The 288,358-nt window shown below is 43.2% G+C and overlaps 3 protein-coding genes across 7 annotated transcripts; 1 reads left to right on the top strand and 2 right to left on the bottom strand.

The window, feature by feature from the left end:
• The first annotated feature begins 100,910 nt into the window (after window positions 1-100,910).
• Window positions 100,911-133,556, top strand: CHORDC1 (cysteine and histidine rich domain containing 1). The gene is made up of 11 exons (XM_030559179.1): window positions 100,911-101,172; window positions 107,218-107,267; window positions 110,189-110,245; window positions 111,490-111,650; window positions 120,861-120,964; window positions 122,327-122,385; window positions 123,918-123,988; window positions 124,461-124,566; window positions 127,639-127,758; window positions 128,442-128,504; window positions 129,337-133,556. Exons 1-11 carry the CDS (start codon window positions 101,109-101,111, stop codon window positions 129,487-129,489), a joined length of 1,008 nt encoding a protein of 335 aa, XP_030415039.1. The 5' UTR covers window positions 100,911-101,108; the 3' UTR covers window positions 129,490-133,556.
• Window positions 133,557-157,622: 24,066 nt separating this feature from the next.
• Window positions 157,623-210,758, bottom strand: LOC115649938 (N-acetylated-alpha-linked acidic dipeptidase 2-like). 4 transcript variants are annotated; one of them, XM_030559135.1, is made up of 19 exons: window positions 210,647-210,758; window positions 208,965-209,076; window positions 205,333-205,519; window positions 202,415-202,516; window positions 201,404-201,529; window positions 200,439-200,625; window positions 199,678-199,771; window positions 198,989-199,087; window positions 194,916-195,001; window positions 192,974-193,093; window positions 192,397-192,479; window positions 189,435-189,498; window positions 184,154-184,221; window positions 178,303-178,394; window positions 176,626-176,716; window positions 174,575-174,839; window positions 168,755-168,836; window positions 163,555-163,647; window positions 157,623-158,268 (listed from the first exon to the last, which is right to left on the bottom strand). In XM_030559135.1, exons 1-19 carry the CDS (start codon window positions 210,726-210,728, stop codon window positions 157,992-157,994), a joined length of 2,310 nt encoding a protein of 769 aa, XP_030414995.1. In that variant the 5' UTR covers window positions 210,729-210,758; the 3' UTR covers window positions 157,623-157,991. The 4 variants fall into 4 exon arrangements, with proteins under 4 accessions (XP_030414995.1, XP_030415014.1, XP_030415025.1 ...); XM_030559154.1 differs by lacking the exon at window positions 210,647-210,758 and adding an exon at window positions 210,419-210,497; XM_030559144.1 differs by lacking the exon at window positions 157,623-158,268 and adding an exon at window positions 160,990-162,168.
• Window positions 210,759-217,164: 6,406 nt separating this feature from the next.
• On the bottom strand, window positions 217,165-273,248 carry FOLH1B (folate hydrolase 1B). Of its 2 annotated transcripts, XM_030559113.1 has the most exons (19): window positions 273,131-273,248; window positions 270,654-270,762; window positions 265,091-265,277; window positions 263,667-263,768; window positions 246,663-246,788; window positions 244,455-244,641; window positions 243,233-243,326; window positions 238,306-238,404; window positions 236,928-237,013; window positions 235,451-235,570; window positions 234,052-234,134; window positions 231,689-231,752; window positions 231,037-231,104; window positions 224,730-224,821; window positions 223,190-223,280; window positions 222,357-222,621; window positions 220,691-220,772; window positions 218,793-218,885; window positions 217,165-217,714 (listed from the first exon to the last, which is right to left on the bottom strand). In XM_030559113.1, the coding sequence occupies exons 1-19, from the start codon at window positions 273,246-273,248 to the stop codon at window positions 217,525-217,527; spliced, it is 2,256 nt and encodes a 751-aa protein (XP_030414973.1). In that variant the 3' UTR covers window positions 217,165-217,524. The 2 variants fall into 2 exon arrangements, with proteins under 2 accessions (XP_030414973.1, XP_030414981.1); XM_030559121.1 differs by lacking the exons at window positions 265,091-265,277; window positions 270,654-270,762; window positions 273,131-273,248 and having other exon boundaries at window positions 263,659-263,720.
• Between the last annotated feature and the right edge of the window lie 15,110 nt (window positions 273,249-288,358).

The following is a 288,358-nucleotide window of genomic DNA, read 5'->3' as shown; positions in this document are numbered from 1 at the left end:
CCCACCAGATCGGCAGGCAGCGATTGATCCACCGGGTAGTATAGATTGATCTAGTCTAGACGCTATAAATTGATGCCCAAGTGCTCTCCCGTCAACTCCTGTACTCCACCAGGCCGAGAGGCACAGGCGGAATAGACGAGGGAGCGTCAGCTGTCGACTCACCACAGCGAAGACACCGCGGTGAGTAGATCTAAGTACATCGACTTCAGCTATGTTATTCACGTAGCTGAAGTTGCGTAACTTAGATCAATCCCTCCCCCACACAGTGTAGACCAGGCTTAGTTTGTGTTTTGTTTATTTACTAGGTAATCTGCTTTGATCCGTTTGTTATCACTTAAAAGCTATATTTTGTAGTTAATAAACTTGTTTTTGCTTTATCAAACCACTGAGTTGGAGTGAATCACTTGGGAATCTTAGGTCAGAGAGGCTGTTGCATATTCCTCTCCACATTGAGCGGGAGGTAAACTGGATAATTAATTCATACTGGTTGAGGTTTGGACCAACGCAGGCCAGTACTGCTCTGGGGTCCTAGGCTGGGAAGCTATTTTGGCTGTAGTCTCTCTATTGTTGGTTCACATGCAGTAGCTGGTCAGAGAGCCTGCATGTAACTGCAGCTGGGTGTGTCCCTATCTATCTCATAGAGCTGGAAGGGACCCCAAAAGATCATCAAGTCCAGCCCCCTACCTTCACTACCAGGACCAAATACTGATTTTGCCCCAGATCCCTAAGTGGCTTATGTTATAACCTTAGTCCCAGATCTGGACCTTAGCGTCCAAAATATGGGGGATAGCATGAAAACCTCCAAGCTTAGCTACCAGCTTGGACCTGGTACTTGCTGCCACCACCCAAAAAATTAGAGTGTTTTGGGGCACTCTGGTCCCACTGAAAAACCTTCCCTGGGGACCCCAAGACCCAAATCCCTTGAGTCTCACAACAAAGGGAAATAATCCTTTTTCCCTCCCCCCCTCCAGGTGCTCCTGGAGAGATACACAGACAAGCTCTGTGAATTCAAACAGAGTGACTCCCCCTCTCCTTTCCTGGTCCTGGACACAAAAGCACTTTCCTCTTCACCCAGAGGAAATGCAAAATCAGGCTAGCAAATCCAACCCACACACAGATCTCCCCTGATTTCTTCCTCCCACCAATTCCCTGGTGAATACAGATTCAATTTCCCTGAAGTAAAGAAAAACTCCAACAGGTCTTAAAAGAAAGCTTTATATAAAAAAGAAAGAAAAAATACAAATGATCTCTCTGTATTAAGGTGATACAATACAGGGCAATTTCTTAAAAGAATATTGAATAAACAGCCTTATTCAAAAAGAATACAAATCAAAGCACTCCAGCACTTATATTCATGCAAATACCAAAGAAAAGAAACCATATAACTTACTATCTGATCTCTTGGTCCTTACACTTAGAAACAAAAGATTAGAAAACAGAACTACTTCTCCAAAGCTCAGAGAAAGCAGGCAGACAGAAAACAAAGACCCCAGACACACAATTCCCTCCACCCAAAGTTGAAAACATCCGGTTTCCTGATTGGTTCTCTGGTCAGGTGTTTCAGGTGAAAGAGACATTAACCCTTAGCTATCTGTTTATGACAGCTTATCTCAAAGATTGAGCTCACAACCCTGGGTTTAGAAGGCCAATGCTCAAACCACAGAGTTATCCTTCCTGTATGTATGCTGATAGAAGTGTAAGACCAGGAGCAGGTCTGACACTTGTCACAGCAGTGCTGTGTGAGAGGGAGCCCAGGCTTGTGGGTCAGAGGGCTCAATGGAACCCCTGTTCCAGGTGGCACCCCTGGGGGAACCCATCACATCTGCACTCCCAGCCAGCGCCCTCACCCTGTCCCATATTACAACCCCCTGCCCCAGCCCTGTGAAAATGAGCAAGTGAGCGAGGGTGAGAGAGAGCAAGTGATGGAGGAAGGGGAGATGGAGTGAGCAGGGAAGGTGCTTTGGTGAAGTGGCAGGGCGGGGGCAGGGATGGGGCAGGGTGTTTGGTTTTCTGAAAATAGAAAGTTGGCAACCCTAACAAAGGTATGTAGAAAAAGTAGATTGCAGAATCAAGGCTGAAGTGTAAATGTGTGGTGCTATAAATTATTGTCTTATTAATAATAATTAATGCTGACTAATGATAATTGATTATTATAGTCATTCCTGTGGGAGCTCTGCTAAGGCTGGAAGTCACTCTTACATAATTTACCATCCTGTTTTCCTTTCCTTTGCAGAGGGATACTTGCTCTTGTCAGTAATTTTTTCGCCTGCCAAGTAGTGGCCAAACAGCCAAAGCTGAAATAACTAACAATGGTGCCATGACTGGATTCACAGCATATGCGTGATACATAGAGCCAGTATAATAACGGATAAACAAAATAAAATTCTATAGCAGGTGGTATCCAGTTTTTTTAATGTGAACTGTATCTGCTGCAAAAATATACATGATTTTAATAATTGGTGGTCTGGATTTAAAATGTCTTTTAATACCATGCCCTCTCTGAACTGAAAAGGGACTTGGTGTGAATTCATAATTATTATGGTAACGAGACTAGGCTTATCCAAGGTGTCAAAGGTAATCGTTGGGCTAATGAGATTTTATATGAGACATTTTTACTGGTAGAAAAACAAACTGGTCTCAGCTCTTGGAGGTGACCAAGGGACACATTTGAAATGTGCATATCACAATGTGACCTGATGACAGGGAATGTGAGAAAATTGGGCTTTTTGTGTAATGGAGACACCAACAGCTTAATCTATCTCTTAATTGTGGGAAGAAGTGATTGCATTTTTCTGGGGTGATTTAATACATTTTGTAACCTGTTGTAGGAGGGTTATTTGAAGAAACCAAAAATATGTATGTATATAAATTATAAAACTATAAATAAGGGGCTCTTCTGGCACAAATAAATGTCTCTCACAGATAATGGCAGGCCAGTCACATTCTTATAATAGTATAGAGACACAATCATCTTTCATTACTCTGCACCTGCTGGCTTAGAGGCAGCCCAAACATAGCTTTTGTAATATTTGTTAAGGCATATATGAATTGATAGTCCCATCAATTTGTATGCTTGCTTTTTACCTATAATGAGCAACCTGTGCTGAACAAATAGGGAGAAAACAAGATGTGCATGCTTTTTTCTAATTTGCGAATTCTGAAGTGTCGTTTTGTTCAGCCATGTTTTTTCACTTTTTTGTTTACTAGTATTTATGGTCAGGAATTTTCTATCAAAATGATTTTTCAGTTGAAAATACAGTTTCCACAGGAAAATTTCCATTTTGCTGATTTTTTTTTTACAGGAAGATTGAAACAACATATTTTGTATCAAGTCAGTTAGACCCAAATTGAAACATTTTGGTTTGCCTAAACTGAACAAAAATATTTTGTTTTGAGTCAATCTGATATTAAACTATATTTGCCTAAAGTGCTGTGGATGGAGCCTTATGGGAGTTGTAGTTTGGGTACATCTCTCCCTTATGCTCTCTTACAGTCTTGCCAAGGAGCTCAGATTGTGTCTCCCATCATGCACTTTAGTCTCTCCTCTGATTGAGTCATGTGATGCATCATAGGAGATGTACTTTAGCTAGAGAGCCTAGTCCGTGGGAAAGAATGGGGACAAGAGGCACCCAAATTACAACTCCCATGAGGCACTATGGGGCAGATGCAATTTATTGTCAAATTGACCAAAAAAAAATCCGATTCAGTTCAACACACTGAAATGAAATGTTTTGATTTGGGAATATTGAGATATTTCATTTTGATCAAAAAAGTGTCAGACTGAAATGTTTTGACATTTCTAAATCAAAATTTTTCTGAACTCTTCCTTCTGTGAAAAATTTTGATATTTTGACATTTTGTGTGATTTGGTATGAAAAAAAAGTTGAAATACTGGAATTTCCTGTGAGATGGAAACTATGATTTTCCACTCAACTCTAATGGGGACATTTCGTTTGTTATTCTCAAACGTATCTTCAAAATGTTTGTGAATTCCAAATGTTTCACAAATCATAGCACAAATAATTGTAGATCTGAACATTCAAACCATAGGTTTGTTCTTCCTTATTCTTTCCTTTTTAAAAAAATGTCACCCAATCATAGAGCGGAAATGATACAACGTGACCAATCACATAATATGGATAATAACAAAAATGCTAAATAGTCAAAGTGAACTATTTGCAAACAACATATAATCTGAACATTATTCATCATAACTATTTGGCCAATACTTATATCAAATGAGTGCATTAGAAGAATTCAGCATTAATTCACAAATGATTTGCTAGCTAGAATATTTGCTTGCTAGCAGTTTGACAATCTTTCCTCATCAATGTTCTTTTACATCCAATTCATACCTGACTTATTTTATTTTTGATCATATATTGTTTTTTTCACTCACATTAAACCCTAAATTACTGCTATGCAATCTCATGAGATTTTTAAAACCAATTATTTTAAACCAAAATAAAATCCAGTCATAGAAAACTTAGGGAGACTAATTAGTTTCACTTTCAGACTTTTTCATTTCCATGCATTCTCATTATTGTTTATTATTGTTATTAATATTAATATTGCTTATAGGGCCCCAATTGCGATTGGGGGAGTTATTGTATAAGGTGCTGTACAAATACTTGAAATACAGCCCTTTGCCTGAACAGTTTATAATCAAACAAACATGACAGACCAAGTGTCAATCAAGGTGTGATGGAATGTGAATATTCTGTAATATTTATATGAATATTGTGTGCACCTCAGTTTCTCCTATATGTTGCATTGTTAACTAGGTGGCAGTCATTTACTCTCTGCAGAGACCCAGAGACCCAGGTGTGACTGATGCCTATCTGTCTGGGGTCTGGGCCCCATGTCTATGGAAAGTCGAAGAAGACAGTGGTCACTCCAGTTGCCCAGACATTTGATATCACAGAACTAACAGCCATGAATGGCCACCTCTCTGTAGGAAACCAGCTGTGTTTGCCCAGGAACAAGAAGAAAGGACTGACGAGGGACCAGGAGGGGGGAAAGTTGTTAAGCGTTGGCTGTGGAAAGCTCAAACTCTCCTGAACTGGAACAAAAGAGGGGGCAGAGGGCTCTGGGCTGACCAAGAGGTACCATACTGTAACTGTCTGTTCTCTATTGTAATCTGTCATGGGATAAGAAGGAAGGTGCTCTCATGGATTGATAAGTGGTTAAAAGATAGGAAACAAAGGGTAGGAATAAATGGTCAGTGTTCAGAATGGAGAGAGGTAAATAGTGTTGTCCCGTAGGGGTCTGTACTGGGCCCAGTTCTATCAACATATTCATTAATGATCTGGAAAAAGGGGTAAACAGTGAAGAGGCAACATTTGCATATGATACAAAACTACTCAAGATGTTTAAGGCCCAGGCAGATGGTGAAGAGGTAAAATAGGATCTCTCAAAACTGGGTGACTGGGCAACAAAATGGTGGATGAAATTCAATGTTCATAAATACAAAGTAATGCACATTAGAAAACATAATCCCAACTATAGATATAAAATGTTGGGATCTAAATTAGCTGTTACCACTCAAGAAAGCGATCTTGGAGTCATTGTGGATAATTCTCTGAAAGGGATAGATAATAAAATAGAAAATATCATATTGCCTCTGTATAAATCCATGATATGCCCACATCTTGAATATTGGGTGCAGATGTGGTTGCCCCATCTCAAAAAATATATATTGGAATCAGAAAAGTTTCAGAAAAGAGCAACAAAAATGATTACAGGTATGGAATGGCTTCTGTATGAGGAGAGATTAATAAAACTGGGACTTTTCAGCTTGGAAAAGAGATGACTAATGGGGGGGATATGATAGAGGTCTATAAGGAGGGAGCAGGGGGACTCAGACCGGGCCTGTGTGGTATCCTGTTTTCCCTTTCAGAAAATATGGTCACCCTATGAAGGTGGAGTGCATTGCTCCCTTTGGGGATACAAGTCTCTCTCAGGTGTCCAACTCAGGTGGACTCACTGACGGGATCTCACAGTATAAACCAGAGGTGCCACAGGCTCCAAAATTTGGTCCAAGGAGGTGATGAAGCCAAGTGGCTTACCTTTACAGTGTGACCCTAAGGGGGCTGGCACACTGAAGGGGTCCTCTTAGGAATTGTTCAAGAGCACCAGACCTGTGGATCTGTGACACAAGGTCACAGAGAAGATCAGTGGCAAAACAAGCAACACAACTCAGGCTTCCTGGGTCCCTATCCAGCACGCTCTTCATTGGACCATGCTTATGCTCTCATACACAACTTTTTCATGATAACTTAAATAACTGCTCCTCAAATGCCAGCCTTCCACATCCCCTCCCCAAACCCCCTGACCCCAAGCATAAATTACAGCAAAATAGCATAGCCTCTAATGCCTATAGTCAACTGCAAACTCTGTCCAGGCTTGTAGGATATGGTTTACCCAGCCACTTATTAAGGGATTCACATTCCCACATGCAGCTGTTGACTTCTATGCAGTAAGAGAACTCTCCAAAGCAGAATGGCTGATTACTTATGGCAGCTAGATTGTAGGACTACCATATTTGTGGGAATCTCAAGGTCTCAAAAAATTCTGGCAGGAAAATTCAGGATGGGTTGAGACCTCTATGAAGTCCAAAGGGGATCTCGCTATTGTGACCTAATTAACCAAGGTAGTGCTTACGTGCTCAAATCAAAGGCATAGAGAAGATCCATAGATTGTATACCAACCAGATTTGCAATCAGCAATTTTTCTGCATAAAGTGAAAAACAAGTCTCCCATTGGATGAGCCAGCAGTGCCCTGGTAAATTCTTTTCATCACCCCAATAAATGTCACAAGTCATACATCTGAATGTTTTCAGACAGTAACTTCAACCTGGGCCCAGTGAGATTATTACTCATAGCAGGAGTGGGTTGGTCCAGGCATCCCAGAATGCTGTGAACATCTTGCCTGGCCTGTACGTTTGTCTTTATGGCCAACAATAGTATCGACCACTTATCAGCTAGGCCTTGTCTCTGCCCGCCACTTGCTCCACTACTTTGTCCCTCCCTTGGTGACAGCTGTTCTGGTGCCATGAAAGGAAGAAGGAAGGAAACTATACCACAGAGAATCTAGGATGGACTTAGAAAGGAAGCTGTGGCAGAAAATGATAGCTCTATTGAGTAGGGGGAAGGATGATCCAGTGATTAGAATATTAACCTGGCATTTAAGAATCCTGGCTTCAGCCCCCTGTCCAGCCACAGACTTCCTGGCCAAATCACTTCTGCCAGGCTTCTCAATGGATATTGTTAGGCATCTAAATACTTTCGAAGCTCTGTACCTCATTTCCCCACTTGTTAAGCAGGGATAATAGCATTTCCCTACATCACAGGGGTGTTGTGGGGATAAATATATTTAAGATTGTGAGATGCTCAGAAGTGGGTACCATATAAATACCCAAGATAAATGGGAGGGAGAGTTTTTTTCTAAGGTGGGAGATACAGTAGCATGCTTGAAGGCAGAAGGAACAGAGCTCTGACAGAGGTGTTCATGAGGAGCTGATGCACTGCTGAGTCCAATTCATCCCTTGATGCACATCTGTCTTTCACTATAACTGGGGGAGGGGACGGAAGAAACCAGAGGAGGGAATGAATAGACAAATTTTCTTTTTTGCCTGGGTGCCAAGAAAGTAAAGTGAAAGGACATCAAAGAAACAAGTAAGAAGCTTGTCTGAGGGGAGAGAGTTTCAAGTGGTGAAAGCAATTTAGTTTGACATCTGCATTCTGCATTTTATGGGGCCTTACTGGAGAGAAATGCACAGAGATTTTACTGGGTTTCATTAAGTATGTACTGTGTAGGCAGTTTAGAATACATAGGCCAATTATGGGAGAACACCTGGTGTATACATGAAGAACAATTTAGATTGCGACTAGCTGAGTATCAAGTTAGGAAATTGGATAAGGTGGATACACTGTGTTAATCTATTATTAGAAATGATGACTTCATACAGTTTGTTGCCATTTCAGCATATAGCTGGGAGGGAGACTTTTCCAATCCTTTCCAATGAAGCTGGAGTAAGGATGTTTGGACCGTCAATTTACCAAATGCCACTGTGGATGACATACAGACTCAGATGTGGCCATTCCTATGCTGCAGCAGTAAACACATACCATTGGTTGATGTGACAGGGCCGGCTCCTCTCCCACCCCAGGGTCCTTCACAAACAGGTTTTGACACCTCTTGCTTATCAGTATCTCTGAGTCTTATTAATGTCACAATCCCCATGCAGCACTTTTAACTACACTGTCCTTCAACCCTCAGTCTTTTCTCCAAAAAAGGAGGGAGAAATCTCACCAGTCAGAAACCTCCCTTCCTATGGACACTACCAACTCCTCCTCTTTCCTTTGCACTTCCTTCTTGTGCTTTTAACTAGCCTCCCCAGCTGGTGGGATAATTAGCTCCTTAGCTCATCACTGCCTCCCCTATCTGCTTAGGCAATTAAGTACTGTCCTCCTCCATCAGGCCTTTCCTGGTGGAGCTAATTAATGTTTAAGTGATGAGCATGCTGGGTCAGCTACTGGCTCTCAGCATTTCTCTCACACTTGGTTCTTCAGACGGGTGGCAAATTTGAGAAAAGCTTGGCTATTGACTTGCAGCATGCACTCAACTGAAACAGTTCCTGAGGTTCCTCCTCCCTTCCAGTATGCTCTGCGATCTCTCCAGCGGCAGCCGTCAGCTCCGTATCAAGGTCTGCTCCAGGCACTTTGGGACTTCTGCTGTATCCAGGCCAACACTACCAGTGCAGGTCTGGTCCCTTGCACTAGCCTCCCCAGAGCAAGCTGTGCTGCACCCTTTTAAGCTTCACCTCCATTGCTAGTATGCTCAGCAGATGTGACTACACAGAGCCTCTTGGGCTCAGAGCTGCTCCTTAACTCTCTGTTCTCTAGTGTGGGGTTTGTATACCCCATCACAGGGGGTTACATCTGAGTCTAAAAACTTACACCTCTATTTGCTTGAAATAAAGGACCAGGTCTATTAGCTTGGAGGCACTAGCAGACTTATAAACCTCTATGGTTCAGCCAGCTGTGTGGGTTACACACATTATGAGCTAGCTAAGAATGCCGAATTCTCAGTGGCCAAAAACAACAGAAAATTCCTCCCTTTTAAGTGCACATATGCCGGCCATCATGGAGACAGTGGAGCCCGCTCCTGCCACTGGAAGGGCAGGTGGAGGGAGGTTCAAAGCTGTGATAGGGTGGTGATTCCCCTGGGAACCAGATGGGGAAGGTATGGAGCCTATTGTAAATCATGAGAGGTGATTATCCAGATCAACTCACACTTGCCATCCCCCTGGCTTGGTATAGGAACCCTGGTGCTGCTGAGGTGGGAAGATCTGATAAGGGCTGCTTAATCTGACAGCTATCCCTGGGGTCAGCAGCAGGGACTGGGTGTAATGGGATCCCTGGAATGCAACCTGAACTATGACTATGAGACTGCTAAGCCCTCTGTCTCACCAGCCTGGGCTCCCTGTTATGCTGTGACAAGCTGCAAACCTCTGGGAGGTACTGCACTTACACAAACATCCCCTGGCAGGGACACACTCAACTGATCTCCCAGCCACTCAAGAACTAACAGAGATGCTCCAGCCAATTCCCCCCACCTCCTCAGCCTTGCATCTTGCCCTGGTCAGAAGCCTGACCAGTATACGTTTATTACCCAAGCTGTCCCTCCCTCAATGTGGAGAGTCACGCACCAGCCTTGTCAACTGAGCTGAGGTTTCCCAAGCACTTCAAGCTAAATACACTATTTTAAGTAAAGTATAAAACAGATTTATTAACTACAGAAAGAGAGATTTTAAGTGATGACAAGTGGTAGGCATAAAAGGTCAAAGATAGTTACCAAAGAAAATAAAAGATAAATGCACGATCTAAATCTTAAACCTTATTACACTAAGCAGTATTTAGAACAGCAATTTTATCACTCCACTGGATGATACAGTTCATAATACTCAGGTTTCTATCTTAAACCTGGAACAGTCTTCTTAGATGAAGTTTTCATCTCCTCAGCGTTCTTGTCACTTCCAGCATAGGTGGAGGAGGAGAAAGGCAAAAACATGATACCACAATCTCTGTGGATATTTTGTATCCTCAGCCCATGTGCCTAGAAGACACTTTCCCAGATACATCCTGGTGCACTTTGCTGAGTCACTGAGCTGGGCAATCCCCCTCGTGTGGTCTTGTGCAACTGAGTCATGGAGTTGAGCAGTCCCCATTGTGGGGTGCTTGGGCACGGTCTTTGAATTATAAATCCCTAGATTACAACTCCCCTGCTGATTAAGGGTCATTGAACACCCTCCTGGGCGGGGATCCTTTGTGTGGTCACTCGCAAATTTACAGCATATTTCAGTAACAACTATACAGCAAAATCTCATCACTTCATACACACTGATGAGACACATATTTGGACAGAACGAGTTTCATCAGATCATGGCCTTTCATATGATATAGTACATGGCATGCTTTGTGTGAAATATCACAACCATATATAAATGATGAATATGGGGAATCCAGAGTGCTGCTTTAAGGCATAGAGTGTCACACTGGGGTTTCTTTAGGATAAACTGAGAGTTCTGGCTGAGCCCTTCATTTTCTCCAGAGCTTCTGTCTCACTAAAATGCTGTCTCTCCCCAGCCTTTAACTCCACTCCTTCTCACTTTAGGAAAATGTCCCTGGCTTCTGATACATTCAGAAGTTCTCTGGGGACCTTTTCCAGTCTCCACTGGATACTTTCCTGGAATAGGGTGGCTTTTGTTGCTATGGCAATTGAAGCTAATTTCCAGAAAATTTAAGGTGCATGTTTGTGGCCTTGAATCACTATCACACATAGGACTGTATGCAGAGGAGCCTCCCCTGGCTTAGCAGGGAGGTATCAGCACAGTTTATAATCAAACCCGAGCAGTAAGTTACATCTGTGTGTTTCAAAAGGTTAAGGTTGCTTGACATTTCCCATTATAAGATCTTCCTTTCAGTTGTTTATAACTTTGCCCAAATTTAACACTTTGAAATGAAATTTCCCATGCTGTGTGTCTGCCTCAGGCTAAATTATTTTTGGAAAATTTCAGCCAAAATAGTTTAGTCATCTCCAAGAATGAGGCTAAGGAAAAATACATTATTTTGCCCATGTTAAAAAATTCTGATAACCTTTTCTCTGAAATTTTTTAACACTCCACATCCCCTGGAGCAGAGACTAGAAATTTGGCAGGGTAGTGGCTCTTGTGTCAGGGATCTGACTTTTGCCATTCCAACACAAATCTAATCAAATTTGTTCAAGCGTTTGAAAAAGTGGTGTCTGTATATGTGTACAGACTTGCTAAAGCTCCACAAATATATTCCCCAAAGATTTCATCTGCACTGGGCATCCTCCAGCCTGGGGCTGAGCAGGACTTTCCCTGAAATTGCGTCTTTGGGCTGCTGTGGGCCAGGCACTGGAATTGAGAACAGGGAAGCTGTTGCTCTTGTTCTCACAACGACCCTCCTGCTGGGCACAGACAGGCTGGAAGAAGAATCTGCCTGATTTAACTGCTGAGGGGACAAGAATTGGACTGGGAAGGGAAGGAGAATGGGATGCGGGCGGGGGGAAATAGTTTGGGACAAGCAGCCCGAGTGGAGGAGGGGAGGCTGGTGGGGAAGGACAGTGAGAGGGAAAATGGGACTTGGAGATGGGATAGTGGGGAGATGGGGAGCCAAGGAGCAGAGACTGGAACTGGGAGCCAGGGAGAGACTGTGACTTGCTGGACAAGGAGGCTGGATCTGAGAACGAGGGGGAAACTGGGTTCGGCTGGGCAAGCAGACTAGAACTGGGAGCCAAGGGACAGAAACTGGCAATAGGAACCAGGGAGAAAAATGGGAGAGGGACTGGAAGCTAGTGAGGGGGGGAGATTGAAATAAGCTGAGGAGCCAGGGAAACTGGTACTAGCTGTGCAAAGAGACTGGGTCTAGGGGGAAAAGAGATGGGGGGAGAACAAGACAGATTTGATGAGGAACTGGGTTGTGTAGGGAGGAGAACAGGGACTAGCAGGGACAAAAGATCAGGGACAAGGGAGCTGGCAGGAGGAGAAGAGACACTGAGATTGGACAAGGAGCCCAGGGAGAAAAACTGGGACTGGCAGCAAGTGTGGATGGACAATGTGAGTGGGAGGGCGTCACTGGAGGTCGGGGGAGGAAAGAGATCCGACAAGGAGGGGAAAACAGAGATTGGCTGGGCAAAGAGTCTGGGGACAAGGAGCAAGAGGAGGGAGGGGAACTGGAAATGACTAGGCAAGTGACGGGGACTGGCAGGGCCATCCCTAGGGGGGTATGGGGACAACCCCATCCCCCACTCTGGCCCAGGCCCCATCCCCACTCCACTCCTTCCCCCAAACCCCAGCCTCGCCTCTTCCCACCCCACTCCACCCCCCTCCTTGCCCCCATTCTACCCCTTCCCTCAAGCCCCCGCCCCACCTCTTTCCGGCTTCTGCCTCCTCCCCTAAGTGATCCCAGGAGCTAGCGAAGTGGGGTGGGCTGGGGCCGGGTCATTCATTGCTGCTGATGCCAGGCCCCCCGCTAACCTCCCAGGCTGCCCTGGACCCCACTTTCCAAAGCGCTGGGCCCCCCAAAGTGCAGGGCCTGTGGCAGTTGCACTGGTCTGTCCTGTGACCGGGACGGCTCTGGTGACTGGGATGAGATGCCTCGGGGTGAACACTGGGACTGGCTACATGAGGAGAATTATACTGGGACAAGGAGCTGGGCTGGGGAACACACAGGGACAAGTTGAAGTGGTTGGGGCACAAGGGGTCCAAGCTGGGGGGGAATGGGCAGAACAAAAAAAAAATAGTATGTGATTATGTAAGGACTGTATCATAATGATATACAAAAAGGGGACAAATAAAGGCTGCCCAGGCAATCTTAACATGTGTATGTGCCTTACAGTATAATGGATGGTCTTGTAGTTAAGACATGGGTCACAAGAGACCTATGTTCTGCTCCCAGCTCTGCCATAGCCTTCCTGCATGACCCTGCAGAAGTCTTTTAGGACCTGGTTTTCAGAGATGCTCTTCACCTCATAGCTCCCACAGACTTGAGCTGGAAGTGCTCAGCATTTTTGAAAAATCAGACCCAAGATCTTTTTGTGTCTCAGCTCCCCATTTATAAAGTAGAGATACTACTACTTCTCTCCCTCCCAGGCGTTTTGTGGATATACCCTTTAATGTGGGAAGACTATGGCCATGTGCATCCCAGAACAGCCTAAATATAGACAGAATAAAAAGTAACTTAAAACTTGGCAAAAAAACATTTTTATGGGCACTGGCAACAATAAAAAAGAATCATGCCGGCATCCTCCATTAGAATACGCACCTGTGACCTAGCAGCCTCGATTGCTTGGCCCACAGAACCATAAGGCTCTGGGTGGAACTGCAGATCAATGAAATCATTCACTGACTTGTCTCTGGGTATGACAACTGACAAATCAGCTTAAACTCATAAGTGCTTATTTTGGAACAACACTCAGCGGAGAAACCCTAATGCATTTGTGCAATGCCCAATCACGTAGAGTGGCCATTCTGCTCACCTGTATCTCCCTTTTTAGATTCTTGTTGACCACTTAATGGCTCAACTCATGGTTTGAGTAGCTGTTTGTATCCAAAAATCTGAAAACGGGATGGAAAATCCTGCAAGTAAAACTTCTGGGATGGGTCAGGCTGGTGGAGTTTGCAGGTTCACAAAACCCTTGAGCTATTTTTTAGGCTTGAAGAGTTTGCAAAAACTAGATTTCATTTGTGAACCACTCTCAAATTTTTCAAAGGTGATTCCTTAAAAAAGTGTATTTTTCTAGCTGAAAGGAAGTCTCCGATAAATGTGTTGCATTAGGGGTGGAACTCCTTCACCTCTTGTCCTCCACCAGCAAGATTAGATCCACAAATGGATACCTTATATTTGGTGTCACTCATTAAAACTGTTCTCTTCTCCCACTCTGTTCCTTTATTCACTGTCTCACTAAGAGCAAGAACTCCACAACTTTTAACCTGAGCTTTCAGATTTATAATCTGAGTAAGTTTGATATTGATCCAAATGAGTATTACTGATCCATAATAATAGAGATTTCTCAAGTCAATAATACCTGTAACAATGGTTCACTGATATAAAACTCTTTTATAGCACTGGACTTCTGGAGAGGCAGGAGGTGCAGTAGGAGGTAACCCAGGCAGCAGGATTGGTGATACCCATGCCTATGCTGAACCTAATGGAGTGGGAGGGCCTGGGTTCCCTTACCACGGAGTTGAGTTACTAAGTGCTTCTGCCAGTAGTGGACTTGCACCACTAGGGGCCATTTCCTACCCATAGACTCTGAGCCACTAGGCACTACTGCCAAACCATGGACATGAGCCACAAGGGGATATAGGGAGCAAGTGCTCTAGGGACTTGCATCACATCCCCACAGAAAACCCTGCCAAACGCATCCACTGCATATGTGTGTGCATGGTCTCACACACACACACACACAAATACATTAGATAGATAGATAGATAGATAGATAGATAGATGTAATATAATCACCAAGACAAAAAGCTTACACTAAAAGGGAGTTAAAATTGAGAGTACACATCAGTAGTTTATGAGTAAAAGATTTTAAGAGGATGTTGTAATTATCCCAAAACTGAGTACTATTATAAACCCAGGAAACTCATAGTTAAAATGACAAATAAAAGAAATCAGAAGGGTCTGTTAAGCTATGAAAACAGCAAAAGAATCCTGAATGCCCTATGGTAATGTCACAGAATAGCTATTGAGGAATTAAGTCTGTGGTCCCAGATTCAGTTAAGCAGGAAAACAATATGAGCATGCTCCATTCCTGCCCTATTCCCATGCTGTTCACAGGCACCAAAACCCAGTCCCCATTGGGGATTTGTAGATTCTAAGCCCAGAAGGGATCACTGTGGTCATCTTGTCTGATCTCCTGTATAGCACAGGCTGTAGAACTTCCCCAAATAATTCCTAGAGCATGTCTTTTAGAAAAACATCTAACCTTGATTTGAAAATGGTCAGTGATGGAGAATCCACTATGTCCTGGGTAAATTGTTCCAATGGTTAATTATCCTCACCTAAAAATGTGTGCCTTATTTCCAGTCTGAATTTGTCTAACTTCTTTCTCTTCTAGAGAGAAGAATTCATTAGGATGCTTGCAGACCAGGTGCCAACTCATGCCAAGGCCCTTAGGCCTCACTGAATGCTGCTGAATGCATAGCTGGAAACCAGTCTGGCTCACCTCTGTTCGTACTGGTAAAACAGCTGTTAAGTTTATAAGAAGGTGTTTAGTGTTTGGACTTTATGAAGTGCTTGAGAGTTGCTGCATGCATTAATCTCACTTACAATATCTGTATCCCACGTTAAGTGTTTGCTTTGCAACTATAAAAGTGTTTGCTATGCAAATGGAAACCCACCACCACCAATCAGGAGAGAAGCATTACCAAGTATGAAATACTACTTTACTACAAGAGACGTCATCTCCTGCCCAACAAAAGAAAGCCTATAGACACTAGATGAAATATTGTGGAATGTCAGTGGACAAAAAACTTTGTTGATTGCTCCCCCCACCTCCAAAAAGAGGGGATGTGCACAGACCCTCATCCCATCACAGTTCGAACTCTGGGTGAAGGGAATAAAAATCCCTGACCAGAAGGCACTGTAGCACTGTGCTGCTTTGAATTTGGAGAAGGCAATATTTCTAATCTTAAGCAAGGGATCCTCAAGCTGCTTAACCTGGGTTAGCCATAAAAGGACAGATAGAGCTTGCACATTACAGCCGTTCCTAGTACCCTTTGAAACCTAAGACTGTAACTCATTTGTGAGAGTATATTTACCAGCTTTAACTTTGTAAATAACTCTCTAATTTATTTTTCCTAGTTAATAAATCTTTAGTTGTTTATTACAGAATGGGCTACAAGTGTTGTCTTTGGTGAGAGCTCTAAAGTACAATTGACCTGGGAAAAGTGAGTGGTTTTTTAGGACTGGAAGTAACCTGACTATGATTGTGATTTGGGGCGTAAGGGATCATCTATCACAAAGGCAGGCTTGGCTGGATGGCCAGATAGGCCGGAGCGCCTAAGAGGACTGTCGGTGACTCCATGGCAAGGTCACTGCAGTGCTTGAGGAGTTCACTCTAGATAGTTGGTTGGTGGAATCTAATTATAGAACACACAACCAGTCTGGGGTTTGTACCAGTATGCCCTGAGGCTGGCACCCACATTCATGAGCCACTCCAGACAGCTTGACACTCATCACCAAATATTTGTTCCTCATGCAAGTACTTACAGATTGTAATCAAGTTACCACTTAATCTGAATATAGGTGCTCAATCCCCTAGTGGGACCTATCATGTTGTTGTCACCTGTTGGTGGCAGGTGTAGTGTGCATTGGATAGTAGCTTTCTCAAAGGCAATACCGGGGCAGTTCCATTCCTCTGTTATTAAAATGTTGGGGGAGGCAGGCCTCTCTTTTTGGAATATATAAGTGTAACTCTTGTGGGTTTCCATGTGAGCCCTGCTGGGTTTTCCCTGCAAAGCTAGAGGAGGAGCATGCAAATGGCTCCTACCTATGCAATAGTGATTCCATGACATCTTAAGCTTTTTATCTGGCACTCGGGGCTGTAGTGCAATTGCCAGACCCTTGATATGGGCCAAGAAGATGATGCTGTCTATCAAACTCTCACAATGTGGGCAGTAAAAAAGTAACAGTGGAGTAACATTACCTGGACTGCATGTCCTGTGTGCTGCATCTTCCACTCCAGCTTTTCTTTGTGAAAAGATAGGTTATACTGGAATGTTTGTGTTGTTAAATGTACCCGGGCATCCATAAAGAAACAGGACAGGCATTGCACCGAGAACTTTAAGCCTTTCATACTGTAAACATAAAACATTAAATGAAATTACGTGAAAGGGCCTTTTTGTATGGTTTTTAAAACTCTTTGTGTGCGGTGCAAGTAATAGGTAGTCATTTGCCCCAGTTTGACAGTCCTGCTCAGAAAGGGCCTAGGATTGAAAAAGTCGGGATGTCAAAGGTCCATAGTAGGTCAGGGCAAAAGGAGGGATAGGAAGGGAAAGCTTGCATAGTGCTTTGCCTTACCATAGCTAGCTCACCTTCTTTGCATTACACTGTTGCATCTAGAGGCTCCAGGCAAGGTCAGGGCTCCATTATGCTGGGCACCATACAAACATATAGTGAGAAATGGTCCCTGCCTTGAACATTTTACAATCGAACTACAGAAGACAGAGATTGGGAAGGGAAACTAAGGCCAAGGCCACACAGCAGTTCAATAATAGAACCAGGTCTCCGAACTCCCAGTCCAGTGTCCTATCCACTAGACCACCACAGTGCTGCTCTCTTTCACGCACTATGTACATTAGGGCTAGATCAAAAGCTCACTGAAGCTAATGAAAAGACTCCCACTGGCTTCAGTGGTATTTAGATCAGGCCCGTTGTCCCTCTCATCCCTAGTCTGAGCACTGAATTCCTGCACTAATATTTATCAAAGAGAATGCAAAACACCTTATTAATTTTATGCCCATTAGTCTGATGCAAGATGCCTGATTAATTCTGGCATATCTGGATAATTGTATGCCATTAATAAAGCTGTAGCCTTTCCATTCTGAGCACAGTGCTATGAGATTACTGGGGAACTGACTTGGGAAGGCACGGATGCAGTGTCAGTTTTAATATGTACATCATTAACTGCATTGTGAACTACATCTTTAAAAGCAGGAACATATTTTCAGTCTGGTTTTTCATTTTCCACCAGTTTATTTCAAGAATAAATATATAAAAATGCAATGTTCATAGGCTGTGGTGCCATTAATTTCAGAGATGGCCTAAATCCTCTGGGATCAGCAACTAAGGTGAAGCGATGAAAACAAGCTCAATGATTTCTTCTCAGTTCTTCTAGGCAAGGAACAGTTCATGGCCACAGTTTAGCAGCAAAGAAGCTCAGCAAATTTATTAATGCTCCAGAAACTGGCAATGAATCCCTTCAGGTCAAAGATGAGAGGTACTGGCAGGCATCAGGGCTTAAACAGAAACCCTTCAGTAGGTCACTTGGTATTGGCTTTAGATTATAGGGATTCAACTCCTAAAGCTAAAGGTTCTAGTTTCTCTCTCCTGCTCTTTCCAAGACCCAAACTGCCACTTCTTTTTAAAGGGAAAGACTTGACAAAATGAAAAGTGGACTCTCTCCCATCCCTGCCACCCTTGGATATAACTGACCTGTCTCATTGCAAAAGGAACAGTGAATCGATGACACAAAAGAACCTATAAAAGTATCTGTATTGAAATAAAGTACCCTTAAAAGCTCACATCATGGGAAGGTAAAGAACGCAAAACACTTGACACTATATTCTGTACCTGGTAGCTGCCATTCATTTGATTCCCAGGCAGTCTAACGTGTTCACATTCAGAAGCTTGTAGAACAGGGAATTGCAGAAGAAACATCTCTTGCTTTGTGCTTTCTGTTCTTTCAGAGTTATTTCCATTGCATTCCTTGTCAGTATCAGCTCTGTCATTTCCAGACTCTGTTTTATTCATCAGACAGCTAAGAGCAGCCCAAAGAAAAAAATAAAGCTGATTGCAACTTAAAACAGATAAATGTTTATTATATTTTATGTGCTATTTTAGAGGGGGGTGGATGATCACATAAGAAATTTTTGCTTTCATGCTGGGACCTTCTAGCAGATGCAATTTATTTTCTACACTACCTGCATTCTCTAGTTAACAATTGCTGTAGATTAAAGCCTATTTACAGGCTTGGTCTATTTCAGTTGCTAGTGAAGGACAGAATAAATTACAGGATGCTAAGAATTCAGTGGAAATCAGTGTATTGTATTTAAGATCATGATTTCTTTCTGAACAGCCTGGGCAAGTTGGATGGCACAGGACTAACAATAGACACCTCCTTAATAGGCCTGGAAACATAAGGAAACATGGCACAAGGGAGTCAGGCTATACAGGGGATTGCTGCAGACCATTCTGTGTTGTGCAGTGGAGCTCTGTGCTCCGAAGGTGCATTGAAGGGAAGGGGATTGTTGGCGAACCAGGGCGTGACGGGTGTGTAGCCAGTGGGTCTACTAATAGCAAGGATCCACTGAATGATAGCCTTTTATATGGCAGTGTGTGGCAGGCCTTGACACTCCTATAGCCCAAGGCTGATACTAAGAGCTGAGGACAGCATGAATAGGTTCTCTGTGCCTTCTGATTGGCGGGGGGGATTCTACCCCTGTACCCAAACAGATCCCTCCACACAAAGTGCTTTTACTCAAGCTTTGGGATCCATTATGCAACTCTTACTCACATGGGTCGTCCTACTGCTATCTTAGATAGGTAGGGTCACCAGACAGCAAGTGTGAAAAATCGGGGGGGGGGGGGGGTAATAGGAGCCTATATAAGAAAAAGACCCAAAAATCGGGACTGTCTCTATAAAATCAGGACATCTGGTCACCCTACACATAGGTGCTCCCCCGCTTGAGTAAAGGTTGCACAGCAATTTTTGTTTGGGACCAATATTTGCCCAATGTGAATTACACTGGGACCTGAGGGTTTGGGGTTCAAATAAATATGCCTTTCCAACTGAAATGTATTTGATGGTTTTGTTTCACTCCCCCCTGGGCAGAACAGCAGCTTCAATTTGAGTGTGTCATTTTGTTTTGTAATTTAGGAAATGCAGTGGAAATGTATGAAGCTCCTTTTGGGAACAGAGGAATGGACATACTGGGTCAGACCAATGGTCCATCTAGCCCAGTGTCCTGTCTTCTGACAGTGGCCAGAGCCAGCTGCTTCAGGGGGAATGAACAGAGCAGGGAGATTTATTGAGTGATCCATCCTGTTGTTCAGTCTCAGCTTCTGGCAACTGGAGGATTATGGTCACAGTTTTGCATGGGGTTGCATTCCTGACCATCTTGCCTAATAGCCATTGATGGACTTATCCTCTATGAATTTATCTAATTCTTTTTTTATCCCAGTTATACTTTTGGCCTTCACAACATCCCCTGGCAACAAATTCTGCAGGTTGACTCTGCACTGAGTGAAGAAGTACTTTCTTTTGTTTGTTTATTATATTCACTGGGTGACCCCTTAGTTCTTTTGTTATGTGAAGGGGTAAATAACACTTCCTTATTCCATTTCTCCACAACATTCATGATTCCATAGTCCTTTATCATATCCCCCTTTAGTGGTCTCTTTTCTAAGCTGAATAATCCCAGTTTTTAAAATTTGTCCTCATATAGAAGCTGTTCCTTATCCCTAATCATTTTCATTACTCTTCTCTGTATCTTTTACAATTCTAATACATGTTTTTAGCGCTGGGGCAACCAGAACTGCACGCAGTATTCAAGTTACGGGTGTACCATGGATTTATATAGTGGCATTCGATATTTTCTGTTTTATTATTTTTCCCTTTCCTAATGGTTCCTAACATTCTGTTAGCATTTTTGACCCCTGCTGCACATTGAACAGATGTTTTCAGAGAACTATCAATGATGACATCAATATCTCTTTCTGGAGTGGTAACAGCTAATTTACACCCCATCATTTTGTATATACGTGGGCTTATGATCTGTAATGTGCATTACTTTGCATTTATCAACATTGAATTTCATCTGCCATTTTCTTGCCCAGTAACAGTCTTCTGAGATTCCTTTGTAACTCTTCTCAGTCTGCTTTGGATTCAGCTATTTTGAGTAATTTAGTATCATCTGGAAACTTGGCCACCTCACTGTTTATCACCTTTTCCAGATTATTAATGAGTATATTGAACAAAACAGGTCCCAGTACAGATCTTTGAGGGACCCATCTATATTTCACTTTTCATTTATTCCTACCCTTTGTTTCCTGTCTTTTAACCAGTTCCTGACCCATGAGAGGACCTTCCCTCTTATCCCATGACTACTTGATTTGCTTAAGAGTCTTTGGTGTGAGAGCAGCAAAGAATCCTGGGGCACCTTATAGACTAACAGACGTTTTGGAGCACGAGCTTTCGTGGGTGAATACCCACTTCGTCAGTTGCATGTAGTGGAAATTTCCCTGGAAATTTCCCTGGAAATTTCCACTACATGCAACTGACGAAGTGGGTATTCACCCACGAAAGCTCGTGCTCCAAAACGTCTGTTAGTCTATAAGGTGCCCCAGGATTCTTTGCTGCTTTTACAGATCCAGACTAACACGGCTACCCCTCTGATATTTGGTGTGAGAGCCTCTTCATAGGCTTTCTGAAACTCCAAGTATACTATATCAGCTGGAACATCCTTGTCCATGTGCTTGTTGACACCCTCAAAGAATTCTAATAGATTGGTGAGCTATGATTACCCTTTACAAAAGCTGTGTTGACTCTTCCCTAACAAATTATGTTCATCTTTATGCCTGATAATTCTGTTCTTTATACCATAGTTTCAACCAGTTTGCCTGGTACTGAAGTTAGGCTTACCAGCCTGTAATTGCCAGGATTGACTCTGGAGCCTTTTTAAAAAATTGATGTTACATTTACTATCCTCCAGTCATGTGATACAGAGGCTGATTTAAGTGATGGGTTACATATCACAGTTAGTAGTTCTGCAATTTCATATTTAAGTTCCTTCAGAACTCTTGGGTGAATACCATCTGGTCCTGGGCACTTATTACTACTATTTAATTAATCAATTTGTTCCAAAAACCCCTCTATTGTCCCCCCTCAGTCTGGGATGGTTCCTTAGATTTGTTACCTAAAAAGAATGTCTCAGTGTGGGAATCTCCCTCACATCCTCTGCAGTGAAGACCAATGAAAAGAATTCACTTAGTTTCTCTGCCGGGGCCTTGTCTTTCTTGAGAGCAGCTTTAGCACTCAATCGTCCAGTGGCCCCACTGATTTTTTTGGCAGAATTCCTGCTTCTGATGTACTTATAAAAATTGCTGTTCGTTTTTGTGTCTTCTGCTAGTTGCTCTTCAAAGTCTCTTTTGGCCTTCCTGATTCTGCTTTATACTTCACTTGCCAGAGATAACGTTCCTTTCCACTAGGATTTTACTTCCAATTTTTAAAGGATGCCTCTTTGCTTCTAACCACCTTTTTTGCTTTGCCATTTAGCCCTGGTGGACTTTTACGGGTTCTTTTACTGTACAGTTTTTATGTCGTGTGTGTGTGTGTGTGCGCGCGTGCATAACATCCTGGTGTGATAAAGAAAGTAAAACAATTTCAGCAACTTGAGATGCTGAGCAAAGCTTAAGCCATTCAATGAAAAAAATACTTTTAGCTCCCTAAGCTATCTTGCAGGCCCTGAACTGTAATTAAGCAGGACTCAAAGGATCTGATTCTGCTGTCTCTTGTACTCGTATTATACTGGTGAGATTTCACTGGAGTTACTCCTGATTTACACTGATGCACACTATAGCAGAAACAGATCCCAAACCTTGCAAATCAGGACTATTTTACATGAATCAAATAATTTGTTAATCTGATGATGTTTTATTTATTTATTTTTTTACCCTTCTGATATCTGCTCAGGATTCAGAATGCACCAGTCAGTCAAGAAACTAATTCACAGATTAGACAAACAGTATCACTGAGCATATTGCTAATCTCATTTTACTAGCTAGCATGGTAACCAAATCCCCTATCATCCCTTTCAAAAATGATTCAGGCAGATTAAATCTGACAGGACAGCATGGGGTAATTTGTGCTGTGGTTGCATGCAGCAGACTAGTTTTTAGATAAATTCTCATTTCCAGGGCTTTTGAACACTTAGCTTTCAAACTCTGACATATAAAAGGAAAAAAATCATTTGAGAAAAAATGCTTTCTGCCTTTCTTCATCTTTTTTTTTCTTTTTCTTTTTTTATTTTTTTTTGTTGATTCCCATCTGAAGCAGGAAAAGGAAATGTAGATGGACTGCCATCTATTGGCATGTACATTAAATTTTCCCTTATAAAAACACTGGGATTTTTTAGTCAGCAGCTTATGGCTAAACATTATTTATACAGATTCAAATGCAGTTAACCCAACATCTGGATTTGTCCATATGCGGTATTAGTATTTATATAACCCTGCCAATTTATGTAAATATAAAAAGGAATTCAGTGGCTGAGGACAGTGATAGCTTTGGAATCTAAGGGCCAGGGATTCCACTGGTTTAAATTGTCATAGCTCCATTGAAGTCAATGGCCTTATGTAGTCTTATACGAGCTGAGGATCTGGCCTTTCCACAGAACAGATCTATCACAGGCAGCAAACAATGCAATCTTCCCTAAAAACCTACTTCTTTCTCCAAACTTTCCTCTATTGAACACCTAACCGACTATGTCTCCAAGCCTTTGTGTAATGAACTGTTGTCCTGCATCATCCCAAAGTATCCAAGTTGCCCGAGTTAGACTGTAAACTGTTTAGGGCATGGACTTCCAAAAAATAATTTTAAAAGCTGAATAGATGGCCCTCAGATTCCAGAGCTCTCATTGTGCCCAGCCGCTGGATTCCTTTTCATAACAAACCCAGAAGAAAATACAACGTACCTGCTTTCAGGAGAGAAACCTTCCATGACTTACTTCTTCTGGCACTAAAATTGGCTGGTGTTACTACATAAGTAAAACAGAATACCAGTGAGCAGCAATAAAGCACCTCAAAGCTATCTACCAAGTTGATAGCTTGATGTTAATATCTGTTAGATCAGCATGGTAACAACTTCTAGAGAATGTGTAATAAACAATATTATCAGAGTTTGAATGCAGGGAGTATCAGATTCCACTGTTGACTGACAAAGGAAGAGAATGGTTTATTTACTATTAGGAAACCAATCTGTAATGTTGTGGAGTTGCTATGTCTGTGTTTACTTGGAAATAATATATAGCTTTCATACTCATGTGCTGTGTTATGCTTCTTTCTTTGTCAATGCCAAACAGACAGGCAGCAAAGCAAATTATTGCATAGCATGGATTATTTTCAAATAGTTTTTAACGTCTTCATTACTGTGGAATAGAAACCTGACCCAATCCACATCACAGCTAATAACAATAATAATTACTAATAATACACTTAAAGTCAGATTTGAAAAGTAACAATTCAACCATAGAAAGATATGCCTATTTTGTTCATCAGATTCCCCCTGTCCAAAGACAAGACTTACTAAAAGCAGAATTGTCTGTGCATCCATCTTCTGGGTGGCTATGGTTCCATGCATGCTGCTTTGTGCATCGATTATTCCTGCACAAAGTAATTTAGGAATTACCATCTGGGGATCAGACATGTGGACCATCTAATCCAGTTTCCTGTCTCTGACAGTGGCTTCAAATGTACCAGGTTGCTTCAAATGAAAATGCAAAAACCAGGCAGCAGGAAGTTATGGAATAATCTGCCCAGAGGGGAAGTGTTTTCCTAAATGCATCAGTCAGAGGCTTTTGTATGGTGTGAGGCTTGATATCCCTTCCTTAACTTATTTTATCCTTCCATATGTAATTCTAGATGCTCTTTTCATCCATATAAATGCCCAGTCCTTTCTTGGAATCCTGCTAAGCCCTTAGCTTCAGTGCTATCTTGTGACAATGAGTTCCATAGGCTTCACATTGTGGGGGAAAAATTCCCTTTTATTACTTTTGAATTTGCCACCGTCAGTTTCATTGAATGTCCTGATGTGCTTGTGTAATGAGAGAGGGTATAATAAAGGAACACAAAATAATGAATGGTCTAGGGAATCGATCAGACTATTCTTTTCACTTTATCTTATTCACTCTAAGGAGAACAGTCCTCATCTGTTCAGATGGATGTTTGCAATCATTCTTGTCACCTGTCTTTCTATCTCCACCCCTGCTATATCTGTTTACAGCTGGGGTGACCTATAGTTATATATTAGTGCCCTGAAGCTGCATTGAACCCACAGGCCCATGCAGACACCCAATGGATTCAGTGCAAGGGCCTGCCCTCATCAAGCTCATTACAGGGTTGGGACCTAGTTTTTAAGCTCTTTTTAAGCTCTTCGGTGTAAGGACTGCATTTTTGTTATGTGTTTGTACAGTTTACCTCTTTCAACTTGCCCCCCCACCTCTAAAAAATAAAATAATAATCTAAGCAAACAACAATGACAAAAACCCTAGTAAACAAATCAAACATACAAAAACTTAACCATACCCCAAGTGAGTTTTAATACCCCTAAATACCCAGAGATTCCATGAAGTCCACTAAGGACTTTGATATTGTTAATTGATTTTTACATGAAATGGACTCTGATACTAGGGTGGTGGGTGACAGTATGGTAAAAATACACATGATCATCACTTTTGAAAATCAGGCCTTTAAAGTGTGAGGGGTCTGGCAAACACTCCGGGCCTTAATCTCATCTCACTGACCACAGGATATATCAAGAATAACTTCATTAACTTCAGTGGGTACATGAGAGCAGAATCAGGCATTGTGACATTGTCTTGGGAGAGTTGTGGGATGAACAGGTTGGCCAACCGTTCGAACATCTGTTTTCTGGAATCTTGTGGAAGTCATGCACTGACCACATCTATAAGAACACTAGACTTAAACTGACTTCCGTTGTTGTTGTCATAAACAGATAAGAAAAGTTAATAGCACAGAAATACTTTATATCTCTTTGACTGTAAAGGGTTAACAATTTCAGTAAGCCTGGCTGTCACCTGACTAGAGGACCAATCAGAGAACAGGATACTTTCAAAGCTTGAGGGAGGGAAGTTTTTGTGCTGTGCTGTTAGTTTTGGTTGTTGTTCACTCTGAGGGCTCAGAGGGACCAGATGTGCAACCAGGTTTCTCTCCAATCTCCTTGATACAGGTTCTTATAGATTCCAAATAGTGAGTACTAGATAGATAAAGCGAGTTAGGCTTATGTTTGTTTTCTTTATTTGCAAATGTGCATTTGGCTGGAAGGAGTTAATTGTGTATTTGGCTGGAAGGAGTTCAAATTTGTATTTTTGCTGAAAGGATTTTAATTTGTACTTGTATACTTAGGCTGGGAGAGTATTCCCAGTGTCTATAGCTGAAAGACCCTGTACCTATTACATTTTAAATTTACAAAGATAATTTTACTGTTTTTTTCTTTCTTTAATTAAAAGCTTTATTTGTTTAAGAAGCTAATTGTTTTTTTATTCTGGTGAGACCCCAGGGGACTGGGTCTGGATTCACCAGGGAATTGGTGGGGAGAAAGGAGGGAAGAGGGAGAGAGAGGCTGATTTATCTCTGTGCCAGGATTACTTTCTCTCAGGAAGAGTCTGGGAGGGGGAAAGAGAAGGAGGGAGGAAGGTGAATTGTCCTCTCTGTTTTGTAATTCAAGGAGTTTGAATCACACAGTGATCTTCCAGGGTAACCCAGGGAGGGGAAACCTGGGAGAGGCAACGGTGAGGGAAAGGGTTTACTTTCCTCGTGTTAAGATCCAGAGGGACTGGGTTTTGGGGTTCCCCAGGCAAGGTTTTGGGAGTATCAGAGTGTACCAGGCACTGGAATTCCTGGTTGGTGGCAGCACTACAGGTTCTAAGCTGGTAATTGAGCTTAGAGGAATTCATGCTGGTACCCCATCTTTTGGACGCTAAGGTTCAGAGTGGGGATTGTACCATGACAGTTGTATAATAATTATGTTTAAAATTACCCTATGTTGATGTCAAATAATTTCTCTCCCTTCAGAAAATAACTTAGCATTGGAATCCTGCAACATAGATTCCAAGGCCAGAAGGGATCGTTTTGATTATCGTGTCTGATCTCCTGTGTAACACAGGCCATAGAACTTCCCCAAAATAATTTTGAGAGCAGATCTCTGTCCAGAAGCTTTAGTAATAGCTTTGAATCACTGTCATATCTGTCAGTGATTAAAAAAAAATATTCTCAAGAATCTTACAGAATGACTGATCATGTTCAAGCATTTCGAGAAAATCATTTGAAGACACTTAAAGTTGTAGTCTCGAGGTTCTTGGAAATATGCAGTAGGTGTGAATAAGAGGTGGAAGAGCAAAGAGGCTGCTAACACTAAATTATAATCAAAAGAATGAAGATAACATTTTCAAGTGACTTAGGAGCCTAAGTCTTGTTTTCAAAAGGTATGTAGGGCATAATTTACAGAGATATTTTGATGCCTCAAGATGCAGTAGGCACCTAGGAGAATTTACAAAACCACCTAAGATGAAAGTCAATGGGAGTTAGGAACATAACTCACTTAGGTGCTCTTGTAACATCCAATAAGCACCAATCTACATCTTTAGGCACCTAAATACCTTTGTAAATTTGGCCATTAGGAGCCTAAGTCTCATTGAAAGTCAGTGGGATTTAGTCTTCTAAACAGCTTAGAGACTGGAAAATGAGATCTATGTTACTTAAGTATCAGAGGGTAGCCGTGTTAGTCTGGATCTGTAAAAGCAGCAAAGAATCCTGTGGCACCTTATAGACTAACAGACGTTTTGGAGCATGAGCTTTCGTGGGTGAATACATGCATCTGAGGAAGTGGGTATTCACCCACGAAAGCTCATGCTCCAAAATGTCTGTTAGTCTATAAGGTGCCACAGGATTCTTTGCTGCTATGTTACTTAGGCACTTTTGAAAGTTTTATTCTGTATCTGTTAAGCACCCCAATTTCAGAGTTATATGAAACATTTCTGAGTAAGCACTCCACTTCAGTCTTTTTGGGTTCCTGTCCCTAGTTTTCAATTGTCATCCAGAGGAACACTGTGCATGAAGTGCCCCTTTGTCAAATCTGCCTGTCCCTTACAAGAACTGAGATCAATCTTGACCACTCTGTGCAGCTGGCATTGACAGCATCCTTCTGGACTTCCTTAAATATCTCAGGCCAAGAGGGCATGACTGGATGGCAGCACTATTCACGGGAAGTCATTACCACTAGCAAAATCCCAGCAGCTTGGAGGTGATCAAAGGTCATCACCATTTTAAAACCTGGAAAGCCTCTCGAGGACCCTCAAAACTACTATGCTATCTCTTTCCTCTGAACAACATACAAATTACTGGATTGGGTGATCCTAGCTTATCCCCCAACTTCCACCCTGGAGACCACAATCCCCTAGGACAGGCAGGTTTCAGGATAGAACAAAGCTGCTGTGACCAACTGCTTGCACTAACTACACACATTGAGGCTGACTTCCAGCAGACACTTAAAACAGTCACAGCTTTTATTCACTTGTCATCAGCCTAAAACGTCATCTGATGCAAGGGCCACTGCTGAAGCTAAGCAACCTCCTTCAACATGACCAGACATTTTGACTCATTACATCAGTGCGTTCAGACGGAACGTTCTGTGTCCATCTCAGAAGCCAGGTTAGCAAAAAGTGGAGTCTGCACAATAGCCTCCCACACCGATCTTGCTAGCACCATCCCTTTTTAGCATATCTAGAAGTGTTTGCCCAAAATGACATGCCTCAAGTTCCTCTCTGCTGATGACCTAGCACTAATATCTTTACTGCTGATCTGAAGATGATGAAAAACCACTTTCGGTACTGGCAGCTCACAGCCCATTCATCAAAAATGGTGTTGTCAGCTTTCCGTCTCAGCAATTCTGAAGTAAAGATGCTGAACATAAAGTTCTGTGCTGAAGCAATTGCCCAGAATCCTGATCCCAACTACCTAGGAGTCACTCTTAATTGCAGCCTTGCCAAATCAACAACATCCAGGGGTGACGGGTATAATAGGCCAGGGGACACTAAATGCAGCTATGAGATTTGTAACTGGCACCCTGAGGTCCACTGCCTTCACCTCCAGTCCTTGCAAACCCTCTTCCTCCAGGTGTGACATTAAGAACAGCCTAAGGGCAGAGAGCAAGGGGCACCCTGATATATAGCAGTGAGTTTCAGCTGGTCTGACCAGTCCAGTGTGCCCCCAACTCATTCTATAATTTGTATCTAAAAGGTGTCACCTCTCTGCAGAGAGTCAGTAGACGGTTTATGAGCACTTAGGTTCCACTGAAGGCCTAGTTTGAGCTCTTAAATGGGACTTAAGTGATGCATAGGACTTATGCATAGGACCCTGCACAAGGCTGAATGTCACCCCCTGTGCATATTTCCTGCACAACTCACATGGAATATGCATCGCAACAGCATCTAGATGAGGATTTTCTTTACACACTTTTCACTAGGACCATGTAAAAATGCCCTCAAGACACAGATGCGAAGGCTCATTTTTGATTGCACAGAATCTTATTATATGCTGTTCAGAGGCAGTTAATTAAAGGAGTGGGGTGAAGCATAGCCCCTTTGGAAGCTGTCTCTAAAAGAAATACCCCTGCCCTTAGAAACAGTTATACGATGCTGCTGAGAGTACTGAAATAAATGAGAGCTCCCATTGCACTAATCCATGCTGGAGTAGTATTTCAATACATGTAAAATATGCATTTATTTAAACATTATGCTATTCAAAATGTACATCACTTTCCTTTAATGCCACAAGGTGTTCTTCAGAGAGGTTATCATTTTGGATAGAATTAATAACACTGGTTTCATTGTCTATACATTTTTCAAAAGTTGTTTCATCCTTAAGGGCCTGATCTTGCAACTGGTATTTCAATGAGCAATACTATTGGTTCCACTGGGACTACTTTGTGAATAAGGAAGACAGGAACTGGCCCTAAATCTTCATTGTCATTGCCTGCATTGAGTGCAATGAGAGGGAACTGCTGCACACCCGTGACTGGTCCAGCGAGCGTAGGAGAAGAGAAGATGTACCATCAGTGAAGAAAAGATTATAAACAGTAGCATTCTCCCAATATGATGCAAACACTTTTTGTTTTAATTGAAACCGCGGTATAAGACGTTGTCTATTAGTGACTGCAGACTGATTTGTCTTGACAAAGGTGTTGAGTAAAGGCTCAGGTTAGCACATAAGTAGGATATGCTCAGGGTCAACGTTAACTGTGACCCATTACAGGATAGCCTACATGATGGGAGACAAAAATCATCATTTTGGTTCAAAACCAGCCCTCCTGCCCAAATCCTCAGTAGTATTTAGGCACCTAACTCCCATTGATTTCAATTAGAATTAAGAAACTAAATATCTTTGGGGGTTTGGGTCCAAGTTCCTGTGGCCAGGGGAGAAAGAATCCAGGAGGGCAGCTCTGAGCGGGTACATTCAGGGTCTGATGTGGACATCATGTGCACAGGCACTCCCTGCATCGCAGCATACTGTGAACATGTGGGATGGGACATGAGAGGGGTGGGGCCAGCAAGTTATATGCTGCCATGCTGATCTTCATCCTCTGCAGGAAGAGCCACATCAACGCCTTTGGAAGCTACTTCAGCCTTGAGGTTTCAGCAGCTTCTGCCAAATGGCTTCACAGTTCGGTGGCATACACATCTGCCTGGCAGCCAGCTTGGGGACCCAAACTTTGCCATGAAGTGCCTGCAGTTCATTCACAGACAAAGCTCCTGCTTACTTCACTGCAAACTTTGTCTATCTAGGGACTGCAGGACTGAGCCCTAATTCAGTGGGTTTACCCTACCAGGGGTTTTAACTCTTCTTATGTATTTCTTTCCATTTTTAAATTACCTCAATACACCTACTTCTTACCTTGTCTGCTTCCAGATCTCACATCTGCTCCATGAGCTATGGCACGAAAGGAGTGGGTGGGCTGACGGGGAGATGCAGAGAACAGAATAAAGTCTCAAGAACTAACTGTAAATTTGTGAAGCTCTCTGACTTCCACATTGCTGTACGGCTGATTATTATTTTGCATCTGCTGTTGTAAGCCAGTAAATATTAACCAGCCTTACTGATCATCTGTGTTTTTCAAAAGAACGCTGACTTTCCTGTAGGCAAGTTCTTTGAACATCACAAATGAATGACTTTCTATGGTCTTCTGTAGCAGGCAATTAACTTTTTTTTTTAAAAGAAAGAAAGAATTAGGCTTGCTTTGTAATTCATGCACTATGTTTTTTTTAAAAGAATTGCATAGACCTCTAGTTCATGTAGTGCAGAACTGAAGAAAACAGAAGTGTGAAAATGTTCATTTAGTATTGTGATTTTATTTGTGCCAGTTTGTTATTTTTAGATAGCCTGCTCAAGTGTAATAAAGCTGAATGAGAAACAACTAAAATTATTTTTCAGACAATGGAAAAGGTTTGTGTTTTTCAAGATGAAAACTCATATACTCATAAATGACTAGTAAATTTCTCATTTATTTTACTGCAGTATTTGAGTGTTCAATCTGAGATGCCTGTGCTACTGACTTCCTTTGTAAAGAACTTTGAGATCTGCCGCTGCAAAGCAGTACATAATAGCTAGGTTTTCTATTAAATAGACTTGATTTTCAGAAAGTGCTGAGCATCCAGATTCTGAAAATCAAGCCCCTTTAAGGCAACTCAGCTTGAGCATCCAAAATCACTAGTTGTTTTTGCAGTTCTTGATACTAATGCATAGTTGCATGGTTCTTGCAACTTATCACATATGATGCATCAGAATGACAGGCACAAGTAGACTGGGAGATACAAGGCAAAAGCCAACTTTTTAAACCAGTGCCAGAAATATTAGTTCATAATTACAGTGGACATCACTGAAAAGTGAAACTTTGCCAACAAATACTACATAGTTATCACATTCTAAATATAACTGTGGCATCTCAGATCATGAGTAATTTCTGGTGAATGCTGATTATCACATGCTCCAGGAGCTTGAAAGATTATTAATGCAGTCATTCTCAATAAGAGGTAGGACCAGTACTGAAAATGTTCTCACATGGTGGAGACATCTGATCAGCTTTTAGCAGGAGCTCCAGAACGTCATTGCCCAAATCAATTGAAAGTTTGAGCTTCAGATTTAAATTATCTGCTGGTCTAAGTGGGTGCAGCTCCATTGAAGTCATGGAGATACACCAGATTACCCCAAAATGGAATTTGGCTCTTGGTTCCTACACCTGTGGATGAGACACCTCAGTTAAAAATTGCTTACATTCCAGACACATCTCTGGCGCTGATGTCAGTAGATGACCCTGCTATAATGTATGTTTTGCATACACCAGGTCATGATGAAATTTCCGGTAATAACACCCCACAAACTGGACATCATTCTACAAAAATCAGAAGACCCACCAGTTCCTTTAATTTATGGTTATTAGTGACAATGTGTCAGAATAATATCTGGGCTCAGTCAGAACATCTGATCTCTGGAGCTGAATGATTCGCTGATCAGCAGCATGATCCCCGGAAGCTCCATCAGTGTGTGGAAGAGGCTGTCTTGTTTCAGAAACCATGGAAACACTGAGAGGAAATGACCTCCAAAGAAAGCACTAAATCAGCAAAAGTGAGGAGGAGGAGGGAGTTACCCAGGGAAACCCTTTGGCCCAGCTGTTGATGGACACACTGGAACCTGATCCCAAGACTGAAGCATGATGGCAACTCATCATCCTCCCCTATGAGGAAAAGCGACCTCAGCTCATTGGAGTCACCATCAGAAAAAGTGAAAGGAGAAGACGTTACTCAGATAAATAGACTATAGAAAATAGCAGTCAAGGATGGGGCGTAATGAGGTCGGAACTTCCCTGGAGTTACGTAAATCTAAAAACAGGAGACTTATAGCTCATTTCTTTTCTGAAAATTTCTCAACAGCTTGACAAAGCCTTTCTAGAGGCCTTTGAGAACCTAAACATTGGTAGCTCTGTGGCACAGAACTAACTGAGCCAGTGTCACATAGTGAGTATTAAAAAGTCGTGTTTCTGTTTATGTTGTCCTTAATTACTCTTAGGGAGAAGTTTTTTGCAGATCTGTGATGGCTGTGTTATAGATACACCAGGCCAGTGACATCTTGACTATGTGAAATGGACTTCAGAGGGCAGAAATTTCAAACCCTGTTTGATGACCCATGTTTGGAAAGCTTTTTAAACACGGCTATTTCCATAGATTATGCAATGCAATGTCTGTGCTTAACCCATGAAAATTTAGCAATAGGGGTGACCGTGGTAATGCTGTGTAAAGCACTCGAGACCCCAACAGTGTTTTAAACAAAATTACTAAACTGCAAGATACCTACTTAGTGCATTATATTGACTGACTGATCCACACAAAAAGTTACAGAACTCTTAAGGGAAAATCTAAAGGGATTAAGTGAATGGTGAAGGAACAAATGTGACAAAATATAATAAAACTTGGTACCTTTCAATGAAAATATCTATTTAAAAGGTCTTTGTGACTATCTGTGTTTCTGGGTCTGTGTGGTCCTTAAATAAGATGAAAGATTTGATGGGCATTTTGCTTTGTTTACAAGGGCTATAGGTCTTCTAAATAAAAATAATTTGTGAGATCTCAGCTATTGTGTATTTAAGAAAAGAGACCCGTTTACAGCAAAAAGCTGAAATGCATATAATAGAATCCAGGGAAAAATAAAATCCCCATGTGATAAAAATAAAGCAAAAAGCTCCTATAGCTTGTATAAAACATGAATGTGTGAGATGTGCTTGAGAACAATAGTGCTAACTCAACCCCTTTGAATTATATTGGTTTTAGGGTAACCAGACAGCAAGTGTGAAAAATCAGGACAGGGGGTGGGGACCCTATATAAGAAAGACCCAAAAATCAGGACTGTGTCTATAAAATCAGGACATCTGGTCACCCTAATTGGTTTAACCACAACCTACTGAAAAAATGGGGTTGTGTGGCACTGTTGCCTTCAGAAGTAACCAAACACCCATGTTTCCTTAATAGGGTTAAAGATATTATGCCCTGTTGGAAGCTGGAAAAATTATCAATAATTAGGTTTGATGGGCATTCACCCACAGAAAGAGGGGAGGCAAGCTCTGATTAATATTAATTAAATCAAACTTTAGGAGTTTGTAGAATGCTGTTGATCAGTTATAGTAAAATATCAGGAGTCTGTAGACATTATAGGTTAGTCTTTATAGCAACTCAGAGTCATTACAAGTTTTAAAATAACATATTTTCAAAAATAAACACCGGTCTAACCTGAAACTGAAATGTTGCAAGGATTCCCAAACTTCCCCCATACAATATAAGCACAAGCAAATATTTAAAAGCTGGTGATATTTGTGGGGTGTTTATTACAGTTGTGCTACATCCATTTTTATTTAAAAACAAACTATAACTTTAACCACAAAAGAAACATTTTTAAAATGAAAAAATTAAGACGTACATTTACGCCTGCAAGGTCCTCAGTCAGGAGAGGGTACAGTAACATTAAGGATTCTTGCTTATGGTGATTTACTGTTTAGTATTGTAAGAAGGCTCTGTGGTGCTCAATTTTTAAATGAAGCAGAAAAAATACATTTTAACTAAAAATTAGTCCAAAGTAGCCCTGTCGTATAGACAATTTAATTTGCACCCACAGATCACAAAAGAGAATGTTTGGGGAGGGGTGCATATTTCCATACATTTCTTTAAGAGTTGTCCTGGGCAAATCAGTCTGCTAACTACAGAAACTGACGTTTGTTTTGTTTTTGAAAAAAGAGGTAGTTTGGTCTCAAAACATGAGCATTTTTGGAGACTGTCTTTTTAGAACCGAAACCATCTTGAGCAGAATGGCTGCTACTGGACTGCAAGCCAAGGCATCTTGCTTGTTTTATAACTCTAAAATATATATATTATATATTCTTACTCTTTGTACCATTGTTCTTACTAATAATTATATATATGTTTATTGCAATGTGATCTATTTAGTAAGAAAAGAGCAACTTCAAGCTGTATTTCAGCAGGGCAGGCAAAACCCTATTTTAACTATTGTTGTGTTTAATACTGGGTTGGATTTTTTCAAAATCCCCTATTAAACAGGTTGTATAGGGGTTTTGTGCATTTATGGAATAATACTAACTAAAATTTTGCTTGTTCTTTAGGCAAAAGGCCCAAATACATGTGAGGGGAAACAGAATAACCATGTGCCTTCCTGTTACGGAAGGAAAATTTCGGAAACTTACTTTTACATGTGTTTTTAAAATGGAGTGGGTTTTTTTAAAGTTAGTTTTGTTACTTAAATTGTTGTTTGTGAGTTAGGAGCATGTGCCATGTGTCTTTTTTTTCTATGGGAAAATGCACATGTCCTCAGGAAAGGAGGGTGCATAAGTGTGAGGCTTTTAAAAGTATTTTGTTACAAACTGGTTTTGGTGCTTAAAATACTGGGTTTTTTACTCTGTGCAGAATGTGGTCTGTGTGTGTATGTTTAAATTTTTAAAAAATTGGTTTTAATGTTTAAATTGGTAGCTAGGTGTGTGGGCAGGTTAAAGTATTTTGTTGCAAACTTTGTTTTGGAGTGCATGGGGGAGATGAGGTTGTATTAAAAACATGTGTCTATGTTTTGGAGAAACACTAATGGTAGGAAAAAAAACAAAACCTATTGGGGTAGTGTTGTGTGAGGGTGTTTGTTTTATAACCTGAAATGGCTTTTGTAAAGCAGTGACTTATAAATAGAAGAAAAACACCCTAATTAGTATTTTATTTTTAAATTTTACAAGACTGCTTCATGTGTGTTGTAACAAGTCCTCATCTCCCCTCTGCCACCCCGCAAACAGTCAGAACAAGAGAGACCTTTCAACTGTGGTGTAAACAAGCTCAAAAGAAAAAAGAAAGACAGCTGAAAAGGAAAATTCTCGAGTGTCAACAGATGACAGACGGTTAAACCATAGTAAATATATTTTGCCTATTTGGTTGTTTAAACAGTTTTGTTTTTAAGCAAGTACATACATGTGAACGGGTTTTGGTGAGAAAAAGAGATCATAGAGTTAAGGTTTAGTGTGAGGGGGCGGAATTTGGTAAAATGTTTATTTGATGCTAAATTGGAACATCTCTGTTTTCCTAACCAGGCCTGTGCAACTCTCCTGATGATGCCAGAGTCAGAGCTACAGAGACGCTGCCAACAGAACCAACAAAGAATCTGCTCTGAAACCTTTGACAACAACCCTAACATGAAACAGCAGAAGAGCACAGACAAAGCATCAGGACAGTCCAAAGCTCAGATACGTCAAGGCAAAAGACAAAAGAAAAGACTCTGGTGAAAAGCAACAATGTAAATGCACCTCCAGTTCCTCATAAGTCAACATCACACCAAGCCCTGAGAAATCTGCAAGAGAAAACACAAAGGGCTTGGCTACACTAGAGAGTTGCAGTGCTGGTGGTGAGTTCACAGCGCTGCAACTTAGTAACTATCCACACCTGCAAGGCACTTCCAGCACTGCAACTCCCTGGCTGCAGCGCTGGCTGTACACCTGGTCTGCTTGGGGTGTAACGATTGCAGCGCTGGTGATGCAGTGCTGCTCATCAAGTGTGGCCACCAAAAGCGCTGTTATTGGCCTCCAGGGTATAAGGAGGTATCCCAGAATGCCTGCTCACAACAAACCGGAAGAACGGCTGAACTCCGAGCTCCCCCAAGCTGCTTATCTAAAAAACAAACACAGCTCCTGTTTGCTCGATCGAGCGGACACAGGCAGGGGAATTGCTTTGGAAGGTTCACAGCTGTTTGCTTGAAGAGAGAAGTCACACGGCGGGGGGGGGGGGAGTCCATGTTGAGCAGCTGCTTATGTGGTGTGAAGGCTATTTAGGAGTGCATAATTTGCATTTAGTGAATAAGAGAGGGGTGAGGGAAGGGCTCGAAACTTTTAAATTGATTGCAGGTTGGTGATGTGTATGTTCCAGTTCTTAGAACTTGCAAGGCAGGGAGCTGACAGATCCAAAAATCCACTCTCTCTCTCTCCCCCATGTTCCCCCTCACTCCCCTCTTTTGAAGAGCACGTTGCAGCCACTTGAACGCTGGGATAGCTGCCCACAATGCACCACTCCTAACAGCGCTGCAGATGCTGCAAATGTGGCCACACTGCAGCGCTGGTAGCTGTCGATGTGGCCATGCTGCCAGGGCCGGTGCAAGGAAGTTTTGCGCCCTAGGAGAAACTTCCACCTTGCGCCCCCCCAGCCTTGCAGCAGCTCCCTGCCCCCCCCCGGCCCTGAAGTGTGCCGCCCGCCCCCGTGGCAGCTCCCTACCCCCTAGCCTGAGGAGCCCTGTGGTACCTCCCCACCCCAGCTCACCTCTGCTCCGCATCCTCTCCAAGCAGGACTGCGCAGTGGAACCCCTGAGCTGGCGGCTGCCAGCAGCGGCGTGCTGACCCAGGGGACCTCCCTGGGTTGTCAGCGGCACGTCAGGGCAGCCCAGAGGATTCCGGAGGCCTGGGGTCTTCGGCGGTGGGGGGCCCCTGCTTTGGTGGTAATTCGGCGGCGGGGGGCCCTTCCGCTCCGGGACCTGCCACCGAAGTGCCCTGGAGACCCGCCGCGGGGCCCCCCACCACCGAATTGCCGCCGAAGCGGGATCAGCTGCGGAAGTGCAGCCGGGTCTTCAGCGGTAATTCTGTGGCGGAGGGCACCCGCCGCGGGTCTCCGGAGCACTTTGGCAACTGGTCCCAGAGTGGAAGGGCCCCCCGCCACCAAATTACCGTCGAAGACCGGGCTGCATGTCAGCAGCGGGTCCCGCTTTGGTGGTAATTCACCAGTGGGGGGTCCTTCCGCCCCAGAGCGGAAGGAGCCCCCGCCAGCGAGGACCGGGAGCAGAAGAAGCTCCAGGGGCCTGGGCCCCATGAGATTTTTCCGGGGATCCTGGAGCGAGTGAAGGACCCCACTCCAGGGGCCTCGAAAAACTCTCATGGGGGCCCCTGCGGGGCCTGGGGCAAATTGCCCCTCTTGCTCCCCTCTCTGGGTGGCCCTGCTGGCACGCTGACCCAGAGGAAGCCCTGGGCTGCTGGCTGCCACAACGGCGCACTGACCCAGAGGAAGCCCTGGGCTGCTGGCTGCAGCGCCGGTGCCCTGACCCGGGGGACCCCGACCCGGGGGACCCCCTGGGCTGCCGGCTGCCGCGGCAGCGCCCTGACCCGGGGAACCCCCTGGGCTGCTGGCTGCCGCAGCGGCGCCCTCTCACCCAGGGGACCCCCTGGGCTGCCGGCTGCTGCGGCGGTGCCCTGACCCGGGGAAGCCCCAGGGCTGCTGGCTGCCGCGGCGGTGCCCTGACTCGGGGGACCCCCGGGTTGCCGGCTGCCACCGGCCGCTCAGACTCCCTCTCTGTCCCAGCAGCAGCAGCTGCTCAACCATTTAAAAAAAAATGGGGAGGCGCTTTTTGGCACCCCCAAATCTTGGTGCCTTAGGCAACCGCCTAGTCCGCCTAAATGGTTGCACCGGCCCTGCACACTGCAGTGCTTTCCCTACACAGCTGTACGAAGACAGCTGTAACTCCCAGTGCTGTACAAGTGTAAGTGTAGCCATACCCAAAGATTCACAAACCTGAAACATGTGCTTTAGAGGTTGTGAATAAAAAAACAAGGACTGAAAGCTCATGTGATGCAGGGGTATCTCTTGTAAAGTATCTGAAAATTGTTATGAACTATTCTCTTACCTCAGGTAACTAAGCACAGCGCATCAGCATTCTAAAAGGAATTGGGAAACACATGACACTTTGTTCAGAAAACTAATGGCCAGTGTATCCTCAGGGGTTCTAAAAGAAAGGATGACTGCAAACTACATCAAAAATGCAAAAGCTCTTGTGGATGACTTTGAAAGATACTTCAGTTTTCTACAGTGTGGTTCTTTTTTTTCAACCAGTGTGACTAGAAGTAGAAAGGGGCCTGGGTAAAAGAAGCATTCTCAAAGGTACACATCAGCCAAAAAGTTACGGGTCAGGGTCATTGTAAAACATTTTTAAAAATCTAAAGAGGTGATAAAGAGAAAAACAAAACAAAGAGCTGCCCCTTAGTGGAAGGTCTCAAACTGTCATGTCTGAGAATGAGGGGGCTGCATCTGGCCCTAGGCTGCATGGGGGCAGTGGTAACTCTCACCGAGTCTGAGTTAGAAGATTCCTCAGAAGGCTCTGTGTAGAGGTTTCCATCTACTCCTGACGATCCTTAAAGTGGCCCCTTGGAAGCTGACTCTCAGATAGTTTCTGATATAGGGCTGTGCAGTGATTAAAAAATTAATTGCGATTAATGGCACTGTTAAACAGTAATAGAATACCATTTATTTAAATATTTTGAATGTTTTCTATATTTTGAAATATATTAATTTCAATTACAAGACACAATACAAAGTGTACAGTGCTCACTTTATATTTATTTTAAATTACCAATGTTTGCACTGTAAAAAACAAAAGAAATAGTATTTTTCAATTCACCTAATACAAGTACTGTAGTGCAATTTCTTTATCATGAAAGTTGAACTACAAATGTACAATTATATAAAAAAATTGCATTCAAGAATAAAACAATGTAAAACTTTAGCGCTTTCAAGTCCACTCAGTCCTACTTCTTGTTCAGCCAATCGCTCAAACAAGTTTGTTTACATTTGCAGGAGATAATGCTACCTGCTTCTTGTTCACAACATCACCTAAAAGTGAGAACAGCATTTACATGGCACCGTTGAGCCATCGTTGCAAGATATTTACACGCCAGATGCACTAAAGATTCATATGTCCCTTCATGTTTCATCCATCATTCCAGAGGACAGGCATCCATGCTGATGACTGGTTCTGCTCAATAACAATCCAAAGCAGTGCAGACTGATGCATGTTCATTTCCATAATCTGAGTCAGATGCCAGCAGCAGCAGGTTGATTTTCTTTTTTGGTGGCTCAGCTTCTGCAGTTTCCGCATCAGAGTGTTGCTTTTTTAAGACTTCTTAAAGCATGCTCCTCACCTTGTCCCTCTCAGTTTTTGGAAAGCACTTCAGATTCTTAAACCTTGGGTTGAGTGCTATAGCTATCTTTAGAAATCTCACATTGGTGCCTTCTTTACGTTTTGTCAAATCTGCAGCAAAAGTGTTCTTAAAATGAACGTGTGCTGAGTCACTATCCAAGATTGCTATAACATGAAATATATGTAGAATGTGGGTAAAACAGAGCCAGAGACATACAGTTCTCCTCCAAGGAGTTCAATCACAAATTTAATTATTAGTGTCACAAATTTTTTAGGAGTGTCATCAGCATGGAAGCATTTCCTCTGGAATGGTGGCCAAAGCATGAAGGGACATGCAAATGTTTAGCTATCTGGCACGTAAATACCTTGCAATGCCAGCTACAAAAAAATCCCATGCAAACGCGTGTTCTCACTTTCTGGTGACATTGTAAATAAGTTGGCAGCATTATCTCCCATAAATGTAAACAAACTTGTTTGTCTGAGCGATTGGCTGAACAAGAAGTAGGACTGAGCGGACTTGTAGGCTCTAAAGTTTTACTTTTTCTTTTTGATTGCAGTTATGTAACAAAAATCTATATTTGTAAGTTGCACTGTCATGATAAAGAGATTGCACTACAGAACTTGTATGAGGTGAATTGAAAAATGCTATTTCTTTTGTTTATCTTTTTTACAGTGCAAATATTTGAAATAAAAATAATAATATAAAGGGAGCAGTGTACACTTTGTATTTGATGTTGTATTTGAAATCAATATATTTGAAAATGTAGAAAAACATCCAAAAATATCTAATAAATATCAATTAGTATTTTATTGTTTAACAGTGCAACTAAAACTCCAATTAATCATGATTAATTTTTTTTAATTGTGATAAAAAAAATTAATCGCGTGAGTTAACTGCGATTAATTGACAGCCCTAGTCTGATGTAGAAGACACACCTGAAAGTTCTGACAGATGTGTATATGGAGCAAGTGAGAAGCTAGCAATGGGAATTACCCTGGATTTAGGGCTATGGTATATTATGCGGAATTTTGTTTTCTCAATCTTGAGTGAATCCATTCAAACCGGCAGGTTGTGGAAGTCACACACACGGGAATACAGCTAGTTCTTGATGATGTTAATGGTAGACTAGCCTTAGATAATTTTGTTCAGTTTCCATTAGAGAGCCGTAATTTAAACAATCCTTTGTTTTCAGTAAGTAGAACTAGGGATGACCTGTTTGCTGAAGATTTCTTAAATCAGGCTGCTAAACGGCTACAGAATAACAGAGAATATAGAGTAATGTTGATGTGACATTAGGCCTTGTTTTGACAACTGTAAAAAACACGGGTGGGAGTGGCTGTACAGTTTTAAATCCTATCCTCAATTGTCTAATCATTCATAAATAGAGACAGTATTTAGTAGATCTGACCTACTAAACTGGTACCAATCTGTGTTTTGCCTGAGGCCTCTTGGCCATCAAGTCCAACAGCAAACCTACAGCTGCAGAACGGTTAGTTGGGGTGAGATAGCTGCTTGAGAAATTGGGGTGGTCAGATTAAATAAAGATTATGCTCAATGAAATAGCAGTGTTTGAACAGCATTTACAAGTCAACATACCGGTGGTGCTTTATGCAGAGAAAGGTGTTTTTTTTTAAAACAAAACAAAACAAAACAGGGAATCCTTTGTATTGTATGACTTTTTTCAGCCTGCCTCAAAATGAGCATTAATATGCAATTCTAGAGATGAAAAGGTTATTTGGGCCACGTCCAGACTAGGTATTAAAATCGATTTTAGATACGCAACTTCAGCTACGGGAATAACGTAGCTGAAGTCGAATTTCTAAAATCGAGGTACTCACCAGTCTGGACGGCGCGGCATCGATGTCTGCGGCTCTCCGTGTCGATTCCGGAACTCCATTCGGATTGATGGAGTTCCGGAATCGATGTAAGCGCGCTCGGGGATCGATACATCGCGTCCAGACTAGACGCGATATATCGATCCCCGAGCTATCGATTTTAACCCGCCGATGCCGCGGGTTAGTCTGGACGAGGGCTTGGTGTGAGCAATTATTGTGAGGTTTGCCACACACTGCACAGTCCGGCCACGTCTACACTACAGCATAAAATCGAAATTATCAAAACCGGTTTTATAAAACTGGTTTTATAAAATCGATTTTATGCGTCCACACTAGGGCACATTAATTCGGTGGTGTGCGTCCATGGTCCTAGGCTACCATCGATTTCCGGAGCGGTGCACTCTGGGTAGCTCAGTAAAAGAATGAGACCAATAACTTCAATTTCCGTCCACGCTGACCCTAAATCGATATAGTAATATCGATTTCAGGGTTACTCCTCTCGTTGGGGAGGAGTACAGAAATCGATTTTAAGAGCCCTTAAAATCGATTTAAAGTGCCTTGTAGTGTGGACGGGTACAGCGTTAAATCAATTTAACGCTGTTTAAATCGATTTAACGCTGTAGTGTGGACCAGGCCTCTCAAGCACTCTTGCAGATATCGGTTCTGCCTCTGCTTGAGTGTGCAGACAGTATGGGCATTCAGCTGAGATACCCTAGCAGTAGACTGTATTGCAGGTCCAAAGAGTAGTTAGACACACACACAGACTTGGCATTGAAAAACCAAGTCAAATGTCTGCGTAAAACCTAATGTACAAGTGTCAGTCTTGTGTGAATAAGGGGCACAAATGCAAAGGCAGGTGCTGTAAGCAATGACAGGGTTTGATCTCTGGTGATGTAGACAGTCACCTGTGTTTTATGCACAATATTATAAAGACTGAATCATCAGAAAAATATACTTTTTAATGATTTTGAATGGATGCAGAAACAGGATTGCATGTGCCTAATTAGATTTTTGCTATGACCTTGTAGCCAGAAAAATCCTGGGAATTTAAGAGTGACGAGTGTCTTTTTACCTTCGTTAAGATCTTTATTGGCAAAAAGTTCCAGGACTGCACATTCAGAATGCATAATTCCAAAGGTTATGAGGTATACTTCATTGTTAGACAGTTAGTGAAGGAAAAGACATGGATAAAACTGATAATTCAGGGTAGTAAACTAATGTATGCGAAAGTTAAGGCCTTGGGCATTCGTTCTGCAGAGTCTTTAAACTTCTTGCTTATGAAGCTTAGCAAGCTCCCACAGGCAATAGGGTTTGAAGGTTGTAAAGGGTGTTTCCAACTTTTTTTAACACTTCAAAAAGCCAAATTATGCATGGCCTATGCGGGGGTAGAGCATTATGGCATTGACAGCCTGATGATTGGGAAGAAAGCAGAATTTTGAGACTGATATTGAGGCAACCAGTATAAGCCATTTGAACTGCAGAAAAAGCTTGCCTACTGTTGTCAGCAGGATGTCAAAATTTGAACTGGCCTGTATTCTGTAAAGAGAAAAGATCTTAGAATAATAGAATATTAGGGTTGGAAGAGACCTCAGGAGGTCATCTAGTCCAATCCCCTGCTCAAAGCCGGACCAACACCAACTAAATCATCCCAGCCAGGGCTTTGTCAGTGGGGCCTTAAAAACCTCTAAGGATGGAGATTCCATCGTGTTTAAAAGCCCCCAGAATAAATTACAAATGACTACACTTGCTTGGCAAATTTACCCCAGAAAGGCACAGTTCTTTCCAGAGGCTTTTGAGGATGTTACCAAAAGAACTTATGGGTACCTGGTGGTGGGTTTAAATGCTTCCACACCAGAGGTATATAGAATAAGAACCAGGCCTTCCTTCCAACTGGCCAGTGGTTTATACTTTGAAAAGAACAACTGGGTAAAAAAAGAGATGAATTATCGGCAGACCCTTTTTTAAAGTGGAGGCTACTGAATGAAACAATCTCCAGCTGTGTGAAAAGAAACTTGGCCCTTTTAGAATTACAGAGCAAATTACTCCAGCAGCAAAGGAAAACTATACTGTGTTCGGCGTCTGATGATTTAGTAGCGTCCATCTCAGAAATAGCACTCGGTACCTTAAAATGAAATGTACCTTTGATACAGAATCAAGTGCATATGCTGAAAAAGAGATGCAAATTTATTAAAATTCTGTATAACGAAAGGGTCTCAGTTAAAAGAAAGAAGCAGCTGGTGAAGCAGTCGAGTGGGTTTATCAGATTGTTGTTAAGTTTTGCTATCCCTCTGATAAAGGGGCTTTTGACTAATCAATAATAGAGTATGCAGAAGAAATGTGCCAGATGTTTAGCCATCAGTGGGGCAATTAAGGGTTCCCCATCCAGTGAAGGAAAATATCAGAACCACAGCCACTTGCTTACTGAACATTGAAATTAAGACTGTTCTTAGCTGGATATGAAAAAAGCTAAACTTTACACCACTGTGCTTCAAAGATACCTGAGGTACATGAGGCACAGCAATGCAGGTAAAGGGAAAATAGGTCTGTTTCTACCAGAACAGGAACAAAGTGTGACTGCCAAACTCCCAGAAACACCAAGTAATTCTGATTCTGTTGCTCAGGAGGTTTTGGATAACGTGAATAGCCTTTATAAGAAAAATGCAGTAATATTGCTAAATAAGTTGGTCCAGGATAAAAACTTTTCTTCATGGAAGAACAAAGGGGCTTTGTGTACAAAGGCTCAGTTGTCAATGATTCTAGGGCTGTTACCCACACACATTCCATTCCTAACAGATGCACACCTAAAGGTTGGGATGTGTTAATGAATGCCATGGGAGAGCTGAATGTACCATCTTCTGTCATGGGCAACACGGCCAACAGAGATCTTTTGGGACACCTGAAGGCCTCAACCACAGACACCAGGGTTGATCAAGGCCTAGTCTACACTATGCGTTTAAACCAATTTTAGCAGTGTTAAACCGATTTAACGCCGCACCCGTCCACACTACGAGGCCCTTTATATCGATATAAAGGGCTCTTTAAATCGATTTCTGTATTCCTCCCCAATGAGAGGAGTAGCGCTAAAATCGGTATTACCATATCAGATTAGGGTTAGTGTGGCCGCAAATCGATGGTATTGGCCTCCGGGCGGTATCCCACAGTGCACCACTGTGACCGCTCTGGACAGCAATCTGAACTTGGATGCATTGGCCAGGTAGACAGGAAAAGCCCCGCGAACTTTTGAATTTCATTTCCTGTTTGCCCAGCGTGGAGCTCTGATCAGCACAGGTGACCACGCAGAGCTCATCAGCACAGGTAGCAATGCAGTCTCCTGAGAACAGAAAAAGAGCTCCAGCATGGACCGCACAGGAGGTACTGGATCTGATCACTATATGGGGAGAGGATTCAGTGCTAACAGAACTCCATTCCAAAAGATGAAATGAAAAAATATTTGAAAAATTTTCCAAGGCTATGAGGGAAAAAGGCCACACCAGGGACTCAGTGCAGTGCAGAGTGAAAGTTAAGGAGCTCAGACAAGCCTACCAGAAAACCAAAGAAGCAAACAGAAGGTCCGGGTCAGGGCCGAAAACATGCCGCTTCTACGCTGAACTGCATGCAATTTTAGGGGGCTGCGCCACCACTATGCCACCCCTGTCCGTGGACTCCGAGGTGGGGGTTGTAATCTCAACCATGGCTGAGGATTCTGCGGAGGGGGAAGATGAAAAGGAGGAGGAGGAAGAGGAGGACAACCTTGCAGAGCGCACATAGCACTCCGTTAGCCCCAACAGCCAGGAGATTTTTGTGACCCAGACGGAATTACCCTTCCAGCCCTCCCAAGCCACTAGCCCAGACAGTGAAGCCATGGAAGCCACCTCTGGTGAGTGTACCTTTGTAAATATAAAACATGGATTAAAAGCAAGCATTTTTTAATGATTGATTTGCCATGAGGGCTTGGGATGCATTCGCGGCCAGTAAAGGTACTGGAAAAGTTTGTTAACATGTCTGGGTATGGAGCAGAAATCCTCCAGGGACATCTCCATGAAGCGCTCCTGGAGGTACTCCAAAAGCCTTTGCAGAAAGTTTCTGGGCAAGGCAGCCTTGTTCCCTCCACCATGGTAGGACACTTTACCACGCCATGCATGTAGCAAGTAATCGGATATCATTGCATGACAAAGCATAACTGCGTATGGTCCCAGTGATTGCTGGCATTCAAGAAACATCCGTTCTTTATCTCGCTGTGTTATCCTCAGGAGAGTGATATCTTTCATGGTAACCTGGTTGAAATTCAGGAATTTAAGTAAGGGGACAGAGATGGCCATTCCTACTGGGCTGTTTGCCTGTTGCTTAAAAGAAATCCTTCCTTGCACGTAGCCAAGCAGGGGGAGAGAAATAGCACTGAGCTTTTTCACGTTTGGCTATCAGGGATCTTCCCTGATACCAGCCACGCGGTGGGCGGGGGGGGGGGAGGGGAAGGGGGGTGATTAGCAGTGATCTTCCATGATACCAGCCATGTGTTGGGGGGAGGGGTAAAGTGATCATCCCACAGAATTGGATGGGGGGTGGCTTCTGCGGCTGCATGTTAACAGGAAAGAAGCATCACTGAAAGGGATTTGCTTGGTTTTTGGGAAAGGAGGGCACTGTGTATATGAAGGCTGCAGAAGCCGAAAGACAATGGTTACCATGGCCGCATGCAAGCTGAATTCTGATGCCTGGGCCTGCGTCTGTGAGATCTGTAACACCAGAGCCACAGGCACTCAATATTAAGATGCAAAATGCAACCTGTAGTGAAATCACATGTGCTGTGTAAGGTGAATAGTGTTGTTCACTGTGAAAGAGTATAACCATTGTTCTATAAAATGTATCTTTTTAAATACTTCTCTCCCTTTTTTCCCTCCCTCATGCAGCTGCACATTTTTCAAGTCTCCCTACTCCATCTCGAAGGCTATCTCAGATAAGGCGGAGGAAAAAGAAGACGTGAGATGAAATGTTCTCAGAAATAATGGAAGTGACCTGCAATGAAAGAGCTCATCTGAATGAGTGGAAGGACGTGGTATCAAGTTACAGGAAAGATGCCAATGAATGTGAGGACAGCAGGGACACTCGAGATGAGAGGTGGCACCAGGAAGATCAGAGCTATAGGCAGGACGATATGCGGTGGTGGGATGCAACACTGGGGCTCCTGCATGATCAAACTGATATCCTCCGACGTCTGGTGGAGCTTCAGGAAGAGCAGCGGGGTCACAGAGTGCCGCTGCAGCCCCTGTGTAACCACTCTAATCACTCACCATGTTTCATATCTTCCTCACCCAGACATGTAAGAACGCGTGGTGGAAGGCTTCGTGCACCCACCCACTCCACCCCGTGGATAGCCCAACCAAAAGGCTGTCATTACATTGAAATGTTTTTAGTAGCCTTTTCCTTCCTTCCTATCCTCCTCCCAAACCACACCCGGGATACCTTGTCATTTCTCTCCCTCTTTTCATAATGACCTTTTAATAAAGAATACATGATTTTTAAACAATAGTGACTTTATTTCCTTAAGCAAGCTGTAATCGAAGGGGGAGGGTGGGTTGCTTACAGGGAATGAGTCAATCAAGGGGGGAGTTCATCAAGGGGAAACAAACACAGCAGTTACACCGTACCCTGGCCCGTGATGAAACTCGTTTTCAAAGCTTCTCTGATGCAGACCACTTCCTGGTGTGCTCTTTTAATCACGCTGGTGTCTGGCTGCACGTAATCAGCGGCCAGGTGATTTGCATCAGCCTCTCACCCCGCCATAAAGGTCTCCCCCTTACTCTCACACAGATTGTGGAGCACACAGCAAGCAGCAATAACAAAGGGGACATTGGTTTGGCTGAGGTCTGAGAGAGTCAGTAATGTGCACCAGCGTGCCTTTAAATGGCCAAATGCACATTCTAGCACCATTCTGCACTTGCTCAGCCTGTAGTTGAACAACTCCTGACAACTGTCCAGGCTGCCTGTGTATGGCTTCATGAGCCATGGCATCAAGGGGTAGGCTGGGTAACTACAGGCATTTCAACATCCCCAACTGTTATTTTCTGGTATGGGAAGTAGTTCCCTTGCTGCAGCCATTTAAACAGAGTAGTGTTCCTGAAGATGCGAGCGTCATGAACCCTTCCTGGCCATCCCACGTGGATGTTGGTGAAACGTCCCTTGTGATCCACCCGTGCTTACAGCACCATTGAAAAGTACCCCTTGCGGTTTATGTAGTGGGTGCCCTGGTGCTCCGGTGCCAAGATAGGGATATGGGTTCCATCTATAGCCCCCCACACACACACAGTTAGGGAATCCCATTGCTGCAAAGCCATTCACTATGACCTGCACGTTTCCCAGAATCACAACCTTTCGTAGCAGCAGCTTAATGATTGCTTTGGCTACTTGCATCACAGCAGCCCCCACAGAAGATTTTCCGATTCCAAATTGATTTCCGACTGACCGGTAGCTGTCTGGCATTGCAAGCTTCCAGAGGGCTATTGCCACTCGCTTCTCAACTGTGAGGGCTGCTCTCATCTTGGTATAATGGCGTTTTAGGGCAGGGGAAAGCAAGTCACAAAGTTCCATGAAAGTGCCCTTATGCATGCAAAAGTTTCGCAGCTACTCCAAATCATCCCACACCTGCAAAACTATGCGGTCCCACCAGTCTGTGCTTGTTTCCCGGGCCCAAAATCGGTGTTCAATAGCTAGAACCTGCCCCATTACCAGCAGGATCTCCAAAGCGCAGGGGCCCGTGGTTTGAGAGAATTCTGTGTCCATGTCTTCATCATTCTCATCGCCGCGCTGCCGTAGCCTCCTCCTCCTCCTCGCCTGGCTTTGCAGATCCTGGTTCAGCATAGACTGCACGAGAATGCGTGAGGTGTTTACAACGTCCACGATTGCGGTATTGATCTGAGCAGGGTCCATGCTTGCCATGGTATGACGTCTGCACAGTTCACCCAGGAAAAAAGGCGCAAAATGGTTGTCTGCTGCTTTCACAGAGGGAGGGGTGAGGCTGTACCCAGAACCACCCGCAACAATGATTTTTGCCCCCATCAGGCACTGGGATCTCAACCCACAATTCCAAGGGGTGGGGGAGACTGCCGGAACTATGGGATAGCTACGGGATAGCTACCCATAGTACAACGCTCCAGAAATCGATGCTAGCTTCGGACCATGGAAGCACACCACCGAATTAATGTGGCTAGTGTGGCCTCGTGCACTCGACTTTATACAATGTTTTACAAAATTGGTTTATGTAAAATCGGAATAATCCCGTAGTGTAGACGTACCCCAAGAAACATCACTACTACCCCACACACACACACACTTTTTTTTTTGCCTTCTGAAAAGCAAGTTGTCCAGTGTGTCTTTGTAAAACAGGTGGATGGAAAACTGTGGCAAGAGTTTGTCACTGTAATTGAGCACCACCTCTATAAAGGCCCTGTAAGGATAACAGTTGTTGCTTTGGCTTATGAGGCGATCTCCCAATGTGACATCCAGCTGACTGAAAATAGAGGCCATGGGGTAATTCATCAGGTCCACTTGGACCCACCTTGAGTGCGCGTCAGTCTTCTTTTACAATTTTGCAACATAGGTAAAGTAGCATAAAGTTTAAATCCATATAATCTATGCTAGTGGTGGTAACCTGCAGGCCGCATGCGGCCCATCAGGGTAATCTGATTGCAGGCCACGAGACAATTTGCTGACATTGACCGTCCACAATCAAGGCCCCCCGCAGCTCTGAGTGGCCATGATTCGCCATTCCTGGCCAATGGGAGTTGTGGGAAGCATCAGGGGCCGTGCCTGCGGATGGCCAATGTTAGCAAAATGTCTTGCAGCCCACAATCGGATTACCCTGATGGGCCACATGTGGCCCACAGGCCCACCACTGACTTATGCCATTTCCTGCAGTATAAAAATCAAGAGAGGCAGCCTCCATAATGGCTGATAGAGGCAATGCATCAATGTAGAAGCTTTCATAAAATCATAGAATATCAGGGTTGGAAGGGACCTCAGGAGGTCATCTAGTCCAATCCCCTCCTCAAAGCAGGACCAATCCCCAACTAAATCATCCCAGCCAGGGCTTTGTCAAGCCTGACCTTAAAAACCTCTAAGGAAGGAGATTCCATCATTGGAACCCCCTTTTAGGTAGTTGAAAGCAGCTCTCAAATCCCCCCTCATTCTTCTATTCTGCAGACTAAACAATCCCAGTTCCCTCAGCTTCTCCTCATACGTCAGGTGCTCCAGCCCCCTAATCATTTCTGTTGCCCCCCCCACTGGACTCTTTCCAATTTTTCCACATCCTTCTTGTAGTGTGGGGCCCAAAACTGGACACAGTACTCCAGATGAGGCCTCACCAATGTCGAATAGAGGGGAATGATTACATCCCACAATCTGCTCGCAATGCCCCTACTTATACAGCCCAAAATGCCATTAGCCTACTTGGCACAAGGGCACACTGTTGACTCATATCCAGCTTCTCATCCACTGTAACCCCGAGGTTCTTTTCTACAGAACTGCTGCCTACCCACTTGGTTCCTAGTCTGTAGCAGTGCATGGGATTCTTCCATCTTAAGTGCAGGACTCTGTACTTTCCTTGTTGAACATCATCAGATTTCTTTTGGCCCAATCCTCTAATTTGTCTAGGTCCATCTGTATGTTATCCCTACCCTCCAGCGTATCTATCACTTCTCCCAGTTTAGTGTCAATTGAAAACTTGCTGAGGGTGCAGTCCATGCCATCCTCGAGGTCCTTAATGAAGATATTGAACACAACCGGCCCCAGAACTGACCCTTGGGGCACTCTGCTTGATACTGGCTGCCAACTAGACATAGAGCCATTGATCACTACCCATTAGGCCTGACGATCTAGCCAGCTTTCTATCCACCTATAGTCATTCATCCAGCCCATACTTCTTTAACTTGCTGGCAAGAATACTGTGGGAAACCATATCAAATGCTTTGCTAAAGTCAAGGAATAACACTTCCTCTGCTTTCCGCTCATCCACAGAGCCAGTTATCTCATCATAGAAGGCAATTAGATTAGTCAGGCATGACTTGCCCTTGGTGAATCCATGTTGACTGTTCCTGATCACTTTCCTCTCCTCAAAGTGCTTCAGAATTGATTCCTTGAGGAGCTGCTCCATGATTTTTTCAGGGACTGAGGCGAGGCTGACTGGCCCGTAGTTCCCCGGATCCTTCTTCTTCCCTTTTTTAAAGATGGGCACTACATTAGCCTTTTTCCAGTCATCCGGGACCTCCCCAGATCACCATGAGTTTTCAAAGATAATGGCCAATGGGTCTGCAATGACATCTGCCAATTTGTTTAGCACCCGCTGAGGCAGCGCATCTGGCCCCATGGACTTGTGCTTGTCCAGCTTTTCTAAATAGTCCTGAACCACTTCTTTCTCCACAGAGGGCTGGTCACCTCCTCCCCATACTGTGCTGCCCAGTGCAGCAATCTGGGAGCTGACCTTGTTCATGAAAGACAGAGGCAAAAAAGTGCATGGAGTACATTAGCTTTTTCCACATCTTCTGGCACTAGGTTGCCTCTCTCATTCAGTAAGGGGCCCACACTTTCCTTGACTTTCTTCTTGTTGCAAACATACCTGAAGAAACCCTTCTTGTTACTCTTAACCTCCCTTGCTAGCTGCAACTCCAAGTATGATTTGGCCTTCCTGATTTCACTCCTGCATGCCTGAGCAATATTTTTATACTCCTCCCTGTTCATTTGTCCAATCTTCCACTTCTTGTAACCTTCTTTTTTGTGTTTAAGATCAGCAAGGATTTCACTGTTAAGTCAAGCTGGTCGCCTGCCATATTTACTATTCTTTCTACACATAGGGATGGTTTGTTCCTGCAGCCTCAATAAAGATTATTTAAAATACAGCCAGCTCTCCTGGACTCTTTTCTCCCTCATGTTATTCTCCTAGGGGATCCTACCCATCAGTTCCCTGAGGGAGTCAAAGTCTGCTTTTCTGAAATCCAGGGCTGATATTCTGCTGCTCTCCTTTCTTTCTTGTGTCAGGATCCTAAACTTGACAATCTCATGGTCACTGCCTCCAAGGTTCCCATCAACTTTTGCTTCCCCTACTAATTCTTCCTGATTTGTAAGCAGCAGGTCAAGAAGAGCTCTGCCCCTAATTGGTTTCTCCAGCACTTGCACCAGGAAATTGTCGCCAACACTTTCCAAAAACTTCCTGTATTGTCTGTGCATCACTGTATTGCTCTCCCAGCAGATATCGGAGTGACTGAAGTCCCCCATGAGAACAAGGGCCGGTGATTTAGTAACTTCTGTTAGTTGCCGGAAGAAAGCCTCATCCACCTCATCCACCTGGTCTGGTGGTCTATAGCAGACTCCCACCACGACATCACCCATGTTGCTCACACTTCTAAACTTAATCCAGAGACTCTCATGTTTTTTCTGCAGTTTCATACTGGAGCTCTGAGCAGTCATACTGCTGTCTTACATACAATGCAACTCACCCACCTTTTCTGCCCTGCCTGTCCTTCCTGAACAGTTTATATTCATCCATGACCGTACTCCAGTCATATGAGTTATCCACCAAGTCTCTGTGATTCCAGTCACATCATAGTTCCTTGACTGTGCCAGGACTCCTACTCCTCCCTGCTTCTTGCATTTGTGTATAGGAATTTAAGATAACTCGTTGATTGTCCCGCTTTCTCAGAATGAGACAGGAGTCCTCCCCTCTTGCGCTCTCCTGGTCGAGCTTTCTCCTGGTATCCCATTTCCCCACTTATCTCAGAGCTTTGGTCTCCTTCCCCCGGTGAACCTAGTTTTTCTCAGTGCTGAACTGCATAGGGGTTCTTTGGAACAAGTCTACTTTGGATTTGGTGCACTCTTCAGACCTGCAGTGAACAAAAGCCATGTTGATTAAAATCTCTTTTAACAGGTGGAGAGTTCCTCCTCTTTTTCCCAGACCTCCTTTTAGTCTTTTGCTTATGGCTGTTCCTGCGTGTCAAAACCCTTCTTTTAAAGGGTTTTGAGGGATCCATGTATTGAAGGTAAGATGCATTTCTCTTTCTCTTAAGTCTGCTTCTTTTCATATACATCAGTTCTGACCCATCCTGCATAGCCGTATTACCCACCTTCTCCAGAACAGCTTGGGAGATGTGGCATACCATGTCTCTTGCTATGTTTTGAGTGGCTGTTTTTATGTGCAGTTTAATAATCTCTAGCTCTCTCTTCAAAGTGGCACAACTTTTCTAAAGAGACTATGGAATATTCCACCCATGCCACTCGGTACACGGGGGTGGAGGGAGGGGTGTCATGATATCCAGGAAAGGCATAGGAATAGTTTCTATAGACAAAGGTCCCTGTAATTTTTTAGAGTCACCATAGTGTTTTGCATTTTTCTAAAATGGCTGTCTCCAGGGGCCTAGGTACAGCTTGTTGATCACTTTCCTGAAATTAAATGAGATGTGTCTGTTCTGGTCTATCTTTATTTCAGTGGTGATGGTGACAAACTTGTTGCTCCTTCCTGGGGTGGTGTGATGGGGTGTGCTTCCACACTGGCCCTGCAAGAGCTGAATTGGGCCAGTTGGGCCCAATCAGCTAATTAGGCTACAAACAGGGAAGCTTTAGGCTGGAGGCAGCAAACTAGAGAGAGGCCCACCTGTGCGGAAACAGGCATGGGCTGTATAAGCCAGGAGGCTGACAATAGAAGGGCCTGCTGGAAAAGGCTGGGAAGAGGAAGAAGTGTTTGGAGGTTGTAGACAAGTTGCCTCAAGTTATGCCCTGGAAGGAGGGAAGGAAGAGACTGGCAAACTCAGTGAGGGGCTGTATATTTTGTCTAAGGAATCCGCGATAGGTTGTTGTTACCATATGTCATAAACAGATAGTTAAGGATTAATAGAACAGGAGTACTTCATGTCTCTTTTGACTGTAAAGGGTTAACAAGTTCAGTGAGTCTGGCTGTCACCTGACCAGAGGACCAATCAGGGGACAGGATACTTTCAAATCTTGAGGGAGGGAAGTTTTCGTGTGTGCTGTTAGTGTGTGGTTGTTGTTCTCTCTGGGTTCTGAGAGTGACCAGATGTGCAATCAGGTTTCTCTCCAATCTCTCTGATACAGGCTCTTATGTACTCAAAATAGTAAGTAATAGGTAGATAAGGAGAGTTAGGCTTATGTTTGTTTTCTTTATTTGCAAATGTGTATTTGGCTGGAAGGAGTTCAAATTTGTATTTTGCTGAAAGGATTTTAATTTGTACTTGTATACTTAGGCTGGGAGGGTATTCCCAGTGTCTATAGCTGAAAGACCCTGTAACATATTCCATCTTAAATTTACAAAGATAATTTTTACTGTTTTTTCTTTCTTTAATTCAAAGCTTTTCTTGTTTAAGAACCTGATTGTTTTTTTTTTTATTCTGGTGTGAGATCCCAGGGGACGGGGTCTGGATTCACCATGGAATTGATGGGGAGAAAGGAGGGAAGGGGGAGAGAAAGGTTATTTTCTCTCTGTGTTAGGATTACTTTCTCTCTCAGGGAGAGTCTGGGAGGGGGAGAGAGAAGGAGGGGGGAAGGTGAATTTCCTCTCTGTTCTAAGATTCAAGGAGTTTGAATCACAGTGATTTTCCAGGTTAACCCAGGGAGGGGAAGCCTGGGAGAGGCAACAGTGAGGGAAAGGGTTTACTTTCCTTGTGTTAAGATCCAGAGGGTCTGGGTCTTGGGGGTCCCCGGGCAAGGTTTTGGGGGGATCAGAGTGTACCAGGCACTGGAATTCCTGGTTGGTGGCAGCGCTACAAGTACTAAGCTGGTAATTGAGCTTAGAGGAATTCATGCTCATACCCCGTCTTTTGGACACTAAGGTTCAGAGTGGAGAATTATACCATGACACCATAGAACAGCGATTTTCACCCTGTTGTTACCATAGAACAGCGATTTTCATCCATAGTGTGGACAACTTTGTAAAATTCAAGCTAGTGTTTTTGGGGAAAACCCCAGAGCTGGCATTGCTGGGCTAAGTGATGTAAAAGCCACTGTCACTCATTTGTTCTCTCTTTGCAGGAGTAATTGTTTTCTTTCATGTCCTAAGTGGAGTACTTTGCATTTGTCCTTACTGAATTTCATCCTATTTACTTCATACCATTTCTCCAGTTTGTCCAGATCATTTTGAATTTTAATCCTATTCTCCAAAGCACGTGCAATCCCTTCCATCTTGGTATCATCCACAAATGTAAACAATGTACTCTCTATGCCAATTGTTTTAAGTCTATTAATTTCAATCAAGAACTGTTTTTTCATCAGCTAAGGATCTAGCCCTTCCTTTACAACATATCTGATTTTGATTATTATGATAGTTCCAATTACTTTTGACCCATTGACCCAATTACCCATGACTGCCCAATTACTTTTATTAATGCCCATGGAAAAAAACTTGCTAACTATATCAAATTAATTATCCAGAGGACAAATAATAAGTCTGTTGAAACCCTGAACAATATTAGATTTGAGAGATACTCTTCGTCTTCAGCTATGAAAGATGAGCAACTGCATGTCTCAGGCTATCTAACAACTCTGTCCATCTTTGATTTTTCTAAGGTCTTATCACCAACATATTTAATTGCCAAACTCACTGCCTGAACAGAGGAACTCAGATGGATGCTTTAGAAAGAGTTGGAGATAACTGGGTGGGACTTCCCATGTTAAAGTTAAATAGAACTAAAGAGACAGCCATACAGACCATTTAAAAATTCTTTAGAGCTCTTGGCAAGTTAAAAAAAAATCTCTTTCATCTACATTAAAATACCCTGTGAAAAGAGAATGACAGTAGGTTATGCTTGTAACATAACCTACAGTCTGTCTAATGCTCTCTGGAAAAAAATATTTTAAAGATAGTTTGATTGGATATTTCAAGAAATGTCAGCAAGTTAATCTTAGCAAATGGTCTTGTATTCTCTGTTCAGAATTATGGAATGGTTATTCATGCAACATTCTATGATTCCAGTCTTCTTTTGCTCTTGCTTTTGTTTACATATCATTATAATTCCTCCTTAGAAACTGAAAAAACTTATTCCAACTCTGAGGGCAGTGCTCCAATGGGATACATGTTAATTTTTCTTGATCTGTCAGTGAGTTTATGGTTCAGTCCCTCTTCTTATGCATTCGCCTCACTTCAACATATTAATGTTTGTGAAAACACATTGTACATATTTTTACATGTATGGGAAGCCTTCGACTCCCCATTCTTTGTGGTTGTTAGAAATTCTGCAAACTGTCTCTGCCACATAAAAATAAATAAATAAAGAGATCAACAGCTACCCTGTGGCTCTCTGTGTACTTAAGTAGCCGGATTGAAATTTAAGCACAACCTGATGGACTGAGAAATGAACCAGAGTGCATTGTTGATGGAAGTGCAAGTCAAAATATAGCCCCTACACTCAGCTTCCTACTGAGAACGGAAAAATACTGTGTGGACACCCTTGCCCTGTGAAGATAACATGCTGCACAGTATGCAGCATGCTCTTTCAGATCAGGAAGTACTCTAGTCTGTCTTCTAACTGAACAGAACATTGTTTACTTGAAATTATATTAAGTTAATCCTGAATATACCAACATTGGTTTTTGTTTCACCTCATCATGGACTAAAGTAACATTAAACTTCCCTAGTAAAGCAACATTTTGAATTAGTTCACATGGGTCTGTTCCTACAATATACAGTGCTATGATGGTCTCAGATTTCACATGCCAGATTTCACGTGCTGAAGAGTATCTGCATCAGTAAGTGCCTTGTGACACGAGTAACTCCCAAATTCAGGCCCTATAGATATTAAGATTGCTATACAACCCCATAAATTCTAAGTTTAAATGTTGCAGAACCCTATCTGTGTCGTCCGTACTAAGTTCTAAAGGACTTTTCCATAAGGGACACATTACTGCTATCCTTCAGATGAGCCAAAACACTGACTCCAATTGACTTTCAATGGGAGTTAGGCACCTAATCTGCTTAAGTAAATATGTAAATCCCACAAGATGCCTATATGCATCTTTAGGCACCTAAATCCCTTTGTAAATCTGGCACTTAGGCCCTGAACTTCTGATCAATAAGATATCCCATAATACTTCTCATAACAGTGATGTTATTGCATTGCATTTCTGTAGGAAAAAAAGTCACCTATTATTGCTTTTTGTTCTAAAAGGGTCTACACATTTAAGAATGTGTTAGAAGCTATGGAGAAGATCCTCAGCTGGTGCAAAGGGGCAAAACTCTATTGACATTAGTGGAGCTATGCCAATTTACACAAGCTAAGGATTTCCCTCCCACACATGATCATGGCTCCATAGTTAAAGCTGTGACAGGCAGGGGCAGATTAGGGCTTTGTGGGGCCCTGGGCCAGAGCAAGTGGGGGGCCCCTCCCCAACCCCTTCTGCCTGCAGTCTCCCACTTCCCCTGTGCTCCAGCCAGGAAGTGGAGTCGTGGTGCAAGGGCTTGTCCCGTTCCGCCTGCCCGGTGCTCCTACTGAGCAGGCGGGTGGAGCAAGCACCCCGGCCCCAACCCTGCTCCCTGGCAGGAGCACCGGCAAGAGGCAGAGCGGGGCATGGGAGCACCCATCTTTTCAGTGTCCCCAATTAGCCAGGGCTACCAGGCTTTGGCCCCATTGGCCTACTGGGCTAATCTGCCATTGGCAATAGGAGTATTTTATAAGGCCTCCCTTTGGCCTTATGGCCAATGGCCCTATGCCATTGGCCTGGGTCTGTGAATTGCCAGACTGACTTATTTGATTTATGCCTCTTTATTCCATGCAGAACATAGAGTCTTCACTACTGCCTCTATCTGTGCTGTAAAGAATCATAAACATGGTTCTGGATTTGTTATAAGTAATAACAATTCAATCTAAGAAGTAATAACAATTCGATCTAATAGTTTTCATGGTTAGCCATTTCCCCCCGATAGTCAACCTTGATTAAGTCTGTACATCTCATTATTCTGTTTTACCAGATAAAACAATCCCTCTTCCTTTTTTGGAGTTTACACCTTTCAAATACTGCTAGACAGCACATAAGTACTATAGAAATAATTGCAAAAATATAACCTAAGATAGAAATTTATTATTATTTTACTGTATACATTTATTTCATTAGTATCCAATTGAGTTTGGAATCTCAGTGTGCTGGGTGCTCTACAAACACAGAATGAGACAGTCCAGAGAGATATAGAGAGATAGATTCTACCTTTTGTTGTCTTTTAATCAACCTGTAGGTATTTAATTCTTTACTCTAACTGAATCACTTATTGGGCTTTAAATCAACCACTCCAATCCCTTCATTATTTTTTCCTGCTTCTCTCCATACTGTCACAAATCATGTTATATTTGTTCTGTGGAGAAGGGGGAGAAAAACCTACAACAAAATAATACTCTGTTGCTGTAATCTTGGGTGAATATCAGAACATCAGCAGGAGGAAAATATGAAAGCAGCAGACACTGAACTGTCAATTTCAAAACTATAACACTGGCAGGCCTTTCTCTTAAGCTGTTCCCTTTCTGTTTTGCCTCCCTCTGCAGCTCTGGCAGCCTTGGTCTGCTTGCCTTATGAGTTGGATAGAGAGACTGACCCGCTTGTCCTGCCATTTCAATTTAGGGAGAAATAGACAACATGGAATAGGTTTTTTTCCCCTTTCTCTGCTCATTTTATCATTTTGCTCCTTCTTCATGACACATTAAAACTTTCCCCATCCCCAAACTGTCCACTAAGTAAAGAAACATTGCATAGTTACCATAGAAACGACCATCACTGAGGCCTGGTTTACACTACGCGTTTAAACAGATTTTAGCAGCGTTAAACCGATTTAACAGCACACCCGTCCACACTATGAGGCCCTTTATATCGATATAAAGGGCTCTTTAAATCAGTTTCTGTACTCCTCCCCGACGAGAGGAGTAGCGCTAAAATCGGCATTACCATATTGGATTAGGGTTAGTGTGGCTGCAAATCGACGGTATTGGCCTCCGGGCAGTATCCCATAGTGCACCACTGTGACTGCTCTGGACAGCAATCTGAACTCAGATGCAGTGGCCAGGTAAACAGGAGAAGCCCCGTGAACTTTTGAATTACATTTCCTCTTTGCCCAGGGTGGAGCTCTGATCAGCACGGGTGGCAATGCAGTCCCAAATCCAAAAAGAGCTCCAGCATGGGAGATACTGGATCTGTTCGCTGTATGGGGAGACAAATCTGTTCTATCAGAGCTCCATTACAGAAGATGAAATGCCAAAGTGTTTGAAAAAATCTCCAGGCTACACAGTGCTGCGTGACAAGCGTAATGGAAAGCCAAAGAATCAAACGGACGCTCATGGAGGGAGGGAGCGGGTACTGAGGACTCCAGCTATCCCACAGTCCACAGCAGTCTCCGAAAACTATTTGCATTCTTGGCTGAGCTCCCAGTGCCTGTAGGTTCAAACACATTGTCCGGCATGGTTCAAGGTATAGCTCGTCAATTTACTCCCTTCCCCCACCACGTGAAAGAAAAGGGAAAGAAATCATTTCTTGACTTTTTTCAATGTCACCCTATGTCTACTGAATGCTGGTGGTAGACGTGATGCTGCAGCAGTGAAGAGCAGTATCCGCTCTTCTCCCCTCCCCAGTGGCAGACAGTACAATATGACTGCTATCCGTCGTCACCATCAGCCCGTGAGTGCTCCTGGCTGGCCTCAGGTGAGGCTGGCTGGGGGTGCCTGGGTAAAAATAGGAATGATTCCTGGTCGTTCCCAGTAGATGGTACAGAACAGTTGGTAACCATCCTCGTCAGAGCAACTGGGGTCTGAGCTCCATCAGCCCCCTCCCTTTCATGTGTAAAGAAAAGATTCTGTACTGCCTGGACTATCATAGCAAGGGGATGCTGGGCTCCTCTCCCCCGCACCGCTTAATGTTCTGCCTGTACTGTCATAGCAGCGGGAGGCTGCCTCCCCCTCATTTTATGTCACTAACAAGTCACTGTTTCTTATTCCTGCATTCTTTATAACTTCATGACACAAATGATGGGGACACTGCCACGGTAGCCCAGGAAGGTTGGGGAGGAGGGAAGCAATGGGTGGGGTTGTTGCAGGGGCAACCCCCGTGAATGGCATGCAGCTCGTAATTTCTGCGGGATCTGACATGAAGCAGCTGTGCTCTCTGATAGACTGGTTCTCTAGTACACTTGCCCCATAGTCTAGGCAGGACTGACTCTATTTTTAGACACCACAAAGGAAGGATTGATTCGGGGAGTCATTTCCATTTTTGCCTTTGCGCCCCCGGCCGACCTCAGCCAGGGGCACCCATGATAGCAGCAGACAGTACAGAACGACAGATAATCATCATCTTATTGCCAATTTACAATGGCAGCAGACGGTACAGAATGACTGATAACCATCTCTCCTATCATGCAAAAGCAAACAAATGCTGCTGTGTAGCACTGCAGTAACGCCTCTGTCAGCAGCATCCAGTACACATACAGTGACAATAAAAAAAAAAAGCTGAACGGGCTCCATGGTTGCCATGCTATGGCGTCTGCCAGGGCAATCCAGGGGAAAAGGGCGCGAAATGATTGTCTGCTGTTGTTTTCCCAGAGGAAGGAATGAGTGATGACATTTACCCAGAACCATCCGCAACAATGATTTTTGCCCCGTCAGGCACTGGGATCTCAACCCACAATTCCAAGGGGCAGGGAAGACTGCGGGAACTATGGGATAGCTATGGAATAGCTACCCACAGTGCAACGCTCCGGAAATCGACGCTAGCCTCGGACCATGGATGCACACCACCGAATTAATGTGCTTAGTGTGGCCGCGTGCACTCAACTTTATACAATCTGTTTTACAAAACCAGTTTATGTAAAATCGGACTAATCCCGTAATGTAGACGTACTCTGAGAGACAGCACAATTTCTTAAAGAAGATACAGCAAGACAGTGCACCATCAGAAGTTTGATGCAATGCTTTCAGGAGGAAATGAAAGCCAGCTGTGCTCAAGAGTCTGAATCTCCCACAATTTTCACTCTGCACGGTGGTATTTTACTGCTAACAGAAGAAGAGATCTTTGCAGTGACTTATTGTGTCTCTAACCATTATCAGGAGGGGCAATAAATTAGAATTAATACTTAGCCCTTGACATCTTCAGAGTATTTGTTAATCATGATAGGCTTGTGCAGTTGGGCCCTGCAACAGCCCAAATCCACACATGTTTCTGGCTATCTGTGTTTATTGTGTGCACACATACGGATGCACATGTAAGAGAGCCACAGAAGATGAAATAATGCAATATCTGATCTACTGGCATCTCCATTCTCCAAAGCCTGATATGCCAGGAGCAAAACAAATCTTTCATTACTTCAGTCTCATCAATGACTCCCCTTTGGCATAAAAAAAATAATCGGTGAGAAAAATAATCACAACCACAAGCAAATAACAGAACCACCACACATTCCCAGTACACATCTCAGGGGCAACTGCAGGCACTTTGCTATTCAATAAGGCTTCCAAAGGGGGGAGAAAAAAATCAATGGTCTTTGTCCGGGCTACTATGAAGCACTGTTCTCTACAGAAGTCATTCCACCACTCTGAATACGTCTGCTACAACTGCTGTTTAACGAGAACTCTGCTGCCACCTTCTGGTTGACAGAGGCATTTATAATTTATTTCAGTGGTTCTCAACCTTTCCAGACTACCATATCCCTTTCCGGAGTCTGATTTGCCTTGTGTACCCCAAGTTTCACCTCACTATAACTACTTGCTTGCAAAATTAGACATACAAATACAAAAGTGTCACAGCACACTGTTAATGGAAAATTGCTTACTTTCTCATTTTGTCTGTATGAAATTTTAGTTTGTACTGACTTTGCTACTGCTTTTTATATTACCTGTTGTAAAACTATTGTTAGTCATGAGAATAGTCCCACTGAAGGAAATTACCCACTTAAGCTCCAATTCTATAAAGACTATACATGTTTAAATTTGCATTGTGTGGGTTATTCCCACTGACTTCATGGTAGCAAGAACACCACAGTTGTTGGGGGGAGGGTTGAGGAGGGGGTGTAATTCAATGGGACTGCTCACAGTGCATAAAGTTAAACAAGTCCACTGCTGGCTCAGGGACTAAGAGTTGCCCGCTCTCTTTTTTTTATATGGAATATTTTGGGGGATTCTTAAAGCCCCAGTTCCTGGAGTCATGTGATTACATGAAAGTTTCAGATTTGTGAGGGGGAGGGTTAAAATAATTTTCTAGCCTTAATGGTTGATGAGAAAAGCCTGAAGATCTGAGCTTTCCTAAAAGGTTCAGAAATCAGAAAGTAAAACAGAAGTAACCCCATATTTATTATTTTTAAACATATGATTTGTAAGTCATTCTTATGATTTTGGGGGGCCTGACCCATGATTTTTTAACACTTGGTGTTGAGGAATATTCACGTGAGTGAAGGGTTGCAGAATCAGGCCGCAGAGAGCTATTTTCCATTTCTAATGTCTATGAGCTGATCCTGATTCCTATTATCACATATATGCATACCACTCAGTGGCTTCATTTGAAAATAGCTTTGGGTCACCATGCAGATATTTTGGGTCTGTTTAAATATTTTTTAGTCGTGTGTTATTTTCTCTTGTGTAGGGAGAGTTATACTTCTTTAAATTCTATCCTGGCATATGTGTCTGTATTTATTCCCAGATACCATTACACTTCATCACTGTTTTGGCTGGGGAACAGAAAGAAGAGACTGTTATAGCTTATGCATGTCTGCAAGCATATTATAAGGTATTTATTTGCATAATTTTTTTAAAATTACAGTTACAGCTTTGAAGCTAAAGGTTTCTAGTCTTTCTTGTTCTGTTTCTGTCCAGTTCTGTGAAAGCAAGAGAGACTTATAAAGGGTTTGCAGGGCAGCCACCTTCTGAACTTCCCCCTTACTAAACGAGGAGTAAGTTCAACTATTTGTACTTCTTAATGAAAAGTGTCAGATCCTATGGTCAAAAACTATAGTCATTTGACCTTAGGGGGCAGATTGCCGGCCAGTGTAAAGTGTCACTGGAGATATGATGATTTACATCAAATGGGGATCTGCCCATAGGCAACTAATCTGGTCATCTAGCCCTGCCCATCCTTGTAGTATTTTGTGTGCCTATCACAGAGTCTGTCTATACTGTTATCATGGGATGAGAGTTCAGCTCCTGTTAGCTATAATCTAGTACAAACAGGTACTGGTAGCAGCCTGCACTTCAGCACAGGTTTTACAAGCCTGCCTGGAACCCTGGATAATATTTGCGTGACTAGCTGACAGCATGGTCCATGACTGCAGTGTAGACATAACCACACTAAAGGTTTTATCCTCAAAATACCCCTAAGAAGTTAGGAATTATTATTACCGTTCACGGTGGTGCTCAGAGGCATGGCAGATTAGTCACAGGCCAATGGGGCCCATGCCCGGGGGGCGGGGCCAGAAAAATGGGCACCCATGTGCCTCAGCCTGCTCCACCTGCCTGGTGCTCTTGCCAGGAAGTGGGGTTGGGGGCATGGTGGCTTGCTCCCCTCCCCAGCAGCAGCACCGGGTGGTCGGAGTGGGACAAGCCCCCATGCCCCGACCCTGCTTCACAGCAGGAGCATGGGAGGGTTTGGGGGACTACAGGCAGAAGGAGTGGGAAGGGGCCCCCCATTTGCTCTGGCCCAGGGCTCTACAAACTCCTAATCTGCCTTTGCACAGATGCACAAAGGGATTAGAGGTGACATTTTCAAAAGTACCCAAGTGACCAAGGAGGTTAAATCCCATTTTCAAAAGTGATTTAGGGACACAGATCTTGATTTTTAAAGGTATTGAGGCGATTAACTCTCACTGATATGCCTAAGCCACTTTTGAAAATAGGACCTAAGCTCCTGCGCTGTTTTGAAAGTTTTACCCTAAGGACTTGTCTACACTGGCACTATACAGCACTGCAACTTTCTTGCTCAGGGGTGTGAAAAAAAACACAAACCCCCGAGCGCAGCAATTTTCAGCGCTGTAATGTGCCAGTATAGACAGTGCAGTAACGCTGGGAGCTGCACTTCCAGCGCTGGTAGCTATGCCCCTTGTGGATATTGGTTTTTAGAGCGCTGAGAGAGACAGTGCTGGTGCCACAACTACACAAGCCACGCTGCTGATGTAGACAAGTCCAAAGTTACTTTCTGAAGATCACACCAGACGTGTGGAGCAACACCAAAAACTGAACCACTGCTTTTCCTGAGTCACAGAGCAGTTCCTTAACCCCAACCCCAACCATTCTGCCCAACGCCAACATGTGTTTTAGCATCAGGTATTCAGATGGGTCATTTGAAGCAAGGCCTCTTTACCCTTCTCCTCAGAAAAGCTGGCATTTTAGAAAACGGCAACAAAAAATGCCAGCTGTTCGGCAAAAATCTGCTTCTCCCTGAGCTGTGACAGCTTCAAACGTTCTGCCTATCAATTCTCAGCACATCATTTGAGCTGGACAGTTTCTCACAAGCTCTACAGCCTTTAGACTCTCTTACCTTTTCAAGAATTTGTATTTATATTTAAAACCTCTGGTAAATATAAGCTGACACAGATGCTGTCATAAACAGATAGCTAAGGGTTAATGTCTCTTTCACCTATAAAAGGGTTAACAAACAGTAACCTGAAACACCTGACCAGAGGACCAATCAGGAAACAAGACTTTTTCAAATCTGGGTGGAGGGAAGTTTTGGGTGTGAGTCCTTTGTTCTTGGTCTGTTCTTTTCTCGGCTCTGAGAGTGACCACATGAATCTCCAGGCTTTCTAATCTTCTGTTTCCAAGTTGTAAGTACAAGGATAGTAAGACAATAGGTTTATATTGTTTTTTTGTATTTACATGTGTGTAGTTGCTGGAGTGTATTCCTTTTGGATAAGGCTGTTTATTTATTTTTCTTTTAAGCAATTGACCCTGTATATTGTCACCTTAATACAGAGACCATTTTATGTCCTTTTTCTTTCTTTTTATATAAAGCTTTCTTTTTAAGACCTGTTGGAGTTTTTTCTTTAGTGGGGACTCCGGGGAATTGAGTCTGCAGCTCACCAGGGAATTGGTGGGAGGAAGAAGTCAGGGGGAAACTCTCTTTGTGTTAGATTTACTAAGCCTGACTTTGCATACCCTGTGGGTGAGGGGAGAGGGAGATTTGATCTCTCAGTATTTGTGTTTCAAGGACTTGAAGCAGGGAGTATCCTAGGGTCCCCAGGGCGGGGAAATCTGAGAGGAGGTAAAGAGGGTGGAATCGCTTTGTTTAGATTCACGGAGCTTGAATCTGTATATCTCTCCAGGAACCCAGGGAGGGAACACCTGGAGGGGAGGAAGGGGAAGGGAAATGGTTTATTCCCCTTTGTTGTGAGACTCAAGGAATCTGAGTCTGGGGGTTCCCCAGGGAAGTTTTTGGGGAGACCACAGTGAGCTGGGCACTGTATAATTCCTGGCTGGTGGCAGCGATATCAGATCTAAGCGGGTAATTAAGCTTGGAGGTTTTCATGCTAACAGCCATATTTTGGACGCTAAGGTCCAGATCTGGGAAGAAATGTTATGACAGATGCAGAAGGAGAAATTGTTTTCTTAACACTATAGAAAAACGCTAAATAAAATATTTATTGAGCTTAGGTACTTATATTACCATACTATCTGAGCAGCTCCCCAATTACCATACTATCTGAGCAGCTCCTCATAATCTTTAGTGCGTTTATCCTCACAACATGACAGTGATGAAGAAAACACTCTTATCCCCAGAGTGGGAACTGAAGCACAGAGAGACAATGGCTCAGATCCATAAAGGGAGTTAGGCACCCAAGTTAACCAATTAGGTGCCACTGAGATCCTCAAAAGCCCTGCTAAGTTGTCAGTGCTGCCAATTCCTAGGTGTCTACATTTACACCGTTAAAGTCCCTTGGGCATCTATGTTTTCTGTCTGTGACATGTGCATGGCCAGCCAAAGTGTGAGCTTGCTTAGCAGCTCTGCATCTATCTCGTGCACAAGGCAGAAACCACAAGGCCTAGGACTGGGAGCAGAAGCCCATGCGCCAGGTCGAATGCACTCAGATTTGCTCTGGCCATCCCTTCATCATGCCAGCAGGGAGAGTTTCTACCTTTACACCATCCAGTTCTAGTGACTGCCTCTCCACTGGTGGAGGTGTACCCTGCCCTTGCCCAGTACTGGGTGGGGGACCTGGCCAGAGCCTGACAGAACTTCAGCTCCCAAACCATCAGTGGGGAGGCAGTAACTGGAGCTGGGTGGCGTGGGGCAGAGTTGGAGCCTGCGCTGCAGGGACAGTGGAGCCAGGCAGAGCAGTATGAGACAGCAGCAGCTTTACTAAAACACTGCCCCTTAGTGACCCAGCTCGGTTACCCGCATTTCAGTGACATCGTATTAGTATTGAGAAAAACTCACACATTACATTTGCCAAGTTGAGATCTCTGGCCTTGGTGTGACCCTCAAACTAGACATTCCCCAGTCTATCTTGCACAAGGGGCTCGATACAGTAGATATTCTCAGACCACACTGAACACCTGCTACCTGCCAGCCCTCACAGCAGCGGGGCCAGATGCTAGACACAGATAGGTGTCCCATGCATAAAAGAAACATGGGGCCACAGGCACAGTACAAGCATGAGAGAGGTAGTGAGAGTGAGCAAGAGACAGAGAGAGCAGGTAGATCTAGACACAGGTCAGGAATGGAGAACTAATTAGAGTTAATTAGTGTGGCACTTAGAGGGGCACAGAGTGGAGGTCAGGGACATCTGGTGTAGCCAGATAGGGTGGGGAAGGGGAACCACAGGAGGGTCTGGAGAGGTCTAAGGAGCAAAGATGGATACTTGGGGGGGAAAGAGGAGCTTCCCCCCTGCACTTCCTTTCTGTCCTTTAACTGTTCCCAGCTGATTGGTTGTTGGCTTTCATTAGCTCATCAGCCTCCTACCTCATTAAGCCATTATCATCCACCATCACACACACAATCTGGGGGGATAATAGCTAGTACCCTAGTGGCCAGAGTACTGGGTCAGCTCTAGCCTCCTAGCACTCTGTCACAAGAAGACATAGGCAAATTTACCCCCTCTCAATAATCTTACTTTTTTTTTCTTACGGCCAAATAACAGCACCACATGTGCAGCTCTACAGGTGAGCAAGGGGACATAAGGGCTAGCAGTGTGGCGGGAAATGTAGTCTCTGCAGAACCAATTTACCCAGTCTCACCCCTCCACATATGTGGCAAGAAGTGGTGGGGATTGGCAATGTGCTGAGCAGACCTTTGTGGGATGCAATGTGCCAGCACCTACCGCTCCAGTGCCAAGGTTAATGGCTCTAAGTTGCCTGCTTCCATTGGTACATCCGAAGGAGACAGCACCAGAAATTGCTCCTATTTCAATGCCTCAGACCAATGCCTCTAGCACCACAGCACTGACACAAGTGACCTGAGCACCAACTCAGCATACCGCGCTGCCAGTGCAATCTTTCGGCACCACACCGTTTTCTGAACAAAGATTTGTTGGTCTCCTCGACTCTGGAGTCACCTCTCTTAGGCACCAATGTCTCATTGAGGCCAAAAAGAACAGGAGTTCTTGTGGCACCTTAGAGACTAACAAATTTACTTCAGCATAAGCTTTCGTGGGCCACAGCTCACTTCTTCAGATGCATAGAATGGAACACACAGACAGGAGATACTTATACGTACAGAGAACATGAAAAGGTGAAAGTATGCATACCAACTGGAAGAGTGATACCACACCCGACAGCTGTCTCCCATAGCATCACTGTTCTCCTATGATGAAGATGAGGCAGTTGAAGGGGTATTCTCCCCTCACCATTGTTCCCTGATCAGAACACCTATTGCTGCTGGACCATTATGATCATGGTTCACATATGCTCACGACATGCCACCTTGGTATGGCCACCCATGGATGGGATGACCCATGCCCTTCCCTGGTCACTGGCCCTATGGGAATCCCTGGAGGGTCTTACAGAAAACACCATAATAGGCGCCCCAACCCACGAAGGGAAGACACCAGATCCCTGCCTCCACCTTTGGAGACTGTAGTGGTGAACACACGGGAGGAATCCATGGCAGAGCAGGAAGAGTACACCGCTCCCAACACCTTGCCACCCAACAATAATTCTTCCTCCTCACCGGACGAGGCTGTTATGCCTCCACCACCGACCACAGCATATGACTTTACCCACTTTTGAGACTTGTTCAAAACAGTGGCTAATGAGCTTAAAATTCCTCTAGAGGAAGTACTAGAAACTCAACACGAGTTAACTGATTTCCGACAGACATCTTCCTCCTCCAAGAAAGCATTGCCAGTCAGTGGAGCAATCATGGAAACTGCCAAGACAGTGTGGTAAACTCCAGCCACAATTCCACCAACTTGCAAAAGGGCGGACAGAAAATATTACGTTCCCTTGTAAGGATCAAAATTTCTCTTCACACATCCAGCACTCAAGAAGAGATTTACAGCAGGAAACAAACTAATGCAACATCTGCACCTCTCCCATTGATATTAGACTACCTCCTAGAACTAAAACAATCTGGCCTCTTCATTAGCTCAATGGAGATACACTTGGTGACTATCACTGCCCTTCACCAAAAGATCAACGACACTACAGTCTTTGCTCACTCAATCACCAAACAATTCCCTGGGGGTATTCAAACTCTCTATCTGGACGTTAGACTACCCACACTACCGTGGGATTTAAACTTAGTCTTAACAGCCCTGACTCGGAAACCATTTGAACCTTTAGCAACCAGCTCTTTCTTACACCTGTCCATTAAAGTGTCATCCCTCATAGCGATCACATCAACGAGACGTGGAAGAAATCGGGGCGCTCATGGCAGATGCACCATATTCGATCTTTTTTAAGGATAAAGTCACGTTACATACGCATCCTAAATTCCTACCCAAAGTACACTCATCTTTCCATGTTAACCAACTTAAACAGCTTCCAACTTTCTTTCCTAAACCACATGAGAACTTGTCTGAAGCTACGATGAACATCTGGGACATTAAAAGAGCACTGGCTTTCTACTTGGACAGAACCAAGCCATTTAGAGTTTCACCAAAACTCTTTGCATCTATCACTGAACACTCCAAGGTTCCTCCATATCCACACAGAGGCTCTCTAAATGGATATCTAGATGCATTCACCTATGCCATCAATTAAAAAGCACACAACCACCATCAACTATCAGGACGCATGCTACTAGATTTATATCAGCGTCCACAGCATTCCTAAACAACGTTCCTGTTATAGACATATGCAAGGCCGCCACCAGGGCCTCCAAACTAAAGATTACGCAATCATGCAAGGCCCTAAAGCAGATACCCAGCTTGGCCAAGTGGTACTAGCCACAGTTATCTTACCAATTCTGAAGCCTCTACCATCCTAAGAGGGCACTGCTCTTCAGTCACCTGGAGTGAAGCATTCACAGAGACATCTCTCTCTCAAAGAGAAAGTTACTCACTTTGTGCAGTAACTGAGGGTCTTCAAGATATGTGTCCCCATGGGTGCTCTACTACTCACCCTCCTCCCCTCTACTTCTGAGTTTGAAGCAAGCTTTGCGGTAGAGAAGGAACTGAGGAGTCTGGGTACCGTGCGTGAGGCAGGCACTGCGTATGCACATACCATATGGGCATTGCTGCAAAACTCTCTGAGTGAAGGCACAGGAACATACCATCACTTGGAGTGGAGCACTCACAGGGGAACACATCTCAAAGAACCTCAGTTACTGCATAAGGCGAATAACTTTCTTTAGTAGTTCCTCTCCTGAATGTATCATGTGTTTTAAGTCTCTATGAATAATGTATCATAAAGTTTAATGCTTGATGAATTCTCAGCATACCATATATAATTACATTTAAAAAACATGTTCAAAGAATTTTAAGTTTCCAAAGTCTAGCACTCAAAAGTTAGGAAATGCCAAAATTAACTCTGTCTGTGCAACCTTAATTTGGCCCCATTGTGTATCGCATTGAGCTGTAATCTTTAGTTCATTAATCACCTCCTACTTTATCCACATGACCTCTGCCTCTTTCAGTGCAGAAGCTGGACCTGCATCTGGGAATTAATCCTGTGATTCTCACACTCTTAGACTAGGTCCTAGGCTACAGCATCCTGTGGATCAACCAATCCTGCTTACCACAGCTCAAAGTGCGTTTGCATACTTGTGGTTCTTTCCTTTGAGACGTGTGATATACAGTGGTATATACAGTGACTCAAGACTGCACTTAGATACAAAGTATTGTTTTGTCTGAACAGTAGGAACAAAGCATAATATAAGAGAAATGGTATTTAAAACAACAAAAAGTCTGTTTCCATGTCTGTCTAACTTAGGGTTTCCCATCCGCCTGAGCTAGAAATCTAAGAAGGCTGAACTGTTTCAGAGCCTATGGGGTGTGTGTGTGACCCTGAATGGCTCCCAAACAACCACCTTATAACCTTTTATTGTCTTTTAGATATTTTGACTCCCAGCACTGTCAAAATAAGTCTTGTTTTGGAGACTTTGGTGGAGACTGGCATTAGGAATCAGGGCCTGCAGCACATCCAGTCTGGAAGCATGGCGTGCAGCGGAGCTAATCTCTAGGCCACCTAACGAGCACCTGAAAGGCTATGCTGCCTGATTGGTTGAAAGAGTCAGCAGACTGGCTCTTAAACCTAGGAGCAGCAGCAGTAGTTCAGTGGCTGTTCAAAGTATTTGCTGTGACAGTGATGGGTCCTGTGCCTGCTTGTTCCTAGCCCTACCTCCCTCCGTATAACCCACCTCTGACCCTCAACATCAATTCTTGACTTCAGCTCTGACCCTTGGTTCTGGAATCTGGCCCTGGTTCTGACCGGTGTTGCCAACTTAGAGATTTTGTCACTAGATTTATTAACTATTTGATTTCCCTGGTGAGGAAATAAGTGTCAAAGAGTCCAGCGACAAAGCTAGTGACTTTCGCAGCTGATTACAGTAATAATCAAAGAAGTTGCTGGTTTGTATGGTCTCAAAATCATTCACAAGCAGCTCTATAATGTTAAAAAAATCCATTCTACATTCTTCTTACTACACCAAGTCAATATCATTATATCTATGCAGCCTTAACCAGATGCAACATGAGTGGTGCCCACCTGATGATGATGATGGTGTCCTGTTGTAGTTGCTTGTAGCCAGCAGTGGCAGAAAGTAATGTGCAAAAAGCGGTAGTATTTAAGCAATACTAATTTTTGCAGTCTATCCGAAACAGAGGGGTCAAAAGACAAAGCAGCGTACACTCAGCAATTCTGAGAGGAGTGGCAGTCTCAGGAGTAATTTAGGGGCTGGCTAAAACCCATGCAAGGAAACTTGAGCAAGGCCTACTGTAGTTATTGTAAACCGGAACTGTTTGCAAAGGATAGTGACATTAAAAAGCACAGCCTTATCTCAAAGCATGTGCAGAAGGCTCAGCTCTCTACCAGTCCAAAGCAAAAGTACATTGACTTCAAGCCTAACAACAAACAAAAGGTAAAATCAGCATGTAAAGCGTAAGACAAACTTTCAATATTGTGGAACATTGCTCTGTTTTGACGTGATCATTTCAGCAATGTCTGCAAAAAGCATTTGGTGACCAAAATGCAGCCTCTGAGTTGACACTGCACAAAATGTATAGAAATTATAGAGGAAGTACTGGCACCACACTTCAAACATGCTGTGTTAAGTGACTTAGGCAACCAAAAATACAGCCTTATCCTGGACGAATCTACAGATGCATGGACGCAATTAGGAGTAATTATATGATATTTCAGAGAGAAGCAGGGCAGAATAGTGCCTACATTTCTGGAGCTTGTCTCACTAAATCTGGCAATGAAAGGGGCTTAGCAATGGCTCTCGTCAATGTAATTGAAAAATCAGGACTGATACTGCAAAACCTTGCAGGAATCGGAACTGATAAGGTATCAGTGATGACAGGAGTAAACAATGCGCTTTATAAAATACTGAAAGAGGAATACAGATTACCTCATCTAGTTCTCATTCACTGCATATGTCATTCTTTACAGCTTGTGGCATCCCATGCACCTGAAGAAACTCTTCCAAGAAATACAGTGATGAACAGAACCACATATATTTAATTTGCCTGAAGTCTCTTATAGTGGAGGTGCAGCCTGCAGTCAAGACATTTGAGGGTGAGAATATGGACCCTGCTAAACTTCTTGACATATTGATTAATCTCCTAAAGTCTGTTTGCGGAAGGGTTCTGACCCTTACTGCACAAACTGACCTTCTAACTACCCTCACTGAAGATCACTTAGCTCTGTCACCTTATTTGGGCTTCAGTTTTGAAAACTCAGTCAGCGAGTCCAGGCTGTCACTAGAGGACACAGATGTGCTCAGGAAAAGATGCATTGCCTTTACTTTGCAGCTCAGCAAAGAACTTCAGCACCGGCTTCCACTGAACATGAAAACACTGCAAATGATGTCAATGCTGAGCTCTGAAGAAGCGCTTTAGACAAATAAAGGCTTACGGGAAATGAGCTAGCCCAGCTCTTTGGATTAAATTTCGAGGCCATTGACAGAATTGTGACCCAGTGGAGAAATATACACTTTACCAGGTGGGAAAACACATCTCAAACCATCGCTTTCTGGGCCAAAGTCAATAAATTTTGTGGCACAGGAAACAAAAATCCCTTTGCAGACCTTACTCACTAGCAATAGCAGTACTTTCACTGCCTCATTCTATCGCTGAAGCTGAATGTCTGTTTAGTCTCATGAATGTTGCCATGTGAAAACTGCATAACCATCTGGGCATAAACACAGTGAACACTATGCTGACCATAAGAACTGGACTGAAATTGTTCGGAGAATCATGTTGCACTTACAGCCTTCTTGACTCAGACTAATAGGAACAACTGCAGCCTACTCTTTTAAAGCAAAGCAGTCAACTAGCAGCAGTCAGGAACCTGAGCCACGTACCAGTAATCAAGAGCCATCTATATCCAAAGAAGGGGAATGGGACTGGGACGAGGAAACTTTGGAGATTTAGTTATGCCCATTGTTTAATTTGTAATGAAAGAGGTTCCGGGGTGCTCAGCCTGGCAAGCCCCCACACAAATTAAGCACTACCCGGAGGTGCCAGGGCTATGATCTGTCATATGTTTCTGATTGGTATGAAGGACCTTCTGCTTTGAGACTAGTGAATATTCCCCCTTTAATTTGAGTTTCGTTCATAAGCAATGCCACGTTATTGCAACAGTGGGTTTTATTTTGCTTTTAATTACAATTATTTGATCCAGAGGGGAGGTGGAGGAGGATTTACAAACCTCAGCTGTGAGGACTTTGCTGTTTGCCTAATTGAGATTCCAATTTCCACCTGTTTAAGGGGGCCTAGCTGTGATGGCCGAACCTCCCCTGGCCCTGATTAAATGCTCTTGCCCGCTCCGAGGCTGTTCAGCTGAGCCAGTTTTCCTCCAATGAGTCAGAAAGTTGTTCTCTTTCACTTGAACTCACACTCTAGAATGGTGTGGAACCTGGTTTTGTATGTTTCTAAACTAAAGAGAAGGATTATTGAAAGGAGTTTGGAAAGAGGGGAGAGAGACTTAGGCCTTATCTACACTACAGTTTTGTCAATAAAACAGTGGAGGTGTATGTTCAGCTATGCTCCTCCCGCTGATTTAATTCTCCTGATAGGCCAACACAGTAAAACCACCTCGACAAGCGGCATAGAGCTTTTTGCAATGAATTTAGAGTGAAGCATTGTCAGTGTAGATAGTGCGCTTGCTTATGTCACCCTAAGTGGCCTCTACGATGTGTCCCACAATGCCCATCATGACCGCTCTGGAAAGCAGTTTCTACCCCACAGCCCTGCAGCCAGGTACACAGGCACATCTCCCTTTAAAGCCCCAGGAATTTTTGAAATTCCATTTCCTGTTTGCTTGGCATGGACAGCTAACATTGCATCTTCCCAGCTGACCATGCTGGCTTTCTGCAGCAAACATTGTCCTGCTTGGAGTACACCAGAGTTGCTTGATCTGTTGGGTCTGTGAGGAGAGGCAGCTGTGTGGGGAGAGATTGCTTGTAGCATGAATGTGAAGGGGAATGAAAGGGACATGCAGCAGTGCCATGCTAAGATCAAGGAGCTGAGGCAGGAATACCACAAGGCAAAGGAGGCCAACCATCATTCTGGTGCGGCGCCGAAAATACGCCACTTCTACAAGGAGCTGCATGTCATTATCAGTGGCGACCCCATCTCCACCACGAAGAGCCCCATGGATACTTTAGGGGGACTGGAGGCAGCAGCCAGTGGATCCCGAAGATGAAGTGGTGGATAAGGAGGTCGAGTTGGAGGAGTATGTTGGACAGGCTACAGTGTCATCAGGTGGCGTGGCAAGCCAGGATCTCTTTTTTTACTTGGGGGGGGGGCAGTTTGAGCCAGTCCCAGGAGTCAGGCTTTGGTACTCCTGAAGCAGGAGAGGGGAGCTCCAGTAAGTACTTATTTTGCTTTGATGTTGTATGGTGACATGAGGTAGCAGTTTCCTTTATTTTGTTACATGGTGCACATGGGAAAAGGGATAGAAATAACAAGACTAGGTATGTTTGCATCTGCTTCTTATTCCCCTATGCTACTACACAGGGGGGTCCTGAAGAAAAATTTGTAAATTCACACCGAGATCTCCTGGGAATCCTCCATAGTGGTCTCTAGGCAACTTTCCTGCAGACACTCTACAATTGTCTGCCAAAGATTCTTGGCAGAACTGCTTGGCTCTTCCCCCGTTGTAAGAAAATTTGCTGTGCTAATCAGCAATTACTTCTGGAGGAACTAAAGCAGCACATGAACCTGGTCTGATACCGTACGCATTCAGAAGATACACCCTTGCCTCTTTGGTTTCCTTGGTAGTGTGATTTCAGTTTCAGTCACACCCGCCTGTGGACAAGGTGCCAGTATTCATCAAAGTGTCCCTAAGTGCTTGTAGTCAGGGCCGGCTTTAGGCCGATTCACCTGATTCCTGGGAATCAGGCTCCGCGCCTAAGAGGGCCCAGTGCTTTAGGCGCCTTTTAAATTTTTTTACTTACCCTGGCTGTGGTCTGCTTCGGGTTCTTCCATGGCCCCACTCCCCTGACCAAAGAGCAGGCGGGAGCGCGGCTGCCCCACAGCCCCGCTTTCCTGGCTGGAGCTCTGGCCGGAGCGCCACAAGCCCTGCGGCCCCGCTCTCCTGGCTGGAGCTCCGGCTGGAGCACGGCAAGCCCCGTGCCCCCGGCTGGAGCTCCGGGCCCTTTAAATAGCAGGGGGCTCTGGGGGCTATTTAAAGGGCGAGGGCTCCAGCTGCCTCTGCCACCCCAGTCCTTTAAATAGCTGCTGGAGCCCCGCCACCCCCATGCACTCCCCAGGGCTTCCATGGCTATTTAAAAGGTCTGGGGCGGGGTAGAAGCAGGGGAATCCCGGGCCCTTTAAATAGCCCCCCGAGCCCTGGGATAGCGGGGGGCTTGGGGGCTTTTTAAAGGGCCGGGGCTCCAGCTGCCTCTGCTGCACCCCCTGCCCTGCCCGCACCAGCCCCACCCCCCACTGCCTGCAGCCAGCTCTGCACCCCCTGCCCACAGCTAGCTCCTACCAAACCCCCTGCCCTGTCTCCAGCCAACCCTGCCACATACCCCTGCCCGCACCAGCCCTGCACTGCCTGCCCTGCCCTGTCTCCAGCCAACCCCTGCTGCACCCCCCTGTGTGAAGCCAGCCAGTCCCATACTCCTGTCTCCAGCCCTGCCAACACCTGCTGCACCCCCCTGTGGCCCTGCCTGAAGCCAGCCCGGCCCACACTCCCCTGTCTCCAGCCAGCCCTGCACCTCTTGCCCTGCCTGCAGCCAGACCCTACCTCCAGTCAGCCCCTGCCCTGCCTCGAACCAGCCCTATGTCCACTGCTGCCCTGCAGTTCCCAGGCCAGTAACCTGCACACCTGCAGGAGTGGCGGGAACCCACACATGTGCACACCCCCAGGGAGTGGCGGGGACCTACACACATGAAATGGCAGTCATTAATAACCAATCAACAGCATATATGATGCAATGTACATAATATACAATTTTATTATTTATATAGTTATGGAAAGTAAATAATACATGGAAGAAATGGAAGGCTTTTTTTTTTACACTTTTTTCTTTTTAAGTCATCCCTGCCAGGGCCCCGCCGAAAGTGTTCAAATTGGGCCCCGCACTTCCTAAAGCCTGCCCTGCTTGTAGTGATCCCCTTCTGAAACCACACAAACCCTTTGTCCCATCTTGCACCTTTCCACCCAGGGCCAACCTCACCATATTTACTGCTCTCGCCATGATGCGAACAAGAGGAAACAAGGAGCATGGATTGGTAATGTGTCCATGGTAAAAATTTTGAGGTCGATGATAATTTTTAAAGAAATGTTCATATTACAAGCTCTGTTGAAAAAAAAGTAGATGATTTATCTATTTACATCTTACAATTATGATGCAAATGGGCCAGATCTGGCATCTACTGCTCTCCGTAAAGTGACAGTGAAGCCAAGATTCTACAGTCACTATGGTTACTGTAGCATCTTGATGACACTTAACAAAAGAGGCTTTGTTATCCAGTCAGAAAAAGCGTTAGTTACATTCAATGTTGTGTGCATTTTCCCCCTCATTCTAGTGGGGGAAAAAATGTGCACAACATGGCTCTGAATTTAAAAAAAAAGATCATTCAAACCAGCTTGGCAAAGAGAATATTTTATGTTCAAAAGACCCACCGATGTTTTATGGAGTACACAAGATGTGGTCAACTGGAGCTTGCAACCATTCTGAGAAATGGTGCAAAAAATGTCCAAGATTCACACATGTTGAGTGTAGAAAAGGACAAATTCATCAAGGAGGCCAAAGCAAAAAGGGGAAGCCAGATAAAGTTAATGACCAACTTTCTTAACTGGGATGTCAAAGATGCACAGAATGATCTTTGTCTTGCCCACAGTTTAGCAAAAGCCAAATTGCCATTTACAGCAGGCATCATCTTCAAAGAAATCACCAAAAAAATTGACCCAAAATCTGCTCCTTTTCAAAGACCGCCCTGCAGTGCCTGAACTGTGGCAAGAAACACCAAGGATTTAGGTGGTTACCTTTACAGTGAAACTGTTAAAGCAACAGTAAATGCTCCGTTTGTTAACTTAATGTGTAACAAGTGAAATTCGCTCTGAGTTTTTGACCTTAATTGAAATAGCTGAATGCCGTAGTGCTGAAAATCTGAATGCAGCCATCGCTAGTTGTTTGGAAAATGACCAGAACAAATACCCTGTGGAGAAAATTGTGGGATTTATAAAAGATATTTTGTTTTGAAAAGATTACTTAGCCTGTGTCATTTACTTTATCGGAAGGTTATATCTGTGTCCTTTGAGTGTTTCTTTAACAACCCCAGGAACTTTTACCTCAAAAAGAACAGATTAAGGGGGCAATAGGCAAACTAGTGTAGCAGTGCCTAAAACTCATTTTTCAAGATAACATAGCAACCCTCACTCCACCCCAAAAAGGGACAAGGCGTGCTTGCCCCGTGACTGTGACCTACATGAGGTGGTTGCAGTAGAAATTCATACCCAGTGGCAATCAGCACAATTGCAGACTACAATTAATGCTCAGGTAGGAATCATTACAAGGGTCATTCAAGATGGCAAGTAAACAATGCCTGGCTGAATGCATTACAGAAAGACACATTACTGGGGCTCATTGTCAAAATGCTGCTTCAAAGACTCCCTAATTTGAATAGCCACTTGTTGAGCCACTTCAATAGCCCTGGTGTCTGTCTGTTCAAAATCAGCTGCCAGGTGATCCACCTCAGTGCTCCACCTCTGGGGAAACTTTACCCTTGGCTTCACAAATGTTATGCATAGCACAGAAGACCATGGGAATATTTTCCTCACTGAGATCTAATCTACCAAAAAGGCAGTACCAGTGCCCCTTTAATCTGCCAAACAAACATTCTACTATCATTTGGCACCTGCTGAGCCTGTTGTTGAAACATTCCTTGCTCCTGGCAAGGTTTCCAGTGTAAGGCTTCATGAGTCATGGGAATAAGAAGTAGGCTGAGTCTCCCAGGATCACTATGGGCTTTTCCACATCCCCTACTGGAATCTTCTGGTCTGGAAAGAAAGTCCCTGCATTAAGCTTTCTAGACAGGCCAGTGTTCCAAAAGATGTGTGTGGTTATGCACCATCCCTGACCACCCCACTTTTATGTTAGTAAAATGATGGTGGTGATTCACCAGCACCTACAATATCACAGAGAGGGAGCCCTTTCTGTTGATGTACTTCAACGCAAGATGGTCTGGGCCAAAATTGGAGTATACAGGCCATCTATCATCCCGCTGCAGTTAGGGAGTCCCATTGCCGCAAAGCCATACACTATTTCCCACACATTGCCCAGAGTCACAGTCCTTGGTAGGAGTCAATTAATGGCACTGCACATTTGCATCATCGCAACCCCATAGTGGACTTCCCAACTCCAAACTGTTTCACAACTGACCAGTAGCAGTCCAGAGTTGCCAGCCTGCACATAGTGATCTCCACACTCCATCATTATGGCAGCTCTCATTTTGGTGTCCTTGCACTGCAAGGTGGGGGCAAGCACTGCACAGAGTTCAAGGAAGGTGGCTTTGCACATAAAAAGTTCTGCAGCCACTGCTCATCATCCCATACCTGCATCACAATCCAATCTCCCAACTCAGTGTTTGTTTCCCAAGGCCAATAGTGACAGTTCACCATGTGCAGCTGCTCCATGAATGACAACACCAGTCTTGAACTGTTTCTTTCCATGGCACACAGCAGGGCAGGCACCATGGATTCCTGTTCAGATTTGAAGCTCATGAAATACTGCAGGATCAGCTGTGTTGTGTTCATAATGCTTATCGCAAGACTGGTGAATAGTGCAGGATCCATGCTTTCAGGCAGAGATGGTGAACACAAAGTTTACAGGGGAAGTTGAAAAATGGCATGAAACACTGTCAGAAGCCCTTGCAATTATGAGATGGAGAAAACTGCATCATGCAGCTGTGATCCCATCCCCATGATACAGTGTGATCCATAACAATTTTTATAGTGGGGGTGCTGAGAGCAATTGAACCAAATTGCAAACCCTGAATATAATGGGGGTGCAGCAGCACACCTATTTCCAGCACCTATGTCCCACCTATATAACAAGAATTATAACCACAAAGGTTGTAAAATACAGACAACTTGATGCCAGAAAGTTTTAGGGAGGGTATAGAGACTCAACAAAAGATATAAGTTCTGACCAGCAAATTTATGCTGGCCATCTGCACAAACAGGAAAGGTAATAAACAAGCTACAATTTGGGCATGAAGGATAGAATGGAAAAGACTTGGGCAGGGAGAAGGAAATGTAGGTGCCAATGCATGAATGCTTAAATTTTGTTACCTGTGAGGTTGTTTTAGCCCACAAAAGCTTATGCCCAACTAAATTTGTTATTCTCTAAGGTGCCACAAGTACTCCTGTTCTAACTAACTAACTAACTAACATGGCTACCTCTCTGAAATCTGTCACCATGCAAGGCACTAGAGTTAAAGAAGGCAGCTAGTTTTACCTATATAATATAAATGAGAAACAGTGCTCTTTGGGAATCAACTTTGGACTGTAGAACAACAAGAAGCTGCGAAAATCATACCCCACTCCATCACTATGGTGTGTAAGAGTGCTGGAACCCCCAGACAAGTGGATCCTGACTGGCCATCGGGTGCAATTTGTCTGTATATTGGGAGTGGTAAGCATAATAGATTTGCTTGGCATATGTATTCTCTGTGTGTTGCTAATAAATAGATGTTCAGAGCACAGCTGTGTAAGACTCTTTCACTGGGAAAAGGACCCACAGATCCGTAGAGCTCTGAGCCCTGTGGGTAAGGATGGGTACTTAAATTTACCAGACTTCTCCCTGAGCCCCATGGGTAAGGGTAGATACCTTACACTCTGAGCCCTCAGAAGAGAAAGGATGGGGGTTCCTAAATTAACCAGGTCATGCCTTGAGCCTTTGGTAGGGTACAGGCAGGGTGCCCCATATTGTGCAGGTAACAAACCCAGCAACAAACGGTTGAACCATTAGGACACATACATAGCTTCAGATAAATCAAAAACAAAAGATTCATAGATTCATAGACTCTAGGACCAGAAGGGACCTCAAGAGGTCATCGAGTCCAGTCCCCTGCCCTCATGGCAGGACCAAATACTGTCTATACCATCCCTGATAGACATTTATCTAACCTACTCTTAAATATCTCCAGAGATGGAGATTCTACAACCTCCCTAGGCAATTTATTCCTGTGTTTAACTACCCGGACAGTCAGGAACTTTTTCCTAATGTCCAACATAAATCTCCCTTGCTGCAGTTTAAGCCCATTGCTTCTTGTTCTATTATTAGAGGCTAAGGTGAGCAAGTTTTCTCCCTCCTCCTGATGACACCCTTTTAGATACCTGAAAACTGCTATCATGTCCCCTCTCAGTCTTCTCTTTTCCAAACTAAATTAACCCAATTCTTTCAGCCTTCCTTCATAGGTCATGTTCTCAAGACCTTTAATCATTCTTGCTGCTCTTCTCTGGACCCTCTCCAATTTCTCCACATCTTTCTTGAAATGCGGTGCCCAGAACTGGACACAATACTCCAGTTGAGGCCTAACCAGCGCGGAGTAAAGCGGAAGAATGACTTCTCGTGTCTTGTTTACAACACACCTGTTAATGCATCCCAGAATCACGTTTGCTTTTTTTGCAACAGTATCACACTGTTGACTCATATTTAGCTTGTGGTCCACTATGACCCCTATATCTCTTTCTGCCATACTCCTTCCTAGACAATCTCTTCCCATTCTGTATGTGTGAAGATCTTGCCCAAAAAAATGTTGCTAGTGATGAGACAACCTCAAAAGCATTGGTTTGTTTAAGCAGTCAAACAGATGATTATCTAAACCGTATCTGAATTATCCATATTTCTTAACTTTTCAAAACCAGGGTGAAAATCTCATAATAGGCTTTTGGCTTCCTATCAGGCTTGGAAATGGCATATTTGATTCTATGAAGTTTTAAATTAGAGAATTATTGGTTACCTACTGGTTTCCAGCGTCTCTTATTAGTATTTTATGTGTATAGAATATATGTAGTTTCAAAAAGCCATAAATCATAACTTATTTTTTGGTTTGTTTGTAATGTATTCCAAACAAACAAAAAACTCCACTCCACAGGAAGAAAGGCATAGCTCTGAAAAGTAAACTTCAGAGAAGGGATTAACTGTGGGATAAGATTCATGACTAACTGAGCTTTTAAATTGCTTTTTCATTTACTTTAATGTGATACACTATAGCAGGTTCAGCTACAAAACAAAGGCATATTTACAGATCTGTATCTGGGGGATCTAAGGGCACATTAGCACATCAGGCATTGAAAAATAAGGTGTGGAATGACACATGATGCATTTATAAAATTCCAAGGGTTCTGAGGATTCGTCCTCACCTGCAAGCTCTGTTTGCAACTGGTTAAGTCAAATATAGTCACTATGGTTAGAGACATGCTATTAAATCTCTATCAAATAAATATCATGCTGGCAAAATAAAGCAAAGCATTTTCAATGGGGTTGTCGATTAATTGCAGTTAACTCACATGATTAACTCAAAAAAATTTAGTTGTGATTAAAAAAAGTAATCGCAATTAAGCACAGTTTTAATTGCAGTTAAACAATAATAGAATACCAATTGAAATTTATGAAATATGTTTAGATATTTTTCTACATTTTAAAATATATTTATTTCAATTACAACACAGAATGCAAAGTGTAGAGTGCTCACTTTATATTTTTATTACAAATATTTGCACTGTAAAAATGATAAACAAAATAAATAGTATTTTTCAATTCATCTCATACAAGTACTGTAGTGCAATCTCTTTATCGTGAAAGTGCAATTTATAAATGTAGAATTTTTTTTTGTTACATAACTTCACTCAAAGACAAAACACTGTAAAACTTTAGAGCAAGGTGGGCAAACTATGGCCCGTGGTCCAAATCTGGCCCACCAGCCATTTTAATCCAGCCCTCGAGCTCCCACTAAGGAGAGGGGTCAGGAGCTTTCCCCACTCTAGTGCTCCAGCAGGGAGAAGGGCCAGGGGTCGCTCCATAAGGCTCCCAGAAGTAGCGGCATGGCCTCCCTCCGGCTCCTACACATAGAGGCAGGCAGGGGGGCTCCACTCTGCACACTGCCCCCACCCCAAGCGCCGCCCCTGGAGCTCCCATTATTCAGGAACCGCTGTCAATGGGAGCTGCAGGGGCGGGGCCTACGGATGGGGCAGCGCACAGAGCTGCCTGGCCGCACCTCTGCGTAGGAGCCGGAGAAGGGACCTGCCACTGCTTCTGGGAGCCTCTTGAGGTAAGCACCACCCATAGCCTGCACCCCTGAGACTTCTCCTGTGCCCCAACACCCTACCACCAGCCCTGATCCCCCTGCCACCCTCCAAACCCCTCGATCCCAGTCTGGAGCACTCTCCTGCACTCCAAACCACTCATTCCTAGCCCACTCCAACAGCCAGAGCCTGCACCCCTTCCCATACTCCAACTCCCTGCCCCAGCCCTGATCCCCCTCCTGCCCTCTGAACCCCTCGTTCCAATCCTGGAACACCTCCTCATCCCCAGCCCCACCCCAGAGCCCGCACCCCCAGCTGGATAAATAACTGCCCCTTGAACCCACAAGGGGAGAGGCAATTCTTGATTTAGTCCTAAGAAAAGAGGAAAAGAAACAAGTTGCCTTGCAAGGACTCTTGCTTACAGCTACAACTTTAGATATAGAAATGAATAAAGCATTGAAGGAACTAAGAGAACTAAGAAAAGAAAAAGCTAGTCTAACAGCAGAAGCTGACACTTTGAGAGCCACTATTCTGACTCAATCACTTCAGATGGTTGTCACAAAAGGAATTAAGTAAAATAAGAGGAGTGGGAGAAGCTAACAGTAGAATTTGAAGAACTGAAATAGAAGGCAATCAACAGACAAGCTGCAATGAAATTGGTTGTCTCAGATGTGAAAAGGGAGAGAAAATTAAATCATGAAGCAGGTAGAAGGAAAATTCACACATTAGAGGAAGACTTGAAAACCAACAAGGGAGCCATAGCAACAATAAGATCCCTACATGATGAAGAGGAGGAATCAGATGCAGAAGACATGGGTCCTGCTTGTTATAATGAGTATCCCAAAGAACCTATGCCAGAATTTTACAGCTCATCAAGAGAACAGCCAGAAGAATATCAAAGGCCACTTCTATAGCTCCAATTATTATCTACACAGTAATCAAAACTGCCACACAAGGAAACAGAGGAGGCATAGAAGAGAGGGTAAAAGAAAGACCCTGTACCCCTGAGAAAATTAGAGCTCTAGGAAAGTCCATGGGTCCTCTGAACAGAAACAGAGTGATTGGATGGTTAGCTAAGACAACAGCGATACCTGGATTAACAGGAAGTGATCTCTCTGCATTAATAAAAGAATGCATGAATTCAGATGAATTTGCTGGACTTCCTTATGACATCCAAGGAGGAGAAGGTGATGCTGATTTAGTAGGAAGAGACATTTTGAAGTTTTTCTCTCCTGGAGAAAATGCAGTGCTTTGTTTTCATCAATAGAAGCAAAAACCAAAAGAAAGACTTGATAATCTAGCCAGAAAGAAATTGTTGTATAAACATGCGGGAATCATTCCATTGGGATATCAATTAATATATAATTCCCCATAGTTTAAAAGAGCATTAATGCTAGGCTTTGATCCAACCATCAGAATGGCAATGATCCTTGATGATCCTGCACAACCCCCTCTGCATATTATAGAAGATAAACTAAGAAGACTGTATGAAACACAGAGGGAGACCATGCCACCTTCAAAACCACCTCAGAAAGGAAAACTTGAAAAAGTATCAGTAATAACTTTCTCTAATAATGGTCCCAAAGGACAAGGAAATCAGCAGAATCAACGAAACAAAGAAGAAAGGGTTAAAGCCAGAAGAAGATAGGAACATATGAAAGGAAAGGGGATTCAGAAAGAAATTGGCTATGGAGAAAACTGCTACAGTATGAACCCTACAAACAAACTGATGGGTTACCTAAAGAAGAACTACTTCGAAGACTAGTGGACCATGAGAATAGTGAGTCAATGGCTCCATCACACCCTAGGAATCAGGTACAGGGAGGTCAAGCACCTCCTATTGCCCCAATATTGGTAAAACAAAATCAAGTTAATTTAGTGGCACATTTACAAACAGATGACTGGAGGAGATCCACTGTATATGCGGAATTTAATAGGGGAGTGTTTGGACAAATTATATTGATAGACACAGGTGCAACATTTTCTTTAGTTATTACAAAGAATAGGGATTTATTTGGATCTTCTGTAATAGTCAGAAAGTTGCAGGGATTTAATAAAGGAAGGAGGACCATTTAGTGCTCCAATTCATTTTCAATTAGGGAAAAAAACAAAATAAAGAATAGTTTGGTTTGATGAATTTAGATGGTTATGAAATAATTGGTACTGCTGTATTAGGTAAACTTGAGGAGACTGGATTCGGTAAATAAGGTATTATAGGAAATACCTTCTAATAAGATCAGAACAGATGATCAACCAATTGTTATTGAGGAAGGATATAGGTTAGCTGCTATCAAGGCTGCTGAAGAAATAAAATGGCCTGATTGGTTAACAGAGGTTCTTAAATAGCACAAAAGTATGAAGAAATCTGGACAATCAATAAGGCTAAATGTGGAAAAATAGAAGGTGAAGTCTTGATCACTGAACCTGATCCCCCACCTCAAGGACAGTACAAGTACTCCAAGGAAGCAGAATCTAGTTTAATGAAAACTACCCAAGGACTTTTGGATCAAGGAGTAATTGTAGAGCAACAAAGCACAAACAATGCTGCTATTTGGCCAGTTTTAAAAGCAGATGGTAAAACTTAGAGATTAACTATTGACCTTAGGCCATTGAATAAGGTAACTCCAATGACTGCTCCTATGGTAACAAAGTATCCTGAAGTAATTGCTCCGACCTTGGGAGGAGCACGATGGCTCACTGTCCTGGATTTAGTGAACCCATTCTTTGCAATCCTTTTGCACCCAGACTCTTGGTACAAATTTGCCTTTACTTTCCAGGGAGAGAGCTTTGTTTCACTAGAACCCCAGAGGATTTCCATAACAGTCCTGCTATCTGTTACATGCACGTGAACAAAATGTGGGATAACATGCCTAATAAGGAGAGCATCATGTTATATGTAGATGTCATCCTTATAAGCACAAAAATTAAGAAAGAAAATTTAGAAATATTTTATCAGGTGTTACAGAAAATAAAAGAAATCGGGTTTGAGGTAAGCCCAGAAAAGGCTCAAATATGCCAACAGCAAGTAAACTACCAAGAAGTAATGTTGGGACAAGAAGGACTATTACCAGATAAACAACAGATAGAATTGTTGCAAAAATTACCAGCCCACACAGATGTATCTACTTTAAAGTCATTTTTGGGTATGACTAATTTTTCCAGAGAATTTATAGAGAATTATGTAGAGAAAGCTAGTTCCCTGTATAAGTTATTTTAAGAGCATAATAACTAGGAATGGGGAATAGAACAGAAAGAAGCTTTTAGGCAGCTCAAGAAAGCATTAGCACAAGCCACACCTTTAGCATTTCCAAAAGCAAGATGATCTTTTGTGCTTCAGTTGACTACTACTAGTACTAGAATGATTGCTGTATTGAGTCAAGACCATGGTACAGGTCTTCGACCAGTAGCATATGCCTTCAAGGTTCTGAATGAAGTAGAACAAGGATGCACTCCTTCTGAAAAAGAGGTATTAGCCTTGTTTTGGACTCTGCAACATTGGGAATATTTAATAGGACTATCCCCAGTGCTTCTTAAAACATCTCATTCTCCCATGTCTGTGTATGTATGTCTTAGCAGGAAAAAATAATGATGGACATATATCTAGTCCTAGATTAGCAAAATGGACATTAGCTTTGGTGAATAAAAATGTAACAATGGAAGAAGTTCCAAGTCTATCACCAGTTCCTTATGGCCTCATAATTGAAGGAGAAAACCATGAATGTCCCTTACCAAAGATTCCTCCTGAAGGACCTATATTATTCCAGTTTGGAGCAATTCTAAGTGAGATCATGGATAGAGTAGATGTAATTTGGTTTGTGGATGGGTTGAGCTTTTACGAGGAAGGCGAGGTATACACGGGGTATGCAGAGATGAAAAGATCTTCAAGGGACAGTGTTTACCTCATTCAGCACAGGCTGCTGAAATTGTAGTTCTAACAGTAGCATTGGAAAACATGCCAACAGATGAAACTGTAGCTATTTTCACAGATTCTGAATGGGTCTTAATGACTATTGTAGATTGGAATCCTCAGTGGCAAAAGAGGAGCATGAAATCAGCAGATGGTAAATACATTGTTCATGCTGAAAAGTTGATCAGGGGCCTCACTTCACAGGAGAAATTACAAAAGGATGGTGTAAGGCTTTTGGCTTTAAACAAAGGTTGCATATAGCTGCACATCCTCAGAGTTCAGGACAGATAAAAATGACCAACTGAAGAATCAAAACCGCCCTAAGGAAAGTGATAAATCAACAGGGTAAAGACTGGGATCGGAAACTACCGCTAATATCAATGGCCATTAGGGGAATCATAGTGTTACATGGCATAACTCCATTTAAAGCTATGACAGGAAGAGATATGAGGTTGCCTGAACAAGGGTGGGTAATGGGTACACCCCCAGATGGATTACAGCCTAGGGTGTTAGCAGACCAATGGATGCAAAAATTACTAGACTCTATTGCTGAAATACATAAACAACTAGCAATAGCACTTAAAGCAACAGTTTAGCAAATGGATAGGAAAATGGGACCAATCCTGCAACCTCAGGAATGGCAGATTGGTGATAAGGTCATGTATAAACACATAAAAGAAAAAGGCCATGTCCTAAGCTATGTTTAGGAAGGACCAGTTAGAATAGTCAATAAAGCAAGACCTACAGTATATCAATTGGATATTCGACCAGGAAAAAGAAAAAGTGTCAAAATGGTTTCACTCATCACAATTGAAAAAGTGGAAGGGAGAACAAAATTAGATATAATATCTTTCATTATAGGATTAGAAAAAAGATAAGATAAGAAAAATGCAGAAATAAGGAGTATTGAATGAGATGTGGGATGAGGAAGATTGGTACCCATCTGCAGCTTCCTCTATCTGAACTGAGCAAGAGTTAGATGAGGATAACCCTTGAAAGAAAAAGTGTCAAAATGGTTTCACTCATCACAATTGAAAAAGTGGAAGGGAGAACAAAATTAGATATAATATCTTTCATTATAGGATTAGAAAAAAGATAAGATAAGAAAAATGCAGAAATAAGGAGTATTGAACGAGATGTGGGATGAGGAAGATTGGTACCCATCTGCAGCTTCCTCTATCTGAACTGAGCAAGAGTTAGATGAGGATAACCCTTGAAAGTTGTAACTTCATTAGGAAAGGATCAATGTAGGAGACCAATTGCCCTGATGAAGTTAGAGGGAGGAAAAATATGGCAGATAGGCTATCTAGACATGGGATCTTCATATTCTGTGTTGAACAACACAATAACGCCTCAGATTTCTTACCCTGTATTTCCTCGGATGTAGCTGAAGTACGAGGAATATCGGGAATAAAAAATGAAATTCCTGTAACTATCCCATTGAAAGTGAATATAGGGAATAAGGAAATATAGAATATACATTTTGGAGTTATGGAGTTGGGACAGAATGGGACTTGGAATAATAGGCATGGACATCCTCAATGCATTACGATGTACAATAGATTTATGTAAGAATATTCTGTGGGCTAAGTGAAAAGAATATTGTCAAGAAAATATACGTAAATACAAATAAAGTAGAGATTTGTTTTTTTAATTATTTTTATTTGATAGAGAAAGAAAAAGGGAAGAATATAACAGATAATTAAAATGGCAGCTTGGTTTGAGGAAATCCCGAATATAGAGAAAGATGAAATGAGAGATTTAATGGATGATGAAGAAATAAGAGATTTATTGAATGTAGCTTTGCCAATAGATGAATGTATAAGACTAGATGCAGCAGTGGATGAAAGAGATACAGATGAAGAAAGTGGGATTAAGGAAGAAGAAGAAAGAGCTCCCCCTCTAATTGTGTCCCAGATATATTTAGATCAGTACCTGAGACTGATGACTTCAATCCAAATTACTGAAGTAGAAACTGAAATGCTCTGCTATATGGATACTGGGTCATTGGTTTCGATAATAAATACAGCAGTAGATGTGGATATTATACGATATACGTCAGGGGATATGTACACACTTACATGACTATTGGAAAAACAAATATTTATTCTCTTAAGCATTCCTCTATCTATTGACATAGATATTCAGCAAAAGAATTCTGAAAGAACTCAAATGTGAAATTGCAGAACTATTAACTATGATTTGTAACCTATCCTTTAAATCAGCTTCTGTACCCAATGAATGAAAGATAGCTAATGTAACGCCAATATTTAAAAAGAGCTCTAGAGGTGATCCCGGCAATTACAGACCAGTAAGTCTAACATCAGTATTGGGCAAATTAATTGAAACAATAGTAAAGAATAAAATTGTCAAACAAATAGAAGAACATAAATTGTTGGGCAAAAGTCAACATGGTTTCTGTAAAGGGAAATCATGTCTTACTAATCTATTAGAGTTCTTTGAAGTGGTCAACAAACATGTGGACAAGGGGGATCTAGTGGACATAGTGTACTTAGATTTCCAGAAAGACTGTGACAAGGTCCCTCACCAAAGGCTCTTATGTAAATTAAGTTGTCATGGGATAAGAGGGAAGATCCTTTCATGGATTGACAACTGGTTAAAAGATAGGGAACAAAGAGTGGGAACAAAGGGTAGGAATAAAAGTAAATTTTCAGAAGGGAGATGGGTAACTGGTGGTTTTCCCCAAGAGTCAGTCCTAGGACCAATCCTATTCAATTTATTCATAAATGATCTGGAGAAAGGGGTAAACAGTGAGGTGGCAAAGTTTGCAGATGATACTAAACTGCTCAAGATAGTTAAAGCCTACACAGACTGTGAAGAACTTCAAAAAGATCTCACAAAACTAAGTGATTTGGCAACAAAATGGCAAATGAAATTTAATGTGGATAATGTAAAGTAAAGTAATGCACAATGGAAAAAATAACCCCAACTATACATACAACATGATGGGGGCTAATTTAGCTGCAACTAATCAGGAAAGAGATCTTGGAGTCATTGTGGATAGTTCTCTGAAGACGTCCATGCAGTGTGCAGTGACAGTCAAAAGAAGCACACAGAATGTTAGGAATCATTAAAAAAGGGATAGAGAATAAGACGGAGAATATCTTATTGCCCTTATATGAATCCATGGTACGCCCACATCTTGAATACGGCGTACAGATGTGGTCTCCTCACCTCAAAAAAGATATACTGGCATTAGAAAAAGTTCAGAGAAGGGCAACTAAAATTATTAGGGGTTTGGAACGGGTCCCATATGAGGACAGATTAAAGAGGCTAGGACTCTTCAGCTTGGAAAAGAGGAGACTAAAGGGGATATGATAGAGGTATATAGAATCATGAGTGATGTGGAGAAAATGAATAAGGAACAGTTATTTACTTGTTCCCATAATACAAGAATTAGGGGCCACCAAATGAAATTAATGGGCAGCAGGTTTAAAACAAATAAAAGGAAGTTCTTCTTCATACAATCCACAGTCAACCTGTGGAACTCCTTGCCTGAGGTGGTTGTGAAGGCTAGGACTATAACAGGGTTTAAAAGAGAACTAGACAAATTCATGGAGGTTAAGTCCATTAATGACTATTAGCCAGGATGGGTAAGGAATGGTGTCCCTAGCCTCTGTTTGTCAGAGGGTAGAGATAAATGGCAGGGGAGAGATTACTTGATCATTACCTGTTAGGTTCCCTCCCTCTGGGGCATCTGGCATTGGCCACTGTTGGCAGACAGTATACTGGGCTGGATGGACCTTTGGTCTGACCCAATATGGCCATTCTTGTTATTATGAATAGATAAGGTACGATTTGGTTTAACAAATATGGTAATCGGTAATAGAGGACTCATTGGGATAGATATTATAAAAGGGTTAAATTTTATGATAGATATAAAAGCAAAAATACTATGGAATGTTGAATAGGACAATAAGAAGCAAGAATTAAACAGTATGCTATAGAGCAGTGGTTCTTCGCTCCAGGCCAATGGAGGCTGCGGGAAGCGGTCAGGCTGAGGGATGTGCTGGCCGCCCTTTCCGCAGCCCCCATTGGCCTGGAGCAGCGAACCGCAGCCAGTGGGAGCCACAATCAGCCGAATCTGCGGACGTGGCAGGTAAACAAGCCGGCCCGGCTCGCCAGGGGCTTTCCCTGAACAAGTGGCGGAACGACTTTGAGAACCACTGATATAGAAGGTACAAATATTAATAGATATTAGGTATAGTAATAAGAATAGTTATATGTATAGAGTATAGGATAGAAAATAAGTGTAATAATAACATTAATAATACTAACAAGTATAGAAATAAGTCATACTAATAGTAAATAAGAATATTTTGAACTAACAGTAAGATAATCAATTAGTGATAGTAAAGTGATAATATTTTCATTTTAAAATAAATAGGGAAATAAAAGAAAGATAGTCAAATAGAAAGGAGAACATCAAGTCAAGAACAGAAAGAGATAAGAAATGGCAGGAGAATGGTTTCATGAGTTACCAGATTTAAATGAAAATGAAATGATGGACTTAGTAAACATGCCTTGTTGGGCTTGGACTGTTGTATTGTTCTCTGGTTCATTACACACGGTTTATTAAATTATGAGTATCAGACCCAATTATTAGTGATTTTAAGGACACTGTGACAATCCAAAATGGAGTCTGAAAACTGTCATCTTGTGACTCCATCTTGTGACCTTCTGTACACTGTCAGCCTGGTCTGGATAAAACTGGACTGAACAGGTTTTTCCCGCCACTCGGTGATCCCCAAGGTTCCATCACCTCAGACTGTTTCCTGCCTTTCTATGAATCGTACCATGTTTTCCCATCATAGATTCTATAAAAGAACTAGCCACTAGCCATCACCTTCAGCCCCCAACTAAATCCTCTCCAGTGCATCATCAAAGATCTACAACCTATCCTGAAAGATGATCCTTCACTCTCAGAGATCTTGGGAGACAGGCCAGTCCTTGCTTACAGACAGCCTCCCAATCTGAAGCAAATACTCACCAGCAACCGCACACCATACAACATAAACACTAACCCAGGAACCTATCCTTGCAACAAAGCCCGATGCCAGCTCTGTCCACATATCTATTCAAGTGACATCATCATATGACCTAATCACATCAGCCACGCCATCAGGGGCTCGTTTACCTGCACATCTACCAATGTGATATATGCCATCATGTGCCAGCAACGCCCCTCTGCCATGTACATTGGCCAAACCGGACAGTCTCTATGCAAAAGAATAAATGGACACAAATCTGACATCAGGAATCTTAACTTTCAAAAACCAGTGGGAGAACACTTCAGCCTCTGTAACCACTCAGTGACAGACTTGAAGGTGACAATTTTGCAGCCAAAAAACTTCAAAAACAGACTCCAAAAAGAGACTGCTGAACTCGAATTAATATGCAAATTAGATATAATTAACTTAGGTTTAAACAGAGACAGGGAATGGTTGGGTCATTACACTAATTGAATCTATTTCCCCATGTTAATTTCTCCTCACACCTTCTATGGGTCATCTCGATTATCACTTCAAAGGTTTTTTTTCTCCTGCTGATGATAGCTCATCTCAATTGATTGGACTCTTACAGTTGGTATGGCTACTTCCACCTTTTCATGTTCTCTGTATGTATAAATATCTCCTGTCTGTGTGTTCCATTCTATGCATCCGATGAAGTGGGCTGTAGCCCACAAAAGCTTATGCTGAAATAAATTTGTTAGTCTTTAAGGTGCCACAAGTACTCCTGTTCTTTTTGAGGATACAGACTAAAACGGCTGCTACTTTGAAACCTATAAAAGAACTGTGATCACAGACTGATGTGGCAGTCCATCATAGCGACTGTGTGTGTGGTTCAGGTCTTTGTGGCACTCGTGCATCAGCGAAGAACATCATTTCTCTCTGGAGTGAAAAGAAAAGAAGAAGACACATTATCATCTTGCTTGTCCTGCACCTGGAGAACATCACCATCCAGAGGGTTCCTGGTCCGCTTCATCTGTCCTGACATCCATTGAAGGACTCTCCAGTGTTCCTCCTCCAAGGGTTTCAATTACCTATGGAGTAAAGGTCCTGAACTTCAGCACCGCCATTGAAGTGCTGGGAAATGAGTGAGAAAGCAATTAGGGTTTCCAAATTGGGGGTCATATTTCTTGAATGCCAGGGTGGGTTTAGTTTCATTCTTGGGCCTGAGCTTGAAGGGCATAGCTGCTGTGTCACTGGGTTTGTTTGTTATATAGCTATTAGTCATTTACATTTACTCCTTTCCTATTTGTGTAATTCTACCACCTTATACATTTACCTGTTTGTTTTGAACCTTATCTCTTGTCAGTCTCCCCTTTAACTAGTTCCTTATCCACCTTTCAGTTTTCATATTGATCCCCATCTTTTCCAATTTAACTAATAATTCCCCATGTGGAACCATAATTCTAGGCATGCAAGCACAGTTAGCCAAACTACTCTATCCCAAGAGACTGTCTTGGTTACAACATCGGTGGTCTTGTGAGGTTGCACTTTTTTATGTTACTTTTGCTGGTAATTTAATTTGTCCCTAATTATATAATGGATCACTTTATGTTGAAAAGGCATGATAAAAAAGGAGAATCAAATGCAAAATCAAAAAGTACAGAGGAAGAAGTAGAAGCCAAAAGAGGAAAATCAGTGACGAGGGCAGAATGGTAAAAGAGAGCTGGGGAGATGGATTATTTTGTTATTGAACAGAAAGGGAGGCCATTTTGCTTAATTTGCAACGAGGTGATATCAGTTCTAAAAAAATACTACATTAGGAGACATTATGAAACATGCCATTCCTCTCACATAGCAAAATTTCTGTTAGGTTCTGCCTGACGTGCTCAACAGCTTTCAAATCTGAAGGAAGCCAGGGAAATGCAGAAGCAGGTACTTAGACGAGCATTAAATGAGAGTGATGCAGTGACCTTGACTATCTTTCATATTGCTTGGTTACTTGAAAAAAATGGAAAGCCATTCTCAGATGGCGAATTAGTGAAACAAATGCATCATCAAATCCTCAGATGTTTTATTTCATGGGTTTAAAAACCAAGCAGAAATTATTAAACATGTTAAATGTCTGCAACTCAGCAGGCGTACCACGAGTTGCAAGTGCAAGATATAGCTGCTGATCTGTCAGAGCTGTTTTTCAGAACTGTACATTTAAGTGTAGCTATCAGTGCAGCACTGGATGAATGCAAAGATTTTAACAGCATCGCTCAGCTCTGCATATGGGTTTGTTGTGTTGACAGTGATCTGAACGTGACAGAAAATTTTTTAGATCTCTTGGGAATACACGGCCGAGCACAGGGCTCAGTCTTTTTGAGGCATTTACTGATTTTTTCAAAGAGCACAAGTTATAACAGATGGGTGCCCCTCCACGACAAGAACACACCATGGATTTGTGGCTTTGTTGAAAGCGTGTGTACCTGACATATTTGGTGTGCATTGCATAATACACCAAGAAATACTCGGCGCTAAACTTTACAAGGAAGACAGACTGAAAGCTGTAATGGACAAAGTGGTACAGATTGTTAACTTCATATGCGCTTACCCCCTGCATCACCGTCAGTTTGTGGAACCTGTGGACCAAATTGAAACAGAATACGGAAACCTCATCGTGCACACTGAAGTGTGCTGCTTAAGCCGTGGTGAATTACTGGACCGCTTCTTGGCACTTCTACCAGAAATCAAGCAGTTTCTTACTCAGAAATCTCAAGTGTACCCAGAGTTGGGAGATGAAAACTGGATTTTGGATGTGGCATTTCTCGTTGACATCACTGGTCATCTGAATACATTGAACAAGTCGTCGCAGGGGAAAAATCACCTCTTGCCCACACTAATTGCTAGTGTCAGAAAATTCATGCTACACCTGCCATTAATGTCAACTCAGTTACCTTCACGTGACTACACTCACTTCCCACATTTAAAAAGAATGCTAGACAAACACTCTGATCAAATAAATGAATATGATTCATCAGTTCACATACAAGTGCTGTCTACACTGGCAGAGCATTTTGAGAACCACTTTTCTTCTCTGAGAGATCTGAAGCCCTTCCTCTTGTTGCTCTCAAATCCACTTGAATTTGATCTGAACAAATGTGGAGTAAGGCTTGGGGTTGATAAAAGGAAGTTTGAGGAGGAATTAATCCATGTTCATGCCCTGGATGAAGACGAAATTAACCAGCTAACGAAGAAAAGTATACGAGAACGTTGGTTGAATACCCCTGGTTTAGTTCTCTGGCATTGTATTGCAAAGCTGATATCTTTGATATCTTTGGATCAACATACACATGCAAGCAGACTTTTTCTGCTATAGGACACATCAAATGCAAGAAGTGCAGCAGACTAATGGATGGAAACCTCAGTGCTGAATTGCGAAGCGTCTGCACATCCCTTACTCCTAATCTAAGAAAGCTTGTGGAGGACAGATCCAACCAGAAGTAGCACTGAGTATGATGTAGGTATGCGTAAATATACATATATACATAGATAAATATATATATATTTTTTACTATTTGTAGTTGGTAACAGTTCTATTAATATATGAATGATGGAGCATTGTTATGAAATGTTTGGCATGTATTAAATCTTATTCATGGGGTCATGGTTAGTGCACATGCCCGATTTCAACCCTGTAGCCCACTGAGATGAAGGAGGGCCACTCATGCGGCTCTCTCACTAGCCTAGGTTGTCCATCACTGCCTTAAGACATCTGAAGAACTGGAATGTCCCACTTGGACCCCAGAAGTTTTAGCAATTGCAGAAATACACTGGGAGGTGTGGGCCAACAATTAAATACAATGTCCTAAAATTGATGCAGCAACCTAAGGGCTTGGCTACACTCGAAACTTCAAAGCGCTGCCATGGAGGCGCTGCCGTGGCAGCGCTTTGAAGTGTGAGTGTGGTCGCAGCGCCAGTGCTGGGAGAAAGCTCTCCCAGGGCTGCACGTACTCCAACTCCTCATGGGGATTAGCTTGCAGCGCTGGGAGCCGCGCTCCCAGCGCTGTGGCATTGTTTACACTGGCGCTTTACAGCGCTGTATCTTGCAGCATTCAGGGGGGTGTTTTTTTCACACTCCTGAGCGAGCAAGTTGCAGCACTGTAAAGCGCCAGTGTAACCAAGGCCCTAGTCACAGGCCCTGATCCCCCACATCAGAAACAGTACTGGTATCCCAAGGAAGCAGGAACTAGTCTAAAAGAAACAATTGACAGATTTTTAAGTCAAGGAGTTTTAGTGGCACAGACAAGCCCAATAACACTGCTCCATGGCTGGTCTTAAGCATGAGGGCAAAACCTGGAGACTTGTGGTAGACTTTCATCCCCTTGTCGTGGTATAATTCCATATGCTGAACCTTAGCATTCAAAAGACGGGGTACCAGCATGAATTCCTCTAAGCTCAGTTACCAGCTTAGTACTTGTAGTGCTGCCACCAACCAGGAATTCCAGTGCCTGGTACACTCTGGTCTCCCCAAAACCTTGCCCTGGGACCCCCAAGACCCAGACCCTCTGGATCTTAACACAAGGAAAGTAAACCCGTTCCCTCACGGTTGCCTATCCCAGGCTTTCCCTCCCTGGGTTACCCTGGAAGATCATTGTGATTCAAACTCCTTGAATCTTGAAAGAGAGAGGAAAATCCACCTTCCCCTCTCCTTCTCTCTCCACCTCCCAGACTCACCCTGAGAGAGAAAGTAATCCTAACACAGAGAGAAAATTAACCTTTCTCTCCCCCTTCCCTCCTTTCTCCCCACCAATTCTCTGGTGGATCCAGACCCAGTCCCCTGGGGTCTCACCAGAATAAAAAAACAATCAGGTTCTTAAACAAGAAAAGGTTTTAATTAAAGAGGGAAAAACAGTAAAAATTATCTTTGTAAATTTAAGATGGAATATGTTACAGGGTCTTTCAGCTATAGACGCTGGGAATACCCTCCCACCCTAAGTATACAAGTACAAATTAAAATCCTTTCAGCAAAATACAAATTTGAACTCCTTCCAGCCAAATACACATTTGAACTCCTCCCAGCCAAATACACATTTGCAAATAAAGAAAACAAACATAAGTCTAACTCGCTTTATCTACCTATTACTTATTATTCTGAGTACATAAAAGCCTGTATCAGAGAGATTGGAGAGAAACCTGGTTGCATGTCTGGTCAGTCTCAGAACCCAGAGAGAACAACAACCACACACTAACAGCACACACAAAAACTTCCTTCCCTCAGGATTTGAAAGTATCCTGTCCCCTGATTGGTCCTCTGGTCAGGTGACAGCCAGGCTCACTGAACTTGTTAACCCTTTACAGTCAAAAGAGACATGAAGTACTCCAGTTCTATTAACACTTAACTATCTGTTTATGACACCCCTTAACTTGGTTACCCTGCCAACAGCCCCCCAGTGGTTGAGTGTCAGGTGGTGATGGCTTCCACTGCAGGAATGACCTAGTGGTTTTGGTATTAGAGTTGACCAACACTTTCTTTGCTACCCCTTTACACCAGGACAGCTACTGTAAATTTGCTTTCACCTTTCAGGATAAACAGCTATGTTTTGCCAGGATTCCCATGGCCCATAGTAATGCCCCAATTATTTGCCATGCCCACATAATCAAGATGTGGGAGGGGATGCCTGTGATTTCTTATGTGGATATCCCGGTCTGCACTCAGACCAGAAAAAGAGAATTTGGAAGTACTGGACAAAGTATTGCAAAAGATTTAGGATCTGGGTTTAAGATAAGCCCAAAGAAGGTCCAGTTGTGCCCCCAGCAGGTAAATTTCCTCAGCGTAACCCTAGGACAAGAAGAGCACTCCCCTGACCAACAGAGGGTTGAGCTGATACTTAAACTCCCAGCCCACACAGACGTAACTGCTGTTAGATGCTTGCTTTATAACCCATCTCTCCAGGAGGAAGTGGGGGGAAACAGTTTATATCTGTTTTGTGGCTTGATAACCTTGTTGACAATGTGGTCCTGTGGGTGGTTCTACTCATGTCAGCAGCTGTCTGCAGGCCGGCTCCAGGCAGCAGCTCAGCAAGCAGGTGTTTGGGGCGGCCAAAGGGAAGGGGCGGCACATCGGGCTCTTCAGCGGCAATTCGGCGGCAGGTCCTTCCCTTGGAGAGGGAGTGCAGGACCCGCCGCCAAATTGCCACCGAAGAAGAAAGCGGCATGGTGGAGCTGCTGCTGATCGCAATCTCAGCTTCCCCCCCCCCCCCCACCGCTTGGGGCAGCAAAAACCCTGGAGCTGGCCCTGGCTGTCTGGGGTCTTGCAAGTCTGTTCCTCTGGCATGGGTGTGCCAGATGCTGTCATAATCACTGAGAACTGCATGGAAGAACTGCATGGAAGACTGTATAAAGTGAATGATATCCTCAACATTGCTCCAAATGCTAGCTTTATTTTTGAAGAAAGGCTCACTCTTTTAGGCCCTTTGAATGGATATTACCCCACTTAAGGTTAAAAGGCCTGGAGAGAATAAACATCAGAGTGGGACCTCAAAGTGCATTATAATTTGGACTGTGAATGGTAATGTACTGTGGCGGCTACAGAATCCTAGAATGATGGGCAGAAACATCACCATCTTCATGCATTCATTGATACCCCCTAGATTGGGAGAAGAGATTTGGTGCTGGGGTAATTGGGGTTTATCCATGGAGCCCAAGTAGGAGATTAGGTTGTCGCTGGGTGGGAACAGACTGGCTGTTATATAATTGCAGCCAGACTAAGCCAAAGTGTGCTCCGTTGTGGACTGACCTGCCTAAGAAAACAGCCCCTGGAAACAAAACAGTCCAATTTAAATTAGAAAATCCAGCCACTGTAATTGACAAGCAGACAAATTTGGAAAAGACAGACTTGCAAATAGTCACACCTAGAGGGGAATGGCAGATCCTCTTGCCCTTTTCCACCAAGACCTAGTGGCCTCCTTAGGAGGACCTCCTGTTTCCACAATGTGGTGTGCTTGTAAGGATGTTATTAACATGTGGCCTAACTTGATAGGGAAATGACTTCTACAGTGGCCCCATAGGGTAAAAAGTTTCAACTTTTGGGTCATGGAGTCCCCAGTCACCAACTTAACTGGGACCTATGTTGTCCGAACCAACATCAAAAACAATTGGTAATCAACCCCACCCACTCCATCAAAAAGGTCATTCTAGACCTGAGCTTAACAAATATCTCAGTAATAAAAACGCTGGTTTGAGCAATTTGTCCCATCCTTATTTGAAGATTGGAAAAACGGAGTGGCATTTACATGACATCCCCAAACTGAAAACCTTGAGTGGGGGATGTAGGAGGGTAAAGAGGGACCTACAGGGAGCACTTGGAATGGGAGGAGCAGTACTGATGAGGAAGTGCTGGCAAATAAAATGAATGCAATGGGAGCTAGGGTGACCAGACAGCAAATGTGAAAAATCGGGACAGGGGGTAGGGGGTAATAGGAGCCTATATAAGAAAAAGATCCAAAAATCGGGACTGTCCCTATAAAATCGGGACATCTGGTCACCCTATTGGGAGCTAACAAAAGATTTAGCTACTATACCTACCAAGGTACCATTCGACCAGTTAAGCTCTCTACAATACCAGGTGGCATGTATCCTAGAAGAGTGAGATCAATCCCAAGAAAAAGATCACCATCACCTTTTGCTGGCTGTCGTCACCCTTCAAGCTAATGTTTCTTTGACTATGGTATGTATGCAAACGCAAGTGTAGATAATTGGTGTGGTAAAATGTATGATCCGTGATGGCATGAGTGGGGGCATTCTTAATAGAAACAGAAAAAGGTGATGCATCTGACAAAGTGGGTATTCACCCACGAAAGCTCATGCTCCAAAACGTCTGTTAATCTATAAGGTGCCACAGGATTCTTTGCTGCTTTCACAGATCCAGACTAACACGGCTACCCCTCTGATACTTAATAGAAATAAGTAGCATTATTTGGGAAAATTCTACCAAAACTGAAAGGGAGTTACAGTCCTGGTGGAAAAAGGTAAATTTCACCTCTGGCAAGAAATCAGTCTTTGTTTTGCTCATGTCAGAGGCAGAAATAACATGGGTCTCCCTCATTACAGCGTTAGGCCTCAGTATTAATTAGACTGTGATGAAACCCATAAATCATAGAATGTGGGTAGTAAAAGATATTCAGAAATGGAAAACAGTGGAATTAGAATTGTTTAGAGGAATCTGGAATTGGATATAAATGTAACTGAAATGCCCTCCAGTCATATGATGTGTGTTTGGAAACAACGAAAGGGAAATACCACTATCTATTAACCCATTTGCAAATGATCACTCTATGGGTATGTCTACATCTACAATTTTGCAGCGCTGGTTGTTACAGCTGTATTAGTACAGCTGTATAGGGCCAGCGCTGCAGTGGCCACCCTTACAGCAACCAGCGCTGCAAGTGGTGTTAGATGTGGCCACACTGCAGCGCTGTTGGGCGGCTTCAAGGGGGGTTCGGGGAACGCGAGAGTAAACCGCGGGGAAGCAGGTCTCCTTCCCCGGGTTGCTCCAGTGTTCCCCGAACCCCTGTGCAAGCAGATCTCCTTCCCCGCGGTTTGCTCTCGCGTTCCCCGAACCCCCGTGCAAGCAGGTCTCCTTCCCCGCAGTTTGCTCTCGCGTTCCCTGAACCCCCTCCCCGCAAGCAGGTCTCCTTCCCCGCGGTGTGCTCTCGCGTTCCCCGAACCCCCGTGCAAGCAGGTCTCCTTCCCCGTGGTTTGCAGGGGGGTTCGGGGAACGCGAGAGCAAACCGCGGGGAAGGAGACCTGCTTGCACGGGGGTTCGGGGAACGCGAGAGCACACCGCGGGGAAGGAGACCTGCGTGCACGGGGGTTCGGGGAACGCGAGAGCAAACCGCGGGGAAGTAGATCTGCTTCCCCGCGGTTTGCTCTCGCGTTCCCCGAACCCCCCTGCAAACCGCGGGGAAGGAGACCTGCTTGGGGGGGGATTCGGAGAACACCGGAGCAAACCGTGGGGAAGGAGACCTGCTTGATTACCAGAGAGGTATCCTCAGGTATGCTGGGATATCTGCTTATTCCACGGAGGTCAAGAAAAGCGCTGGTAAGTGTCTACACTTGATTACCAGCGCTGGATCACCAGCGCTGGATCCTCTACACCCGAGACAAAACGGGAGTACGGCCAGCACTGCAAACAGGGAGTTGCAGCGCTGGTGATGCCCTGCAGATGTGTACACCTCCTAAGTTGCAGCGCTGTAACCCCCTCACCAGCGCTGCAACTTTGTGATGTAGACAAGCCCTATGCTTGTGTATATAGGGGATCACTGCATGTGTCTTAAAAGCTGGTGTCCTAAACTTCTTGTGAACTACATGAAAATGTAGCTCATGATCCTCTTGAGAATGTTTTTCTTCTGTTGTAGCAATTCCAGGATGTGACTTTGAATTTAAAGTGCCTGAACTTAAAATATAATCAGTTAAAAGTGACATAGACTTTGTACTCTGCTTTAAAACCGGTACCACTTGGAATGGATTTAAAAGTTTGACAAATCTTGCTTTATACATTTACAGAATTTTTTGAATTTTGGCACTGGTTGCCACAGGGTCACATAATCTTTAAAAGCCTAGAGAAAAAGCTAATAGACGGGGACGTACTTTATTACAGAATTTGGCCCTCTAGGTTCAGCCATCTATGAGTTAGCCTCCAATATGAGCTGTCTCCTCCTACAGTACTTAGATCTTATTTCGAGCTTGTACAACATTCCCCACTCTGCTTTCCTTCTCTCTCTGTTCCTCCCTTTGCTGCTTCCCTTCTCCCCTCTACTTCCTCCACTCCCTGTCCCCTACCAAGGGGAGCCCGCCAAGGGTACTGTCCCCAGCGGGGATGAGGGGCTCCCCAGAGCTGTTAGCAGGATATGGGGCTGCATTCCCTCCCCCCTCGGTGCCTTAATTACCCCCGTGCCCTTCCCTTCCTGCCTGCCCCTGACAAGTTTCCTGCAGCCCGCCTGCCTACCCCCCCCCGTTCCTCACTGCGCACGCGCTCTTAGTCCCGTCTACCGAGTTCTCCGCCTTTCTGCTAGTTCTAGTCCCTCCCTTTAGAATCCCCCCGCGGAGCCTTTAGAAGCTCCGCCTCCTTCCTTCGAAACAGTGCCTGTTCCATTCCCCCTGCTTCTACACATCGCGCCTGCGCACTTGTCCTGGCCGGAAACTCCTCCTTCCCTTCTTCCTAGCCCCTCCCTCTGGCAACTCTGCCCCACCCCTTAGCTTCTATGCCATACGCCTGCTGCGCCTGCGCTCCCCTCCCGGAGCCGGCCCTTCGCCCTGTCTCGGAGCTACTACGCGTGCGCTTAACCCCGCTGCTTCTCGTTTTGCCCCGAAATTTCGCGAAGGTTTCCGAAGGCTCCGCTCGGCTTTTTCCGGAGAGACTCGAGAGCGAAGGGGGGGAGGCCTCTTCGCTTCCTGTCTCCCGGCTCGTTGCTGTTGCCGGCTCCGGTAACCGGCTCTTCAGCTCTGCCCGCCATGTCCCAGCTCTGCTACAACCGGGGCTGCGGCCAGCGCTTCGACCCCAGCGCCAACACGGAGGGTACGAGCCGGGGCCGAGGGGTTTGCGAGGCCCCCCCGCCCCCTGCCGCTGCTTCTCTGCGGGCTCCTGGCTTAAGGGCTGGGGGCGCTGCGGGTGGCCGGGTCCCGTTAGGTTACGCGAGGTGGGCAGTGCTGATGGCGGGGGCTGGCCAGGGGAGCAGGCGCTGTGCTGTTTTGGAGGGGAGCCTGAGGGGCTGTGCCGTTTTTTTGGGGGGGGGGAGCAGGGCTGTGCTGTTTTTGGGGGGGGAGTCTGAGGGGGAGTAGGGCTGTGCTGTTTTTGGGGGGGGAGTCTGAGGGGGAGCAGGGCTGTGCTGTTTTTGGGGGGGGAGTCTGAGGGGGAGCAGGGCTGTGCTGTTTTTTGGGGGGGAGTCTGAGGGGGAGTAGGGCTGTGCTGTTTTTTAGGGGGGGAGTCTGAGGGGAAGTAGGGGCTGTGCTGTTTTTTGGAGGGGAGCCTGAGGGGCTGTGCTGTTTTTTGGGGGGGGAGTCTGAGGAGGAGCAGGGGCTGTGCTGTTTGGAGGGGAGCCTAGAGGGGAGGAGTGGCTCTGCTGTTTTTTGGGGGGGAACCTGAGGGGGAGCAGAGGCTGTGCTGTTTGGGGGGGAGCCTAGAGGGGAGGAGGGGCTCTGCTGTTTTTTGGGGGGGAACCTGAGGGGGAGCAGAGGCTGTGCTGTTTGGGGGGGAGCCTAGAGGGGAGGAGGGGCTCTGCTGTTTTTGGGGGGGAACCTGAGGGGGAGCAGAGGCTGTGCTGTTTGGGGGGGAGCCTAGAGGGGAGGAGGGGTTGTGCTATTTTTGTGGGGGAGAGTCTGGGGGAGCCTGTTAAGTGGCATGCTGTGTTTATTGGGGGAGTAGACAGGGAGGAGGGATGTGCTAGTATTGGGAACCTGGGGGGGATACAGACAAATAGCACAAGTATATAGGGACAAAGTTAGAGAGGCCAAGGCACAAACCAAGATTAAACTAGCTAGTGACATAAAGGGTAACAAGAACACAATCGACAAATACATTAAGAGCAAGAGGAAGACCAAGGACAGGGTAAGTCCTTTACTTAATAACCGAGGGAAAACAATAACAGAAAATGTGGAAATGGCCGAAGTTCTAAAGGACCTTTTTGTTTCAGTGTTCACCAAAAAAGTCTAATAGCAACTGGCTGTCTAAAACAGTGAATTCCAGTGAAAATGAAGTAGAATAGGAGACTAAAATAGGGAAAGAAAAAGTTAAAAATTACTTAAACAAGTTAATATATTCAAGTCACCAGGGCTTGATTAAATGCTTCCTAGAATACTCAAGGAGCTGACTGAGGAGGTATCTGAGCCATTAGCGATTATCTTAAAAAAGTTAGAGACAACAGGACAGATTCCAGAAGACTGGAAAGGGGTAAATATAGTGCCCAGCTATAAAAAGGGAAGTAAAGCCAACCCAGGGAATTACAGGCCAGTCAGCTTAACTTCAGTAACCAGAAAGATACTGTAGCAAATAATTAAGCAATCAAACATCTAGACACGTCGGTGATAAGTAACAGCATGGATTTGTCAAGAATAAATCATGTCAAACCAACCTAATAGCCTTTGACATTGTCACAAGCCTTGGGGGAATGGGTGGGGGGGAAGTATTCGATACTGTCTCTTGTGACCATCTCATAAACAAACTAGGGAAATACAGACTAGTGGTCCCCAATCTTTTTCATCTGGCTGGCGCCAGACGATGAGCCACAGAGGACTGTGGCGGTGGACGAGCATCCACCGAAATGCTGCAGACAAGCGGCAACGTCAATAGGTGTCGCCTCCAAAATGCTGTTGACAAGCAGCATCATCCAGAGGCATCGTCTGAAGTGCTGCTGAAAATTGGCGTTTCGGTGGTATTTCGCCTCTGGATGACGCTGCTTGTCAGTGGATGCTTGTTCACCAGCCAGTATGCGGCACACTTAGACGCCCTGGTGGGCCCCATGGTGTCCGCGGGCACTGCATTGGGGACCCCTGGACTAGATGGTGCTACTATTAGGTGGGTATATAACTGATTGGAAAGTCATTCCCAGAGAGTAATCATCAGTGGTTCACAGTCAGGCTGGAAAGGCATATTAAGTGGGGTACCACAGAGTTCAGTCATGGGTCCAGTTCTGTTCAATATCTTCACCAGTGATTTAGGGCTGGTGTCATTCAGACGTGCGAAAAAGACATCTCTCTGAGTCAGGTAGGTTACACCAATCTAAGCGCTGTCCACACCAATGCTGTGTCGGCATAACACGCTGTCCCACCAACATAGTTTCCGCCTCTCATGGAGACAGAGTAATTATTCCGATTGGAGAGCACTCTCCTGTTTGCATAGCAGGACTTTACCAGATGTGCCACAGCGGCGCAGCTGCATCAGTGCAGCTGTGCTGATATAGCACTGTGATGTAAACTTGCTGTTCGATAATGGCATAGAAAGTACACTTATAAAGTCTGTGGACAATAGCAAGCTGGGAGGGGTGCTTTGGAGGATAGGATTATAATTCAAAATGATGGACAAACTAGGGAAATGGTCTGAAGAAAATAGGATGAAATTCAGTGAGAATTAATGTGAAGTACTCCACTTAGGAAGGAACAATGAGTTGCATACATACAAAATGGGGAATGACTGCATGGGAAGAAGTACTGTAGAAAGGGATCTTGGGGTCACAGTGTATCAGAAGCTAAGTATCAGTGAAGAGTTTAACACGGCTGCAAAAAAAAGCAAACATCATTCTAAAATGTATTAGCAGGAGTGGTGTAAGACAAAAGAAATAATTCTTCCACTCTACTCTGTGCTGATAAGGCCTCAACGGAGTATTGTGTCCAGTTCTGGGCTATGCATTTCAGGAAAGATGTGGACAAATTGAAGAAAGTCCAGAGGAAAGCAACAAAAATGATTAAAGGTCTAGAAAACATGACCTGTGAGGAAAGATTGAAAAAATTGGGTTTGTTTAGTCTGGAGAACAGAAGACTGAGGGAGTGTCATAAACAGATAGCTAAGGGTTAACATCTTTTTTACCTGGAAAGAAGTAATCTGAACCACCTGACCAGAGGTCCAATCAGGAAACAGGATTTTTTCAACTCTGGGTGGAAGGAAGTTTGTGTCTAAATTCTTTGTCTTCTGCCTAAATCTCTCTCAGCTATGAGAAGGATTTTTCTATTTCCTGCTTTCTAATCTTCTGTTTCCAAGTTGTAAGTACAAAAAGGGTTTGTTGTTTTTGTATTTACATGTCTATAGTTGCTGGAGTGCTTTAAATTGCTTAAATTGTATTCTTTTTAAATAAGGCTGTTTATTCAATATTCTTTTAAGCAATTGACCCTGTATTTGTCACCTTAATACAGAGAGACCATTTGTATATATTTTTCTTTCTCTTTATATAAAGCTTTCTTTTAAGACCTGTTAAAGTTTTTCTTTACTGGGGAACTCCAGGGAATTGGGTCTGCAGCTCACCAGGGAATTGGTGGGAGGAAGAAGTCAGGGGAAAACCTGTGTGTGTTAGATGTACTAGCCTGACTTTGCATTCCCTCTGGGTGAGGGGGGAAGAGAGATTGACTCTCGGTAATTCTGTTCTCCAGGCTGGGAACGGGGAGGGTGAACTCCCTCTGCTTAAATTCACGGAGGTTGCTTCTGTGTATCTCTCCAGGAGCACCTGGAGGGGGGGAAGGGAAAAAAATTATTTCCCTTTGTTGTGAGCCTCAAGGGTTTGGGTCTTGGGGTCCCCAGGGAAGGTTTTGGGGGACCAAAGTGCCCCAAAACACTCTAATTTTTTGGGTGGTGGCAGCAGTACCAGGTCCAAGCTGGTAACTAAGCTTGGAGGTTTTCATGCTAACCTCTATATTTTGGACGCTAAGGTCCAAATCTGGGACTAGGTTATGATGGGGGGGACATAACAGTTTTCAAGTACAGTAACTCCTCACTTAACGTTGTAGTTATGTTCCTGAAAAATGCAACTTTAAGTGAAACAATGTTAAACTAATCCAATTTTCCCATAAGATTTAATGTAAATGCAAGGGGTTAGGTTCCAAGGAAATTATTTTTGGGCAGACAAAAGACATTATATACTGTACAGTACTGTACTGTGGTTTGGAAGTGCCTCTGTCTTACCCCACACAGGCACAGCCCGCTGAAGGCAAGGACCCTAGGAAGCACCTTCGCAGCAGCGGCGGTGGCTTCCCCAGAGAACAGGTGCCGACTTTGCTGGGGGATGCTCCAGGCCCTCTTCTTCCTCTTCCCACTCCACTCCAGGCCCACCTCTTCCCACCCCCACTCCACCTCCTCCCTGGAGCAGCCGCATCCTCCCCGCGACGTAAGCTGTTTGGCAGTGGGGGAAGCGCTGAGAGCGAGGGGGAGGAGGTGGAGAAGAGGAACTTGTATAATGCATCCTTGTAAAGTCACTGCTTTTCCACAGAATCTTACAAACAGTGGACAGAGCAGGCAGCCAAACGACATTATGAGGGAGCATGGCACAACTTTAAACGATCATGTTCCCTAATTAAGACATATCTTTGAAATAACATGAAGCCGGAGGACTTTAAGTGAGGAGTTACTGTACATAAAAGGTTGTTACGAGAAGTTGGGAGAGAAATTGTTTTCCTTAACTTCTGGGGATAGGACAAGGAGCAATGGCAGGTTTAGGTTGGACATTAGGAAAAACTTCCTAACTGTCAGAGTGATCAAACACTGGACTATATTGTCCAGAGAGGTTGTGTAATCTCCATCATTGGAGATTTTTAAGAGCAGGTTAGACAAGCACTTGTCAGGAATGGTGTAGATAATACTTAGCCCTGCAGGGGACTGGAGTGGATGACTTCTCAAGGTCCCCTGCAGTCCTATAATTCTAACACAGGGGCTTATCCATCTTGTTTCTCTAGTTTCTCTAATATAACTAGGACCAACTGGGCTATAAAAAACAGTGCATAATTGCAGTGTAGACATACCCATAGGTAACAAGTGGTAAGCCGGTTCTGTACATTGCCCGATCGTATCCTTGTGTCTCTTTTATCAGTGATGTCCCAAGTTAGAACAAAGCAAAGGATACATGCTGGCTGTAGCTAGTTCATCCGATATGGAGCCTTTGGCTTTTAGCACACAGGCTTGGATCTGGTTCTATTTGTCCATTTTAGAGTTTGTGCAGTGAGGGAAACTGATGCTTTATCCTATGATTAAGGTTAAGATTTTATCTGTTACTTTTAGAAAAAGTCATGGACAGTCACAGGCAATAAACAAAAATTCACGGAAGCTCTGACTTTTAGTAAAAATAACAGGAGGGCTGACTGCTGGGCAGGACTGACAGCCTGAACCCTGCCACCAGCGGGGGAAAAGGGGAATCTAGCCCCCCAGCAGTTGACAGCTGTGGGGGCCCTGGCTTATAGATTGTGATCATGCCACCTCTTAACTTTCTCTTTGTTAAGCTAAACAGATGGAGTTCATTGAGCCTTTGGCTATAAGGCATGCTTTGCAATCCTTTAATCAAGTTTATGAACACCAGATAAGGTTCAACACTGCCTTAAATCTTAGCTGCCTTTGGCTTAGGAGGCTTGAATCCATCTCTCAAACAACTGTAAATAGTCGTGTTGGGTGTTGCAAAACTGAGTTGAGAATCAATGCCCTTCAAATGGACTAGGCTAACATTTGTCTCTCTTTCTACTGGGATACCAGCTAAGGTTAGCGCTATATGAGTGCTGATCATGGTCCCCAAAAGATCCCCTGATAAATGTAGTAAAGGTAATTTTATTTATACGTATATTGTGGTGTATATGCCCCCCCCCCCCCAAAAAAAAAAAAAGTTTGTACCTTAAGGAACGTAGTCTAACTAGGCTGTATATGGCTCCATTTATATTCTCTGAATGCTTGTTCTGTCAAGTCTGAATCTGCTCTCCTGGGGATTTTCTTCAGTTTAAAAGAGTAATGGGAAAGAGGTGGAAGGTGGAGCTCATGTGCAATGTGAGATTCAAATGTGTGGAGTTCTGGCTGTAATTGTGTTTAGATTAATAGTTGCAGGGGTTTTTGGTTCATTTAATTTGCATTTTCATTTAGTATAGCATTTTTCTTTTCTTTCAGATTCATGCACTTATCATCCAGGTGTACCAGTCTTTCATGATGCTCTAAAGGTGGGTATGCCAGGATATAGGTAGTGAAAGGTTCTTTAAATCCTTAGATAGTGTATCTTTGTATCTGTAGTGCTGTGCTCCAACTCAGTCAATGATGTAGCAAATGTCCTTTCTCTGGAATTCAACCAAAACCCCCCAGAAATGGCATTTATCTAAAGTTGAAAAAGAAAATGAATAGTGCTAGACTCAAGCAATAAGTAACAGGTAAATTATTTGACCACTCACTGCAGCAGGTGATTATTATTTTTCTATTAATCTCAAACTGAGCATTTTGTTTAATCATTACGTATCCTATATCATTTTGTGACAAATGTATTGCCTTACCACAGCCGCGTAAAAAGCACTGCACGTAGAACTGTTTTCTATTACAGACATTTTAGAATTTCAGTACACACAATTTAAAATTTGTTTTTCTTTGTATTCTTTTTGCATTTTAAAGAAAATTATATCTCTCAAAAACTGACTAATACACTTTGGAAAGGTTAGACCTTTTTCTCAGTAGTCTCTTGTTTATATCAGCAGTTCTTAAACTCTGATCTGTGGATCATTGGTGGTCCAGGAAGCATTTGTTGATGGCCTACAGGGACCAGGCTGGCCATATGTTGTTGATTCTCCTCAGTTTTGGAAGTTAAGTTTAATTAAGACAGCAAAAATATATTAAATACTTTTATTTGTCCAGGTAAGCAATTAGTGTAGTCGCTATGGAGATACTGTATGGAAAAATCTGAATTCTTGGCTTGTATAAAGGACAAAGGCAGAATTCCTTAAAGAAGACCATCTGATTCTAAATGAAGTTAATGTGAAGTTTGGAAGAGGCAAAATAATAGCTTTAAAATATTGATGGCAAGAAATAAGGAATGGAAAAAAAAGCCACAAGAATATCTCAAACCTGTAAGGTTCATGAATTTGTGAATGATTATACAGTGTGGGAGAGGACTTATAATAATAACAACAACTATTGGAGATATACCTATCTCCTAGAACTGGAAGGGACCCTGAAAGGTCATTGAAATCCAGCCCCCTGCCTTCTCTATCAGGACTACTGATTTTTGCCCCAGATTCCTAAGTGACCCCCTCAAAGCTTGAACTCACAACCTTGGGTTTAGCAGGCCAATGCTCAAACCACTGAGCTATCCCTCCCCCAGACTTGGAAAGAGACTGTCTGGCATCAGCTTGCTATAAGGAAGAGGTGTGAAACAGTTGTTAGTCCCATGAGGAGAAGCCAGAAGGTGGAGGAGTGGAATTTCCTCAAAACCTTCCTCTTTTCCAATTTTGTGCTGAGGCATCATCAGAAATGGCCGTGATTGAGAGGAGAGCTATGCCCAAGATAACTATTCCTTGGTAATGATAGGAGTGAGCAGCATGTGCTTACTAGCTGGCTATGAATAGCTATTGAAAAATTGATTGGCTGAAGCTGAATATCAGAATTTTAAGATGGAAATAATATCCAGAGTATTTACTAACAGACAACCTATCCTCAATTCTCAATTAGTAGGGGTCAGTCTACACTCATTGCTATATTTGCTTTCCACAAGCTACTCTCAGTATAACTTTTTACAAGTGATGTACCCAAATATTTGGATCTAATATTTTAACTGTATCGCTAAATGTATTAATCTCTAGTTGGGATATTGCAGCTTATGTATTATATATATTTTATGATTTTTAAACCAAACTTTGTACTTTTGGATAATTTAGGCATTATAGATCTATAGACACTCTTTCTTTAACCTGTGTATTAGATAATTTTAACATTAGCTTTAATAAAAAATTTTAAATCAGCACTTGTTACAAAAAAACTACACATTCTACCTCCCTTTTTTCTCCTCCCCTCATTTCCTGGTCTCACTGAAAATTTATAGTGAGCCCTATTGGGTATAATTTTCCTTCTAATATGTGTCCTAAATAACCTAAACAATAAATGCTGTCTTACTGTTCACAGTATATTGTCTGTTTAAAGGATGAATGTTTAGAGGAAACAGAAGGCATTATTTTGCAGTAGTTCAAAGAAAAAGTGAATCCCATCATCATGTCTCTTAGTCTGCTGCAGAAATACATTGTTAATCAAAGTATCTTTTGTAATACCAAATTAAAGGTTCTTTGAGTTTCCAGATAAGTTGGTTTGTGTGGTGCAGTAAGATATGTTTCTCTAGCATCAGGACTGTCTCGTCTGGTATAATAAATGTTGGTTTTTAGTTGACCTAATATGAGCAGACGACTGTCTAAATCAAAGATTACACTAGAGAAAGGGGTAATGAAGGAGGCTGACATAAAATAGATCTATGACTCTCCAAAGATAAGGAAGACATTTCTGTCCATGCTACATTGCTCTTGAAAATAGGGACTGTGTCCATAGCATTAGCAGGTGAACTCAAACTCAGAGAGATTTATTTTAGTTTACCTATTTTTTCATATTGAATCAGAACCTTGCACAGCATAGGAGTATTGTTTTGATGGTGCTTTATGATGAAGTCACCAAATGTTGACTACTGATAGCTGCTGTAGAAGTCTTTACATTTTCAAAAATACAGAGATGATCAGCAGTGTCCAAGGGAGAAGAGAGTGTTAAGTCACGGGTTCTCAAACGAGGGGTTGGGACCCCTCTGGAAGTCATCAGGTTATTAAATGGGGCGTCGCGAACTATCAGCCTCCACCCCAAAGCCTGCTTCATCTCCAGCTTTATAATTAAAGCTTTATAATTATGTTAAATATATAAAAATGAGTTTTTAATTTATAAGGGGGTAGCACTCAGAGGCTTGCTATATGAAAGGGTCACCAGTACAAAAGTTTGAGAACCACTGTATTAAGACTATAAAGCAACATATGCTGGAAAGAATTATCACTAACCTTTTGCTTCTAATAAACTGTTACTGATAAACTGTGTTTGCATTTCTCTCATTATTTTATTCCAAATTTTATAGGGCTGGTCATGTTGCAAGAGAAGAACAACAGACTTCTCTGACTTCTTAAGCATTGCGGTATGTATTGGTGATTTAAAAAAAAATATTGCAGTTTATCTAGCTTATCTGTTATGCTATCAAAAATGTTTAGTATCAAAGATCATAGAATTAGATGGTACATTAAGCAAGTTTTAAAGGGATACATCTTGTTAAACCAAAATCATTTTGAATCTAACAGAGTGAAGCAAGGCACTCTTTCTGCTTGTGGACTACTTAGATGTTAAATTTCAATTTCTACATTTCAGCAATTTATTAATTGGTTCTGTCAAAATGTGTTTAAAATATTATAAAAATATGAGGCCAGGAGAAGAAATGATAGTGTTTTTGCAATCATTTGTCTAAATCAGAGGTTCTCAAATTGTGGTCCACGAGCTCCATTCAGGTAGTCTATGGATGGTTCCCTCTAAGGTGCGCACCTGGGTGGCCCTGCACAAGAGAATGAAGGGCCACCTACCTAATTAGTGGAGCTGCGGGCTGAGACAGGGTGGGGTGAATTTGGGATGTTCAGGACTGCATCGGCCAGAGAAAGGTGACTTTCCCTAGCTCCAGGGCTGCGGTTTCTGGGAGAGAAGGCCCTCCTTCTCAGCCCTAGCTTGGGGGCTGCAGCGGCGGGGAAGAGAGGGAGAGACCCTTCCCCTTCTTCCTAGCCCCAGCGTGAGGGCTGCCGTGGCGGGAGAGAGAGGGCACATCAGTTGCATTAGAAAGGTAAGACTACAGATACTAAAATATGAGCTGTGTGCTTTTATCTGTAGAACAAAAAAAGTTTTGGGTTTTTTTGTTTTTGTTTTTTGTTTAATATAGCGCTTTTATAAAGCACTTTACAATAGTTAACTAACGGTGCAAACAACATTTGGAAAGATCATTAAGTGGTCTGCCAAGACCTTCAGCAATTTTCAAGTGGTCTGCGGGGAAAAAAAAGTTTGAGGACCACTGATATAAATCATAAACAATTAAAGAGATTTTGCTCAAACTTTAATTTAAAAAAAAAAAGCCTCTTTAATAAGCATAGAACATGTCATATGTGTTCCGCATCTCCTGGTTTTCAGATATATGAACAAACTTTCCGGATGTCAATGAACCCATTTTTCAACTTTAGTTATAGCATTTGTTGCAAAGCAGCCACTAAAACTGAGTGAAGAGTGAAGGATATGAGTGAGAAATCAAATTGCATTAGTTCATTTAAACTTGGAGAATAGTTTGTTTTTTGGACTTTGCACATGAAGTAGTTTTTTTCACACCTGTTTCTATGTCATCTACAACAGGGCTGTACAAAGGGTCTCCATAATAGTGAGAAACCCCCTGAGCCTGTGAAACCTGAAGTCAAAACTACCTCTGAGCGAAAGGAGCTAGCTGAACTGAAACCTAAATTTCAGGAGCATATAATTCGGGCACCAAAGCCAGTGGAAACCATTAATAGGCCAAGGTACGGTATATTGAACTGCCATTTGTGCCAAATTTGTTTCCAGTGGCTAACTTAGAACTTGTTTTGGTTATTGCCATTGATTTTATTTGGAAGGTACTATGGTGACAAGCAGCAGCATTAAATCTTAAAATAGATATCCTAACCCTTCATTATTGTCATGACCAGATCAGGACCTTAGCGTCCAAAATATGGGTGTTAGCATGAATTCCCCTAAACTTAATTACCAGCTTAGATCTGATAGCGCTGCCACCAATCAGGAATTTTTAGGGCCTGATACCCTCTGGTCCCCCCCAAAACCTTCCCTGGGGGACCCCCAGACTCAGATGCCTTGAGTCCTACAACAAAAGGAAATAACCCCCTCCCCTTGTTTCCTGGTTACTTCCTCCCAGGCTCCCCTCCCTGGACGACGTTGGGAGATTCCCTGCTTCCAGTCCTGGAAACACAAGTACCGAGAGAGCTAATCTCTCTTCCCCCTTACCCAAAGGATATGCAAAGCAGGCTTAGTAAATCTAACACAAAGAGATTTTCCCTCTGACTTCTTCCTCCCACCAATTCCCTGGTGAGCTGCAGATTCAATTCCCTGGAATCCCCACTAAAGAAAAACTCCAACAGGTCTTAAAAAGAAAGCTTTATAAAAAGAAAAAAAATACATTAAAAATAGTCTCTGTATAAGGTGAAAATATACAGGGTCAATTGCTTAAGAAAAAAAAGTGAATAAACAGCCTTATCCAAAAAGAATACAATTCAAAACACTCCAGCAACTACACACATGTAAATACAAAAAAAAACAGTATAAACCTATTGTCTTACTATCTTTGTACTTACAACTTGGAAACAGAAGATTAGAAAGCCTGGAGGTAGGAAAATCACTCTCAGAGTCGAGAGGGTCAGACACAAGACAAAGAACAAAGAACTCACACCCAACACTTCCCTCCACCCAGATTTGAAAAAAATCAGATTTGAAAAAAATCTTGTTTTCTGATTGGTCCTCTGGTCAGGTGTTTTAGGTCACTGCTTGTTAACCCTTTTTTAGGTGAAAGAGACATTAACGCTTAGCTATCTGTTTATGACACGCTCCCCAAATTGCAGACAGTGGGGACCTCACTGGCGGCGATTTCCTCCTAGAACTTTAAAATAAACAGATTAATACAACACATGCACCTTTACATATACCACTAAGTATATAATTAACAGACTTTTACATTTTAAGAACACTTTTTAACTACTGGATTCTGGAAAACTCTCACGGGAGAGAGCATCAGCTACTTTGTTAGAAGCTCCTGAAATGTGCTGAATTTCAAAATCAAAATCTTGGAGAGCTAAACTCCATCGAAGAAGTTTCTTGTTGTTCCCCTTGGCAGTATGAAGTCACTTTAGCGCAGCATGGTCAGTTTGTAGCTGGAACTGCCATCCCCAAACATATGGGCGTAGCTTTTCCAGGGCGTACACAATGGCGTAGCATTCCTTTTCACTGACTGACCAGTGACTTTCCCTCTCAGACAGTTTCTGAGAGGGAAAGTTGTGATCCGTTGCTTCCAGCATGAGAACTGCTCCTATACCACGCTCAGATGCATCCGTGGTTACTAGGAATGGCTTGTCAAAATCCGGGGCCCTGAGCACAGGGTCAGACATGAGCGTCGCCTTAAGTTGAGTAAAGGCCTTTTGACACTCATCAGTCCACTTAACTGCATTTGGCTGGGTCTTTTTGGTCAGGTCGGTCAGTGGGGCAGCGATTTGGCTGTAGTGTGGTACAAATCGCCTGTAGTACCCGGCCAAGCTTAAGAAGGATTGGATCTGTTTCTTTGACTTTGGGACAGGCCACTTTTGGATAGCAGCCACCTTGGCCTGTAGGGAGTTTATGGTTCCTCGACCCACGTGGCGTCCCAGGTAAGTCACTCTGTTTTGGCCTATTTGACACTTTTTGGCCTTAACAGTTAGTCCGACCTGCATGATGCGCTCAAAGACCTTTTCCAGGTGTAGTAGGTATTCGGGCCAGGAGTCTGAAAAAATGGCCACATCATCGAGGTAGGCAACTGCATATTCTCCCAGTCCTGCTAGTAGACCATCTACCAGCCTCTGGAAGGTGGCGGGTGCATTTCGAAGCCCAAAAGGAAGGACATTAAATTCATACACCCCCGCATGGGTGACGAATGCTGACCTTTCCTTGGCAGGTTCGACTAGCGGTACTTGCCAGTACCCCTTGATTAAGTCTATTGTAGAGATGAACTGGGCACGTCCCAACTTCTCCAATAGCTCATCGGTGCGTGGCACTGGATAGTTGTCCAGACGAGTTACCGCATTTAACTTATGGTAGTCCACGCAAAAGCGTATTTCCCCATCTGGTTTGGGTACCAGAACCACTGGAGATGCCCATGCACTGGTAGATGAGCAGATTATACTCATCTGTAGCATGTTCTGGATCTTCCGTTCTATAGCAGCTTGGGTAGGAGGAGACACCCGGTAGGGTGGGGTTCTAATGGGGTGAGCATTACCTGTGTCAATGGAGTGGTATGCCCGTTCAGTCCGTCCTGGGGTGGCTGAGAACAATGGGGCGAAGCTAGTGCACAGCTCCTTGATTTGTTGCTGCTGCAGACATTCCAGGGTGGTTGAGAGGTTCACCTCTTCCACGCCACCGTCTTTTTTCCCTTCATAGTAGACATCTTGAGGCCACTCAGCATCATCTCCCTGGACTGTAAACTGACAAACCTGTAAGTCTCTGGAATAGAAAGGCTTGAGAGAATTAACATGGTACACTCTGGGCTTTAGTGAGGAATTGGGAAATGCTATGAGGTAGTTCACAGTTTCCAGGTGCTCTTGGACCGTGAATGGCCCTTCCCATGATGCTTCCATCTTATGGGTGTGTTGCGCCTTCAAGACCATAACCTGGTCTCCTACCTTGAAGGAACGTTCTCTGGTATGTTTGTCATACCAGGCCTTTTGCTCTTCCTGAGCGTCCTTTAGGTTTTCTTTAGCAAGGGCTAAAGAGTGTCGGAGGGTGCTTTGTAGGTTGCTTACAAAGTCCAGAATGTTAGTTCCTGGAGAAGGCGTAAACCCTTCCCATTGCTGCTTCACCAACTGTAATGGCCCCTTAACCTCGTGGCCATACACAAGTTCAAATGGTGAAAACCCTAAACTGGGATGTGGTACAGCCCTGTAGGCAAACAGCAACTGCTGCAGCACTAGATCCCAATTATTGGAGTGTTTGTTGACAAATTTACGTATCATGGCCCCCAAAGTTTCATTAAACCTTTCCACCAGGCCATTGGTTTGATGGTGGTACGGGGTGGCAACCAAGTGGTTCACCCCATGAGTTTCCCACAGTTTTTGCATGGTCTCTGCCAGGAAATTAGATCCTGAATCTGTAAGGATGTCGGAGGGCCAATCTACCCTGGCAAAAATGTCTGTTAGGGCCTGACACACAGCGTTAGCCCTGGTGTTGCCTAGAGCTACTGCTTCCGGCCATCGGGTAGCAAAGTCCACGAAAGTCAGTATGTACTGCTTTCCTCTGGGCGTCTTTTTTGGGAAAGGACCCAGAATATCCACAGCTACTTGCTGAAATGGGACCTCAATTATGGGGAGTGGCTGGAGAGGGGCCTTGACCTGGTCTTGGGGTTTTCCCACTCTTTGGCATACCTCACAAGACCGGACATACTTGGCAACGTCCTTGCCCATCCCCTCCCAGTGGAAGGACTTCCCCAACCAGTCCTTGGTTCTGTTCACCCCAGCATGGCCACTGGGATGATCATGGGCTAAGCTTAAGAGTTTCCCCCGGTACTTAGTTGGAACCACCAACTGTTTTTGCGGCTGCCATTCTTCCCGGTGTCCACCAGAAAGAATCTTCTTGTATAAAAGTCCTTGGTCTGTAACAAACCGGGATGGGTGAGAAGAGCGGAGAGGCGGTGAGGTGCTCCGTGCCGCCGCCCAAGCTTTCTGAAGGCTGTCATCCGCTTCCTGCTCAGTCTGGAACTGTTCCCTTGAAGCTGGGGTCACCAGTTCTTCCTCAGACTGGGGACTTGGGCTTGGTCCCTCTGGAAGCGATGTAGGTGATGGGGTTGTTTCCGTTGCTGGTGAACCACTCTCCGCTGGTGCACTAAGTAGTATTTCAGGCTCTGGCTGAGCCTTTTGGGTATGGCTGTCTGTTGCTTCTGCCAGTTCTGGCTTGCTGGCGCCTTCTAGCGTTGAGTTTGAAGATGTGGTTGCAATTGCTGTTCCAGTTCCGGGCCTGGGACTGGAGGTGCTGTGGCTGTTTCAGTGGTTGGCATGGAATCCGGGTCCACTACCTCTGTCTGGGTCTCAGGTAACACAGATGGGGCGTCTGTGGACGGCTCAGGAACAGGAATGGGTCTGGAAGCTTGCCTGGTTTGGCTACATGTAACCATTCCCACTCTCTTAGCCCGCTTCACCTAGTTGGCCAAGTCTTCCCCCAGTAGCATGGGAATGGAATAATTGTCATAGACTGCAAAAGTCCACATTCCTGACCAGCCTTTGTACTGGACAGGCAGTTCAGCTGTAGGCAAGTCTACAGCTTGTGACATGAAGGGGTAAATTGTCACTTGGGCCTTTGGGTTGATGAATTTGGGGTCTACGAAGGATTGGTGGATAGCTGACACTTGTGCCCCCGTGTCTCTCCACGCGGTAACCTTCTTTCTGCCCACTCTCAAAGTTTCCCTTCGCTCCAAGGGTATTTGAGAGGCATCTGGGCCTGGGGATCTTATGGGTGATGGTGGTGTAATGAACTGCACTCGGTTTGGGTTCTTTGGGCAGTTGGCCTTTATATGTCCCAGTTCATTACACTTAAAGCATCTTCCAGCTGACTGGTCACTGGGTCGAGGTGGGTTACTGGAGACTGGTGAGGTGGAAGAATAGGGTGTCTGTGGCTTTCCTTGGGTTGTAGGTGGGGTCTTTGGTTGTCCTCAGTTGTAGGGTTTATGGTCGGTGTGCCCTCTGGGGTATTCGTTCCCCTTGACAGTAGCTTTCTTGCTTTCTGCCAGTTCCATCCATCTGGCTCCAATCTCCCCCGCCTCAGTGAGATTTTTGGGTTTTCCATCTTGTATGTACCGTGTTATGTCCTCAGGAACACCATCCAAGAACTGCTCCCTTTGTATGAGGAGGTGCAGTTCGTCTATGGATTTAACATTGTTTCCTGATATCCAGGCCTCATAATTTTTCCCAACGTAGTAGGTGTGTTTGGGAAATGACACATCTGGTTTCCACTTTTGGGTTCTGAAATGCCGACGGGCATGATCCGGGGTTATCCCCATTCTTAATCTGGCCTTGTTTTGAAACAGTTTATAATCGTTCATTCTGTCCTTTGGCATTTCAGCCGCCACTTCTGTGAAGGGTCCACTGAGCAGTGGCCTCAATTCTACCATGTACTGGTCTTCAGGGATGCTGTACCCAAGGCATGCCTTTCCAAAATTTTCTAAGAAGGCCTCAGTGTCATCACCTGCCTTGTAAGTGGGAAATTTCTTGGGATGTGGAACCTTAATTGGCGAAGGGTTGTTAGGATTGGCTGGAGCATGTTGCCCAGCCTGCGCTAGCTCCAGTTCATGTTTTCTCTGTTTTTCCCTCTCTTCACTTTCTTTTTGTTGTTTTTCCATTTCTCTGTGGTGGGCTGCATTTTTGGCGTCTTGTTGTTTTTGTAGCCTTTCCATCTCTTGTTTGTGAGTTGCCTCATCTCTGGCCCTTTGTGTTCTTAGTAGTTCTATCTGTTTTTCCATTGCTTCCAGCTGTACTGCTTCTGGTTTTCGTGACATTCTGGTTCCTGTTTTCTTGTGTTGGGGTGCCCTCCGGTGTTTACTGCCTGAACTGCAGGTTCTCTGTTGCCTTCTGGGGTCTGCCTAGCAACAGTGCCTTTTTCCCTTTCTTCCTCTAGCTAATCTTTTTAATGTAAAGTAAACCAGAAAAACCACTTTATTTGTATGTGTATTGTGCTGGGTACTTGACTGTCAGTCGGAGTGCTGTTGTCTCACAAAAGACCCTTAATAGTTCCTTAATGGTTCCTTGCTTAATATGCAAGCCAAAAACTGCAAGAGAGAGCAGAAGAAAAAAATTCTCTCTGGTTCCTTTTAAAACCAAACCCTCTCTGCTTAAAAGCCCCTAGCAGAGAAAAGAAAAATATAATATTCCTACTGGCTTCTGGATTCTATCTCTCCCACCACTGCACACCATGTCATAACATTTCTTCTCAGATCTGGACCTTAGCGTCCAAAATATGGGTGTTAGCATGACTTCCCCTAAACTTAATTACCAGCTTAGATCTGATAGCGCTGCCACCAATCAGGAATTTTTAGGGTCTGATACCGTCTGGTCCCCCCAAAACCTTCCCTGGGGGACCCCCAGACTCAGATGTCTTGAGTCCTACAACAAAGGGAAATAACCCCCTCCCCTTGTTTCCTGGTTACTTCCTCCCAGGCTCCCCTCCCTGGATGACCCTGGGAGATTCCCTGCTTCCAGTCCTGGAAACACAAGTACCGAGAGAGCTAATCTCTCTTCCCCCTTACCCAAAGGATATGCAAAGTCAGTCTTAGTAAATCTAACACAAAGAGATTTTCCCTCTGACTTCTTCCTCCCACCAATTCCCTGGTGAGCTGCAGACTCAATTCCCTGGAGTCCCCACTAAAGAAAAACTCCAACAGGTCTTAAAAAGAAAGCTTTATAAAAAGAAAGAAAAATACATTAAAAATAGTGTCTGTATAAGGTGAAAATATACAAGGTCAATTGCTTAAGAAAAAAAAGTGAATAAACAGCCTTATCCAAAAAGAATACAATTCAAAACATTCCAGCAACTACACACATGTAAATACAAAAAAAAAAACAGTATAAACCTATTGTCTTACTATCTTTGTACTTACAACTTGGAAACAGAAGATTAGAAAGCCTGGAGGTAGGAATATCTCTCTCAGAGCCGAGAGGGTCAGATACAAGACAAAGAACAAAGAACTCACACCCAACACTTCCCTCCACCCAGATTTGAAAAAAAATCAGATTTGAAAAAAATCTTGTTTTCTGATTGGGCCTCTGGTCAGGTGTTTTAGGTCACTGCTTGTTAACCCTTTTTTAGGTGGAAGAGACATTAACCCTTAGCTATCTGTTTATGACAATTATATATTACATAATTTTCAAGTGGACATTAATTTATTAAGTCAGACATTTTCAAACCTAGCAATGACAATATTTAAATTACAGCTTTTGGTTTTATATGGCATCTCTTATATGGATTAATTCAAAATATTTTAGTTACATGCTGTGGAAGCATAGGCAGATGAAATGACCATTGTGTACTTGAGAATAGCTTGTACACTGTCTTTAGATGTCTTGGTAGGATAATTGGCAACGATATTTAAGTTATTTCTAGTTTTGATCTGGACTTGCCTGAATTATGGACATAAAGGTCCCTTGGTTAACATCTCTTCTGAAGCACAGAAACATAGTACAGAACCCCTCGGTGTTGTCATTATATAAGAGCCAAAGTTCTAGTGTGGAACTTTGTGGTGAAGAGTACTGATAACTGAGCTATATCAACATAGTGATATTGTTACTGGAATATACAATTTTTATTGATTTCTTAACTTTGTAATCAGACCTTAAAACACACAATGAGAAATTGAACACATACGTTAGTTATATTTGTCAATTTAGCATTCTGCCACAAGAAGTAAAGCCACTCTACCAAATCAAATAATGTGACTTTTATCTAAATCACTCTTAACTTTCACCTCAGGTTTCTTAATGCCTGTGATTAAAATATGGGCTGTATCTACTCATGGGTTTCAGCTGTTCTGTTCTAACATACTTTCTTGTAGATAAGGTGACAGATAATACAAATAATAAATGTTGTCATAGTGCCTAGGAGCCATAGAGAAGGAACAAAACCCCACTGTGCTAGGTGCTGTACAAACAGAACAAAAAGACAGACCCTGCTCCAAAGATCTTACAATCTAAGTGTAAGACAAGACAATATAGGAATACAGCCAGATAGGGAAGTACAAGGAAATAGTGAGATAATGTGTTAGCATAAGCTATGGTCTCAGCATACTAGTGGCTTAACTGTTGTCAAGTTTTTGTAGGCGTTATGGCAAAGAGGAGTTTTAAGGAGTCTAATGAAGTAGCTCTGCAGATGTTTACAGGGAATTGCTCAAGCATGAGGGACAGCATGGGAGAAAGCATAAAGGTTTTTGTTTGAAAATTTTCAAAGTCTGCTAATGGGGGCTGGCCTCATGCGCCTATTGGAGGCAGGAGTCAGCATCTCATTACTGAATGAGAGAATGGAGAGGTCATGAAGGGCCTTGAAAATGAAGGCCTGCAGCTTTTGTTTGATACAATAAAAAAGGGGGAGCCAGTGGAGAAAGAGCCAGCTCTACTGTTTTCATCGCCCCAAGCAGTGCGCCGAATTGCTGCCACAGATGGCGGGGGCAGTCCGTGTGCCGTTAGGGCGGCACACGCGTTTCCACGGCAGCAGTTCTGCGGCAGCTTCTGTATTCAGCCAGAAGTCAGAAGCTGTGCCGCTGCAGACAGCTGTACATAGAAGCTGCCACCAAATTGCCGCCACCACAGAAACGCACATACCACCATAACGGTACACGGACTGCCCCTGCCGTCCGCGGCGGCAATTCGGTGCGCTGCTTGGGGGCAAAAACACACAGACTGCCGCCCCTTGCAGATTGCCAACCAAAGCACTTGCTTGGAATGCTGGTGCCTGGAGCCAGCCCTGACTGGAGAGATGCAAAGAGGGAGTGTGACATGGCCAAAGCTATGGGCTAGGTAAATGATCTTTGTAGCAGTGTTCTGAAAACATCTTTTAAGGTACAGCTGCTGTGTGATCTTCTGAGTGGATCCCTGGCTCTAATAAAACACCAAAACTGGGAATCTGAGTCACATGTAGCAGCTGAAGTCTCTCAACCTAGAGTAGGGAGATTGCCTTTGACAACTCTTCTAGTTGATTTTCCCAACCCACTAACATCAATTTGAGCTTGACTGAATTAAGACTCAGCCAGCTTGCCATCATCAGTTGTACAATTTCATAACAAGACTTCATTCTCTTGGTATTTTGTAGTGGCTAATTGAGATGGCTTTTCTTTTTCTATGTCATGTCAGAGTGATGGTGAAGAGTATTCTAATCTTGTCACAGCAGAAGTTTGAAAGGTATCCTTTGTCATATTACATAATTTATTTTGACCAAGATAACATGAATACATTTAAATGTTTTAGCCCAGATGAGCCAATGACAAGCTTACAGCTGAAAGTATCAGCTTCCCTGAAACAAGCACTAGATAAACTGAAACTAGCATCAGAGAATGAAGAAGAAAAAAAAGGTAAGAATCTATAACAACAAAATGAGATGCCAAAGACACACTTGTTGCCATATCCAGAGACAAATGGTAGAATGTCTCACGTGCCAGTGTTTCAGAATTAATGACTTTACAAAGGTATTCAAGAGCCACTTATTCCAGCAAATTAGTTCCACAGAAGGCAGCAATTAAATTGAAACTGACACCAGGAGAGAAACATGTTTCCCTAAGCAGTTTATTCAAACCGTCAATGGTGTGTATTGTATACACCTTACTTCTTACTTCCGGAAGTTAGGTATTTGTTATCCCTGGCATATTTTTCCAAACAGTTTCAATGGAAAAACTGTTTTCACTTGGAACAATAGACATTTCAGGTAATTGAAAATAGATAGACCCAGATAATCAAGATTGGATTTCTTTCTAAATGATATTTTCTAGGAGTTGTTTTGGGGGAGTTCTATGGCCTATGGCTCTATGTTATAGAGGAGTTCAGGTTAGCTGGTCACAATGCTCATTTTTGGCCTTGGAATCTAGGAATTACATTTGTATGGTCTCTTTGTAGATGTTCCCATATTGTTTACACCAGAACTAAAGCCCTTTTTCCAAGGGAAATGTCCCTGGCTTTCCAAAAAAAAAAAATATTCATAGAGGTTCTAGTTGTCAAGATAACGTCTCCTAGGACTGCTATCTTGGCTGTTTTAAAAATCTATCACAATTAAATCATTGCATAATAACTCCAAGTGGATGTATGCAATATATAATGTAAAGAAGAAAGTCCTTTAATTTATCAACAAAAACTATTAATTTAAAAACTGGAGAGTTTTAAACTCTGGGATAGCCCTGTATGAAGTAATTGTATTTCTAATATGGTAGCACTCTATACAACACAGTAACGGTTTTCAGAAAGAGGAGTTCATATTAAAGCACCTGCCTGTGGGAGTTTTTTGTTTGTTTGTTTTTTCCTGCACCTAAAGTACTGAGCAGTCATTAGCTCCCAATAATCTCCAGAACTGCTTGTGTAATTTCTCCCTGAACATTCCAGCACGCAAGGCAAGTGCATCCTCCTCTGTGCTCCCTTATGTGGTGCACAATGCTTCCCTCAGCACACCCAGCTCAGTGTGCAGATATAGAAGTGTATTGGGGTCATGGTCCTGTCTGATCTCTGATCGCATTAGGGAACATATAGGAAGTAGTTTCTGTATGTAATTCTGACAGGCCTTTGTGTAGGGTGCAGAAAATGAGGGATGCTATTTGTACTCTTCCACCTACCACCTATGGATGTATGGAAGGGTCTGTCAGAATCTAGACTTGAAGTAAATATTTGATATTTTTAAAATGGCATTTTTATATTTATAGTAAGGATATCTATATACCTTAATTTTACAGAAGAGGACAGTGATGAGATCAAAGTTGGGACGTCTTGTAAAAATGGAGGCTGTTTGAAGGTAAATAACTGTTTTATTCCTTCTGTTTACAGTATACCTATAGAATCCTAAGAACATGAACAAGTCAGTATTTTAAAACGCATTACAAAGTAATTCAGAGTCCAAACAAGGTCCACAAGTCTTAATAAATAGATACACCTTTCAACGTATTCAAAAAGTCAAAATGTAGGTTCTTTTGGATCAATGAGTTAGTAATCTCAAGAGTTGAGGCCCATCACTGAGATTTCTGGGCCCCAAATTAAAAACGTAGGAGTTTGTCAGTCTGAGCGTGTCTGATACCTTAGTCCAGCAGTTTAAAAATTAGGTTGAGTGAGGTGATACCAAACTATGAAAGGCTTTATTGATAAATATTTCGAATTTCTCCTAGCAGCTAGTGAAGTTCTCCTGCAGTCTATGCAGTACCTGCTAATCAAACAGTCTTTGCCACCTACCTCAGAACACTGAGTAAGGAAGCAACCACATTTTACACTTCAACCATAAAACCATTCTTCCAGTACCACCTAAATTGTCTCAGGATGTATCTACACTGCAATAAAAAACCTGTGTCTGGCCTATGCCAACTGACTTGCGCTCAGGTTTAGGGGCAGTTTAACTACAATAAAGACATTTGGGCTTGGTCTGGAACCCAGCCTCTAGGACCCTGTGAGGTCCCAGAGTTCAGAATGCAGTCTGAGAAAGAATGTCTACACTGTAATTAAACAGCCCCTTCGCCTGAATTCCATGAACCCAATTCAGCTGGCATGGGCCAGCTGCAGGTGTCTTTAATTGCAATGTAGACATACCCTCACTTTTTCCCCAGACAACCTTCCATTGAATAGGAGGGATGCAAACTAAAAATCTGTAACAACCACAAGGTCTGAAGGATTCTTTGTTCTTTGTCATTGAGGCTCTCCTGGTGAGGGTGGTGTTTGCACATGAGGTTGTGACCCTCTCCATGGACTGCAGTGGTCCTGTCAATTGGATTATGAGGGACTGATACTATAATTAATAGATCCTTGTGTTGCTAAACACCTAGCAGTACATTGGGCCGCTTCCTTTTATGATACTTCATTTTGGTGACATTTTACTGGGTGAATGATCTCATTTTAAGCTTGCAATTTTTTAATAATACTCCAGATATATTACTACTTTACCTGTGTGTGTGTGTGTGTACATCTGCACACTTGGTTCACTTGTGAAAAATGTGAAAACAGAGTTGAATAGTTCTGGATTCCTCTTTAAGAAGAGGTTAAACTAGCCTTTGAGTACTAATACCGATAGTATCCCGATATCTCACAGAGTCAATGTAAAGGATACTTTTAAAGTGGATGAGGGGAGGCACTTTTTGTGAAGATTGAATGAATGTCTCTATTTGAGTTTATTTTGCAGTATAGAGGAAGAAAGAGCCTTTTTTTGGTTTGTTTCAAATGTATTAGTACATATTGGTCACTGTTTGCAGTCAGTTTTGCTAATTGTTCTGTTCTAATAGTTTTGTTATTTTTGACTTCCTGAAAAGAGAGAAATCATTTTTTTAAAAAACGTTGTTTCACCAGACATTTGAAGGACCACAGAGCACAGAAGAAATATGTATATACCATTCTGGAGTACCTATATTCCACGAAGGGTTAGTATTATGCAATTAATAGAATTTGCTTCCATAAATTCTCATAAGCACTCTTTCTAAATACATATGCAGTTGGTTATTTTTAAAAGGAAAGGTGTTTACACTGTTAAAATTCTTCATAGTGCTCAATGTTTCTAAATATTTGACTTGTGTATTTATTATGGCTAAAGTTAAGATTTTTGTTGTGGTTATTTTAATGAAAGTCAGGGACAGGGCACAGGCAATAAAGAAAAAAAATGGAAGCCTGTGACCTGTCCCTGACTTCTACTAAAAAAAATCCTGACAAAATGGGGATCTCTGGGGTCCACCTGCTGCCCGTGAGCTCCAGGGTTCTTCCGTGATGGCTGGGAGCTGAAGCAGAAAATGTCAGAGGTCTCTGGAAATCATGTATTCTCTGACTTCCATGACCTCTGTGACATAATTTTAGCCTTGATTATGGCTTGTTAAATTGTCTTTTGAAATTCCTGCAAAGGATGAAGTATTGGAGCTGTTGCAAGAGAAAAACTTCTGATTTTAATACATTCTTATCTCAAGAAGGCTGTACAACGGGAACACATGTGTGGACTAAAAAGGATGCTGTAAGTAGTACTAACTTTGCCATTGGCAATTGGTTACTTAACTTCCCAGTAAGTATGGTGCTGGGATGAATTCCAGCTTTAGTTAAACAAAGACTAATAATTCTCCTACCTCCAGAATTATACAATTTTCTATAATATGTGTTGATGAGTGTTGGGAGCATTTAATGAGATTAATAATGGAGGCAAAACTAATCTGAGTAAAATACTATACTTATCTGTATACAACCACACCTTTTATTGAAGAATATATTGTGAAATAACATAAAATAAAATAAACCCACTGTTTGTATGCCTTGTCATATTTCTAAACAATTCTGTAAGGCTTTTTTAGGTGATAGACTTCGCAACCCAGCACTTATAAATGTTATGCATATGCTAACAAAGAGCCCCAAAAATTTTCACAGAAAAACATCTTCCTAAAACTAGGACTAGAATACATTTAAATAGACTAAAATAATCTTGCCTGCCAAAATCTCATTCACACTGGAGAAGACACAGAAATAGTGAGTGTTCTAGGGCTGAGACTGGTGGGAATATTACTTTTCTATCCTCTCCAAACACCATTCTTACACTGGGTTTTTCTTTGTTCTAAAGCATAGTGCATTGCTTGATTTGATTATTTGTATGGTAGGACACAGAATGTTCTTTTTGCTTATAGCTGTTCCATAGCAGAGCTGGGAATAAACCAGACAGGTTAGAATAGACTTGTATTTTCCTTTGTTTTACTTATGGTAATATATGAAGAAGTTGTGTGAGGATGCTACAAGACTAGAGTGGTGTTACACTGAAACAATGTAGCTGAGCACTTTCAAATTTAGAAATACTATCGGGTCATGTTCTGCTCTTAGATGTTTATACCCGACTCTGTTGTCAATATCTTCTCTGCTCCTGACCTTCAAAATAAGATCCATACAGCAAATGTAGCATTGTTAAAAGGAAGAAAAGAGGGGTACCTAGGTGCTATTTCTTCCCTTAGTCACATGTTTCTCCCCATGCCCGCTTAATCTCGTAAAAACACAGAATTTTTGTCCGTTCTCTGTCACTTCCTGATTGTAACTGTATTCCTTAATTTTTCTTGAAGTAGAAAAATAAGGATAAAAGGACTTAAGTGCGTGTGCAAGGAGGGTGGAGAAATCCCTTTAAAAGGAAAAAGTTAAACCTCATTTTTTAGTTGTAGCAACTTCAATAAAATAGCTGGCTCCTAGCCCAGTGGGGCTAGTAGCAAAATCATGTGTTTCATGGTAGTCTGTATTCCCAGCTGGCTGGTCTCTGTTGTGGGAAGGTGGCTGAAATGCTGTCACTAATGCTTTCATACAGCCTAGCAACTGCCTCACTGGGCCAACCACAGTATATTAGCTGTACTAGATGCTCTAGTTTAAGGTAGCTATGTTGCGATCCAATGGTCTGCAGTAATGTGCTCAAATTTCTTTCCTCGTTCTTCCAGCAAAGTGTGAGTACCATTACCTGGGAGTCTAGCATCCTCTTTCTCTTCTTTAACTTCACCCTCCCACAAAACAAGAAAGACGGGCCCCTGGGAAAACCTTGGTTTGTTTCCCACTTGGTACCTCTTTCCACATTCCATCTCTCCCTGGGTAACTCTGTTTTTATTTCTTTAGCAAAGGAATTGGGAGTCTTGTTTCCTTTTGTCTAGAACAGAAAGTACCAAATTCAAGGAGCCCAGAAATTTTTTGTTTTGTTTCTTCTGTCATGCCATTGAATGGATTTAGTCTTTCCTCCTTCCTGGATACTCCTTTTTTTAGTGTGTCGCTTTCCTCCTTCCTTCCCTTGTCCCATTCTCTGTACTCTTCCCACTGGAGGCCACTGTGAAGTGTTCTGTGACGTATTTATTGCGGCAGTAATGTGAAGCCCTCTATCCAGTGCCCTTTTACTGCCCGTTTCAAGTTTAGACAACAGGCTGCCCAGTCAATTACTGAGAGATTTTTCTCATTCCCACTATAACTCCCTTCAAGCATTAGAAAGAGTATGAATCTGAGCGTCTGATCTTGCACAATTGGTACTTCATAGATGGTATGAAAAATTCCCCTTCAGCTCTCTGCAAATTCCCAATCTAGGAGATATGCCAATAGCATAGCTGGAACTGGTGGAGCGTTCTAGTAGTAGTGCCCGTTGGAACGCTCTTGTATCTCTTTGCCCTGACTGTACAGCTCTGACATAGAGGGTGGGGCTATAAAAGGGTTAGAGGTCGTAGTCTATAAGAAAGTTTTAATTCAGGGGTCGGCAATCTTTCAGAAGTGGTGTGCCAAGTCTTCATTTTTTCACTCTAATTTAAGGTTTCACGTGCCAGTAATACAATTTAATGTTTAGAAGGTCTCTTTCTATAAGTCTATAATATATAACTAAACTGTTGTATGTAAAGTAAATAAGGTTTTTAAAATGTTTAAGAAGCTTCATCTAAAATTAAATTAAAATGCAGAGCCACCTGGACGGGTGGCCAGGACCCAGGCACTGTGAGTGCCGCTAAAAATCAGCTCGCGTGCCATCTTTGGCACGCCTGCCACAGGTTGCCTACCCGTTTTAATTCATGTCACTTCTGTTTTGCTGGATGGGATGCCTCCCTAATGTTATAGGATGGAGATTCTTGACAAGGAAAAGCTATATACTAGGATAGTTTTCCTTCACCTGTCATAACTTCCACCTCTATTCTATTATCCTTGCTTTTGTATATATATCTTTATATCTCTAATATTATTACGTTTTGGGTCTGCTTGTCAAGTGATGGAGTTAAGAAGTGACTCCTTGCTAAAGAGAGAGATTTCGGCACTGAGATTTTTTTTACTTTTACCTAGAAGGTAGATCTGTAACCCTTTCTGTATGGAATCTTGATTTGTAGGATGGGAGAGGGCCCTCAAACACTTACCATTATGTAATTTTTCCTTAACATTAGTAGGGTTCCTGCACACACATCTAAATGCAGAATTTAATCCTGTACTAGTTATATTTATTCTCCATTAAAATGTCCTACATGACAATTTTCAGAGCAATTTTTAAAAATGTATCCTGAATGTAGAGTTCCAATACAGTATTTTTCCAAAATACACCTTTGTGTTGTAGGGGAAAAAAGTAGTTCCATGTAGGCATGATTGGCATCAAACTGGAGGTGAAGTGACTATTTCAATATATGCGAAAAATTCACTTCCTGAACTTAGCCGTGTCGAAGCAAATAGCACAATGGTGAGTATGTTTGTTTTATTTTAAATAAATATTCCCTGTTTTTTCTAAACTTGATGTTTAAATATAGCAAAATATAAATCGCTTGGATGTACTCTGTGTTTTAATATTTATGTACAAATCTTTTTGCTCTTTTGAGGAAACACAAGTAAAATGCTGTAACAATTGTCTTCTGTGAGAGAGAATTCTTTTTGACAGTTTCAGTCTTGGTAAACTTGCAGGTTCCTAAGCATTTTGTGCTTTTTTGTTCCTTTAGACAAACTTCTTAAATTTAAATCTTTACAAAACTTTTTAAACAATTTTACATAATTTTATTACCAAATATTTTCTAAATTTTTATTCTAGGTTTTTAAAAGTAAGCAGACTCTCTCTTATGATATGTAGCTTCACAGACACTGCGCTATGGCACAGATTTTTACAATGAAATATTCTAAGTTGTGATTCCATAAATACACATTTTGGAAAACTGTATTGCCTAATACCGGCATCGTCACTGATACCTTCTTCTACAGGTACATATTGCCACACATGGCCCTGATCCTGCATCAGGATCCATTTGCACAGACCTGTTTGTGTGGAGTCCTGGTGACTTCAGTGATGTAGGGTTAGGGTCCTAATCTCATACTTTTATTTTCCATTTAGTCACTTGACATTAATAACTCTCTCCTGTATTTTTTCTCATTTAGCTAAATATCCATATTATTTTTGAAGGAGATAAAGAATTTGATCGCAATGTGAAATTGTGGGGAGTAAGTATAATAACCTTGAATGTTTTATTAAGACTTTTTTATTCAGTTTCACCCTCAGCCAAAGCTTTTTTCAGAATAGAGTAGTTTTATTTTTTCTAAAACTACCACACTTCTACAGGTCTGGATTAACAAAAGAAGTTCATTTGTGCAGGATTTACCAGTCTAAGCATAATTGCAATATGAGTATTGCAGAAAATGTCTAGGGCCAGACCTTTCCAAGTATAGTTGCATATAATTGCATATGCCAAACTTGTGCATGCATACAGTAGCATGCATATTCTACATTCATATGCATGCCAGTTTCTCTCTTCACAGCTAAGAGGAGGGGTACTTAATAGATGGACGATGGGTCAAATCTGGACTTCCAGATCCTTTTGAATGGTTTGCTTTTAAAAAAAAAGAGAGAGAGAGAGAGAGAGAGAATATTATAATTATTGGAGTTTGAACTTTGGCTATACCTTGACCAAGAAATTTGGACCTTGAGAAAAAATAATTGATTGTCCTGGCTTAGTGTAGGAAAGGGCTGAGGCTGTGCAACTTTCCCCGGAACCCAGAGGCAACTGCACTTTAAAAGCTGATCTCTCCCTCCAGTGGACCACTTCCTGGGGGCCTCGGGGGCAACTGTGTTTTATAGATTTACTCCATTTTTTTAATTTTGCAAATATTTGGGGGTGGAACAGTCCTATGTAAATTCCATCCTATACTGTTGCCAGAGCCAAACATTTGGAGACTACAAAACTCCCATAATGCGTGCTGAACATGTAGTAATTGTTTACATATTTCCAACAGTCTTATTCCTAAATTTAAGTGAAACATACTTGTTCTGTTCCAGGTAATTGATGTGAAGAGGAGTTATGTAAACATGACAGCTACGAAGATTGAGCTCACTATGAGGAAAGCAGAGCCCATGTTATGGGCAAGCCTTGAACTACCAATACCTGAAACACAGCAAAAACAAAATGAAGATATTACAGATCAAGAATGAATCCTAAAGATATACAGACTGTTTCCTGATTGTGAAAGTGGTGACTTGCTACTGTAATGAATTTCCTTTTAAGACTATTTTATATAAGATCACTTTTTACAATACATCTTGCATTCCAGATCAGGGAAAGCACTCTATTATGTAAAAACCTAGTGCTTTCCCTGACCTAGAATGCAAGATGTATTGTACATTTTTTGGAGCTTAGTCCACACTGTGCATTAACATTTCAAGCACCGTATTTGGACTGGAGCTACCGGAGTAATCAATGTGAGACTACATACGGTTTGCTATATATCTTTCTGTAATAAGGATACAAGATATGAGTCTGTGGAATGATTAGCATGATTCCCGTGGTCTAAAATAAACAAATTTGATATTCAAATAGCAGTAATAAATCCAGAAAGAAAGCAGATGCTACTCAGATTTTTTCCTTTTGTCTTGTGAAAGTAACAATAATGGCTGCACATTCCACTTCTGCAGGGGTGAGGTCACTAGTTTTTGAAGGGCTCAGGTAGTTACTAGCTTTTTCACCATCTTGTTGTCTGGACCTGCTCTGAGCAGTTTTAGCTTACACTTGGTAAAAGCACTGGTGCACTATCAACACTAGTACTGTTACCAGTAAAAGTGCAACCTTAGAAGGCTTGCTCACAAATTCTGTTATAACTGGAGCCAAGGAGGAGGGGAGTTCATGAAAATTTTCCCCCGCTACCACCCCCATTTTGATTCCTAAATTTTAAATAATCCTAAAATGAAAGGAAATGGAGCAAGGTAGTGGGTTTGATAGCTTAGCCTCCCAGCTCTGGAAACCTGCACACTAGAGACCATCTCAAAACCACTAAGCCAATTAATGTAAGGGATTTTGCATGGTCTCTAACATTTGTTAGCTACCACCTAAAAATGCTCACAGTTGTTCATCTGTCTCAAAGAGGGTAAATATTGACGCAGGAGAGGATAGTGTGGACAGTATTTGATATGTTGACTGATCTGTGTAAGGAAGATTAATGTTTCCATGCAGTATGCCTAAATCTAGCTATTGAGGGTTATTATCTTTCTCTGAGTATTAAATTCACTAAAGGAAAAGTTTTAAAAGAAAAACTAAAAAGTAACAAGCCTCATAATGATATACCAGTTTCATGTAAACACAACTGGATTATCCGTATTTAAAAAAAAAAATGGTTATTTAAATGTTTTTATTTTAAATTCTTTTGGTTAGTACTTCCAGAAGAAAACTACCCTTGAACTGAAAACAAAAATATACTGTTAGAGACGTTGCTGCCAAAATCCTGGGATATTGTGAAAATATGTGACTGAGCTCTAGGCCATAGCTGATGCTGAAATTGCATCTATAAAAGTAAGTTTGGGGCTGTAATTAAAAAAAACAAAAAAAACCTCCTCTATAGCTATGTAGATCATTATTCATATCAGTGTGTTTATAGGTCAATTTCTATCTAACTAAAACTTACCATAGAAAACTTTAAAGCCCCAATCCACTTTATAGACTTAGTCTATACACTGGAGTTGGAAGGTAATGTACCAAGGGTCTTAGACAGGATTGTACTTGGTGTGGCTAGTCTCTCCTGATCCCACAGCTACACTTCATGTGGGTGTGTCAACTCAAGCTAAAAACTAGACCTTCCAGCTCCAGGATAGACATACCCTCTCTTATGCAGGGACATAAGCAATTCACAATGCTTGTGATACCTTGATGCATAGTCATTTTTCCATCCTGAAAGACCTGGAATGGGAAGCCAAAAGAATTTTTATAGTTGGCAAGATGGAAGTGTGTAGTGGGTATATGTATATAACAGGAATATGAGAAACATCTTCGAAAGCTTAAGAAGAAAGGTAGTTTAACTAATCTTTAGGGTCTTTTACCTGTGTAGACTTGAGTTCAGGGTTCTGTCTACAGCAATACTTAGACTAATGCTGAAAAATGGGTAGGAAATATAGAATAATGCATATATATTTACAGAGAAACTGATATAGTGTTTGAGGTTGGGACTTTCAAAGGGGCTGATGAAGTTAGTTGCTCAACTTTGAAAACCCCAGCTCTAGGTGCTACACAAAACTATACAATTAAAACAAGGCATAGATAAAAAGTTAATGTAATACCATGTAAAATGCCTTAAAGTAGTAGGGTCCAGGCTTTTAAAAGTATATACATGAAAATACATCTGTATTCTTTGCATGTGGAAACTTGTAAGAGCTCATCAGGGATTGTGTGTACACACAAGTGCATGCTTTTCTAAGTCTAATATTGTGGCATTACTTACTTCATTGGAGGGAGTATTCCAGAGACCCAAACAATAGAGGCAAGTATACAAACTATGCTAGCCATTCCTCTACAACTCTACCATCTTCATTGCTTTACGTGTTGTTAGGAATAGCAGTTGCTTCAAGACACAAGCAGAACTCTGAACTTGGATACAACAGGGACGAGCACTGTGTAACTACCAAAATAAAATTCTGGTTTTGGTGGCGAGTCAATGTGTGTATATCTGTAATATAGTCTTACACACACTGTTAATGTTCTAAATCTTGAACTGAATACCTGGGATTCTTTTTTTTAAAATTTTTGTAGCTCACTGCAGTATTGTTAGTTGATGCATCATGTAAAATCCATTTTAGGGAGTTTGTGTCGGCTAATAAAAGACAGAATTGAGCCAAACTTCCACTGATTGGAGTTCAGAATTTGGGTCTAAGCAATTATCCTCTTCACCCCAACCATGTTTATACTATATTCTGGTAATACGCAGAATAAGTTGGTGATAGCTAATGGCTTGAGGGAAATGCTAGTAAATATTCCACCTCTGCTCCCCTTTTGCACTCAGCCTGATAATTAGATGCTGAAACACAACTAAGAGGAAAGTCAGGCATTACTTCTTGTGTTCCATGTCTTTAATAGAAAATTATAGATACTTCAGAGCTTGATAATGACAAAATCAAAACTTTCCCATCAGTGTAATAGGAATAAATTAGTTTTTTAAATATTTCTGTTTAAGAAAGTTCAAACAGTTTCTTCTCTTAAAATTAAGACTTTTATATATAATCATAGCTTTGCACTGGCCATAATATGGTTTTAAGAATAAATGGGTCAAATTCTCAGATGGCATAAATTGGCATAAATCCATTGACTTCCATGGAATTACACCAGTTTACATCATCTGAAAATATAGGGTTTTTTTTCTATTCCTCTGCATGTTCACCTAGCAGCGTACTATTGAGCTATATCATCTTTGATTGAGAATTAGAAAATTTTGAACAAACCTTGCCAGTGTCCAGAAACTATCTTTACAATACTGCAGATAGGTTGTGTCTTCGAGAAATAAAAAGATTTTGATCTGATGGTTACCATTTTTAGTGGGACTCTATTAGTATGACACTGAACTCTGTCAGCAAATAGGAAGGGAAGGTGAATCGAGGTTATAATTACTACTCAACTGTTAGATACTTCAGAAATCTGTATTTAGAAGGCGCAGAAAAAGGCTTTTAAAAGAGGTTGAAGAGGAATTTTCTAACATTTTTATCATTAAATTATAATGAAATTGTAAATATCTGCATAAAGTAAACCATAATCAGCTTGGTCTGAATTATTCCTGGCAGTCAAGATTGCCATGTCTCATAACTTCATTATGTTACCTTTTAACATGTTGGTTTGCCTGCTGCAATCTGTGGAAATTTAGTTTTTTATATTTTTATATTACACAAACTCTTACAAAACTATACCGTATTTATTGTATAGTCTTAAACATGGCATGAGAATTGATAAATACTGTAGCTGTTAAAATCATTGTTTATTTTCCATATTACTACCACAAATTGCACTTATCCACATTCAGAAAAAATATTTTACCTTAATGAAGTACTCTAGGTGTCTGGAACACTGTTTTAGGGTGGTAAATATTTTGCCATTACAAAAAACATGTGCATTACTATTTTGTCCATGTTTTCTTCTGCATGGGTGTCTGATTTGTCCTATTCATGTAACTTGGTTATGTGAACCTTTTCTTGGCATGCTCATGTCGTCATGCTCTAGTTTTGAATAAATTCTTACTATTGGCTGGTTATATTTTTCTGTTTCAGAGCTGGCATCATAGCAAGGGTACTTCCAGTCTGCTTGGAAAGAGCCCATATATTGATTCCTCATTGTCTGCAACTCCAAAAAATTGGTGCTGGGCTGAGAGACCACTTGTCTCAAGTTCCATCTAAACTCCCCATTCTGAAAAGCTGGTAGCAGCAGTCTTAATTTGAAAAATACTGCTTACTTTGGTGGTTTAAAAAAAAAAAATTCAGGTAGAAAAACACTCCAACACAGGAGTTAGTCTTCATACTGAAACACACTGTAGAAACAGAACTGAGTACTTAAGAAATGCTGTATTGTGACACTGACTGGAACGCTATCAATACAAGGTTCTGCCATTTGGCCTTTTGACAGCACCTCAGATGTTTTTTTTCAAAATGCTCACAGTAGTAGTGAGACACCTCCACAAACAGGGAATGACAGTGTTTCCCTGTGTGGATGATTGCCTGTTATAAAACACCCACCCAGGCAGATGTCATGGACACTACACACACAATCACCCTCTTCTCATGGTTGCAACTACAACTCAAAAAGTGCAAAAATCAACAGTGACATTGCAGAAACTGGACTTCATCAGAGTGCATCTCACTGCCACCAACCAGATTCCTCACCCTAGTCAATCTGACCTCCACCATACTGAACAGACCACATAGCAGCATGGGTCTGCCTCCAACTATTAGGCCACTAGGCGGCAACCACATTTGTGGTGCGACATGCATTTTCACATGTGTAGCCTTCAGGGCTGGTTAAGAATTGTCTACATACCACGCAAACTCAGCCTAAACCAACCTTTGCACACAGATGGCCAGGGTAAGCACCCTGATGGGCTGGGTCGGTTTGTTTACCTGCTGCATCCGTAGGCTTGGCCGATCGCAGCTCCCACAGGCCGTGGTTCACTGCTCCAGGCCAATGGAGGTGGTGGGAAGCGGCATCCAGCACATCCCTTGGCCCACGCTGCTTCCCACAGTCCCCGTTGGCCTGTAGCAGCGAGCCATGGCCAATGGGACCCGCGATCGATCAAACCTATAGATGCAGGCTGATACCCTGGTGAGCCGTGTGCATAAACAAATGCCTTGTAATGCTGCTAAAGTCAAAGACTCACTGTCATAAACAGCTAGCTAAGGGTTAATGTCTCTTTCACCTGTAAAAGATTAACAAACAGTGACCTGCAACACCTGACCAGAGGACCAATCAGGAGAAAAGATACTTTCATATCTCGGTGGAGGGAAGCCTTTGTGTGTGTTTTTGGGTTTTGCTTTGTTCTCTCTGGACTCAGAGTGACCACACGTACCTACAGCTCTCTAATCTTCTATTCCCATTTTGTGAGTAAAAAGGTAGAAAGGCAGTATAGTCTTTTTATTTCTTTTCCTTTATTTGCAATTGTGTAGTTTGCTGGAAGTATTTTAAATTGTATTTGCTGGGGGGAGGCTTCTTTTTAGTTTCTATAAGCTGACAGACCCTGTAACTTTTTACCATCTAAATTGCAGAGATAGACCTTTTACTTTTTCTTTCTTTTTATTAAAAGTTTTGCTTTTAAGACCTGATTTTTTCTCCTTGTTGAGGCTCAAGGGATTTGAGTCTGTACTTAACAGGGAGGGAGGGGAGAAGGGGGAATGCCTTTGTTTTAGATTCACGGAACTTGAATCTGGATTGCCTCTGGGGCAAGGTATCATTCCTCTCTGTGTGGTGATTCAAGGAGTTGAATCATGGTGATCTCCTAGTGTACCCAGGGTGGGAAAGAGCTGGGAGGAAGAAAGAAGGGGGAAGGGAAATGGTTTATTCCCCTTTGTTGTGAGACTCAAGGAATCTGGGTCTTGGGGTCCCCAGGGAAGGTTTTGGGGGAGACCAGAGTCTATCAGGCGCTCTACTTAAGTCCTGATTGGTGGCAGCATATCAAGATCTAAGCTGGTACTTAAGCTTAGGGAAATTCATGCTAGTACCCATATTTTGGACACTAAGGTTCAGATCTGGGAATTATACTATGACACTCGCAATGCTGCCTGAAGTAACCGAACAATGTGTGCGTGGGCAAGCAGTCTCCCGCCAAGAACTGTTACACACAAATCTCCTTGAACTGCATACAGTTAGCAACGGATGCTTGCACTTTCTTGCATTGAACAAAAACAGCACTGTATAAGTAATGACAGACAACATTGCCTGCATATTTTATATAAACTAACAGAGAGGAACCAGGTTGCACTTCCTATGTGCCGGAATCATTAAACTATGGAACTGGTGTATCTGGCACAATGTCAGCATTTCAGCCTTTTACCTTCCACGATGTCAAAACACCCCAATGGATATGGCACTCCCCTCAACACCAACTGCAGCTGATGAACACATCACATCTGTTTGGGTAGTGCCTTGCTTCGTTCCTCAAAAACTGGGAACAAATCATATCCAACCAATGGGTCCAGGAAATTGTCTGCAATTGATATTCCATCAACTTCACTGCCTTCCTCCTCCTCCTCCTCCCTACCAACACCCTTCCCTGTCCCTTTTCATGAGAGTTTGTTACCACAAGAAATAGCTCTCCTCCATCTAGGAGCCATAGAACTGGTACCTCAGCATTTATGAGGCAAAGGTTTCTACTCTCGTTATTTCTGGTAGACAATAAAAAGGGAGGCTGGAGACCCATACTGGACCTCAGAGCACTGAAGAAATTTGTCAAAGCTCAAAAATTCAGGATGGTCACACTAGCAGTGATCATTCCATCTTTGAAGCCAGGAGATTGGGTTTTGGCCCTTGACCTCCAGGATGCCTATTTCCACATATCAATCAGACCGTCCCACAATTTCTCAGATTTACCCTGGGCCATGACCATTACCAATACAGAATACTCCCCTTTGGCCGCTCAGTGACACAGAGTATCCTCTAAGGTCCTCTCCATAGTGATGGCACATCTGCGTTCCCAGGGGATCATAATCTACCCCATCTGGACGATTGTCTCCTCAGAGCCCGCTCTTTCAGTGAGGCCCACTGGGTTACCCAAACCTCCGTAGACTTGTTCATAGAACTGGGTCTACAGATCAACATTCAAAAATCAATGTTCACCCCATATGGTGCTTAGAGCTCATAGGGGCCAACCTCAATTTGTTACAGGCAAAGGTGCACATTCCACAACACAGATTCCACACCCTGGCAATGCTCATAGAGACAGTACAAATCAGCCCTCAAATATCAGCCAGACACTGCCTTCATCTTCTGAGGCATATGATGGTGGGCACATCCGTGAAACCTTGGATTGGATGAATGGACTATCAGGTGGATGGAAAGCTGGCCAGATTGTTGGGCTCAACGGGTAGAGATCAACGGCTCAATGGCTAGGTGGCAGCCAGTATCAAGCAGAGTGCCCCAGGGGTCAGTCCTGGGGCCGGTTTTGTTCAACATTATTAATGATCTGGATGATGGGATTAATTGCACCCTCAGCAAGTTCACAGATGACACTAAGATGGGGGAGAGGTAGATATGCTGGAGGATAGAGATAGGGTCCAGAGTAACCTAGACAAATTGGAGGATTGGGCCAAAAGAAATCTGATGAGGTTCAACAAGGACAAGTGCAGAGTCCTGCACTTAGGAAGGAAGAATCCCATGCACTGCTACAGGCTGGGGATCGACTAAGCAGCCGTTCTGCAGAAAAGGACCTGGGGATTAGGGATGAGAAGCTGGATATGAGTCAGCAGTGTGCCCTTGTTGCCAAGAAGGCTAATGGCATATTAGGCTGTATTAGTAGGATCATTGCCAGCAGATCGAGGTAAGTGATTATTCCCCTCTATTCAGCACTGGTGAGGCCACACCTGGAGTATTGCATCCAGTTTTGGTCCCCCACTACAGGAGGGATGTGGACAAATTGGACAGAGTCCAGTGGAGGGCAACGACAACAATTAAGGGTCTGGGGCACATGACATACAAAGAAAGGCTGAGGGAACTGGGGTTATTTAGTCTTCAGAAGAGAAGAGTGAGGGGAGATTTGACAGCCGCCTTCAACTACCTGAAGGGGTGTTCCAAAGAGGACGGAGCTTGGCTGTTCTCAGTGGTGCCAGATGACAGAAGAAGAAGCAATGATCTCCAGTTGCAGTGGGGGAGGTCTAGGTTGGATATTAGGAAACACTATTTCACTAGGAGGGTGTTGAAGCACTGGAATGGGTTACCTAAGGAGGTGGTGGAATCTCCATCCTTAGAGGTTTTTAAGGCCCAGCTTGACAAAGCCTTGGCTGGGATGAGTTAGTTGGTGTTGGTCCTGCTTTGAGCAGGGGGTTAGACTAGATGACCTCCTGAGGTTTCTTCCAACCCTAATATTTTATGATTCTGACACAAGGTGCCTCCAGATGTGGTTCAGCTCAGTCTCCAGGCTGAACAGAGACAGACTAGACAAACCTCTATCACTGCCCAACAAAGTCAAACGCTCCCTGAGCTGCTGGAAAGACCCAGTAAGTGTCTGCACCGGGATTCCTTTCTCACTAGCTTCTCCATCATTACCTCTTACCACCAATTTATCCCTCATAGGATGGCGTGCACATCTTAATAACCTTACAACACAATGCAAGTGGCCATACACGGAGATGTCTCTTCACATCAACCTCCTCGAACTCCTAGTGGTCAGGAATGCCTGTGCACACCTCCTCCCACTAATCAGGGGTACACAAACACATGCACATGATTCTTGACAGATGACATAGCGTGTATGTACAACATAAATTGACAGGGAAGCACCAGATCTGCCTTTTGCACAGAAGCACTAAAGCTGTGAAACTGGTGCATTTCCCACAACGTCATAGTATCAGCAGCCTACCTTTCAGGTATACAAAACTTGATAGTGGACAGTCTTAGTCACAAGTTCCATTGGTGATCATGTGGGGAGGTAAACAATAGTGCTTTGTGACCTATTTAGGTGGTGGGGGACACCAACTACAGACCTGTTTGCCACTTACCTGAACAAGAAATGTCGATGCTACTGCTCCAGGGCAGGAGTAGGACAACACTCCTTGGGGGGTGCTCTCTTTCTTCCATGGTTGTGGGCGGTGAGTTCTATGGGCCCATGGTGCCTGCACCCCCTCTCTCCACACCCCCTCCTGTCCCCAAACTCTATTCCAGAGCCTGCATGCCCAGCCCCTCCCCCAGCCCAGAGCCTGCACCTCCACTCCCTTCCCACACACTCCCTCCTGCCACCAAACTCCCTCCCAGAGAGTACACCCAAACTCACTCCCAGAGCCTGCACCCTTCATCCCCCCCTACACCCCCATCCCTTGCCCCAGCCCAGAGCCTATACCCAAACTCTGCTCTACAGCCTGCACCCCCTCCCTCCACACCCCCTCCCGTCTCCAAACTCCCTCCCAAAGCATGCACCCCTCACCCCCTCCTGCACACCCACGCCCAACCCCTACCCTAGCCTGGAGCCTGCACCCAGCACCCAAACTCCATCCCAGATCTTGCACCCCCAACTCCTCTCCTGCCCCCAAATGCTCTCCCAGAACCTGCACCCCAGCCCTCCGCACTGTCTCCCAGAGCCTGCACTCAAACTCACTCCCAGACCCTGCACCCCTCACCATCTCCTGTACTCCCACCCCCTTCCCCAACCTGCACCCATACTCCATCCCAGAGCATGCACCTCAGACTCCCTCCCAGAGCCCAACCTCTCACACATCCTGCATTCCAATCCCCTGCCTCAGCCCAGGACATACACCCCAGACCTCCTCCCGCCACCCAAACTCCCTTCCAGAGCCTTAGGCAGGTGGGGGGTAGAGTTTTGGGGGGGGGAGTTTGGGGACAGAGGTGGGCTGGCTCTGGGCATTCTGGGCACTATGAAAATTTCTACAAACCTGCCACCCCTGTCCATAGGACAGGGACCTTTTCCCCCATACTATCAAAAGTCCTACTGAAAATGAAAAGAGAGAGCAAATGTCATACTGATTGCTCCCACCTGGCTGAGACAGACTTTGTATTCTTACCTGTCACAGCTGGCAACGTGCCTGCCAATCTCTCTCCCACCCACTCCATACCTCCTATCACAGAACAAAGGACACATTCTCCATTCTAGTTTGCAGATATCCCAACTCGGCCTGGCTCCTTCGTGGTTCCAGCACATAGAAAGATTCTGCTCTGAGGAGGTACAAAAACTGTTACTACACCATAGAAAATAGACTACCCGTCATACTTACCTGCAAAAGTGGGACCTGGTTTGGTGTAATTCCAGACAAATTTCCCTGACATCTGCTATTCTCCCAATAGTCCTAGATTATATACTGACTCTCAAAAAATCAGGACTATCTGTTCACTCAGAGTTCACCTAGCAGTTGTAGCAGCCTTCCATCAACAAATAGAGGGATACACAATGTCTCATGCCCAACCACAAAGTGATTCTTCAGGGGTATAGTAAACCTTTTTCCCCTAACCCAGACACCCTACCCCACATGGAACCTAAACCTAGTACTGAAAAGTCTGACTAGATCAACCTTTGAACCCATGACTACTTGTTTGCTCACATAGCTGTCGATGAAGATAGCCTTCCTAGTGGTGATCATCTCAGTAAGAATGGAGGAAATAGCGGCTCTGATGGCACTATACAATATTCAACTTTTCACATAAACAAACTGATTCACCTCCCAACCTTTTACTCCAAGGCTCACTGTGATAACAGAGAGGCAATACTACACAGACTGGCTGTTAGGATAGCCCTGCCCTTTTACCTGGATAAGATGAAGGCTTTAAGGAAGTCTCCTAAGCTTTTCCTTTCCATTGCAGAGAGGTCTAAGAGTGCAACGTATCAGTGCAGAGAGTCTCCAAAGGGGTCTCAAACTGTATCAAACACGGCTACCAGACTCGCAACATAGCATCTCCATCCGGAATGCGCACATTCTTCATGAGGTTGGTTTCCTGCTCTGTCACTTTCCTCAAGAATGTCCTTATCCCGTAAATCTGTAGAGCAGCAAGCTGGGCATCTGCATGTACCTTCACAGAACATTATGCAATTACCATTGGAAACAGAGTCCCCAGTATCTTCATCTCCATGGTATTGTCATCCATAACAGATTTGACTCCAAAGCCCCACCTTCCCACTGGGGATGCTGCTTGGGAGTCACTTACAGTGAAGCACCCATAAGGACACTACTTGAAGAAGAGGAAGGTTCTCACTTTGTGCCGTAATGATGGTTCTTCAAGATGTATTCCCCATGGATGCTCCATGCCCCTACCCTCCTCTACTTCAGATTTCTCTACTGCAGAGTCTTTGATAAGCAGGAACTGAGGGGGTTCGCTCATGCGCTGATTAGCCTCATGGCAGGGCACGGCGGCGGGACAGCACGTGTGCGGGCAGAATGGACACTGCTACAAAAGTTCTCTGCTCAGCAGCGCAGGTATGCAAGCACACCTACAATAGAGCACCCACAGGGGGACACATCTCGAAGAACCATCATTACTGCACAAGGTGAGTAACTTCCTCTTCCAGGGCTCAGGTTGTCCAGTGTAATTCTCATCCAGTCAACTTTAAAGGTATTAAGTCTGGTGATCAACTCAAAATCCTTTTTCTCCCCAGTTCAGAAGGTAGAGTTTATAGGGGCAGTACTGGATTGCACTCAATCCCTTCCAAAGGCAGGATTTTAGATAATTTGATCTATCATTTGAGCTCTCAAGACATACCCAGTCACAACTGCATGGAATTGCATGAGGCCTCTTGCACATACATAATCCAGTATGTTAGATGGTGTCTCAGGCCTCAGTAAGGTTGGCTGGCCTCAGTATTTTTGCTGAGTCATCACCATTGGAACACGGCTCAGGGAGCCACCTCACATTTTAGAGTCTCTAGACTGCTGGGAAAACCCTGCCAACATTTGCATAAGAGTTCCATTTGTCCGTCCCCAGTCATTGCTAATGTTAGTAATGGATGCGTGTGCCCTTGGTTGGGGGCTCATCTGGGTTCTTTTCAGTTGCAGGGTTTTTGGTCCACAAAGGACCTGACTCTTCGCATAAGTGTCAGGGAGTTGAGAGCTATATGGCTGACATGTCAGGTTTTCCTCCCCCTTATCAAGGGGAAAAGACCTGCTTATTCTCACAGACAACACAGCAGCAATGTTCTATTTCAGCAAACAAGGTGGCACTTGTTCATTTCTGCTCTGCCAAGAATCAGTTCATTTAGAGGATTTTTGTATTGCCAAGTCAATTGATCTCAAAGCTTCTTACCCTCCAGGAGTGCAGAACAAGCTGGCATATCACCTAAGAAAGTTATTTACGAGTCAACCATGAGTGGTCCTTTCATTCAAATGTAGCCAGTCCATTTTCCAGTCGTGGGAACTCCTCAGATAGATCTGTTTTCAGTGAGATACAACAAGAAATGCCAGCAGTTTTGTTTCCTATGTGGTTTCAGTCTACGTTCCCTAATGGATGCTTTCCTGATACTTTGGAAGAGCAACTGCCTGTACGCTTCCCCAGTTTGACTCCTTCACTAATAAAAATCAGACTGTATCATGCCTGTGTCATTTGAATTGTCCTAGCATGGCTGAGACAGCACTGGTTCTCCACACTTCTGTCCCTTTTGGTGAAAGAGCTGATAGCTGCTTCCACTGGACCAAAATCTAATTTCTCAACACCATGGTCGCCTGCTCTCTACTCCATCTCCATGGTTAGAGGAATTGTGTTCAAAAGAGGTTCAAGATCTGCTGTTGAATAAAAAAAGCTATCTACTAGATCTTATCTTTTCTAAATGGAAGTGTTTCTCTATTCGGTCTCATTCTGGAGTTTCAAGAATGCAATGGCAAATCTAGCATATTTTGTACCTAAAACAGCAAGATTTGACTGTTAGTTCCATCAAGGTCCACCTAGCAATTATCTCAGCTTTCCACCCTCAGGTGGATAACTGCTCTGTCTTTTCTAATAGAATGTCAATAAGATTTTTGAAAGGCTTGGAAAAATTTTATCCTTAGTATAGGATCCTAAATTTGGTATTTTCAAAGCATGAGAGTCTTCCTTTTGAGTCTTTTGCTCTTTATTGTACCTTTCAATGAAGTTTTGTCTCAAATGTGGTGTGTAGATTCAATATTAACCAATCAGTTTACCTAACTTCATTCTTTCCCAAATCAGACTTGAATAAAAATGAGGAAAGGCTATACTCTCGTTGTCAAGAGAATGCTGGTGTTCTGCCTCAACAGGTCCAACCGGTTCCTTCCCAGCTTTTTGTAGCAATCACAGAGAGGATGAAGAGGGTCCCAGTTTCTGCACAGTGGATATCATCTTGGATAGCCTCATGTATTCGCCTGTGCCACAATTTTTCTAATGTTATCCTGCCACGCAGAGCAACAGCACATGCAGCAAGATTGCAAATGGCTTCTGCAGCCTTTCTGGATAAGGCTTCTATCCTAGACATTTGTAAGGTGGCAACTTGGTCTTCGGTGCACACATGTGCTCCATTATGCCATTAGTCGGCAAGCTGGAGATTATGCCAGCTTTGGATGAGTTGTCCATCAGTTTTTGTTTAGATAGACTCCGATCCCACCACCTGTTTTCATGGCTTGTGAGCAGGGCCGGCCCACAACATTTTGGCACCTGAAGTGGGGAGCAGAAATGACGCCCCATACCCCTCGCTTAAGCCAAAACTTTGAAAGATCTCAATTCTTTGCTTTGCTACCTACCCCAATGAAGGAGAACTAACAACTTAAAATGCCTTGTTCAAAAATTTTAAGTAATGCTTAACTTTCAAATGCCTGAATGGCAAATGTAACTTGTCTTGTCTGCATAGTAAACACTGGCATTTTTATCTGTTTGAATAATCAAAGTCGTGCTTTCCATGCCTTATTGGTTGCAAAGATTTGAACTGCTTCCTGAAGGTCCACAGTCTGGGCCAGCTCATGCTCTATTGAGATGGTTGCAAGGCCAACCAGCCTCTTCTGTGTCATTGTGCATGTGTTTTTATTAACTTCAGCTTGGAAAAGTTGTGTTCTCCACTGGCAACTGTTACAGGAAGTATTAGAAGTATGTGCAGAGCAACAAAAGCAATTGGAAAGAGGGTGGTCATCTTATTTGTGGACATATATTCCAGAGCAGCCTTTGGAGTTGATCCTGCCGAAATGTACCTTGAAAGGGCTTTCAGTTCATCATCTAAATCACTTGCATCAATATCACGCATGTCATCATGTGTCAACACTGTCTCTAGTGCCTTGTCTTGCTGGTGTAGGACTTCTTCAGGTATAGGTAGGAGTTTTGGAATATCATACATCCCAAATACACTGCTGTGTTCCTTAAGCTGCACAAAACATTCTTCAGCTGACTGTATTGCACAATCTAGCACCTGGTTTAAGAATTCAACTTTGAATTGTTGTTTGGGGTCTCTTATGGGATTATCTCATGTCTCATAATCAAAATGTCTTTTTCTTCAGTGACTCTTGTATTCTTGAATGGGTGGGAAAATAGCTTCAGTGTGAAGTTCGTCTGCCAACTTCCGTGCGCTATTCAGAATGTTTTGAAATCTCTCATCTGACCGATAAGACTGTAGGTATGACTTTGCTTTGTCCAGTTGTTCCATTGGTCCAGATATATCAAGGTCAACGCCTTGGAGTCTCTTGCTTACAACATTTATTTCACATCATGCCATAACACTAAGCCTCACCGAAATTTGAAGTTACGTATGTGTTTGGTGATTCCTTTCCCTCTGCCACTATTCTCCCACGAACAGTTCCTGTCATAGCATTATCCTCCAAAATGGCAACTGTGGCATCATCTATCTTTCCAATTTGGTGTTTGATAGGCTTTATCACCTCCACTCGACTTTCCCATCGTGTGGCACTCAGTGGTTTCAGTGTCAGAGAGGATGTTCCCAGATGTTGCTTCAAAATTTCCCATCGATGAGTTGATGCAGAGAAAAATATATAATACTTTGAATTTCATAAAAAAATTCAGCAGCCTCACTAGAAGCTGATACTGCATCACTGACCAATAAGTTCAATGAATGAGAACTTCATGGGACAAAAAAAGCTTGAGGGTTTAATTCTCTGATCCATGTCTGCACGCTGTTCTTTCCTCTCATGTTGGCACCATTATTGTAGCCCTGACTTATCATGTCAGCTATTGCAATTCCCGTATCTTCCAGCTTTTTAAGAAGCACATTTGTCATACCAGCTCCTGTAGTATCATCAGTGTTAATAAATTCTAGAAAATGCTCTCTGACAGTCACCATTGCAGGGGCATTTTCACTAGGTTCTGTTGTTGTTACAAAATGCACCATTAAAGTCATTTGTCCCTTATGGCTGATGTCAGGTGTGCAGTCCAGAATAACAGAATAATATCTTGCTGACTTCAGATCTGCCACAATCTCCTGTTTGATTTTTGTTGCCGGTAACTGTATGATCTCATTTTGAATTGTTTTTCCAAGGTAGTGGTGTATGTACATTTTTTGGGTGGTGACTATTCTTAGATGCTCCTGGCGTACAGCATCAAACTCAGCCAACAGCTCCACAATTTTAAGGAAGTTTCCATTGTTTGGCACATAGAGCTGATCTGAAGTGCCACACAGTGCTAGGTTTGGGGTAGCAAGCGTTCTCACAATGGCAATGAGCCTTTTCAGAACATTTTCCCAGTAAAGATACTCTGATGCAATCTTCTCTTGATGCTGATCATTTCTGGTGGCCTTTAACCTTAATCTCATCTCAAGTTCTTTCCACCTATGGAATGCTCTCTGGTGATTTGCTGCCTTCTCATGGCAAGCCAGATTTCTAGCCAGATTTTTCCAGTCCTTTGTTCCTGTAGAACCCAATGTGGCTGAAATATTAGACTGGAAGAGTTTTCAACAAAAACAGTATGCAGCATTCTGGGTTTTTGAGTACATAAGCCATGGCCTCTCCACTTTGTCACCATTGGGGATTTCATGTCAGTAACATGTTGGATGGAAACTTCTATTTTCATTGTCTTTGGGGAACATGAAGTTTTTCCTTGATGTGGCCCATGCAGTACAAGGAAGTCCCTCAGGCTACTGCTTAAGTGGGTCCACAGTCCTGGATCATCTAGATTTAAGTAGCTGTTTCTTGCACCTCCACCACACTCTTCTCTGATCTACACTTTTCTTCAGGAATAAGCATGGTTACATCCATCTGAGATGGAGATCTGGATGCTGCAGTAGCTGCCAGGTCACCTTCACTCTAACTAACTGGAAGATCAGGCATCTCCTCACCACTCACATCCATACTGGCGCCAGAAGGCTCACCGTGAACATTTGTGTCTATGTATCTCAGGAGTGCCCCTTCCTGCTTAGATAGAAAAGCTTCCTTTGCTTTCTTTCTTTTTCTGAATGCTGCCCCAGAGGGATGTTTTCTTGTTTCACTCATGACTACTGTTCTGTGCCAGTTATAGTGGCTCTCAACACTCAGTTGAAGGGGACAAATAAGCAGGCTGGTAACAGGGCCTGAGTGAGGGAAGATATCAGCATCTTAAGGGCCTAACTGGCTCCTACAACTTCAGTTGACTGCCTGTTCTCCTCAAGTGGGTTCAGGGAAGCAGCAGGAAACAGGAAGCTCCCTGAGAAGCTGGTGTGAATCAGTCCAGGCTCCTGGGGGTGCTAGAGAGGCTCCTCCTCCTCCTCTCTCTCCTTGCAGCTCTGCTGTTTTCTGTTATTCCCTCTCAACTTTTCTGCTGCCTGCCTGTTATGTCTCTTGTGCCTTCCTTCGTCCAGCACAGCACGTGCATCTAGAGCAGAGAGAATACATATGCACCAGCAGCAGACACAGTTTTCTACACTCTGGGTCCTAGTGGCACCTCCCCACAGTCTTGCACCTGAGGCAGCCACCTCAGTTCGCCTCATGGTAAGGCCAGCCCTGCTTGTGAGTCACCAAGAGTGGAATGCACGTGTGTAATCACTCAAAAGAACAACAGCTGTTAACCTGTTTAGTAACTGTTGTTTGAGATGTTGCACATGTCCATTCCATGACTTGCCCATCTGTCCCCTCTGTATCAGAGGTTTTTCCAGCAGGAAGGAAATGGGGGAAGATCAGGTGGGCTCCACTCTTCATACCTGCACATAGTGGCACTTGGCAGCAGAGGATGCTTGATCTCCATCAACAGGTACCCAGAGGGAAAAACTTCCAATAGCTGTGTTTAGGGCGTGCACATGCCCAGAATAGAAAGAACATGTGGAGCACATCTCAAAGAACAGTTACTGAACAGGTTAGTAACAGTTTTTGACCAGAAAAGTAAAAACATCCCATTAACTTACGGGTATATGAAACATTTTAAAATTAAAATTTTCTACTTGGCTGCTCAGTATAAGTGACCATTCTGCATGATGACTCCCTTGACTGCATGTGGAGGCACCAATGGAAGCAGGAAGATGGCAGGAGACATACTTCCAGTTTACAGGGGGGTTGTCAGGAGCTGGCCAGGAAGGGAAGAAGTTGCTAAACCAGCCATATGCTGCAGGTCCTCCTCACAAACTGCTTAAAAATCTATATTTGAAAAACTATTCCATGGTTAAATATCAGAATTACAGCCATTGTTATTCAAAGCTGAATCTCAGCATAACTGTACCTTTTACCTACATAACTTTAGGCTAATATATTTTAAATATTTTAGGACAGCTTTTGACTTTGATAAAACACATTGTAAAGCATCAAAGTTATGGTGACTTTACTGCAAATATCATTTTGGTATAAAATGTTCCATAACCTAACAGCCTATATTTTTTTTTTCCCTAGAGAAACTGCAGTCATGTATTTGTTCAAAAACAAAATGAGCCTTTCTGCTTTCAGGAGTTTCCTGTGTAGAGACTTTTTTATAGCATCTAATGCTTTTTAAATAAATTGAATGGTTTTTAATCAAATGATATTATGCTTAATGGAGAAAACATTTTAACCAAAACTCTACGTCCTTCATTAAATTTTCTTTATACTCACTTTTGTGATAGTAATTAACATTAAGGGCACCCACTAATGAAAATTACCTATAGTAAAAGCATTTGGTTCAGAATTATTCTTTAATGATAATAGCACAAATTAATAGGATGTCAGCACTTGCATTATGAACTGCTGGGTTCAAAGGGTTTATAAATTGCAATAAAACACATTCCAGCCTGATATCTGCAGTATTAATCATTTAGGGAGGAGTAATATTAATATGCTGTGCAAACAACAAAGCTATAACCATTGGAATAATTTACCCAGAGTTGTGGCAGATTCTCAATCACTGACAGTTTTGAAATCAAGATTGAATGGCTTTCTAAAAGCTATGTTGTCGGAATTATTTGGGGAAGTTCTATGGCCTGTGTTAGGAGGTTGGACTAGATAATCACAGTAGTCCCTTCTGGCCTTGGAATCTATGAATCTATTTCCAAACTTTAAGTGGCAAGGATGTTCAAACATAATTACAGAAAGATATAATAGAGTCTGAGATAATGTGCCAGTCTTCAAGGTTAATACAGTAGAATGTAACTGCTCCAGAAGGGAATAGTCTAAAGTTTTTAAAAAAACAAACAAACAAAGACTTCAATCATATATTGTCAGGTTTACAAAACTATTAATAAAACTAAAACTCTTCTCTATCTTGCTTTATGTAGCTATATATCACTGCCACACTTAAATGTATTGCACATGCACCTTTTAATGTAATGATGCTACATTTTTTCTGTATGACTATAGGAGCACTGAAGTGGGGATGGAAGTGAAGGTTGGAGTCAGTATCTCATACCCCTGCAGAATGCTGAGGGTATCTATTGGAAAACACAGAATAAAGGTACACAACAGCAACTTTCACTTTGCCACCTGGAGTTGGCAAGAGCCACTCAAAATGTACTAAAGGATTATTCGGCTGGACTGTGCTATAGTAAACAGACATGAGGAATGCTGAAGTACATATGCCACTGTGTGTGGTATGTTGTCACAGAATTATATTCTCTCATTCATCGGTATGCCTTCCCTATGCTAGGACTAGATGTATTGACTAGTGCAGGGATCATTTGGAGCAGGTTGCCATAGCTCATAGGTACATGGACCCGTTGTTTCTGTGCTGAGTTACACGAGTTGCACAAGTTGAGAAGCAAACAATCTTTTCTTGCCAAGGGGATTCGTAGCACTCTGGTACAATAGTGCACTGTGAGATAGAAGTGCATGTGACACTTCAGAGGGAATCTTTAGTACAAGGGTTGAGGAGCAATAACATCTGGCAACACTAAGGGCCTGTTTACACTTACAGTGCTGCAGCAGCACTGCTGTAGTGCTTAGTGAGGACACCACCGATGCCTGTCACCATAGGTACTCCACCTCCCGGAGCGCTGTCTACACCAGCAGTTATGTCAGTTATAACTATGTCTCCCGGGGTGTGGAAATTCCCTGGGCAACGTAGTTATACCAGTGTAAGCATGATGAGCTCTACCCTGACATCTGGTGGTGAATTGTGGTGAGTTGTGGAAAAGAACTTCAGGGGCTGATCTTGTTTGCACAGGCACACCCACCCCCCTAGCATGACCTTCACAGCAGCCCAAATGGTCACTTTGGCTACTGTGGTATCCCCAGATTCTCTGTTATTGGGGCAGGAAGAATAAAGTGATTATGTGAATCAAGGACAATGAAACTGTTTTATGCCAGAGGGACTCGCCATCAACTAAGTAGCAGTCGCTAGACAAGGGTTCCAAAACTTAGTGACTTGAGAGAGGCTGAGGACAAGTATTTGGATTTGATAGTATGGGTACCTTTTGAGGATCTGAAATGCTAATTACATTTTTTCCTTTTTCTACTATGGAATATCAGAACTAATTTTAATTTTATTAGGAGTCAAGTTACAGGCTGCTAAGCTGAATTCATATTATGTCAATGGTGTACAAGCACTGAGGCTTCTCCACCACAAGTTGAAATCAATGAGTGCTGTGGAAGGGTCTGAAACTATGTTGCTGAGCAGCTGGTGAAGTGGAGTAGCTTGTGGGACAGCTGGTGGAGCAGAGCAGTTTGCAGAACGGCTGGAGCAGCTCATTGTAAAGGCTGCTGCAGAAACCTATGGAGAGGTGGGGCAGTCAGCCTCGGACCATGTAAGGTGCCCCTTAACACCACTGTGCCCTGCCCCCTCCTCCCCCAGGCTGGGAGGTAAAACTTTGCAGATAAACTTTTGAACTCTGGGGCTGTACTGACCAGGGACAGAGACTTTTGGGGTGTTGGACTTTTGGGATTTGGGGTGATCTTTTGGGTTGCTGGACTTAAGACCCTGAGGGGAAAAGGATACTGCCAAACTTACTTGGGGGTGGGTCTGTTGCTCATGGTTTGCGTTATGAATCCTGTTTGTGGTGTTTTCCCAACAGAATGCCGCATTGTTTCCCTCCTTTATTAAAAGGATTTTGCTACACTCAGACTCCATGCTTGCAAGAGGGGAAGTATTGCCTCTTAGAGGTGCCTGGCCGGGAGGGGAGTATGTAATTGTCCATGCTTCAAGGACAATTTCTGAATTAATGAGCACAAAATCTGCCCATTTCTCCAACCATACCCATCTGCTGTTACATTGCATTACACCATCTCATCTGGAATGACAGAGTTCTGTGATGTCTGTTGGAGTGGATTGGGGAGTGACTCAGAGTGCCTGTCTACACTGCAAGTGAAGGTATTATAGTAGCACAGATAGGCATAGCTGTACTAGCTTTGATCTAGCTAGCATGTGTGACAGCAATGAAGATGGGGCAGCAATCTGAGTACAATCATGTCAAGGAGCCTGGCTAGGTACGTAAGTTACTAGACTCTGCCATATATTCACTACTATGGTGAGCTATGCCAGCTAGATTAAAGCTAGAAAAGTAAATTTACACATGCTACAAACACACCTTTTTGTAGACATACCCAAAGAGACTGAAGTTAAAGTTGAGGGTCAGGACTAATGTGTTCATTAACATTATAAAAATCACAAATTTTTATGTCAATTTGATGGGATTTGTAAACCCAGAACCTTTGCAGATTTTATACTACTAACCCTACCCAGCTGCCCACAAGGCACACCAATATTCAAGACAAGCTGAGTCAGCATATGAATTTTAGAACAATTAAAAAAATATGCAAATCAGCTATTAAGGTTGAAATTAGTTTTCTATTTAACTACAGTGATGTTACCCAATAATAGAGGACAGTCCCTGCTCCTAAGAGCTGATGGTCTAAAAGACCAGATAGATTTTTATCCAGGCCATAGTTATCACAGGTGTCCATTTGCCTAGCCGTTATCAAGATGTGGTTTATTGGATGTGTTAGGGAAAAGTAGAGATGTGGGCAGCAACTTGGAAGACCAGGTTGGTGGCTTACAGATTTTGATCTGGAGTGTTTCCAACTCATAAGGAGTGGCACAGGAGAAAGCACTTGTCAGAGAAGTACGCAGTGGAAGTTGTATACATAATAACTGGATGAGTGGGTAATTTGAATGTTCTCACTTGTGGGTCTTCTCAAAGTTTCAATAGATTGGGTGGGAAGGATAGGCATTTCACTTTAAAGTGTGTCACTGCTGCTCAATCAGTTGGCAAGTGGAATATTGCTGAAGTGTAACTTTGGGTGCTCCCACAGCCCCCACTACTAGCCTGAGCAGCAAGGGACTGAGATCTGGACATGAACTCTTTTGCTACACACACAGACAGTCCCCATATCAATCTTCAAAATTATTTGAAAGTTTCCCTCGCCCATCAGGACTGGTCACTCTGACTCTTGTAAGTGGCACGAAGCTGACATTGTACAAATTGTGATGAGCACTACACCTAAGTTTGATTATGTACAAGTGAAATGGGTCTGATGGTTTTATCTATGGTGAACATGTCTGTGCTTCTGTTTGGGACAACTAGTAGAGCATCCATGAATGTTGTCCCAGTCTTTGAAAAGCAGACTGCTAACAGCTGCAAACTGAGAAATACACATAGAGCAATGTAGCAAACCAAAAGCTCCCCCCTCAAGTTGCTACACCATTATTATTTGTGCTAGTAACATTCCATGAGTATAACTGACAGTAAATGTGGGCAAATTAAGTTTTCATCTGCTTCTCATATGAGGGAATATGAAGTTGTTTAGGTTAGTTTACCCATTTTTTTTTTTTTTTACCATTACTCTACTGTACTCTTCAGCTGTACCAGAAGGAATGTTCCTGCCCTGAGGAGCTCACAATCTAACAATAGACAAAAAGGTGGACAGAAGTCAAGGAAGGGGAGCAACAAAAGGGGCTTATTATACAATCAAGACTGTATAAGGAAGCTGTAAGGGGGTTTGCACCCACCTCTCACAAGTGCCCCCTTCTGATTGAGCGTGCCTCTACTCTTTAGGTCTGGAGACCCCTTTGTGGTTCTCAGGTGGGTTTTCAGAGACTCAGCCCTCTGGCCAAGTCACACTGTTTGCACATTAACCAGCACAAACCCCTTCCGGGATATACAGGCTACATAGGACTCTCTCTCTCTAGCCATCTCTTGGGCTTTAGTCTTTAAGTAGTTTAGCCCTAGGATGGGCCTGTATCCCCAGGGCTTCCTCCCTAGCAACACTATCTTTACATAGCCTTCCCCAAGCTCTTTCCTTACACAGGCCCTAGCAGCCAGCCAGGAGGCTCTCACTTCCCCAGTCCCTGCCATCAAACTTAGCTGTCCATAGCCCTGCTGCTCTTCCAGGCAGCCAAGTCTGCAGTCCACTCTTCTCCTACTCCATGCAGCAATTAACTAGTGCACTGTTCTGCAACTCCTTTTATACAGCCCTCCTGGGCTCTGATTGGCTGCTTCCCCTGCAGCAACTCTAGCCTGCTTGGAGGACCTCTCCACTGCTCCTGGGATAGGTGTGGCAGAACCCTGAGGCCTCCAGCAGGGGGCCTTTGGGCCTAGTCCACTCATTCACACAAGCGCGTATGAAATGGATTTTTGAGGACCTAAAAGTGGAAAGTTCAGGGTCTCTGTCTGTGCTCAGTGTCTTGTTTATAATAATAAGCCTCACTCTCTCCTTTCTTCTTCTCCACTCAGCCTTGGTCTACACTACGAATTTAGGTTGAATTTAGCAGCATTAGATCGATTTAACCCTGCACCCGTCCATACGACGAAGCCATTTTTTCGACTTAAAGGGCTCTTAAAATCAATTTCTGTACTTTGCCCCGATGAGGGGATTATTGCTGAAATCAACCCTGCTGGGTTGAATTTGGAGTAGTGTGGATGCAATTCGATGGTACTAACCTCTGGGAGCTATCCCAGAGTGCTCCATTGTGACCACTCTGGACAAATCAGATGCACTGGCCAGGTACACAGGAAAAGCCCTGCTAACTTTTGAATTTCATTTCCTGTTTGGCCAGCGTGGCGAGCTGATCAGCACAGGTGACCATGCAGAGCTCATCAGCACAGGTGACCATGGAGTCCCAGAATCGCAAAAGAGCTCCAGCATGGACCGAACAGGAGGTACTGCATCTGATCGCTGTATGGGGAGATGAATCTGTGCTATCTGAACTCCATTTCAAAAGACAAAATATCAGAATATTTGAAAAACTCTCTGAGGGCATGAAGGACAGAGGTTATAACAGGGACCCGCAGCAGTGCCACATGAAACTTAAGGAGCTGAGGCAAGCCTACCAAAGAATTGGAGAGGCAAATGGCCACTCCGAGCCCCAGACATGCAGTTTCTATGATGAGCTGCATGCCATTCTAAGGGGTGCCTCTACAACTACCCCACTCCTGTGATTCCCTCCTCCCTCACTGCTCACAGGCTACCTTGGCAGTTATCCCCCCATTTGTGTGCCAAATTAATAAAGACTGCATGAATTTGAAACAACGACCAGTACTGGATTTACCATGGCGCCACTGGTGGTCCAAAGGGGCCCTGGCCTGGCCTTCTCTTCTCCGCCCACCTTGCAGGCTCTGCCGGCAGCCAAGCTCCTCCCTCGCCTCTTTCCCCAGTGTGCTATTCCCTCCCTCCCCGGCGCTGCCTCCTCACCTCAAAAAAGATATTCTAGCACTAGAAAAGGTTCAGAAAAGGGCAACTAAAATGATTAGGGGTTTGGAGAGGGTCCCATACGAGGAAAGATTAAAAAGGCTAGGCCTCTTCAGCTTGGAAAAGAGGAGACTAAGGGGGGATATGATAGAAGTATATAAAATTATGAGTGATGTAGAGAAAGTGGATAAGGAAAAGTTATTTACTTATTCCCATAATACAAGAACTAGGGGTCACCAAATGAAATTAATGGGTAGCAGGTTTAAAACAAATAAAAGGAAATTCTTCTTCACACAGCACACAGTCAACTTGTGGAACTCCTTACATGAGGAGGTTGTGAAGGCTGGGACTATAACAATGTTTAAAAGGGAACTGGATAAATTCATGGTGGCTAAGTCCATAAAATGGCTATTAGCCAGGAAGGGTAAAGAATGGTGTCCCTAGCCTCTGTTCATCAGAGGATGGAGATGGATGGCAGGAGAGAGATCACTTGATCATTGCCTGTTAGCTTCACTCCCTCTGGGGCACCTGGCATTGGCCACTGTCGGTAGACAGATACTGGGCTAGATGGACCTTTGGTCTGACCCAGTATGGCCATTCTTATGTTCTTATCAACTGCTTGCAGAAGGAGGGAGGAGGAGGAGTGAAGCCTCAACACGCTCGCTGCTCCGGGGAGGAGGAGGAGGAGAAGTGCGGGTGGGACCTTGGAGAAGGGGCTGAAATCAAGGCATACCCCCCTCCAGTCCCCTGTTGTGAGCATCCCCACGACCTCAGCCCACACCTACAGCCCTCTGCCCACCTGACCCCTGCACCCCCTCACATACCCCAACTCCCTGCCCACCTGACCCCCGTACCGCCCTCACACACTCCCTGCCCTGACTCCTGCACTCCTCCCCACACCCCTCAGCCTCCTCCCCTGACTCCTGCACTCCCACACATACCCAGCCCTGCCACATCCCATGACCTGACTCCTGAACCCCCCCACATCCCCACTCCCTCCTGAGCACCAAATGGGGGCTCCTGCCCTCCCCATTGCCACCTGCACCCCTCGCACCAAAAAGTTAATCCGGCCCTGAAATGATTTTATTGCCTCTGCAAGCAGAGATCAAAGTGGGGAGGGGCGGGCGGTTGGCTTACAGGGAAGTAGAGTGAACCCAGGGGGTGGGTTTTCATCAAGGAGAAACAAACAGAACTCTCACATTGTAGCCTGGCCAGTCATGAAACTGGTTTTCAAAGCTTCTCTGATGCACAGTGCACCCTGCTGTGCTCTTCTAATTGCCCTGGTGTCTGGCTGTGCCTAATCAATGGCCAGGCAATTTGCCTCAACCTCCCACCCCGCCATAAAATATCTCCCCCTTACTCTCACAGATATTGTGGAACTCACAGCAAGCAGTAATAACGATGGGAATATTGGTTTCACTGAGGTCTAAGCGAGTCAGTAAACTGTGCCAGCGCACTTTCAAACGTCCGAAGGCACATTCTACCACCATGCTGCACTTGCTCAGCCTATAGCCGAACTGCTTCTTACTACTGCCCAGGCTTCATGAGCCACAGGAGCAAGGGGTAGGCTGGGGTAGGTTCGACCGTATGGTGCTGCTGACTGGGAGAGCAGCCTGAGGCAGAAGCCTCCAGCTGGCAGGGCTGCCCAGAGGATTCAGGGGGCCTGGGGCAAAGCAATTTTGGAGGCCCCTTCCATAAATAAAAGTTGCAATATTATAGAATACTATATTCTCATGGGGGTCCCTGCGGGGCCCCGGGCAAATTTCCCCACTTGCCTCCCCCCTGGCCCCACCGGACAGCCCTGCCAGCTATCATGATATTCCAGGCAGGACTGAATCTCCGTTAGATGAAACTTAAAGAAGAGAATGACCTGGAGTCATTCCCATTTTTGTCCAGGTGCCCCTGACCAACCTCACCGAGCTCAGCCAGGAGCACCCATGGGACGACGACGATGGTTAGCAGTTGTATTGCACCATCTGCCCAAGGCAAGGCAAGGGGATGCTGCTGTGTAGCACTGCAGTACTGCATCTGCCAGCAGCACCCAGGAGACATATGGTGACAGTGAGCTGAGCGAGCTCCATGCTTGCTGTGGTATGTTGTCTGCATGGGTAACCCAGGAAAAAGGCAAGAAACAATTTTTGCCGTTGCCTTCAAGGAGGGAGGGAGGGAGGGAGTGAGGGAGGAAGGGGGGCCTGACGATATGTACCCAGAATCACCTGTGACAATGTTTTTGCCCCATCAGGCATTGGGAGCAATTTCTAAAAAACTGACTTGTATTAAATCTACCCAATTTCATAGTGTAGACATACCCTCAGTGAAAAGCATTCTGATTTAAATATTAGAAAACCAAATTAATGAAAGTGGGTTTTAACATCAAGAATGAATGAGACAAAATCATCAGTGTTGTAATCCACTGAAGTGAATGGAATTACACCAGGATCAGTTTGAACTATTATTGTTTCTTCCAAAGCCACTCAAAATTGTTGACTGACATCCATCCATCCATCCCTGCTGTAGAAATATACTAGTTTTGTCTGTCACCAACTCTCAGATAACGTCAGACTTTTTTCCATGGGGTACTAGTAGCTGGTGGCAGTTTCTTTCCTACCCTGACACTCTGCTGCCTACAGATTAAGGAAAGGGGTATTATATCAGTTCACAGTGCAAGGGCTGTGGCTCACGTTTCACTCTAAACATATGGCCTACTTTCGAGATGATGAAAGTGGCTGCATAAATAACACATCAGTAGGTCATTGTAACTGAGTGTGACTTTATATGCCTATAGGGCAGAAGGAGTCGGTGCAAGCAAGAAAAGCACCTCTCAGCAGGATATCAGATAAAGGAGAGGGCGCCTGTTCTTGCTGACAGCCTCCTGTGAGCTGCTTTTCCCATTACTCTCTTTCTGAATTGTGCTTATTTAGAAGTATATAACTCCTCTCTGAAACACCACACACTAGATTCAGAAATAATTAGCCAAACCTTGCAAGAGAAATAATGAACCATCTAATAATGAATTAGTCTCCTTCATTAAGGTACCCAGAAAACCTATAGTTGCTTCTCTGAGACTGGCATAACTGCTGCGCTTAAAAAAAAAAGACTTTTTCCTTTGCCTTTTTTTGGAAAAATGTCCATTACAAAGCTTACATTTTCCAAAGGATCCACTAATTTTGGGACCTCGCTTTTCGGGTTCTGAGCACTTCTGAAAATCAAGCTCCCAAGCTGCATTTGCCCTAGAGAACCTAGAACCTGCCACTGGTGCAGTTTTGTTAGTAGTAGCAGGCGGAAGCCTTAATGAAGACAGAGCTCAGGGGTTTAACACCATGTATTTTACCATGTTGTTTAATCTGAGCAGGATTAAACAACCTGGTAAGAATGCTTGACTTCTGTCCACACTAGAGTTTCCATCCCTGAGGCAGCTTTTGCATTGGATCTGATCCACTATGGCTACACCAATGACCTGTTTTTCCTCGTGTGGACACTGATTTTAGGGCATAGGAATTGCAGTACTGGATCAGACCCATGGTTCATCTAGTCTAGTATCATGTCTCTGAGAGTGATCAGCACCACATGCTTCAGAGAAAGGTACAAGAAACTCACAGCCGTCCCCTCATAGAGATTGATATACTGTGCATCATCAGGCTTTATCTCCCTGTCCATAGTCTTTGATTGTGGGTGTGATTATAAAAGATGGTGAGCACCCACAATCCCAATTTACTTCAATGGTATTAGGTGTTCTCCTCCTCTGAAAACTTCAGCTCTAGGTGTCCCATGCTGCACACCCATAATCAGTGAACAGTGGACAATGTAGGTCCAGATGCTTTTTATGCCATTTTTAATAGTCAAATGAAGTACTAAAAAAATCTATTTCTATGCAGAAGTTTTGAAAACCCTCAGGCTGAGATTTACAAAGGGGATGGGGCAAGGGGCAGTTAGGCATCAAAATCCCTTTTTGAAATTTTCCTTTAGAAAATCCCAGACTTATGCAATATCACTACCCAGGTGTTTTTAAGAGGAAAAAGAGCCAGTAAAGAATCACCATCCCTCCTGTGATGAATAGGGTGACCAGATGAGAGGGAGAAAATATCGGGACACATGGGGGGGGGGGTCCATTGGCTTTTAAAAAAAAAAAAGGCTGAGTGCTACTAGCTTTGCAAAAAAATAAAATCACAAAAAAAGGCGAGTGCTGCTGGTGGAGTGAAATATCTGGACAAATTGCGTCCCAACCAAAGATTGGTCGGGACGTAGTACGAACACCTAAATATCAGGACGGTCCCAATTTTATCGGGATGTCTGGTCACCCTGGTCTGCTCCATTTGTAACATGCCATCACTTTCCTCTTATCAGCTGTTATTCATCATGCCTTCTTTAATTAGGAAAGCTATTTTATACCATGTTCTCACCCACCAGCTGATGTCTGATGACAGAGGTGGAAAGTGTTTTCCCAGAATGCTATTAATTACTATTCTGAGCAGAAGGGATGGAACGCTCAGCATTTCTCCTTCAACTTCTACAGGACTAAATGACACACAATTATTGTCTTCTAATGTTACTAGTTAAAACTCCAATGTGAAACTTAAAGTTATTTTAAATTCCAGGGATGAAGAAAGAAAGTAAAATGACCCAACAAAAAGAGAACTGAAATGCTTTCCAGAAACCATACGCCGGATATAAAAAGAAGAAAATATTCTAAGAGTGGGGATTTTTCTCAGTGACTTGGCCAACATTCCCTCTCTTCCCCTGGGTGTGCAATATGGCAGTTTACCTTCAGTTCCCAAGGTGGCTGCATTTCTTTGGCTCTGGCTGCATATAAGGGTTATGAGGTCTTTCAGGCTGTCGATATAAATGGATAATATTAAAAATCACTTACACTGCCCTCCACAACTCCATTTGCAGAGTGCCTATGTTTTGATTCATTTATTCAACCTGTCTGAAGCAATCTGTGGGTCATGTAACTGAAAAACATCCAATCCTCTGCGTTTAAAGCCTAATATGGGATAATAAAGCAGTTTGACAAAATTAAATTTGGATGAAACTTGATGTTTGGTTTGCTAGATGTCACTCAGAAAAATAAGTTAAGGGAAACCCTACCAAATAATTTAGCTCTGCCATTTAAAATGATCAGTCAGTTTTTAATTCATTTTCACTGGAAACCAGGAGGAGAAAAACCTTGCTATTAATGGGGGGTGGGGGGATGCTAAAAGGGAGGTTTAAATCCAGCCCAGGTTGACAGTGACCAGCTACTTAGTGGCTATTTTATTGGCTTTTGTCCACATCTTAGGGGACAGGTGTCAACATAAGAAAAAAATTCTAGCAAAACTAATTTTTAATTGTCATCTGTAGTCTCAGCCTTGTGAGAGAGCCCATAGCTTGAACCAGGCTAGAGATTGAGCTATCTTGAACGAGTGTGTTCACACAAGGGTTTGATGCAGTTTAGAACATAAGAGTGGCCATACTGGGTCATACCAAAAGTCCGTCTAGCCCAGTATCCTGTCTACTGGCAGTGGCCAATGCCAGGTGCCTCAGAGGGAGTGAACAGAACATGTCATCATCAAGTGATCCTGTCACCCATTCCCAGCTTCTGGCAAACAGAGGCTAGTGGCACCATCTCTGCCAATCCTGGCTAATAGCCATTAATGGACCTATCCTCCATGAACTTTAGTTCTTTTTTGAACTCTGTTATAGTCTTGGCCTTCACAACATCCTCTGGCAAGGAGTTCCACAGGGTGACTGTGTGTTTTGTGAAAAAATACTTCCGTTTGTTTGTTTTAAACCTGCTGCTTATTAATTTCATTTGGTGATCCCTAATTCTTGTGTTATGAGAAGGAGTAAATAACATTTCCTTATTTACTTTCTCTACCCCAGTCATGATTTTATAGACCTCTATCATGTCCCTCCTCAGTCATCTCTTTTCTAAGCTGAAAAGTCCCAGTTTTATTAATCTCTACTCATATGGCAGTCATTCCATACCCCTAATAATTTTTGTTGTCCTTTTCTGAACCTTTTCCAATTCCAATATATCTTTTATGAGATGGGGCGACCACATCTGCATGCAGTATTCAAGATATGGGCGTACCATGGATTTATATAGAGGCAATATGATATTTTCTGTCTTATTATCTATCCCTTTGTTAATGATTCCCTACATTCTGTGCACTTTTTTTGACTGCAGCTGCACATTGAGTGGATGTTTTCAGAGAACTATCCACAATGACTCCAAGATCTCTTTCTTGAGCGGTAACAACTAATTTAGACTCCATCATTTTATATGTATAGCTGGGATTATATTTTCCAATGTGCATTACTTTGCATTAATCAATGTTGACTTTCATCTGCCATTTTGTTGCCTAGTCACCCAGTTTCGTGAGATTCTTTTGTAGCTCTTTGCAGTTTGCTTGGGACTTAACTATCTTGAGTAGTTTTGTACCATCTACAAAATTTTGCAACCTCATGGTGTATCCCTTTTTCCAGATCATTTGTGAATATGCTGACTAGGACTGGTGCCAGTACAGACCCCTGGGGGACACCACTATTTACCTCTCTCAATTCTGAAAACTGACCATTTATTCCTACCCATTGTTTCCTATCTTTTACCAATCCATTAGAGAACCTTCCTTCTTATCCCATGACAGTTTACTTTGCTTAAGAGCCTTTGCTGAGGGACCTTGCCAAAGGCTTTCTGAAAATCTAAGTACACTATATCCACTGAATCCCTCTTGTCCACATGCTTGTTGACCCCTTCAAAGAATTCTAGTAGATTGGTGAGGCAAAATTTCCCTTTACAAAAAAACATGTTGACTCTTCCCCAACAAATGATATTCATCTATGTATCTGACAATTTTATTCTTTCCTGCAGTTTCAACCAGTTTGCCCAATTCTGAAGTCAGGCTTACTGGCCTGTAATTGCTAGGACCACCCATGGAGACCTTTTAAAAAATTGGCATCACATTAGCTTATCCTCCAGTCATTTGGTACAAAAGCTGATTTAAATGATAAGTTACAAACTACAGTTAGTGGTTCTGCAATTTCACATTTGAGTTTGTTCAGAACTATTGGGTGAAGAACAGCTGGTCCTGGTGACTTATTACTATTTAATTTATCAATTTGTTCCAAAGCCTCCTCTAATAAAACCTCAATCTGGGACAGTTTTTCAGATTTGTCATCTAAAAAGAATGGCTCAGGTTTGGGAATCTCCCTCACATCCTGAGCCAGGGGAACCAATGCAAAGAATTCATTTAGTTTCTCTGCAATGGCCTTATCGTTCTTGAGTGCTCCTTTAGCACCTCGATCGTCCAGGTGCCCCATTGGTTGTTTAGCGGGCTCCCTGCTTCTGATGTACTTAAAAAAAGTTGATATTACTTTTTGAGTCTTTGGCTAGCTGTTCTGTAAATTCTTTTTTGGCCTTCCTAATTATATTTTTACACTTCATTTGCCAGAGTTTATGCTCCTTTCTATTTTCCTCACTAGGATTTAATGCCCACTTTTTAAAGGATGCTTTTTTTTTCTCTCACTGTTTCTTTTACTTTATTGTTTAGCCACGGTGCCACTTTTTCGGTTCTCTTACTATGTTTTTTAATTTGGGTATACATTTAAGTTGAGCCTCTATTATGGTATCTTTAAGAAGTTTTCATGCAGCTTGCTGGGATTTCACTAAATCACTTCAAATGTACATCTTTATTTTATTCAGATCAATTTTTCTGGCTGATCTCCTTAACTGTGAAACACAATAATTAAATTAAGTAGGAGCATTTCATTACTGAACTCTTTGCTGCTGGTACTTTTGCATCTTTTGAGCCTTATAAAAGCGATATCTGTCTCCCACAGAGCAATAGCTAGTAAGTGATAACACATTCAGTCATTGGGCAATAATTTATTCTTGGATCAACTTCACAGAAGCCTCCAGGAATTTCACCAGTGGTTAATCCACTGCATCTTAACCCTAAAATCATTCCTATCTCACACAGGTGAAAATCAAAAGTAGCTCCATCAAAGTAGCGGAGCGACACAACAGTAAATCTAGTAAGAAATCAGGGTCAAAGCCACACACAGAGGCAGTGTGTGTTCCAGCAGTAAGTCAGTTTAAACAGGGGCAACTTACAGGCCCTAAATGGATTGGTACCTATGTACCACACAGCCTGTGTCTGTTCCTGCTACTGCCAGTGCTGATCCATGGAGGTAGGTTGCTGGCCTATTAATCCTCTGGTTTAAAAAAGGGGTTGTTGGCAGGGGATTTTCCCCAGGATGAATTCTCTACATTCAAATGTTTCCTGTGGGCTGTGAGAGACTGAATTCATTGACCATCAGGCCACAGTCTAAGGCTCATCTATTTCCTCAGTGAAGGCTGAAAACATTGGTTCCTTAAACAACAGTCTCGTAACACCAACAGCTCTCACTAACTCCCATGGGACTTCTGTATGTAAAAGGCTGGTTATATTGCAACCCTAGTAAATACTATGCACAAAGTGCAAATGGCATCACTCCAGTACATTAACTGCCATTTTTTAAGAGCTAGCCATGTGTTCAAGCCTGCTGGTGCCTTGTTCCTACGCTACGTCCTTCAGAGTCCCTGCTGCAGCCTGCACAGTGAAGGCTGCAATGGAGATCTGCCTCTTTACTTCTTCCCAGGCTTTGCGCTGATCCGCTTTATTTTCAATATCAAACATGGCATCGTAGATCCCTGGGAATGACTCTCCAGCGTATTTGTTGTGGCTGCTCGGAGCAAAAACAATGTGTCTGTGGGGAAAGAGAAAAAAGGCTTAGGTGGGAAGGAGGGATACGAGGAAGAACAAGGGGAGCTACTGAGACATGGCTGGTGGGAATCCCTGAGAGAAAGAGCAAAAATTGTGCTAGAACTAGAGCTGTTTTTTTTAAAGGAAATTTTCAGTGAATTTAACATCATTTGAAGTTTCAGTGGATTTTGATTTCATTTTTTGGCCAAAATGAAAAATTTCTGGCTCTCCCTTTTCATAGGAAAATGAAAAATGTTTGCCTCAACTTGAATTTCTCTGCCTAGCTGAAACAGCAGGACACTTTGACTGATGCAAAAACCTGAGCTGTCCAAAAAGTCACACTATGTGGGAAAAAAAAAAACCCATGAGCAGCTCCAGCTGAAACCCTTGCAAGCACGTGGAAGGATTTAGTAGTGGGAGGGCGAGTAGTTGCTTCCTGGAAGGCTGGCACCTGAGGATGCCTGAACACTATTTAGCTTAGAAAAAGCTAAAGATTGGCTTTGGATTTTGTGTGCCCTGGGACTGGAGGACTTCTGATTTGGCCAGAGGGCCACACCACTGGCATCCCTTCTCTCAGATAACTGGATACTTCAATGAAATTGAGGCATTGGGGCAAAATGAGGTATAATCATACACTTGACACCAAAGAGGGAAACTTCTCTCTCACCATAGCTTTCTGACTATAAATCTTACAATGTACTCTCCTTGTAAGACAGAACAGCATTCTGCATTCAAGTGAAAATCCTCCTAGGATATAAGCAAACCTTACTGGCTGACAAGAAGGATGGTCCAATGGTTAGCGCAGGAGTTGGGAAGACCTGGGTTCAATCCCTGCCTCACCCTGTGAGCTTGGACAAGTCACTTAGCTTCTCTGTGTCTCAGTTTTGCAGCTGTAAAAACTGGGCAATAACAGCCCTTCCCTACCTCACAGGGATGTGTAAGGATAAATGTGTTAAAGATTGTGAAATGCTTTGAAATCTAAGAGCAAAATTCAGAGACATTTAATATTCCTAAAAATATAGTCCTACGCCTGACAGGAGAAGCTCAATAGCCCAAATGTGTTGTTGAGCTACATAAAGGATGTAGATCACAACCTCATGTCTTTCGGCACCATCTTCTTCTCTCAAAACTGCTCCACCGTCAGGAGAGATGGAATCAGCAGAGGGATGTCCTCACATTGCTGTAACCAGCACAGTTATTTTCATCTTATTTCTTTAGCACTGTCCTAATTACTGTTCCTTGGAACCAAGCACTCTCGATGCCACGATGAAGGTGCAGGAGGTGTTTACAAGAGATTTTCTATTTTAGGAAGCTGTTCACAATATGAAAAAGTTGAAGTGTCATAGCACAATTGAAGCTTTTTAGTAGTCTGCATAACTTGTTGCCTTACCTGTAAAATTTCCTGCCCGGTAAACCAAGAAGATCGATGAAAGCTCTTTCCACAAACATCAGCTGATCATTCACGATTCGCACAGCAATTGGACTGCAGGGGATTAAGACAGAAGCATTTCACACAACAATGCATGAAAATGTACGAACTACATGGTTTTCTAAGAGAGATGGTTGGGAATTTTTCAACGTTATTTTTTAGTCAGAAGAGCTGATTAGGTGAAAGCAAAACTGCTCCTGGGAACATACTGGCTTTGATGAAACTTTCACGAAAAAAGGTTTCTCAGGCAAAGTTTTGGTCAAAACCAGAGAAAGAAGAAGACACCTCCAAACCCCGGAATAGGCAATGGCTTTGTGGTTGGGGGACTCACCTAGGATGTGGGAGACCTGGATTCAAGTTCCTGCTTCAAATTAGGCAAAGCAGGGACCTGAACCTAGTTCTCTCACCTCCCCTCCAAACCCCGGAATAGGCAATGGCCTTGTGGTTAGGGCACTCATCTAGGATGTGGGAGACCTGGGGCATGGCTACACTGGAGAGTTGCAGTGCTGGTGGTGGTTTTACAGCAGTGCAACTTACTCTGTGTCCACACTTGCAAGGCACATCCAGCACTGAAACTCCCTGGCTGCAGCGCGGGCTGTACACCTGGTCTGCTTGGGGTGTAACGATTCCAGCGTTGGTGATGCAGCACTGGTCATCAAGTGTGGCCACCAAAAGCACTGTTATCGGCCTCCAGGGTATTAGGAGGTATCCCAGCATACCTTTTCAGCCACTCTGCTCATCAGTTCGCACTCTACTGCCCTGGACTCAGGTGACCCGCCCTTTAAATGCCCCGGGAATTTTAAAAATCCCCTTCCTGTTTGTTCAGCCAGGTGTGGAGTGCAATCAATCAGTGACCATGCCTCCACGCCCCAAACGAGCCCCAGCATGGAGCACTGGCGAGTTGCTGGACCTCATCAGTGTTTGGGGGGAGGAAGCTGTGCGCAGTCCCAGCTGCACTCCAGCCGTAGGAATTATGACACCTATGGGCAGATATCAAAGTCCATGCTGGAAAGGGACCATGAGCGGAACGCGGTGCAGTGCAGGGTTAAAGTAAAGGAGCTGCGGAGTGCCTATTGCAAAGCCTGTGAGGGAAACAGCCGCTCAGGTGCTGCCCCCATGACCTGCCATTTTTACCAGGAGCTGGATGCGATACTTGGGGGTGACTCCACTGCCAATCCGAGGACCACGATGGACAGTTCAGAACAGGGCGAGGAGAGGGAGGTGGAGGGGGGGAGGAAACCGAGAGTGAGGGTACTGGGGTGGGAGGAGACACCCCGGAGTCCCAGGAGGCATGCAGCCAGGAGCTCTTCTCAAGCCAGGAGGAAGCTAGCCAGTCGCAGCAGCTGGAACTTGTTGGTAAAGAAGAAGCAGAGGAGCGGGCTCTCGGTAAGCAGCTTTTATTTTCACAATGGAAATGTTTTGGGAGAGGAGGGGGGGTTAGGGCTGCCTGCATGCATGCCTAGATGTGGAATAGCCCATTGATGTGGTGTATCACGTCTCGGTAATCGGCGTCTGTAATCTCTTCAAAAGTTGCAGCCAGAGCGTGGGCAATGTGCTTGTGCAAGTTTATAGGGAGAGCCACTGTGGTCCTTGTCCCAGTCAGGCTAATGCGTCCGCGCCACTGTGCTGCGAGGGGTGGGGGGACCATTGCTGCACACAGGCAAGCTGCATAGGGGCCAGGGCGGAATCCGCATTCCTGTAGAAGACCCTCCCGCTCTTCCCAGGTGAGCCGCAGCAGTGAGATATCTTGCAGGATTAACTCCTGTGTAAAATGTCGGGATAGTGTTCAGTGCAGTTCCCACCACGCTGCTCTCTGCCTTCCCCAATGCACAGAAACCCCAGTGCAGCCCTGACCCAAGCAGTTCCCCTTCCCAGGTGAGCCACGGCAGTGAGAGCACTCATATCCCATTACTCATTATGTCTTCGCTGCTGTGGCCTCTCTGTGCTGTGCTTGCTATGTGTAAAGTATGCTACAATGAGACGAAAAACTCCTTCACTGTGATTATACACAATGCAGCCTCTGTAATAAATGTTTCCATTTTTTTTTTTAAATGACAGTGTCCTTGACTAGTACTAGTAACATACCGGCCCTATCACAGACTGCTGAAAAGCTACAAAACCTGAGGAGGAAACCAAGAAAAAGCAAAGAAGATTTGGTGAAAGCAGTTATGAATCAGTCTGCCAGAGAGAGCAAGAGGCTTCAGGACTGGAGAGAAAAGATTCAGCAGTGGAGGGAAACACATAGCAGGAGAAAGGAATTGGCTAAGAAGAAAAGCACTAAGCAGCTGATAAGCCTTGTGGCGCGCCAAACGGACTGTATGCAGTCACTAGTAGCCATGCAGGAAGAGCACTACCGTGCTGCCTACCCCCCACCCCCCGTCCCAAAGCTCTCTCCCTTGTGCCCCAATGTCAGCTCAAAACCCCCTTCTCCAGCATCCAGGTTCTTACCACCACCAGCTGCCCCCAACACCTGTACGTTCACCTACCAGCCCTGAGAACTATGACCCTTACCCTATGCACTCAACCCCCATCACCATGCAGCATTTTCACCCTGAAGTGCAGCAGGCATTGCACAGCACTCCAGGCAGGACATATTCAAACCTCTGACTGTACAGTTCACCACCCTACCCCCCTGCCCTTTTACTTACTTTCTTTTCAATAAATGATTTCTTTGCTTTTAAAATAGTTTTTATTATTGCAGAAAGTGAGATACCGTACCCCAAGGAAAAATAGGCACTGCAAATCATTGTAACCACTGCACTTCACTCCCGTGCAAGGCACCAAACATTACTGTTGGCTTTCAGCCTCAAATTGCTCCCTTAAGGCATCCCTAATCCTTGTAGCCCTGTGCTGGGCCTCTCTAGTAGCCCTGCTCTCTGGCTGTGCAAATTCAGCATCCAGGCGTTAAACCTCAGAGGTCCATTCCTGATTGAATGTTTCACCCTTCCCTTCACAAATATTATGGAGGGTACAGCATGCAGATATAACCGCAGGGATGCTGCTTTCCTCCAAGTCTAGCTTCCCATAAAGAGATCTCCAGCGTCCTTTAAATGTCTGAAAGCACACTCCACAGTCATTCTGCACCGGCTCAGCCTGTAGTTGAACCGGTCCTTGCTCCTGTCAAGCTTCCCCGTATACTGTTTCATGAGCCAAGGTATTAACGGGTAAGCGGGGTCTCCAAGGATCACAATGGGCATTTCGACGTCCCCTACTGTGATCTTCCGGTCTGGGAAAAAAGTCCCGGCCTGCAGCTTCCTGAACAGGCCAGTGTTCCAAAAGATGTGTGCATCATGCACCTTTTCAGGTCAGTCTGTGTAAATGTCAATGAAACGCCCACGTGATCCACAAGCGCCTGGAGAACCATAGAGAAATACCCCTTCCGATTAATGTACTCGGATGCCAGGTGCATGGTACCAGAATAGGAATATGCGTCCCATCTATTGCCCCTCCACAGTTAGGGAAACCCATTTGTGCAAAGCCATCCAGAATGTCCTGCACGTTCCCCAGAGTCACGGTTCTTCTTAGCAGGATGCGATTAATGGCCCTGCAAACTTGCATCAACACTATTCCAATGGTTGACTTTCCCACTCCAAACTGGTTCCCGACCGATCGGTAGCTGTCTGGAGTTGCCAGCTTCCAGATTGCAATAGCCACCCGCTTCTCCACTGGCAGGGCAGCTCTCAATCTCGTGTCCTTGCACCGCAGGGTGAGGGTGAGCTCCTCACACAGTCCCATGAAAGTGGCTTTTCTCATGCGAAAGTTCTGCAGCCACTGCTCATCAACCCAGACTTGCAGGATGATGTGATCCCACCACTCAGTGCTTGTTTCCCGAGCCCAAAGGCGGCGTTCCACGGTGCTGAGCATGTCTGTTACTGCCACAAGCAATTTAGGGTCACACGCGTCAGGCGACTCGATATCATCGTCGGAATCCTCACTGTCACTTTGGAGCTGAAGGAATAGCTCAACTGCCAAACATGATGTGCTGGCAACATTCATCAGCAAAGTCCTCAGCAGCTCGGGCTCCATTTCCCACATAAATTGCGCTGCACAGAGACTCACAATGGCGCCAAACTGCTGGGATGTGAAGCGATGCACCATGGGGCATTGGGACAGGAAGCGGACTGACCCGCACCCTTCAGTCCCCTTCCCACAGCGCCAAAATGGGACAAGGTGCTCTGTGGGATGGCTGCCCACAATGCACCACTCCCAACAGCGCTGCAAATGTGGCCACACTGCAGCACTGTCCCTACGCAGCTGTACCTCCCAGCGCTGCACACCTCCAAGTGTAGCCATACCCTTAGATTCAAGTTCCTGCACCAAATTAGGCAAAGCAGGGACCTGAACCCAGTTCTCTCATGTGAGTGCCCTAACTACCACACTACAGGCTCTTCACTGAAAAACTTCAAGAAGTCTCAGTTTCATTCTGAGGCAGAACAATAAAAATTTCCAAACTCTCAAAAATATTTCTGGGATAGGAAAACCATTGCCAGCCCTGTTCTAGTTTACAAAGCACTAAACAAATATTAGCTAGTTACTCCTTCCTATGCACCTGATTAGGCTGACAAGTATCATGATATAAATGAGGAAAATGAAACACAGGCATTACATGCGTTGCCCAGTGCTACAGAAGATGATGGGCTCTAAACTGTGATTAGAATCTCATAGTCTTTCAAACTAGGACTGTTGATTTCAGAAGATGCTGCTTCAGACTGATTGCTCTTCACACAAACTTGAAGGGAAAAACTGCATGTTAGACTGCGGGAACTTCCCATTATATAAGCAGCAAAATGGGAGGCCACCCTTTTAAGAACAATGGAAACCTGTGTTTTATTAAACAGTACTAGAAAGAATCCACCAAAGAAAAGAGACACTAACTTTTCATTGATAGCTGCTGCTTTACGTGAAAAATAAGTTAATTACATTACATAAGATTTTCACTAAAATGATCACAAAGTTCATACTGTTCATTGGTGAGTGCACCCAGGAAACAGAATGTGTTGAGGTCCAAATCCTATAGTCCTCACTCAGGCAAAACTCTGATTGATTTCAAAGTCAGTTTTTGCTGACCAAGGCTGATTCAGGATTGCAGGACTTGGCCCTCAGCAAAGAAAGTCAAGGAGCATAGAGACGAATTTGTCAAGACTGGTTTTTTTTAACTTACTTATTCACATCAACTTCTTTAAGTCTTCTGTGAAAATCAGCGGCAGCTTCTGTGAAATTCGTCACAGCAGAAAAAAGGGGACCTATAAATAGAAAGCCCTTTTTTACTTCAGCATCACACAAAGAGCCTTGAACAATAAACATTTCACTTACTGAGGATAACCATGTATTTATTTTATTTACTGACTTGACAAGGAATCCTTGGCTTCCCCATTTCTTCTGGATCTGACTTTTAAAGGGCTGCGGTGCCCTCTCGTAACATGGAAAACCTATTTTAACCATGGCAGCAGTGCTGAGGAAGAATGTCTAATAAAACTTCTACAAAGAGGCATTAAAATAATATTTAATTTAAATATGCTGAGAACAACTCTTGGGGAACCTCTGGCAAAGAGAAAGTTCTGAGATTGGGGTGGATAGGGAAGGGGAAAACCCTGGATCTGCAATTTTAATTTTAGAGCAGACTTTACATGAAGAAACTTGACATGTATCAACATTTCCAGCACTTCTGCCTGCCTGTGCAAGGATTGCACCATTTTCACCTTAGGAGATTTCCACCCTACCCTTTGCTTGTTTTATGTGAGCTCTTTCCCTGTTTATACCAAGCCAGACTTGGTGTAGCAAGATCCCGTTGGGGAGGAATCCTCTTGGCCAAGGCATAGGATGGTGGTAGAGCCATTCTACAGCTGCTGCTCAACACCTGGAGGGTCTCTCATTATGTGGGAGTGCAGACCCGTTGGATCATTGTAGTTGCAGAACACCACCCCCCACCAAGCTCGTCCCTACTCTTTCCCTGGCAACATGCCCAAGTCCTCTTAACGGCTACTGGCAAAAGTCCCTGTGGAACTGAGCTCTGTGGCATACAGGGCAGCCACAGCCCTTGGGGCAGGCCCTAGGGCAGACATAGAACTGTACTGGTTCCACTGCATCCAGAGTGCACAAGACTTGGATAACGGTGTCTATTTCATTCAACAGCTAATTCTCCTACCTCCCTCTCCCTTGCCATAAAATAAAATAAAATTGGTTCTGGTTCATTGAGCAACAGGGGCAAACTTGCAAAAAGGGGAAACTTTAGAACCTTGCCAAACATACAAGTTCTGTAGGCAAAATGGAAGCTTCAGACTATTTCAAATTTAACCACAAGTTTCAGAAAGCCCTAGCTAATCTAAAGTAGCTCCCTCCATAAAGCCATCTCCCTTCTGATTGTTTATATCAAGAGAGTTGAATCACCCCGCTCAGGTCAAGTTTCTGTGCTTGGCTGCCTCTGTGCACTGAATGGGAGTTGTGTGTACGTGCAAGGACAGCATTTAGCCATTGTTGACATTCTAGCCACCCTTTCGCAAAAGCTCATGTTTCATAAGCAGAAGGAGAGGGCTGACCAGGGAAAAGGTCTCCTGAAAACATACAAGTTTACTTATCCCACACAATGCCAGGGTTGCTCACTCTACTTCTTTTTTTAAAATCACAATACTTACAAAATTTGTGTTTCTTTAAGCTCCACTTTCTGGAATCACATGACTATGAGAGAAAATTGTATTAAAAAAAAAGTTTCTAGCCCTCATTGTTGCAGAGGAAAACTTGAAAACCTGAACCCGAAAGGGAAATAAGCTCTATTTATTTATTTTTTTAAGTAATGGGTTTTAAGCCATTCCCATGAGTTCACTGGGCCTGAGTTACGATTTTTGAATGTCTGGTGTTGGCAATATCACAATGCTATGACAAAGGGTAACAAAGTCATATAAATGCATCATCCCTGAATACTATTGTGAGGCTGAATCAGTGAGGGTTAAGCAACACAGCAGGCTGAGTGACCTAAAAGCAACTCTTAAGGACATATCAGAAGAGTATTGAAATGATAAACAGGGCCATTCCTTATAGATAGACCCTTGCGATGTAGGCTTGTACTGTTAGAGAATCAAGAATAAATACTACAATAGAACCTCAGAGTTATGAACACCTCGGGAATGGAGGTTGTTTGTAACTCTGAACAAAACATTATGGTTGTTTTTTCAAAAGTTTACAGCTTTGACTTAATACACTTTGAAACTTTACTATACAGAAGAAAAATGCTGCTTTTAACAATCTTAATTTAAGTGAAACAAACACTGAAACAGTTTCCTTACCTGAAAAATCTTTATTAAACTTTCCCTCTATTTTTAGTAGTTTACATTTAATTTGCTTCTCTCTCTTTTTTTCTTGTCTCTGCCAATACTGTACTGTATTTGCTTCTCTCTCTTTTTTTTTCGTCTCTGCTGCTGCCTGATTGCATGCTTTTGGTTCCAAATGAGGTGTGTGGTTGATCAGTCAGTTCATAACTCTAGTGTTCATTACTCTGGTGCTCCTAACACTGAGGTTCTACTGTCACTGAGGTACAACCGCATCTGCTCTAACCCCTCAGACAGAGACCAACACCTACAAAATCTCCATCAAGCATTCTCAAAACTACAATACCCACACGAGGAAATAAGGAAACAGATCAACAGAGCCAGACGTGTACCCAGAAGCCTCCTACTGCAAGACAAACCCAAGAAAGAAACCAACAGGACTCCACTGGCCATCACATACATCCCCCAGCTAAAACCCCTCCAAAGCATCATCAAGGATCTACAACCCATCCTGGACAATGATCCCACACTTTCACAGGCCTTGGGTGGCAGGCCAGTCCTTGCCCATAGACAAGCTGCCAACCTGAAACATATTCTCACCAGTAACTGCACACCGCACCATAATAACTCTAGCTCAGGAACCAATCCATGCAACAAACCTCGATGCCAACTCTGCCCACATATCTACACCAGCGACACCATCACAGGACCTAACCAGATCAACCACACCATCACTGGTTCATTCACCTGCACATCCACCAATGTAATATACGCCATCATATGCCAGCAATGCCCCTCTGCTATGTACATCGGCCAAACTGGACAGTCTCTATGGAAAAGGATAAATGGACACAAATCAGACATTAGGAATGGCAATATACAAAAACCTGTAGGAGAGCACTTCAACCTCCCTGGCCACACTATAGCAGACCTTAAGGTGGCCATCCTGCAGCAAAAAAACTTCAGGACCAGACTTCAAAGAGAAACTGCTGAGCTTCAGTTCATCTGCAAATTTGACACCATTAGCTCAGGATTGAACAAAGACTGTGAATGGCTTGCCAATTACAGAACCAGTTTCTCCTCTCTTGGTTTTCACACCTCAACTGCTAGAACAGGGCCTCATCCTCCCTGATTGAACTGACCTCGTTATCTCTAGCTTGCTTGCTAGCATATATATACCTGCCCCTGGATATTTCCATTACATGCATCTGAGGAAGTGGGTATTCACCCATGAAAGCTCATGCTCCAAAACGTCTGTTAGTCTATAAGGTGCCACAGGATTCTTTGCTGCTTTTACCTATATCTTGTTAGAAGTTTAGCAATGTGATCTAATTAGCTTGTAGGTGCTAAAACTTTGTTCCCGTCTCTAATGATATCATTAATGTAGTCTACTGACTCAGAGATCAAAAGGGAATATTATCATTTAGATTGGACTTGTGGTATAATAATATTATTGTCCTCATTTTGCTTTGAAACTCGTAAATTTCTCATAGTAAACTACCTGGGAACTGTTTGAATAATTAATTGGCTAATGCTAATGAATCTAATGGGTATATGCCTAGGAAACAGATTAGCTTCAAAAACAACAGTATGCATTACTTATTGTTCAGCCAAGGAAGGCATGCTGTGACCACAACTGGCTTCAAGCTATAAAGAAAGCGTGGGGCCTCATCCTTGCTATCTCAGATCAGCTTAACCTTTGACAGAAAAAGTCTAAGCCCGCAAGACTGAGGTTTCCCAGTCCACTCTGAATTAATCCTACAATTCTCGTGGAAGAATTTGAACAAACACTGCACATGGATAGCCTTTTAAATTGACTCCAGAAGAATTTTTACAAATCAGCAGCCTCACCATCTCTGCCATGAAACTGACCTGAGAACTTTATTCCTCTCTCTATGTATAATGATCTTTAATGGTAGCAACTCTCTTTCTTTTCTTTTTATTAATAAATCTTAGATGTATAGTTAATAAGAACTGGCTGTAAGCATATATTTAGGTAAGATCTGAAATATTCATTGACCTGCTGGGCAATGTGTCCAGTCTCTTCTTGGGATGGGTAGAACTTTATATATGGTGAATAAGGTCTTTAGTAACCCTGTCTATAGTAGACTTGGCTGTCTGAGTGGGAGCCAAAGACTGGACTGCTTAAAGGGAACTTATTTTGGCTTCTTGGTAATGAGTAATGTATTACAGAAGCTGTTTGGTCACTGGTCTGGTGAAAATAAACCATCAGCTTTGGGGATCGTCTCCCCTACTCTTTGCAGTTTGCCTTGATTGAGCAATCTCAGCGTGGCCCCTTCAATAACCACAGTCACAACTGTGCATGAATTTTATTACATAATATTGTGAAAACTATCTATAAATTAGGACTGTTAGGAACAGTAAATAACCTTCAGTAGATTGCTAAAGCTGATCACAATTTTTTTTTGCTGCAGGTTCAGAGAAGAATCACAAGAATGATTAAAGGACTGGAAAACCTGCCTCACAGTATCAGACTCAAAGAACTCCACTTGTGTAGCTTATCAAAAAGAAGGGTAAGGGGTGACTTGATCTGTAAGTGTCTACATTGGGAACAGAAATTTGGTAGGAGAAGGCTCTTCAGTCTAGCAAACATAAGTAAAACAAGATGCAATGATTGGAAGCTAAAGCTGGACAGGTTTACACTCGAAAGAAGGAACACATTTTAAACAATGAGAGTAATTAACCACTGGAATGGGGCTGTGGTGGATCTTCCATCACTGGAAACTTTTAAATCGAGACTGGATATTTTTCTAAAAGATATACTCTAGTTCGAACAGGAATTAATTCAGGAAAGTGCCTTTTACAATATATTTTGGAAACTTTATTTTTTATAATAAATGTTTTAAATTAAACTTTTGAAATAAAAATTCAAATAAGCAAACTGGCTCCATTTTTTATTTTTCAGCTACCTGAAGCTATTTCCATATGCACTCATTCACTAGCTAAAACCCAGTTCCTGCCCCTCATTTTTGGACACCTAGGGTCTCAAAGGCATAGGACCAGTAGTTAGAGAGTAAAAGTCACTGGTGCTTTGCCTGTGAGGAGGATTCCTTCTTTTCTAATCTTGCAGAGAACTCCTGCCCAAGCTTGTGCATTAATTTTTTTACCTAGGGTATTACCATAGTATCTGAGCATCTCACAATCCTTCATGTATTTATCCTCATGAGGTAGGAAAGTACTATTAACTCCATTTTACTGATGGACAGAGAGGCCAAGGCCCAAATATTTAAAGGCATTTAGGCACCTTGGCACAGATCCTCACAGATGTCTAAATTCCATTGATTTCAATAGAAGTTAAGCACCAAAATACCTTTAAAAAGTGACTTGTCCAAGGTTAAACACTGCAGAGTCTACAGTAGAGCAGGGATTTGAACCCATATGTTTCAAGTGCTAGGCTAGCTCCCAACCTCTAGACCACCCTTTCTCTACTCAAGAGAGTCTGCCCTAAATAAAGTATGAGTAATATACAGTGTGACTATGTTATAAGAGACATTTTGACACTAACTTTTCAAACCTTCATTATATTGAGAAACTTCTTAGGGAGTTCTTAAAATGAGTTGCTTTATTCTGCTACAAGGCACACTGAAACTCAAAGTCCAGCTTCATGGATACAACAATCATATTTCTTTCCTTTGTGTACTTCTAATTGATGCTCTCAGGACATATAAATGTTTAATGTCTGCACAGTCATTACTCACCAAATGACACTCCGAAAGTCTCTACCTGTTCTTCATGTTTCTTGCTCAAATTATAGATTCTATTTGTGTATTTTCTTAAGGCTTCTCCATAATCTTGGCAGTTGAAAGGAATGACCTGGGAATCTGCCAGTTCATACACCAATCCTCCTCGTAACTGGGCAACAGTAAGCTGTTTCGTGAATGTGGGGTCATAAAATCGTTCTACTAACTCAAAAGTCTCATAGACGGTGTGGTAAACTGGGTAATTGCTGAACTTGTCTGCTCTCTGAAAGAGAATAAACAAAGTTTCAGATGGTCTAACTGAAGCCAATTTGAGGGATGAAACTGGTCAGAAATGGCCAAAAATAGATCACCACAACTTCTGTATCATGATAGCTTTTTTCCAGACACAGATGAATTACTGTCCTTACCACTGTTTGTGTGAGGCGCCTATGAGGAAAAAAAGGAATCCAAATTCATGGAGTTCTATGGCAGAACAAAAGTGTGTAGCAATCCTTACTTCTAGTCTAGGGTGGCCTCTTTCTGGCCCCATCCTGAACTCCAATACCCACTGACTCATTCCCAACAAGCAAAACAATCTGGTTGTTTGAGTAGCACAAGTGCAAAACAGTAGTCCCGTTGGATCTTGTGCAATTCAGCCACCACCTACATTTCTTCCCTCATTTCCTCATCATCATCTTGCCCCAGACTATAATATTTCCATCCTCTATTCTTGTCTTCTTTCCTTATACACTTCACTGTGTGCTTTCTTTCATCCAGCTTTCCATCCTTAGAATTATCTTCCACTTCTTATGTGCCGACTGCCTTCCTCCTTGAAATGCATGCTTCCTTGTCCCTGAAAAAACAGCCTCCAATGCTGACCTCTTTCTAATATTGATCTCTCTAATGGACAGTGTCTCTTCCCAACTGCTCTTGAACTAACAGAATATTTTAAAACCATAGGTTAGCTCCTCAGGGCAGAGAGCTAAGGCCTGATTGTACACTCCATCCTGTGTAACCACTTACACTTGTGCTAAGTGGGTAATAAAAAAAAAGCTACAGCTCTGATTTGGAAGCACTTCATACTCATCTTACACATTTTAAAATGCCGATGGATACTGAATGGTAAAGAATCAGGCCCTGAGTCTTCTGTAAAGCATCATGCAAACATATGGAGCTCGACAAATAATGCTCTTACAATCTTTAAAAGAACTTCATTAGGATCGTTAGTATATATCTTCTGCATCTCATGTTGATTTTTTTTCTCCAAAAAGATTCAGTTTTATCAAATGCCTTCAGCCTGGCCTATACTTACAAATTTTTACTGACCTATCTATGTCTGTAAGGAGTGTGATTTTTTGCTGACGCTGTTATGCTACTACATATCAGTATCTGTTTGGATCATTTTGCTTTAGTGAATCAGGAGAAGCTATACAGCTATAAACCCTTTTATGTCAGTGTAATTGTGCCTATACCTGGGAGAGAGAGCAAAAGAGAGCTGCAGCTTTCAGGATGCCCGTATGGTTAAAATGACAAAACTTTTAGATAAGGCCTCAGTCTTAAGTTCCAGTTGGCCCTGACATTGTAGGACCTTGACCGTTAGTGCTAATGAAACACTTGTAAACTGGTTTAAACATAAAGCTGTAGTTTAAAGGAAAAATTGGACAATCCTTTAAGGCAGTGTGTTACAAATGTGTTTTTTTCACCTATGAGGCAATGTGTCACTAGAACGAAGGAAAATACTACATGTAAGGGGACAATGTGATGTGTGTGGGAATGACAGCACAACCGGAAGCTGAGTCGATATATACTTCTTCATTGAGGGCCCTGTTTGTGTAACTAGAGGGTTTAGAATGCACACATCACCATCATGGGTGAATTGTCCTTCCAGGGTTTGTTTCTTCACAAATTCCAAAATTGTATTTCTGTGAGCATAGGACCAACACTTTGGAACAAGTTTTTTTTGTTTGTTCGTTTTTTTAAATTGTTGAATATCCCATTGTAGAGTAACTGTTCTCAAAATAAAGCCAAACCTCGGTATCCATTGTTTTCAGGAAATCTGGATGCCTTACCCTGTTCTTCGTATAACGGGCTCTGCCTGATGTGATTCCCAGCCGCTGAAAATAAGCTTCAAAATCACTGCCTGATCCCAGTTTGTTTATTCTACATGCAGGAAATAAAAGGTATCAAAATGAGGCTACAGTCAGACCTAATACAAATGATTATGCAAGGTATTGCTAGCAGAGTTTTCAAGGTATTGTGGACAAGGCTTCTGACAAGCAAGGTCAGAACGGTGAGGTAAGGCTATTAAGATGACGAATGCATTGGAGAAGGATACACATTGAGCCTGATGTGAGAGTGCTGTAGGATGGGACCTGGGCATCTTGGCGATCTCAAACATTAATAATCTACCATCGACTGAAATCAGTTGGGAGCCTATATAAAGATATGTTTATATGTGGCAGACCACTGTATAATCAAAGCATTGCAAATAGTTTCCATTGCAGAAGAGGCTGTTGCTGGTGTTAATTTCAAGTGGAGAATGCCATCTGCTGGGTAGAGGTGGCAACACAGAGGAAAGGAAAATGAGAACACCACACAGAAGTATATGGAGGAGGGGAAAAAGCATGTCACTCTGGATTGGATTTGTTTATTGACGCGTGCATGCTTCTAGGAAATTAAATCTTGTAAAGGCCAGCTCCTAAAATTGCTGTAGCTCCACTGAAGCCAATAAAACTATGTGTATCAGCCGAAGATCTGCTCAGGGAGTCCGATCCTAGCGCTTACTTAGGTGAGAAACCGCACTGAATTAATGTGAGCTGGGGCTACAAGACTGGGGTAACAGACTTGGGACACTTGAATCAAGTAACACTAGGGGCTTAATTCCATTTATATTACTGACATGATTAGTCCCATCTTATGAGTAAGGATTTAGCCTTGGCAGGCAGGAGCATGTAAACAACTGTATAGTTTCCATGAGGATGTTTTAATTTAGATAAAAGTGGCAAAGAATTCTGTGGCACCTTATAGTGGCACTCTTTGCCACTTCTACTGATCCAGACTAACACAGCTACCCCTCTGATTAATTTAGATAGCAATATTTACTGTAGATCACCTTGCATATTTAAAGGAATTTAAGTACACATTTGTATACACAGTAGGTCATGGCCTTTTATAGTCAACTGCATCAAAAAAGAATGAGCAGTACAAGAACAACCTTCCTTCTTAACCAGGGCCGGCTCCAGGGTTTTTGCTGCCCCAAGCGATCGGTGGCACTTTGGCAGCAGCTCCACCACACTGCTTCCTTCGGCAGCACCGGTGGCAGGTCCTTCAACCGAGGGACCCGCCGCCGAAATGCCGCCGAAGAGCCAGACGTGCTGCTCCTTCCCCTTGGCTGCCCCAAGCACTTGCTTGCTTCACTGGTGCCTGGAACCGGCCCCGTTCTTAACTACTGTTAAAGTTTCTTTTAACAAAACATTTGTTTATCCTAACTAGAATGCAGCACTAGTTTGTCTTCCAAAGTGTTATTAACAGAACATTTAAACTTTTGTTTAGCAACTGGCACAGGTACTGCCAGTGTGGGCTTGTAAAAACATTTCCTAAAGTCATTGATACTGCTAGCTACTCACCTGCTACCAGACAGTTTTGTATCATCACTATCAATGGCAACGATGCTTTTAAAAACAACACACATGAAACACTGATGAGAGGAAGGGGGGAAATAAACCCATACAGTTTCATGAACTTGCCTGGGATGACTTTTACTTTCTGTTGAGGGGTCCTTTTCAAGCCAGCTCTCATAGAGAGACTTGCCTTCATAACCCTCATCGGGGCTTGCAATCTGGGGAGGCAAAGCACATGCTCGTAATGAAAGCGTCTCCGCTTTCAGTTGAATTTTATCAAGAGGAGATGCATACCATTAATCTGCATTATTCTTGATCTCACATGTTAACACATAAGTGCCTTTACGCATGTTATTGATAATCTATGGGTCCCGGTCCTGAGCCGTGTACATTATGCACTTGGAACAACCGGAAGGAGTGCGGCTTCTTGACACCAGCTCAATGCTGGGGCTGGCCAGAGCACTGGGGTAAATTAAAGCAGTGCTGAGGGTTGCTCTGACTTATGCCCATTGGACTATCGCCCTTAGGGATGCTCTGAGTGGCAGCCTGGGATGCCCCAACCACACTCCTTTCCCCTTGGGAATGCCCCCTATGCTAGGCACTGGGAGACAACAGCTCTGCCCCACTCCAGTTCTCCCTAGCCAGGGGCGATATTCTCCACACACAGGTTGAGTCTACGTTATGGCTGCTTTGTGCTACTGGAAGAGTGAAAAGCAGATGCACTGGAAGGCAAGATCTGGATCATAATAATAATTATTTATATAAGAGAAGAATAGGTACTGAATCCGTGGATGATCCAAGGCTGGAGCACCCATGGGGAAAAATTAGTTCTGCACCCTCCAGCAGCCAAGCTCCGCTCCTCCCCCACCTCCCCTCCTCCTCCCCTCCTGAGTGTACTGAGTCCTCACTCCTCCGCCTACCTCCCAGTGTTTCCTGCCCAGCCACCGCCATACAGCTGTTTGGCAGGAACGTGGCACACTCAGGGGAGGAGGCAGGGATTTGGGGAAGGAGTTGAAATATTGGCAGGGAGGGGGTGGAGTTGGGGCAGGGACTTTGGGGAAGGGGTGGAAAGAGGCAGGACCTCATGGAAGTAGTGGAGGGGGGGGTCAAGCACCCATGGGAAAGAGGGGAAGTCGGCGCCTATGAAGGGAAATGCCTTGAAGTCCTGACTGAGATCAGTGCTCCATTGTGCATAGTAAGAGACAGTCCCTACCTCAAAGTATTTGGACTCTAAAACAGACAAAGTCAGCGTTATTATCCCCATTACACAGAGAGGGAACGGAGAGGTTTTATTCAATGACTTGCCCAAGGTCAAACAGGGTATCTGTGGCAGAGCTGTGAATTGAACCCAGGTCCCCAACCACCAGACTGTCCTTCAAGAGCGAGGACTGAAGATAATCTTGTCCATTTCAATACCGGTCTCAAACCAAAGTGATTTGACAAGCAAAGCTTGCAAAAGCAGCCTGAACTCCTTTACCTGGAAAGCCGGAGATTTCACAAACACAAACTCTATAAAGCTGGGAGTGAACCGTTTCAGAATACTGGAGGGGGCCACTTTCAGCACTGAATAGCTGTAGATATATATAGCTATCGAGATACACGCCAAACTGAAAATCTTTAGGGTTCCGACTTCTGAGATTATGCCTGCAGCTAGCAGGAAAACAACCAGCTTGTGAAATAACTGTCTGGCTGCTATCATTTCCCAAACACTTTGGTCAGGTTTGGGGGCTAAACTCAAAACGAGACTTCAGCAGGAGCAAGTTGAACGCTACAGTGAAGTGCTCCATGCTCCAGTACAGACTTTGTCCTGACATTATCGGCCAAATCATTATCAGGTAATGTAAAAACCATTTTTTCTCTTTTGCAGTTCTTAATTTCCAAGCATAACTAGGAGGTAGGTTGTCTGTGCTTGTTCTCTGAATTTCATAGAATCATAAAAATGTAGGGCTGGAAGGGACTTCGAGAAATCAGCAAATCCAGCTGCCTGAGCTGATGCAGGGCCAAGTAAACCTAGCTCCTCTCTGACAGATCCTTGTCCAATCTGTTCATAAAAACCTCCAATAAAAAGCATTCCATATTCTCCCTTGGAAGCCTATTCCAAAGTGTAATTAACCTGATAGACAGAAAGTCATTCCAAATATGTAACCTAAATCTCCCTTGCTGAAGATTAAGCTCATTACTTCTTGTCCTACTTTCACTGGACATGGAGAACAACTGAAGAACGTATCTGAAGACTGTTATCAGATCCCCCCCACTCAGTCTTCTTTTCTCAAGACTAAGCATCAGGGCCGGCTCCAGGCACCAGCTCAGCAAACAGCTGCTTGGGGCAGCCAACGGTGAGGGGAGGCATGTCTGGGTCTTCAGCGGCAATTCGGCAGCGGGTCCCTCTCTCCCTCTCGGAGCCAAGGACCTGCTGTTGAATTGCCGTCGAAGACTGAAGCGGCGGCAATAGAGCAGCAAATCGCGATTGTGGCTTTTTTTTTTTTCTTCTTGCTGCTTGGGGCGGCAGAAACCCTGGAGCCGGCCCTGCTAAGCATGCCCAGTATTTTTAATCTTTTCTGACAGGTCAGGCTTTCTAAATCTCACCACTTTTGTTGCTCTCCTCTGGACTGTCTCCAGTTTGTCCACATCTTCCCTAAAGTGTGAAGCAAGAGCTGCAGAGCCTGCCCAAAAGTGGAGGAGGGCACAGCCCCACACCCTGCCCCTCCTCTTTTGTCTGAGGTCCCAGCCCCAGCCAAGCCAGAAGCCAGAGCAGGCCCAGAGAGCTGTGGACCCAGAGCAGGACAATCCCCGGATCCCCACAGCTGTCTGCGCCACATGCATGACTCTTACCTGGACCCAGCTCAGTCATGGTAAGAGCCACATGGGCAGCTGTGGGGAGCCAAGCTGTGAACCCTCCACCTGCCTGGGGTAAGTGGGTCAATAGCAGCCCCTGGCCCATGTCCCCACCCCATGCCTCCCTCTTCTCCCCCAGGGCAGAAGGGTCTATGGTGCAGGTCCCCACAGCTACTCATGAGGCTCTTACCATGGCTGGGCTACTGTGGGGATCTGTGGAGCCTCCCGCCTTGAGGGTGGGGGGGACAGGGCAGGGCAGGGACATGGGCTAGGGGCTGCTCTTGACCCTCCCACCACAGGCAGGTGGAGGGTCTGCAGCGCAGCACCCCACAGCTCTCCGGGCTCCACAGCTGGGCTCCAGCTGCCAGCCTGGCTAGGAGAGGCAGGGCCCCAGCTGAAAAGTGGGAGGGCTATGGCCCTCTGGTCACCCTTATTCCGGTGCCCCGGGTGTGACGCCTGGAATTGGACACAATACTCCAGCTGAGGCCTCACCAGTGCTGAGTAGAGTGGGACAATTACATCCCATGTCATACATATGACACACCTGTTAAAACTTCCCAGAGTAATATTAACCTTTTTCACAACTGCATCACACTGTTGGCTTATATTCAATTTGTGATTCATGATGACCCCCCCAGATACTTTTCAGCAGTACTATTGCCTAGCCAGTTATTCCACCTCATTCTTGCTGCCTCCATGCCTTCCTGCCTTCAGAACTCTTCAGGACAGAGATGCTGAGCCCTCAACTGTGAACTTTATCCTTTAATGCTAGCAAAGCAATGCAGAGCCCAAAATTGCCAGTGAACTGAAAAATCCATTATTCACACAGCTCTGCTTCTGGCCACTGCTGGACATTAATGAGCCTCTACCGCTTTAAATGAAAAGCTTAAAATACATCTGGAAGAAGAGAAGTTCTAAATGAGCATGTAGGGGAAAGTGCCTCTGTGCATCTGGGTTTGAGTATAGGACTATGTATGGCTCTTTGACCTGTATAGCTGTAGTGGGCTCAAGCCCTTTCTTTGTTGATTTTCACCAGCCCTGCACTTAGAAGGATGAAGAAGTGAAAATGTGGCTCTTCACTCCACAAGCTACACAAATTTTTAGCCAGTAACTCCCTAAGGATTTTAGGAAGGTGAATAACTGCATTAGAAAATAAACAGTCACTTCCAGGACATAAAAATACATCTGCTCTCCTTAGGGTCTGATGAGCAGTTTTAGCTGCACCGGAGAATAAATACATCAAGCATCATACTCTTCCGTATCCTCAAGAAGGATGAGGACGTTCTCCAGTTGACTTAGACAAGCAAGAAGAAACAGAGAGAAATAGGAGATGAGCCATTAGATTACCTCAGGGATGGAGACAGCAGAACAGAACAAAAACTGGGGAAACTGTTCTTTGAATGAAGACAAAAAGCAGAGAAAGGAAAAGAATCAGAATAATGTTGGGCCTTTCATCTACAAACTAATAAAAAAACAACACCCCAGATCATTCCAAGACTGACTTCAAAGAGCTCAGAGAATAGACAGGGCTTTTCAATGACAATAAATGAATCCCTATGATAAATGAAGTAGTGGAAAATATGAATGAATATAACACAGTACTGGGAATTCTCTGATACCGAGAGAGCATTCAATTACTGAGCGCTCCTGAGGCCTTTCTATGCTATACTAATGTATTATTCAAGCTCTTAACAGAGGCATGGGAGCTTATTCCAAAAGAAGAAATGTCTCATGTCTCTCAAGCATCTGATGGTATTTAGATGGAAGTGATCTGGCTAAACACAGATGCCTAATTTAAGGTGTGATGTAAAACAGTGGAGGCAGGCACCACTCACAACGTTTTTCACCCAAAGCATTTTTAATCTGTTTCCCTTTGCAGATGGCTCCCTGGGTGAATGAGGAAAGGGAGCAATCCTGATCTATTTCTTTCAGCAGTAGGAGTGTTTGCAAGTGAAACAGCCTTTCCTTCATTGTGTGAATTGCTACTGCTGTGCTGATGATCTCACAAACACTTCCCTTTCCTCCTCAAGAGAGAAAAAAAAAAACCCAGGAAGAGTTGAAAAGGGAGGGGAACACACAAGAAGGAAACACAAAGTTGAAACAGTTGAAGACAAAGAGGTACACAGCCTGGAAACCTTGTTCATAAAGAAGTATGATTTACGCTTGAGAACAACCCAGACTAGGAAGAGTCTTTCATAGCTGGGGACACTAGATATCTCAGTGAGGGTCAACTTTTTGTGTCTGTGCCAATAATTGACATCCACTGCAGGGACCAATGAGTGTGTGATCTCAGTCCAGTTCCAAGTGAACAGATATTCAGCAGAAATATCAAACATTGGAGATGGAAAGCGAATTAAGCTATCTGCCCCTGGAGGTGGCTCAAGATGAGGCACTTTGGTGACTAAACTCCACTATTCACAAGCCCAGAATTCATACAAAAGACATTTGTATGGCAAGATGAAGCTTGCTCTATATATTTGAAAACTTCAGTTCTCATTCTTAAATGAGTAGAATGAATTCACCTGAAGAGCCACATTTCATATGCATTCAAGGAGAAGCAGCATCCTTTAATGTGCCTGCCATCTACAGTAACAGAAGATCTAATGAGCAATACTAAGAATGAAAGAGAAAAAGATAGGTATCTGGGACACCCATTTGTACAAATTGAGTATATCTGACCCATTGGAAGAAGAATTTAATTGTTTGATAAAACACTGAGGAATTTTGGAGGGGGTGTGAGATGAGATTTAGGGGGATAAGATGAAGAGTAAGGAGGGCACCAAGCCAATTTGTCTTAAATCTTTTCCATTTTCAGGATTTCTCTTTAAATCCCATTTTTAATTCCTTCCAGCTTCCTGTCCACTTGTCCAATAACAGCTTTTAGTGGGTTAATTATCTTCTTCTTGGTGTTTTAAAAATATACACTGTAATACAATTTTGTTTGCTTTAGTAATACTCTTCATCCTTCATAGACCACTGAAGAGCAACTGTGGGCCTGGATCATGTCCTAATGAATGGAAGTTTTGCAATTGAAGTCAATGGGAGCAGGATCAGTGCCTCTGCAGGCTACAAACTAATCAGCAGTAAGTTTGTGACTTCAGTTATCAGAAAGTCATGTGCAGCAAACACTTCGTTTTTGTACCTCTTCTGTCAGATTATACACCAATTTGTAGAGAAGGGGGCTGCAGTCAACTCTTAAAGTGTAGTTGCCTGAAAACCAAACAAAGACAGGGAAATCTTTTTTTTAAGTGGCTTTGACTCCCTGCTGATAGACCAAACCCTGCTGTTCTCACCTGGGCAAAGCTCTCATTGACTCCAAGAGGAGTTTTAGCTAAGTAAGAACTGCAGGTCTTGGCACAAAGCACTAACAAATACAGACTGTCTAGTTAGATTTACAATATATAAAGCACGTCTCCTAAACTCATCTTTGTCACAGATTCCAAATACAAAACATAAAAATTAGACCTGCCGTTGAGCCTCAAGCTCAACCCCACACCCCCGCTCTCCCTTCAAATTATACACACTCTCAGCACACATACCAGCCCCATTTGGTTTTTTCCTGTGTGAACAGATGCACCTTACAATGTGCCCTAAAAATCAGCAAATCTATGCTGTTGTGGATTGGGAGGAGGGAAAGCAAGTTCCAGGGTGGAAGTCCCCTCACAGAAGAAATGTGCCAGCAGCTGCTTTTCTCCTATAATGAGGGATTCAGCTTCTGTCTTATAATGAATACCTTGGCTGGCTGCAACTATAGCAGTGAGACACTAGGAGAGAGACCAGCTCTTAAATAAGCGACCCCCAGGCCATTTAGAGCTTTATATGTAAAAATTAAAAACAGTAGTGCTCTGCAATCTGCACTGGCTGCCTGTCATTTGCTCTCCACAAAATGCAGGTGTCTGCTCCTGCATTCTGCACCACCGTTAGTTTGCAAGTTGATTTAAGTCGAGATAGAACACTCTACAGCAAGCCAGTGTTCAGGTGACAAAGGCATACATTATTGCAGCAAGGTCCACAGCCAAAAGAAACTGTCACTATCTTCTAATCAGACAAAAGTGCAAAACAGCCTTCCTAGAAAATGTTGGATGATCATCTAACATCAGCTGATAGAGACTCCAGTAATACCCACAGACTGTAAATTCTAGCAACAAATGGTGGGTACACAGGGATAAATAAGAACTCTGCCACATCTGATAGTTTTTGTTAGAACTGTTAGCAAGTTTTGATAATATTTTAGAGCAGTGTATTGTTTCTGGCTGAACAAACGAATGAAATTCACATTAAAACTAATCAGACAATGACAGTAATGTAATAATGGAAAAGAACACTGGGTTACATTAGCTAGCATAGCCAAGGAGTTTGTATATTTAGCAATTGGTAATTAGATGCAAGGTAACGTTCTCAAAGGACACCAACCAGTTTCTGGGTGAAAGGACAATGAATAAGATAAATGTGCTGTACTGTATTTGGCACAGTGCAGAATGTACTGTGATGTACTAACTGATTCCTCCAAGGAACAGAGATGCTATCGCACCATTGGGGATTCAAAGGCCTGGAGTCAAGGGAAAGATGACTAATGTACTTAAAACAGTGCACTGAAGCGTGGCACCAGTTTTGTTTATTATAGGTTTCACAATGCTTTACTTTCATATTTTGCTTTGATATGTAAACAAAGGCATCACTGCATAATCAAGATTTGGAAGCAAATTGGCACTGCAACAGCATGCTGGCTCCAAATCGTCTCCAATAGCTGTGTTACAATACACACTGCGAAAATGAAGTAGGGATAAAGCTGCTATTTCAGCAGCAAGATCTTCTGTAGGCATGAAATATAGGCTAAAAGTCTGATCTACTTTTTACACAGCATGCAGGCTGTGTAGTTGAAGGAACAGCTCTGATTTCCACCCCGTCCCCAATTCTTACTGAGCATTTAGAAAGCAGGTTTTGTTTTTGTTTTTTTCTTTCCAGTCATTGGGTGATGAAGAGAATTCTCTGCTGACCAAAACAAAACTGAACTATTAAACATTCATGGTGAAACCTACTTCACTCATGCAAAGAAACCAGAGTAATTGGGTTTTACATGGACAAAGTGTAGATAAAATGTGGCACCCTTTAACAAACTGAGGCTGCGGTGCAGCACAGCACCCGCTCTCCACGGCTGCTACCCTGGGGATGGAAGCATAGCTGCAGACCCAACAATAATCACTGGTGTCGCTGACCACTGGGATGTGATGGGGTATTGATGTCATCACCCTGATTTAGATCACGTGGCTGGGGGTCTGCATATAAAGTCCAGTTTCTTAGCAGCATTCCTGTGTGTCAGACCCTTAATATGCCCTCTGCAGGACCTGAGTGGTGTGGTATGGCCAGCTGAACCATGCAGCTGTGGATTATTTCCCCTCTGGGCCACTCTCAACCTCCTCTTGTTGCTGGCACGGGGACCCCACCCCGGCGCACACAGCGTACAGGCTGCCTATGCAACATCTCTGCACAGACAGAACACTGAGCATAGCTCACGGCAGGGTCTGTGGCAGCAGGTTATATGGGTTCAGGGTGTCCAAGCACCAGGAATATTCAAGGCTGGGGGCTGCGCTCCACCAATATTTGGACCTGGGCTTCTTTCCCCCTCCTCCACACCCCCCACCCTCGCCTCGGAGCTTCCCTGCCTGAGAAAAAATCCAGCCCATGCCTCTCTCCCTTGCTTGTGCTGCGGGCTGCCTGCCGCTGCTTCGGCCTAAGGCTATAGAGAGCAGCGGTTGGCAGACTGTTGGAGCACCTTGGGAGGGGGGGAGGGGGGGGAGAGAGAGGAGGCGGGGAGGAGGCATGCACGTGCTTGGGATGGGAACCCTCTCTCTCGTCCCCTAGCACCCAGCTGGAGGAGACGCCAAGGGGAGTTCCAGCCAGGAAATGGACATCTGGAGTGGACCTCACTCATCTGAGCAGCTACTGGGGCTTCGGTGAGGTTTGACCCTGTGATCCACCCTCTCCACGTCCCCGCAGCTCCCACTCCTGCCCAATGCTGGGCAAGGGGCAGCCCTATCCCCAGTGAGACAAGGGTGAGGGACAGCAGGATGCAGAAGGGGAGGAAGGAAGCCACATGTGCTGGCAGTCCCTCCACCCCAGCACCCACGTACCCACCCACCACAGGCGAGATGAGGGAAGGGGGCTTCCTAGACCTGAGCAGCTGGGGATTGGGTGAATTTTGAGACACTCTACCCCCCCCCCCAGCCACCACCTTGCAGTCCCCACTCCTGCCGCACACTGGGCAAGGGGCAGCCCCATCCCTCATCCCCAGTGAGGCTACGGTGAGGGGCAGCAGCAGGGGAGGCCACATGTGATGGCAACCCCCTCCCCCCAGCCCCCGGTACCCACCATAGGGGAGGTGAGTGGGCTTTCTGGACCTGAGCGAGGCCCTAGGAGCATGGGCAGTGACTGTGGTGCAGAGTGAGGGTGCTGCCAGGGTGGGGGTGGGGAAGAGGAGAAGTCCCTCCCTTGGAGCTTGCTGCTGCCAGTGGCGGGGGGGGGGCCGGTCCTCTCTGGCCCTAGCCCTGTGGCAGCCTGTCTGCACCCCAAATTCCCTATCCCCAGCCCTGCCCCACCCCAGAGCCTGCGCCCCCAGCACCCCAACCCTGAGCTCCCTCCTGCACTGGGAACCCCTCATCTCCAGCCCCACCTCAGAGCCCTCATCTGAGGGGAAAAATGTGCAACTTAAATTTGGTGGTCGGTTTGCAGTATCATTGTGTTTAGCACAATACTTGATTATTTTACACCCTTTAAAGTATATAACTAGTCGTATACAGGTGTTACGAAGTGGGAATGTTCTTAATGGTTTCTCTGTGGGTGCCTCAGTTTCCCCTATGCATTTCTCAAGGATCTAAATGGTGGGATAAGGAGGTGTGATTGTTGTAGACCCCTAGAGGGCCAGTGTGATGCCGTCTGCACAGAGAATGGCCAAAACTCTGTCTCCGGGCAACTGATGGCTTAGGCCGCTCTCCTACAAGGTGCAAACTGAAGGTGTTGGAGAACAAAGAGATCAGGTGGCCTCCTAATGCCTGGAAAAGAGACAAAGGCCAGAGGAGGGAGTATCAGTGCCTGTGAGGACTTCTGGGAAGTGCATGGTGTGGAAGGGGATGCTGGGATGCTTTGGAACTACTCCATACAAAGCCAGTCAGGACTCTGGGGGAGCCTCCTCTCTCTGAGCATACTGTCTCCAGGGCAGGAAGCTTACATCTTCCCGGGTCTGACCTCGGAGCATTCAGCATGCCCTTCCACACTGTGCACTTTCCGCAGCGAGTCTGCCCAGGCAGGTCCTGGAGCAACCAGAGGTCCCTGCACCCCAACTCTGCATTCAGACGTGACTCTCAGCCAGCCGGTAAAACAGAAGGTTTATTAGATGACAGAAACACAGTCGAAAACAGAGCTTGTAGTTACAGAAAACAGGACCCCTCAGTCAGGTCCATCTTTGGGGGTGGGGAGCCCAGACCCAAGTTCTGGGCCTCTCCCCATTTCCCCAGCCAGCTCCAAACTGACAGTCCCTCCTCTGGCCTTTGTCTCTCTTCTGGACAAGGAGGCCACCTGATCTCTTTGTCCCCAACACCTTCAGCTGGCACCTTGCAGGGGAAACTGAGGCACCCACACAGTATTCAGAGAAAACATTAAGAACATTCCCACTTTGTCACAACAGGTGCAACAAAATATAATACCATATAATGAAGCAGGCAAGTGCTGCTTCTGACTTTCCACTTTTAATTGACCCCTGTAATCTTGTGGTGCTGATGTGTTGTAGCTTAAATTTTATATTGGCTTACAGGGTGGGAGCGGGGAAGGGGGGCATCACCATTTTGGGCACCACCAAAAATTATACAAACCTGCCCCCATGGACAGCAGGGTGAACTCCATTCCCAGTGAACTCAAAGCTTAAAGTGATAATGTGAGTTGTCTTGTGATACTACAATACAATGTACCATGAGACGTTACACCATAACTCCACTGAGTAAAAGGAGTCAGTCTGGTACAGTGAACATTGTCTTCCATAAACTACATAGCAAACTGGATATCAAAGCAAATGTAGCAATTAAACAGATTAAAATCCAAGTTAAACTGCTGAACTCATTAAAATATCAGTATTAAATGCTGAACTTTTCAGGAGACATATTTAAGGTATATTTATATATCACCTGCCTTTGGCATAAAGATATGTCCCCAAGTACATAGCTCATGATGGTGCTATTTACCAGGGGAAAATAGTATGAGAACCGAGTTGGATTCTCTCTCCTCTCTACTCTAAACTTGCCTCTGCCCTGTGCATTCTCAATATCCTGTTATGTACCTTGCATCACAAATCTTTGAGGCAGTAACAAATATGCAGCAAAATGTTAACCTACATCTAGAAAGCCAATAGACTTAAAACAAATTTTTATACATACCTTCTATAGAAGAATCTGTGTTGATGTAAGCAACGGCCCGTTCCTGAAGAACTTTAGCATTCTCCTGTAGTTGTGAAAAGGGAAACATGTTTACTTTACTGATAATATGTGATCATGTAATGTTGCAATATTAATACTATAAAAAACAGAGAGGTTCTGGACTAGTCGAAGTGAGAAGTACTATGTAAATGCCTAACTATATTAATGAATAAGATTGGCCAGTGGTCAGGGAGCACGAAATTCAGCAGTGCTAGATATGGTGTATTTAAAGTTGATCTTCAAGCCATTCATGAAATATTAGAGGTACCAGCTGCAGCTCCATCAGAAAGAAGATGGCGTGCTGAGGTGGCATTATAAGAATTGCCTGGTGTCACTACAGGCCAGAATTAAGCCTGTATGGGTGCCTTTATTGTGCATTTCCATGGCTTGACATGTCTGGATTTCTTTCAAGATTAAGATTAATTCTGAATTTTGTGGGTTTGCAACACTTGGTTTTGGGATAATTACAATATCCCTCTTCTGTGTCTTACCCTGAATTACTGATATGGGCTCTCAGGCTTAACTCCATTTTAACTAGAGCTGTTGAAATTTAGAATTTCTGTTCCATAGGAAACTCTTACATTAAAAAAAAAATAAAAAATCTGAATAGGAATGAAAAGACAAAATGTTGATGTTTCACCAGAAAAAATGTGTTTCAAGTAAATCAAAATGTTTCATTCTGATTTTGACTATTTACATGTCACTATTTTTATTTTACAAATTGGTAATTGGTTTTGAAATTGGTATTCTGACTGTAAGTGGTGATTTGGTACTCAATATTCTAAATCGGTTTTATAATCAGTACTTGGCTTTGTCAACTGATATTCTAACTGGTTTCTTTTGGTAATCATTCTATTTGGTAATTTTCTATTGTAAAGTAGTATCATATACAAATGATATAAGAATCAAATGTAAAAATAAATATATGATAAAATAAATGATCTGATGGAGGATTTCCCCAATGTTGTGTGTGCGCATGTGAGAAAGAGAGAGAGGGAGGGAGGGAGAGATAAAGTGTCTGTGTAGAAAGAGAAATAAAGGGGAAGGACTGAGCATGTGTGTGTGTATATACACACACACACACACACACACACACACACACACACATATATATTCACTAGCTTCTTGATCTGAATAAATCACTACATTTATGAACAGATCTTTCCATAACTAGGGGGTACTGATACGTTTTCAGATATTATGTTCACAACCCTCACACAAAGGGTTAATTTTCCTCAAGACAGTGGATGAAAGATTGTCCTGGTAAGTAACTGCAGAGGACCTTTAATGTGAGCATTGACTAGCATCTCTAGAGTCAGAGTCTAATCCAGGATTCAGAGAGAGGGAATAGATGGCACCAAAATGAAGCTAAAAGGCAATGAACTAGAGACACAGGGGCTAAAGTCTGAGAGGTTGTTAGGGTCCAGAGATTCAGTATGGCTCTGCCATTGGGTGAACAATGGATAACTGGGTATTAAATTATCAAACCGAAAGTACCTTAGGACAATGATTCACAAAAAGAAATTCCATTCTACTCCTGTAGAAACAGACATGCTTGATGAGAATTGGTGTTTTTTTAAATGTTTTACATTCACTGGAGCTCAGTCCTGTTATCTATGAGATTTTATGCTTCTTACTACTAGAGTTTAGTTAGGATGAATATTTACTCCACAGAGTTTAGTTTTCCTCAAGTCAACTGGTGTTATACTTTCATTTTGATTTTCTTGTTAGTGATCAAACTTCCTCTGCATTAAGCAACATGGGCAGGCAAGGCTATTTCAGTTGTATATTGGAGAATGTCCTTGTGAAAGAAGTTCAAGAGCAGTGGCAACCTCAAATGTGCCATCAAGTGGGAAAACAGGATTCCTTTGGACATTAGGAATAAACATTTTCCATCTTCATTTGTCACAGTATTTTGTAGTTTTTGGTTTTGTTCCAATGTCACTGCAGGGGGATGGACTAGAAGATAACCTCTGGAGGTCCCTGCCAGTCGTACATTTTTATGATTCTATGCATATAGGCACATCAATCTAAATGCTATACAGCAGCATAAGATAGAATATAGGTTTTTTAATGAAAAATTATTTTCAAACAAAAAAAAATAAAAATGTCTCTAAATAAATTGTTTCAAAATGAAATTTCATCAAAATCAAAATTTTCCCTGCCCACCATTTTTTATTTCAACCAACCAACATTTTCCAATAGAGAAAATTTTCCACGCTAATTTTAACCTCAGTTTGTCAGGGAGTTACGATAAATTTTTATTAAGTCCTATATTTCTTAGTAGGGGTGACCAATCCACTTGCAGCATAAGAACTGAGGCCCAGATTACCTCACTCATGGTGGAACCCCATGAAGAGAGAAGTGGGAGGAAAACTCCATAGATTCCCCACTCTGATGGAGAGATATGAGGAAACTCACAGAGTCAGGCAGTCAGGGCTCCCACAACTGAATTAGCCCTGGGTCCAGCACCCAAACCTCTGGGACTCAGAGGAGGCAAAAGACATCCACAAAAAGATGTCTGGCCCCTCTGACTCTCAATTTGTGGAGGCCATTTTGTTTGTTGATGAAATAGATTTTCAAGCAGGACAGCAACTTACCATACTCTTCCTTAGTGTATTTGATTCACTAAGCCGACAGTCCTGTAGCTTTTAAATCTTATGATGAACGAGTGCACGCAGACCAGCATTAGTTAGTTAGCATTTGTATTAGGGTAGTGTCCAGGAGCTCTCATTAGAACCCTATTGTGCTACAAACAACTGCGCCCTGATCCTACAATGGGCTCTGTATAGACAGACCCCCCTGAATATGCATGGAGCTCCATTAATTTAAATGGGGTCTGTCCACATAGACTCCATAGCAGGATTAGGGCCATAGGCCCACACACTTCATCAGTCATGCTTTTGTACTATTCTTTATTTACCTCAGCCCATTCTGTGGAACCTAATAGTCCAAATTCTTCTGCGTCCCAACTAGCAAAAATAATAGTTCTTTTAGGTCTCCAACCTGTAATCACACAGTTAAATTTGACTTAAAAAGAGAAAAATTCTATTAGAGAAAGATGGTCACAGTTGACTGAGTCACTTAAATAAAAATTAGTACATCATCGAAAATGATGTGTAATATGTATCAGTGAAAATCTGTCACCTCAAATTCTGCAGATCAGCACATCCACTGCAATATTTTTATTGTAAAGGCAAAACTCTCAGAGCACATAATGTTACACAGGCAAGGAGAGCAGAAATTCAACCAAGTCACATCATATGTGATGTTAAGCTCATTGCAGATGTATATGTTTAGGAGCTCCCCCAGTTCCTCACTCACATGCATGTGCACACACATATAAGAAATTGTAATATCTATTATGTGAAATTCAACCCTATGCAGAGGGCAAATAAAGTCTATGCATCTATTTATTGGTAAATTCCACTTAATTTCTCAAAATAGTGTTTTTCATAGACCTTGTGTTTCACCTTCTCCATTTACAATGAATAAGTTACCTTCCATCACCATTTTGCCGAAACTCCGAGCAACTTCTTGAAGAACAGCTGCACCAGTGGTTGGATCAATCCCACCAAATACCCAGGAGTCTCTATGTCCTCCCAGAATAATATATCTGTCTGGAAACAAAGATACAGAATCAGTCTTTAATTCAGAATACACTTGGGGTATCTATAATTCAGTCTTTCCCTTTAACCTCATTCCCAACCTTCCCAAACCACAATGAAAACTAATTTCAGTGTTTTTAAAAAGCCCAGCCTATCAGCCCTACTGATCTTGTTGCAGTTTACAATCTGTCACAAAAATGCTTTTTTAATTTTTTTTCCAGTTTACAACCTTTGTCTCTACACAGCTTTGTTTTAAGAATCTTTTCATCCCTTATCTTGGAACCACTGTTAAAATAAAATTACCCGGCTCTGTCTGCTCAATTATGATTTGACTAATTTTAGACTCTGTGCTCTTGAGATGGAACCCAGAGGCAGAATTCAAATCAGAACACAAAATCAAATACCAACCACCCCAAAGTTTGTGTCCAAGGTTTCAGTTTAAGCCACTATAAAGATACAAGCAGCTGAGAACAAGTGGGGTTCCGCAGGGGTCTGTTTTGGGACCGGTTCTGTTCAATATCTTCATCAACGATTTAGATGTTGGCATAGAAAGTACGCTTATTAAGTTTGCGGATGATACCAAACTGGGAGGGATTGCAACTGCTTTGGAGGACAGGGTCAAAATTCAAAATGATCTGGACAAATTGGAGAAATGGTCTGAGGTAAACAGGATGAAGTTCAATAAAGATAAATGCAAAGTGCTCCACTTAGGAAGGAACAATCAGTTTCACACATACAGAATGGGAAGAGACTGTCTAGGAAGGAGTATGGCAGAAAGAGATCTAGGGGTCATAGTAGACCACAAGCTTAATATGAGTCAACAGTGTGATACTGTTGCAAAAAAAGCAAACGTGATTCTGGGATGCATTAACAGGTGTGTTGTAAACAAGACACGAGAAGTCATTCTTCCGCTTTACTCTGCACTGGTTAGGCCTCAACTGGAGTATTGTGTCCAGTTCTGGGCACCGCATTTCAAGAAAGATGTGGAGAAATTGGAGAGGGTCCAGAGAAGAGCAACAAGAATGATTAAAGGTCTTGAGAACATGACCTATGAAGGAAGGCTGAAGGAATTGGGTTTGTTTAGTTTGGAAAAGAGAAGACTGAGGGGGGACATGATAGCAATTTTCAGGTATCTAAAAGGGTGTCATCAGGAGGAGGGAGAAAACTTGTTCACCTTAGCCTCCAATGATAGAACAAGAAGCAATGGGCTTAAACTGCAGCAAGGGAGATTTAGGTTGGACATTAGGAAAAAGTTCCTAACTGTCAGGGTAGTTAAACACTGGAATAGATTGCCTAGGGAAGTTGTGGAATCTCCATCTCTGGAGATATTTAAGAGTAGGTTAGATAAATGTCTATTAGGGATGGTCTAGACAGTATTTGGTCCTGCCATGAGGGCAGGGGACTGGAATCGATGACCTCTCGAGGTCCCTTCCAGTCCTAGAGTCTATGAGTCTATGAGAAATGTGGATCTAGACCTTGGTTCATATCATGAATCTCCAACATTCAGGATGTTGTGGGAACTAGCACTTTGTTCAGCTCATCATTAGTCCATTATACTTTGTGTTGCACTAGAATATGCTGGTATAAGACTGTATGAAGGATGTGCTAGAGACCCTATAGAAAATGAGATGTCTTGCGCCAGGCTGTCCCAGTGAGCTGTTTATTGTAGCTTTCTCATCTATATACCACTTATAGATCTCTTGGGGGAACATTGTGATGGGAGGGACAAGATGACCTTGTAAGTCTTTTCCAGTTCCAAATTTTATCTGATTATCTCTGAAAAGTTAAACCTCGTGCCACCGAAGAACATCTTCCCCAAATGCAAAAAGCTCACCTGGTTCCTCCGCACCACTGATAGTGCCAATAACATTGTAAATTCGTGTGATTTTGCTGTGAGTGTGGACATGCATTCTGACCTTTCTGAAACAAAAGCAAAATGAAGTAGTTATCCATGACTTGAGGAGGCATTTACTAGGGTTGGAACAGTGATAGATGAACCAATTTTAAACATGTTTTACAAACACATTTAGAACAAGCCCGTGTACCTCTACAATAGCCATTGAAACACTGTAGTGGAATGAGGTTGGATCAGCACCCACAAAAGGGTCGGGTTGTAGCCTATCTCCATGTAGAGGGGATAAATTGTATTTCAGTCCCCCATTTAGTTCCCCAAAATAAACGGAGTTTTTGCAGAGAGGAATGAATAAGGACCAGGTAAGAAAAAATATGTTTAGATATTTACGATTCTCTTGATGGTGAAATTTAAGAAAGTTAATTAAAGGACTAGTTACCATTGTCAAACTATCAAGAAAACACTGACTGAAACTTAAGATATAAAAGTTGAGAATACAGTCCATGTGTACAATGTTATCTTTAAAGCTTTAAGATTATAATCCAGCAACACCGGTCAACCAATTCCCAGTGACTTGAAACCTTATCTCTGTAATAAACTGTTTTACACTCTATGAATGAAAGTACTTATACATGGAAAATGATTATCATTTTACAGGATCTATACCAGGGCTGTGCTAGTTCCTTATTTTTATTTGAAACTGAAGGATGACAAGAAAAATTCCACCAAACACACGAATTCCTAGACTTTCAAAGGTCTTTATGAAATTTGTCACAATGGTTTCAAAGGAAGTCATGCCAATAATATCTCCTTGCAATATTTTTACAACAGGGTAGATTAACAGCAGGCCCACAGATCACACTAAAACCAAAAAGTAATAACTGAAAGTGTATTAAATTTTGACCCAAATGATTGGACGATATTTAATTAAGGGAATGTGCTTTAAAAAATCTCATAAGAACATGCTTCTTTCCTTTGTAGAAATACGATGTGTAAGTCTGATCAAATGGTAACAGTCATTAAAGTTGCATGAAACAACTGAACTGTGAAAACATTTAAATAAATTGAGTATTTCTCCAAGAACATTAAGACAGCAGATCAAAGTGATCAAGCTTTGCCAGACCATTAAAAAAACATTCATTTATTAGGAACTCTATAAAAGACACGGAATGTTCAGTCCTCTCTCTCTTTGTGAAACAACACACATATTTGTCTGCCCTGGGCAAAAATCCAACGAGGTCTCATTTGAAGTTATTTTCTCAGTGGCAAAGCTCTCTAGCTGTCAAAACCAATATCTTATTCAGCACAACTAATGGAGTTTTGCCCAGAAGGGAAGCTAAGCCCAAGGCCTTGAGGCTGCAAAGAGTTAAACATGTAATATTCCCACTGGACGCAACAGGACTATCCCCATCCATAAAGTTTACTCTGATGCACAAGTGCTAGCAGGATCACTGCCCTGAGCTTGTAGTAGAGTGATGGGAGCTTCTCCAAGAACTGACTAAAAAGGACACTGTCAAGTAGGTTAGGATGTCAAAAATCCTATGAATAAGTAAGTCCTCAAGAAATGTGATTAGCAACATAATACATGTTCTGTTCATTTTAATATTGTTTTTCATCTCATTATACAGTTTATTGCTCTCCTGTGTGCTCAAAACATTTTGGATTAGATCCTCAAAGGTATTTAGGTGCCTAACTCTCACTGATTTCAATGGGAGGTAAGTGCCTAAATATCTTATGGATCTAGGCCTTTGTACCTCTAGCAGGGGTACTAATCCCTTAAGGAACAGTCAGGCGCTTATAGCTGAAGCAAGTCTGGGTACATTCAAGGATCCTTCTCCCCGAACCTGGGCTATTTAAACAGGAAGAGGAAACCGAAAGCTGCATGCAGCTTCAGAGAGCAGAAATGATATAGCTAATGAAATATTACTGTTAACTGATTTGACGCAGTTGGGTGTAAGCATAGTAATAGCATAGACCCAGTGCATGTTGGGATATTAGGCACTGAGCTGGCAGACAAAGTGGCAAAAAATGCTGTCAAACACCAGTAAGTTGATTGGGCGATCCCTTTAAAAAAACTGGAATTTAAAAATCTAATTAAAAATGAGTTTAAGAGAGGAATGGCAGGAAATACAGGAAAAGAAACAGAGGGGAAATGATTCCATGAAATATTCCCAAAAGTTGAAAATGCTGATATATTCCACGGCCCTCAGAGAAAGAGCGAAGTGGCTCTATTTAGAATTTTAACTGGCCATTGTAGCTTAGACAGTAATTTGTTTCTAACAAACATAAAGATAGATTATGTGGGATATGCAAGATCCAGAAAACAACTGATTATCTCCTTTGGGAGTGCGAAGAGTGTTATCTTCAAAAGGGGGTATTGATATGAAAAACTTAGAGGCCTTAAAGTATCAAAATTCTCACTGCAATGCCTAGTAAGAACATCAGGAAAATGAGGCCCTATTACAAAATAAAGCAATATTGCAACTCCTTAAAGCATTCTGGAAAAGGTGAAAGACTGATTCTTGAATTAGCTGTGGTGTCCAGTGCTTGGCAGTCATAGATTCAACAAGTGAGTCTGCTTTGTCATAAAACATAAGGAGAAGAAGGAGGGCGAGGCATGCAGATTACAGCGGTGGCGGTCTTTCTCTCGGTATCTTGGGGACTAGCATGACCAGGCCCAGAGACTTTATTTGCTGACTGTCAGTTCAGGAGCTCTGAACCAGGGCCTGCAGTAAGGGCTTTAGGAACTTTGTTAAGACTGCTCCTTCCCTGAGACTTTCTTAAAGCAGACTTTTGTTTTATTAGTTTGTTTTGGCTTCCCCTTGCTTGGATCCTTTACAGTTCCCTTATTCTCAAGTGTCAAATTTGTTCTGTCGATATTTTTGTTTGTATGTTTTCTAAATCTTCAATAACACACGAATGAAAAAAATCCATTTAAGACTTCAATTTTTTAAATTTGAACATGTCCTTGCAGTGTTGGAAAAAACACATCATTATGCCTTCCTGTTCACGATCTTTCAAACCAGCTCCTGTCCCACTAGCAATGGAGTACTGTCCCGTGTCAGTCAACGACAGCTACTGCTTACATGGCACATTACCATAGCAATGCATTTTTTAGCTTCATTTAATGCAGTTTAGTGGCTGTAAGCTAAAAGAAGGAAGCATCGCCATGTGACCAGACAGCTCTCTGCAGACTATCAGCTCCACATCCATAGTTTGTGACCCTCTCTGCTAGTGCCAGAGAGCCAAAAAATGAAATTGACTAGTTTTGTTTCACTATACAAGCTGAGTGAAGTATAAAGAGTGAGCAAACAGTATTGCAAACTCCAAGCATTCAAAAATCATGAGTCACAGCCCCAAAAATATGAGTAGATTTTTAAAATTAGTATGCTTTGGGTTCTTTTAATTTCCCTTCTTGGGTTCACATTTCCAAGCCTTTTTTTGCAACCAGGAAGGCTAGAAACTTTGGTGAGCAGCTGATCTCTGGGCTCAGCCACATCCATATTCCATAGCTCTAACTCCAAGGAATTCTCATAGAAGGCTTCCATGCGACTAGGAAAAAAGTGACAGCAAGAGACCCACTGCAGAAGTTGTGCTCCGTTCTTCCACTACTATAGATTACCAATTTCTTGTCATCTTAGTCTTCAGAAACAGAAGAGAAGAAAAAAGCCCAGAAAGAGAAAGGTTTTAAAACATTTGCTTTTCACTTGACAGTGGAAAAAAAGTTAATAAAAAGGTTAGTTACTCTTGACCAATGCTAAATTTTGAAAATGTCAAGAAAATGTCATACAAGAGCTGAGAAGAGGGATATACATGGCCTCCTTTGAATGCCTGTTGAAGTCAATGGCAGTATTCCCATTGTCACTGAGTAGGCCCCTTGTTTTAACATTTTATTTTTAAACCCTAAAGATTTTCATCCAATTATACTGCTCATTTCAGAGGGAAGTTAGTTTCTCCTGTAAGCTCCGAGATGTAATATTCCTCAGAATCCTACTCTGAAAGGTTTTGTTTGGTTTTGCAGTATTCAATGAATAGGCAAAAGTGCTCAAACAGACCTTATAGAATAGCTGCCTGCAAATCCAGGCCCAATGTTGTAAGACACATTGAGGTTCCCCCTCCAGCTACTGTCTGGTGCTGTAGGTCCTCCCAGGATGCTGTTAAGTGAAAACCAAGACAAACACAGTTCACCGATTTGCTAAAAGTAGAAGTCTCCTCAGTGGAACTGCACACCTGAAAGTAAATGTGAGGAAGGATTACAAAACTCTAAAAGATTGTGTTGCACAAACTGTATGTGCAACCATTTACTGTTTGTTGAGAGGGCCTGTAAATTAGCATAAACACTATTAAAAGTGCTAAAATGAGCATTGAGTTAAAGGAGAGAAACTAATAAAATAAACTCCTGGTCTTATATCTCTTCTGTGGCAAATCTACAGAATACACCTGTGCTCTACTTTGTCTTTCAGGAAAAGACTAAGAAAAGTGGGTTCTATCTCACGAAAGTTTATGCCCAAATAAATTTGTTAGTCTCTAAGGTGCCATAAAGACTCCTCGTCATCTTCACAGCCAACAGTGGTTTGTTTGTTTGTTTCAGTAGCATATGTTGCTACTATTATGTGTGTCTATGTGTAACACACAAAAGCAATAAAAAAGGGCATCAGTTTTACTACCTTTTAATGCAAAAAAGGCTTTTTGCAGTGTGCACATGAATACCGAAGCCAAGTACAAAGGATTGAAGTTTACCTACCGTAATAATATTTCTGCATCATGATATCCAATGGGATGAACTGGGATTTTGGGAATTCCCACTCCCTCATCAACTTTAGACCTGAAGGTGTATTCTGCGAAACCAAGAATATATTGGAATATCAAATTTTACCATCCTCTTCAGCTTGCATTTTAATTTGAGTTGTTCTTGTAATAATGAAAAGTCCCACAGTCACATCTAGGATCAAGGTATACTGATCCCTCCTGTCATCCAGCATCTTATCACACATCAGGGATTAGTCCCACTGACTCCAGTGGCTGCTGCTAGTTTTAATGAAGAAATTTCACTCCATATAAACAGAAGTTTGCAGTGTTTTTCTACCTGGCATTTATGATCAGTGAAGAAATATATATCCAAGCAAGGTTATTACTCCTCTTTGATGGTAGGCTATAATCCAGTTTTAACTAGTCCTCTTGAGAAACATAGTTCCTTGCAAATCTCAATAAATCCTAACCCATATCTACTTCATGGCCCACCCACATCTTGATTTACAAGTGCTGTAAAGCTTAGATCATATGCAGCGAGATATTTGCTAGAAACTGTTTTTGCTTGAGGAAGGCCAGTTGGAATGATATGCAGATAGAACCTGCTCCACACTAGGAAAATAAACCCTTGCTGGAAATTCTCTTAAACAGCAAGTCTTTTTGCATGGATATGAAAAACAGTTTAATTGCTAGTGACAAGACCCTTTTCGATACCAGCAAGTGTCAGATGTTTAGAGTTACAAATCTGTCACTCACCTTTTGCTGGATAACCTGGCGTGAGAGGATCCCCTGCCCCATTCAGATTTAACACATTCCCGCGCTGGGCTCCACCTCCAGGAAGGTTCCAGCCACCTGGATAAGGATCTACTCCAGGGGCGCAATAGTCAGCAGGGTCTGAATACAGTATAATCCCTTTGGCTCCAGCTAATATGGCATTTTTAACCTGCAAAATTATTTGTTTTAAGAAATGTCAAAATGTTTGTATTTGGCTAAGATATTCCTGGGCTCTGCAACACGCCACCAATGGAGAGACACTTCAGAACACTCATGTGGCAGAGCTGGAATCATTGACCCAAGGGAAGTGTGTGTCAAAGTGAAGCATGGCCTCAAAACATTGGGCATAAGGCTGAATCAGGAGAACCAGGTTCTGTTCCCAGCATAGCCAGATTTGCTGTATGACCTTAGACAAGTTATTTAACCTCTGTGACTCAGTTTCTCCGGCTGTCAAAATGGGATAATGACGCCTACCTCTTGAAAATGCTTTGAGATCTATGGCTGAAAGAGGCAGTAGTGTTTACTGGTTCTATGGGCTATTAAATACCCTAAGGTAAACTCTTGCAAGCCCCTTCTGAGAAGTTTCCATTCATCTCAGTCAAAGTTTCAGTACTCCAATACAACCATCTCACTTTACTGCTTTGCAACTCCCTGTTAATACACATGATAAGCATACATGATTTTTGGATCAGAACTGGCTCCCGTCACTCACATGTTCCGATTTACAGTAAAATAAAGAATAAAATCTCTCTTTGGAAGGAACTTCTGGCTTCTGAAGCAAGGGTTTAATGCTTAATCTGGCTCCAATTGACATCAGTACCATAACTCCTATTGATGCCAATGTAAGGAGCCTCAGACCTTTAATTTACTAATCTAATTATGATTTGAGAGAGAGAGAGAGAGAGAGAAACACAAACAAATGAACAAAAATAACCCACAACGCTCACTTTGTTTCCTCTGAAAATTTTCCCATATCTGGCAATGACAATCTTTCCAGTACAATTAATTCCCATCTCTCGCTCTAGTTTGAAAAAATCTTCTGTGCGGCCATAGTTCACGTACACCAGATCTGCCTATCCAGGGAAGAAAGAAGGCCAGAAACTAAAAATTATACTGTCATAGCTGTTATAAAATATCTGTTTTTAGAACCATGAAACTTTATTTCTTTAACATCTGTTATATAGTACACAATATTTGCAGTTCTGCAGGCTTGATCCGGCTCCCAGTGAAATTAATGGCAAAACTCTCCCAAATTATTTTTTAGAAAGGCTTGCTTCATTGATGAACTCTATATAATCCCATGTTTAGAGCATCCTCATTATCTGATGTTGAAAACTACAGCACTAGATTGTTCTTCTGGCAAGGCATGTGCAAGCTGTTTATGGCATGAGTAAAGAAAAGAGGGTTATTCCTAATGTGCTGCTGCGCAATAGGTAGACTTCCTATTTTACTTATTTTTGCCCACTTGTGTGATGTGACGTGTGGTGAATGTTGTCTGGAATTACCCATCATAGAAGAATCAGAGTAACTTTAGAGAGTATGTTCTGAAAGATCACACTCTCTAGAGTGTGCTTCAGATTTATAACAAACAAGAGGGTTTACTCTTGATGACTAAAGCAGATAAACTTCAGACTACATCCCCCCACCCCATCTCTTAGGTTTCCCCATTAAACGGAACCATATAAGCCTTAACCTCACCCTGAAGTATCTTTCTAACTAGAAATAGTAATATCTGATTTGAACAATTTTAGAGCATTTTTGTTAACCAGGTAATTTCTAGACTTTACTCTGTCCAGTACATACTGTTGCTGTCCCTTAGGCTATAGCATAATGAACTTCCGTATTGTCACCTGAGATCACTGCAAAAATATTTTAAGAAGTCAGAACAATACAGCAAAGGTAACTCTTTCCCAAAATGTGATTTCAACCATCAGGACTCATGAGAATTGTTTTCTTACCTCTGGCACTCCTTGAGCTGAAAAAGCATTATATGGTGGCAGCACACCAGTAATGTTTTCATATCCCTGAGGGGGCGGCTCAAACAATGATGTATTGAAAATCTACCGAAACAGCCAAGAAGAACAAACAGTACTTTAGTAAAAGCTTTGGGTTGGATTCTTCCTCTGGGCAAGCTCAATGAAGTCTTGGCACAATTTTGTGCACTAAATTTAGTTATTAAGAACTGTGCCATTTTATATTAAAAAAAATATCAAAAAAAGAAATCATGTATAACTTAAAGTGAGAGAGGAATACACTATTAGAACTTCATAATGGAACAAGAGTAGGAAGACAGACAGATATTTTTGTGGGTGCAAGGTTTTATGAATCACTGCTTGAATCAAAACAGAGGAATGACTAAAGAGTGGTGAAAAGGGGTGATAATTATAGACACCTAGCTTGTCCCTATTATTAAGTGGTTACTCCCACTTAAGACTATTGCTCCTTTCCTACTACTTCGGTAGATGATCTACTCTCTGATTAGGTACAGTACCTTTTGTTACTACCCAAAATAGTCCCATATCTTTAGTGCTCATGCCACTCTTACTCACACAGTAAGATATTACTCAATGTGAGTAATGGTGGGAGGATGGGCTTTTACTTTGGATCTGATCATTATTATGAAAAAGAAAATCAATAAACACTTATAAATAATAACTAATATTGCAAGGGGTTCTGCAAAGATTTTATTTATTTGTTTATTTTATTTAAACAAAAAGAAGTACAGGAATTTTTCAGGATGGATTTTTTGGGACTGGTTGTCCACTTGGCAGAACAGTGAGGATTGCATGCGCACATACTAAGGTTGCAGAGTCAAGCACTGAAAAGTTAGGAAATGCTAGATAACATGTGATCATGTAATTAAAGTCTGTATCATAATACATATGCATTATGGGGCTGAATTAAGGATACACAGGCAATCTTAATTCTGGCATTTCCTAACTTTTTAGTGCTTGACTCTCCAACCATAATAATGTTCTTTTAATGTATTTGTGTGTGTGTAATTTCATAGCTTGGAGGGGATGGTGCTCCAGTGGGCATTCACTGTCCTGCCCATTCACCACAAACTTCAACCCTTCTGCCCCTCGCCCTCCAGCCTATACCTATCCTAGTCCTGCCTCCTCCCCACCCAGACACCTCATCCCAGTCAGTCCCAGTTTCCACTCTGTAGGTTTCTCATTTCAATCCCCATTTCCATGCCAGCCCCTGCTAGACTCCCCCCCATCTGGACTTTCCATCCCAGTCTCCCTACACTCTCAGTCTTCCCTTCCCTAATTATCCCAGTCTCCTTTCCCAGTACTTCTCCCACACCCTGGTTCCTTGTTTATCATAGAATATCAGGGTTGGAAGGAACCTCAGGAGATCATCTAGTCCAATCCGCTGCTCAAAACAAGATCAATCCCCAATTTTTCTCCCAGATCCCTAAATGGCCCCCTCAAGGACTAAATGCCCAACCCTGGGTTTAGCAGGCCAATGTGCAAAACACCGAGTGATCCCTCCCCTCTCCACCTCACTTGTTGCCAGTCCCAGTCTCCCTCACCACCAGCTTCTCATCTCAGTCACCCCCCACCTTAGCTCCCAGTTCATTTTCTCCACCCCCACAGGCTCCTTTTCCCAATCTCCTCTCCCTGCCCTAGTCTGGCTCTTGTCCTCTCTGCATTCCATTCAAGTGGCTTTCTTTTTCCCACTGTCGGGATATCAGCCGAGGGAGCCCTGTGAGCACAGGGGAGACAACTGCCCTACTCTCAGTCCCGGTGCTCAGCCTGCAGCAGCCCAGAGTCCTGGAAACTCCTGCTCAGCCCTAGGCTGGAGCATGCTCACTGCATTCAGAATCTTTAGGGAATTAGCTCTACCAAGTAGCTACTGATCATGTGCACTCCCCAGTTCTTCAGAGGTTTACAACTTGACCAAATTTGGATAGATTTTTCACAGGGATAACAAAAGGCATATCCCTGACCCAAAGGCAACCTCCCTGCCAAATTCTAAGTCTCTGCTCCAAAGCACAGGGGCTACAGAGCTTCTTAGATAAAAGGTCAGCAGAATTTAACATGGGCAAAATAATATATTTTCCCCTAACCTCATTCTCAGAAATAGCTATACTTGTTTGGCTGAAATTAAAAAAAAAATCAGCATGAGGCAGACACCCAGCATGACAAATTTCAAATGGTTACAGTTTGGTAATGGCGTAAAGGACTGAAAAGAGGACCTAGAATGGGAAGCATTGGGCAACTTTAATGATGGCAGTACTACTTGCCCCTCCTATAACAAATAAATTGGATAAACTAAGTTTTCACTTCATTTGCATGATTACTTGATATTTCATATTCTTTCCAAAATCTTAATTCTAGGTGACTGATGTAGCCCCTGCATTGTACTACTGCATTCTGCAGAGAAGGTAGGCATGTAATGCTTTCATGCATCATTACGTCTACTTCAGTGCATTAGGCACTTTGAGGGGGGAATCCAGAAGGAAAAAAACCCCACAAATATATGGAGTTGTCAAAACGGTACCTGAAAAGCAGTGAAATATTGGTATTCAATCTTGGGGTGGGGATGGCTTCACCATACACAAAACTTGCCTTGTGCTTGGTTTGCTTCACAGCGAAACAAGGAGGGCACAATAACCCAGTAGATTCCTTTTGTGTGTTTGCAAGATGTAAGCAATCCCCACTGATCTGTCCTGGCAGAAACCATTTCTAAATATTAGTCCAAGAGATTGGGTTACATAACCCAGCAGCAGTGGATTTTCCTTTTTAATATAAAGGCTTTTCATCAGATTATAAAACACAATGAAGATGCACAGGTGTGAGTGAGGGTAGAACCTGACCCCATTTGTTTCAAGAGCTCTTCTACATACAGTTGACTAAAATAAGATCACCTCATTCCCTTGATCATCAATAATTGAGACATAGTTGGGCTGAGTTTCATTTGGGTAGGAAAGGAGGACATCATAATGAACGAGCTCCGCTGAATCCAATCCAAATTCCTTCCATTGGGCTTGAATTTGCTTAGCAAGGTGAAGGTTCTGTTCTGTTCCTGCCAGATGAGGAAACTTTGTAAACGAACTAAAACAAAACAAAGTCATGGGTAAGGAGAGAGTTCAGAAAAGCATTTGACAGAAGAGTCCAAGAAGGCTAATCTTCATAGCACGTGCAAGAAGTATGTTGTTACGGTTAAGTCCCTTAGATGAAACGTTGAATGGTACAACACAGTTATCAGAGCCTGAGGCAGGATAATATACAAAGAGATCCCTTCTGAGGTCCTAAGATAAATCAGCTCAGCTTTTCACTTTGAGTAACTGGCACAGGGGTTAGAGCAGGGGTAGGCAACCTATGGCACATGTGCTGAAACCGGCGTGGGAGCTGATTTTCAGCGGAACTCACACTGCCTGGGTCCTGGCCACCATTCCGGGGGGCTCTGCGTTTTAATTTATTTTAAATGAAGCTTCTTTAACATTTTTAAAACTTTCTTTGCTTTACATACAACAATAGTTTAGTTATATATTATAGACATAGAAAGAGACCTTCTAAAAACATTAAAATATATTACTGGTACACCAAACCTTAAATTCGAGTGAATAAATGAAGACTCAGCACACCACTTCTGAAAGGTTGCCAACCTCTGAGTTAGCGCACTCTCCTGAAAAGGGAGAGACAGCCTGCTCAAATCCTCTCTTCTCTTCTGGCAGAGAGGGGGAAATTGAACCTGGGTCTCCCATATCCCAGGCAAGTACCCTAATCACTGGGATAAAAGTTATAAGGTAGGACACACCATCACCTGCCAGATTTTGAATGGGGAGGCAGCCATTAATCACACCTACCAGATTAGGCTCTGCATGCAAATTAGGCAGACAAATGCATGTGTTTGCCCCATTAGTGAATTGCTCTAAGGGTTAGGTAGGAGACAGCTGGCCCAACGCCTAGAGGGAGGCAACAGCGTGCATGCCTGGAGGCAGAAATGTAGGCACAGAGTGAATTTAGATGCCCACAGGTTTAGGTAGCAGGTCTGTGGATCATTGTGGAGACAAAACTGGGATTTAGGCATCTAAATCCAACATATAGGTACCTAAATTTGGGGTTTAGGCACCTAAATACCTTCATGGATCTGGGGTTATAATTCCCAAACAATGGAACATGACCATATATTGGAATGGGTGATACCAGGGGAGGGGCACAACAAGTATAATTACGTTTGCCAAGAAAAAGGTGGAGAAGAGGGAGCTCCATGGGCGTGTGAACCTAGGGGCTAGGAGAAGAACGGGGGTTCTATCAGTGTATAAAACTGTAGTTGGGGAGGGAAAAATGAAAACTCTATTGGCATATAAAGATAGCCCGCCCGGTGTGAAGGGTTTTGGAATATGTTTGCTTGTTTAGCCCCAATAAACCCACCAAATTGTCTGCAAACTGGACTCTGAACTGTTATTTTCCAGCAAACTGTGTTTGGGAACTGAGAGGGAGGAGGGAGCTGGACCCTCGCCAATACTCCCCCCAATCCAAAAAAATAAAAGCCAGAAACTTGGAAGTTAAAGTTAAATTTAAAAGAAATCCAAACATGTTAAAGTATAGAAATGCGCCTAAACAGCCTTAACTTAGCCCCTTAATGGCTCCATGCAGTAACCCTACAATTATGCTTTTGGTCCCATATTAAAGTGATTTTTAAAGATACGTTTTAAAGATACTTCATATGTTTCTTCTGGTGGTCTCACTCTCCTCCTTAGAGCAGTAATCAAATGGATGCACAATTGAGGTTATGTGATGTGGGAGGTATTACTTGTACCTCTGTATTTCCTGGGTTTTTGATGTTGAAGTTTTGCTTTTCCCACCCTGTGGGGAGAGACTGAATAGCTTGAGAGAATGAGAGTGTGATGTGGAAGCCTTAATTTTGTATTTCTTTTACAACACCACTAATATAGTCTTTGGATAGTGAATTAATGGAAAAATTTCTGCAGTTTTTGCTTTATAGTTTGATTTAGCAAAAATTTACAGAAGGTGTTCTGGCATCAGGAAAACAAGCAGACTAGATACTGATAATTCTCTGTGGCCCAGAGACTTCAGCATAATTACTGAGAAATTTCACACAGTTTTCAGTGCGTACATATCCTAGACTTTTGTATGCTCTCTCTCCCTCTCCTCTCTAATTTATTGTGAGCAACAAAAAACAAAACAAGGTCTTTGTACTTTATGGCCTCTAATTCATGTCTGAAGTGAAAGCACATAGGTTTAAAATAAATAAAATAAAATAGAAATCAAATTAGTCATGAGTTGTTTGCTGTCCTAAATGCATCCTCACACTCTCAAATGCTGCGTATTAACATACGTTACTAACCAACATTGATTTCTGTTGGCTTTTGGGAATATTTTTGATTACATTATCCAAAAGTAAACATGTGCAAGAGTCATTGTTTTCATTTCCAGTGAAATACATGACAGAAGTAAAGGCTCCTGATGTGTTTTTTACTTTTCATACAACAAACTTAGTATGAAGGAACCACATAGCACAGTAGGGCGCAAATAATCCAGTTTACTAACTATGCACAACATGCAAGACCTAGTTACACATGCCCCAGCAAGGGTGCTGTGTCCTGGTTGGCTTCTGACACATGGAAGACACTGAGGGCCACTAGAGCGCTCACACACCATTTAAAGGGATACTATCCAATTCCTATACACTAGAGAGTACTTGTATAGGCAATTCAACTACATTCTCTTCCCTCTCTCCTCATTTAATATATTCCTACAGGATGAATTGCTTTCTACTTTACCCCAGCTAATTGGGTCCCTGGGTGCTGAGATACAGAGATTAATGAATCACTAGCTATATTATTTATCATGTAATAGCTGTGCATATGCAACACATAAAACATTTTCCTTTTCTAAGGTATCTGTTTGAGACTAAAGCAAAGTTCTTTATTGATGTTAGGACTTAAATAATGTAGGATGCAGGGGGAAAATGTTATACTAGCTGGAGTTCGGATAATGGAAAGGCTTTTGTATAAACAACAGAGTGCTTACAGAACTGCATAGATAACCTTAATAAAAGTATCATAACTAACAGCATGAATTTTTAATGAGAAAATCATATTGTTCAAACCATAGATTTTTCAATGGCCTGGATGTAGATAAGTTTTGTCTACACAGTCTTGCAACTCTATGTATACCTTTAACATCTACATTTATATAGTAAGTATATTACAAAAAACTAACTTGTGTAAATAGAAATATATATAAATAATCTCACATTCTCTTCTTCTCAAGATTTATCTGTCTATTTTGGGGAAAGGACACTTTGGAGTACAATAATTTCTAAAAAGTCAACTTGGGAAAAAACATGAAAATGAGAGCATGTGTTTTAATACTTTTCTCAACATTGTGCACAAACCCAAGTAATCCCAAAATATAAAAGATATCATAAACGCACAGCCAACAAATGCTCTTCCATTCAGCTAGTGTTACAATTTATGGCTTTTGAGGCTGATATAATTATTTGAAAACCAAAAAGGATAAAGCTTACCGAAGAAACTGCTTGATGTTTTCTGCTTTCATTTCAGCCACAAGTTTCTGTCTCACATTTCGATAAGCATCTGCTGAGCTGGTGATTTTTTTAGTGGGTTTCATTAACCAGCCTGAAAAATATCATTAAAGCCTGATACTTACCAACCTCTACAACGCTCAAGTATTTGTGCAGATAGTTAACTTTAAACACAAGTAATCCCATTAAAGTCAATGGAACTATTCACATTCTTACATTTTAGCAGATGCCTAAGTGTTTGCTGGACTGTGGCCCAAAACATAAAAAGAACTACAAAGTAAAATGTTTATTGTTACTGGATCGGGATGAAGTGACAAGTCAGGTCACTCCTGTATTTATATGAGCACACATGATAAATACAGAATACCATTTAACCAGATTCTTCTGTCAGCCGTTTTAGACCTGTAACTTGACTGGAGAACTACCAGTTCACAATGAGAGGAGAATCAGATCCATCATATTCATAGTGAGCATTCACTGAACAGTGAGAGGGACTGGCCCCTACCTGAATGAATCTGCTCAGGTATTTAATGTGCAGCATGTGCATGAGCATTTTCAGGATGAAAGCCTAGGATTCCATGACCTCCTGCCAGCCCCATAATATTTATTAGGTGTTCAGGGGAGAAGGGAGGAGAGGGAGAAAGTTAAACTTATTTTCAAATACTGCATTGTCAAATACTGTCATTCCTTGCAAATGTTTGTGGTGTTGCTCCTCTGTTTCAGAAAACCCCCATAAACAGGGGAAATGACTTCAATGAAACTGACAATCCACAGCAGTCATGTCAAGTGCACAATGGAAAACTGAAAGAGACTCTAGCATCTTTCAGTAATAGTGGTCTTAAGTGTGTTCGGTAAAAAAGTTTCTTTTGAAAAAGAGCAGAAGTGTTGGGTTTGTTTGAGATTGGCCACATCCTTTTAATGTTTAGCCTGATTGGTTTTAAGCATTTTAGGCCCTATATTGCAAATGACTGTACAGTCAGACCTCTGCATCCACGCAAAGCCTCACAGGAGTAAATGGGGCTCCCATAGGAGTGCAGCAACCCACCTGTGAGCTGTCAATTGACAGTCCCTTATTTCCAAACCTAAAGGTCCTGAGTTACTCTGCCCTTAAACTCTATGATGGCAGCTAATGGAAGCCGCAGCCCAACCTTTTACAAAAAAACAAGGAGGAAAAGCACAACCCTCTGTAATTTCCAAACTGTTTTTCTTGAATCATCCTTGCTAAGAAGCTGCCAATTCGCTCAGCCCAATTTGGGATAAACACACAAACACACCCATGCAGATGGCTGGGAATGGAAGGAAAGGACAACTTTTTCTGAAACCCTCTAAAGAAGGTGAGTATTTAGGAAGCCTCTGACAAGCAGTAAAATCCCCCTGGTTGGGTGCTATTCTTAACCTTCACACACACACAGGGTAGGGAGATTTAAAGTGCAGACCTGGTAGATGGAAACAATCCAGGGGGCCGTGTCTGGTGGAGGATGGTGTGCGGAAGTGCTGGTAAGTCCATAGAACAGGACCTGGGGAGCTGGGTGCCTAGCAGGTTGTGAGGAGGGAGAGGTGAAGGAGCCCATGCACTGGGGTGGGGAAGGAGCGTGTGCAAATCCCCGGTTCAATCCCTGCCTGAGCTCTGGGCCCCCGCCCTGCCCGGGGCGCTCCGTACTCACCTGCCAGGAAGCCCAGCAGGAAGAGGCCCAGCAGCAGGGCGCAGCCCAGCCCCGTGCGCAGCGCGCCCTGCCTCCCGCCCATGGCTCCAGCGCGGCGCCAGGGCCCTTTCTGCCTCCGCCGCGTCTCCCCGCGAGTGGCGCCCTGGCGGAGCGAAGCACGAGTCCACGTGGGATGTGTCACGCTGGGGGCCGCTTCCCGCTGGGCCCTTCCCCTTTGGCAGGGAGCAGCGCGGGTCCCTCCTCGTTCCCGCTGGCCTGAGCTGAGGGAGCAAAGCGAGGCCGAGCGGCAGGGAGCTGCTGCTCCGGCAGTAGGAGCGGAGGAAAATCCTGTGTTTGCTTTGGGGGCTGTTTCTGTTATAAGGCTTAGCAGCGCCTTTTATCCGAGACCCTCAATGTGCTCCCCACCAGCAGGGATGTAATCATCCCCATTTAACAGGTGGGGAAACTGAGGCACGGCGAGATGAAATGATGCCCAAGGTTAGACTGTTGTCAGTGGCGATGTAACCTGGGTCGCCTAAATCTCTGCCCCTGGTTTCTTGTAAGACTTTGGGGCAAATTTTATGCCTGTAAGGACATTTGAGATAAAACAAGTGTTTTTCTTTTACACCCACAGAACAGAATATCGGCAAAAAGAACAGGAGTACTTGTGTCACCTTAGAGACTAATTTATTTGAGCATCAGCTTTCCTGGGCTGCAGCTCTTTTCACCAGATGCATGCAGTGGAAAATACACTAGGAAGCTATATAGAGAGAGAGAACATGAAGGACTGTTAGTCTGCAGATACAGACTAACACAGCTGCTACTCTGAAACAAAGGATATCAGTTATTCTGAAGGACAATTTCCAAAAACTCTCTCTCCTGCTTTTCTTTAAAAGTTACTCTTTCTATATTCATTTGCCATTTATTATGGTAGAATGGGCTGCAGTAGGAGATCAGGTTGCTGAAGTATATGTTGGAAGGGAAGAAAAGGCTGGAAAAGCATGAAGGACCGTTCTGATTCTTTATTGTTATTTATCGTCAGGTTGATAACAGGCACAGTGATGAATAGTTGGACCAATACAACTGTCCACTGGGAATTATTACGAAACTCATCCAGTTAAGCTGACTGTGAAACCAAAAGTTGCAAAATTGTTGCCGATAATCAGCAGCCTTGTATGCCTTACCTGACTGATTCCAAAGGCTCTTACAGTCAAATCTTGCACTTCTTACTTAACCAGTTAAGCACTGCTAAGTACAACATGCTGTGAGACAGACTCAGGGATTCAGACATCTTACCTAAGGTAAGTGGACAAGTTGCTAATCAATCGCACATTTTCCCTTTAAAGCTTATTAGGACTCTGATCCTGAAGGTAGACTCCTACTTCCATGCAGAGCCCCGCTGAAGCCAAGGGGCACAAAGACCTGCCCAGGTTGGATCCAATTATAAGATTAGGTTATAGATTAAGGTTGAAGGTGTGAAAGCTTTCTGGGGACCCCTGGACATGACCTCAGCTCTCCTTTAACCACCACCAGAAAGGATGATCCCAGCAAGGAATGCTAAAATAAATGCCTGTGCTCCGCATATCACTCCTTTCTCAAACATAGGCAGCTGAGCTGAAGACATTCAAAAACAAGTGGAAGATCTGGTTAATGTTTAGATCACTCCCCAAGGACTCAGGCAGTGGCTTTTCAGAACAGACACTGATTACAATACAATTGTATCACTTGGGGATTCTGCTCTCATTCACATCTATGGCTTTAGTCCCTTAGTCAGATTGTGCCTGGTTTTCTTGGACAAGTGAGAAGCATGTCCAGTTTTGTGATTATTATTATTGTTTTTAACCACTTGATGACAGTTTGCAAAGCTCTTACTGGAATTCAGAACAGAGAAACCTTCCACTCCAATAGCTCATTTGAGATGACAGATGGAATTCCACCTACAGAAATGATAGCTGGGAACACATGGCATATTATTAGCGTTTATGTAGCACCACAGGTGCATGTGTGGCATTTAACAGACAGCAAACTGACAGATTTCTGCTTTTAGGCATTAACAGATGAAGTTAGACATAATACTGCATGTGATGATGAACTAGGGAGTGGGAGAGGAGGATGAGAAGGAGAGTAGCAACAGTTAGAAAGTATTATATGATTTTATTGCTATGTATGGGTCTGTTCAGTGTCATGACCAGTACTAGGGTCAACAGTGGGGACTAAACTTAGGACCTCCAAGTGTAAAAGTAGTTCTACCACTTCAGCTACATCCTTAATTCCTCTAGCTATAGAATCTGATCTGTGGACCAGCTGCTAGGTGGCCATATGCACTTTAGCCATTTATTAGTATAATATGTTAAAATATTGTCCTGTCTAGAATAAAAGGGTGAGGTGGAGGTCTGTGTAAGGAGAGTCACACACCAAGCACATATCTTTGTTCTTCCCAGTGGATCATTCTAGAAAACACACACAGTTTATGAATGCCATTAAGGAACCTTGTGTTGAAACAACACCATTAAGCATTATCCCACTTATCTGCCTCCTGGGAAAACAAAAGAATCAACATATACAAGCTCAGGAAAATCCATTCTCCCAGGAGCAATCCCCAGACTGATTTTTGCCCCAATCCCTAAATGACCCCATCAAGTATTGAGCTCACAACCCTGGGTTTAGTAAGCCAATGCTCAAACCACTGAGCTATCCCTCCCCCTGCCATTCCCCCAGGGGCAGAGAAATTTTAGCTTGATGAGAGGGGCTGGAGAGGCTTCTATTTCTCTGGAAGGGAGGAGGGAGAACAGCCACCAAAAAACCAATCATTTCTTTAACCAGAGGGGGTGCACAGCAGTTGGAGCTGCAGAATTTTTCCCCAAGGATGGGGGGAATGGGTCTAGCCTTCCCTGCTCATAAACTGGGGAGGTGCTCCTCCCTTGTTCTGTCCCTCCTAAATACACTCCTCTTCTCTGTCTCTTTCTCATTATTTCCTGTCATTTCTCTCTCTCTCATTTTCTTCCCTACAAAGATGCTGCTCCCCTCTCAGAAAGAGTTTCTCTTCTGCTGTATGTTGGAGGTCTGTGTCATTTTGATCTCATGCATGGTTGTGTTTCCTGATGGTTCAGGATAGTCTTCTGGGGAGACAGGAGTTCTTGGTAACACTTGACAGCATCCCATCTCTTTATCATATTTTGTAAATTAATCCATTCAGTAAAATAAATTGGTTTAATTCATGATTTAACTCAGCTGTCCATCTTTGTTAATCAATCTGAGATGAACTTCTGCACTTTGACAACCAAAACTGTTACTCTGGTAAATAGAGCCTGACAATGTTTGAGAGTAAAATTTGCCTCAGTGCAGAAGCCCAACAAAAGGCCTTTAGGTTGTTTAAGTGATTAGTACATAAGACTTGCACTGGACCCCTGTACCAGGGTGAATTTCACCCATGGGCCTTCATTCTGCAAATGGATCCAAGTGGGTGCATTCCTGTTTCCACACAGATCCATTTTCAGGAAGCATCCCTTAGTAAACTGCTAGGGAAATCCATTTATTACCCAGGATCCCTGCCTGGGTAAGAAATCTCCTTTTTTGGTTTTCCATTTTTATAATCAAGGGATCAGAAATGTTACTGCTGATGTAGAGAAACTCACAAATATTAACAGACAAGTTTTAGTAAGTTGTTTGCTAATTATTTATCTCCCTGGCATGGCCTGCTCCAACTAGATGGTTCCTTTAACTAATACAAGTCAAACATTGAGCCTTTCACTTTCTTTTGGTTTATAAATGTCAAATGTTATCCTCATTCTTTCCATTTAGACAGTAGTGCTGGAAAAGGAGGCACATTGTAGGAAGTTACTCAGTGCACTCACCACTAATTCCTCCACTTCTCTGGCTGTTCCTAAGCCTCACACACAGGGCCGGCGCATCCATTTAGGCGGCCTAGGCAATCGCCTAGGGCGCTAGGATTATTGGTGGGCGGCATTTTGCCGGAGGGGGCGGTAGGCGGCTCCGGTGGAGCTGCCGCAGTCGTGCCTGTGGACGGTCCGCTGGTCCGCAGTCGTGCCTGCGGACGGTCGGCTGCTCGCGCGGCTCTGGTGGACCGCCCGCAGGCACGACTGCGGCAGCTCCACCGGAGCCGCGGGACCAGCATGCGGGGCGGCGAAACTGCCGTGCGCCGAGGGCGCTAAAACCCCTAGCACCGGCCCTGCTCACACATCACCACCACAACAGCATGTGTAAAGGAGCTTCCAAACAAAGGATGATTAAGACAGCTAAGCACAAGCTGGCTGTAAAGGGAAGAGAAACCATAGCTCAGCCATTGTGTCCAATAATGCCACTGCCCACAGTAGCCTGGAGCTATCACTTACAGAAAGCAAGGACTGTGCTGTTGTTGTCTGGACTTTGTACAGTGATAGAAGCAAGAAGTGGTTTACTCCCTCCCATCTTTACCTGGAAAACTTTGCAGGACTAGCCATAATCTGACCCTTTACTTAAAAAAAAAAAGAAATTATTCAAGAACATAAGACAGATTAAGGAGAAAGTGTCATTTTCTGGTGCTAGCCATGATGAGAGCAGTATACTAATCTAAACTGGCATTTAGTGTTACTCTTAAATATTGCTTGTTACAAAGTACTTGTCAGTAACTCCTGACTAAATCAGGGGGGAGGGGAAAAATCCAGAATAGAGAAAAACAATGCTCAATAAATCACAGTTTTAGATAAAAATCAGATGTAGAAAAATCTGAAACTAACTGAATGATGTAATGTGCCAGACCACTTCTATTATTTTTTTTTAGCTGCAGTACCTGAGGGACTGATTTATGAGAAAAGACTAAGAGCTAAATATGCACAGCTGGGCCAAATGATGATTATAGGGCACTGATGGGCAACCTGCGGCCCATTAGAGTAATCTGCTGGTGGGCTGCAAGACAGTTTGATTACATTGACCGTCCACAGGCATGGCCACCTGCAGCTCCAAGTGGCTGCGGTTCACTGTTCGTGGCTAATGGGAGCAATGTGAAGCGGCAGCCAGCACGTCCCTGTGGCCTACACCACTTCCTGCAGCTCCCATTGGCCGGGAACGGCAAACTGCAGACACTGGGAGCTGTGGGCAGCCATACCTGCGGACGGTCAATGTAAACAAAGTGTCTCGCAGCCTGCCAGGGGCTTATCCTGACAGGCCACAGGTTGCCTATCACTGCTATTGGGGACAATAACCACGTAACTAAAGGGTGCAAACATGAAGGAGGGAGAGGAATAGTTTATGGTGCAACAAAAAGTTTGAGGTCGAGGGGGAAATGTCATCATGACAGTGAGAACCACTAGAACATGGAGGAATCTTCCAAGAAAACTGCTGGAAGCCTCATTTCTTGGGTCATTTAAAATTGGCAGGTCAAAGCACAAGGAACTACACCATAGGGAAAAATCCAAGAGGCAGGGGATTGGAGAGGCAACCTAACTTTGGAAGTCTTTTCTCTCTCTGAGTTGGCTTGTGTGCTCATTAGAACAGCCACTGCTGATCATCTGAGTAAACTGCATGCCAGACTCAGACATGCTGAAACTTGTACTTTGTCCCCACATTTTTCTCTCTTTACAAATGTTATGGCTGGCTGGTGTGCTGAGCTTATAGCAAAACTTGAAAGGAGGGTCTAAGGAAGACAGTAATAGTTTGTCTTTCTTGCTTCTCATTCCTTGCACATTAGAAATACCTTGAAAACAGACAAATAGATTGTTAGGAATACACCTGTACCTCGATATAATGCTGTCCTTGGGAGCCAAAAGATCTTACTGTGTTATATTGAACTTGCTTTGATCCACTGCAGTGCGCAGCCCCTGCCTGGAATGCTGCTTTACCGTGTGATATCCAAATTTGTGTTATACAGAGGTAGCTATGTACCTTTTGCACAGGATCATTGTCCTCAGTCCATTTGTGCCAAGTCATTTCATGGCTGACATTTATTGTTCCCATCTACCTTTTTATTAATAGTGACTGAGAGGTTTCTTGTTTCATCCTGTTTTTTAGGTAATAATTGGAGATATACCAATCTCCTAGAACTGGAAGGGACCTTGAAAAGTCATTGAGTCCAGCCCCCTGCCTTCACTAGCAGGACCAATTTTTGCCCTAGATCCCTAAGTGGCCTGCTCAAGGATCAAACTCACAACCCTGGGTTTAGCAGGCCAATGCTCAAACCACTGAGCTATCCCTCCCCCTAAATGGTTTCAAGATGCTAAGAGAAAAGTAACAAAGGTGAGTGACCTGAGCACTCAGCCCAGAACTCTCCATGATCACCACCTTTCCCCCGTGCCATCTGTGACACCATTTTAAGGAGATATTCTCATCTCATTGCATGACTCCTTGTGCAATGGGGAGCTGTAGGCATCACCTAGAGTATAGTTATGCAACGCAGTAGAAAATACTAGAAAATTAACTAATTTTCCAAATGTTAGAAAGTGTTGGAAATAAGGGTGACTGTTCTGTTTTACTGATAAAAGCACTACAAGATAATCACCAAAACAATCAGACCAATAGATTAGATTAAATACACTGCACAACTGTGAGACTACAAAAATTGTGATTTCTGCAATTTAACATGTTACATGAAAAGGAAATCAGGGTTTTTTGTGTGTCCGTGTGTGGGAGGGTGTTTTTAAACATGAGGTGGCAATCTGAAATGAACATTGTTTAATTTAGTATCTCACTTGAGCAATGATCTCAACTTCACTCTCTCCAAATAGAGTTTCAGAGGTATCACACCTTATTAATGTTGTTAAATGTAATGGAAGTGAGGGAGACTGACTGTTTGCAAAGAACAAGGTTTTAAAAATAATCCTACTCATGTCTGTAAATGCTCTGGTTTTGAGGGCTCCCCAGCTGTCATCTCCAGTCTTTCACTTTTGAGTATGTTGCTGATATGTTTATGCGAGGTCCTTCAGCGTCCCTGCTGCAGCCTGCACGGTGAAGGCTGCAATGGAGATCTGCCTCTTTACTTCTTCCCAGGCTTTGTGCTGATCTGCTTTGTTTTCTATATCAAACATGGCATCGTAGATCCCTGGGAATGACTCTCCAGCGTACTTGTTGTGGCTGCTCGGAGCAAAAATAATGTGCCTGTAGGGAAAAAGAAAAATTACTATACATTATGAAAATAGAACAAATGTTTATTTTCTGAATAAATCCTCATCCAATGAATATATCAGCTGTCAAAGCAAATCCTTGGTATTGGGAATGCAAATAAATAGGATTCTTGTAGCAATAATGCCTGCACTATATAAAGCAAAAACCAAAAATCTAAAATTCCCATTTCTCCCGCAGATATCTTCTAAGCACACCTTCGAACACACTAAATTAGTCCATGTGAATGCCAGTGTCCTGGAGGAGTGGAGACACGGATTATAAATGTTTTTTTCTTCCCCAATGTTTTTGATTAAAGGAAAAAACCAAATAACCACAGTTTTCGGCAGGTGAAGAGTACTTTGAGTTAGGAAGGAAGCGTCAGTAAATTGACCTTGGCAGATATTTATTCAGGAGTTCTTAAAAGTACAAGGATTGTAAATCTTAATGTCCGTTTTCTCTTGCTAGACTGCTTTTTTCAGGAAAGGTGAATGTTCTGCATTATGCTGGAGTGGGAGAGGGATATAGAAGGTTCAACTAGTCTGCCCACAAAACAGGATTGAATGGTCCAGTTAAAATGTTAGAGACCAGCAAATCTATTTTACTACTACTGCAGCGCTGCTCTTTCGCTATATTTCGTACCACTATGATCAGTCTAAGGTTACCTGTTCCATGTGTCAGGACACCCCTCCCGCCCCCCCTTTTTTTTAAAGGAGCATGTTAGGGATTGATTCTACACTGCTTTGAAGTTTTGGATTGGACTTTAATGAGAAAAGAATCAAATGTTCATGACCTGATCCAAAGCCCACTGAAATCAGTGAAAATACTCCTGTTAACTTTAACGGCCTTTGGATCAAGCCCTTATACAATATCACTGAATTTTATCCTAATATTCAGACTAATTTTCCCTTTCTTTTTCTTATCCTATTATACTTATTTATGTCCCGTTTTCCCATGTTAAATAATAATTTTCCATTTTTGTTCACACTCTGCAGATACCTGTAAATGGTTGACATTTCTTAGAGTTCTTAGGCAAAAAAACAAGTAAAGTTTGTTGTAGATAATGTTTGCCTACCTGTAGAATGGCCTGCCAGGTAAACCAAGAGGATCAATAAAAGCCCTTTCTAAAAACATGAGCTGATCATTCAATGCTCTTACAGCGATTGGGCTGAAACGAAAGCAAAAGAAGTCTGTCTTAGCCTCAGAGTACTTTGAACATGTGCATCCTGTACTAAAACTTTCACAGCTTCAATACATGTCTAAACACAGCTTGTAGAATGTAATGAGTACAACACTTGTGAAGCCAATCACAGTTAAGTCAACAGATCAATGTCGAGCTACCCTGAGGATCTGGCACATAATGTGAAGGTTCTGTAAGGCTGTTCTTAGGTGCTAAGGAATGTACTGTAAGAAGGAAAGGATAATTAAATACTTTCTCCCAAGCTGTCCCTTATACCTGAAACTCTCTCCCACTGTCATGTTCAAGACAATCACTCCATCTCCATACAGCTCTTTTTTAACACTCATTTCTTCCATGAAGCCAATCAAAGTCAAGCAACTTCAGTAAAAATACATGTATTTTTAATATAAAAAACCTCTCAATTTAAAAGAGAAAAAAGGAACTTCATTAGAACAATTTTGGGGCTGGTCTGTGAATTGTGTTGCCTGAATTGTTTGGTATGTTTGTTTAAATAAAAGTTTCTTGGAGCAGAGATTGTGTGTATCTGTGTGTTTTGTACAGCACCAAGCACTGTACTGATGCTTAACAAATAAATAATGTATTTACCAGTGGGACTGGAAACGTGTGTGCAACGTGACATACTGCTGAGCTTTGCAGTGGAATCACTAGGGCAAAGTCTCAGCTACATTAGTATAAATCTGGAGTAACTCAACTGTAGTCAGTTCCAAATTTACACCAGTATAAACAAAAGCAGAATTTGGTCACTGCTTAAGTTCAACTCAGGTTATGTTAATATAATTGTTCTTGAACTGAGGTATATCCCATTTGATATCGTGTAGCAACATTCAACAACACATAGGAAAAATTCCATCTTTGCCATATGGGATGATTAAGGTTAATAATTAGTGTTCTGATCTTAAAAAAAAAAAAAGACACCAAGCATTTTTTTTAAAATGCTGAAACAAAGTTTAGTTAGAGTCCATTTGTTTCTACGGATATATTTCAGTGGTTCTGAAAAAAAAACAAAAAACAACCAACCAGCTAAACAAAAACAATCCAGCTATTTACAAATGGTGAATCTTGAAGTGTAAGCCTTATAATTGATGACTAACAGAAATTCATGTTCCTAGAGTTAGGGAGAGGTGCTGCAAAAATCAAACTAAGAAAGAAAGAGAACTAAGAAAGCAGCAACATTTTTATGTGTAAATGGGATGTAAAAGAAACAGCTGACTGACTACACACAGTTTTAATGTGAGGACCATCTCCTCAGCAGGCATACATCCACAGGCTGCATTGAAATCTGCAGCCTTTTAGAGTTAATATGTTGCATCTTTAGCACTGTCAGCAATCCTGGTACTAGAGAGATGATCATCACACAAATTCCTATAAATAAGTCAAATGCTGTTAATTTATTTCAGTTCAGAATGGCCACCATTAAAAAGCCAGCAACTATCTATCCTGGATCTGCTTCTCATTTGCAGTAAGGCCCTCTTTCACCACTCTGGCTGTTGGTCAGAAAATGAGAATGTGAGTGGCAGAAAGGGACATTAGTGTAAATGAGATTCTGGCACTCTAAGTATTAAACAGAAGACTGGATACACATTTGTGCTTTAATGGCGATCTATTATTATAACCCTTAAAGGGACCCAATTGGTACAACCCTCACTCCCATTAGTGGGCACTTGTTAATGAGATAGTTTATATAAGTGCTCACAGCATGAGTGAAGGCTGCCCCATTAGGCCTGAAGAATTTAATTATTTGGTTTGATGGCTAAGGAACCTGTAGAACTTACTTATTGATGTCTACTTGCTGCAGTCTCCTGTGAAAGTCAGTGGCAGCTTCTGTAAAATTATTTGCAGCAGAGAAGAGAGAATCTGCAAAGATAGGAAAGGAAGAGCTTAACTGTGAGTTCTGTTTAGCTTTTGCCAATGAACCAACACGATCATGTTAATTCTCAGAGTACAAAGAGCAAAATGAAGTGTGTGTGTATGTACAGTTTAGACACTCAAACAGCAGAAATGCCCTCACTATCACATGACTGCACATGCACACTGAGAGCTGACAGAGCTCGCATGAAGATGCGGGAGTTTGTTAGTGTGGTTTTGTTTTTAAGTGTTGGGTTATTTGAAAAATTATTTTAAAAAAATAATTAAGGCCTAGTCCACACATGGATTTTGTAGCAGTATAACTATACCAGAACCAGTCCGAGTGTGGATACAGTTATACCAGTATAAAGGTGCCTTATGCCAGTTTAACTTATTTCCCTTCTTGTACATTTTGGCACTATAAATGTCAATGGTATTCTTTGTATTTTTATCAGCAAGAGTTTAATTGGTGCAAAGCACAGCACTAGCTCCTATTACCTGCACTCATTTGGCTTTAGGCATTATGGGCCACACTGTAGCTTGGGTAGTGTATATTTGTAACTCCAAACATTGCAGCCAGGAGGGGCACTGGGGTATGGAAAATGCCTGTCCAGGTGATGAGTCCTTTTCCATCCCACAGAAATGCCAATCTATGAGTCTGCAGGGTGAAATTCTGGTTCCACTGAAGATAGGCAAAGGGCCTTGCAGGGCAGGATTTAAGATTCCTTGGGCATGGTACTTAGTTTAAGCAGGAGAGGGTTGCTGGCAGTGTTTTTTTTTTTTTTCCTGTGAGGGACCCTCAGTATTTCCAACCCCAAGAGTTTAAAAATCTTGAGTCAGCCCCCAAAATCATGAAATTTCAAAACCAATCACGAGGGTTTTTTCTGACCAATCAATTTTGTAATCACTTTGTCTTCTGGTGTTTGAGCTTTTAGGAGTAGCTTTTTCAAGCTTTTCTCAGCAACCATCAGGGTTAGAGATTTTCATTTAAAACAAAAAGTAAGTTGAGATTTCCCCCATTGTCATGTGACTACAGCAAATGGAGCTTTGAGAAAAGCACCAAATCTGATGAGACCCGTGATAAAAATCATAAGAGTTGGCAACTCAGCTTTGTAATTCATTCCCCCTGATTTGTTGAGATTAGCGCACAATTGTTACCTTCAGGGCCACAATGCAAAGCCCATTTATTTCTCTGGACATCTGGCTACGGGTGGTAACCTGGAGAGAATGGGGGTTTGTTTATTCATTTGCTCTGATTGTATGGTTGATGGGCCTTTTGTATTATAAGAGGTTTATTTTAAGTGCTATTCAAAAGGCTCTTGTGCAATTAGGCATGTGGTTTCTTTTTTTAAAAAATCAAAATAAAATCATTATTTTAATTAGATTGTAATATTCTTAGGGGCACAAGATTACAATCTAATTAAAATAGATTGTATTTTAATCTACAATAAAATACTAGGGACTAGTTTTGTTCTATTTGTGCAGCACCCAGCACAATGGGGCCTCAGTTCATGACTGGGGATCCTACATGCTATCACAATACAAATAATGAACAATAATAAGAGGAAGGGTCTGGTGGAGGGTGGTACATACCAAACGACACGCTGTACGTTGTCAGTCCCATTTGATGATTCTTTGACAAATTATAGATGACTTGAACATAGTTCCTTAAAGCCTCTGCGTAATCTCTGCAGTCAAAAGGAAGGACCACAGAGTCGGCTAGTTCAAATACCAGCCCTCCTCGTACCTGTGCCACTGTCAGGTGATTCTTAAAAGTCGGATCATAAAATCTCTCCACAATCTCATAGGTCTCATAGACACTGTGGTAAACTGGGTAGCTACTGTATTTTTCCACTCTCTGGAAAAAAAAATGAATTTAAAAATGTGTTATTTATAATGCCAGTTTGGACAGCTCGACTATCCTGCAAAACATTCCCTCTCGTGTGCCTGCATCACAGCAATCCTCTTTGTTCATATTTTCAATACTCTTCTTCAGAGGGGAAGACCTTGCTTAATAGACTGTGACTTGTTATCTTATTGTAATCATGCATGTCTCTCAATGTGGACACAGAAAGAATCAAAGCAATCATGGTTGTAAAAAAAATCACTTCAGCATTCAAAGCTTTCTTAGAGCTACTGGCCATAAGCAATTCTGTGTCACTATCTTGCCATTTACTTTGAACTAAATGCCTTTATGATTTGGTTGGTTCATGCCAAGTTCACAGTTATTATCATCACTATGTATGAATTATTGCGGTAATAGCCAGGCACCCCAGTCCTGGAGCAGGATCCCATTGTGCTAGGCTTTGTACAAACAGAATAAAAAGGCAGTCCCAGGTCCAAAGAGCTTACAATCGTTGAATCGCAGCTGATGGTATCAGTGGGTTATGAGGGACAGTGATGAGATAGTGTGATGACAGACTTACCCAGTTTTTGCTGTAACGTGCTCTGCCTGAAGCAATGCCAAGCCGCTGAAAAAAGACTTCAAAGTCATTGCCAGAACCCAGCTTATTTATTCTTTTGACAAGAAAAGGGAACAGATCTTGAGTAAAGTATGTAAGTACAATATTTAGTATGTTTCAAAACATTGTATTAATAAACTCCCCATTCCTGTCTCTCGTCTATTTCATCCCTTTCACCCCATTCCAGGGCATTCCCCACCACACTCTTCCTCCAAACATCTCCTTAACATAACCTCTGTCATTCCTGAGTCGTCTATCACCCACCATGTGCATCTCCTAACAACTCTGCTATTCACAGTGGGCCAGACTCATCACATGGAACTCTGTGGAGTTAGTGCAGGGAAGACTTTGGCTCCAAATCCACTTCCTTATTCTTGTTCACTTAAGGGCCTCTCTGACATGGAGTCTCTACTGAACCCTGGTCAATCCCTGCATTGGGGAATACAACAGCACAGAGCAGAATCTACACAAGAGATGCGGACAGGTCTAAGGGAATAGACCCATCGCCCAGCATCTCCTAGTCACGACTTAACAGGATCAACTTTATATGTTATGAGGGGCAATCCCTGTAGATCTGAAGGGGGATAGTGCTATGAAAAGCAGCCCTGAGCCCTTCTCACTCAGACAAAGCGTCTTCTTTAGGCTACAGAATCTAAGGCTTTCCATGTGGTTGGTGGTAAGGGTTAGGAGATGATGCTGTATTGGCCCAATCCACCTCCCTCTAACTTCTGCTTTTTCCATTTGAGAAAATATTTCTATCCCTATCTCCGTCTGCTAGCTGCAGAGACCTTTACTGAGAAGATTACGGGGGGCTACAGGGCTTGAGCCTTGTCATTCAGAGAGGCACAGGAAATGAGAAAGAAGGAAGGAAGGAAGAAAGATGAAAAATTGTTGAGATGACCAGACTGAAGAAAAATGTACAAAACAAAACACCAGCTCCAAAAAATTCTGGCTAGTTTTACTTCCTCCAGGCACTGAATAAAATGCAGGCTCCAAGGGCTGCTAACCCTACAGCATTAAGGGTCACTGTTTCTTTTCACACACTGGTTATGCTTTCTCAGAAACAAGGCTAAAATGACAATAAAACGCTGCTTCCTACTTCTAACCATAGAACAATTACACTTAGGTCTGACTTCAACCCCAGACGGGCTACGTTGTAATTGACACCCTGCCCACAGATGTTCTAGAAGCAGATAATCCCATTTTAGCTGTGGTTTCCTAGGGAGTTAGACACATCCTGGAACCTATAAGGAATCATGTGTCTAAAGCCCAGCTATACTGACAATTTACTCTGTCATATGTAATTGCTCCAATTCTGAGTACAGGCACAGATACACAGCTGGTGTAAATTGTCAAAAGTCCATGACTCTTTGACAATTACACCAGTTCTGAGGGTCTGCCCCACTATTTCTTTTAAGAGTTCAGCTTTCCATGAGGCTAGAAATACAAAGAAAACCTATTTTTCAACTTGCAGTAACTTCTGCACATATCCTTTGTCACTTACCTGGGGACATCTTTATATTCTGTAGATGGGTTTTTTTCATGCCAACTCTCATAAAGTGATTTGCCTTTAAACCCCTCATCTGGGCTTGGTATCTAGAGAAATACATGTTAAAAAAAAAAAGATGGAGGGATACAATTTTAAGTGTTATTAAGCAACAAATTCACAATCAGATATGACATAAAGTCGATTAGTTAGAACAAAAACTAAGCCACTAACTCAGGTACCATGGGCAAATCACTCAGTCTTTCTGTGCTACATTCTACTAATTTGAAAAAAGGGTGTAATGATAGTTACCTATCTCACAACAGTGCAGTGAGTCTTAATTATTGTTTGTGCTGTGGTTTGTGGTGCTCAGATGAAAGGTGCTACAGACACACATAATAATAATAATAAAGCTCATGTCATGCCTCTATTTTTAGTGTCCTCTGATTTACTCAGCAGTTTTAAAAGCTATAGGTATATTTTTTTTGGAAAGATTGCTACGTTTTTATTTCTTTGTTTAAGGAATTACTCAACAATAATAACCCAGCACAGAAAAGGTATTTGCATTTACCTCTTTAGGTCAGGATCAAGATTCTTAAAGAAGTAATGTTGTGAAAGCATCTTGTCATGTATTGGCCCAGGATAGGGATGGTGTAAGTCTAGTATTGCTCAGACATTAGCAACCAATAGGTTGTGGTATCACTAGGCCTAATCCTGTGTAATTTGCAAGTGGTACTCAGTTTGAGTATGGGTTGTGGAATCAAGTTCATTGTTAGGTAATTGGGCCAACAGTTTCAAAAGTGTTCTGGGTTCTCAATCTGAGATGCCTTTGGTCTGATTTGTAGAGGCGCTGAATGTGCCACAAGTACTCCTGTTCTTTTTACGGATACAGACTAACACGGCTGCTACTCTGAAACCTGAATGCATACAGTTTCCACTGGCTTTAGTGGAAGCTGGGGGTGACCCAAATCAGTGAAATTTAGACCAGAACTATCTCAAGTTGAGTACCCGAAAACTGTGGCATCCATTGTAAGCAGGCTCTTTTGAAAATTTGGTCCACTGGCTTTCAGTCGTCAGCAGTGACTATGTTGATTTGTGATGACATATACAAACCCCACACTGGCCTGGAAAGGGTTAATGAACTGCTGTGAGCTCAGTCAGCCCTGCCCTGCTACACTTTGAGGGGAAAGGCTAACAGAGGAGAACCCAACCTAGTTGGAAACTGGATGGGAGGGAGAGCAGACTTCCTGCTCCCACTCTGTGAGAGAGGCATGGCTGGGGCCAGGGACTGGGAGGAGTGGTAGATACGCTGGAGGGTAGGGATAGGATACAGAGGGACCTAGACAAATCAGAGGATTGGGCCAAAAGAAATCTGATGAGGTTCAACAAGGACAAGTGCAGAGTCCTGCACTTAGGAAGGAAGAATTCCATGCACTGCTACGGACTAGGGACCGAGTGGGTAGGCAACAGTTCTGCAGAAAAGGACCTACGGTGGATGAGAAGCTGGATATGAGTCAACCGTGTGCCTTTGTTGCCAAGAAGGCTAACAGCATTTTGGGCTGTATAATAGGGGTATTGCCAGCAGATCGAGAGATGTGATCATTCCCTTCTATTTGGCATTGGTGAGGCCTCATCTGGAGTACTGTGTCCAGTTTTGGGCCCCACACTACATGAAGGATATGGAAAAAATTGGGAAGAGTCCAGCAGAGAGCAACAAAAATGATTAGGGGGCTGGAGCACATGATTTATGAGGAGAGGCTGAGGGAACTGGGGATTATTTAGTCTGCAGAAGATAAGAATGAGGGGAGATTTGATAGCTGCTTTCAACTACCTGAAAGAGGGTTCCAAAGTGGATGGATCTAGACTTTTCTCAGTGGTAGCAGATGACAGAACAAGGAGTAATGGTCTCAAGTTGCAGTGAGGGAAGTTTAGGTTAGATATTAGAAAAAACATTTTCACTAGGAGGGTGGTGAAGCACTGGAATGGGTTACCTAGGGAGGTGATGAAATCTACTTCCTTAGAGATTTTTAAAGTCAGGCTTGACAAAGCCCTGGCTGGGATGATTTAGTTGGGGATTGGTCCTGCTTTGAGCAGGGCATTGGACTAGATGACCTCCTGAGTCCCCTTCCAACCCTGATATTCTATGATTCTGTGACTGCCCAGAGACTGTGCCTGCATGAAGGAAAGTAGCTCTGATGTGAGACTATTATTTTGATTTACTACCAGTGACTTGTTGAGTAAGACTGCTACAGGGAGTGTCCTCCATGAGAGGGATAACAACTAAATAAAACCCTTGATCTTTGCATCCAACTGGAGACATAGCCATAAATTGTTGCGAGACCAGGGGCAACCTGGTCACAAGCTGATTTTCACCTTGCACTACCTGCCAAGATGTGGCATATTAAATTAGAGATTCTTGGTCTAAAAGGGCAGATGGATATTTTACATGTAGAATTCCAACCAAGTATTCCTAAATGGACATCTTGAGTTACAGAACAATAGAAAATACCAGATTAAGAATCAACGTGGACCAGACTGTAATAGCCTTACTTGTGATGAGCAGCATCTTACAGTACAAGTCATTGGGACTACTAAGGGATTAAAGTCATTGTTCTTATTTTTGTACAAATCTAAATAAATATATGTAAGAACATAAACATAAGAATGACCACACTGGGTCAGACTAAGGATTCATCTAACCTAGTATCCTGTCTTCTGACACTGGCCAGTGTGAGATGCTTCAGAGGGAATGAAGAGAACATTCTGAGTGATCCATCCCGTTGACTAGTCCCAGCTTCTGCCAGTAAGAGATTTAGGGACATTTGGAGCATGGGATTGCATCCCTGACCATCTTGGCTAATAGCCATTGATGGACCCATCCCCCATAAACTTACCTAATTCTTTTTTGAACCTAGTTTTACTTTTGGCCTTCACAATATCCCCAGGCAAAGAATTCTACAAAATGACTCTGTGATGTGCGAAGAAATACTTCCTTTTGTCTGTTTTAAGTCTGCTGCCTATTAATTTCATTGGGTGACCCTTGCTTCTTGTGTTATGTGAAGGGATAAATAACACTTCCCTATTCACTTTCTCCACACCCTTCATGATTTTATAGACCTCTATCCTATCCCCTCTCAGTTGTCTCTTTTCCAGTCTGAATATTGCCAGTCTTTTTACTCTCTCCTTGTTTGGAAGTTATTCCATACCCTTGATCATTTCTGTTGTCTTTGTTCATATTTTTTCCAATTCTACTATATCTTTTTTGAGGTGCAACAACAGAACTGTACACAGTATTCAAGATGTGGGCATACAATGGACTAATATAGTGGCATTATGATATTTTCTGTTTTATTATCTATTCTTTTCCTAACGTTTCCTAACACCCTGTTAGCTTTTTTGACTTCCGCTGCACAAAAAGAGATGTTTTCAGAAAAATATCCACAATGACTCTTAGATCTCTTTCTTAAGAGGTAATAGTTAATTTAGACCCCATATAGTTGGAATTATTTTTTCCCATGTGCATTACTTTGCACTTATCAACACTGGATTTTATCTGCCATTTTGTTGTTCCTTCGCCCAATTTAGTGAGATCTCTTTATAAGTCTTTGCAGTCAACTTTGGACTTAAATATTTTGAATACTTTGTATCACCCGCAAACTTTCCCCCTCACTGTTTACCCCCTTGTCCAGATCATTTATGAATATGTTGTACAGCACTGGTTCCAGTACAGATCTTTGGAGGGATCCATTATTTATGTCTCTCCATTGTGAAAATTTGACAATTTACTCCTACCCTTTGTTTCCTATCTTTTAACCAGTTACTGATCCATCAGATGTGCTGAATTTGCTTAAGAGCCTTTGGTGAGGAACCATATCAAAGGCTTGTTGACATACTCAAAAAATTCTAATAGATTGGAGAGGCATGATTTCTCTAAAAAGCCATGTTGAATTTTCCCCAACATATTTTGTTTGTCTATGTGTCTAATAATTCTGTTCTTTATTATAGTTTCAACCAATTTTCCTGGTACTGAAGTTAGGCTTACCAGCCTGTAATTGCCAGGATTGCCTCTGGAACCTTTTTGAAAAATTGGCATTACATTAGTAACAGTCATCAGGTACAGAAGCTGATTTAAATGATAGGTCACATACCACAGTTAATAGTTCTTCAATTTTATATTTGAATTTCTTCAGAACTCTTGGGAGAATACCACTTGGTCTTGATGAATTATTATTGTTTAATTTATCAATTTGTTCTAAAATCTTCTCTACTGACACCTCAATCTGGGACAGAATAAGAGGATCACAGCCTGGCCCTATGAATACATGCTAGGTGAAATTAAAATTGATATGTTAGAATCATAGAAGTGTAGGACTGGAAGGGACCTTAATAGGTCATCTAGTTCAGTCCCTTGCACTCAAGACAGGACCACATAATAACTATACCATTCCTGACAGGTGTTTGTTTAAACTGTCTTCAGAGCCTCCAATGATTTAGATTCCATAGTCTCCCTACGCAATTTGTTCCAATACTTAACTACCTAGACAGTGAGAAAAAAAAATGTTTGGACTGTGCACCCTAAACCTCCCTATTAGCAATTTAAGCCCATTGCTTCTTGTCCTATTCTCAGAGGTTAATGAGAACAATTTGTCAGCCTCCTCCTTGAAACAATCTTTTATGTACTTAACTGTTATCATGTCCCCTCTCAGTCTTCTCCAGATTAAACAAACCCATTTTTTTCAATCTTTCCTCATGAGTCTTGTTTTCGACATTCAGCTTTAATGTTGGCCATATCTGTCACACTGTGTTTAATGTAGCGGGCTGGCATGCTGTGAATGCCTTGAAAACTCTTAGTGCTTAGGGAAAGTAACAGAATAGACAGATTTCACAGCAGGCATGGCTGTAAAAGAATTGCAATTTATCTGGCATGGCTATTTGAGGGGGAAGAGGGGAATGTTTAATATATATATTGATCAAAGGTATATATAAAACCTTGATTTACTCATTAGAAGTGAAATCTCATTATACTGTAGCATGCCACTGAAATTTGAAGTTAAGCAGAATTACTTTGCAGAAGGGAAAACCTGTTCACATTAGCTGTTACTGCTGTAAATCATTCTTATAACTAGATAAGTTATGATCTATGGACTGAAACTCTTCTAATAACATTCACACAAAATACTGTTAACTTGGAATTAAGTGCATTTTTGTTTAATACAGTCACTAAAAGTAACGGAAATCTCCAGTTCAGCCAACTCTAACATCCACACCAAGCTCAGTTTAAAGGTTTTATCTGCCAAACATTGCAACAGTCAAACATACCCATCTCCACAACTCCCTTTCGCTTTCAACAAATGACCACCCAAATAGTACACACCCAATTCCTCACCAGTCACACTCAAGCCGCATTGAACAAGTAAACTGTGGGATTTGAATCACATTGTGATAGTGTCTTCCAGGTGGCCTAGTGGCTATACTACTGGCCTTTCAGTTTGTAAGGTGAGGGGGTAAGGGGACCAGGTCGCAGTCCAGAGCCCTGTGCAGATCAACCCCTAAACAGGGGAGTTGGGGTCTCCCTCCCAGCGGGGAGTCAAGACCCACTTCCTGGGCTACTTCCTACAAGTCTCTTCAGTTTGGGGCATGGCCCCGCTAGTCCAGTTGCCCCGAGTTCTGGGGCTTATTTGTAGCCTCTCCTTGGCAGGGGAGACCTTACTTGGCACAAGTCGCTGCGCTGGCTGGCAGGTCACTGAACCATCCCTTCAGGTGGGCAGACAGAGCGCTCCTGCCTCCTAGTCAGTCATCCCCCAGTTGAGCCAGGCTCCTTTCTTTTCTCCCCACTCCAGGCATGCATTGGCTGTAGGTCTAGTGGGGTGGGGCTCGCTGAACCCAAAAGTTTTATTTAACCCCTGCTGCACCGAACACTAGTTTCTCTGGCCCTTCACACACATTTTAAGGAAAAAACTCAACATAGCCTTAACTACGGAGTCACTACTGACCCCTTCAGAGTACCAGTATATAAGAAATGTGAATGGGTGACATTATTAAACTGAATTCTTGATGGCCAAATTCTACTTTCATTACATCTGGTCAACCATACTGGTGTTCGTGGTGGCACTGAGGTAAATGAGAGTGGAATTTGATCATTGAGGCCTAACTATCTGATGATGCCCATGACAGATTTTACTACAATCAGCAGAAGCCCTGACAACCGTTCAGAATTTTGGCCTAAGTCTCTTAGTAATAAGATCAGTTTCACATCCCATACAATAACCAGCTCCTATGGGTAGTTACTGTTGCTACCTTACTTGATATTTTAGTGTATCTTTACCTCTCTGGTCAAGCTGTACACGAGGCTGTACATCAGTGGAGTACAATCAATTCTCAGAGTGTAGTTTCCTGAAAGACAAGGTAAGTGTTTACAATAGAAAACCAACTCTGCTTTGTGTCTTTGTGGAGGGGGGAGGAACGTCTGTAATAAGAGGAGACACCAGGAGGAAAAAGCAGGATCTTCAAAGTAGTTAGGGCTGCCAGCTGTAGGCTGCTCAGTACATTCACACTGGCTTAGGATTTGGGCTGAATTATGCTTCAGCTAGCACAGCAGTTCAGGGGTCCTGCCTTAGGCCCCTGTGCTGGCTATCCGTATCACAGATAGCCGCACGGGAGGGGAAGCTGACTCTACAGAGCTACAAGGAGAGGTGGATAGTGGGAAGGTCCTGGGTTCTACCCCTCTCTTTCCTTCCTTCCCCCAACACCATGTGTCAGATAGTGTAGTTATATGCCCAGCACAGTGTACTCCCTCCCTGAAGCAGGGGGGTAATTGTAACTATGGGTCACCATCTCCTTCCCAAGCTGCTCCTGGGCCAACACAACAATGTGCTTTTCTCAGGGCTCACGGAAAACACGGCACGGAGCTTCAAGTGAAGTTGTCTCAATTTCATCTATCTCCCATCTGCCACTACCATAGAAACACAAGTATACACCTTCAACTGAGGAATCAGCATTGATATAGGCCACCCCACGTGCTTGTAATAGTTTGGTATTTTCCTGTGGTGGGAGGAAAAAAAAGAAGGTAGTTAACTTTTCCCTTCAAAGTAACACTGTACATTTTAACTAGAATCTTGCAGCTTTCCAAACTACCACAATCCAGCCCGTATGGTACTGTTGGGCCCACATGTCAGTCTTGACTCCCAAAGCAAGTGGACTGACTGACACACGAAGCAGTTTCTTTCAGAGCAAGGTGAACTGCATACAGGAGTTTTTGGATAAGAATTTAAGGGTGAGATTTGGGGCCCATTCCAACCACACACAGGGTTTGGTTTAGTTAAATGGAGCAGATTCTCTGAACTACTATAGATGGCACCTCATGCCTTCTTTACGGTTAGGAACATATGAATGGCCATAGTGGATCAAACCACTTAGTTCAATATCTCATCCTCTACACCGACCAGGAACAGCTACTTCAGGGAAAGTGCAAGAAACACTGAAATAGACAGTTACTGGATAACCTGTCACCAAGGGAAATATCCTCCTAATCCCATTAGTCAGAGGTTTGCTTATGTCATAAATCTTGCAGGTATTGATATGCCTTCCAAAATTCTTGCTGCTTTAATATTTACTATTACAGCTCTGCATCTGAATCTGTTAAACTTCTGGCCTCAACAGTTTCATGTCACAATGAGTTCCATAGGCTAACTGTGTGCTAAATGAAAATAAATTATTCTATCAGTTTTGAATTTCCCACTTTTCAATTTCATTGAATGTCCCCTTGTTCTTGTGTTATGAGACAGGGAGAACAGAAGTTACCCATCTCCCTTTTCTAGATCATTCATTATTTTGTGAACGTCTGTTATTTATAATTACTATGTCATCTAAGAGAAAACAAGAAGATTTTGCAGTAAGTAAAACAGTGGATGATAGAACAGCAAGCCAATCAAACTTCACATGCTGAAAAGGAGCCTTAATGCAAGATTTAGGGGCCTTCTTTGGAATGATTTGAGTTAGAACAGCCTTTAGCTTGACCTTGTGAGTGCTTTTAAAGTCAATGAACCAGTGTCTCCCCCTAAATGGTAGACATGGTACCCTTGATTCTGAATATTTTTAATGAAGATGGATTAATGATACTGGCTATTCACCACCTCAGTACAAATCAGAAAGTACCTAGGGCAGAAGTCACTCTTAATAGGGCAGCAACCAAAACAACAGACCTGATTTTGATCTCATTTACTTCATTGTAAATCTCAAGCAGCTCCAAGGGAGTTAATGGCATGACACCTATTTAAAATTGATCTGAAAGGAGAATCAAGCCCAATATCTCCAATTGGCAAGGTCACTATCTGCAAGTATAGGTTGGCATATTCTCAGACACACTTTGTTTTGGGATGTAGCATTGTTACTTTGGTTATACTGTAGGTAGAATATGTGGCCTCTTCAGATGCAATTCACACTGAGGTTGCTCATTGCTAAAGCCGATAATAATTTACTGTATTCCCGGGAAAGGGTTACAACTAGGGCACCACCAAATTCCATGAAAAATGTGTTATGAACCGTGAAATCTGGTTCCCCTCCCTCCCCCTGGTGAAATCTGGTCTTTTGTGTGCTTTTACCCTATACTATACAGATTTCATGAGGGAGACCAGCATTTATCAAATTGGCGGCCCTGACCCTAAAGGGAGTTGCAGGAGCATCACAAAGTTATTTTAGAGGGTTACAGTACTGTCATGCTTACTTCTGTGCTGCCTTCAGAGCTGGATGTCTGGAGAGCAGTGGCTGCTGGCCAGCTCAGCTCTGAAGGTAGCACCCCACTACTAGCAGCACAGAAGTAAGGGTGGCAATGCCATACAATACCACCCTTATTTCTGCGCTGCTTCTGGTGGCAGCTCTGCCTTCAGAGCTGAGCTCCAGGCCAGCAGCGGTCGCTCTCCTACTGCTCAACTCTGAAGGCAATGCCACCACCAACACCAGCGCAGAAGTAAGGGTAGCAGTATCACAACCCGCCCATAATAACCTTGCAACCCCCTCAAACACCTCACACCTCCTTTTTGGGTCAGGACCCCTTCAATTACAACACTGTGACATTTCAGATTTAAATAGCTGAAATCATGAAATTTATGATTTTTTAAATCCTATGCGTGAAATTGACCAAAATGGACTGTGAATTTGGTAGGGCCTTAGTTATCACTTGAATGTTGCAGGACTGTTTTTTGGTATTTAGCAATACAACCTTGGACACTCTCTCACGTGTTGAGTGTATATGAACATACTTCATTGGAGGAGGTTCCAAACAGTGGGGGGAAAAGATCTATCATAGTACAGAACTCTCTTAGATCACTTATTCTTGATTTACCTCAGCCCACTCTGTAGATCCAAGCAAGCCAAATTCCTCCGCATCCCAGCTTGCAAATATTATTGTTCTTCTGGGCCTCCATCCTACAATAACAGAAGATTTAAAGCACCAGGAGAATTACTCCAGAGAAATACATTGTGAGTATATACCAAACGGAAACTAAATCATACCATGAGTAACAACGGTTTGGGTCTCAGCTGCAAGAATGATGTGTGGTGCAAAACACATGCTTGGAGAATCTACCCCCAAAATGTTTTGTAATGTTACTCATAGTTTGCACTATTATGCCTCATACAGACCTTTGTCTTTCCTCAGTACCTGAGGTGATTGACATTTTCCTAAATTCAACATTTTGGCAAACAACTGGGGAAGAATTTTTGCAAAAGTGTTTTGATTTTTTACAACCAGCTCTACTCAATACAGATATTAAATTACTGTCCTTTAAAATTTAAATATACATCTTAATACTTGTTCCATGCCTAGTGCAATAAAGGCTTTCCCTGACCCTCTTCCCAAACACCAACTCTCAAATACCGAGGAATCCTCTGTGTGGTTTTGATAGATCCACTTCTAACAATGTTCTTTCACTCTAAAAAGCTTTGCATGTGATTTGAAGCAACGGTAATCTAGAGCGCAGTATATTGCAATGTGTTTTTATCTGTATCTATTTCATCCAAGCTCTCCTTCATGCCACTGCTATTACTCTCGTTCCTGGTTGGCTTCTCTAAACATTGTTTCCTATTATGTTCGGTAACTAGGCAGTGAAGGAAACAAAATTAACCTCTAACAAGTTTTAAATGCTGTGGTTGGGCAAAGAAAGCTACTGTAGCACAGTGCGCCAGTTATGTTAGGACCTCTGTCTCCAGGATTTCAGACTCAATAAAAGGAGACTCCATTTGTTCTTCAGCTGACTTTCAATAGTGTTGATGTTCCTCACCACCCTTGAGCATAATTAGGAACCTTGTATTTTTAAACTTGTTCTCCCACTAATTTTCCACAGTGTAGCCTGGGTAGTGTCAGATCCAGGCACCTAAAGTGTGGCTGCAGTGTGCATGTTCATAAGCAAAACCGTAGGCCATGAGTGAATTTAGGCACCTACGGGGTTAGGCGGAAGCCAACTAGCAGTTGTGGATAACAATGGTGTCTAAAAATGGGACTTAGATGCCTATATATCTTCATGGATCGCATCTTTGGATACCATAATTACAGGGATTTTGAAATATCTACAATAGATAACTGAAGAGTTGATAGCAAATTCCAAATATGAAGGACTAAGGCCTTGATTTAGCAGAGCACTTAAGCCTGTACTTAACTTAAATCAACTGAGACCAGAAATTTGACCCATAGTTTAAGAAAAATCTGTAAATAGTTTTGTTTGCTTTATTCTTTAGTCACATACCTTCCTTCTTCAATTTCCCATAACTTCTCACAATCTCATGAACCACAGCTGCCCCGCTCTGAGGATCAACTCCACCAAAGACCCAGGAGTCACGGTGGCCTCCCAGGATGACGTATCTGTCTGGAGAAATTAATGAGGGGAGTTTATTTGGAGGATCTCTTTCCTGCAGTAAAAGTGTCAATGGAGAGACACTATGTTTTCTGTGTAGGTTTACAGGCAACGAATACATCACTTTAACAGTTTACTTCACATGTGGCAGAATGGCAGGAGCCACTGTAAATCTCTTTAGAAAAAAATTACAGGGAAGTTTATTGCTGAACTGCAGCTGGTTTGTGGCTTATTTATATTAGCATCTGTAGAAGTTCTAAACTTAGCAGTACTTTAACCCCAAAAGATGTTTATAACAGACACCATAACAATAACTAGTTCCAACTGCCATCTAAATTTTTAAAGTTGTTGCAATTTCTGATGTATCATTTTCCAAAATATTCATCATCTGGGCTTTTTGTTTTCTATGCTGTGTCTTTGCCTGAAGTTTAATCAAGTCACATGAACAAGCAAACCAAAAACTGTACGAACCACCAAATCTAAAATAAAACTGCACACATTTAAAAACTGTATCAAAATCAATAACCTTCTGGGGTTCTACTTATCCTCATTATTCTGTTTCAAATCCTTCCTTAAAACTTTCCTTTGCTATGACAGACACTCCATCATACATCTTATTGTTGTGCATTTGATGATCAAAATTGGCCCAGTATTTACATTTTTACATCATGAGTGTTCTTAACTCAACAAGTTTTTAAAGATGCTGAAGTAGTATTTTCTTGCCCTAGGTGAGAGGTACATTACAATAATGGTTAACCAAGTCACAATGGAAGATGAGTTGACATGATATAGTATCAAAGAAAGAATAAATCCTACTGTCTTCCTTGATGTTGTTACAATTGTGATTCAGCCCAGAAATGGCTGTATTGTGGTTGCAGATGACGTGATCTTACCATCCTATAAACATCTGAAAATGAGTTCCAGGGCTTTCATATCACGTTGGATAAAAGATGCCGTAATATAGCACACATAAGCCATTAAGGGGTGAAGCCATTTCATTGGCAAGAACATGAATGTCTTTTCAAACTCGTAAAGATCTAAACTTCCATTTATTATTAAATCCCCACAACTCTCTTATTAAAAAAAATCCATTAGAGAATGTACCTGCAATATTGCTTGCCTGGATGCCAATGTTTATGTCTAGGTTATGTTCCCCTTTGAAAACCAGTTTTTATAGTGAAAGTGCTGACGTAACCTAAACTGCATGAGTGCTGCTGCTGGAAATCCCCAGTGTGTACAAACAGACGTGCTCACCAAGTAGAATATAAAGAAAACCCTCTTCCATGTCCTCTTTTTAATTACTATGTTTAATTAGGTGTATCTACAGTTCACTGAACCCACTGATCATTTATAAGACAAATGGCTTTACCTGGTTCTGTTGCTCCTCTGATGGTACCGATCACGTTGTAAATTCTTGTCACTTTATTGCTACTGTGAATGTGCATTTTGACCATTCTAATGCATTGGAAAGCAAATGTAAAGAGAGAACTCATCAGATTACTTAATAAAACATTATAGGCTTTAAAAATGTATAATATATATATTGTTCATAGTATGTCATAGTGAGAGCCTAAGGGCAGAATTTTGCTCTCACTTAAACAAATGTAAATCTGGAAAAAGTCCACTGAAGTTGCTCCAGCTTTATATTACTGAAATTGAGGACACAATCTGGCATTGAAAAGTTACCTAATCACATTGTTGGTGCATGATTTATACTGGTCGGTGCTATGATTTATGCTGGTAACATGCTATTTATACTGGTTGCTGCTATGATTTATGCTGGCAACAGACTAAAAACTCTGAAATTAGAATAATGTTCTGTTAGCAGCGGTTTTTAAAGTTGGGAGGGAGAAAGGAGAAATAACATATTTTATAAATATTTTATTAAAAAATCTAGAGGTTGATTCCTCTGTCACTTAGCCAATATAACTCCAGGATAACTCCACTGCAGAGAATGGAATCACAGGGCTGGAATTCAGTGAGGCATCAGGCCCCATAACATCAGGAGACATTCTAAGTTGTATCACAAAAGTGACTTTTGTTCACTTATGTACCAGCCAATGTAAAGGGCAGCATCCGACACTCAGTGCAGTCCTGTATTTCTTTAATCTCATTTTCCTGATGATTTGACTATCGGAGGAGGAAGAGGCCAAGTGGTTCATCTGAGGTCATTACAATAGTTCAGCCTGAATGAGAACTCCAGGATTCATGTGGCTTCTAGCCATTGACTGTAATTCAGTAGATCATGTGGCCTCAGTCATAGCCACCTGAAGCAAAAATGAGGCCTTGCAATTTAAGGAATGATGCATTACATTAGAATTTTCAGAACAATGTAAATTGGAGTTTAATATAGTCCTTATTTTATATGATGCAACAAATAGTCCCAAAGCTGAAGACAGATTAGTTCAAAATAGACGAGAGGAACTTTTATTGTGAGGCCTTCAACTCAGCCCTGATTGATCGGAGAGTTTGCTAAGATCAGGAAACCTTTCAATTGAATTTGGGTCATGGATTGCTTGAACCTTTAACAATGTATAAATTTGCATCAAAACCAGGAAACACTCAGCTGATGTTTTGCTTTGAGCTCACTTTAGCCCAGAAATAATACCATACGCCCTGACACCAAGGAAAAACTTGCAATGACCCCCAAATGTCAAAACTTGCAAAGCTCTAGTTCAGATATTTCACTAACTGTTGTTATATTTACCCTATCTATTAAAATTTGCTTTATGTAATGCAAAACTGACCTTGTGGAGTAACGGCTCATGAAACCAGGACCAATGTTGTAAGACACATTCAGGCTTCCTTTCCAACTGCTGTCTGGTGGGGCAGGTCCTCCCATGTCACTGTTATAAAAAAATCTGTTTTTTCTCATTTATTATTTGTATAAGTGTAGGGCCTAGGAATTCCAGTCATGGACCAAGCCTCTACTGTGCTAAGCACTGTACAAACACTGAACAAAACTCCCCAGACCTTACCTCAAGAAGCTTACCATCTAAGCTGTATAACAAAAAATGTATTGAATAGGCTTCTAAAATGGAAGGGAATTGGATTGGATGATTCAAGTGATCTTTTCTTGCACCACTGCTTATGGGCTAGATCCTGGTCTCAGCTACACCCTTGTAAATCTAGATTAACTCCATGTATTTGCATCAGTGGAACGACATCAGAATTGGATACACTAAGCTGACGCTTTGGCTATTCAATTTAAATTATATTTCAGTAATACACACGGACTTGTGATGAATCTAGTTTATTTAGCTTCAAAACGTGCCAGGGTCTTCAAAAAACATAGACTAAGACCACTCTTTATTCTAAATAGTGAACAAGCTAAAGCCCCAAACTAAGTCAATAAAAATCAGTGCCTGCTTAGCTGTCTGTGTGAATAGGTGCCGTTTTAAATATTTATATATTTTGCTAAGTGCTTATAAGAATTGGGGTAATCTTGGCCTATGAATATCAGAAGGTGGCCCTGATTCTGGCATTCTGGCCCCAAATCAGCATAACACTTAAGTGTGTACTTTATTTTAAGCATCTGTATAAATTCATCCACATTCAGCAAAGCTATTAAGCATATACTTTATGCCCAGGAGCCTCTAGGATGAGATAATCTATAGAAAATGCATTTTTTTATAAATAGGAAGAACTAGGCATTCTGATCTTTATATAATAAATAAGAACCAAATGTCTATTGAGGATGTATGTTTCATATATGTTTTAAAACCAACTCTCTAGATATTTACAACTCAATTAAAGGCAAAATTACTAGTTGTGCTACATTGCCAACTATTGACTGGCTCATCCGATCATAAAAAGACAGTTTCAAACTCACATCACTTTTTTATGAACTAAGCATGTCATTTTGTGGGAAAGTGATTTGAGAATACAGTATTCCTTAGCAGATTGGCCTGAAATATAGGCTTACACTAGGACCATATCAGTGAAAGCTAGGCATAGACTGATTTTTAAACCTCATCCAAAGGGACTAATTGTGCCCTCTTATGCAGGTAGACAGCTCCTATTTGCTTCAGGGAAGATCATGCACATACAGCTAGGGGAATAATTCAGCGCAGGAAGAATGCCTAAAATAAATGCAAAGACCAGTTATAAGCAAGTTATATGTAAACCCAAGATTGGCAATATCATGCACATTGTCTGGAATTGCCAAAAGTTTTGGATTTGTGAAGCTTTTAACATTGTATCTCAGATGGCTTAAACAGATATAAAATCAAATATGTTGGACTCTCCCTGTCAGAAGCTAGGAACTGTATTGTGTTACTAGAGAAAAGAAACTATTATATCAACAAATTAACACCCAGCCGATGTACAAAGCAGAAAAGCAAAAAGATAAATGTGTGGGATTTCCAAAAGCAGTTATGTGACATTGAGGCCTACATCCCATTGAAAGTCAATGGACACTAAGTCACTTAGACACCTCTGACATTTGTTTCAAAAGAGAAGGAAGTAAAAAAAGTTTATGTTGCTGATTTGAAACTTTTTTTTAAAATGTCTTTCCATGCTTCCATTATGATACACCAAATACCCAGGAGTTACTACAACTGGATGTGGGGGGGAGACGGAGGGAGAAGGAAGCACACAGCTTTACAGTGGCTCCAGGATTTTCTTGTCAGCCTTGCCCATAATGACCGTAATGTTCTAATTTTTCAAATACTCTTGCCAAGGTATTTGTGACTGTGATCTTTGACCTTTTTGTTCTCAACACTGAAGACTAGCTTATTTCTGGCTCAGACGAAGATTTCTGCAAGAGGGGGAGAGGGAGGCGAGAGAGAGAGAAAATAACTTTTGTAGAGCAGGGAAACAGAAGAAAGAAAAAGACTGAAGAACTTGTACCAGAACACAGTGTCCCCTTCATCACTGCTCACTAGAATGATCTCCGATGAACAACCAAGTTGCAAGCCATTGTTTTAAGGTTACTTAGGCTTAAATTTCACAGATTAATTTTCATAAAGCTTGTAAGACAGACAGATCCACAGACTTTTTATACATACACTGTAAGCTGTTTGGGGCATGGACATTGTTTACCTTTATTGTCCTGATCCTAAATGGGCTTATGCACATGAGTCATTTTATGTGAATAGATCGAGTGAGTTCAACAGTTATTTATGTACATAAAGTTACTGTGTGTGTTTGCAGGATTGGGGCTTGTTAACACAATACACAGCGCCATCAGACTCTGAGCACTATCATCAATAGTAAATAATTAGGGCTGTCAAGCGATTAAAAATTGTGATTAATCGCATGATTAAAAAATTTATCACAATTGTGCGATTAATCACACTGTTAATAATAGAATACCATTTATTTAAATATTTTTGGATATTTTCTACATTTTCAAATATATTGATTTAAATTAAACCAAATACAGTGTACAGTGCTCACTCTATATTTATTTTTATTACAGATATTTGCACTGTAAAAAACAAAAGAAATAGTATATTTTTCCATTCACCTAATACAAGTACTGTAGTGCAATCTGTTTATAATGAAAGTGGAACTTACAAATGTAGAATTATGTACAAAAAATAACTGCATTCAAAAATAAAACAATGTGAAACTTTAGAACCTACAAGACCACTCAGTCCTACTTCAGCCAATCGCTCAGACAAACAAGTTTGGTTACAATTTGCAGGAGATAATGCTGCCCACGTCTTGTTTACAATGTCACCTGAAAATGAGAACAGGCATTCGCATGGCACTGTTGTAGCTGGCATCGCAAGATATTTATGTGCCAGATGCGCTAAAGATTCATATGCCCCTTCATGCTTCAACCACCATTCCAGAGGACATGCGTCCATTCTGATGACGGGTTCTGCTTGATAACTATCCAAAGTAGTGCAGACCAGCATATGTTCATTTTCATCATCATGAGTCAGATGCCACCAGTAGAAAGTTGATTTTCTTTTTTGAAGACTCGGGTTCTGTAGTTTCCGCATTGGAGTGTTGCTCTTTTAAGACATCTGAAAGCATGCTCCATACCCAGTCCCTCTCAGATTTTGGAAGGCACTTCAGATTTTTAAACCTTGGGTTGAGTGCTGTATCAATCCTTAGAAATCTCATTGGCACCTTCTTTGCATTTTGTCAAATCTACTGTGAAAGTGTTCTTAAAATGAATATGTGCTGGGTCATCCTCCGAGACTACTATAACATGAAATATATGGCAGAATGCAGATAAAAACAGAACAGGGGACATACAATTCTCCCCCAAGGAGTTCAGTCACAAATTTCATTAACACATGCATGGAAGCATGTCCTCTGGAATGGTGGCCGAAGCATGAAGGGACATATAAATGTTTAGCATATCTGGCACGTTAATACCTTGCAACACCGGCTACAAAAGTGCCATGCGAACGCCTGTTCTCCCTTTCAGGTGATATTGTAAATAAGAAGCAGTCACCAGTATCTCCTGTAAATGTAAACACACTTGTTTGTTTTAGCAATTGCTTGAACAAGAAGTAGGACTGAGTGGGCTCTAAATTTTTACACTGTTTTGTTTTTGAATGCAGTTATGTAACAAAAAAACTCGTACATTTGTAAGCTACACTTTCACAATAAAGGCACTGCCCTACAGTACTTGTCTGAGGTGAACTGAAAAATATTTCTTTTATCATTTTTACAGTGCAAATATTTGTAATAAAAAATAATATAAAGTGAGCACTCTACACTTCGTATTCTGTGTTGTAATAAGAACAGGAAAACTTTAATAGAAATCAATATATTTGAAAATGTAGAAAAACATCCAAAAATATTTAATATATTTCAACTGGTATTCTATTGGTTAACAGTGTGATTAATTGTGATTTTTTTTTAATCACCGTTAATTTTTTTTTTTAGTTAATCGCATGAGTTAACTGTGATTAATTGACAGCCCTATAAATAATGTAATATTAAATAGTAATAATACCACACATCCTACCAAAATCTAAAAGCAAAAGCTGATCATTAAACTCACCCCAGCACCTGGCCTCAGGGCAAATGAATGAATGTCCTACAGAATTATTTGACTAAACAAGGAATCTGATGGTCTCTAGCTTTGTGTAATTGCATATAGAGTACAACTTTCATGAAAGGTTTAGTCTGGAAGCCAACAATAAATGAGTCTTGCCTTAAAAGAATGTAAGAAATTTGCTGAATGAATGAGAAATGCTAGATGAACACTGGGTCCAAACTTTGGCTTGTTGGCATCATTTCACATTCAGCTGATTTAATACACTGTAAAAGAGTGCCTGTATCTAGCAATGCAGGGATGGCACACAGCTCCTTACCCATCCTCCAGACATGAGAGAGAAATGTTTCACAGGTGAATGGCTGATTCATTTGGGGGTGTCACCTCCCAAAAGTAGGTGACTTGACAGCCCTGCTAATTATTACACTTTGATTACTTATTCAAATTAAGGTATATATTATAGCTTCAGTAAAACATTTATTTGTTTTGATTTATTTAAAATGCTCTGGGCACATACCCAACATACACTAACAATCTAATAAATTGCTTCCTTACGTTTTTTCCCTGGAGGTCCCCATAATAGCAAACAAGCTACTTCAGTAAATGTGCCAGAGGAACAGTATAAATTATTTTCTCTCCTTCTTTCACATACCTCCGTGGATTTCACAAGACATTCTTATGAAGCTTCCGTTTGTCTTCCATTTACTTACCGTAATAACTTTTCAGCATCATTGTAACCAATGGGATGGACTGGAAGTTTCGGAAGACCTACAGCCCTGGCTTCTTCATATCGGTAGGTGTACTCTGGAGGTATAAGGCTGGTGTTTATTTTAGCTGACTTTTAAGGGTGAGTCATACAACATGTAGCACAGCACTACTTAGAAGTGAGGAATAATTACTCTCTTGTGCTAAAAATGAGGCTGAGACTTCTACAAGAACGCTGTTCTCTACATGACATAAATACAGTTTCAGAGAGACCTCAACTCGTTCTTCTTGGGTGTCCACAACCCTGCATCCCATTGTGCGTGTTGTGTGTGCAAAATTCCCACCTTTGGAAACCATTTCTGAATACAGTTCCTTTGTAGGATGTCTGAGGGAAGGATTTCCTTAACATGGGAGTGGGAGGAACTCTGGCTGGGGGGTAAAGGGCATACGATGCTTTCATGCAGAGAATATCATTGGATCTAGTGCAGGGATGGTGGCTCATCTCCTGCTTTCTCCCTACTATCTTTTCCTGCTGCACTGAGAGGAACCACAGTAGGACTGGGAGGAGAGATGGCCACAAGCAGCTCTACAGGGAAGTGCGGCCCCATCAAAGGGCCAAGTGGCTGAAAGGGAAACAGACCCAGTCTTTTAGAGCTGCAGAGCTAATGATACCTCCGCTTCATGGGGATTATGCAAGTGGGATTGGGCCACCCATAGTGTGCAGAAATGAAGGGGAACAGACAGAAGGTTTAATACATATATATATATATATATATATATATATATATATATATATATATATATATAAAACCCTAACAAAACATGTGCATGTTGCCCTGTGACAACAGGCTCCAGTGAGCTAGTTGTTGTACCAGCACAGAGGGTCTCCCCTCCCAGTCCAGTACTGGGCTGTTAAACATAGAGTCATAACCTCAGTGTTGTTCCCCCATTCAGACTCTTCTCTCCAATGCAGCACACTCTGAATCCTCTGACAGCATCCTGCTCCCTCTTGTGGGTCCCATGCAGCAGCACTCTGTGAAGGAGGAGCCCAAAGCTGTCTCCTCCATGCAATGGCAATTACAGATGCGTTTATATACATCTGCTCCAAAGGAATGAGGAATGTCCTGTCACTCTCTCCCACTCATCCTGAGACCAGACCCCTTTGAGACCACCTGGCTCTCACCAGAGCTTGGGCCATGGCAATGGCTTCTTCTCAATGCCACTCACCTTTTGCTGGATACCCTGGCGTGAGAGGATCCCCTACCCCATTCAGATTTAACACATTCCCGCGCTGGGCTCCACCTCCAGGAAGGTTCCAGCCATTTGGAAAGGAATCTACTCCAGGGGCGCAGTAGTCAGCAGGGTCTGAATACAGAATAACTCCCTTGGCACCAACCAGCTCAGCATTCTTAACCTAAAAAACATATCCCGTTTCCTTATTCAGTCCTTGATAGATTGACACCAATGCATGAATTCTCCAGGCCATGGTCCCAAAGCGAGAGGAGAGTACCTGGCATTTCACAGAATAGACTCTTTGATTCTTTGCATTGAGGGAACTGATTAAAGCAGCATCCCCTTTTAGATTCCTCAAAGGAGGTCTGAAAATGATGACAAGTCCTAGGACAAGAATCTATTCATTACCATTCTGGCATTGTAAAGGGCCATAAATTATATTAACACCTAATTTAATGCCCCTTGACACTACCCAAGTGACTTAAAGGGATTTTAGTGTAAATAAGTAACCGGCCCATAATTATTCTCATGTCATGCAATTTTCTGGCACCCAGTAGGTTTAGTATCCTGCTGAGAAACCTGATACAGCATGTGCATAAAGGACTTGGTGCTACTTACAATCCTCAGCAGGAGATATGTGCAATAATATGGAAACACCACTCACAGCGTACTGCTGTACCAAGCGTAATTCTAGTTTGTTTCCTGTGCCCCAGACAAAAACAAGTAGCTGCTTACTGAAATATTCAGTGCACAATATAAAAATCTGACAAGTCTTAATATAACCTGAAATCTGAGTTGCTAAGTGAACGCTCTACACTGAATGCCTCCAGGGGCGGGAGGGAGGGGGTTTCAGAATCGTAAACCATACAAGACAGAAAAATGTACTACTCCAGGATTTGAATCTGCCATTTGCTTGAACATGTACATAAAGCCAAAGACTAACTGATTATCTTTAGGCTTACAGGGGCATTAGATCAGCTCTGTCCTGTTTTGACAAAGGGAAGGGTTTTCATATCGGTGTTTCTGGCAAACAAAGTCAGTGTTTAACTCTGGCCCACACATAGTGATTTGAGATGCTACAGATCTCATTTTGGCTTCTTAATCTATTTTGCTGCAGGCAACACAGATCAACATAGTAACGGAGTGGCAAATAATCTTCAACTGAGATTGTAAGGTCCAGATATTTTAGTCAAAACTTATCATAGCCATGCCCAGGACATACAATATTTGCCTTCATCTTATATCCTATGGGATTGTATAAGCAAACTAAATATAATCAACCAATGGAATTCCCTTGACCAGATATATATTGTCTAATTTGTCAGTAGGAATGCAGCGTTTCCAACAAGTACAAGAATGAATTTGTGTTGCTCCTTTTAGTGACAATAAGTCCATGGCATTCTCAAGCCTCAGGGGTGCTGCATGCCACAGAGGAATACTACAAAACATGGGAATCTTCTCACTTTTCATGAGCCTTTCCCATTCAGCGGGATTCTTGGCCACTTGGTGTTCTAGAAACAATTCAGCAATATAGACTATTACTTATATTATCTTTCACTTATGAAAATGACACAAGTCAGTTGTCCCCTCAATGGGCAGAAAATATACCTCAAGAGAATATCACAAATCTAGGTATCCCTATTAAAAGATTCAGCATTTGGATTGCCTGGTTAACTGAAAACTGTGCAAAATTACATGTAAAGTCTAATCCTATTCAAATTGAAGTCAATTGGATTTTTAAGAGAAATATGATCACAGACATATACAGGCTTTCTATTGACTTTGGGCCTGATTGAGGAAAGCATTCCTATTCAAGAAAGCTCTTAAACATGTGCTAAATCAGGGCCTAAAGTATTTGAGGAAATCTATAGGTGGGTTTTTTTAAACTGAAAAACTCTCTGTTGGGCTAATCCCTGCCCAATTTGGGGAAATCTTTAAACCGAAACTTGTTAGATACATTTTAAAGAACAGCTGAATCTGTAAAAATGAGCAATTCTAAACAAACGTATTTAATTATTTATACTGTCATAGATATGCTTGTATATATCTCCTACTCAGGAAGCATCTTTTGAGCATAGTTTGATAAACACCTCAATTATGCTAAGATTGCCAAAAGATTCTAAATATGGCCATCAGTTCCGCAGAAGGCCTATCTTAAGCACAACCTGAGAATAGAGATCAATGATAGAGTAGACACATTACCTTATTTCCTCTGAAGATTTTCCCATATCTGGCAATGACAATCTTTCCAGTACAGTTAATTCCCATCTCTCTCTCCAGTTTGAAAAAGTCTTCAATACGGCCATAGTTGACGTACACCAACTCACCCTAATAGAAGAGAGGCACAGTGAGAACGGGGATATCAGTGAGCATAAGAAAGGAGATGTGCTCTAATAAGGGGGCAATCGGGGAGCAAGGAACTCAAGTTAAAACCCTGGTTCTGATGTGGGATTAAAGAACCGGAGTCTGCAAGCTGCTTGAGCACCTTTATCTCCCATTGACTTAAATGGGAGTTGAGGGTGCTCAGAACCTCACAATGGGAGATAAAGGTGCTCAAGCAGCTTGAAGACTCAGGCTCTTTATCTTCCTGATCCTGTGCCCACTGAAGTCAATAGAAAAGCTTCCATTAACTGCAGCGGTACAGGATTGAAACCCCATCAGTTTACCCATCTGTAAATCGGGGACAGTAATACCTAGCTACTTCAAAGGGATGTTGGGCATATTAATTAATGAATACTTGAAGATTAAAAGTACAGCATAAGCATTTCTAGGTATTATTTTTACTAAGGCAATGCTTTTGGCTTTGCTTTAGTAATTAAAGCACACTCTCACAACGATGTTAGGCGACATTAGTTCTGTGGGTGGGTTGATAAAATGCTTGAAATCTTTGTCCCAAAGCTATTGGAACATTGCATCAACTCCTTCTTTCCAATGAACTCAGGAATAACATGGATCTGCTACAACTCTGTTAATAGCAGATCCATTGTATTCTTGCGTTTACAGAAAATGAGTAGTCGGTGCAATTCTCCAGCAGCTTTGAGGCCATTTGTAAGTGGGGTTATGGCAAAATGGATACAGTATATTTATTCTGGATGTGCTGTAAATCTGTGTCGTCATTAGGGCTTGGTCTACACTGAAAAGTTATATAGGCATAACTGCACTGGTCAGGGGTGTGAAAAAACCTACCCCTCTAACTGATATAATTATGCCAACAAAACCCACAGTGTAGAAGCAGCTATGTTAGTGGAAGAGTGCTTCTGTTGACATAGCTAATATGATTTGAGAGGTGGTGATCCTACTGAAAAACTCCTTCTATTGACATAGGCTGCATAGACGCTAGGAGGCTGTGCCAGTACAGACTCCACAGTGTAGACACAGATTGTGTCAATATGAGTTCTCTTACATATATTTTGAAAGACCGAATGGCATGTTAGTTTACTACTGCTATGCTCCAACACCCCAGTTGGGCACAGGATACTAGATGCTGTACAAATACTGCCCCAAACTGCTTACAATCCAATGAGACACTAAAGTAGGTGTGACAAACAACAGGATGGAAGGGATTAGAGAGGACTCGGGTGACCATTCTATATTATTTCTGTAATTTTAGCAGTGTGACGGGCATATTTCAGACAAGTATAAAAACACTAGGCCAGAACTTTGGCTGGTGTACATGGGCATAACTCCAATGAAGTCAATGGAGCTATAACTCTCACCAGCTGAGGACCTGGTCCTTGGTTACTGCCTGAAAATCGTTTTCCAGATAGATGTCACACAAATGTAGCAACAAAGGAAGGAAGATACCACAATGATGGAACACTGGACTAGATGGGACCTCCTGGGTCATCAAGTCCAATTCCCTGCTGTTACAAGAAACCCCATCATATAATCCCATTCACAAATTTATCTAGTTCCATTTTTAAAGCCAGGTAAGTTTCTTGCCCCCACTACTCCTTTTGGAGGCTATTCTAGAACCCTACTCCTGATTAGAATCTACTAATTTACAGACTAAATTTACTCCTGGTGAGTTTATATTCATATGTTCTTGTGCCAACAGGGTCCTTCCCTCCCTCACGTTTATCCTCCACGATCTAGCTATAGCAGTGTTTCTCAAAACAGGGGTCACCGCTTGTGTAGGGAAAGCCCCTGGCAGGTTTGTTTTCTTGCCCCGTCTGCAGGTCCGGCCGATCGTGGCTCCCATTGGCGGCGATTCGCTGCTCCAGGCCAATGGGAGCTGCTGGAAGCAGTGCGGGCCAAGAGACATACTGGCCATCGCTTTCAGCAGCGCCCATTGGCTTGCAGCAGCAAACCGCTGCCAGTGGGAGACGCAATCGGCTGGACCTGCAGATGCAGCAGGTAAACAACGCAGCCCAGCCCGGCCCATGAGGGGCTTTCCCTACACAAGCGGCGACCCCAGTTTGAGAAACACTGACATATAGCAAACAATTATATACCCACTGATTTTTTGTTTTGCTTGGTTAAACAATGGGCTTTTTTTTTAATTATTGGGCTTATGAATATTTCACTGAGGAGAGGACCAGGATTTGCAAGCCTCTTGGAAGAAATACAAACATTGGGAGGCACTAAGGACCCCTCGAGGAGGTTCCTTGCAGAGGAGGCAGCTTGGATGCAAGAGTGGGAGAAGAACATGAAGGGGATGCCAAGTTGGGCGTCTTGGTTGGAATGAAATGGGTGAGTAGGGGAATCAGAGAAGGACAGAGTGGAGAGGGAATAGGAACCCGGTTATGCAGAGCCTTGAAGGCAAGGACATGGTGCTTGAGTTCTAGGTGGAGAGTGAGGGGAAACCAATCAAGGGTCTCGATGTGGTCAGAGAACTGAAAAAGGATGAGGATTTAGGTGACAACTTTTCGGGTAGATCAAATGGGATGAAGGGGACTGTCAGGAAGCCCAAAGAGAAGGTTACAGTAACTGAGTTGAGGTATAGCCAAAGTCTATCGGCACAAGAGTTTTGTTGATGGGAATGGAGAGGAACAGGTGGGTTTGGAGGATTTTGCACTCTTTCTCCAGCCCCTTTTTCACCCATGAAAGGGCCATTAGACAGGAAAAGAGAAACTCTGAATGAAGCAACTGTAGCAGCTGCAAGCAGAGTTGGCTGAAATGTTACCAGAGTTTATGTGATGAAAACACTAAAGAACCCTACATCTTGACAAAAAAATTGGGAGGGTGCTGAACTACCAAGAGAATTAGTTGGAATTCTTTGATTTTTCTACAAATTTTAATACTGTTTTAACAAAATATTCATGAATATTTTTACCATCTTTTCAAGCAACATTTATAGCTGCATCCTGCCAATTCAGCCACTCACAGGCTGGTTTCCTACACTTTCACATAAAAATAATCCTTTGTATTTACATTTCTTCCAATAGTTAAATCACTTTCATTGAATCAGAATCATGTGGTGGCGTGGTTGAACCTGAACATTTGGGAATATGGTCTCCTATTTGCTACTCTATATACAAGTGTTTGTGAACAATGGTATCTATTTTGAATCAGTTGCCATCCTAGCAGCATAAATAAATACACCTGAACACAGAATGGCAGATTTTTCTAACCTTTCACATTCAAAAATACCCTTGGAGCTTGGGTTTTAATGAGCTATTTAGTTACTGGAAGAACATATATAATGAATTATCTGTACGCATTACTGTGCATATGAACAGTTATTTTTTCCTTTCATTCCAAAAAGGTACTACAGTGCAATCTCTCAACTTGAGCACTGTATTATGTAGCATGTATTAAATGTATTGGTATATGATTTAACCATATCTTGCCACCACCCTTTTTAAACAGCAGAAAGGAATGGCCCAATGGGCCATTGGTAGAAAGGCATCAGCCAAAATCTGTGTCTGGGCTGATTTCAAAGCAGTAACAGACCTTTTAGGGTCACCACTTTGTTGTAGGTTTAGCATTTTAAAATAAATACAAGAATGCAATAATTGTTTTTCTCTTGCATTGCAATTTGATGTTCGTGTTCAAATGTTCTGTGTAAATCAATTCTGTTTTGTGTGTGAATGAGAAATATGTGTGTTTAAAAAAAAATAAAAATGTAAAGGCCATCATCAAACCAAATGTTCTACAAAGGAACCAAGAACAGACAGAAGAGCACCAGAAAATTACAACACATCCCTGTTAAAATGTCAAAAAAGGACAAATTAACAACTCTAAAATAAAACAGGCACCTATCAATGGGGACAAAATAGCTGTAATCAAAACCAGCCTAGGGTAACTCCCTACAACACTTAATAAAAAAACAAAATATAAAATAAAAAGAACAATTTTAAAAAAACAAGCACTCATCAAACAATTAATTACAGCATGACGGTGCAAAACTCATTGGTTCCAATAAAAAAAAAATCAAGATATAAACAAGGTGCTTTGCCATGAAACTTTGGGTTCATCCTGCCAAGACTTCTCCAGAGCATCATGTCATGATCGAGACAACCCGGCTCCTACCTACTGTGATCAACATAGCTGGTCACTAGATTGATCCGGACTCTGGACTGGTAACTATAACATCGACCGGCGGGACAGTATGTGTATGTGTGTGTGTGTGACTAAATTCATATGTTAATTGCTGTATCTTCAATAAACGCAGTATATTGCCTTTTCCCCTGAAAAAGATCCCATGTGCTTCTTATAAACATAACAGCCTGTCTTTAGAGCCCTGCATGGATTCAAAAATGTGGATCCACATCCGATCCACATCCACCAGGATCAACCCACAAAATGCTAGTCATCTTTTACCTGCATCCGTTCCACACCCGCAGCAGCAAGCCATCTCACAAAGGCTAGCGATTGGGGAGGGGGGGTGAAAGGGAAGCAAGGAGGGGGCGGGTCTTGCAGGGATGAGGCAGCATGAGGGTGGAGACTACTCCATACAAAGAGTGGACGCTACTTAAGCCAAACACAATGGGCCAGATCTTCAGCTGGTGTAAACCGGTGATGCTCTATTGAAGTGAGTGGAGCTGATTTACACCTGCTTGAGGCTGTGGCCTGGTTTGTTCAGACCAAACGATATGTCCATATGAAGATGATTTTTGTAACAGCTTTCTGAAACCCTATCATGGGCTTGAGTTTCCACGTGCTTTCACCAGTGTAAGTCATCGGGAACTCCACTGAAGTTAGAGTAACACTGGAGTCAAACCACTATAAGTGAGATGAGACTCTGGCCCATTCTCTCATCATTATTTCTATAGAATATCTTCAAAGATTTGTACAGAATCCCCAATTTATACATCTCCATATTTGTCAGCCAATACAAAAATGCTGATTTGTGTGTGTTCATAACTGGAGAGCTGTAATTATACCAATTAATGGCAGCCTGCTAGGTTTCCACAATCAGGGAAATTGTTTTACAGTGAAAGGATAAGCCAAGTCACCATATGAGTTAAAATGTGTTGTTAAAACCTTTTCTTACAATTCTATAGCTTTTCATTTTTATGAATTCCTTGATTAAGCAAAGGTAATCACTGCAACATGCAGACACAATCCCATTTTTTAAGAAATATGATCAGGAAAATTAAGTGCAATAAAGAGTCACTTATTTGAACGCTCAGGCATCTGACACATTACTCAAAAATACATTATAGGATGGCATTTCTTTATGAAAAATCCCAGCTTTATCTTTCAGTAACCCCACTGGGAGTCACACAGCTACTGTAGATCCCCGCAGAACACTGTGATAATTTACACCAGAACTAGCTAGTAACAGAATGAAATTGCCAGTGTTTATAGCGGTCACTTCAAAAACGCACAAAATTATGAAAATGATAAGAATTCAGTGTGAACTCTAGTAAAATCCTGAAAGACTCTTTCAACTTAATTGCAGGGCTCGTGGGTTTGGCAGATGCCCTCTACACCACCTGCTTGCCTATTCAGTGTCTGATTCCTCCCTGCCTTTCCTAACTGGGACTACTTGTGTAGTAAAATATTATTCATGGTGAGTAAAGGTGGCAGAATTGGATCATCAGTGATGCTGATGGAAGTACTCCTGATTTACACCAGCATACACAAGTGCAGAATTTGGCCCAATGTGTCTTCACATCACTGCTTTGCCTGTTTTCCATTAAAGATTTCTATTTGATATCCAAAAAAATTTAGAACACTCTTCTTATTTAGTAAGAACACAGATGGATACCATAATAACAAAAATGAAGGAGGCTATCCACAGGTCCTGATATCTGTTCTTAAAATCGAGGAGAGCAGGGCAGGATTAAGGCATAGGTATAACTGACAGCTCCTGGAGTCACTTGGTGGTGTCAGAATCTTAGCTTTCATTTAAAAATGAAATAAGGTCCCAATATCAGAAGATTAAATTACATACCTCCACTGAAGACAACAGCGGGATTTACCCCCAGCTGCACATCTGGCCTTATGTTTTCATCCCTCATGATTACAAAGATTTGTTGAAAATGTGAGCCCAGAATAGCCAACACAGTGGTGTCCACCTGAGTCTTCAGAGAAGAGTTGTAAACTAGCCTATTCATTTGAATGAGTTCCAAACTCTGAAACCTGCTGCTCTTGGAGCACTCCCTCCAATAGTATCCTCACAGAGGACTCTAGGTGTGTTTAGGCCCTCACTGGTCTCATTCCATCATAGTACTTTGGCAGGGATGGGAGGGGATTGTTTGCAAGTACCTCACATGCAGCATCCCCTGCTTGGGTGGGTGGGAGCTTTGTTCAACAGGTTTTAGATTAGGTCTTTCAATTCCAGTTTTCTCTGTGCGCTTTTAGATAGGCTACAGTGGAGCCTTTATTATGTTTCCTGCTGGTCAGCATCTGCACTGTTAGGGGGTTTAATATTTTTCTCTTATCCTTCCTACTGTGATTTCATTAAATACACCAAGTAAAAAGTAAACAGGCTAATTTACAGTACTATTTACATCTGGGATTATGCAAATTTCAGGGACAAACTGCTTTCTGATGTAAATCTAGAACTACTTACTTTAAATTAACTGACATACACTGGTGTAAATACACATGTATTTTGGACCCATAGCCTTGAATTCATTTAAATGGCTGATTTCTCTCTTCCCCACTTCTTTTTTTTAAAGTTTCTGCTGTGAAGTACCTTAGGATTTCTTTGGAGGGGGAGGTTTGTAATGGTCTCTGTTAAATTTATGATGCCACATGCTGTAATGAGCATTCCCCCACATTCCTAATGATGCTAACTGTGGATTTGAAGCAAACACTTTTTACAGAAACAAAGAAAATCACTTTGGAACATTATACAATCAAACAGTTTCCTTGTGATAACCAGGAGTCAAGTTGAGTCTAAAATCCACATGCAATTTTACCTTAGTAAGACCCGTGTCTACTTGGACTCCTGGCTCCTTCAAAAGATTGTTATCTTTTCTATAAAATGAACTTCCATATGTAACAAAACTAGGGCTTTCAGTAATACCACTGGGAATCGCACAGCAAGTGTAGATCCCTTCAGAACACTGTGATGATTTCATAGTATTACAAGCAAGTTCCAGTGTAAATTATAGAAATGGCACTTCAAAAATGTGCAAAATTATGCAAACGGCAGGAACTCATTATGGACTCTGTTCTAAAGTCTTGCAAGACTCTTTAAATGTAATGCCAGAGCTCATGGGTTTGGCAGGTACCCTTTACCCTACCTGTTTGCAAATTCAGTGTTTGGTTCTGCTAGCCTTTCCTGACTGGATTTTTTGTCTGAATAACTACATCTACATTAGGGCTTTTGCCAGCATAGCTATTTCTCTAAGAGGTGCAATCCCTTTCCACCCCTGTCCCCACTCCTAACTGACATAGCTATGCTAGAATACTCAGGTAGGCCCAATTCTGCTGTCCTACTGAGGCAGGACATATCCTCTCATGAATAGTCATTCTGATGAAAGATTAATTAGTAGCCTCTAATGACCCAAAGATGAAAATAGCCTACTAGGTCATCTAACCCTCACATGACTAGTATACTTATATTTTTCAATCTTTTGTCCAGTTCAATTTTAAATATCTCATTGGGGACTTTTCCACAATCCTAACCAGATCATGCTGTTAGGAATTTTTTTCCTGATGTTCAGCCTCAAGTTATTTTTCTTAATTAATGAAATTACTCTTAGTTGTAGTAAGATTAAGTCCTCAAACATACGCCCTTATCAGAGGCCTGGTATAAGGCCTAAGGCCTGAACTAAAGTATTGGCAGGGCTGGCTGAAGCGTTTTTGCCACCCCAGGTGGCGGGGGGGGGTTGGGAGAGGTGAAAAGAAAATCTGTGATTGGCACTTTTACCACCGCCGCTTCATTCATCGGCAGCAAGTACCTCAGTCCCTCTCGGAGGGAAGGACCTGCTGCTGAATTGCTGCCGAAGAGCCAGACGTGCCACCCCCTCCCATTGGTCGCCCCAAGCACCTGCTTGCTGTGCTGGTGCCTGGAGCCAGCCCTGAGCATTGGTCAAGATTTTGCTAACATAAAGCAAAGTTAAGTTGTGAGCCAGAGGCAGGTCCTGTTCACAGAAGCTGGCAAGGAAAGGGCTGATGTTGCACAAATTAATAATAATAATAATAATTGGAGACATACCAATCTCCTAGAACTGGAAGGGACTTTGAAAGGTCATTGAGTCCAGCCCCTTGCCTTCACTAGCAGGACTAAGTACTGATTTTTGCCCCAGTTCCCTAAGTGTCCCCCTTAAGGACTGAACTCACAACCCTGGGTTTAGCAGGTCAATGCTCAAACCACTGAGCTATCCCTCCCTCTCGCCCTAAATGTACATACCTAAAAAATATTGAACACTAGAGATATAAACATATGCCTTGATGGTACCAGAACACTCCAATACTTGCACATTCCACACAGATAACAAAGGACAGGGTCAAAAGGGTAATATGACGGATAGAGTTGTTTTGTTCGAACCAACACGTACTAGCTGCAAGGCAGCACCTTACTGCGCAGAAGGGTTGTACCTTACTACGTAGAGGGGTTGCACCTCAGTACATCAGGAGTGATACGTAACTTGTTTGCACCTGTGTATAAGAGTGCACCCCTGAGTGGATGTCTTTGTCTGGCCGAGGGGCAGTGGAGAGTCCTGTCACTGACTGAGCCAGTCCATTGTCCAAGGGCACATATTCATAGTATGTCCTGTAGAGTCTGCGGGAAACTATTACTGTGCTTCCTTTGATAATAAACCTGGCCGGGTGCTTTTGTACCTTATCAGAGTCTGTGGTCATTGGGGGTTCTCTCGCGGTCTGCTGTGACAGCGATCTGCAGAGCTGGGGCAGCACACAGAGGGAACACATGCATGCAGCCGACTCTTATCAACATTGAACAGAGCAGAGCACCACACCGGTAATGTCTGACATTAGTTGTACCCCTTTGTAGCACCTCTCTCAAGTGGTCAGTTTTACACTCTTTCAAATGTTTGTAGAAAATTATCACCTAACAGATCTTTATAGGTTTTTCTGTGGTGTCCATCACTGTGAAACATAACATAAGAAACATAAGAACAGCAGTACTGGGTCAGACCAAAGGTCTATCTAGCCCAGTATCCTGTCTACTGACAGTGGCCAATGCCAGGTGCCCCAGAAGGAGTAAACCTAACAGGCAATGATCAAGTGTCTCTCTCCTGCCATCCATCTCCATCCTCTGACAAGCAGAGTCTAGGGACACCATTCCTTACCCATCCTAGCTAATAGCCATTAACAGACTTAACCTCCATGAATTTATCCAGTTCTCTTTTAAACTCTATTATAGTCCTGTTGAATCTAAGCCCTAGCAATTAGAGACAGCGTGATGTGTTTGCAAACAAAAGCTTTGCCTATGCTGGAAAAGTAAGTGGTATTTTAAAATGTGCTAATATATTTATAGAATAATTCATTTCAAGGCCAGAAGAGGGCCACTGCATCATCTAGTCTGAACTCCTGCACAATACAGCCACAGGACTTCACCAAGTGCTTCCAGCATCAAACCCATATATTTAACTGATTTTGCCAGCTCTTGTGATTTTACCTTGGTTCTTGGGATAGTTGGTGTTACTTAATGCACCACCTCCCAGATAAGTGATTATGTAAAAATAATAATAATAATAATAATAATAATAAAAATCAGTTTTCATTTAAAAAAATAATAATAAGTTTCTGGCCCTCATAATTATGGAGAAAAGCTGCAGAATGTGACCTGAGTGCATTCAAAAGGCTGAAAACCAGAAGCCAAATAAAAATCCCAATTAAAAAAAAAATCTTATGATTTTTAAACTAATCTGATATTTTCTTTCGCCACTTGACTCCTTTGCTATTGGTAATCAGAGCTGAGTGAATAATTGATTTGTTTGATTTGAACCAAAATGATTTTTTTTTATTTTCATAAAATTGAAACATTTTGAAATGAAAAAAAATCAAAATGAAATGTTTTAAAATATTTAAAATACTTCATTTCCACTTTAGATTTTTTTCCCAGAAGCTATTTGTTGAATTTGACTCAAACTCTAAGAATTTCAGACTCCAAAATGGATTTTTCAGCAGAATTTCTGTTCCTACAAAATCTTCACCCAGTTTTATTGACCACCTTGTTAACACCACTCAGAACCTAGTGCAAAGACAGTCATGTTTAAAAATGTGACTGGTCATGGCACTAAGTGATGCTTAGAAACGTAACACATTTAAAAACACTACTCATTTTCCAAGAACAGATAACAGCAATTCTCACCCCTTCCCTATGTCTAGTCTATATACTTTAGTATTTTCTTTTCTTGTCTAGTATTTCCTCTCTTCAACCCTCATAAGATGTAGGATGCCGTTATTGAAGGCAAGTCTACACTACAAAATTAAGTAGACCTAAATTATGTTGATGTTCAGAGACCGCAGTAAAACCTATTCAATTATATGATCAAAGGTCTGGAAAAGCTCTCCGGTGAAGATAGGGAACAGATTGCAATTATTTACCTTAGTAAGGTGACAAATAAGGGAGAACCATGATAAAAGTAAAAATAATGAATGGCCTGGAGAAGAGACACTGGGAATTTCTGTCCTTGTCTTGGAACACAAGAACAAAGGGACATTCAATGAAATTAAAAGGTGGAACCTCAGGAAATATTTTTTACACAAAATGTGTGATTAAACTGTGGAACGCATTGCTACAGGAAGTCATTGAGATAAAGCATTTATCAAGATTTCATTTATCAAGATTTAAATAGGGAATTGGATATTTATATGTAACAAGAATATCCAGAGTTATGATTAATAACAAAAATTTTGGAAAGGCTATGAAACCTCATGCTTTGGAGTTTAAGCCAATCTCTAACTATTCAAAAGCAGGACGAGATTTACATGGGGGCAGATTACCCCACATCTGCCTACTGAAGGGTTCTTGCACCTTCCTCAGAAGGATCTAGCACTGGCTACTGTCAGAGACAGGACACATAGGCCTGATCCCATGTGCCAATTCCTATGATCTCCTCTGTTCCATAGCTGCAGTCTTGATACTTAACTCTGCTTTGTCTGCACACAAGAGCCTTATTGTGTGCCAATCTAGTTGTGGTGTCCCTGTAAAGCACAGCTGTCTTAAAGGTCATGAATGGTGGTCTTTGAGGCAGCTTGCACTCATCCTGTTAAGTGTCTTGTGGACCAGAATTTTAGTCACTCCCGCAACAGATAGGCTGGCAGTGGAGCTCTCAGCACAGTGCTAGGATTAGGGCCCTACCAAATTCACCACCATGAAAAACGTGTCACGGACTGAGAAATCTGGTCTTTTGTGTGCATTTACTCTGTACTCTATAGATTTCACGGGGGAGAACAGCCTCTCTCAAACTGGGGGTTCTGACCCAATAGGGAGTTGCGGGGTGAGGCCACAAGGTTATTTTTGGGCAGTCGTGGTATTGCCATCCTTACTTCCATGCTGCCTTCAGAGCTGGGTGGCAGGAGAGTGGCAACTCTTGGCCAGGCACCCAGCTCCGAAGGCAGCACCCCACCAGCAGCAACAGCAGAGAAGGAAGGGTGGCAATACCACACTATACCACCCTTACTTCTTCGCTGCTGCTGGCACTGCCTTCACAGCTGGGGTCCCACCCAGCAGCCGCCACTCTCACGCTGCCCAGCTCTGAAGGCAGCGCCGCTACCAGCAGCAGTGCAGAAGTAAGGGAGTAGAACCGCAACCTTCCCTGCAATAACCTTGCAACCCCCACAAAAATCTCCTTTTTGGGTCAGGACTCCTAGAGTTACACCACCATGACATTTCAGATTTAAATAGCAGAAATCATGAAATTTATGATTTTTAAAACCTTATGATTGTGAAATTAACCAAAAAGGACCATGAATGTGGTAGGGCTCTAGCTATGTGTTCTTGCCTGTGTTTGTTGGCTAGAGGGAGAGCTGCTCCAATCTGCATGACCTTTTGCTTCCTGATGGAGGTTCCATTTATACCTATAAAGAGCAAGTTGCCATCTTCTTCTTCAGCTGTGTGCATGGGGCTAAATTCACATGTGCTCAAAAATATTTGTATGCACTCTAGGTATGTATCAGTCCTGATGGGGTGGTCATACTATATCCAAGGAAGGGAGAATTCTATCAGAAGCAAGGCAGTCACCCCAAGTGTGCCTTCAGTTTAATAACATTATTTGAATACGCTCCCAAGAGCAAGCAGGATTTTGCCCATAAATATAATGAGCTGATAATGGAGTGGGCATCCCTGGCTAAAACATAACTCACAAGTGAAAAGGGGCTCTGTATCTTGTGCAGTTGAACCAATCATATCGTATGTTGCCCCTCCTAAAGGAGCCCATGTAATGTTCCATGATTGATACTGAAACTATTAGCCATAGTATTCAGACTAATGGGAAGGCCACTGTGCTTAGGCAAGGATGGTCTTGTGGCTGGAGCACTGGACTGGGACTCACCAAACCTGGGTTTTAATTCTTGACAGTGACAAACTTCTTGTGGACCCTCAGGCAAGTCACTCCCCTCTGTGTATCAGTTCCCCACCTATGAATGGGGATAATACCTCCTTTCTCCCACCCTCTGTTTGCCTTGTTTGCTTAGGTTGTAAGGTCATTGGGACAGGGACTGTCTCTTACTATGTGCCTGTGTCACAGGGTTCGCACAGGTTTCTGCCTTCTCGCTCTGTGCTTAGGCTGGTAAAATAAGAGTTCTCAGGCCTTCTTCTGGTGTTTCACCCTTGTGCTTTATTTTACAGTGCCACCATGCAGTCCCCTTTATCTCCCAAAAGTTATCCCCTTTCCAGGGTCTCCTGGCCCTTGAGGCTCCCTTCCTGTGGAGAGGAGACAGAGCTGAAGCCTCCTGTCCCCTCCCAGGCTAGCCTCTTGACTGAGTTTGGTTTAGGGCTTTTATAGCCCGCCTAGCCTTCAGCCCAGCTGTCACTGCTTAGTTCAGTCTATTGCAGTGAGCCAGCCCTCGTTAAGGCCTGCAGCTGGGCTCCCTGCTGGCTGCTTTGAGCCTCGACCCCTGGCCTCTCTGCCCGAAAGCAGGACGTAGCCAGCATTTTAGCAGGGCAGTCAAGGGGTTTTACCTCTGCCCTGCCACAGCCTGGCACAATGGAGCCGTGATAGTGTTTGGGGTCCCTACATCATACAATTATACAAATAATAAATAACAGGAAAGCAGCTGGCAGTGATGTAGACCGTACTGTTGTATGGAGAAACTAAAGACTTCAACTTCCAGGTCTGCTGACTTGGAACTTCTCACAAGCACTAAAACTAACTGCATGGGGAGTTAGGGGTAAAAGCATATAGTTAGTTTAAAAAGTGTGAAGAGTAGTTAGCATGAGCAACCCCACAACAGAGACGGATAGACACCAAGACAAGACAATCCTCAAACTGTTACGAATTACGCCAGAAGGCTACGTAACACCAAACTAGGTTCCTGAGGGCCAGTCAGGAACACACCCAAAGTGTGCCACCTTACCGCCTGGGTGACGACCCACGCTCCCACTCCCCGGAGTTCTCAGAGTGCTCAAGTGCCAACTAGACACGTCCAGGAGGAGCAGTGAGGTCTTATCCTGCGAGCCTAGAGTCCCAGCAGAGTCGCCACGAACTGTTGCGAATTATACCTGTAGACCACGCACCGTTCATTTCTAGGCTGAGGCACAAAACTCAAAGATTTACAGAGTGCCCAAATAACAAAGTTTTATTGCACAAGGTTCAAACAACGTTTGAACGTGGTGTCCCCCTACTAATCAGGGACAGACTCAGGCTGCAGATTACATAGAAGATATATACCTTTTAGGAGCGCATGCTACCCTCGTGAATCGGAAACCTTAACCAATAAACAAGCCATTTTCTTATCTTTAGCCTATTACAGTCAATCACTGTCCTCCTGCTGGCTAGTGCACAGTCCAGCTGTTACCTTGCATACTAGAATTTTTCCTTAATTATGTTGCTACAGCTGTGTTCCTATCCTCTTCCCTGTTTCTGACTTTATCTTTCTTTAATGCTGCCCTTGGGAACTGTGTATGTGATGTGCTCGCTTTTAGTTAATGATGGATACAAAATAGGGGAACTTACAAAATGGAGTTTCTCATGCTAACTACTCTTAACAAAAGAAAACCCATCATCTAGAATCTTCTGATATGTAATGGAGCAGCCCATTGGAATACTTTATTGTTGATAGCACTAGCTAGATGAATGAAGATTTTTCCAACTCTGTGACCATAAGTAAGGAACAATTAGCATTAAATTCTTTGAAGAGAAAGCCTGGTGTGCCTCAGGCATCATTTTTTTCTTTCAGATAACATTCATGTATTTAATTTTAATTAGTTTTTTGAAAAGGCAGCTTCAGCCATTCAGATCTATTGGTATTGTTCCTCTACTTTCTATCACTTATTGTGGCTCACCAGAGACCAAATAAAATGACACAGTCATAGTGTTTTTCTCAGGATACTATTTTATGACAGGAGGTCATAATCCATGAGTGTTCCCATACACCATGCTCCAAATGTCCTGCTGCAGTTCTACAAAATCTCATTAACTGAAAATTCCCTGGTGAATAGAATTTATGTGGTCTAATTTTCCAGCTACCTCTGAATATTAAACCCAACTGTGAGCAGGATACCTTTAGTTTTCTGGACTTGAGCAGCCTATTACTAAACCACAATAAAAAATAGTAATTAACAGCCTGAATTAAATAGTCAAGAAAGGTATTGTGCACAAATAAATTCTTTTCTAATCTTACAAATTGCTGACTAAATCCACTAGTGAGCAGCAAGGACATAACACAGGAAAGCTCCTGCTCTACACACTAGTTCTGCAAGGAAGCCTCTGTCCTTTGGAATGCTCTGCAAAACAGGAGGTACCAAAAATAATACTCTACAGAATGTTCTAAAGTGCAAATGTCCGTTAACACAAGAGCACTGGGATTTAACAAGAGCCAGATTGTGCCTGATTCTTACCCATGTGGGGGGAGGAGGAAGGGGGAAAACACAAAAACCTTTCCCTAACTCCTCTTTTGCAGCGGGAAGCACAACTGACTGGCTACAGAGGGCAGCAGGACACACTCTCCTAAGAGGTGCTGCTGTATGCACATTCCCCCCATACACAATTACTTCCAGATCCATTTGGTATAGTCAGTGCCCTCAAGGAACCACTCACCTTAAGACAAGGATAGCTTGCCTAGAATTTTTTGTAATCAAAACTTCCCACACCACATGGGGGTCTGATCCTGCATTCCTTATACTCCAGCCACCATCAATGGGAGTTCTGGGTGCACAGGAAATGAAGGATCCAGCCCATGATGAGTGCCATATGATTTCTCATCATTCCTAGAAATGTGATGCTTTCTAAGCATGACACGGCAGTGCCAGTGGCACAAGATATTGCCAGGTTGGCACTGTGGTAGCATTCACAGAAACACTGGTACTTTTAGAAGCAACACAGCAATAAGGCACCCATCATTACTCCATAGATTGTGTGGCTGACTAAAGTATAACCACGCAGACACCCATGAGTACCGAGCATTTCATCACCAGCTAATGTTTCATACAAGTGTCTTTTGAAGGACTTGGGGTATAGGTTAAATACTCGTTGCTCATAATAGGGCTTGTCTATACTGGTAAAATGCACCATGTTAGAAAAGTTATTAAACTCATATTGTTTAGCTAACATGATGGTAAAAAAGAATTTGCCCTGAGAGGCAGTAGGGTAGATTTTTAGAGGCATAAAGGACACTTAAGCACTTAACTCTTATTGGTGTCAAGTATCAAAGGGGTGGCTGTGCTAGTCTGGATCTGAAAAAGCAGCAAAGTGTCCTGTGGCACCTTATAGACTAACGTGGGACTCTTTGCTGCTTTAACTCTTATTGAATTTTAATGAGAGTTAAGCACCTATGCGATTTGACCTTCTGAATATCTACCTCCATGTCTATCTTAGGAGAAATATGTATTTTAACATGTGCTAGCTAGCACATGGTATTTTAATACATATTAGTCAGCTGTGTTTGCTGGTTAAAATAGCTTGTTTTGACCTTGTGCTGACCTTGTCTACACTAAGGACAAAGTAGCGTTTAACACTGTGCTAATTAAAACATGTAAATTAACACAATTTCTAACATGACATATTGTCCCAAAATAGACAAGCCCATAAGTTACAAAGTTTCTTTTTGGACAAAATCCTATCCCCACTGAAGTCAGTGGGAGCTTGCCTTTGGCTTCAATGGGGCCAAGATCTCTTATGTTTAATATGGCACATTTATATGGCCATCTTCTGAGATACTGAAGCTCAGAATTTCTATTGATGTCAATGGAAGCTGTGGGTGCAGAACACCTTTGAAAACAATGTTGTTTATTTAGATACCTAAATATGGATTTAGGATCCTGACTTGTCACTCAAGATTGAAAAACATTAAACTAAGTTTACAGTGACCACTGGGATGGAATATAGCAGCCAACAACACTAAACATCTTTTTTTTTTTTAGGAGGAGAGTCAAAAAAGGAACATCTCCAACTGAAGCTAGAGGGCCAAATTTAAGCAGGCAAATATAATTCCCTAATTCAAAATTTTCCCAATACACAAGGGCTAACACTTTCTAGGGATGATGTAGTCTCATGGTATGCAAGTAGGGTAGGGTTGCCAAACCTCTAGAATTGTCCAGAAGTTTTCAAGAATTAAAGATTAACCTTTTAAGATTATGTCATGTGATGAAACCTCCAGGAATACGTCCAACCAAAACTGGCAACCCTAACATAGGGCAGGAAGCCTGGAATTTAAGAGTTCTAACCTCTTTACCTCTGGTACCCCTGGGGCTGAGAAGGCACTGTATGGTGGCACAACATCTGTAACAGTTTCATATCCTGGAGGGGGAGGCTCAAATAATGATGTATTGAAGATCTAGTTTGAAAGAAGAGAAAGACATCATATTAGAACGAGGCAAAGTCAGGGCCGGCTCCAGGCAACAGCTCAGCAAGCAGGTGCTTGGGGCAGCCAACGGCGAGGCTCTTTGGCAGCGGGTCCCTCGGTCCCTCTCCGAAGGAAGGACCGGCTGCCGAATTGCCACCAAAGAAGAAAGTGGCATGGTGGAGCAGACGCTGATCGCGGTTTGTTTTTTTTTGGCACCGCTTGGGGAGGCAGAAATCCTGGAGCCAGCCCTGGGCACAGGGCATATTTCTCAGATAGTTATGGTTTAGATTAATCTAGTTCTGCTGTCTAACCCAAGGTTCCTCCTGCCCAGCTTTTGGGCATGCATTTCAGGTTGCAGGCTTAAGCCCTGATCTTGCAAAGAGAACTAAGTAGGGAGAAATCTGCACCAGCATGGAGCCCCAATAAAATATGCATGGACACAGTGGCCCACCTATGTGGTTCACTCTACACAATATGCAACCCCAGGTTAGACAACACAGGGGTAAAAGGTCTAAGTTTTGTATACACCACATCTTCTACCAGCAAAGGAGCTGCACTGGTGGTGAACCACACATCCAGTTTTCGCTTGTGTATATACAGCCTTAGTCTCACGCTCTAGCCCTAGACACACATTGCCACCCTTAAAACTGCTAAGTCTGAACATAGGACAATTACCTCAACTGTAAGTATGTAACTAATGAAGCTGGACGCAATTTTTTTTTCTCGTATTTGGAGTGGCAGTTTAAAAATAAAACAGTAATAACCAGGCTTCATGTAGTACTTCTTCCATCCATAGACGTCAATACGTTCTACAAATATGGGCAAGCATTGTCATCGCCAATATACAGTAGGGAAAATTAAGGTACAAAAAGACTAAGGTCTCAGTCTTGGTCCAAAGCCTGTCAGTGACAGTCTCTTACCACTGACTTCAATGATCTTTGGATTGGGCCTAATGTGATTTTCAGACAGTAAAATATTAGCAGAGAAGAGGATAGATATCCCCTCCCACAGTTTCTTATCCCAATGTATATGAAAGTGAGTTTTTCCTCTGAGGACTTGTCTGCATGGGGAGCTAATCCTGATTAATTATCTATGTGGACACTCTTATTCTGAATTATTTTATCTTAATCCATGTAATTCTTCAGTAGACTAAAATAATTCAAAATAAGGCACTCCAAATGCAGAATAAGAGCATCCACAGAGTGAGTTAATAAGTATTAACTATTCCACTTTAAATTCACATCCCACTCTAATCCAAATTAACTTCCCTGTGTAGACAAACCCTGAGATGGAAAACCTGATGTCTTCTTTACCTCAGTTCCATGCTCATCAATAATTGAGATGTAGTTGGGATTTGTTTCATTAGGGTAGGACAACAGGACGTCATAGTGAGCCAGCTCAACCGAATCCAATCCAAATTCCTTCCATTGGGCTTGGATTTGCTGTGCAAGGTGCAGGTTCTCAGCTGTGCCTGCGAGGTGAGGACGCTGTGTAAAATTACTAGGGAAAAGGAATGGGCGTGTATTAGCAGTCAATACCAGGAACTGGATTTTGTAATTAGAAGTGAGCTTCTTGATTTAACGGGAAAAAGTACATTTTAAAGCATATAAAAAGCCATCAGAACTGCCCAGATTAAACCAGCTACCCTGTCATCCCTGTACTTATGGCTTTAAGTCAGTTTTATAAACGTAGAAATCAAAGACTTCAGTTTCCCCTAAACTATTATTACTTCCCCCTTCTGGAAAGCAGTGTTGCCTTGTGCATAGATCACTGCATTGAAATTCAGGAGACCTGGGTTCTATTCCCAGCTCTCCCATTGGACTGTTGGATGAGGCCTTTACTGCTCTGTGCAGGGGCAGCTCCAGGCCCCAGCACACCAAGCATGTACTTGGGGCAGCAAGCCGTGGGGGGTGCTCTGCCGGCGCCATGAGGGCGGCAGGCAGGCTGCCCTCGGCGGCTTGCCTGCAGAGGGTCTGCTGGTCCCGTGGCTTTGGAGGACCTCCCGCAGACAGGCCTGTGGGAGGTCCACCGAAGCCGTGGTACCAGTGGACCCTGCGGGAGGTAAGCCGAGGGCAGCCTGCCTGCCGTTCTTGGGGCGGCAAAATGCCTAGAGCTGCCCCTGGTTCTGTGACTCAGTTTCTCCATCTCTAAAACAGGGACAATGATACTGACCTCCTTTGTAAAGCACTTTTAGATCTACTGATAAAAACTAGATATTATTATTATTATTCCCCTGTACTACAGCCGAACAAACACTGAAGAACCTGATTTACACATTTATTGAAAATCTGATCTCTAAATTTGATTTGCTACTGTTCATGGAGCCATATGAGCCCAGGGCTCTATGGATTGCAACTGTCTACAGTGTCTCTTGTAACTGCTGTGTGATGGCTACAACTCCCTGGGCTAGTTCCCCATGGCCTCCTCCCAATACCTTCTTTATCCTCACCACAGGACCTTCCTCTCGATGTCTGGTAACGCGTGTACTTTGCAGTCCTCCAGCAGTACACCTACTCACTCTCAGATCCCTTGCATACTTCTTGCTCCCAGCTCCTCATATGCGCCTCACTAACTGAAGTGAAGTCCTTTTTAAAACCAGGTGCCCTGATTAGCCTGCCTGTCCTAATCGAATCTGGCAGCTTCTTAATCGGCTCCAGATGTCTTAATTAGCCTGCTTTAATTGGTTCCAGCAACTTCCTGATTGTTCTGGAACAGCCCATTATCTTACTCAGGGAAAAGGGCCCTGCTTAATCTGGGACTAATATATCTACCTTCTATCACTCTCCTGTAGCCATCTGGCCTGATTCTGTCACAGTATCTAGTGCAGGGATCAGCAACCTTCAGCCCGCGGCCCACCAGGGTAAGCCCCCGGTGGGCCGGGTCGGTTTGTTTACCTGCTGCATTCGCAGGTTCGGCCGATCGTAGCTCCCACTGGCTGCGGTTCACCATTCCAAGCCAATGGGGGCTGCAGGAAGCAGTGCAGGCCGAGGAATTTGCTGGCCATGGCTTTTCGCAGCCCCTATTGGCCTGGAACAGTGAACTGCGGCCAGTGGGAGCCACAACCAGCCAAACCTGTGGACACAGCAGGTAAACAAACCGGCCTGGCCTGACAGGGGGCTTACCCTGGCAGGCTGCGGGCTGAAGGTTGCCAATCCCTGATCTAGTGCTTCCTTTGTTTTATACCACTTAATTACTTACTTTTTTTTCTTACACTGATATTGCTTTTTGAAAATACTAGATTATGTACTTTTAAATACGTCATCTGCCACATTTAGGGCACCCTTGTGTACAGTGGCATCTGAGCCCTAACCTGGGGAGAATTCCTGATACTTTAGCACTCTGGTGAAGATCAGGCAATGCAATTTTTACATAAAGCAGTTACTAGCCAAGCCCTAGAGTCCCTAATAGTCAGTAATGCAATATTATGTGAACTACAGAGATATGATTGAGAACTTTGACCTTTGCTCCCTAGATCAATGAGAACAGAGTTGGCAAACTGAGTACTCTGGAAGACCTGTGTTCCTCTACTTTTACAAAGAATGCTTGTGGATAACCCATCATTCCCTGAGTTAATATTAAGCCCATATTCTAACATGGTGTTGTGGCTACTGTTCTGGTGGAAGTGTCAATTCCTGGGTGACATGTAGAACTGAGGCCCTGACCATTTGTGGTCATTAAAGAGCCAGTGACATTTTTCATTAGAGTTGAGAACGTTCAACTCCCAGGATCTTGGCTAAGGTCCATTTCAAATAATTGAATTCTCCATCCTTATATTTCTTTTGCTGTTTTAATTGGATGTTGTATTCATTTCCTGCACCAATCTGCTGTTCAGCATTACTGTTGTGTAACTGCCACATTCTACCTCAGAACTGCCTGTGTTTTGAAAGCTGAGGCAGCAATGTTTGCTGTGGGCATAGAGACAGGGAGTTCTGATGGCATAAAGCAATCCTACCGCAAGAATGTTTAGCAACCATCTTACTTTGGTAATAACCAAATCCTGGGTTAAAATTTTATTTCCTATACAATCCTGGGCCTTTAGCCTGATCTTATTTAGTCTACGGTAATTTAATAATTGCAATGATTTGTGGCAAATGCATTTAACATTAAATCAGTGGAATTGCCATGATCTCATCAAGTGAGATTGGTTTTCTAAGAACATTTCCACCTAGGCCCAATCATGTGTTTAAAAGGTTGGGAGTTATATGTAAGGCAGAATCCCTAAATCACTGATACTTCTTACACTGAAAGTTAATTACTAGAAATAAACAGAGGTCTCTGGTCTGTCCCTGACTGGAATTAATAATAACTTCTAACAAATGCTGGACTCCATTAAGAGACTACTAATACATTTACCCAACCACATCATATAAATTACTAAACGTGTCTCAACTTTTCCCTAATTAAAAATTCTAGAATAAATTATGGAAATTAAGGACTATTATGGGGTGTTTTTTTTAACCTATGCTCCCCACCACCACCCTTGTACCATTGTCTGAATTTTCAGGAGATGCTAGGCTTCCAGCTAGGCTTAAATACAAGGACAAGTTTATTTAAAACATTATGGACCAGATCCTCAAATCCAAAATCAGTGGGACCAAGTGCCTAAATACCACAGACGATCTGGGCCTACCCTCCTAGTTAACATGCTTTGGGATGGGTGAGTGGAATAAGACTTTTGGATTAAATGTATCCTTAAGAAGGAACTTGAAGGTGTGAGAACCACAGATTTATTTTGTGGTAATTGGTCAGATTTTAAATTGACCAGCTGGTATCTACCCCTGTCATAAACAGATAGCTAAGGGTTAATGTTCTTTTACCTGTAAAGGGTTAACACAGGGAACCAAACACCTGACCAGAGGACCAATCAGGAAACGAGACTTTTTCAAATCTGGGTGGAGGGAAGTTTTGGGTGTGAGTCCTTTGTTCTTGGTCTGTCTTTTTTTCTCGGCTCTGAGAGTGACCACAGGAATCTCCAGGCTTTCTAATCTTCTGTTTCCAAGTTGTAAGTACAAGGATAGTAAGACAATAGGTTTATATTGTTTTTTTGTATTTACATGTGTGTAGTTGCTGGAGTGTATTCTTTTTGCATAAGGCTGTTTATTCATTTTTCTTTTAAGCAATTGACCCTGTATATTGTCACCTGGATACAGAGACTATGTTTAATGTCTTTTTCTTTCTTTTTTATATAAAGCTTTCTTTTTAAGACCAGCTGGAGTTTTTCTTTAGTGGGGACTCCAGGGAATTGAGTCTGCAGCTCACCAGGGAATTGGTGGGAGGAAGAAGTCAGGGGGAAAATCTCTTTGTGTTAGATTTACTAAGCCTGACTTTGCATACCCTCTGGGTGGGGGGGAAGAGAGATTAGATCTGTGTTTCCAGGACTGGAAGCAGGGAATCTCCTAGGGTCGTCCAGGGAGGGGAGCCTGGGAGGAAGTAACAAGGAAACAAGGGGCGGGGGTTATTTCCCTTCGTTGTAAGACTCAAGGCATCTGAGTCTGGGGGTCCCCCAGGGAAGGTTTTGGGAAGACCACAGTGAGCTAGGCACTGTATAATTCCTAGCTGGTGGCAGCAATACCAGGTCCAAGCTGGTAACTAAGCTTGGAGGTTTTCATGCTAACACCCATATTTTGGACGCTAAGGTCCAGATCTGGGAAGAAATGTTATGACAACCCCATCTCCAGATGCCCATATCAATTATTTTCATCACAAAGGAGTAGAACTTAGAGGTATGTCAGGGAGGAGATTCCAGACATAGGGTCCACATGGAAGGAATTGCCAGAGTAAGAGTGGCAGACGAAAATGAAAAGGGCATGTGATTTGGACATAGCAAATGTGAGTAGGAGATGCTAACCTGCAAATAGTCTGGAAGGCAAGGACCTGCTGTCTGGTTCTCCTAGTGTAACTCCACCAACCTCAGTGGAGTCGCTCCTGATTTAGGACCCCAATCCATTTGTATATCTCCCTTCGAAGTCAAAGTATTGCCTGAAAATTGATGCAGGGTAAACACTCCCCCTGCAAATGGAATCTGGCTGCAGTGGGGAAGGCTGGGCTGTGATGGGGTGGCAGCCTTGACCTCTGAGTCCTCTTATACTGTTCACCACCCCAGAGAAGCACAGAGTGAGGGTTTGACCACACTGAAATCATTGGACCCCGCTCTCTACAGAGGGACCACTGTTTTCCACAAAAGTTAAGAAGCAACAGGAGGAACTGTGATTGGCTCCACTGTCAAACATGACTCATATGGGTATTATACAGCTATTATAACCAGGGCCGGCTCTGGCTTTTTTGCCGCCCAAAGCAAAAAAAAAAACAAAAAACCTGCAGGGCGGCTGGAGCCAGGGTGCAAACTTTTGGCTAGCAGGACTCCCTGCACTGCAGACATGCCCCAGGCAGTGGAGTGCACGCCCTGGGTAGCGGGGGGGGGGGGGGGGGGGGGGGGAGAGAGAGAGAAGAGGGGCAGCCAGGGCTTCCTTCAGCCAGGGCGTTTACCACTCAGCACTTCCCGCCATGCGGCCTGCCGGGAGCGCGCCGTTCCAGTCGGCAGGGAAGGAAGGATGCAGGCTGCCGAGCTTGCTGCAGACCTGGCACCGGCTGGGGCAGACGGAGCGCGCAGCCGGCTCCCAGCAGGGCGCTCCCCTCCTCCGCGGCGCCGCCCCCTACAGGGTGGCCAGAACGGCAAACAAAGAAAAAAAAAGGGCGGCCATGCCGCACTAGGATTGGATGGAATGCCGCCCCTTAGAATCTGCCACCCCAAGCACAAGCTTGCTTGGCTAGTGCTTGGAGCCGGCCCTGGTTATAACCCAAAGTCTGTTCACAAACCTAGTCATTGTACCAGTTGATCACAGATGAATGTCGTGGATAAGTACAGACTTCACTTACTATAGAAACTGCTTGATGTTTTCAGCTTTCATTTCAGCCATAAATGCCTTCTTTACCTTTTCATGGAAACTAGTGGCTGTTACCTCATCAGTAGGTTTTGTAAACCAACCTGCAAAATACAAAGATTAGAGCATTACGAAAACATTATTTCTATGGCCCATGACAATATCCTTCAGTATTAGTTCAAGATTTTATTATGCCTTTTATTATTGGTTTTATTACACTAGTGTTTAGAGGACCCAACCAAGATCAAAGTCTGATATGCAAGACATTGAAGCAACACAAAGTAAGAGAGCTTATAGCCTGGATAGATGAGACAGATGGAATGGGGAAAAAATAAATATTATCCCTATTCATCAGTGCAACCCTACTTGACTGTGGATTTTGAAGGTTCTATCTACTGTCCCATAAGCACCAGGCCACCAAATGACTAATCATCTCAGGGCATGTTGGTTCAATTCATCTCAGCAGAAAGATAGCATCTTCAGAAAGATGCACAGAAACAAAGGACATGGGTTGGAAGTTCATGGAGTGACATGCAAATCTCTGTGACTTTGGGCTCTGCATACTTCGGCCTTTTCTCCTATGAAACATTAGTTATTATAACGTCTCCTTAAACAAAAGTGAACTGTTGTAAGATTGTATTGTTTGATATTTACAGGGCAAGGATTTGTAATCTTATTCAAACTTCCTAAATAATTATTTAAAAAAAAATCAGTTAGAACAGTAAAGACAGAGGATGTGCTCCACCAGGGACATCTGGTCATAGAAACTAGAATTCCAGTAGTTCTGAGTTCCAATTTTTACAGGACCCACCCCAACCCCCACAGTTTTCTGTGTGAATACGGCAGAGATTACATCATAACTTCAAAATGTAGAAAGGGGAATATACAAGAGGGAGAAACCCTGCAGGGACAGAGAGGGGGACTAGCACAACTTAATACATATGTCCATCTCTCTGAGCAGAAAATAATTCAGCTAAGGCTTTCTAGCGATAGAAACCATGAATAAATGGCAAAGAAACCCCCAAGATTAAAGGTAGGACTTTTGGGTCCTTTTCTTATACCTTTTTCCATTACTGCTCCCTTTTAACCTGTGAATTGGGGGGAAATGGAAGTCTCCTATAGAAAATGCTCAGTTCAGTGGTGGGGAACATGAGGAGTTAAAAGAAAAACCTCCCTCCAAAGGAAAAAGCCGTGCTTTCTACCAGTCAGTCCATGGCTATTCATCTGGGGCTCTTTGTTTCAGTGTGTTTGTTTCATTCTTTCAGTGTGTGTCTCTCTTCTGCCTTTTGTTCTGGCCATCTCTGCTATTCTTCTCCCTGACAAACTGTGAAACAATCATACCTAAAACACCAATTCCCCCCTCCCTCGCATGCTTGCTTGTGAGCTCAGTTGCTGCGAATCATGGGCTGATCTGGCTGCTATGGTCCGAGGTGCTGCATGGGGCGCTTTACCCTGCAGTGAGTGACTGCAAAGTGAAGTGGGCTTGATCTCCTGGAGCAGTGATTTTCAAACTGCAGGTCAAGACCCAGTACTGGGCACTGGGTTGCAGAGGCTCTAGTCAGCACTCCCAGCTGGGCCGTTAAAAGTCCCAATGGGGGTGCTACCCAGGTAAGGCAGGCTAGTCCCAACCTGTTCTGATACCAAGCTGCGCCCCAGAAACGGTCGGCAGCAGGTACGGCTCCTAGGCAGGAGGGCCACGGGGCTCTGCACACTGCCCCCACCCTGAGTACCGGCTCCGCACTCCCATTGGCCAGGAATCAGTCAATGCAGCTGTAGGGGCAGTGCTTGTGGGCGAGAACTGTGCAGAGCCATTTGTGCGCCTCCATCTAGGAGCTGGACCTGCTGCTGGCCGCTTCCGGGATGCAGTGCGGTCCACAGTGTCAGGACAGGTGGGAAGCCTGCCTCTGCTCCCAGGCTGCACCACTGACCGGGAGCCACTGGAGGTAAGCACGTGCCCCAACCCTGTGCCCCATTCCCCTGTCCCAGCCATGAGCCCCCCTCAAATCTGGAGCCCCCTCCTGCATCACAAACCCCTCTTCCCCAACCCCACCCCAGAACCTGCACCCACAGCCCAGAGACCTGACCCCCAATCCCCAGCCCTGAGTCCCCCCAAACCCAGAGCTCCCTCCTGCACCCCAAACCCCACATCCCTGGCCCCAGCCCAGAGCCTGCACCCCCACCCCAGAGCCCTGACCCCCTCCCGCACCCCAACCCCCTGCCCAGCCAAGCCCTCTGCCACACCCTGAATCCCTCACCCCAACCCCTTTCACACCCCAGACCCCTCATCCCTAGCGGGCATCAAACATTTTCTTTAACCGGGTTGCCAGAAAAAAAAGTTTGAAAACTCCTGGCCTGGAAAAGCAGGAACGAACCTCCCCTGAGCTCAAGGGGCTCAGTCCCTGCGTGCGCCCGTAAGGAAGCCCCCAGCCGGAACCCGCCCCCAAGCCCGGCCCCGAGCTGGCTGCACGGTACCGATGAGGAAGCCGAGCAGGAGCAGCGCGGCCGTTACCGCCAGACTCAGGGCACAAACGCGACCGCTGCTGCCCCACGGCGAGCTCCGCTCGGCGCCGCTCCGGAGCGCGGTCCACATGCTGACCCGGTCGGGCTGCTCTGCGCTGCGCTGCGCTGCCCGGCGATCCGGGCCTCAGCTGGGCGCTGCCGCTTGCCCCCAGCCCGCTCTGCGCCGGGCGAAGTCCGCTTCACTCCCGCAGGCAGGGACGGGAGATTCCGGGCTACGGCGCCTCCCTGAGCCCGGCCCGGGCCCCGCCAACTCTCGCTGCGTGGCAGAGGCGCCTGCCCTGGGAGACTGCTCCGCACGTCTCCGTCCTCTTAGAGGAGCAGGAGTTTGCAACGTGTTTCGGTTAAAGACGGGCTCAGATCAGCCCCTCCCCGGTTCAAAGGCCTCGGGAAGATCCGGATCCTGCGCCCGACTTTGCAGCTTCTGACTCTTGCGTATTGAAAAGAAGCGGGGAGACAGACATGCGGGAGAGGGAGAAGATCTGAATGGGGTTTGGGGATGTCACTGGGTGAAGCTAGCGTGGCCGACGGGCTCTTTCTCCAGATCCCTCTGTTTACATACCCCACTGTCCCTCCTTTTACCTGTTTGCTCACATCCCGCTTATTTATGTCTGTCCCTCCACTCAGACAGGCTTAATTTCTGTCTCTAGATAAATTCATGGCAGATAGGTCCATCAATGGCTACTAGTCAGGATGGGCAGGGACGGTGTCCCTAGCCCAGTGGTAAGCAAACTTTTTGGGTATCTGGGTATAGAAATTGTTTGGCGGGCCACAAATGCTCACAAAATTAGGGGTTGGGTGCTCTGGGGTGGGGATGAGGGGTTTGAAGTGGAGGAGGCTGCTCTGGGCTGGGACCAAGGGGTTCAGACAGTGGGAGGGGGATCAGGGCTGGGGCAAGGGGTTGGGGCGCAGGTTCCAAGCAATGCTTACTTCAAGCTGCTCCTGGAAGCAGTGGCATGTCCCTCCTCCAGCAAGGTGGCTCTACGTGCTACCCTGTCCACAGGCACCGCCATTGTAGCTCTCTGAGGCGGCAGCAGCATGCTCCCCGCCCAGGCTCCTATGCGGATGCGTACTTGCGGTCAGAGGCTCCGCACACTGCCCACACCCCAAGTGCTGCCCCCTACAGTTTCCATTGTCCAGGAACCACAACCAATGGGAGCTGTGGGGGGGCGGCACTTGGGACAGGGGCAGTGTGCAGAGCCCTCTGGCTGCCCCTATACGTAGGAGCCAGAGCTGGGACAGGCCACTGCTTCCAGGAGCCAGATGGAAAGCCCCCAATCCCACTCCCCAGTGGGAGCTCGAGGGCCGGATTGAAAGTTCTAACAGGCTGGATGCGGACTGTGGGCTGTAGTTTGCCCACCCCTGACCTAGCCTCTGTTTGCCAGAAGATGGGAATGCATGACAGGGGATGGATCACTTGATGATTACCTGTTGTGTTCATTCCCTCTGAGGAATCTGGCATTGGCCACTGTCGGAAGACAGGATACTGAGCTAGATGGACCTTTGGTCTGACCCACTATGGCCATTCTTATGTTCTCTTTGTTTTCTCATTGTAATAAATTTACTTGCAGTATATTAATTGGCTGTTATATGCAGAGCCGTCCCTTGGGTATGGCAAATTGGGGCAGCTGCCCTAGGCGCTGCGCTTTGGGCCCCCCCCAATGCCTCGATAAAATCACGAGGAGGTGAGCAGGGAGGCTATCAGCAGGCAGGCCAGGGGGCAAGGAGGAGACCCTTACCAGAACCTCCCCCCAGCCCCTCCTGCCACTGGTGGGCCCACCAATTAATGCCTCCCCCTCCCTCTCAGGGCCTGCCACCAATCAGCTGTTTTGCCGCATCAGAAGGCAGGGGGCGGGGAAGAGAAGAGGAGGAGCGAGGGCGCAGCATACTCGGGGAGGGGGCGCAGAACAAGGCAGGCAGGAACAGGTGGGGAGCGGGTGGGGCCTTGGAGGAAGGAGTGGCTTGGAGGTGAGGTCTGGGTGGAGCCAGGGAAAAGCACCCCAGGCAGATTAAAAATTCAAGACCTATGTCCCAGGCCCCACACCCCTAGGGACAGCCCTGGTTATGTGTCTCTGTGTACAGTATGCACTTCCATACAGGGTATAGACCCTGGTAAACAAAGGGGAATAAGCTGGGACTCAAGCTGTGTGGAAATCTGGGTAGTTGCAGCTGTGTTCCTTACTCAGCACCTCATGTTTGGGGATTGATTTCAGATGTCATGACATTCTCACCCTCATAGCGCCATTCTGTTTTAGAAGTATCCTCCACTGTCTGGCTTACTGAGCTCCAACCCTCAAGAAGAAAACTGTTTTACACTGGAACAGCTGCAGCCCACAGGACTGAGGACAGACCTGAGAGACAGCACTGCTGTGTTCTCGTCACAGCTCTTAAAATCCAATATTAATTGTTTTGAAATCTTACAGTTGACTCCAATGATAGCCACAATGAACTGGCCCCACAGATGTGTTCTTGCAAATAGCTTCAGAGACCCTTTCAACAGCTTCAGATACCCAGCTCCTCTCCTTTTTAACTCTTATTTGCATTTGGTATCACTAACCCCTGTTTAGTGGGTGATGTTCAAGTTAGGGTGATGCCCTGAATTAGGATTGGGTAAGTACAGTTGTGCTGCCCTTTACTCATACAATAAGGATAACAACATTTCATTACCCTTGCATTCAATACATTTAAAACTTTTATTGAAACTAACGTTAAAAAATATATATAATACATAGATTGAGAAAACAGTGTCTGTACATCTGGGTATAGTGCTTAGATTATCCACAAATACAGAGTTTGTTTTTAAAAGTTATATAATACATATAGTACCTAATCAGTAATAACCCATATTTAGGGGAATACATTTAAGAATATAGTTTAGATATTAGCATCCAAGTATTCAGGTACATCATGCATGAAAAGTTGTACTGAGATTTGGTTGTGGAAAGCAAAATATATCAATGAGTAAAGATTGTCCCTCAGTAATTGAGAATTTAGGGTAGATCATCCATTTAGAAAATACAGTCCATGAGAAAAGTATTTCAGTTACTTTCCTGACTGCGCTTCTCATATTAAAATGAGTCTTAATTTAAAACAGCCAAAACTGATCACTTTGGCAATGCAGGTCTACCTACTGATCCCCAAGCAGAGTAAGTGTGTCTATGAAAATACAGTCAACTCCTGAGGTCTTTTCCCCCAGTTCATCACTAGATGTCAGGGGAGAGCTCATTCAGACAAATGCTTACATATATATTAGCTAGGATGGTGCCTGCATGATTAGTAACTTCATATGTGTTTGAACAAGTTCATCTGATAGCAAACATTTACTCACTTAAATCTTCCACTCAGAGTATCCACATCTCGAGCAGCTTTGGTGCATTAACTCAGAAGCATAGATCCATTTCTGTTGTATGGGAGAACAAGACATCATGACCTTAAAATTGGAAACAAGTTAAAAATGTATGAAACTTTAAATTTTCATTTTATTTTGCTGTGTGATCGCAATGTGTCACGGAGTGTGGGGGAGTCCGGCCCTGCACCCCTCTTCCTGGGACCCACAGTGACTCTTAGCCAGCCAGTAAAACAGAAGGTTTATTGGACAACAGGAACACAGATTACAGCAGAGCTTGCAGGCACAGTCAGGACCCCTCCACCGAGTCCTTCTGGGCTTTCAGGGTGCTTGGATCCTAGCTAGGATACCCGGAATTCCACCCACACAGCCCCAAACCCAAACTCAAACTGCTTCCCTCCTGCCATTCCCTTCCTTTGTCCCCTTCCCGGGCAAAGGTGTTGACCTTTCCCCTCCCTTACCTAGCTCAGGTTACAGGCTCTGGCATCGTCCATCCCCTAAAGTCCTCCCCTGCTCTCCCACTCCCCACACAGACAGTCCCTACTCCATCACATCTCTCCCCCCTTCGAGACTGAACTGAGCGGGGTCACTCTGCCCAGTGACCCGGGGAAGTTCAGGGTCCCCTCTCCGGGACAACGCATCCGCTGTCAGGTTGGCACTTCCCTTCTCATGGACCACGTCCATGTCATAGTCCTGCAGGAGCAGGCTCCACCTCAGGAGCTTGGCGTTGGCTCCTTTCATCTGGTGCAGCCAGGTCAGGGGAGAGTGGTCGGTGTACACGGTGAAGTGTCGCCCAAAGAGATATGGCTCTAGCTTCTTAAGGGCCCACACCATGGCCAGGCATTCCTTCTCGATGGCCGCGTAGCTTTGTTCCCGGTGTAGCAGCTTCTTACTCAGGTACACGATGGGGTGTCTCTCCCCTTTTTCATCCTCCTGCATTAACACCGCCCCCAGTCCCGTGTCTGAGGCATCAGTGAACACCATAAAGGGTTTGTCAAAATCTGGGTTTGCCAGAACTGGGCCACTAACCAGAGCCTCCTTCAGCGCCTGGAAAGCCTCCTGGCACTGCTCAGTCCAGATCACCTTGTCTGGCTTCCCCTTTTTGCACAGTTCAGTGATGGGGCTGGCTATGGCACTAAAGTGGGGCACGAACCTTCGATAGTACCCCGCCATCCCAATAAAGGCCTGGACCTGCTTTTTGGTTTGGGGGGCAGGCCAGTCTCTGATTACCTCCACCTTGGCTGGTTCCGGCTTCAGGCAGCCGCTCCCCACCCGATGGCCCAGGTAAGATACTTCAGCCATCCCCACCTTGCACTTCTCAGCCTTTACTGTTAACCCAGCCTTTCGGAGTCGGTCCAGGACTTGTTTAACCTGGAACATGTGGTCCTCCCAGGTCTGGCTGAAGACGCAGATGTCGTCAATATACGCCACGGCAAAACTCTCCATCCCCCTCAGTAGCTGATCCACCAGGCGCTGGAAGGTGGCCGGTGCTCCCTTGAGGCCGAAGGGAAGGGTCAGAAACTCATAGAGCCCCAGAGGGGTGATAAAGGCCAATTTCAGCCTGGCATCTGCGTCCAGCGGCACTTGCCAGTAGCCTTTGGTAAGATCCATGGTGGTGAGGTACCGAGCACCTCCCAGCTTGTCTAGGAGCTCGTCAGGCCTGGGCATAGGGTAGGCCTCAGATACGGTGATGGCATTGAGCTTTCGATAGTCCACACAGAACCGGATTGACCCATCCTTCTTGGGGACTAGCACCACTGGCGAGGCCCAAGGGCTGGAAGATGGCTGGATCACTCCCAAAGCCAGCATGTCCCTGACCTCTCTTTCAAGATCCTGGGCAGTTTTACCAGTGACCCGAAAAGGGGAGCATCTTATAGGGGGATGTGACCTGGTTTCCACCCGGTGGACAGTCAAATTAGTGCGTCCAGGCTGGTTGGAAAACAGCTGTCGGTATAGATGCAGCACCCCCCTGATCTCAGCGTGCTGGCCCGGGGTCAGCTGATCAGAGAGGGGAACCTGCTTTGGTCCCAGGGAATAGATCTACTAAGGGGTCATCTCCCTGCCCCTCCCAATGTCCACACACGGCCAACACCACATTCCCCCTGTCATAGTATGGTTTCATCATGTTCACATGGTACACCCGACGGTGATGTGCCCGGTTTGACAGCTCCACCACATAGTTTACCTCATTCAGTTGCTTGATAACCTTGAAGGGCCCTTCCCAGGCGGCCTGGAGTTTGTTTCTCCTCACGGGGATGAGAACCATCACCTGATCTCCGGTGGCGAAGGCACGGGCCCGTGCCGTGCGGTCATACCAGACCTTCTGCCTCCTCTGGGCTTGGGCCAGATTCTCCCTGGCCAGGCCCATGAGCTCGGCCAGTCTTTCCTGGAAGGTCAGGACATACTCCACCACTGACTCTCCCTCGGGAGAGGCCTTCCCCTCCCATTCGTCCCTCATCAGGTCTAGGGGCCCCCTTACCCGCCTTCCATACAACAGTTCAAAAGGTGAAAACCCGGTAGATTCCTGGGGCACCTCCCTGTACGCGAACAGCAGGTGAGGTAAGTACTTGTCCCAATCCTGCGGGTGCTGGTTCATAAATGTTTTTAGCATCATCTTCAGCGTCCCGTTGAACCTTTCTACCAGCCCGTTGGACTGGGGGTGATACGCTGAGGCCCAGTTGTGCTGGACCCCACATTTCTGCCATAAGGACCGGAGCAGGGCCGACATGAAGTTGGACCCCTGGTCCGTTAAGACCTCCTTGGGGAACCCCACCCGGCTGAAAATTGTCAGCAGCGCATCTGCCACTGTGTCTGCTTCGATAGAGGACAAGGCCACCGCCTCGGGGTAGCGAGTGGCAAAATCCACCACCACCAGGATGTATTTCTTCCCTGACCGGGTCATCTTGCTGAGGGGTCCCACTATGTCCATGGCCACCTTCTGGAAAGGTTCTTCTATGATGGGTAAAGGCCTCAAAGCCGCTTTCCCCTTGTCCCGGGCCTTCCCAACCCTCTGGCAGGGGTCACAGGATTGACAGTACTGTCGGACATGGGTAAAGACCCCAGGCCAGTAAAAGTTCTGTAGCAGCCTCTGCCTGGTGCGTCGGATTCCCTGGTGCCCTGCGAGAGGGATGTCATGGGCCAGGTACAGCAGCTTGTGACGAAACTTCTGGGGAACCACCAGCTGCCTCCTGATCCCCCATGACTCTACTTCCCCTGGGGGAGCCCATTCTCGGTACAGGAACCCTTTCTCCCACAGGAACCTCTCCTTGCAACCTCTCCTTATGGTCTGTACCGCACTAAGGTCAGCCCGGTCCCGGTGCTTCCGCAAGGAGGGATCTTTCTGCAACTCGGCCTGGAACTCAGCAGCTGGGACAGGGATGGGGACCGGCTCTTTCTTGCTGGCTGGGTCTGAGGCCGCAGCCTCTCTGCACCGTGCCCCTGGGCGTTCCCCGCTCCCTGGGTTAGGGTCCTGCACCTCGGGTCGAGTACCTTCCCCGTTGTCGGGGTGCAGTGCCCTTTGCCGACTCTGACTACGAGTCACGACCAGGGCACTCTGGGTGTTACTAGGCCAGTCCTCGAGGTCCCCTCCCATTAACACGTCAGTGGGCAAATATCGGTGTACCCCCACATCCTTGGGGCCCTCCTTGGCCCCCCATTTCAGTTGTACCCTTGCCACGGGCACCTTGAATGGGGTCCCGCCCACGCCCATCAGGGTCAGGTAGGTGTCAGGCACCATCCGATCTGAGGCCACTACCTCGGGTCGGGCCAGCGTCACTTCTGCGCCCGTGTCCCAGTACCCAGTGACCTTCCTCCCATCTACCTCCAGAGAAACAATGCACTCCTTCCGGAGGGGCAGCCCCGCGCCCACCCGGTAAACCAAAAACCCGGAGCCTGGAGCATCCACAGGTGGTACGTTGCCAGCCCCCCTTTCCTGGGAATGTAGCCCCTCCTCCGATTGGGTTTTTACCCAGTCCACCCTCTGCGGGTTGGGTCTGCTTGGTCTGTCCCTGAGCTTGGGGCACTGGGCCCGTATGTGACCTCGTTGGCCACAGCGATAGCAGCCCATGTCTCGTGGGTCCCCTTGAGTGGGTCGGAGGGACCTGCGCTGGATGTTCCCCTTTTGGGGGGGTTCTCCATAGGACCCCGCTGGGAGGTTCCATGATGACTCTCTCTCTGCGTTGAGGCAGGCTTGCTCCTTCGAGACTCCTCCCTGCCATCCCCTGCCCGACTGTCCACAAATTGGTCGGCCAGCTGGCCTGCGTGCTGTGGGTTTTCCGGCTTCTGGTCCAGCAACCACAGCCTCAGGTCGGACGGGCACTGCTCATACAGGTGCTCCAGTATGAATAGGTCAAGCAGGTCCTCTTTAGTTTGGGCCCCAGCTGTCCACTTGCGGGCATACCCCTGCGCCCGGTTGACCAGTTGTAGGTATGTGACCTCACGGGTTTTACGCTGGCTCCGGAACTTTTTCCGGTACATCTCAGGAGTCAGCCCAAACTCGCGGAGCAGGGCCTGTTTGAACAGTTCGTAGTCCCCTGCCTCCGCCCCTTTCAGTCGGCTGTACACCTCCACGGCTGTGGAGTCCAGTAAGGGGGTGAGAACTGCAATCCTGTCTGCAGGGTCAACCCGGTGCAGCTCGCAGGCATTCTCAAAGGCCGTCAGGAAGGTATCTATGTCCTCCCCCTCCTTACGCCGGGGCAGCAAGTGCTTATCAAAGCTCTTTGTAGGCTTGGGTCCCACCTCACTCCCCGCAGCCAGGGCCCCACTGCTCGCCAGCCGGGCCAGCTCCAGCTCATGTTTACGTTGGTTCTCCTCATGTTTACGCTGTTTCTCCTTCTCCTCCTGCTCATGTTCACGCTGTTTCGCCTTCTCCTCCAGCTCTTTCCTCTTTAACTCGAATTCCTCCCGTTTCAGCTCCCTTTCATATTCCAGCCGCGTCCGCTCCACGGATGCCGAGCGTTGCCGGGAGGATCCCCTGCTGGGGGGTAAGCTTTGCTGGACAGATCCCCTGCTGGCCGGGGGTGTCACGGTGCCCTCGGTATACACTGGGCTCCTCCCCGCCCTTCCCCTAGGCCTAGGAAGGGGGGGTCTCGGGAAGCCCTCGTCCGCCGGCTGACCACTCCCAGCGGGGACAGACACTGGTGCCTGCGCTGCATCTGCCCGGCTGCTTCCCTCAGAGACAGGGCTCCGTTCATTCATGCGGTCTCCCTGCTCCAGCTGGGCAATCAGCTGGTCCTTCCTGAGCCTCCCTGGGTGCAGCCCCCTCTGCTTGCACAGCTCCACCAGGTCACACTTGCGCAGCTTGGCATACATCTTCCTGCTGGGCGCTCACAGGCCGGGGTGCTCGCCGCTCCCCACGGTTTTCAGGGGGACCCCTAGTGCACCAGCCCTTCTTGAGGTCACCACCTCTCTTCCAGGGTCGAGCTGCAGACTCCTTCGCCCCTGGGACCGCTCGCTGCAATCCCCCGGGGGACCCTGTTACTGCAAAGTCCTTCTCACTGAGCACACACTCCCAAGGGTTAACCACCCCTTCGTTTTACTGCTCCCCAGTCACTTACTGCAGGAAGCGCCGTCCACAGGGTGCAGTATGTCCCGCCGCTGCCACCAGTTGTCACGGAGTGTGGGGGAGTCCGGCCCTGCACCCCTCTTCCTGGGACCCACAGTGACTCTTAGCCAGCCAGTAAAACAGAAGGTTTATTGGACAACAGGAACACAGGTTACAGCAGAGCTTGCAGGCACAGTCAGGACCCCTCCACCGAGTCCTTCTGGGCTTTCAGGGTGCTTGGATCCTAGCTAGGATACCCGGAATTCCACCCACACAGCCCCAAGCCCAAACTCAAACTGCTTCCCTCCTGCCACTCCCTTCCTTTGTCCCCTTCCCGGGCAAAGGTGTTGACCTTTCCCCTCCCTTACCTAGCTCAGGTTACAGGCTCTGGCATCCTCCATCCCCTAAAGTCCTCCCCTGCTCTCCCACTCCCCACACAGACAGTCCCTACTCCATCACACAATGTAATGTGAAATAGAATTTTTTTTATCACACCCTCTTCCATATTTCAAAGCAAAGATGTCACATCTCAGTGTAATTATATATGGTCAGCATGGTAAACATGTTCGGAATGAATATTTGTTCTTTCTGTCTCACTCTTTCCTGAATTCAGGAACAAATTATAGATTGAGACTCTCAGTGTTGCTGTAGTCTAAAAAGTGACTATAAATAATTATATTCAGTTCTCACTGTAGCACTCTTCAGCCATCCATCTTGAAACAGTATATCAAGGAGGGCAACTTGCTTATTCTTTATTGAGTCTGAGGCACAGAGAATTGTCAAAGGACTCAGAGGAAGCCATTGGCAGAGATAGGACTAGAACCCAGGTTTCTGATTTCCAGATCTGTGTCTGGGCCACAGGATCACAGTGGCTCCTTCCTTACTGTAGCTGTCTGCTCCCCATGTTTGCTGAATTGACTGAGAAACTTGTTTGTATGACTGTTGTCGTAGAGACAGAACAGCTCTGGAAAAGTGAATTGAGTTCTGCTTGTCCTCATGCACCGACAACAATATTGCCAGCAAGGTTCCAACTGCTAGATCTTCATTTCTGGAAGAGAGAAGCAACAGGGAGAAAGCTCAACTTTTAGATCTTAGGATGAGTTTGCAGTAGTAGGAGTTACAGGAAGAAAACATTCTTTTCCCTAAAAACTGAGCACATTTGATAAGTAACTGAGGAAGAACAAGCATATGGAGCCCCCTGATGTTACTATATAGTTAGGTCTCAGACCACCACAAACTTCAAACAACATAGGCACATAATGGTACCTAACTAGCATCCTGATCCCACACCCATTGAAACAAGTGACAAATTTACATGGACTTAAGACCAAATAATATTGGTTCCATATGTTTTTTAAGGATGGGTCTGGAATGGGAGATCCAAATCATCCTCCCAGATTCGGAGAAGTTCCAGTCTGGATCCAAACTTCATGATTCAGAAACCAATCTAGAATGGACTGAACCTTCAGCAGGAATTCGAATGCTTTAGGAAAATTCATTTCCGGATCCAGATCTGTACATTGGGGCCTGATCCACTGCTGCACTGTTCCAATTTTATCCTGGTGTCAAGGGAGTTGCAGCCATATGAAACTAGAGCGATGCAACCTCGAATCAGGGTCTTGTACTTGGTGACTTTACGTAATAAGTATGCTAGGTACAACCAGACAAACTTGCAGTCTCCTGGGTTAAAAAAAAATGCAATTGAGAGACTGATCAAAGAAAATGTAAAGGTAGAGCAGAATAAAAGAGCATCGAGTGCAGGTTAAGAAGGAAAACAAAGGGAAGGAAAGGATTAAATTTAAATCCTTTTAAAATAACTGTCACAAAATGTATGTGGTAGAAGAAAAACAACTTGCTCCTCCTGCCTTTGGGGAAGGCTAGGAGTTGGAGCCAGGGGTTCCTCCTGGACAGTATTTGAAAGGCGAACTCTGTAAATATCTGACAATAATGCTGCTACACAGGTAGAATCAGTGTATTAGACAAGAGGGGATAGAAATCCTCTGCTGCACAATCACACAGACTTCTCTGTCCAGGAGTGGAAGGAAATACTCTCTACTGATCCTTGAAAGGCACATAGCTAAACCTACGGCAGAGGTGAATCGAGCAATGAAACAGATTAATTGAAATGAGGCTCTGAGAGTTTGCAGGGTGACTGGAAATCAGTTCTTCTTCTGGTTCCACTACTTCCCTTAATCATTGCCAGATTAATCACTTCAGATGTAGATAGTTCCCTCCCTCTTCCTGCTAGAGAAGAGGCTATTGACAGAATGGGGCGGGGGGAGCAGAGGTTATGTTTTCATCTCTTCTGTGGTTCAGTAACACAGCAGAAGTTACGCTATCCATCTCTCTGCCTCCAAATGAAGGTCAATGCAAACTAGTGATTATGCAGAGTCAAACTTTCCTGCTTTCCTTCTGTGATTTCTTTTCTTTAAGAGGTTTAATGATGAAACAAAAGCCAGCCACTATTTACAGATGATGACCCCGGCGACCACCCTTTCTGTGAGTGCTTTCAGAGGGGATGGGGGTAACATCCTCAATGTGCCCAGTCTTCATTCCAGAATGAGCTAGAGCTCTGAGGGCTGACTGGGCATCAGGTTCCGGAGTCTTGGTCCTATTTCCACTTATAGCTCGCAGCTTGATGTGAAAGGCAGTGATACTCAGCTTCTTGCACCTCTGAGCAACATCCTGGGCTGCGAACATAGCAGCATAGGGCAAAGACTCATCTATGTCGGCCTTCACCTTCATACCACCAGTCACTTGGCAGATGGTTTCCTTGATATGCAAGGCAGGCACAAGGGCTCAGAGCTACTATCCTATTTCACTTTCAAGTAGGAAATCACTGCCATAGGAGTCCTTTCCAGGTGGTGCAAAAGACATAAGACTTGATCCAGCTCCCACTGAAGTCAACAGCTGAACTGATACTATGTTCAGTGATTGAGCCCAGGTGACAAGCATACATGGACAGCAGAAGGGGAATCAATAGGAATGGACATATTTAGGGATCATTACAATTAAACAATTAGGAAGCTCTTTAGAGAAACAAAATGACTGTTGGCAGCCTGAGAAAGGGACATGGCATCTAGACATATCTCTCAAAAAAGACCATGCAGGCTCCTCTGAAACAGCCATGTCCTAGCTGGAGGGGTGCAGAAGAGTCTGACTAATATAGCAGCTGAAACAAACTTCAGTGGCTGGTTTGAGTGCTTGGAAGAGTACCCCAGTGTTGGCCTTACTACATATCCCCAAAAAAACCAATGAAGCATTTCTCAACATCTCTGAAGGCAAAAGTAAATCCGGTCTGCAGCTTGATGGAATTTCTTCTTGTGGCAGTTCCAAGACAAACCATTTTAAGGTATTAGAGATTTCTTTGTTGCTATTGTTTAAAGGTGGCCGTCCACATTTTATCAAGGATTATCTCTGTTTTAAAATTTATAGAGAAGTTCATATTGTCTATACCATCTACATCCTCTTGCCTGTGATTAATTTGTATTACAATGACACCCTAGAGGCCCAAACTGAGATTAAGACCCTGTTGTGCTTGGTGCTGTAAAAACATATACTAAACATCCCTGCCCCAAGGATCTTACTGTTCAGCCATGAAGAGAAGTCATTTAACATACTAGAATCTACTCCAAGTAGTGTGTGCGCTGAGACACCACCCAGATGCCTTTTGAAGGGTCCATTAGAACAATTTGCCTAGAGATGTGTTCAATGCTCCATTGCTGGCAGTCCAGGTCAGGACTGGATTGTTTCACAAAGATGCTCTAGCTCAAACAGAAGTTATGAGCTGAACACAGAAAATACTGGATTAGGTTCTTTCACTTCTGCTATGCAGGTGGAGGGGGTTAGATTAAATAAACAGAATTGTCCCTTCTGGGATTAAAATCTATAAGGGTTAACAATGCCTAGTAAAGTAGTAACTGCTTTTTATGCATGAGGTTATGAAAACTTCTTAAAGGGCTCCATCTAGCCAGGGTAAAGAAGTATGTTGGAAAAGACCAATAGTCTTTGATAGTCCCACATACCAATTAGGGAAAAAATGAAAAATTTGTATATTGAGACTTGAAATAATGACTGTAAATGAAACAGTTTATAACTACCCCTCTAAAAAGCCCTTATAATTTAATAGCAAATGATAGCTTTTTGAACCATCCCATAGAATTCATTACAGGATTATATCATTGTTATAGAATTCAGTGCAACAACAGTAACCCCCAACATACCTACCACAACCCTCCCTGCTCATAATACCACCACACAGAAACCTAAATGCCCACTTACTTCGTAAGCTCCACTGTCAACGAGTATTTTCCAACCCAGCACTACCTAGTGCCCCAAAGCCAGGCTTCTCTACCCACAGTCATTAGGTGATCGCGGCCCATAGTACAGTGGCTGGTGGTATGTGGATTGCAGGATGGGTGTTGTGGCAAAAAAAGGAGTCACTGGTGGAGTGAGAACAACTGGAGAAGTGATAATGTTTTCTGGGAGCAACTGAAGGCATAAAATGAGAAAACGTGAAATTCAGTATTCATGGTCAAAAGATTTGTAAATAAGATTTCTCTTATTTGTATGTAGTACTTACATTTAACCACTAGATGACATCAGTAGACTATCAACTAAACTGATCCCATTTATCTCCTATTGAACCAATTTAACCTGAGAGGAGAAATAGAGCTTCTTTTCCTTCAAGCACCTATACAAAGAAAAATGTTACTGTAAAATGAACAGAGTGGGCCATATTCTACCCTCATTTACACTGTGTCTACACTAGAGCTACTCCACTGTTTACAGCCTGAGGAGGATCAGGCCCACGAGACCCTTGTCAGTGGAAAGCAATGTTAATGTAATAGACTTAAATCCAAAAGAGTAAAGACACTCAGAGTCGAGGTTGTGGTTGCATTCTTCACATGCCCTTTTTTGTACCTTTAGGGGCCTGATTCTCAGCTGGTGCAAACTGATATAGCTCTGCATTCACTGAAGCTGCACTGACTTATGTCAACCAAGAATCGAGTTAGCTTTACAGGAGTCTGTGATCAGTGTGAGCTGTATTATATGCACCAACGCAATTGTGTGTGTTGACAGTGGAAACCTCAATTTTTAATTTCTCTAATTTTATGAGTTAATTGTTTGTATTTCTGGAAAGCCCAAAGGCCCCAACAGAGATTGGGTCTCGTTGTAGGCATCCTACAAACTCACCAGTTCCTGCGGTGAAGAACTTACAATCTAAACAGACAAGACAGACTATGGGTGGGTGAAGGAAAACAGAAGAATAGAGTGGAAGTGACTTGCCCAAGATCACATGGTAGGTCAGTGGCAGAATCAGGAATAGTGCACTAGAGTAGAGATTCCAGTTCTATCTACTAGGCTGCACTGCCTCCGTTGAACTTGGGCCTTGAACATTTTATTAAGCAAAAACCATTTAGTCCCATTGTTTTCCTAAGCTCTGAAAATATGCTGTAACTTCACTGCAGCCAGATATTAATATAGAAATTACTTGGCTGGCAACCACAACCACAGGAATAACAAAGCCAGGGAGCGGAGTTTCCCCATGAGTCTGCAGATGTGTGATTTCTGCTTGGGTTTTGTTTTGCCTGCCTGCTCTGTTCTTCTGAGCAGGCAGGATGTTTGGAGCATACAGAAAAAAGCAAGATTTTAATCCCCTACCTGCTCCAAAGGATGGCAGTGTGGGAAGGCAATGCATCACAGACACAGATGTAAATTCAAATGAGGCCAAATTACACAAGTGTAAATGGAGAACAAATCCATTTGTGTTAATAGAATGACTCTGGATTTACACTGGGGGAAATGTAAATCCAATTGGACTCCAATCAGCCTCAGCAGTGGTAGTCTGAGAACAGTTTTATTTCTTGAAATAAAAAAGCTTTCAATGGAAGTCTGAGGCACTTCTCTCACTGGGCCTCATCCTAATTTACTTCACTGGCCCATAGCTTGGCCTGTATTGTAGGGGTTTTTTTTCATCGGTGGATAAACACATTAGTTTAGTTACAGGCTCCTGGAATCCTGGGAATATGGACATGGTGACTATGTACTGCTGGGGTATTGGATGTGGTGGTCATGGAAGGGTGGGAAGCTGTAAGCGTGGGCAGTGAAGATTGTGACTAGAGCATGACCACATTCTTCTTCAGGCCCTGTTCATTATTGGCTGAGCGAAGCAAATCTCAGCTCGATGGCATTTTTCTGCATGTCTGTATGTAATGCAGTAAGTTTCGAAAACAGCATCCGATCAATTAGTGCATTAGTGGGATCTGTTGACACTCTAATTCTCAACCTTCTC

This window comes from Gopherus evgoodei, chromosome 1, assembly GCF_007399415.2.
Source record: "Gopherus evgoodei ecotype Sinaloan lineage chromosome 1, rGopEvg1_v1.p, whole genome shotgun sequence".
In the NCBI taxonomy this organism is placed as follows: domain Eukaryota; kingdom Metazoa; phylum Chordata; order Testudines; family Testudinidae; genus Gopherus; species Gopherus evgoodei.
Note: the sequence above shows the minus strand (reverse complement) of the source record. Positions and strands in the feature narration are given on the sequence as shown.

Excerpts from the sequence above, each read along its gene's own strand:
- LOC115649938 (XM_030559135.1), bottom strand. The coding sequence starts at position 210,728 with ATGGGCGGGAGGCAGGGCGCGCTGCGCACGGGGCTGGGCTGCGCCCTG. Across the intron at positions 201,530-202,414 it reads CAGCTCAAGGAGTGCCAGAG|GCAGATCTGGTGTACGTGAA; the intron begins GTAAGAAAACAA and ends TTCCCTGGATAG. Across the intron at positions 193,094-194,915 it reads CAGTGGTGCGGAGGAACCAG|ACAGATATATTATTCTGGGA; the intron begins GTGAGCTTTTTG and ends CTTTGTTTCCAG.
- CHORDC1 (XM_030559179.1), top strand. The coding sequence starts at position 101,109 with ATGTCCCAGCTCTGCTACAACCGGGGCTGCGGCCAGCGCTTCGACCCC. Across the intron at positions 120,965-122,326 it reads GAATGAAGAAGAAAAAAAAG|AAGAGGACAGTGATGAGATC; the intron begins GTAAGAATCTAT and ends TTAATTTTACAG. Across the intron at positions 128,505-129,336 it reads GCAATGTGAAATTGTGGGGA|GTAATTGATGTGAAGAGGAG; the intron begins GTAAGTATAATA and ends GTTCTGTTCCAG.
- FOLH1B (XM_030559113.1), bottom strand. The coding sequence starts at position 273,248 with ATGTGGACCGCGCTCCGGAGCGGCGCCGAGCGGAGCTCGCCGTGGGGC. Across the intron at positions 263,769-265,090 it reads TTGATGAGCATGGAACTGAG|ATCTTCAATACATCATTATT; the intron begins GTAAAGAAGACA and ends CTTTCAAACTAG. Across the intron at positions 234,135-235,450 it reads TGGGAAATTGAAGAAGGAAG|GATGGAGGCCCAGAAGAACA; the intron begins GTATGTGACTAA and ends CTGTTATTGTAG.